Raw genomic sequence first — 288,358 nt, 5'->3', positions numbered from 1 at the left:
CAGAAAGAGCACACACAGACACGCACACGCTCACCTCTGACATGGATAAACAAGCGTGCGTCCAAGGCTGTCACCTCAATCTGTGACAGACTGCAGACAGGCCTCTCCTGGGGTCTTTCAAAGCTAATTGTTTTCTCAGACCTCTGTTTTGACTTTCACCGCAATTGCACACGTTGGCAGACAGCTGAGGCAGGATTGGCCGGGGCTGCGGGTTGGCATCCCTCAGTGGGAGGAAGGGGAGCTGTGCCCAGGAGATCGGGTGCAATGTGGGGGGAGCTCTGGGGGTGGGGGCAGCTGGGAGAAGAGCACTAACACTTTTGAAAATCTCTGTGCCTCAACGAGCATAAGGCCAACCTCAGGAACCAAATTCAGAACAAGCCCCCCTGGAGGCCGGCAGCCTCGTGCTGTGTTCGTCTCGGCCTCGCTGGGCGAGCTGGTCGTGGAACACCCTGCGACGACGGCGGGTGGGGAGGTTCAACAGTGATGAGAGTTCCCAGTTTTCAGATGATACTTGAAAACAGGCCCTTGGGAACCTGAGGTCATGCTAGATGCTTCAAAAACCCAGCAGCTCAGCCAACTTCTAACCCAAATTCTTACACCTGCCCACCTGAGGCCCCTGAGGGTAACCTGAATGAAGCCCTCCTGAGGGGCCGAGGTTTCAGGCTGTTCCACGGCTGGTGAATTCCAGCCCTGCTGCAACGTTCTTTCCAGGTAAATGAAGGAGAGTTTTTGGAAATGTGTCACATTTCCCTCATACTGATTCAAGTGAAAAAATTAGTCCTTTAATTCTGAAGGATGGGTAAAAAAAATAAAAAATGCGAATGGACATTTCTTTTTTTTTTTTTTTAAAGATTTTATTTATTTATTTATTTATTTTTCCCCCCAAAGCCCCAGTAGATAGTTGTATGTCATAGCTGCACATCCTTCTAGTTGCTGTATGTGGGACGCGGCCTCAGCATGGCCGGAGAAGCGGTGCGTCGGTGCGCGCCCGGGATCTGAACCTGTGCCGCCAGCAGCGGAGCACGCGCACTTAACCACTAAGCCACGGGGCCGGACCCGAATGGACATTTCTATTCAGAAAATGGAAATAACTTTTACGAAATTTTTCAGCCAATTTTCCAAATACTTCCCGCGTATGTACCAAGGATGTGTTCTAGTTCTTCAGACAGAGAACACACACGTTAAGCGGCCCTCGTTTACAGTGAACTAGATACACAGACCACCCAGCTGAAGGTCGATGGCGTACGGAGCCAACACGTCTTGAAGGCTCGTGTTCAAGGACACGTCCGTCCGGGTAGAGAAAGCAGTGCGCCGTCCACAGCGCCTGCTGGCAGCTTCTGTTACCATCCATTCTGCCCATCCCCCAGCTGCTCAGCGGCAGGTTGATCTCAGAATGGAAAAACCGTTGCAGAACGTTCAGCAGAAAAGCAATCCACTAATGGGCCTACGACCCCCAGGAGGCCCCGCACTCTTTAAAATGCACACGATGCAGCCTGAACAGCAAGGAGCCCCATCCTCATCCAGAATTCATAACACAATCGATCCATTCAGTGCGTTTCCCAACTGGAAGAGACGTTTAGTGTGTTTAAATGCTGATGGGAATGAGCCAGTATAGAGAAAGGGAGGCTGAAGATACAGGAGGGAAAGAGGATGGTCAAGGGAGAGAGGTTCTGAGGAGGCAGGAAGCTGGGACCCGGAGAACAAGCGCGGGGACTGGTCACCAGCAGGGGAGGTGGCGAGGCGGAAGACAGCGCCAGCTGCAGTCGCGTTTGCTGGTGTGGTGGCGGGAGTGACCACCACACACCATCACACCCCGTTCTGCACATTAGGCAAGAGTCGTCTGAGATCACCTGAGTGTGTCTGCAGGTGCAAACCTGGAGCTGGACAAGGGGAAAGGGAACAATGGTGAGTGGTCAGGTTGGGAGAGGAGCGAGGTGGTGTGACAGGAATTCCTTACATTCGGATGGTGGGTGGTTTCTTACAGTTTTTCTCAACTTTTCTCTTTGGAGTGCTTAGAGTTAATCAGAGAAGCTAGAAAACATCCTGGGGATGTCCCCTCCTGGTGTGCCCAGAGCCCTCAGCCCAGGAAAGTCTCGGGGGCCGTGGAGCAGCAATCAGCCTGGGCCCGGCTGTAATGCCTGGGGCTGGGTTAGGAAAAGCCAGGGGGAGCTGCTGCGTAACACCAAGGGTGTTCTACCTGGAAAAGCCCTCACAGGTGAGCACAGTCATGCGCCACGTAACAACGTTTCGGTCAACGACAGAGGGCACACACAACGACGGTCCTGTGAGGTTAGTACCATATAGCCTCAGTGTGTAGGAGGCTATACCATCTAGGTCTGTATGAGTACACTCTGTGATGTTTGCACAATGATGAAATCGCCTGGTGACACATTTCTCAGAACGTGTGCCCGTTATTAAGCAACATGTGACTGTATTCGGATGTTGCCCTTTCTCTATCAACTTAAAAATGAAGCAGTATACACCCAGTTTGTTTCACATGAGAGCTCCTTGCACTTAGCGTTTGTTTTTGTAATGCTCCTCACACGCCTGGCACAGGGCAACCACACAATAAAAACTCACTGAATGAATAAATGAATGACTGTCTAAAGGATGAGAAAGTACCTGTGGAGTAAAAATGGGAAAATAATCTGCAATGACTGAAGATCCATTGAAACCATTTCTAATTCTTCTCAATCCTTAGGGATGAAAGGGTTAATTTTCCATTTAAATTAAGGATTTTCAACCCTTAACTCCACCTCATCTGCTGTTACCATCCTGTTTAAACAGCCTTTCAGACATTTGTGTGTGTGTGTGTGTGTGTGTGTGTGTGAGGAAGATCAGCCCTGAGCTGACATCCATGCCAATCCTCATCTTTTAGTTGAGGAAGACCAGCTCTGAGCTAACATCTATTGCCAGTCCTCCTCCTTTTTTTTTCCCCTTTTTCTCCCCAAAGCCGCAGTAGCTAGTTGTACGTCATAGTTGCACATCCTTCTAGTTGCTGTATGTGGGACGCCGCCTCAGCATGGCCGGAGAAGCAGTCCGTGGGTGTGTGCCCGGGATCCAAACTCGGGCCGGCTGCCAGCTACGGAACATGCGCACTTAACCGCTAAGCCACAGGGCCGGCCCCCAGACATTTTTGTCTATGCATATATTCTTTTCTTCCTCCCACTTTGCAGAAACAGAATCAAACAGTGTCTTCTCTTGGGAGCTGCTGTCTTCCTCTCAGAAGGACGTTGGAGACGTCTCTTTCCACGGGAGGCAGATATCAGCTTGGTTTCCAGTTCCAGGGGGTGATAGCGGACGCCACATATGGGTAGCCCTAAGATGGCCACCAAGGAGTGGGCTGCTGAGAGAAGGGAAAGCCTGGGGGACGGCTGCATGTGAGGGGCAGGCAGAAGGAGAGGGACTCATGGGACACTAGACAGTGGGCCAAAACTAGGCGGGAAAGTCACAGAGAAGTATCATCACAGGAGTGAGGAAGGAGGGCATTTCAAGGAGGAGAAAGTGGCCGATGCCCAGTGCTGCCGAGAGGTTCAGGCTGTCAAGGCTGGGAGGTAGAATTTGATTCAGCAAGAGGGAAGTTACACGCTTTATACTTTCTCACTGCCCCAATTTCCTCGTGTTATGAAATGAAAAGAGTCTTGTTGTCTGCCAGCTGGAGAGGAGCACCCCTTGGCCTAAAGTGATGGTTTGAAGTTTGCGTTTTGAACAAGTGTTGGTTAGAACTGCATTTAGCTGCGTTTAAGAGAAACCCAAACACAAAGTCTTAACCAAATGCGTTCTATTTTGCTCAGCTGAGAAAATGTTTTGAGGGGGGCGATCAAGGGCCGTTAGAACTGTTCAAGGTAGTCATCAAGGACCCCTACCCCTTTAAACTGCTTATTTACCATTCTTAGTGTGAGGAGTTCATCCTCATAGTTGCAAGGTGGCTGCTCTGCCTCCAGCCATCATGTCCACATTTCAACCAAGAGGAAGACAGAAAAAGGGATGTGCAAAATTCCCATATTGTATGTGCTTGACCATGTTCATCAGAAGCACCACCTTGTAGACTTTGCTTACACGTCATTGGCCAGAACTGGCTGGCATGGCTGCTCCCATGTGTAGGAGAGTCTGGGGATATGAGTATTTTCACCTGAGCACAATGCCAACCATTCCTTCTTCTTGCAAGGAAGAAGAGAACAAATAGTGGGGAAGCGACCAGCAATGTCTTCTGTGGAGTGACTGTGTGAGAAAGGTTAGGCGTGAACACAACAGCAGGCAGCATTCTTAGATTGATTGCTTTTCTTTGTGAGAGAAAAAAATACTAAAGCAATCCATTTGATGCTAATAGGAAGTAAAGGATAAATCACAGACAGCCCTGGGTGCGTTTCCTCACGAAGCGGGGCAGTCAGGGGACGGTGTCAGCTAAACCCCCGTGTTGCAGCCCTGTCGGTTTCACTGACAGGACCCTCGTTTTTTTTTTAAATTAAATTCCACCTTGCAAAAGTAGTTGGAAAAGGCAAGTCCAGCAAGTTGCTGCGAGACCTGAGGGGCTTTCCTGGGCGAGCCCTTTGGGGCCTGAGTGACTGAAATTCCCTCTCCTGGTGACACCCGTCATCTCCAGCGTGGCATGGAGCTGGGCAGAGTTTCAGCTCCGAGCAGAGGGGACCCCAGCGCCAGGCCATGCAGGTTCTGCAGGAGAAGCTTCCGCGGCCTTCTTCACGAAGCAAGAACCCCGCCGGAGCATTTCCCTTTTCTCTAAGAACCTCTGCCTTCTCCCTGTTAATGTTAACGCTTTGCTCCACCCTGGGGCGCTGGTCTGGAAACAGCGTGCCCCTGGGAGGAAGGCCCTGGGCGATGCAGCCTGTGACTTCTGAGGCGGCCTGCGGGTGCCAGGACCATCTGCTTTCCCTCCGAGCCCCGCCTCCTCCGCCCGTCTCCCTGCCCCCACGTGCAGAATACTATCTTTGTTAGCTACCCGTGAGCACATGCCAGATGCAGTTGATCTAAACCAGCAAGTGCTTTCTGGGACCAGGCCTGATGAAAGACAAGCTGAGCCGAGCTCGGGAGCGTGCCAAACCCCGGCTGCTGGAAGGAAGCCGGATCATTTTAAGAGGACCGTGAGTGCCAGCCCGTGGTCAGACACCAGGCAGAGGCCGCCGCCTCGGCAGGATCCTCCCTGCCCGCTCTCCCCGCCCGCCGGCACCCTCCAGCGAAGACGAGACGGCTCTGGGGAAATTCCATGCTGTAATTCATTTAAGCAGGATAAACAGAGCTCCTGCTCTGGAAGTTTCGGCCTGAGCAAAAGACACTTAGGCTCTGCACGGGGGACTCGATGTCCATGGGAAACGGAAGAAACACCAGGAGTCAGGCGACAGCAGGTGCAGCTGGCTCTGACACCTGAAAGCCTCGGACCTGAGTAAGTGACCTCTCAGTCTCTCATCTGTAAAGCGACCGTTGTGCTTTGTAGGGCCCTGAGGCTGCAAAGGGTTTTAGAGTTTCCACAGACATTTGATTTAAATTGCATTAAATTTTTTTTCCAAGAATGTAAAAAGCAAGAGACAGTCAAATAAGACGTGCCAAATTTTAACCCACTGAGGGCTGCCAGCGTGTTCATTCGAATGCCATGGCGACACCCTGCTGAGGGTAAACCTTGAATAAAGCGGTCCTGCCATCTGTCCAATGGAAGGGTGTCCCGGGGTTGTGAGGAAAGTTATCTAAAAAAAAAGAAACTGTGATAACTACTTATCTGAATGAGGATTTATTTTTCTCAATATTGTGCAACCAACCATTCCAGAAATAAACTGGACACAGAGGCAGACCCCACTGCTCTTATCCATCTAACTTCAATTTGGGGTCAAAATAGCCTTATTATTCTCATTGCTTAACCTACAATTTCACTTCATTTTAACTTCAAAATGTGTTCATGCTAATAAAATACTGCTCTGCCTCATTTTCTGTGTAAGTGTTCTAATATGGTTATTTTACTAAATGGTTTGAAAACCATCAGAGCGGAGACTGCTAACGGGCCTCACCAGCGCTTTCTAAGCTGTGGTGACAGAGTGCCCTGCCGCCGCCCCGGCGGTCCCCGGGTCACCAGGACAGGGATTCCACAGGGAACGGGCAGCAGCGAGCAGGGGAGGTTTTATGGAGGGGCCGGTTAATGAAACCTTGCGCCTGTCGAGTGCTTGGTACATCCTTGTCAATGGCAGAGCCAAGCCTGGGAAGGGGGTGTGGGTCGGTTCTCGTTGCTGGAGATGAGGAATTCACGAAAGGGAGAGGGCAGAGACGAGGCGGAGGCGTCGCCAGGCAGCGAGCACGTCAGACTGGTTACTGCACGGTGGTTATGGGCAGGGGGTGCACTGGGAGAAAAGAACGGAAATTTGGGACTTTCGGGAGACACCCTCAGCTGGTCAGGCGCAGTGCTTAATCCTCGGTGCTGATTTCAGAAAGTCGTCTGTTGAGGACCATGGGCAGGGCTGCTGCCTGTCTGGCCAGCAGTGCCTTGTCACCTGCTGCCAGGGAGTTGGAGACCCTCCCCGGGCACTGGAAGGAGCATGAATACTCTCCGGTCACTCTCCTCCATTCCCACAGCTGTCGGCTGAGGCAGGGGGTCTCACACTGTATAGGAGCCCCCTGGAGAGCTTGTTACACAGATTCCGGGGCCCCACTCTCAGAGGTCCTGATCCAGTGAGGTTTAGCGCGAAGCCTGAGAATTTTCGTTTCTCGCAAGCTCTCAAGTGAGACTAACGCTGCTGGTCCCCGAACAACACCGAGGAGCACTGACTTAAATACTGATGGGACACTCAATGCATCCTCAGCACCGTGCAAGCAGCAGCAGAAGGCAGGAAGAGAAACTCCTTGACAGAACAAAGGGGACAGGGTGCCTTCCTTCATGATCAGTGGGTGGGGGGAGTCAAAAAGAAACCTCCCATCAAGACCCACAGGATGGAGGGGGGAAATCTCCGGACACAGAGAAATAGGGCAGGGTCCCCGCCTCCGACCTGTCTTCCAGACAGTTGTTTACCCCAGAGGACAAACTGAAGATGAAAAGTGAAGGAGAACAAAAAGTGCTCACAAATGTTCTCAGAGTTGGGCCAGCAGGCCGTGGTCGTCTGAGCAGCGTGATGAGGCACTTTCTGGAAAGTTCCATTGGGAGGAAGAACGTTTGTGTGATGCCACGAGCAAATCTTAACTTATGGTGGAAACAGAGCCAGGATAATTTGTCTATTCACAGACTGCTTACTCTCTCCATTTTCTTTTCTCTTCTCTTATTATTCCCTCAATGAATGCCTTTCTTTGGCCAAAGAGATGCCATGATGTCCCCCATCCCCATCATTGGTTTAAAAAAGTATGCTACAGCTTCACAGCGTCCCCTAAACAGCTGTGTCCTTTGATGTAGTGACTGAGGAAGAAAGGGGCCAGGACAGACCTTTGCCAACATGGTGGTGAGTTAGCGCTGTTATTTTCAAATTTGCTGTTAAAATCTCATACTAAACCTTTTGAATGAGACAAACAGATGTCCTACAGTGCAGGGTGCTGTGTGTTCTGGCTTCAGTTGGGGAAATCATATGACTCACTTGTATAAACTTATTAAAATATTTCTTTCTCTCATAACTTAACCATAAGCATTATTTAAAGCATCAAAGTATATGTATTTGGACCTATAAAATCTTCATAACCAGCCAAAGCAGAGGGAAAAACTACTGAGCATTTAGAACTTTAAAAACACATTTTCAAAATGACCATATTTGAATTGAACATTTTTCTATTTTTATGTTATTTTTTATTTTTTTTAAATTTTTTTTTTTGTGAGGAAGATCAGCCCTGAGCTAACATCCATGCTAATCCTCCTCTTTTTGCTGAGGAAGACCGGCTCTGAGCTAACATCTATTGCCAATCCTCCTCCTTTTTTTTTTTTCCCCAAAGCCCCAGTAGATAGTTGTATGTCATAGATGGACATCCTTCTAGTTGCTGTATGTGGGACGCGGCCTCAGCATGGCCGGAGAAGCGGTGCGTCAGTGCGAGCCCGGGATCCGAACCCCGGGCTGCCAGTAGCGGAGCGCACGCACTTAACCGCTACGCCACGGGGCCGGCCCCTGAACATTTTTCTTTAGCAAAGTTAGACTCCAAAGAGAAAATAAAAACTAAGACATGAACCAAGTTGCTTTTAAGAATTACCCTGTGGCAAGGTTATTTACCTTACTTGGAAGAAGCAGTTTAGAATGTATTTGTGCTGAGTGATCCATATTTACATATGGCAGAGATTGTCTTCAACTTTAAAAAAATATTACAAAAGCGTATTTTAAAGTCAGTGTTAAAAACTAAGAATACATTTTCTCATAGAAAAAAATCATTATACATGGAGGAAAGAGTGCCAGGATGGGTGTGCTCACCAGGCTGCCCAGCTGTGGTTAGGCAGAACAGTGGAGCAGAGGGTGCTCGCCTGAGAAACGGAGACTGGAGCTTATGAACAGGGGCTGTGGGGACGGAGACTGGGCAGAGGAGAAGACCCTCTTCCCCCGCTTTCCTGGCGTGTATTGGAAATGGCCTGTTTTATTTTTTCAAGTAAATGCATTTTTGTGTGTGTGTGTGTGTGAGCAAGATCAGCCCTGAGCTAACATCTGTTGCCAATCCTCCTCTTTTTGCTGAGGAAGATTGGCCCTGTGCTAACATCTGTGCCCATCTTCCTCTACTTTATATGTGGGATGCCGCCACAGCATGGCTTGATAAGCGGTGTGTTGGTCTGCGCCCGGGACCTGAACCTGCAAACCCCAGGCCGCGGAAGTGGAGCACACGAACCCAACCACTACGCCACCAGGCCAGCCCCAGTAAATGCATTTTTATTGAGCATCCTATGTGCCAGACATCATGCTGGACCAAGAGATAAAATGAACAAGACTGCAAGATCCCTGCCCTCAGGGAGCGAGTATTTTAGTGGGAAGATACATGATTTAATAAAGAACTACAAGTGGGAGCTTCTGAAATCATAGGAGCATCTGACTCAGACTTGGAATATCAAGGATGGCTTCCCAGAAGAAGTGACATCTAACCTGAGACCTAAAGGATGAATAACAGTTAGCTACGTGATGGGTCAGAGGGTCAGGAGGAAGAGGCGTGCTCTCCGAGCAGTGGACTCTGCATGAACAAAGTCCCCAGGACCTGGGACATCAAGCTGGTGGGGTAGGGAAAGAATGTGATGGGTTCCATTCTGGAAATGTTGGTTCACATGTCTATGGGATGTAGGTTGTCCTGTAGACAGTTGGGGATGGGGTGTGCAGCTCAGGAGGTCAGTCTGGGCCGAGAGTACAGACATGGGAGTCATCAGCATGTGGACAGTGAGAGGGGACCAAGTCACCCAGGAAGAGTGGGACTAAAGAAGCCAAGGAAAAGAGTTAAGAAGCAGAGAGAGGTCACCAGGCTCAAGGGCTTCGGGGAGATCGTATAAGCCAGGAACTGGAGTTTCCATTGCTTTCATCACAATGTCACTGGTGATTTGGGCAAGAGCAGTTTCATAGTGGGAGGAGGAGTGAGGAAGGCGAGGTAGTGGAAAGCAAGGAGCGAGAGCAACTCTTCCCACAAGTCTGGCTGAGACAGGTGAAGCTGGCGTGGGCTGTGGGTTCAGGGAGAGCATTGCTTGTCTCTTGGTTTAGACGGCTAAATAGATGAAAGGAACCACTGAAGAGAGGAAGGCTGAAGATGCTGGAGACCAGAGGGAAGGAGCTCGAGTGAGGTGGCTGGGGAGGCAGCAGAGGTGGGTCCAGCAGGCGGGGTACTTCGCCCAGATGGGGGACGGTGGGGAATGGGTGCGGCGCAGGGGGCGTGGAGAGCTCGCGGAGCTGCTGGAGGAAGGCGGAGCGGGAGGGAGGAGGGAGGATTGGAGGTGTGAGCAGACTGGAGGGCTGCTGGTCCTCCTCAGACACCTGTGAGAGCCTCTTTCCTCAGCCCCCGGGGTCCAAGTGCCCCCTCTGCCTTCATCTTCAAGCTGTGTCCTGTCCTTCGGTCCTTACCTGCCACTCATCTCCCTTTACATTCCAGCAGAATTCCCACTTCTCGGCCCAGCTGACAAGGCGTTTGAAGAGAAGCAATCTGATTAGACAGGTTTATGCTCAGGTCTGAATGACCCACGGCTCAGAACCTTTTGAGAGGTATTTGCATTTCTGCGGAAAGGCTTTTATTCACCTAAAAAACCTCTAATTCAAGGGTTTTCAAGGAGAGGAACAAATGGGGGAAATAATTTTAGGCAGTGGGCCAGGATAACAATCTGGAGTCTGTCTCTGAGGGAACCTTTCATCCACTAAGTGATCCAGAGAACAGACACCTAGGAAACAGAAGGGTCCACAGAAGAGACGTCGTGCATCCAGCTTCTGCTGTGGATGAACAAGACACCCAGAGCAAATTTCTACATGCTCTCCCAGCTCTAGCCGTTCCGGGCACTGAGATGGCCCAAAATCTAGAGATCGTGGCTCCTGAAACAGCCAGTACAACTACAGCCGACAACCGGATGAGGCTGCTTCCCCACAGCACACCGGCATCCCCTGTGTTAAGCTCACGTTATGTTGGACACGTAAGGTAGAAAGGAACGCATCGTTGACGATCGGAATCGACCTTGCGGACAGTGTGCACTGATGGTGATGGTAAGCATTTGCGATAGGTCAGCACTGAGGAACACTTTATTTCGTCATCTGTGACTGCAGCCTGGGACATTGGAACTGTTAAAATGTGTTTAGGCTGGAAAAGTCTTTGTACCTATCTGTGAGCTGTACACAAATGTGTGGGAGTGTGTGTGCGTGCTCTCTGTTCCTCGGGGCCTGGGTGTGCCCTAGCACACACACAGAAGCTCCACCTTCCCCAACCCTGAAGTCTATCCACTTATGTGCGCTCAGACTGGGAGTTAAAGATCATTGCTTTTTGAATCAGAAACAGTTTTTAATATTTTATTGATTTTTTATGTTAAATAAATACATGTTCATTGTAGAGAGTTTGGAAAACACAAAGAGGCCCAAAGACAAAAATGAAAGTTACCTGTGATCCGATTCCCAGGGATAGTCACTGTCTCTCCGTGTGTGGGTGTGGGTGTGGGTGTGTGTTTTGAGAGGTTCGGTGGATTCGATCAGAGACATAAAAGAAACTTTCCACTCCAAACAAATGGACTGAAGGCATATTTTATTATATAGAGGAGAGTAAACGTGATAGTCTGCAAACAGATCCCAATAGGTCAAATAATGAGAGGGAAATGACACAAATCGATTGGAAGGGGAAACACCAGATTGACTGAGATAGAAGCAGCTTAGAATAGGTCATATAATAAGAGGGGAAAACATCAGATCAATCGGAAAAGGAAACACCAGATTGACTGAAGGGAAATGACACAAATCAACCGGAAAGAGAAACACTGGGTTGACCGAAAAGAAAACACATCAGATTGGTTACAACATCCATGTCCCTCTGCCGGGGAGAGTCCCTTCAATTGACATAGCTGGGCGGGAGTCCAATCATCAGAGGTCCTGAGCAAGGCGTCCCCTCCACAGGTGAGACTCTCACCAGGCCTCAGTTTCCAGCAGTTTATATAGCATCAGTAATTTCCAGAGTAAGCAGTTACAGAGTTTGCAGAGCAAGCATTTAGTGTTCCCATGCACAAATGGTTATCAGTGGCGCACGTGCACTGAGCCCCCTGGCTATCGTCCCAGCCCAGCAGTTGTGTACGTGCATTGTTCTCCCCGGTTATCATCCCAGCCCGGCACAGATGGACGGTGCATCCGGAGCTACGATGCCCAAAGAGTTTTGTAATGTTACAAATTTTGCAACTATCTCTGTGGGAGAAAGGCCAGTTCCCACCACACAGAAATCAGCTGTATATTTCTTTGTGTGCTGGTGGCTGTGGGTCAATGGAACGGCCAAACCCGGCTGTACTCATGTCAAGACTGTGTGTGTGTGTCTCTCTCCCATTAGGGATTGTACCTCTATATAATTGTGCATCCTGCCTTTTTCACTTAACTAAGTCAGGAAATGTAAAAGCAGTAACAGAACCTTTTTATTTCCACATTTTCTCCTTTATTTCTGTCTGCATCTTTCCCTCCTCCCTTGCCAGTATTTCTTTATTTTGGAGTATTTCCATTTTTATGAAAGTTCAATTCAAAATGTAAAACAGTTTATGCTTTTTGAATTTTATTTCCTCCCTACACTTATTAAAATAGATGAGTAAAAAGAAGAGTTTTCCAGATTATGATAGATCCACCTCCAACTATATAACTGGTTCAATTTAGAGTCTTAGGACAATGATCTGCCACCACATGTGGGTTATAACTTGAGGTTTACATAAAAATGTGTCTTGGATTAGCTGACAATGCAACAGTGCCAGGAACGGGCTTGTTTCTAGGAAGTTAAACCCCGACTCTTGATGCCGTTGGTGCAGCTTCCTATGAAGACAAATAAAACAACCAACCAGGGACGTGACTTCAGGTGTGGTCTCCTCCCGATAGAAGTGTGCTCTGTGTTCAAGATTTTCTACAAGGGAGGCATAATGCCTTGGAAAGCAATTATCTTATTTAAGCCTGCACTTGTCTGGGGAGCTGAGGTCAGCCACAAAGCCTTTGAAAAGAAGGAGCTGTCTGCCATGGAAAGCAGTTTCTTTGGGGGGAGGGGGTCAGTTTGAACAACTCTGCTTTTGAATCCAGTGACCTACAGGACCACGAGCCTGTGCAGATTAAACGGAGCAAAATGAGGCCGCCCCGCCCCCTTCAAATCACTCCCGTTTCAAAAAAAAAACAAAACCAGAAATACATTAAACTTAGCTTTCCAAAGTTAATGCCCTCCCCCAAAGCTGTCTGTCACTGCTTCTGCTTGGATTATTTTCACTTGGGTTGTGTTTTTCTGACCGAAGCCCAGGCCCTTGTCTTTGTGTATTTTTGTAAAGTGCCATGTCGACTTACTAGTCTTTAGAAATTATAGGCAAAAACAGGAATGCAAGAGAAACTGGCAGCTAAGACCTTGCAGCTTTTCTGAACAGATGCTTTGCCCAAGGAGCAGAATGGAATATTTTTATAAGGCAATATTGAAACATTCTAATCCCAAGAAATTAAGTTCTGTCTACATTAGCTGAATATCAGACAGTGCCCCAAACTGGCACAGTCTGCCTCTCGCACCGTTCACCGTGACGCCACGTTAACGAGTTGTTGCTTTGTGGTCAGCAGAAAAGGAAGCAGATCCTTCCCCAGGAGAGAGCCTCACAACGATTTCATGACAATGATGCTGAGTTTAGACTTCATGCCGCCGCCTGTGCTTTTCTGTGCCAGCTTCCTGGAGATCCAGAAGTTCCTTGGGCATGATGCTTTTCATCTTGTGACATGTATCTGGCTGTGCTCAACTTGCAGAGTTTAGGAGCCACAGGAGAGAGAGCCCATCACTGGCGAGACACAGAAATGTGAATGTCCAGATGCAGCTGAGAGGGGCTGTGAGGCCAGGTCAGCACCGCGGAAGCAGAGTGGAGGCAAAGGGGACAAAGCAGAGATCCTTTCTTCCTCCTGTTCCACCTTCCCTCCTTCCCTCCTTCCCTCCCTCCTTCCTTTCCTCCCTCCTTCCTTCCTTCCCTCCTTCCCTCCTTCCCTCCTTCCTTCCTTCCTTCCCTCACTCCTTCCTTCCTTCCCTCCTTCCTTCCTTCTTTCCTTCCCTCCTTCCTTCCTTCTTTCCTTCCCTCCTTCCTTCTTCCCTCCCTCTTTCCCGCCTTCCCTCCTTCCTTCCTTCTTTCCTTCCCTCCTTCCTTCCCTCCCTCCTTCCCTCTTTCCTCCTTCCTTCCCTCTTTCCTCCTTCCTTCCTTCCTTCTTACCTTCCTTCTCTCATCCCCTCCCTCCTTCATTTCCTCCTTCCTCCCCTCCCTCCCTCCCTCCCTCTCCCCTCCTCCCTTTGTTGGGGCTGAGTATTAAAGATGGGGTCTGTAAAATCTTTCTTTCTTAGAAATTTTTTTCCTAGTTTTGTAGCAATGGTTGTATTAGATGTTCTTTATCATTTAATAATATACTTGTAGACTAAAAGATATAAGTGCTGTGTAAAATCAGCCAATTATGTTAAACTAGCGTCTCTGCCTTCATTGTGTTTGTCGTTAGCCTGAATACAAAGGTCTTGAAAATTGACTTTTTAAGAAAGCATTTGAATGCATTTTGTGTGGTATTGCATTTATTCAACAAAGTATTTAATTAGTAAAAAAAAAAAAAAAAAAAAAACTCCTCCTCCTGCTTTCTTTTTCTTTTATTTGGTTTTTTGGTTTTTTTTTGTGAAGAAGATCAGCCCTGAGCTAACATCCATGCCAATCCTACTCTATTTTTTTTTAACTGAGGAAGACCAGCCCTGAGCTAACATCTATTGCCAATCCTCCTCCTTTTTTTCCCCAAAGCCCCAGTAGATAGTTGTATGTCATAGTTGCACATCCTTCTAGTTGCTGTATGTGGGACGCCACCTCATCATGGCCTGCCAAGCGGTGCGTCGGTGCTCGCCCAGGATCTGAACCCCGGGCCGCCAGTCTTGGAGGGCAAGCACTTAACCGCTAAGCCACAAGGCCAGCCCCTCCTCCTGCTTTCTTCTTTCCGTCCCTCTTTCCCTTCCTTCCTCTTGACTGAATTTTGCAGTAAATTGCCCCCTCCTCACCCTGACTGTAGACATGATTTGAACAAGGCAGAAACAACTTGAAAATAACATTTGAGATCTTAATGTCGTGAACACTCCTGCTCAACCAAGTTTCGAAAGGAATTCATATGTGAGGTACAGGCTGGACAACAGAATAAGTCTTGAAGGGCTTTGTACCTAAATGTCCCCTCTTTCGGGACACAGTGATGGCTGTAGAGCCCACGGGGAAGCAGAGCAGCCTAACACAGCTTCCCGAAGGCTGAACTGCCCTGAAAGGAGCCAGCAGCCTCTGGACAGCTTGTGTCTCCAGGGCGCTAGGCCAGCCCAATTAAGGCAACGAGGCCAGGAAACCTTTAGCTGGAAGTGTAAATGTATTGATTTGATGACCCGGGCAGCAGCGGAGGTCAGTGGAACAACTCTACAGCAGATCATCCCAAACGGATCCTGCTGTCTTTCTCTTTGCAGCAGCCCTGGAAATGACGGGCAGAGCCAGTCAGAATGTAAATGTTTAAATTTTATTTTTCATTTTAGGGATCAATAACTGAACTATTTAACAACATGCAAAGCTTATAAAAATCAGGTTTGGAAACTTATGGTTCAGCTTTCATCACTGACTTGGTCCCACATGAACATTGTCAAAGAGAAAGAGTTAAAACACAAGTTTTTAGAACAATTGTTACTATTATAAGAGGATTTTTTATGAGAACATTGTTCAATGTAGTCACATGTCATTTCTACAAAAAGACAAAATGATCCACAGATGTTGATTTATGAGAAAAATAGTGACCTATATAAACCGAAACGTATTTGAAGGAAGGGTAGAGGCCCTCATTAAAAACCATCCCAGAGAAAGCACCTTCTTCTCCCTGACTTCCCAGGAAATTCCGAGTCCTGGCTGGACCCACAGCAGGACTATACACCACCTGTGTATAGGTGTACACAGGGGCCCCTGCGCACTGGATGGGAACTGGTGACAGGAGCAGTGAGCCCCAGGAAGGGCAGATTCTCTGAGGAGGCAATTCTTAACAGTTCATCTACATCAGAATCACCTACAATGCTAGAGAAATGCAGATTCCTGGGACCCACCCCTAGAATCTCAGATTCAGTATATCCAGGGTGGAGCCCAAGAATCTGCATATTAAACCAGCGTTCCAGGTCATTCTACTGCAGGTGGAACACGGACCACACTTTGAGAAACACTCCTCTGGGGGATCCCCTTGAGATCGTTTTCCCACTGTCAGAATCCTGCAGTTGCCAACTGGGGTTCGTCTGGTCCATCCAGTGGTTTTTATTAATACCTGAGGGAGTCTTTAATACCCAGGTTTTGGGGAACCAGAAAAGAAGTAATTAGAAATGACCAAGCCCACGTTATAGATTGTGACTGTAAACTGTTTACAATTAACTTAGGCATAATTGCACAGATCAGACTGCCATTCATAGAGAGTGTGGTTCCTGCTGTGCTGTATTGTATCATTGTCAAAATAGTCACTACCCCTTCTGACTCAGCCCCACCCTAGTGGGTATCCTGGAGATTGAACATCCTGCCCCACTGCAGGCAGACATGGCCATGTGACTTGTCTTGGCCAATGAAATCTGGGTGGGAAGTGGTGGCACCACTGTGAGCAGAAGCTTTAAAAGCCCTGGTGTGGTCCTGCTCTCTCTTCCCTCTGCTACTCGAGCAGCGAGCAGCGAGCAGCGTGTCTCTGAGAGGAGCTGCTCCTCTGCTCTGGCCCTGGGGGGAAGGGCTGGGGGCGGGGTGAGACAGGCAGGCGATAGAGCTGCAGCCTCTCCTGTGGCAGACAGGTTCCAGGCATGAGACGCACACCCAGGCTGTGAGTCCTGACACTGCCGGGCTCTGATACTGCAGCGTGACGTTCAAGATCAGCCACTCACACGGCTCCGCCTTAGTCCTGGTCAAAGAGCAAGCTGGCGTGGCCAAGGGAAATGTCTTGGTCCTGATTCTGTCTGGAATTTTCTCTTGTCATCTGAATTCTTTGTGTTCTACACCAGTGTGTGCTTCCTTTTAATGGCATGTTTAATATTAACAAGAAAATTATGAGTCGTCCTGTAAATGCTTAAAGTTCAGAGTTGAAATACCAAAACTTCATCAGCTGTATAAGTTAATTCTTAATTGCACAGATCCTTGGAAGTTCCCTCCACTTCCAATGAACTTTGCAGAGTGGCCTGCCTCCAATTCCTGATGAGCAGAACCGTAATCTCTACGTGTGCTATTGCAGCTTCCCGTCCGACTTTCTGTGCCAAACGTGCTAAGACCTGTCTTGGAGTCTCCTGGAGCTATGGTGGTGAGAAACGGTGCTTATTTGCCTCTACTTTGTGGTGAGAGAAAAATTTTCCACTTGAGACTTCACTTTTAGAGCTCCCATCTGGGCTCCACAATATTTCCTGTATTACGTTATCAAATATCTCTGTGGAAACTGGGGTTTTACTGTCTAACCATTTCACACCACACTGTGTTAAGCCAGAGTCCTCACGTGACTGTCAGAACACTCTTGTGAGTTCAGACAGGTGGCAGAGGAAGGGGTGGGTGTGGCTGGCTCACCGAGAATTTCCCAGAGGTCACAACCCGTCTTGGCTCCAGGGCCACTGTTAGTGAGTGACCCACTTTTCTGTTAAGCACACCAAGACTTTTGCCATGTCGACTTCCAGATTTTCTACATTGCCTTAGGCTAACACGCTGGAGCTTGTTTAAGCACAGATAAACGTATTTATTGAAAGATCGTGGTTTGCAGCTTGGCCTTGGAAAGGCCTGGTAGCAAGAACTGGAGAACTCGCAGGAGCCAGCCCAAGTTCTTGCTCTCAGGTCTCTCTGCAAGTCTCCTTGGTCTCCACCATCCCCTGCTCCTCAGTCTCCAGGATGAGGCGAGGCTGCCCACAGCTCCAGAGTCCACATGTCATAGTCCAGCCTCAAGCACGGGAAGAATCTCTCCATTAGTCTCCATCCCCAGGACCATCAATTCCACACATACCTATTGAACGCTTACCAGGTTCCAGGCACAGTGGAAGGTGTTGGGACATGGGAGGGAATGAAAAACATCCCTGTGGGATGGGAGATGGGGGCCAGAATTATGTCCCATAGATATGGTTGCCAGGAGCCCAACTCTATAGATCTCATCAGGGGCCTCAGTGAGAAGGGTCATTGTCAGCTGGGCAGATATCCCAGAAGGTGACACTCAAACAACTAAAAAGAAAATGCCAAGTGGTAAAATCGTACCTTTTTAGTTCGTACCTTTTAGCCACATGGGCATGATCTCATATGGCATTTTTCATTCAAATTTCATCAGTGCATTACAAAACGAATGTTATTATTTCTCATCGTTCTCTTTACTTAGTTCTCTTTACTCAGAGCCAGGTTGGTGACTCATGCTATTAACTCCATTTCACAGAAAAACAGAAAACAAAAAAGCAAAAAACAAACAAAACCGAGGGCAACACAGGAAAGGAATTAGATGAAGTCACTGTTGCTCAGGCGCCGTTCCTAAGAATTCTTCTGAAACTGATGATTCTCAAAATATGGTCAAATGACCACAAGAGTTCGCTTCTGAAATGAATGAGTAGTTCTCCCACAGCATTTCGCAAAGCTGTCTTATCCAAAGCTACACTATTTTTGAGACACATTCTATTCAGCTCTGTTTGGGAGGAGAAGTGGAAATAGACAGTGTCACTCAAGTAGGCCCTGAGCCACTGTTCTAAACCTTACTTCTGCTCCTTCTAGCCATGCAACAAGGCTCCAGTGGAAGATTTATAAAGCTATGGTATGAGTGGATATTTTGTGAGTGAAAATATGCATTTGATTTTGACTTTGGTATAGTGAAAACCATCTTGGTGTCTGCTTCTCAAAGGATCCAGACTAACATACCTAGCTTAAGTGTCTCAAAGCCTCATTTTTTAGGAAACTAGAGAAAGAAGAGCAATTTAAGCCTAAATCAAGGAGAAGAAAAGAAATAATAAAAATTAGAGAAAATATCAATGAAATCTGAAACAGAAAAACAATAGAGAAAATCAACAAAACCAAAGGCTGATTCTTTGGGAAAAACAAATCAATAAAATTGTTAAACCTCTAGCCAGGCTAAGCAAGAACAAAAGAGAGGAGACACAAATTACTAATATGAAGAATGAAAGAGGTGTGATCACAGCTAATCTCATGAAAGTTGAAATGATAATCAAGGAATACTATGAACAACTCCATGCCCACAAATTTGATGAATTAGATGAAATGGACCAATTCCTTGAAAGGTAGAAACTGCCAAAACTTACACAAGGAGACACAGATAATCTAAATAAGCCTTTATCTATTAAAGAAATTGAATCAATAATTAATAGTGTCCCAAAAAATAAAGCACCAGGCCCAGATGGTTTCACTGGTGAAGTCTACCAAACATTTAAGGAAGAAATGATACCAATTCTCCACAATCTCTTCCAGAAGATAGAAGCAGAGAGAACATTTCCTGACTCGTTCTATGAAGCTCACATTAGTCTAAAAGCAAAACCAGATGAAGACATTACAAGAAAGAAAAACCAAAGACCAATATCTCTCATGAACATAGATGCAAAAATCCTTAACAAAATATTAGCACATGAAATCCAACAATGTATAAAAAGAATTATAACACCATAACCAAGTGGGATTTATTCCAGATGTGCAAGATTTGTTCAATACATGAAAATCAATCAACGTATTCTATCACATCAACAGGCTAAAGACAAAAAATCACATAGTCATATCAATGGATGTAGAGAAAGCATTGACAGAATCCAACACTCATTCCTGATAAAAACTCTCAGCAAACAAGTAATAAGGGAAGTTTCCTAACTTGATTTTTAAAAGTCTACAAAAAACCTACAGCCAACATCATATATAATCGTAAGAAACTCAAAGCTTTGCCACTAAGATCAGGAACAAGGCAAGGATGTTACCTCTCACCACTCCTTTTCAATATCAGACTCGAAGTCTTAGCTAATGCAATAAGACAAGAAAAAGAAATAAAAGGTATACAAATTGGGAAAGAAGAAGTAAAACTGTCTTTGTTTGCAAATGACATGATTGTCTATGTAGAAAATCCCAAAGAATCAATAAAAAACTCCTGAAACTAATAAGCAAGTATAGCTGGGTGGCAGGACACAAGGTTAATGTACAAAAGCCTTATCTTTGAATCTTCCCTGTGCCCTCTTGGGCAGTCTTAGTAACTCGTCCTCGGGCCCTCCAACATACTTGTACAGACTTTTGTTTCAGCACTTTCCACACAGTGAGATCACGACTTGCTGACTTGTTAGTCACCCCCATTGGTCTGCCAGGTGCTTGCATGCAGGAGCAAGTGTGGCTCAGACCTCTCTCCATCTGGATACTCAGCACCTTTCCTGGTGCATACAAACCCCGAATTGTTCATGTAGTGTGGGTGCTCATAAACAGAGCGTGGGTTCCTCCTCCAGAAAGCCTCCTGGTGAAAAGCTCATTTCACCTGCTGTTTTCCAACAAAGACTCTTTTTGTTAAAGGAAAGGAGAAACGCATATGATGGTCTCGCTTGGGTCACTTCTCTTTTGAGGAACATAATTTTACTTCAATATTCAGAAATGTCAAAATCTGTGCTAGGACCAACTGTGCTAGGACAATACTTTTTCATTTGATGTGTCTAATTATCTTAGGGACAGCAGGCAAATCATTAGAATTCAGCCCTCAACTATATGTATGACAAATAGATGACATAATATCACATCTGGATTCTAACGGTGTCTCAGTCCTATGTCAACAAAGTGGTTTTGATATGATTTCATGCTGTATGGTCAATTGTTGCCAAGTGCCATACCAGCTGAACCGCCAAATGGCCTGAAGAGGAGCAACATGCTGAAGCAAACGGCAGAAATGATGAGCATGTGATGACTGGAAGGAAACTCACAAGGGGAGCTGGAAGGGTTCAGCAGTGAAGCCTGTGGCGCCAAGTGGCACAAGGGGCATTGTGCAACAACTTTGTTTGCGGACCCCCATCCTGGCAGCCCCAACCCCTATCTGATATTCTTACTTAAGAGTTTAACTCTGAAATGCAAGGCCACCCTGAGGGAGAGGAAAGAGAATGCCTGCAGGGATCATTCTCGCAAGAGTGAGATACTTCATAACAACTTCACAATTTCCTCTCCGGGGTAATTCAGGTCAAAGACAGAACAGGTGAGTCTCCTTTCCTCCCTCCTAAATCAACCTCACTTTTGTCATTTTTACCTAGAGTAGCTTTTTTCGATACCCCTATGCAATACTTATTAGCCATAGAGGAAAATGAGTTTATCACCAAATGAATGGGTAATTTTTTAGTGCAACAGTCTGGAACACATTACTGCAAGGCATAATACATTGCCCCGTAGCATCTCTACCTGAGGTGAACTCAGTGTGCTGGGCCGTGTGTCCTGTGGGGAAGATGGGAGTATCTTATTCTCTCTAGTAAGCATGTTCGTTGCCTGGCATATAGCAAGTGTTTCATCAATTTTTGAATGAATAAATTGTATCCACTTTTGCCTTATCTGCAACAAACTTAAAAATCCAGAGTCATTTTCCATCTGCCAACTAGACCACATCTAAGATACTTGCCCACGGCAGCATTTTAATGAGCACCCAGAGAATGGAAATTAATTGTATTAACACTGTTCAAAACACAAAGACAATAAACCTGCCGAGCAAAATGAGTCCTCTCCCCACCCAAGTATAAATTTTTATCTTAATCAATCCCTCCTGTCTAACATGGATGGTTTTTTAATCTCCATTGGTTGAACTGTCTGCAGCGCACTGCTAGCCCTGTTGGCCTGTATCCCTGAGAGTTAACTAGACCCTTTATTTGTAGGTTTAAACACAAGTCTGATTGTAATGAAATACATGAGTTTTTGGACATCTTACTCTCTCTTAAAACCCTAATCCACCACTTTAAAATGTAAAAAGGGCCTCACATCAAGAAATCATGGAAGCTCCTTCAAGCCCCATTTAAACTTTCCGTTCTCATCAATTAGGAGGGGTTGTTAATGGCTCTACACAACACTGATTTATCTAGAGGCTGTCGTGTGTTTGAGAGGGCCATCAAGGAACTGCGCTAAACACAGAGATGCACACTCCTTGCCCACTGGCTCACATAAAAGGGAAAAATATGCAATAAGGGTTTACCTCAGTGGGATGAGGCTTGATATATTCCAGATGGTGACACCACAAGTGAGTTCAATAGAAATATCTTTAGAAAAAGATGCTCAAATATTAAACAAGCAGTGAATATACATCAAACCCTGATCTGCTGTGTCTCTTTACATCTGGGCTGGGACTGTGTCTTGTCCCTAGCTGCAGATGGGGTGGTCTCCTTTGTTAGTGGGAGGCCCCATTAGATTTCCCATTAGGAAGATTATTCTGGCACTGTAAATTCTAGAACTGGAACATTGTCCACAGACGGATTTAGGACTTTTCTTGGGGTGAGGAAGGGGGAAGAAGAAGAAGGCAGCAAAGGAGAGGTTTTTCTTGGTTGCAGGAGTCAAATTGTAAGTATGGCATGTGAAAGATCAGGCATTTCCTTCTGAATACAGGGAAAGGTCAGGAAACACAAGAGTCAGATGGCATAAAATGGAGTTGGTCAACATGCTGGTCATGAAATAACTCAGAAACAAGCTGAGCAAGACTCCAGAGAGCCATCAATAGGAAGGAGACAACTGAAGGGCAACATGGAGTGAGCTCTCTGGGAGGCAGGGACAGGCAAAATGGCGCCTGAATCAGGCACTTTCTACGCCTAGATCAGGGATGAGGGTCTCGCTGCATCATCTGCTTTGCCACTCTGTGTGTGCACGTGTGTGCATGTGTTGGCACATGGAGCTCAGGAGCCCTCAGAAGGGGAGGTGGAGATGGAGAAGGCCTCAGGCACTGCTTCCCTGGTGCCTGCAGGGCCCCCTTCTGCACTTGCTAAGGAGGCACAAGGCCTGTCTTCCAGTTTTTGGCTAAAGTATATAGAATGCTCAAGATACACGAGTACTGCCAAAACATTAGTTTTTGACGTCAGGCAGTATCAGTGTACAGTTTTAGAGACGTGTACTCCAGCCCAGTCCCCCTTAAAAGCAATGCGATGCGGGGCCGGCCCGGTGGCACAAGCGGTTAAGTGCATGCGCTCCGCTGTGGCGGCCCGGGGTTCACCGGTTCGGATCCCGGGCGTGCACCGACACACTGCTTGTCAGGCCATGTTGTGGCAGTGTCCCATGTAAAGTGGAGCAAGATGGGCATGGATGTTAGCCCAGGGCCAGTCTTCCTCAGCAAAAAGAGGAAGATTGGCAGATGTTAGCTCAGGGCTGATCTTCCTCACAAGAAGAAAAAAAAAAGCCATGCCATGAAGTTTTAAGGCTCATCCAGGCGATGACAGAGCCAAAGGTCTTCCTCGGACTCTTCATACCACCATCGATGGATTCGTGTGTGATGACCTGGCAAAAGGTCTTTGAAACTCTGAACTCTTGCAGTATTTCCCAAACCTCCCTTAAGATGAGAATTACCTGGAATGCTTCCTAAACCACAAGTTGCTGGGTTCCAACCCTATCTACTGAAACAGAATTTTCTGGAAAAAAGACATGGTAATCTACATATTTAACAAATGCTCCAGGTGGTACTTACCATCAAGGTTCTCAACCTGAGGGGCTTTTGAAAATGTCTGTGCCCTTGGGCCAGCCCCGTGGCTTAGCGGTTAAGTGTGCGCTCTCCGCTGCTGGCAGCCCGGGTTCGGATCCCGGTCGAGCACCGACTCGCCGCTTCTCCGGCCATGCTGAGGCCGAGTCCCACATACAGCAACTAGAAGGATGTGCAACTATGACATACAACTATCTACTGGGGCTTTGGGGGAAAAAAATAAATAAATAAAATTATAAAAAAAAAAAAAAAGTCTATGCCCAGGTCCAGCGCATCCATGCTCCAGGGGTTCAGGTGCTATGGGGTGGGACCCAGGCGGCAGTGTCTTTTCCTGGGGGATTCTGATAAGCAGTCAGGGGTTACTCTGGGGCACAGCAGAGTGGTGGCTCTACCTGCAGTCAGGCTGCCCTGGTTCAGCTCTGGGCTCTGCTGTGGCCTGCTGCCTGTGCAACTCCAGGCAATTCACTTCACTTCTCTAAGCCTCGGTCTCCTCATCTCTAAATGGGAACCACAATATAACTTGCCTCTGACGATAATTTTGAGGATTAAAGAGCTCATTGTGTAAAATACCTGGCACATTGCAAACACTCAGTAGATTTTAGGTTTCGTATTAATTTCACACATGCCTCCATGTTAAGAACTGAGGACACAAAGTTCAATAAGATGGGACCCTGTGCCCTCTGGGAGTTTGCCGCCCCTTGGGAGAGACAGACATATGCAAGCTGACGGGTCCTCCGTGGGCTGGACCACAGGAGCAATACGAAAAAGGCATGTTGAGCTCAGAAGGGGTGGTGAGTGTCTCTAGCTGGGGAAGGCGGTATAAGGGACATGCAAGGAAGATGACATTTGAGCTGGGGTTTGAAGAATGGGGACTGTCTAGCCTGACTGAAAAGGTGACAGGAGGGCAATCCCAGAAGGGAGAGCAGAGCGTGCATGGTGTCTCCGGAGACAGTGTTTCGGAATGCCTGGGTTAGTTTTCGGGAGATGAGCTTGAAAGGCAGATTGGGATCAAATTCTGAAGACCAGTGAGGAGATATTGAGGCTTTTGGTCTTTTGGCAATGGGGACCAATCACCAGGGGATTTTTAGGTCGATAAGTGATATAACTGGATCTCAATTTTAGAACAATACTCCTGACAGGAGCGTGAAATATAGGGATGCAGAATGGGGATGCAGGGGGCGGGGTGAAGACTGGAGGGGAAATTTCATTAATTCATTCAGCAAATATCTTTTGAGCACTTACTGATGCCAGATACAAGATGCTGATTGACAGCAGTGAAGAGAACAGAGTCGCTGCCCCAGACTTAGAAGGTGGTTACAATAGTCCAGGTGCGTGTGTGAAGGGGCGGCCTGACAGGACCAGCAGCTATGGACAGGAGAGGCAGGAGTGGAATGGGAAAGAAATTGTGGAGGTCCAACCAACAGACTTGGGGACAAATAATCCAGATAAGACTAATACATCAGAAGAAGAGGGAGAATATATAGGACAGTCTGGCACCAAGGGGGTGCATATGGGAGACACCACAAATCAGTGGTTTCCAATCTGAAGCTCCCACTGATAAAGAAAGTCTGTGGATTATTTTCAACTTTTTTTTTTTTTTTTTTGTGAGGAGATCAGCCCTGTGCTAACATCTGCCAATCCTCCTCTTTTTTTGCTGAGGAAGACTGGCCCTGGGCTAACATCTGTGCCCATCTTCCTCTACTTTATCTGGGACGCCGCCACAGCATGGCCCGCCAAGCGGTGCGTTGGTGCACACCCGGGATCTGAACCGGCGAACCCCAGGCCGCCGCAGTGGAGCGCGTGCACTTAACCCCTCGCGCCACCAGGTCGGCCCCTATTTTCAACTTTTTAAAAAGCTGAATATAAATACGCATTTAGTCAGTCATGTTAAGAATGCAGATGCTAACTATGCTGGCTATCTGTTGCTGTGTAAGAAACTCCCATAAAACTTAAACAACAACCGTTGACTTAAAAAACCATTTTATTATATTTCACATTATGTGGGGCAATTCTTCTACTCCACGTGGCATGAACGGGGTCATGAGGCAGTGGTGAACCGGCAGTCAGCCTGGTCTGGAGGCTCCAAGACGGCTTCCTTCACATGCCTGGCCCCTTGATGAGAACAGCTAAACGCTGGGCTCAGCAGGGCCCCTCTCTCCATGAAGTTTCAGAGCCTCTCCATGTAGACTCCCTGGAGGGTAATCGGACTTCTCACATGGCAGCTCATAGTTCCAAGAGACCTCCAAGAGGAGACCGCCAGTCTCTCCGAGGTTCAGCCCAGGCCTTGTATCGCATCACCTGTGCTGTGTTCTGTTGGTCAAAGCAGCCACAGGCCGGCCCAGAGTACAGGGGAGGGGAAATGGGAGGATTATCAAAGAATCACAGCCGTCTCTAATCCAACACAGCAATCGAAACTGGTTGTTTCTTTCCCTTTAAAAGCTAACATTATACTACCCTAAGTTATGTAAGCATAAGACATAATTAGCAGTAACATCTGATTAATTAGAATGGACAAAAACTTATCAAAACCTTAGGCCCTTGGAAAATATAGTAAAATGTAATGAAAGGGTCGTTATCATCACCCTTGTGATAATAAGGTTGACAAGCACTTAACCTAAACCCCACACTCCCCACCTGGGCTGCCCAGCCCTGAGGTCTGGCCCCTGCCTACGTCATCATAGGTGGCTCTCTCTCTGTCATTGTGCTCCAACCATCCTCTCTTCTTTTAGTTCCTTGATCTCTCCAAGCTCTGGCCCATGATAGGGACATGCTTTTTGTGCATGCCTTTTCCTCTATTTTTTAATTTTTTCATGGCTGGCTCTTTCTCATCCTCGGAGAGGCCTGTACTGATCAGCCCAGGGAGGTAGCTTTCTCCTCCAGCCCCACCAGCACAAGCTGTTCTCTGACTGCCCTATTTACGCTCTTCAGAGTGTTCGTCACAAGCGCCCCTCCGACCCCATGATATAATTCCATGCAGGTAAGAGATTTGCTGCTTAGCTCATTGCTGTATCCCTAGCACCTTGCGCAGTGCCCAGCCAATAAATGTTTATCGAATGAATGAACCTCTGTCTTAGGCATCCCTAGAAAGTTCTGCCATCGCCTGTCAGGAGCAGAGGAGGGGACTGCTTTGTTGGAACAATACCACTCATGACTTGGCAGAGGCTATGTCGAGGGTCCCAAGCCCTGATCTTGGCAGAACATACTCGTTGGCCCCCAGAGGTTGCAGGTGAAAAAGACTAATGGGAAATGCTATCAGAAAGTGTCAGACTGGAAGTTGGGCATTTATGAGCTATACCACGGCAAAGCTTCTTATATATCCATTTCCTACCCTGCCTGTCACCTGTATTCATCCCTGTGTTGCCCCCTGGACCTCTGAGGTCGGGCTGAGTTGGTGTGATGCTGAAGGAGTGGGGAATTATTTTGTAGCCTGAATTTGACCTTTGGTGTACGGAGTTATCTTCATCTGGAATCAGTTGGTTGGAAGTGAGAGCAACCTACCTAGAGAGCTTAATAAAATGAATAGTAAGCAATCTCACAGGCATTCAGACCTAGAAAACCAGCTTCCTATGGCCGCAGTGCCTGGACCGGGAGATGGAGAGCTGGGCTCCTCGCTGTCTCTCGCGCCCTGGGGCTGTCTGTTACCTGGCTCTGCTCTCCCACCTCCCTCCAGAGCAGCTTCTACCATTCCTTGTGGCTGACCACCTCCTGACATATGGACTGCAACTGGCACATGGGCTGACTCCAGCACTCTCCACATGGCTGTTGTCCAGCAACAGGCGCCTCAGTCTCTCTGCCTCCAAATGTAGATGCTCCTGGGAAGAGAGAGGATCGGCTCAGCTGGTCTATAAACTGACTCCCCATTGGGTCAGGTGTCTATCCCTGGCCCCGTCATCTCAGGCCAGATCTCTGAGTAAAAGCAGCAGCTGGGGCCAGGGGTGGGGGTGGGGATGGGGCTGAGGGAAGCGGGAGAGGGAAGTGGGCCAGATAATACCAAGTTCTTTTGAATGTAACTCTTGTACCACCTCACCTCCAGTTGTGCTGTAAAAACAGTCTCAGTGATGTGAGAAGAAAGTAAAAATAGCATTACCGTCGTTTGAGAACAGTTCCTCAATATTGCCCAGATTTAACAAGTCCAATGAAGTCTTAGTTTAAAATAGTAACAGAAATGTACTAAAACAATACAATATTCTTTATAACTCAAGCAGGTCCCATTCTAACCTTCTAAAGCTTCTTTAAGATGATTTATTCTAAAATATCTTTAAACTCCCTGAATGACTCAAATGGAAACAAGTCAAGTAACATTTCATTTCCCTTAAATATTACATGAACTCTAAGTGATTCTTGTGTTTGAATTTTTTAAATGAAATATATTGCATTTTCATATGTATTTGTTCAGTAGGCATATAGATCATACAGTTCTGTAGAATTAATCAAAACCCTAATGATTAATTCTAGTGCTGAGTTTTTATGTCTGTTTCTTAAAAATCACCTTCGAAAAGAATGAAGTCACACATCGAATTAAACCAGAAAGACACCATAGACACAGGGTTCAGTGGAGAGACAAAGCCAAAGGGTGTCATAATTTCTGCTTCCTTAATGATATGTTCACAGGAAAAACAAAGACAATTATGAAGAAGGAAGATTTTGGTCTGGAAGACTAGATAGTAAGTGTTGGTGTACTTCTCCTGACTTGAAATGAAAGCTCCAGGACCTACAGAGAGGCGCCCACCCCATCTCTCACGTGCTTCCTTGAGCAGGGACCCTGATGGATGTCCTGAACAGTGACCGCAGCACACTTAGCCTGCATCAACTCCCGGAAATCACCGTCAGTCCCCGTCCCACCAGCTGGGCCCCGACCTGATGGCCGAGCTGGTTCTCCGGGAAGGAGAAAGTGACAGAACAGAGAGAAAGGCAGCTGCTGGGACACGCGAGAGCTTTACACACACAGGAGGCTCAACCTCCGTTTCGTTTCGTGCTTGCTGTTTGTGTTTCTAGATAAGTCACTTAACCCCTAAGGTTTCCTATCTGTAACTGGGGATGGTCATACCTACCTGTAAGGCTGTGACGACTGAATGAAATTACTATTTCTGTATGAAAAGCACCTTGTGCACAGGAGGCGCTCGATCAAGGGTAATTATTACTACTGTGAAAAGGAAAACACAAGACAGGTCCATGAGGCTCCCAGCCTTGTTTATATGAAAACCCTTTGGGTAATGGTTCCTGTCAGTTTCCCAGGAGGCTGTGTGCCTATGCCAAGCTTCTTTAATCCGGAGCACAGCACCCACTCCTGCCTCTGAGTCTTCTTCACCTGACCCAGTGAGCCGTTGATCCGCCTGCCTTTCCACCTGCCCCGCCATCGTCTCCTGAGACTCAGCCCAAGGCACACATCAGTGGCGTGCTGGTAGCCCAGCTCTCAAGAAAGAGCCCAGGTTTGTTGAGTTTGCTGATTTCCATGGTGTGAACACTCCCACCCTGGCTGATTTCAAGCTACCAAAGATTTAACAACTGGCTAACCAAATTCCTGACTATTCTCCTTAAGTGTGGGCTGTGCATAATGACTTCCTGCCAAAGAGCTCAGTGTGGAAAGGGGGAAAAGAGTCACTTTGCAGTGGGGAACTCTGACACGTGCTATCTCAGCCAGGCAACCAAGCTCAGCATCAACACTGGCAGACTGTGTTGATCGTCCGCACCCTTCATAGGGTGGGGTGAAAAGGACTCTGTGCCTCTGTGCTCTTCTTCCCGAAGACGTAAAGCACCAATCTAATCATGAGAAAAACATCACACAAATCTCAAGGGGGGGACATTCTACAAAATACCTGACCAGTACTCCTAAAAACTGCCAAGGTCATCAAAGCCAAGTGAAGTCTAAGAAACTGTCATAGCCAAGAGAAGCCTAAGGAGAAATGACAACTAAACGTAATGTGGTATCCTGGATGGGATCCTAGAATAGAAAAAGGACATTAGGTAAAAACTAAGGAAATTTGAATAAAATATGGACTTTAGTTAATAATAATGTGTCAATATTTGTTCATTAATTGTAACAAATGTACCACACTAATATGAGATGTCAGTAATGGGAGAAACCGGAGGCAGGGTGTATGGGAATTCTCAGTACTATCTTTGATATTTTTCTGTAAATCTAAAACTGTTATAAAGTAAAAAAGCTTACTTTTAAAATATTCCTAGGGGCCGTCCCAGTGGCATAATGGTTAAGTTCGCATGCTCCACTTTGGCAGCCTGGGTTCATGGGTTCAGATCCCGAGCACAGACCTATGCATCCGCTCATCAAGCCATGCTATGGCAGCTTAAGAGGAAGATGGGCACAGATTTCAGCCCAGGGCCAGTCTTCCTCAGCAAAAAGAGGAGGATTGGCAGATGCTAGCTCAGGGCTAATCTTTCTCTCTCTCTCTCACACACACACACACACACACAAAGTATATATATATTCCTAAATACTTACCAGTTGGCTCTCACAGGCCAGTATTCCATCGTATCCCCTGAGTTCAGCTGAGGCCTCCATCTCCCCAGGGTGGGAGACCCTGCAGAGCAGAGCACCAGCTTCTCAGCTGCGTGGCCCTAGAGCTCCATATAGCTCAGGGCACAGAGTATATGCGCTAAAGGTTGAATCCCCACGCTACACTGAAAGACACCTGGGAGTAATTCACCAAGAACATTCAGCTTAACTTCTCTTTTCCCCTCTTCCCATCTGGTTTCTGATCAAGTATCTGGCACTACAGCATAGGAGCTCGTAGCATGACTTCTAACTAGAACGCCTGGTGAAAGCCCAGCTCTGTTACTTCTCAGCTGTGTTGTCTTGAGCAAATTATGTAATCTTTCTGGGCCTCCGTCTCTTTGTCTGTAAAATGGGAGTGATAATGGTATCTTCAACATAGGTTTTCAGGGAGACTAAATGAGCGAATCCACGTCAAGTGCTTTGAATAGTTGTCGGCACACGGTCCGGCCTCTAGGAGAGTCCACCTTCCTGTGACACTGTGCCACCCACGCCTTTACCCGAGCTGAAAAGGTTTTGCCCAAGGGAATCACCTGCTTTGAGCTCTTGGCTCAGCTGCAGCTCTGCGTAGCTCCAGCTAACTGCTTCCTTACAAACCCTGGATCCTGAATCCCCTGTTAAAGCCACACACAGGCTCTGGGCATCCTCTCCTGGACGTCTTTGCACCTGCAAACTGCCCACTTCCCTTCTATTTTAGTTTGAAATCACTACAAGCCACAAACTGGTGAGAACTGTCACACAAACATGTCTCCGTGTACTCGTGAACTCAAATATTTAGATTTTGAAGGAAGTGTAACTTTTTCTTTGCTCTCTCTCTTTTCAACCACTTTGGAGCAGTGGGAGGATGAAGAACCTCACAGAAGAATGGAATCTCAGAGACACAGCTTTAGGAGCTGAAACGAGCCAGAAATTCAATATGTTTAGGGCTCCCTTGTGAAAACACAAAAACAAAAATAAAGTGCCTCCAGCAGCTTCAACGTCTCTATTCCACTGTGGCCTCCCACCATTCTCTTTAAAAACAAATGGAAAAAGCCAAGTGTTGATGACAGTCGCTGGGGGTAGAGTAAGGCCCGGTTTGGAGGAGGCAGTGCCCCTTCACAAAAGACCGCTCTGTCTTGACCGACAAGCCCTTAAAAACAAAAACCACATGTAAATGCTGGTGTGTGTGTATGTGTTGGTGTGTGTGGTGTGTGTGTTGGTGTGTGTGTGTGGTGTGTGCGTACCCATGTGTGCGCCCACTCACTGGTAGGTGGGAGGGGGGCTCCATAAGAGTCTGGATTTGATTTGCAGGATTCTGAATTGTCTTGAACGTTTTGAGAAAAGTTTGAGGATTTGGTGGATATTTGAGAATGAGAAGTTTTATTTGAGGGATATTTCAGGATCAAGAGTCAGTTATTTGGGGGACATTTAGGGCAGACTCTGTCCTGGTCTACTTTCACGAGTCTTTGTTTCCAGGAAGTTCGAAGTTCTTGAAAAGAAAAATTTGCTCCTGAGATTCAGGAGTGATGGAGAGTGTGGTCTCAACTGTAAAGAAAAGAAAAAGGCAAGTGAAAAATCGTAAATACCGCTTGAAGTTCCTGCACTAGATGGCCATAGCTTCCGCCTTGAAAATGCAAGATTCTATATGTTGTATAAGTATTTTAAAACATCATACCAACTTTTGGACTATGTGGGACAATGTTTTTTCTTTAAAAAATGTTTTTACTAATGGAATAAATGTGGCTGGTACCTCATTTTAGTCTTCACTTCTTTGATAACTAAGGAGGCGGTACATCTTTCCATGCGTGTATTTCCTTTCCCGTGCATTGTTTGTTCATGTTGTTTTCACAGATATATTTTGGAGTTTTAAGGTTTTCTTCTTAGAAATTCATAAGTCCTCTTTTTTTTGTTATGGAACATTTCAGACTTACAGCAAAGTAACAGACAACTTTAGAGCTCCCTTATAAATTTCCTGGATCCCACCTCCCACCCCCTCTTCCAGAAGATGCTGTGTATCTTTCTCTTCCACATCTTAATATTTTTAGTCTTTGGTCGTCACGTACATAAACACACATAGACACACACATACAGAATATTGCCTGTAAGTTTTTAAATTTTATATTAGTGATAATATACTAAACTTAGCATCCTGCAACTTGCTCTTTTTAAACTCAACATTATATTGTCGAGATTTATCTATTTTGACAAACTGTAAGATCCAGTTCATTCGTTTAAATGGCTATATTGAATTTCATTGTATGAACATACCATGAATTATTTTTCCACTCTGAGCAAACTCTTTGTGTGATTATATATATTTACTCTACTTCTGGTTGCTCTGTGTAAGTGTGTGTGTGTCTGTGTGTGTGTGCGCGCTACAAATGTATTTCTCCATGTCTTCTTATTTTAATTATTTTTGTTTTTACGGAAGTGTAAACTTCTTATAGTTAAATCTGTTGATTGTTTTCTCTGTAATTTCTTCTGTTGCTTCAAAGCATACAGTGTGTTCGCCCCTCCAAAGAGTGAAGAAGTATTCTTTCATATTTTCTTGTACTTTTTCCTGCGAGTTTTCTTTCTTTTTAGTTTAATTCTTTAGTTACGCTTAAAACTGGGGCGAAGGCTGTGGTGGAAACACACATAAACCCCCCAGTAGAGTAATCAGTTGTCCCATAGGGCTTATTAAATTTTTACTTTTCTTTGGTGATAACTTCTTTATCACATAGTACATTCTTATGTATGAAAAGATTTCTCTCTCGGCTTTATGTTCTGTTTAACTGATCCTATGTTTAGTGTTACTTCAGTATTGGGTTCTATTTTATTATCGTTGTGTTAAAATATATTTGCAGAGCTGACAGCCCCCGTTGCTCTTCTTTACCAAAATATTCTTTGATATTCCCACCTATTTATATTTCTTAGCAATTTTACTAAAATTTCATACAGTTTCAAGGAAAATTGTGTTGGATCATTTTTACTGGGATTGGGTTAAAACTACACATTAATTTTGGGAGAATTGACATCTCCTCTGATTTACTCTTCACTCCAAGGCAGTTTCCGGTTAATTCCTTTGTCTTTTTGTTTTATACAGTCATCTACCAAAAACACTATTTTGACTGATTATTTGAAATATTTTTTCATCTCGTTTTTATTTGTCTTGTATTATCCAAAATAATATTAATGTTCTTGAGGCCAAGTTTGTTCTGGATTTTCAAGTGAACATGTCAAATGTATCTTTGCCTAATTTCGGGGCCTGACTTAAGACAGTATCCTTCTGGGCCCACCCAGTGGCCAAGTGGTTAAAGTTCCATGTGCTCCGCTTCGGCGGCCCTGGTTCGTGGGTTCAGATCCCAGCAGCAGACCTACTCCACTCACCAGCCATGCTGTGGTGGTATCCCACATACAAAAGAAAAAAATAGAGGAAGATCGGCATAGATGTTAGCTCAGGGCTAATCTTCCTCAGCAAAAAAAGAAAAAAAGAAAAAAAAGAAAGTATCCTTCTCTTCTGTTGTCCTTCACTGTTTTTATGTGAACCTCTGTTAAAATGATCATATTCTCTCTTAGTGACTCTTATTAATACACATTTATATTACTATATTAATATATTTCTCTAAATTGAAATATCCTTGAATTTTTGGATAAATATGATATTTTATGTATTCTTCTTTGTATTAAACATATAATGTTCAACTCTGTTTCCTAAATTTTTTAATTTTCAAAATGTCTACAGTTTTTGTCTCTTTATATGTTTTGGGTTTGGTATCAGAATTGTGTTTGCTTCATCAAATAATCTCGTTAGCTTTGAATGCATGTGGAGGGACAGCAGTCAGCGTGACCGTGTGGCTTCCTGCTACAGGAGTGACTTATCTTATTGGTGAGTTTAGGGTAGAGCAGGCCCCTGTCTCCTGCCCTCCTCTTGGGAGCCAGCCTGCCCGCAGAGAACACGCTTTCTGAGCTACAACTCTTGGCCCCCAATTTTATAGGGCAAGTTCCACGAGGGGGGCATGTGGGAATGCAGAGCTGCCTGTGGCAGAGGCTGTGGATCTTTCTAATACTAGGGTTTAGTTCTGAAAGATCTATGGTTGTCATACATCTAAGCCACACCCTCCAATAGAGCACTGTTTAGCAATCAAGCTGTTATTTTGATTTCCATCTGTCTAATTTCCTTGCCTATTTCTCAATTAATTCTGACTTTTAGTGGGGGAAAAGGGTATTAGAGATTTGGCCCCTTCAAACCCCAACATTCCAATATACATTTAAAAGGAATTCCAGAAAGAGAGAATAAAATGAATGGAAGAAGAAACAATATTCAAAAAACAATGGGGCCCGCCCCGTGGCTTAGCAGTTAAGTGGGCGCGCTCCGCTGCTGGCAGCTCTGGTTCGGATCCCGGGAGCACACCAACGCACCGCTTCTCTGGCCATGCTGAGGCCGCGTCCCACATACAGCAACTAGAAGGATGTGCAGCTATGACATACAACTATCTACTGGGGCTTTGGGGGAAAAAATAAATAAATAATTTAAAAAAGGTAATGGATGGTAATGGTTGCACAACTGTGAATATACAAAAGCCACAAAAGTGTACACTTTAAACAGGTGAATTTTATGGTATGCGAATATATCTCAATAAAGATGCTTTTAAAAAAGATAATGGCTGAAAATTTTTCAGAAGTAATGGAAGTCACTAATTATTTCAGAAATTACAGTGTAAGTCAAAATGAAGGCATCCCCAGGCATATCATAATGACAGAGAGAAACCCTTAACACATAGAAAAGATCTTAAAAGCTACCAGAAAGAAAGATACATAATCTATGAAAGAATGGCAGTTAGGTTAGCAGACTTCTCAACAGAAGCCAGAAGACAATGGAATAATATCTGCCAAGCGCTGACTGCTAGAATCCACACTCAGCTAAACCATCAGGCCGGAAGTAGGGTGAAATAAGACCTTCTTCGTCTGAGATAATTTACCATTAACACACCTTCACTGAATAAACCCAAAGTAGAAAAAAGGAAATAATGAGACAAGAGCAGAAGTAGACCAAATACAAGTCAAACTTACAATAAAGAGAATCATCAAAGCCAATAATAGCTACTTTGAAAAAAATAATAAAATAGACAAACTTCTTTCAAGATTGATCAAAAAAGAGAAAAAAATGCACAAATACAGAAATTGAGACTAGAAAGGGGGCCACCTAAAGATAAAGATTTTTTAAATTATTGGATAATTTTTAACAAGTCAATAAATTTGAAAACTTCAACAAAATGATCATTAATCCTAGGAAAATATAAACTATCCAAACTATCGGTGAAATAAACCTGAATAGTTTATTAGTTATTAAAAAGTGGAATCATTAGTTTAAAAACTTCCAATCATTTAAGGAACTATAATTCAAGTATTATACAAACTGTCCCAAAAAAAGGAGGGAACGTCCCAAGTTATTTTATCTATGACTCCTGGGTCCTCACTCTCATTCCTCAACTATTTTAGCTTCTGCCTTCCTCTCAGTCTTTGCAATACTACTCCTGTCTTCATTCTCGGTGATTCCGGTATACGCCTAGATGATCCTTCCAGGAGTCTGAATTCGAGCTTCCTTGAGCTCCTCTCCTCCAATGACCTCGTCCTCCACCTGCTCAGCCCATCACTGGAAACCTCCGCAATCTCAATTTCACGCATCCCCTCTCTAACCACCACCTCCCCATATCTTTCCAGCGCATTCTTTCTAGAACTCTCAATTTAATAAACCCTTGACCTACCAGGACCTCCCTTCCACTGATACTGCCACCTTTGTCACTGCCTCTTAGGTCCTCAGAGTATCCTCTCTTCCCACCTCACTCAGCTGAAATTCCTGAATGCCCGTGCCCCCTTCTCCTTAGTCCTGCTCGCTCAGCAAAACTATCCTAGTTCAATTCAACTTGCCGCCTACTTCTGAGCCTGCAGAAGAAAAATGCACAACCAACCTGCCTGGCCCATTTTAAATTCAGGATCACAAACCTCAAGGGAGCCCTGAATGCTTCCTGGCAGACATACTATATTTCCTAATCCATCTATCTCCTACTCTCATACTCTACTATTTCATACCTTTTCCTTTGCTCTCAAATTTCCAACACCTCTTCCCACATCCTCACTCGCTGAAAACCTTGCTTTCCACCTCGCTGAAAAAATTGGAGCAATCAAGAGAGCTTCCAGATTCCCACTGTTACCTCTGCCCTCCTCCCAGCCGCGGGGCCCACAGATTGTGTCTTTTTTCCTGTTACTATAGATGAACTAGCCTGCTCCCTCTGAAGTCAATCTCTGCACTTTGGAACCAGGTATTATTTTCTCTTACTTACCTGAGGGCTAGTAAAGGACATCTCTCTCTCTACTGGTTCCTTTCCATGAGCATATAAACACGTGGCTATTTCTTCCATCTTGAAAGAAACTTTCTCTTGACCCCACTTTCCCCATCAGCTCCACCCAGTTTCCCCCGCTCAGCTTTATGGCAAAATTCCTTGAAAGTGTTGCCTGCACTCACTCATTCCTTTCCTCCCATTCTCTTTGAAATGGAGATTTCCATCAGGTTGTCCCCTGCACTGCTCCACTGAGAACGCCCTTTTCAGATCCTCCAAGTTGCTGTTTCCATGGACAGTACTTGACCTCTCTGCAGCATTTACAGTCCATCACTCCCTCCTCCTGGACATCCTTCTTCACTGGGCTTCCAGGATGCTTCACTCTCTCCTTCCCTCCCACCTCACTGTTCCCTCCTCAGTCTCCTTAGCTGCTTCTTCCTCTTCTCCCAGACTTCTCTTCATCCTCTCCTCTATCCATTCTCACCCCTTCATTGTCCTCACTTAGTCACATGGCTTTACGTGCCATCAATATGCAACAATTGCCAAATTTCTGTCTCCAGACCACACCTGTCCCCTGTGCCCCAGACTCATATATCCAACTGCCTAATAGACATCTCCACTTGAATAGCCAATAGAAACCTCAAACTAAACCTGTCCAAAACTGAACTTCGGATCTTCTCCCGCCAACATATTCCACCCCAGTCTTCCCCATCTCAATTGTTAGCAATGTCATCTTTCTAGTAGCTCAACCCTAAAACCTTGTAGTCTAAACTCTTTTTCTCCTATATTCCACATCCAATCCATCAGGAAATTCTGTTGGCTGTACCTCAAAATATATCTGAAATCTGACCACTTATCACGGTTTCCACTGCTACCGCCCTGCTCTGAGCTTCTGTCTCTCACCTTGACTCCTGTAATAGCCTCCTGGCTGGTCTCCCTGCATCATGCCTTCCCTCTGCAGTCCAGAAAGTCTTGAAAAAGTAAGTCAGGTCATGTGTGTCCTCTACTCAAACCTCCACAGTCCCACAAGGCAGAAGGCTTACCCCTCCCTCCCCCCACACACTTCACCTTATTCCTCTCTGACTCATCTTCAAGCCCCTCTCCCCACTCGCCTCCAGCCCCACCGGCCAACCCACTGCCCCTCCAACAGCCAGGCTCTGCCTTACAGCTTTTGCTGCCTCTGGCTCCTCTGGCTGTGATGCTCTTCTCCAGATATCTGCACGGAGAATGCCTTCACTTCAAGTTTTTCCCCAAATGTCATCTTCTCAAACAGGTCTTCTCCACTAAAAACCCCACCACCACTGCCACACTCCTAATCACCATAGCCTGCTTGATTTCTTTATGTGCTTTATGGAGATATGTATAATTCACATACCATGTAATTCACTCAAAGTATACAATTCAATAGTGTTCCGTATATTCACAGAGTTGTGCAACCATCACCACAATCAATTTTACAACATTTTCATCTCCCCCGAAGAAACTCTGTACCCATTACAGCCATTCCCCATTTCCCCCAAATTCCCCTTCCCCAGCCCCTGGCAACCACTAATCTACTTTTTGTCTTTATGGATTTGCCTGTTCTGGACATTTTATACAAATGGAGTCACAAAACATGTGGTCCTTTGTGACTGGCTTCTTTCCCTCAACATAAAGTCTTCAAGGCTCCTCCACGTTGTAGTGTATATTACTACTCCATTCCTTTTTACGGCTGAATACCATCCCACTATATGGATAGACCGCATTTTGTTTATCCTTTTATCAGTTGATGGACATTTGGGTTCTTTCCACTTTTTGACTATTATCAACAATGCTGCCATGAACTTTTGTGAACACATTTCTGTGTGGACTTATGTTTTCATTTTGCTTGGATGTGTACCTGGGTGTAGAATTGCTGGGTCATGTGGTAACTCCACGTGTAACCTTTTGAGAAACTGCCAGACCGTTTTTTACGTTTCCACCCTCAATGTACAAAGGTTCCAATTCCTTCATATCTCCTCCGACACAATTTATTGTCTATCTTTTTGATACTTACTTTATTTTTACAATAGCACTTATCACTTTCCAACATTCTATATTATTTATTTATTTCTTAAGTTTTCTCATTGTCCATCTCCACTACAATGTCACTTCTACTCCTCCTCAGGCCTCAGCTTCAAGGGCGCAGCGAGTGTGGCTGGGATCACCCTGGGGCTACGGTGTCTCTAAATGTGGTGCAGGCCGCCCCATGCCAAAGGCAGGGATTTTTGTCTTTTTTCATCTGTTTTGTTCACTGTTGGGAATGGACTGTTCTTTGGAGAGCTGCACCCCACACTGGCCTGGAACCCTAGAACACAGGAAGCAATCAATAAATATTTCTGGATTGGAAGGAACATAAACTGCATAACAGATACAAACGCAGACAACAGCGCGAGAAAGGGAAGTATGTGACTCTCAGTTACCAATGAAGAATCGAAAATTTAAATAAAATATTACCAATGACACAGATTAAGGTTACAAAACCATGTGTACCTTAGACAGACAATATAAGCTAAAAAAGACAAAGCTAGCTACACATTAGCCCTCTCCTGGGAGACGCAGGGTGGGAGCTTCCATGGAAGGCTTTACACTTCATGGGAGTGTAAAGCAGGAAGTCATGACTGAAGTTTCCTCCTCCAGGGCCCAGAGCCCATTCACCGTGCAAGAGGCAGAAAACAAATCAAGGAGCCAGTTCATCCTTCAGGAAGCCAGCAGACCAAACCTGTGCCAGCTTGGCACCAAGTTTTGTTATAACTTGGGCAGGCTCCTGGGTGGGCTTCTGCACAAGTACATGGGGCCTTAGCAAAGCCGGAGTGGGAAGGAGAAGTCAACAGGAAAGGGAGAGCGGGGGTGGGGAATGAATAGCCCAGAGGCTTGATGCAATGCAGAATTCCAACGAATATGACAGCAGCTGGTGTGCTGTGGGGTCCAGGCCAGTGTGAGGTGCAGCTCTCCAAATAACAGTCCATTCCCAGCGGGGCCCCTGCCACCAGCAGAGGTACAAAGAACAGGATTCTGTTCCAGCTACCCCAGGGGCTCCTGGCAGGAACTAGGCAGGTATCAGACCAGCCAAATGGGTGGAGGGCAGAGTTCCAGTCCAGGAGATGGGGGGTGGCTGGTAGGTGAGGGGGGATGAAGATCTGGAAGGCCAAGAAGTCTAGCTGTGGGAATTGACCAATATAGTGTGGTATATGTGATATATGGGGGTCGCGGGGGACGGGAGAAGATGACAGCGGACACAGTTTCGTATATTTGGCACTTGCTTTTTAATACCTTGTTCTTTTCAAGGGGAGATGTCTAGCCCCTGTGGGACTTTTTCTGCCCCCATCTAAATTCTGCATTCCCCGCTGTACCCTAGCAGGGCGCCACAGAGGACCAGTGAGCCTCTGTAATTGATAAATTCCCGAAGGGAGAGAATTTGCACAGCGCGAGTCCACGGGCACCCAGTCCTCCCGACGCTTTCTCCCTTCGGGCGGCCCCAGATAGCCCCCGGGCGGGACCGTGAGATTCAGGAGACATCTGAACTCTGCCCACAGCACTGTTTAACCCCACGGCCGCCCCTCTGACTGCGCTGACCTTTGGGGGCGGGGGAGGCAAGAAACCCACCCTTCCTGCACTCCTCGTTATCCCACCCTGTCACCTCCGTTTTCCGCAAAACACATGTACGTTGAAAAAAACGTCTTTTCATCTGGGATGTGTTTTCTTTACCAGAGCAAGAGGGAGAGGGGGCGAGGGAGGAGGGGGCCGGGGCCAGGGGCAGAGGGGAGGTGGGGGGGGTCCCACCGCCCCAGCCGCAGAAGCACCTACAGAAACACTCCACTCGGCGAGGCCCCGAGGGAAAGCTCCCCGGGCAGTGACTTCCAGCCGGGATCCGGCCGCTCCGGGCGGGCGGGGGACCGAGGGCGCGGGGACGGAGGGGGAGGGGCGGCCCGGCCATTCAATGGCGCTTTGCTTTAACAACTCCAAGCCCTTTGAAAACATTTTGCCAAGAAAAGCTTGCCATCAACACGTATAATCTCTTATCAGAGGCCCCTGAAAGCCGGGGCCCCGGGGTTAATTCCCCCATCGCAATGAGTTTGAATCAGCTCTAAACCCGCCGTGACATGAAAGCGCCCGGCCCCGGGCGGCGCGGAGCCCCCCGCGACCCGCCCCGGGAGGATTAGGGGCCTGGCCGCGGCGAGCTCGCCGGCGGGACGGGCGGGCTCAAAAGAAAAAGAATAATTAGGGATAATTGCTTGTGTCCAAACACCGGCATTAAGGCCCCGGTTCCCCTTTGGGACTTTGTGAGCCAGAATGAAAGAGACACCCCCTGTTTTGACAGCTGGGCCGGCGGCCTGGATGCGCGGCCGCGAGGATGCGCTCCGGGAAGGCGCCGAGCCGGGCCCAGCCGGGCCGGGGCCGCGGGCGCGCTCGGGAGAAGCAGGGGTCCCCGCCCCGCGCCTGCGGCCTCGGAAGCCGCTGCCGCCCGGGCCTGCGGGGTGTGGGCAGCGAGGCAGAGGCGCCCGGGCTGTGGGCAGGCGGGCAGAGGCGCGGCCGGCTCCGGCCCTTCCACCGTCGAGTGTGCGCACCGAGCCCGGGTGGTCTCCTCACACCCCCTGACGCTCACAAACGGGAGAATCTGCGCCCACCGCGCTCGGGAGGGGCGCCCGCACCGCATTCGGGGACACCCGAGTCCCGGGTGGTCCCACCGCATCCGGCGGCGCCCCGGAGCGGAGGCCCCGCAGGAGGCCGCCCTCCGCGGCCTGGAAGTGACAGGGGACTTACACGAAACTCGGGAGACGAGCTTCATGGCACCCGCGCCATCGGGCTCGCCAGCGTGGCCCACCGTCCTGAGACGAGCTTGCTGTGGGGTTTGGGGCCGGGGCTCTCCGGAGGAGGGACTGCACAGGCCTCGGCCAACAACCTCCAGGGGCAGAACTTTCTGGGAGTTTGCCGTGCGTGGTCCAGGAAGCCACAGTGCCGGAGAAGGCCAAGCCAGGCCTGGAGGGGTCCTTGAAGGAGTGGATGGGGGCAAAGGGCGGCTTGTGCCAGCGGGATGCCAGCTCCTAAGGCGAGGGGAGGGGAGGGGTGGGGAGGGAGGGAGGTGGGGAAGAGAGAAAACCTGACGGAAATATGGTCTTCGAGACCACCCGGAACACCTGGACCACCCAGGCCGAGGCCTGGAACTGCCAACACTTGAGGCCTGCGTGGCCAACCGGCTAGAAAGTCCAGGAGCGGGGAGTGGATCTTCCAGAAGGCCCATCTTACAGAGCATCACCAACCAGGCGCTCGCTCTTGAGGGCGGCCACACGACGCCACCCCCAGATGCTCGGCTGGGCTCCCGATTCCAAATACGGATCATGTGCGGGGCTGGAGGGAGAGTGGGGAAGCGGCGCGGCGGACACGCGGGCAAGAGTGATTAGTTAAAGGGAAACCACATCCGACAAGAAAAGAGTTTTTGAAAGGAGCTGAGTCCGAGAGGAGCTCCCCGTCCCCGCAGCTATGTAGCCCAGACAGATCCGGCAGCTGCTGTGCCCTCCCCACGAAGCAGAGGACTCGCGCTGGGGCCGCTGGCCTAGCAGAGGGGACCCGGCTGGCGAAAACCGTGTGCTTTAAATAAAGCTCAAGGTTAAAAGTTTCCCAGTTAGGCCTGGGACTGGGGTGATGTCTGGGCCTCCCACAGGCTGGCTGCAGCCACCGGGTTCCTCCACAGTGGCATTAGTTAGAGCACCTGCCCCACAGGGGTCCCCCTAAACTCACCCTGGGTTCTGAGTCTATACAGCAGAAACCCGGGTTAGTAAGCCAAGAAAAGCCAGTTTGGGTTCACCAGACATGACTGTGTTGGAGACAAAGATTTAAGATCAAAAGGTTCAGATGCAAGCAAAATGGACACTTGCTCACATTTTTCTCTCCTTCATCCCACTCCTACCGTTTCGGGGAAATGGGATGAGAGCAACATTGCCAACAGAGAAAGAATACTATTTGCTGAATATTTATTTTCATTTTACTTCTAATTGCTAGTGTTTATTAAAATACCCTCAATCAGTTGAGGATTAAATGCAAAATAAATGTAACTGTAGGTAGACTTATAAATTTTTGTAATTATAGGCTTCTGATAATTTTCTTGGCCAGAGAGTGGTTGGGAGGATTCTAAATGAGGAAAGGTACTGTTTCTCTGCCACCTCAGCAGGACCTAGCCCACCTCGCTCCTGCCAGTATAAAGTCAGGACATTTAAAATCCTGGAACTGCAAAGTGCTCAGCTGTCTCCTTGCGTGGAAATGGGTGGTGCTATCTGAATTTGCGGTCTGCATCACACATACCAAGTTAGGCCTCAGGTTTAGAGGCAATCAATGCTTTATTTATTTGTTCTAGAAGGGCAGGGTCGGGGGGCAGTGCATTCTGATGACAGCAAGGGAGACATTCCTGCTCCTTCCTCTGATTCCAAAGTCCTCTCTCCTCTCTCTCCAGCTGCTTAATCAGGCTGCTCCTGAAGAGAAGGCTTTGGTTTGGAGTTTTGTTTTGTTTTGGAGATTTAATACTGCATATATTTCATCGTGCCACACTGGTTTCAACAACATATCAAAGCCATGAAATTTAATATTCAATTTCAGAACCTTGGCCAAGAGATGAAATTATTATACCCAGAAAAAAAAGATACTTAGGAAAATGAGAACTTCCATCGAAACCATACTTCCTCCAAATTGTTACACTTTTGCTTAAGTAGTTGTGTAGACCTGTTCCCTTGGAGGGCTCAAAATAGGCTAGACGATCCAAAAAAGGTGGTGTGAAATGACGTCATAAGTCTGAATCGGGGCCCTGCGAAAATCAGGCTGGCGTCGGGGGGCACTCTATAACCTTGCCTGCGGGCGGCACCCAACATGGTGACGGCAAGCGCGCCGCAGGAGGGGAGCTGCGGGCCCGCGCCCAGGGGAGGGGGCGGGGGCTTTTAAATAAAGAACACAATTCGGAATCCGGAATCGCCTGCGCGCCTCCCAGGGATTTGGAAGGGGTAGTGCAAAGGAGGGATCCGGACGCTTAAGCTTCGTGAATTTAGCTATAAATTCGCTTTGAGGTTTAAAAATGTAGCTATTTGCCCCACAAATCCCCGCTCGGGCGGCCACCAAAGCGCCCCGGCCTGCGCGGAAGCCGCTAGTTCGACGCGGCGTGGGGTCCGTGTGGACGCGGCACTTGGGCACTTGGGCAACTCCGCGTAATTTACGAATGTCTCGGAGGCATTTAGGACTTTTTAAGGAACTCCAGCTCGAAGTTGTGAGTGGGGAGACCGGGCGTGAGCGCCTGCAGCAGGGGCCTCGGGACCCCGCGGTCCCGGGCTCCTCGACGGGGCGGGACCCGCTGCAGTCGCTCCTGTGCCCCGCGAGTCCCGGGGAGAAGGGCGCGATGTCGCGGTCGCGCTTGTCCCCGCCGGCGAGGAGGGCCTGCTCCCCGTCCCGCCGGGGGGCGCGGGCGCAGCGGGCTCACGTCCCCGCCGAGGGCGCGCGGCTCCGCCTTCGCGGCCCTGTTGGCCCGGGATTCGGGGAAAGGGCGGCAAACAAGATCCTTTCCCGGGATGGGAAGCCCCCCTTCGCGCCGAACCAGGCCGGGTAAACAGGCCGCGCGAACCCTCCCGGGACCCGGACGCCCGGGGAGACTCTTTCTCCAAAGAGCTGCACAGCCCTTATTCTTCACAGTTGCCTGCACGACTACAGCAAGGAAGCTTTTGTTTTGTGGGATATGTTAGAATGAGTAACAATAAATGCTATAATTTAAAAAGAAATACAAAATTTTACCAGTGTCCCTATGCACATTGCGTGTGTATCTATGTATGTATGCATAGATATATATTTGCTAGAGTAGGTGCTGTGGCCTTAAGTTTGCGTTCTGAAACTCTGCAAAAATACTGTCATGTATCCCACCACAGAGGCCAAGCTGGAGCATGCTGTTCTTCGGGGAGGCCAATTAAAATGCTGCTTTTATTTTTAGTTTTCGTTTTTATTTAGAACCTCCAAAACAGGGACAAACTGCACTTTTAGAATAAAGCCGCTTTACATGTGAAAAGATAACATGCATAAATTGTACTTACAATGGAATGTTTAATTCATTTCTTTTTCTAATGTAACCTGACTTCAGGGCATGGGGTTTCTCTTCTTGCGGGGGCCTTTAGTCAGAGTCTGTTCTTGGCTCCCAGAGCTGTGCCTGATGCTGTAAAACACTAAATCTGGACAGATTTACACAGAACAGAAGCTTTAATTTCACCCTTCAAATTCCAGCCAAACAGCTTTGGGGATTTTTCTATGTTTCAGACTCCCTGAATATTTTTCCAGGTTGTATGGTTGAGCCCTAGCCTATGGCAGCTCAACCAAAATCAAGACATTATTAGACACAGAAAAGGGAGCTGTGTCATCACGTATTTTTTGGTGTGTCCACATTGTGGAACAAAGACACTGGGAACGGCTGTAACATCGATGAAGCTGTGCATGCATATATGATAACAATTTGGAGACAGGTTTTACATGTAAAAAAGACACATTGCTTTATTTGTAGTCCTTTGCTTGAAACTGTTTTCACACAGTTGTGTTTTTTTTAAGCAATATTTTTATGAAGACAAAAAATAAATAAAGAAGGTGTTCAGGACCATTTTTCCAGACACTGTCTGAATGAAACTGGTTTCCTCCCATTGAGACAGGTATGGATTTTCCTCTAACTTTAAAATAAATGACTACTATTTACATTCGTAGAAAGACCACTCAGAAAGTTGCTTTCCTCTGCTGCTAATGGAAAGTATATTGCATTTCCCCCAAATGAAACCCAGAATTCTTTAACTAGACTGCCAGGTCTATCACCGTTAATGGAGATGGAAGCTCCTTTTTGGCAGGCCCTGGCTACAGAGTTATACTCTCAAGAGGATTATAAGGGATTATATACCACGAAACCAATTCGGGACATAAATTGTGAGAAAAGATGCTAGTCAAATACATATGTACATTCTGAGAAAGCAAAGAAGTTTGCATGATCAGAGTTAGGACAGAGAATAGACTAAAATAATTCTCCCTCATGCTAAATCCACGCATAGCTGGTAAAATAATTCAAGACATTTTTTTCCCACATAAATGTAGTTGCATATTTGAAGCTTGGTGCAACCATGACACGTTCCAGCATTTCTGCAGAGCCCCCTCCGAAGCACTCAAGAAGCCTGAACTAGTTAGGGTCCCCTACATCTCCCTTCCCCTACGGGCCCTGCTTGTGGAGAACAGTGGAGAGTACAATGCACTGAGTTAAACAAATATTTAACTTGCTCCATGTCCAAGGCAAATCAGATTTCAGGCCAACATATGGGCTCCAGCTCAGGGCTGGAGACAGGACCTCAGGTTGGGCCTGGGGGTGAATGATGTGTGTGGTCATTGTCAGAGGCTCTGGCTGGGCCAAACAGGGTCACCCACCTTCCCAAGGGCTGTGCAGAGACAGCTCTGCTTTGTTCCAGAACCCATCCCAGCTTAGAGCTCTCTGAGGTGGGCCCAGCATGGTTGATGTAGATTCAGAATTTAGCTTCTTTTTTTTTTTTTTTTATTGATGTTTTAATGGTTTCTAACATTGTGAAATTTTGGGTTGTACATTTTTGTTTGTCCATCACCACATATATGACTCCCTTCACCCCTTGTGCCCACCCCCCACCCCCACTGCCCTGGTAACCACAGTCCAGTTTTCTCTGTCCATGTGTTGGTTTATATTCCACATATGAGTGAGATCATACAGTGTTTGTCTTTCTCTTTCTGGCTTATTTCACTTAACATAATACGCTCCAGGCCCATCCATGTGGTTGCAAATGGGACGATTTTGTCTTTTTTTATGGCTGAGTAGTCAGAATTTAGCTTCTTATTTGTCTGGCTGAGTTCCTGTAGGGTAGGCACTATGATTTATTGATTTGGGGTTCCCCACATTTAGCACCGTGCCTGGTACATGGCAAGCACTTGATACAGGTCTGAGAAATCACTTACATCCTTTGAGTTCCTGGTGAAGGAGATCCCCTTGGTTGGGTCTTGGGTCCTCAGGGGGCTGTACAGCGTCTAGATGTGTGCTGTGCTGTAGGACCCACTGGCCACGTGCGGTGGTGCTAGTGTTTGGAATGTGGCTCGTCCAGACTGACGTGTGCTGTAAGTATAAAATACATACTGGATTTTGAAGACTTAATATGAAAAGAAGAATGTAAAATATCTCAATAATTTTTATATTGATTATATGTTAAATAATACTTTAGATATAATTGGGATAATTAAAATATATTGGTGGTAGGCCGCCTCTAAGATGACCCCCAATGACTTCTACCTCCTGTTTTTGTGCCCATATGTAACTCCCGCCCCTAGAAGGTAGGCTGGACTTTGTGGCTCAATTCCCATGAATAGAGTAAGGCAGGAGTGATGGGATGTAACTTGCAGGATTAGATTACAAAAAGACTGTGGCTTCTCTCTTGAGCGCTCCTTCTGTCCCACATTAGCTTGCTCCCTCTTTAGCTCTCTCTCTATCCCAGAGCCCGGCCACCAGTCAAGAACAGACTCTCCCACTGAAAACCTTAGAGGGAGAAGGGAGGCCTGCGGAGGAGAGGTCATGTGGAGGAGAGCTGAGGCCCGCAGCCACAGCCGGCACCACCTGCCAGCCAGGTGAGTGATGCTTTTTGGAAGCAGACCTTCCTGCCCTGGTCAGTGCTTCAGACGATGCAGCCTGGCCCGTAGCTTGATTGCAGACTCAGAGAAACCCTGAGCCAGAACAGTCCAGCAGTGTGCCTCCTGCATGCCAACCCACAGCAGCTGTGAAATAATAAATGTGTGTTTTATGCTAAGTTTTGGGTAATTTGTTACACAGCAATAAATGACTAATACACTATTATTAAAATTAATTTCACTTGTTTCTTTTTACTTTTTAAATGTGGCTACTAGAAAATGTTAAATTACATGTGTGGTTCACATTATATTTCTGTTGGACAGCACTGGTCTCTGGCGCTCAGATGGGGCAAAAGTGCTCCAGGTTTAATTCGGGACTCTAGGGAGGAGCTGGACTCAAATTTATGATATAGAAAACCATGAAATAGTTAGGTCTAAATCTAACAAAATATGTTATACTCTGTAATCCTTTGGCTAAACCGATTTCTGATATTTACATATTAAACAGCTGTAGATTGAGAGCCATGAGTTCCTCTAGTCCCAGTTTAGCTCCTAGCTAACTGGAAACTACCCAGAGGGATCACTTCCAGCTCTTTTATGGTTTTTTGATTTTCCAGCTCTTTTTTTTTGTTTTTTTTTGTGAGGAAGATCAGCCCTGAGCTAACATCCATGCTAATCCTCCTCTTTTTGCTGAGGAAGACCGGCTCTGAGCTAACATCTATTGCCAATCCTCCTCCTTTTTTGTGTTTCCTCAAAGCCCCAGTAGATAGTTGTATGTCATAGTTGCACATCCTTCTAGTTGCTGTCTGTGGGACGCGGCCTCAGCATGGCCGGAGAAGCGGTGCGTCGGTGCGCGCTGGGATCTGAACCCAGGCCGCCACTAGCGGAGTGCACGCACTTAACCACTAAGCCACAGGGCTGGCCCTTTCCAGCTCTTTTCTGATTTTATGAATTTTATGATTCAACAGCTGCTCATCTCAGCATTTTCTTGCTGCCAAGGAGGAGTGGCAGCATTGGTGACAGCTAGTTCAGTGTCTCTTGTGCTAATGAACCCAGCATTAGCAGCTGCACTCGTCCAAAATGGTATTTCAGCAAAGAGGGGTGAGGAGTGGACAGCCTGAGACAAAGGTGCCTTCTCCAGCACAGCCCTGGTTGCTCCCGCAGTCCTCTGCGACCCTCCACAGCCTTTCCTAGAATGCTTGCATCTCTGTTCTTCACCACTCCTGACACCAGAACACCAGAAAACTGTTTTCATTTCAGAGTTTTGTAGCTCAGCTTGAAGTTGGGAAGAAATGAAAGACTTAGCTTTCTATTTATTTGTATTTGCAGAACCACAGAGAGCCAAGGTGATAATTAGAAATATACTTTAGAAAACCATATTTTGTATTGAATTTTATTTTTCCAGTACAGTGACAAGTTCTCATAAGTTTTCAATGGCTAAACATGTCAGAGTTTCCATGTTTTGAGCAAAAGGCCACTGATGTGAGTCTCCTTTGTTCTAGCTCTTTACAGGTAATCATGGGATAGGACAATGTCGCGAGAATGAACAGCGTCTTCTATGCTTTTTTCTACATTTAATTAGTAAATTATCTTCCTTATGTCTTAAGTGCATTTTATTTTGAGAGCATGATTGCAGACATAATACATGGCACTTCAAAGAGGGATGACTCTATAGTAATACTTCGACCAAAAGTAGATAGTCTACTAAAAGGCTATCATTGGTAGTTTCAATCAGGTAAAAGTGACCCTTGATAAATGTTGCTGAAAATATTCCAGCTTTGGACTTACCAGGTCATTAACTGAAGGGCAGGGGCTGCGACACAGGCCATCATTCCACAAATGTTAGTGGATAGTGGCTGCTCTGAAATTTTGTATAAAAAAGCTAAACAGGTTGCTGATATAAATTAGCATTTACTTTGGCAGATGGCATTTATTGTTTCACTATATTTATTTCTATTAGGTCTTTAATTTTCACATTTTTAGAACAATATTAGATTTTCCTTAGAGATGAGTTTTAGACAGCTCTTCTTAAACCATAGAGGTAATCCTTGGAGGGAATGGTAAATCGATGTCGTATATTGAGACAATTACAAATCAGAGCTTTGTATTAAGTGAAAATTTTAATTCTAGATTTTGATTTTCAGTTTTCTAAATCTACATAATTTTCTTGCTAAATAAAATCGTGTTTGTCTAAGTACACAAAATAAGAAAATCAACCGCTTCAGATGATACCAAAGCTCTTCCCAGCTTTAAAAGTGATGGAATTAAAGTCATGTGTGCCATTCTGGTTTCCACAGGCACTAACTCCAGACGTTGTTTCTCAGAACTCAGCAAGCTGGCTTTCAAATGCACTCAACATAGGCTTCTGATGACTTTCTGAAACCAGTAAAGAATGGCTCAGTATCTTAGAGCATGCTTATGTAAATTAATGTCCAAAAGTGATGGGTCTTAGCTTCTCATTTTTATTCTCATTTTAAAACCAATTTTCTTTGCTTTAGCATTTAATATTAAGCAATGTTCACCCAAATCTTGGAGAGATTTTTGTTTTGCCACATTTGCAAGCTACACGTGATTTTTTTTTTTTTTTTTAAATAAAGAAAGCCATTATTTTACCACTGAAATTCTATTACTTTCTCCAGGAAATGATGATTTATATTATAACAGTTTAGAATATGGAGTTTTGTATCTTCAGCTCTTGGAATTCAATTAAACCATTTTCTGGCCTTTGCTTCCTCTTTAATCCTCCTCCTCCTTCCTCCTCCTCGTCCACCTCCCTGACTGTCTCACATCCTTCCCCAGTCACACACAATCTCATCATTCTTCATTCTCTACAACTTTCTCTCTCCCCAAGGTGGACCCTCCACTTTTGGTGATCCTGCCACATCAGCAGACCCGGTCCTGAGCCTTAGACCTCCCCTGCCCCACCCTGCCCCACTCAGCAGCAGAGGATGCTCTCTCTTCCTCTCTCCCTTGCTGATGCCAAAGACGACTCCCCAAGGGGCTTGCCAGATAAACCCAGCTTCAGCAAAGAAAAGTGCTCACAGGGCAACGGGAGGAAGAGGGAGGTCTAATCAAGACTCACATTAACATTAAAAACAAAGAAAAGAGTTGACACGCAGCTTTGAGTGTGTGCAGGACGCCTCCGGTTGTCTTTCTAAAGTCCTGCCTGCTACTCCCCCAACACCCAAGGCACCCCCACATAATTTGCTGTTACCAGCCAGGGAAAGATTTTTCTAATCACAATTCAAACTCTGCCTCAAACAGGTGACTTTTAGTGCAATACACGTGTAACAATTATTCTGTTGCTTTGAAAAGGTGACGAAGGGCATACGGGACTATTGGGCCAGGCCATCCCTGGGTAATCTGCCATGTGCTTCTGTGTGGATGTGACCCTCCCTTTGTTTAAGGTCCACACATGATGCCTGCAGGTGACTGACAAGGGCAGACTTGTAACAACATTATTTCAGCAGGATAATAACCAGCCATCATAAATTCCTTTTTCAATAGTTTATTGCAGGTTGTAGGCTATTGACAATGACTTTATTTTACAGCATGAAGGAACATAGTTCCTCGCTGCTGCTGGTCTCTAAAACCACTTTAAGACTTTCTAGTACCCTCAGAGGAAACCTAGCCTTTCATGACACGAATCAGAAATAGTTGAGTTAAGAAAACCACTGTTAAATAGGAAGACAGAGGAAGAGAAGAGAAAAAGAAATATCTGTCTGAAATACAAAAGAGATGCTCTGGGAGCCGCTTCCATGCAAATAAAATTTTAACCTAACTTTCATAGCTGTTTTTCTATGTCTTATTTTCCTGGGTGATAAATGAAATTGAACAAAAATATGTAAAAGCCTTAACCATAACTGTGTAGAGAAATGAAAATGAGTTAGGAAGTAGCTCATTCTGAGATCTGAATGAAGAACTCTAGGTTTCAGACCATTTCTTGTTCTGTTGGAGGCACATCACTTTTAATTCCTTGCAGTGAAAAAGAGATGTTACAACTTTCATCAACAATCTCATATTTTGTTAGGATTTCTACATCTTGACTTCAAATTATACTGCAAGAGATCTTTACCACTGTCAGTTCTCATAGTTTCAGACCACACACCAGAACCTATGCCATTAATGGCCATCACGAAATAGAAAATAATTTTATGGATATTTACTTAGAAGAAAGAGTTTATAAGAACAAGTGCCTATCTATTTTTCTGATCCTTTAACAATGTATTACCTTTTATTGGAAAAAAATATATAAGCCCTAAAACATCTTTTTAAAAAACCCAATTCTTATAAAACACACACAGAGTTAAAACCATGCAAGTCAGGTACATATGTGACTGATCATATTTTTGATATATCTCTCTGCCTAATCATTAACTTTAAATGCCATATAAGAATTTGTAATCCACAGTAAATTATTTCATAGAAATAATTTAAGAGGGCTGCTGACTAATGTGAAACATTCTAGTTTCCACCAGCAGTTGGCTGCCAAACATTGTAAAAAAAAAAAAGTCCCAGATATAAGTTGACATAAATTATAGTGAATATAAATCTCTAATGATCAAGTGGCGGTTGGAGATTATTCCTTTAGAAGATAGGGAAAAAACATATTAAACACCATGAAGTCTTTCCAGGTTCCATATTAGGGAACTGGAGCTTTAAAATCCCCACAAAACCTTTAACTTCTTTGTTTAATGCCTTGGACTCAATGTCTTGCATTTCCAAATATATTGTAATAGTTAAGAGTTTATTGAGCACAGAATATAGAAGGGAAATCACAATTTAATTACCAGAGAGACTGCCGAGCCTCTATTTTTAAATGTAAGTTAGAAAATTTAGCTTGTAAACTAAAACTTTTAACTTTTCTCAAATGTTCTTCTCAGAGTATCCTTTTTGCAGCAAAAATCAGAATAACCCAAAGTGATAATTATCCAAATAATAGTTATGAGAGGTTCCCTCCTCCCTTTCAAATTCTTAGGTTTTCTGCAAAGCTGGAAACATTTGAGTGGAAATAATGTTCAGATTATAAAAAGCAGCGGCACATGAGCGAAATCAGGCAGAATTGGCCTCACAGGGAGTCAGAAACCAGCAACAGTGACATGCAGCCGCGCAAATGGCAGCATTATTCAGGTAGAAATCCATAATTAACTGAATTTTTTTGAATTTAAAGGATTACTATAAAGTGCAGGGAGAAAATAGTAAGTCTGGTTGAGAAAATTAATTCCCTTTCCAGATCTTCATCCTTTCCTTCAAGACGTGACTCTAAAGAAAGACAATTATGTCAAAGAAGGTTAGGGGCCTAATTCTGAACACCGCCTTTTAAGCACATTCTGGAAGCCTATTAGACATCATGTAAACTGTAGACAGCAGCGTTTCTACCACCCCACTACTAAACATCTGCACACCAGCTTCTCGGGAGCAGAAATGCAGACATATGCATTTTAACATATTCCAAGAATATAGTCACAGGGGAAAATCCACCTTTCACCATATATGGCCATTGTGAGACCCTATTCAAGAACTCGAGGCAGATATTTATGTGATCCCCGCCCGCCCCCCAGCTGGCAGAGGTTTACAGGACTACTTTGGGGAGGCCCCTGCAAAGCTAGTCTTCTGAGACATGAATGGTGCTGATGCAAAAGCTGGAATGCTTCTTTGAGCATGCGCTGGACGATCACCATGTGGGGTATGTCAGAGAACTTTCTGTCAGTCTTTCCAAAAATATCTATCCATATAAAAACTGGTAGTTATTATCTATGCTAAACATTTTATTTGTGCCAGAGGCTTTTGGGTAAGTCATGATCTGGACCCATTTCCTGGGGGGAGTATCTCAGTATGCACTCGGATGCTCGTGATGGAAAAGATCTGCAATACTGGGCAATATTTTATAAGTGAATTTAAGGGACTTTGGGAAATTGTCCAAAGGGGCTAGATTAACACCTTGCTGATTATTAAGGAGGAGAAATACCACTAATGGGCAGAAGTGCAATAATGGTATTCCAAAGGAGACATAGTGTTAAAAATGACACAAAATTTTTTCATGAATATAATTTGTATAATTAAACCAGTGTAAAATTAGCACGCTTGAGTGGAGTGGCCATTTAAAGAACATATAGCTGGCATGATAATGTAGTCCAATAAGAAACTGTGATGTTTAATTACAGAACTTGAATGATATATGGCGGGGGCATCAGGAGGCCTAATTCCACTCTGCTCTTCCTGGCTTTCTGACTGTGGCTAAGCGTCCTCATCAGAAAGAAATGGAGATGATAATATTTGTCCCTCTTACCTCACATTTATCATGACAATCAAATAAAAGAACAAATATAAACTTGCTCTGAAAACTGTCAAATACTCCAGAAGCACCAGATACTATTATCATCATATTTTCAACCACCCTGCAGTAATCGATGCCACTTTCCTGTCAGCGTTAATGTAGGGCTCCCACTGGGAAGAGAACAACCAAAAGAAAGCCACGGCCTCCACTCCGTCTCTCTGGACGGAGCCCCCTGAGCATTGAGGAAGGGCCCTAACATCCCCACTGCTGCTGATGGTCCCCTGCAGCCAGAGTGCATGCCAGGAGGAGGCTGGCCCGCTCCTGCTCACAGAGAGGGTAGGGCTCGTGAATCGGCCCTCCACCTGCCGGTCTCCCATGCATGTGGATAAGAACAGCTCTTCTCAACCCTCCAGGATCAGAATACACCTTTGGAGAACAGAGAAGCTTCAAATCGCCAATGCTGCCTGGGCCGTTCCCTCTTAAGGCGACGGTAGTGCATTGACTGCTCTTCTACTCAGCTCACCCTTCCTACAAAATATATTATATGTAAAATATGTTCAATAAATTGCCACCTAGGAGTGATTTTAGCCCCAAGGCGGGAAAGAGGTCTTAAAATGTTAATTATCTGGAGCATAGAGCTTAACATTCTGGACTCCAAGGTGGTATTTAAGCCTATTTAGATTTTCTCCAAATTCTTTAAGGCTAATGCAACTTCTGAATGTATCTAGTAATATCTGATTATTTGTGGAAATGGTCTATGTGGGAAGACAGATTAAAGCCACAGATAATCCCAAAATCTCATGTCAGCCAGCGGCGCACTCCTTTCCCACCAAGCCCAGCACTGGAAGGACGACTGAGAGGAGCAGGCCTGGCTGGAGCTGCAGGCTCCCTGGCCTCCTGTCCACACTTCGGTGGAGACGTCAACGGATCCGCCAAACTGCCAGAAAAAAAGCAGCAGAAAGGAAAGTGGAAAATCAGGGGACTGGGCCCCGCCACACCAGAAAGGCAGACGCTGAGGAGCTGGAAGGCAGCAGAGTCCCAGCACTAAGGAGCAACCCACCTGCCCACACCTGGAGAGTCCTGGGCTGCAGCGTCCAGAAGGAGCAGCCGGCCTGTCTGCCATGCAGCCTCACTCGGAGCACCGCACTCTGCTCACTGTGAGCAGCCCTGTTCATCAGGGTGAACAGGACCAGCAGCCTCCTCTCCTGGGCTCACAGCAGGAGGCTCACAGCAGGCTGATCCAGGCGCTCTCCTCCACTGAACACAGTTTATTCACCGGCCGAGGATGGGAAGACAGAGACTCTGTCTTCAGGACTCCTTTGTAAATCCCACTGGCCTTTACCTCAAGGTTTTTCCTCTTCCTGCTTTTCATGTTTTCTAACTTGACAGTTTGTTAATGTCACCACAGCAATGCATCACAATCCTTTTAAACCCAGGTCTAGTTTTACTGAACATAAAATTTTTACACCGTCTGTAAGGTTATTTGAAATTTCCAAATAAATATCATCAGTGAAACAAACCAACGCAAATCATTTTAGAATAAAGTTTTTCAAAAGACGAGAATAGGGCCGGCCCGTGGCTTAGCAGTTGAGTGCATGTGCTCCGATGGTGGCGGCCGGGGTTCAGATCCCAGGTGCACACCAACACACTGCTTCTCCGGCCATGCTGAGGCCGCGGCCCTCATACAGCAACTAGAAGAATGTGCAGCTGTGGCATACAACTATCTACTGGAGCTTTGGGGGAAAAAAAATAAATAAATAAAATTAAAAAAAAAAAGACGAGAATATTTTATTAAACACTTGAATGTCTATTCTTGCTAAAAAACCCACGGAGATGCAATTTGATTCTTGAGGGGCTTCTTTCTCCCGTCCTCCTTCTCCTGGGCCGTATCCGTTTGCGCTGGAGCTCTCTGCCCTAGAAGGGAGGGCTAGTGTTGGTTCAAGTGTGTCAGGAATTAAATTTGGAAGTGGGAAGAAAAAAGAGAAATGGAGACGATCTGAGGAAGGGAAGAGAAGCGGGTAACGTGACTTCTCGGTGGAATGATGGAGACGCGTGCAAGTCTGCGTGAGGAGATACGAGAGCTGGCGTGGAGGCCAAGGCCCGGGAACACAGGAAAATGATCGCGTCCCTCCAATCCCATGGGAAGCTGGCTCCTGGGATCCAGCTTTCTGAACCGTAGAGCTCAGGGGCAGCGTAACAGACTGATGGTCTAAGCTCTGTCCTCAGGCTCAACACCCCCAGGCCCCGGGATGCGCAAAACGGGGGTAAAACCCGGCGCCAGACGTGGCAGGGTGGGTTCGGACTCCGGACAGAAGGGACGCAGGGAGCCGCGGGCCACCGTTCTTCGTCTCGGCGGCCCCGCGATTGTCCCCGCCCCGGGCCCTCGGCGGCACACTCCCCGCTCCGAGCGCCCCGGGACGTGCGGCCACTGCAGGGCTCCCTCCCGACTCGCCGCGGGGTCGGAGCCGGTGCCAGGGGCCGCCCGAGGGCTGTCCCCGCCCCCGGGGCGCCTGTTCCCCGGGACCCCCCGTCCCGGGCACCCCTGTTCCCCGGGACCCCCGCCCCGGGGGCCCCTCCGCGCGGCCGGCGTCCTTGGGCCCGCTCTCCTGCCCCCCTGCGGCCGTCGCGGGAACACCCTGGGCCGCCGTCGCCGCCCCCGCGTGGGCCCCTGGGTCGCGCCTGGGCAGTGCAGGAAAGGCTGCTCTCCGAGGGGGTCGGCGGTGATCCCTGTGGACAGAGACCCCTGGGATCTTCGAGAAGGTTGGGGCAACTGCGCCCCCATCCGCCCATCCAAGGCCGTTTACCCAGAGCAGTGAGGACAAGCGGGGAAACCCTCTCCCGGCCGCTTGGTGGACAGTCTCCTGATACCCATTGAGGGGCAATGGGTCTGAGCGTGGAGGTAGGAGATGGGGGTCGCAGCCTGGGGTGTAGGCAACATGAGTAATTACCGTCGCCCCCAGCCTTGCAGATCCGGGCTTAGGTGTTTCTTTCACCCCAAGTGCCCATTTCGCTGCTCTACTGGCCCAGAGGGAGGGAGAAATGACTTCCACATCCAGTAGTACGTGGGTGCGTGGCCTTTCCCTCAGCCAGCCCAGCCCGCGAGGTTTGGCTGCCAGAAAACGTGTTTCCCATCCAACATCTTTCGCACAGGACAAAATATAATGTGTCTAAACATGGTGGACTTCCTGTCTGCGCTTCCCTCACCCACCCTGTTCCCCGCGAGGAATAAGACCCCAGTAACAAGGATGAGTTGGAAACCTGTCTTCCTTTGTATATCCCAGATTTCTGCTGGTTCAGTGTCCTGTGTCAGGTGAAATTATTCATGAGGCTCTGAACGGAGTTGATAAGTCTTCCTCCTTCCCCCTCGGAAATTCCGAGTGGATTTAAATCACTCCCCGGTTGCTGCAGAGGGCCTGTGTTTTATGGGAGTTCTCTAGTGTGCTTTGAAGTATTTGCTTACCAAATCTGTTTCTCGGCTTCTAGCTCCTGAATAAATTACACCCCCTGCCCCTGCTGCCACTCCCACGCCCCCTCGGGTGTCAACAGTGGAGACTTCTCTGGACAATAGCTGCAAAGCAGCGCTCTGGACCCATCAGTCAGTTGCCAGTCCTGGGACACCCATTTGCTGCAAGCTAGACTGAGAGATTTCAAATGTCTAATGGAATAGGCAGGGAATTGGGGCCCTTAGACCTTATTCTGTGTAGAGATTTATCCCTTGCTCACAGGATGACTTAACTAGCGTCGCCATTTACTATCTTGAGTCTGGTTGCCTTGTCAGGAAAACGGCCATTAGAATACTCACGTAGAGAACACATTAAAATCCTCGCGTTGAAAACATCTTGGAGCTTCTTCGAGGATTGCCACTTGCCAGAGGTTAGTGTTAATTGATGTCAGGCAGGTCTGTTTCGAAGACTGCAGACTTCTATTTATTTTGTTGTTTGTGTAAGGGCTAGAGCGGGTAAGGGAAATGGGCAACAAAGGCGCTACGGTGAGCCAGGAGGCATTTTGCCTTATCTGCCAAGCTGCTTAAAAAAGCAGTGTCGTCCAGCCTCCTGGGTGATTGGGATGGTGCGTGGCTAAGTTTCCATGCCTGCTCTTCCTGTCCCCATGCCTAACGTGCCACTAAAGTCACCATTTCCTTCTTTCGTGCAGTGTTGAAGAGGTAATTGAAGACCCCTGGGAGATTCCAGAGCAGCCAGTTCAGGGGTTCAGATTGGTCACATTTCTGTGATTCACCTCTCCAGGGGCCTCAGCTGCACAAGGATTCCCGGATTCTCCGGCTGGGCCTCCCTAGGCAAAGACAAGGACTCTTTTCTTATTTAGAGTTTTACTAAAACAACATCATCAACAACAACAGAAAGTAAAACAAACAAGAAATCAAAATATACAAAAGCATTGACATCTGGCATGTTTACAAAGCACAGATTTCTTACCCTAAAATAATTAAAGCCTGTCAGATTTGGCTGATCCTGCGTCTGGCTGGGCTCTTGGCTTCAGATTCCTTGTCGCCCACATCACTACTGCTTCATCAGAGGAAGGAGTTCCTGCCACTCTGCTCCCTGCTCTTCCCCTTCAGGGGGCCTCAGGCTCGGCCAGACTCCCACTTTTGTTTTCCTGTGAGGAAGATCAGCCCTGAGCTAACATCCATGCCATTCCTCCTCTTTTTGCTGAGGAAGACTGGCCCTGGGCTAACATCTGTGCCCATCTTCCTCCACTTTATATGGGACGCCGCCACAGCATGGCCTGACAAGTGGTGCATCGGTGCACGCCGGGGATCTGAACCTGGGCCGCCAGCAGTGGAGCACGCGCACTTAACCACTGCGCCACCGGGCCAGCCCCCTGACTCCGACTTTTGTGCACCTCCAGCCCATGGCCTCTGAGCCTGAGAAAAGTATTTCCCAGGCCGGTGTCGAGGTTCCTCCCTGAGGCCCTTCGCCGTCCCAGGATTTCCCTGAGTGGCCTGCAGGGAGATTCAGAGCCCTCACCTGTCGCACTCTACTCAGACAGTCTGCCCAGGCTTCGGGCGCCGGCCCCACCCTTCCAGAAGCCTGCCTACTTTGTCTTCACCCCTCCCCTCCCCACCTCTCCCCTATCCAGCCAGCACCTGTTTTGTGTTTTGAAAGCCTGAAGCACCCCCATCCTCCACCCTCGCAGACCTCCCACTGAGTTCCAGTTTCCTGTCCAAACTCCAGACTTGAGTTCTGGACTCATTTGAAGCACATGAGAGCTCACTGCATATTCAAGCCTTTCCTTCCCGGCTCAGGTTGCCAGTGGTCCCCCACTCAGGGGAGGAGTGGTCTTGTGGCAGCCCCCAAGGGTGGTCCTCAGACTTGTCAGAGGTCAGAGTGCCTGCCAAGTCATGGTCATCTCTGCAGGGCACCATGTCACTGCTTAGTCCCCTCAGTTACTCCACTAGGAACAATTTTACAAGCAAAAACTATGACCCTGCTGTGGCACGTACTATGAAATCACAACCACCAGTAAACAGGTACACACACACACACACACACACACGCAAAGAAACTCCTAAGGTCCCTGATTGGCAGTTTCTGTATGTTCTGGCAATGCTAATTTGTTCAATAATTTTTTTAGCCTTCTGCTAGTATTTGCTACCAGGTAAGTGGGAGCAGGTGCCAAAGGTTGGAGAACAACTTTTGGAAGATAAAACATTTAAAATTGACCACGCTTTCCCCATGTAGTAGGCAGAATAATGGTCTTCCGAAAAGGTCCTCTTCCTAATCCTTGGAACCTGTGACTGTGTTACCTTATGTAGCAAAATGGACTTTGCACATGTGGTTAAGTAAAGGTCCTGAGATGGGGAGATTGTCCTGGATCATCCAGGTGGGCTCAAACTCATCACAAGGGTCCTCATAAGTGAAAGAGGGAGGCAGGATAGTCAGAGGCAGAGAAAGATTTGAAGATGCTAAACTGCTGACTTTGAAGATGGAGGAAGAGACCAAGAGCCACAGAGTGCTGGCAGCCTCCAGAAGATGGAAAAGGCAAGGGGATGGATCCTTCCCCAGAGCCTCCAGAGGAATCACAGCCCCGCCAACATCTTGATTTCAGTCCAGTGAACCCCATTTAAGACTTCTGACTTCCAGAACTGGAAGGTAATAAATTTGAATCATTTTAAGCCACTAAATTTGTGGTAATTTGTTACAATGGCAACAGGACATCAATAGTCTCCATTAACTTAATTGTTTATGTGACTTGAGCAAAGAATACCTTCTTTGGATTTGATGGGAACCGTCTGGTACAACACCAAGGATAAAGAAGCGTCCCCATTCATTTTTTCCAATAGCTGTCGTTTGTCATTTCCTCTCCACCAACACTAAGCCAGGGCTCACATCAGTCACAGATGTACTAGCACGAGCCTTTGCGGCAGGTATTGTTATGCACTTTTACAGAGGGGAAACTGAGGCTCAGCATAGTTAAGTGACTTCCCCAGGGCCACACGTCTGCAGCTGACAGGTGGAGAGAGAGGGTGCAAATCCTCCTCAGCCAATTCCAACCCTTCTTTATGCCCCTTCTTGGAGAGGAGCTTGTGAGCCACTGTTCTGCCACCTGCCCTCCTCTGTCTACAGGAGTCTCACTCACACAGGCGGCGAACTGCCTTTTTCTGCCGTTGTGGGTGGCAAGCCACAGTCAAAACTGCTGCTTGGAAAGCTCCTTTCGGTTGCAAATAAGGTTTGTGTTGACTCTGGCTAGTGGTGTAATTGGGACTTCTTTATGTGAAACTGGACTTGGGGTCAGTTAATGTGCAGGTCCATGTGGCGGTGGATAGGAGAACATGTCCATTTCGAGTCCAGCAGGGAAATGCAGCGCTCCCCTCTCCTGACACGACCTCAGCCCGGCGCCACCGCCATGGGGCCCACGCACCCTCGTGAGGGTTGAGGAAGGCCCCGGGGATGACCTGGCTTATGTCCCCTTTGCCCGGACTCAGTGGTTCTCCATCCTGGCTGCACATTCAAACCACCTCAGAAGCTACAGAAACGCCCCTCCAGTTAACCCACACTGTGGGTGGGGCCTGGGCCTCAGGTCACAGGCCAGAGTCTCCCAGTGAGGCTAACGTGTGGTCAAGACCAGCAGGTCCCGAACCAGCTGGGTTATATCCTTCACCTGCGGTGTGTAGAGGCTGCTGCCACTGTGAGGACTGGTCCAGATGTGTCAGCTCCGCCCAGTCAGTGACCACAGGGACCCTCTTGTAGAACCTCCTTTAAGGACGCTGCGTGGCTGAGGAAGAACATCGGGCCTCTCCCTGAGCAGGTACATTTTAGGGTGACCAGCCATCCCAGTTCACCCAGGACTTGGGGGAGAGGGGTGTTCTCAGGCATGAGATTTTAAGGGCTAAAATCAGGAAAGTCTCAGACATTTTTCACAGGGAGCTAGAAGTCTGAAGCCCACAGGAGGAAACTCTCATGGTTGGGTGGTAGCACTCTGCATCAGAGGAGGGGTGTGTCTGTGTGGGAGTGTGAGAGAGTATGTGCATACGTGTGTGTGTGTGTGAGAGTGTGTTGCATGAATATGTGTGAGAGAGTTGTGCATTAGTGTATGGGAGTGTGTGAAAGTGTGTGAGAGAATGTGTGTGCATGTGGATGAGAGTGTGTGTGGGGGTAGGTGTGTTTGTGTGAGAGTGTGGGCATTCTGGGGACAGTAGGCCTCACCAGCCCAGAATGGCCCCACTGCAGTGGCTTCTAAAACATCTGCAGGCTTGTGCCAACCGAGCTGGCCCTGCGTCCTGCCAGAGAGCAGCCCGAGGAAAGCATGCCCTGTGTGGTTCAGTGAGCTCAGGGGTAGAAATTGTACATTTATTTTTCTCTGTGACAGTATAATTAGCTTTTCCTCTTGTGAGGAATGAAAGGGCAGTGTGCTTTCCGACAGCTGTGGGAGCTGCCTTCCTGCATGGATAAATCTCATCTCCCCCGATATTGTTACACCTGTTTAAACAAGGAACAAAATAGGTATTTATTTGAAGTTCAAAAGGCCATATGAGCCATGGCCTAAATATAGGCCTGGATATAATTATAAAGATACTTAATTCTTTGTTCTGAAGGATTTTTGCAGCCCGCTGTTCCCTCAGAGGCTCGGCAGTTCCTTAAACATGTGTACATCCCAGAATGAGTAAAGGCAGCAGTGAGCAGGCCTCACAGAGCAGAGTGTGCAAGGCTGGGGACCAGGGAAGAGAAACGACTCCCACACTTTGCTCATCATCAGAAGCCCCAGGGAGGAGGCTGGATAAAGATGCCCATCTCCAGGTCCTCGCTGGCCTTGGAACAGAGGACAGGCGCCTGTCCTTTTAAAGCTCCCCAGGTGATCCTGACGATGCCTCAAGCTCAAGGACCCCTGACCTAAGGCGTGGGGTGGGGGACTCCTTCCTGCGAGGCATTTCTGGGACTAGGTCACTTCAGGGATACTGGAATGGCCGTTTCCTGAGCACTCCTCACATGCAGGCACCTGCCATTATTCCCATTTTGCAGAAGATGCAGCTGAGTTCTTTCATTCGTTTCTGTGCTGTGTACCAGAGCACATCAGGGCAATTCATCATGATCAAGGCTATGAACCCTCTCACCAGAAAACTGCACCTGCACAGAAGATTTTGCACAATTTTGGAGAGTTCATGGAGCCCTCTGAAACCCATCCAAGGACCTCTAGTTAAGAATGCCCATCCTAATAGTGACGTCAGCATCATGGTGGAGTGAACTGTTTCCTTAGTCTCTACCCCCTAAGATACAACCAAAAGGACATTCATTAACCAACAGAGGACACCCACACAGCACGAGAGGAAATCTGAGAGATCCACGCAGCCATATGTCTGAAGGTGGGGTACTGGATCCCCGGGAAGCAGTGGAAGGAGGTATGCGGATCTCCTCCTCCTCCCCAGGGGCAGCGATCTAGGGCACGAGACCTCACACAGTGGCTGATGTGCAACTCTAAGAGGAGACGGGGAAGCAGGCAGGCATCCGTGCACGTGTTTTTGCTTTCGGAGTTGCATGCCAGCCCGCAGGAATGCTTCACATTGGCCCCCACCAAGCCCAGCAGCCCAGGTGAACCACCAGTGAGTGCAGAGTGGGCTCCTGGGTGTGAAAGAAAGCAGCCCTCCCCTACTCTCCACCTGATGCGCCAGCTTGGCTGGTCGGCCAGGGCAGTAGGGGTGCCTGTGCCTGCATGTGGGACCCCCCAAGCACTGGTGGACAGCAGGCAAATGCAGATGAGCCCTATCAGCACAACTTCCAGCAGACATGGTGGGTTCAGAAAACACAGCTCCTGCCCCCCCTCAGTGGTGGCAGGTGGAATTTGTGACCAGATACTGCCACTAGGCACTGGCAAAGGTCCACTCTATCAAACACCATGAAGAACTGCATTAACACTCCAGGTCAGAAGGAAAATGACAAGACAGAAACCAATCCTGAAGTCATAGAAATTTACAATCTAATTACCGAGAATTCAAAATAGCTGTCATAAAGAAACTCAAGGAGCTACGAGAAAACCCAGAAAGACAGTTCAATGAACTCAGGAATAAAATTAATGAGCAGAAGGAATTCTTCACAAAAGAGATTGAAACTCTAAAAAAAACAAACAAACAGAAATGCTGGAGATGAAGAACACAATGAATGAGATAAAAAGCAATGTAGAAACATTAAAAAACAGAGCTGACATTATGGAGGATAGAATAGTAATTTAGAGGACAGAAATATAGAAATGCTTCAGGTGGAGGAGGAGAGAGAACTAAGACTAAACAAAATGAAGAAATTCTCTGAGAAATATCCGACTCAATTAGGAAATGCAACATAAGGATTATAGGTATTCCAGAGGGAGAAGGGAGGGAGAAAGGAGCAGAGAGCTTGTTCAGAGAAATAATAGCTGAGAATTTCCCAAACCTGGGGAAGGAACTGGAATTAGAAGTAAATGAAGCCAATAGAACTCCTAATTCCATCAATGCAAAAAGACCTGCTCCAAGGCATATACTAGTAAAACTGGCAAAAGTCAATGACAAAGAAAAAATATTAAGGGCAGTAAGGCAGAAGAGAATAATCTACAAAGGAGCCCCTATCAGGCTTTTAGCAGACTTCTCAGCAGATACCTTACAGGCTAGGAGAGAGTGGAATGATATATTCGAAATACTGAAAGATAAAAACTTTCAGCCAAAAATACTCTATCCAGCAAAACTATCCTTCAGATATGATGGAGAAATAAAAATTTTCCCAGATAAACAAAAGCTGAGGGCGTTCTTGCCACAAGACCTCCCCACAAGAAATGATCAAGAAAGCCCTCATATCTGAAACAAAAAGGAAAAGGTTTATAAAGCCTTGAACAAGGAGGTAAATAGACAGACAAAATCAGAAAATTGCATCTGTCTATCAGAACAGGTTAGCAAACACTTAATTACAACATTAAAGATAAAAGGAAGGAAAGCATAAAAAATAACTATAAACATTTCATTTGAATCACAAACTCACAACACAAAACAGAATAATTTATGACAACAATAACTTAGGTGGGGAAGAGGAAAGAGATGGAATCTGCTTAGGCTAATGGAGATAAGAGGCTATCAGAAAATGGACTATCACATCTATGAGATCTTTATACAAACCACATGGTAACCACTAAAAAAAAAATCAGAACAGAGACACAAATGATAAATAAAGAGAAAACTGAGAAGACCATCATAGGAAACCAGCAAACTGAAATGGCAGCCAGAAATACATGGGAAGAGAAACAAGGGAAATATAGAACAACCAGAAAACAAGAGATAAAATGGCAGTATTAAGCCCTCATATATCAATAATCACTCTAAATGTAAATGGATTGAATTCTCCAATGAAAATTGGAGAATTTTCATTGTGGTGGGATCAATTAAAAAGCAAGACCCAACAATATGCTGCCTCCAGGAGACACATCTCAGCTCTAAAGACAAACACAGGCTCAGAGTGAAGGGATGGAAGGCAATACTCCAAGCAAACAGCGAACAAAAGAAAGCAGGTATTGCCATACTTATATCAGACAAAGCAAACTTCAAGATAAAAAAGACAATGAGAGACAAAGAGGGGCAGTATAAAATGATAAAAGGAACATTCCACCAAGAGGACATAACACTTATGAATATATATGCATCTAACACAGGAGCACCAAAGTACATAAAGCAACTGTTAACAGAACTAAAGGGAGAAATTAACAGCAACATAATAATAGTAGGGGACCTCAACACCCCACTTACATCAATGGATAGATCATCCATACAGCAAGTCAACAATGAAATAATGGAATTAAACAGAAAACTAGACCAGATGGACTTAATAGATACACATAGAACATTCCATCCAAAAACAGCAGAATACACATTCTTCTCAAGTGCACATGGAACATTCTCAAAGATAGACCATATGTTGGGAAACATGGTAAGCCTCAATAAGTTTAAAAAGATTGAAATCATATCAAGCATCTTTTCCGACCATAATGCTATGAAACTAGAAATCAACTACAAGAAAAAAGCTTGGAAAGTCACAAATATGTGGAGACTAAACAACATGCTATTGAACAACCATTGGATCAATGAAGAAATCAAAGGAGAAATCAAAAAATATCTGGAGACAAATGAAAATGAAAATATATCTTACAAACTCTTATGGGATGCAGCAAAAGTGGTTCTAAGAGGGAAATTCATAGCGATACATGCCCATCTCAACAAACAAGAAAAATCTCAAATAAGTAATCTTAAATTACACCTAACAGAACTAGAAAAAGAAGAACAAACAAAGCCCAAAGTCAGAAGAAGAAGGGAAATAAAAATTAGAGCAGAAATAAATGAAATAGAAACCAAAATAACAGGAGAAAGGATCGATGAAACTAAGAGCTGTTTCTTTGAGAAGATAAACAAAATTGACAAATCCTTAGCTAGATTCACTAAGAGAAAAAGAGAGAAGACTGAAATAAATAAAATTAGAAATGAAAGAGGAGAAATTATAACAGATACCACAGAAATACAAAGGATTATCAGAGAATACAATGAAAAACTATATGTCCACAAACTGGATAACCCAGAAGAAATGGATAAATTCTTAGACTCATACAACCTCCCAAAACTGAATCAAGAAGAAATAGAGAATCTGGATAGACAAATCACAAGTAAAGAGATTGAAACAGTAATAAAAAACCTCCCAAAAAACAAAAGTCCAGGACCAGATGGCTTCTCTGGAGAATTCTACCGAACATTCAAAGAAGATTTAATACCTATCCTTCTCAAACTATTCCAAAAAATTGAAGAAGATGGAACACTTCCTAATTCATTCTATGAGGCCAACATCACCCTGATACCAAAACTAGACAAGGGCAACACAAAGAAGGAAAATTAGAGGCCAATATCACTGATGAACATAGATGCAAAAATCCTCAAGAAAATATTGGCAAACTGAATACAGCATACATTAAAAGCATCATACACCATGATCAAGTGGGATTTATACCAGGGACACAGGGATGGGTCAACATCCGCCAATCAAACAATGTGATACACCACATTAACAAAATGAGGAATAAAAACCACATGATCATCTCAATAGATGCAGAGAAGGAATTTGACAAGATCCAACATCCATTTATGATAATAACTCTTAATAAAATGGGTATAGAAGGAAAGTACCTCAACATAATAAAGACCATATATGACAAATCTGCAGCCAACATCATACTCGTCGGTGAAAAACTGAAAGCCATCCCTCTGAGAACAGGAACACAACAAGGGTGCCCACTCTTGCCACTCCTATTCAACACAGTACAGAGCCTTGGGCCAGAGCAATTAGGCAAGAAAAAGAAACAAAAGATGTCCAAACCGGAAAGGAAGAAGTGAAACTCTCACTGTTTGCAGATGACATGATTCTATATGTAGAAAACCCCAAAGAATCCATTGAAAACTATTAGAAATAATCAACAAATACAGCCAAGTGGCAGCGTACAAAATCAACTTACAAAAATCAGTTGCATGTCTATACTCTAATAACAAACTAACAGAAAGAGAACTCAAGAATACAGTCCCATTTATAATTGCAACAAAAAGAATAAAATATCTAGGAATAAATTTAACCAAGGAAGTGAAAAACCTATACACTGAAAACTATAAGACATTATTGAAAGAAATTGAAGATGACATAAAGAAATGGACAGATATTCCATGCTCATGGATTGGAAGAATAAACATAGTTAAAATGTTCATATTACCTAAAGCAATCTACAGATTCAATGCAATCCCAATCAGAACCCCAAAGCCATTCTTCATGGAAGTAGAACAAAGAATCCTAAAACTTATATGGAATGACAAAAGACCCTAAATAGGAAAGGCAATCCTGAGAAAAAAAGAACAAAGCCAGAGGCATCATAATCCCTGATTTCAAAATACACTGCAAAGCTATAGTAACCCAAACAGCATGGTACTGGTACAAAAACAGACACACAGGTCAATGGAAGAGAATTGAAAGCCCAGAAATAAAACCACACTTCTATGGACAGCTAACCTTCGACAAAGGAGCTAAGAACATACAATGGAGACAGGAAAGTCTCTTCAATAAATGATGTGGGGAAAACTGGACAGCCATATGTGAAAGAATGAAAGTAGACCATTATCTTTCACCACACACAAAAATTAACTCAAAATGGATTAAAGACTTAAAGGTAAGACCTGAAACCATAAAACTCCTAGAAGAAAATATAGGCAGTACACTCTGACATTGGTCTTAGCAGCATCTTTTCCAATACCATGTCTACTCAGGCATGGGAAACAAAAGAAAAAATAAACAAATGGGACTATATCAGACTAAAAATCTTCTGCAAGGCAAAGGAAACCATGAACAAAATGAAAAGACAACCCACCAACTGGGAGAAAATATTTGCAAATCATATATCCAACAAGGCGTTAATCTCCAAAATATACAAAGAACTCATACAACTCAAAAACAAAAAGACAAATGAAACTTGATCAAAAAATGGGCAGAGGATATGAACAGACGTTTTTCCAAAGAAGATATACAGATGGCCAGCAGGCACATGAATAGATATTCAGCATCACAAATCATTAGGGAAATGCAAATCAAAACTACAATGAGATATCACCTTACACCCATTAGAATGGCTATAATCACTAAGACAAAAAAAGACAAATGTTGGAGAGGATGTGGAGAAAGGGGAACCCTCATACACTGCTGGTGGGAATGCAAACTGGTGGAGCCACTACCGAAAACAGTATGGAGATTCCTCAAAAAATTAAAAATAGAAATACTTTATGATCCAGCTATGCCACTACTGGGTATTTATCCAAAGAACTTGAAATCAACAATTCAGAGACTTGTGCACCCCTATGTTCATTGCAGCGTTACTCACAATAGCTGAGACATGGAAGCAACCCAAGTGCTCACCAACAGATGAGTGGATAAAGAAGATGTGGTGTATATATACAATGGAATACTACTCAGCCATAAAAAATGACAATATCGTCCCATTTGCAACAACATGGAGGGACCTGGAGGGTATTATGTTAAGTGAAATAAGCCAGACAGAGAAAAACAAACAGTGCATGATTTCACTCATACGTGGAAGACAAACACACGGACAAAGAGAACAGATTAGTGGTTACTAGAGGGGAAGAGGGTTGGGGGGTGGGCAAAAGAGGTGAAGGGGCACATATATATGTTGACAGATAAAAATTAGACTGTTGGTGGTGAGCATGATGCAGTCTATACAGAATACTGACAAATAATAATGTACACCTGAAATTACACAATATTATAAACCGTTATGACCTCAACAAAATAAAAAATAAATAAAAGTGTTAGAAAATAAAAAAGAACGCCTATCCTAAAGGACATTCCCTGTGGGAGGCCACAAACGGCCAGGGGCCGGATGCTCAGCAGCCTGAGGAACAGCTATGGGCACTTGCTGTGGGGTTTCTGAGAGTTCAGGGCGCGTTGAGGAAGCTGTGGACATGGGAAGTGAGGGCAGGACACAGTCCCTGCTTCCAGTGTAGTTGGAAAGACACAACTGCACAGGAAGAAAGATAATATGAGGTTCAATATCGGCCCAAGCCCACGTAAGGGCTGACACCTCGTGCTGAGGCTCAGTGAGGCGTGTGGGCTGGGGGAGGGCAAGGGGTGGGCAGGTGAGGGCCCAGCCGTGGAGGAGCCTGGGCTGAGCTCGGCAGGAAGGAGAGAATTCGGGTAGGGCCGGGGCTTGTCTGATGCTTTGGGGGAAGAGGGGAGAAAGCCACACTCAGGGCAGTGACAGGGAGAGTCAGGCCATTAAAAAAGCAAAAGGATCCTGCATGCTAAGAAATGAATCCCAGTGGCTTAGCGGTTGAGTGCCCGCGCTCCGCTACTGGCGGCCCGGGTTCAGATCCCGGGCGCGCACCGACGCACCGCTTCTCCGGGCATGCTGAGGCCGCGTCCCACATACAGCAACTAGAAGGATGTACAACCATGACATACAACTATCTACTGGGGCTTTGGGGAAGAAAAAAAAAAGGAGGAGGATTGGCAATAGATGTTAGCCCAGGGCCAGTCTTCCTCAGCAAAAAGAGGAGGATTGGCACAGATGTTAGCTCAGGGCTGATCTCCCTCATCTCCCTCACAAAAAAAAAAAAGAAAGAAATGAATCCCCTCTGCTTGAAAAAAAAGGAAGGAAGAAAGAAGAGAATAAGAGAAAGAAATGCTCAAGAGAGTGATAACTTTTGCGGTCACTTTAAAATATGTTTACATTGAATGATTAAATTATTTTAACACAAAACATGATGCTAGATAATTGTGCCTTACAATTTCAGAAAAAATTACAATTACAATAATACAGAATTTTGAAAAAATATATTCATTTATAATTCCCCGGAGACAATGTGGTTCAGTAGCAGGACCTAAGATAAAGTTGCATGGGGGTATTTGTCAGTTTATCTCTGAGACTCTATGCATAACCTCATTTGCAGATTATGTATCTACATTTGAGGGGCCCGCGTGGTGCTGTAGTGGTTAAGTTCCTGTGCTCCACTTTGGCCGCCCAGAGTTCACAGGTTCGGATCCTGGGAGTGGACCTACACCACTGGTCAACCACGCTGTGGCAGGCGTCCCACATATAAAGTAGAGGACGATGGGCACGGATGTTAGTCCAGGGCCAGTCTTCCTCCGCAAAAAGAGGAGGATTGGCATGGATGTTAGCTCAGGGCTGATCTTCCTCACAAAAAAGAAAGAAAGACAGAAGAGAGGAAGAGAGAGAGAGGGAGGGAGGGAGGGAGGGAGAGAGGGAGAGAGGGAGGGAGAGAGAGAGGGGGAGGAGGAGAGAGAGAGAGGGAGAGAGAGGGAGAAAGAAAGAAAGAAAGAAAGAAAGAAAGAAAGAAAGGAAGGAAGGAAGGAAGGAAGGAAGGAAGGAAGGAAGGAAGGAAGGAAGGAAGGAAGGAAGGAAGGAAGGAAGGAAGGAAGAAAGGGAAAGGAAGGGAAGGGAGGGAAGGGAGGAAGGAAAGAAAGATGACAAGAAAGAAAGAGAGAGAAAGAGAGGAAGGAAGGAAGGGAGGAAGGGAGGAAAGGAGGAAGGGAGAGAGAGAGAGAGAAAGAGAGAAAGAGAAAGAAAGAAAGAAAGAAAGAAAGAAAGAAAGAAAGAAAGAAAGAAAGAAAGGAAGGAAGGAAGGAAGGAAGGAAGGAAGGAAGGAAGGAAGGAAGGAAGGAAGGAAGGAAGGAAGGAAGGAAGAAAGAAAGAAAAAGAAAGAAGGAAGGAAGGAAAGAAAGAAAGAAAGAAAAAGAAAGAAAGAAGGAAGGAAAGAAAGAAGGAAGGAAAGAAAAGAAGGAAAGAAAGAAAGAAATCTACATTTGAGGTGCGGAAATGCGTAGGTGTGTGGATTTGGATCCGATTGGAGGCGGCTCTGGGTGCCCTGAGCTTCCTCCTGTGACCTTTAGGGGGAGCCGCTGCAGTGTGGAGGGAAGTACTGAGTCCCAGCGGGGGAGGGCAGGGGACTGGGTGTGGGGGAACCTGGAGGCTGGGAGACTGGCCAAGAAACAATTGCAGAATGGCAGATGCTGGGAGGAGAGCCTGGACAAGCGCCAGCCAAGGGCAGACGCCAGGAAGGGACGGTTATCCAGCCCTAGGCCTGGAGAGGGGGACGAGGCAGAGAGGGACTCGGCGGGGCAATGGTTGCTCCACAGAGAGAACCAGAATTCCTGGGATCTGAAGGGTGAGGATGACCAGCTCAGTGTTGGCCAGTTGGTCTTCTGGCAGGAGGCAAGGAGGCTCACCTCACCTCTGCTTCCTCCCAGTAAAGGTGTCCCAATAGGTCCTTAAAAGACGCCCGGGGCCAGCCCGGTGGCGCAGGCGGTTAAGTGCCCACGTTCCGCTGCGGCGGCCCGGGGTTCGCGGGTTCGGATCCTGGGTGCGCACCGACGCACCGCTTGTTAGGCCATGCTGTGGCGGCGTCCCATATAAAGTAGAGGAAGATGGGCATGGATGTTAGCCCAGGGCCAGTCTTCCTCAGCAAAAAAGAGGAGGATTGGCATTGGATGTTAGCTCAGGGCTGGTCCTCCTCACAAAAAAAAAAAAAAAAAAAAGACAGACGCCCTCTGCTCGCCTGGCACCGTGTTCCCTGGAGGGTGTTCAGATTCTGAGGGGCGCTGCTTTCTCCAGCTGGAGAGGTCCCCTTGTTTGCTCTGTCCAGAACGTGGCACAGTAATGTAAGACCTGGGTTCTTTAAATAGACAAGGATTTCAGCAACTCCGGGTCAAGATACCTTGCAGATATACACAGAATGTTTTAATAGCAATTAAACATATGAAAATTAATCCAAAAAAACAAAGCCAAGAGTGAATCTGTACGGTGAGGCGAGGCAGAGACAGGGAAATGTGCGGGCCAGGGTGCACTTTACTCCTTGGGAACAGCAGGAAGTTCACCGGAATGAGCTCAATGGAGGGAGAGGGATGTGTGGAGTCAGACACCTATTTCCCACAGCTGCCAGTTCCCTGGGAGTTTCAGAAACGCACACTGCCACTGTCTGGCTCAGTGAGATGATTTCTTAGGCAAATAAAGTCATTTCCTGCTTCTGAATGTAACTTCTTTGCACAACAATGAACTTACTAAACAGACCCAGAAATTATTACGAGATCCTTTAACCCATCTTTAAAAATGATTGAAAACATGCTGTGAATCTGATTTTCCCATGTTTAGACAAAGCTGCACATGAACACTTTTAAAGAATAAGAGCACCATAAAGAAACATTTAGCTCTATTCTCATTGAAAAGGACTCCTTGCAGGAACATGTGACTAGTTCTGGCCAATCAAGTGTGAAATGTCTGCTCTCATCAGATACCACATCTGCCAGCACCATGATCTGGGACTTCCCGGCCTCCAGACTGGGAGAAATAAATGTCTGTTGTTTAAGCCGCCCAGTTTAAGGTGTTTCTGTGATAGCAGCCCGAAGGGACCAGGACACTGGACATTTGCATTGTCTCCAGTTTCTCACTCTCTTTACAATCGCATATCTCTTTGTGCTCATGCATGCGAGTTGTTCCAAGGACTTTAACAGGAAGTAGAATTGTTGAGTCCCAGGGAATATGGACTTTCAGTTCTGCTTGACATTTGCCCGATGGCTCCGGGAGGGGCTGGACCAGGTCGTACTGAGGGTGGCTATTTTTAGAGCTTACATTTTACACTCACATCATGGCCCTCTGTCCTAAAACAAGCAATATTATGCATTTCACCTTTAGAAAATCTAAACTAACCACGCTTACTCTAGATGGTAGTGTTATACAACATTTTTAAGCTTTACATTTTTTTAAAAAAGATCTGTTCACTGTAAAAAAAATTGCAGCATTTCATAAAAGTACAAAGAGTAAGGTAACAATCACCTGAAACCCCGCCATCCAGAGAACACCGCCGTCAACGCCTTGGTGAATGTCCTTCCAAACATTCCTGCTGGAAATGGGTGTGTGTGCAATGGTACATAATGGAACAGGCGACGCTAGTTTATCGCCTGCTTTTTCACTCAACAGTCTGTTATGAACACCTTGAGATAGTTTTCCAAATCTACAAAATGCCTCTGATTTCCTTTGGCTTAGAGTCGCTTCGAGGTTAGAAGATGACAGGGAGGGGAGGGAGAAGAGAGAGCTAACAGTGTTGAAGGACCCGGTATATTCTCCATCTGACTTCCTCATCAACTATTCTGGGAGGTGGGTGCTGCTGCCCATTGCACAGATGGGGAAGTCAAGGTCACAGCAACAGAGGGCAATGGAGTCAGAATTCAGTAAGGTCTCTCGTTTACTCCGCTTTGTTTACTCCACCTCCTCACCCACTGCCCATCTTCAGCGGGGCTACCCCCAGTCCCCTGTGGGTGCAAAGGGTGAAGGGGATTTGAAGACCCAAAAGGTGTGAGGCCCAGGTCTCACCACAACCTTGGTGAAGCCAACGGGGTGAGAATCTCGAAAATCTACCCCGCTGAGGTAGGCCTCTGCTTTCACTTCTTCCACCTCTGGAAAGAGAAAGCAGCAGTGTCTTCCTGAGGGGGGTTAATCTGGAAACTTCTTCGAGGGAGGTGAAGGGACACGCCTTGAGTGGGTAGAAGCAGCCCGATCCTGAGAGGGTTCTGACTTCTCTCCATCTTGGAGAGGGGAAGGGAGGGTCAGGAACCTGGGGAGGCAGAGATTTGCTGGGTAGTGGCTGCCCAGTCTGTGGTCAGTGGGGAGGAGGGCTGTGAGGGCCTCTCTGAGCCCCCGGGGGTGCCCAAAAGACAAACGGTGGGGAAGGGGGTTAGCTGTGGCTTCGTGTAGCCAAAGGAACAAGGGTAAAGAGGGAGACCACCAGGGCCCAAGGAAGGTGAGCACCACAGAGGTCCGGGTTTCTTGTAGGGTCTAAGGATTGGGGGAGGGAGCACCCTAACTTTTTGGAGGCTAAATGGTATTTTGGAGAAATGAAGGAAAGTGACGTTCCTTGAACTTGATATTGTGGCCCCAAATGCAAGGCTGACTCTATGGGCATGAGACCGTGCATCACCCAGAGCCTGACACTTAGAAGAGCCCACACTGGTTTAATGCTCTGCTGTCGCCATCCTGAAACTCTCAATAATTTTTGAACAAGGAGCCGCGCATTTTCATTTTTCACTTATGTGCAAATTATGTAGCCAGTCCTGCAAAAATGCACGCCTGCTGCATCCCCCGGTGGCAGAAGTTTCAAGAGTCTTATGTCTTGAGGAGAGTCCTCCCTGAGAGAGCTGGAGCAGTTCACGAGGGCGCTAGCTCACTGCCAGTCACTACCCCTGCCTACATCGTGACCACCTCACGTCTGTTCACGCTGCTGTGTCTCTGTAATGCTCGTTCCCCAAAGGGGTCAGTTACACACGCCTTTTCCATGAAAATAGAGCTGAATATAAATTTAATATGTATTATTATGAAACTAAAAATGAAAACCATGGTGGTGCATAGAAGGAGTTATCAGGGATAAAAGCGAAGGTGCTCGGGGGCCGTTTTTGGGTGGATTTCAGTGGAGAGGGCTCCCAGGTGCCAGGGCGCCCTGAGCAGGAACACGTGTTCTCCGGGTCCGGCCCGCTCCCAGTGGGGGCCCGGAGTGCTAGCAGTGGCAGCTTTTCTCCCAGCAGAGGCCCCTCTCTTCCCTGGCCTCTGGTTCACACAGATTGTCAGAAGTTATACAGCAATCTGGAGGCTTGTATATATTTGGAACTGAATAATCCGCTTTTGAAGCCGTCAGATGCTGACATTTATGATGTCTCTACAGTTGGCTCCCACGTTCTTGGGGCTTAAAATGACTCCTGTGTGGAGTGAGGACACTTTTTTTCAAGGTTCTGAAGTTCACACTGCTCCAGTCTGAGGCTTCCAGAAGCATCCTGTGGGTGTCTGAGTATATGTGGGCGCTGGGCGGAAATGCACCAGGGATGCGGGGTTTGGTGTGATGGGTGTGACCAGGAGCTAGGAGACCGGGGCACAGCCTCCCTCTGACATGGACTCGTCTATGCTCAGCCGCGTTGCCCTCCCTCGCTGCGGTCTTCTCTCTATAATGAACCCAGAAACCACTGCCTGTTTTCCTACAGGGCAGCCTCTGCAGGAGGAAAGTACCGTCACCTGAAAGAAAGACCAGGCCCAGTGAAAGACCTGCTCCACCGAAGCTTGAGGGAAACCGCGAGGAGAGCCTGCTCTGCTTTATGCCCTCATGATGGAGCGTAAGGCGGTGGGAAGAGTCTGTCCTCCAGGGAATCGGAACAGCCATCAGAGCTAAACAGGGGAGGGGTCACATCCAATGCAGGAGAGCAAGTATTAGGGGGAACCTCATGAAACTGCCGGCGATGTAGCTCGAAAAACAGGAGGATATTGGCAATCTCATTTGTTCATTCCGATGCAACCCGCCAGCAGCAGAGCGTCGGCGTGGCCGGAGAGGGTAGGTTCACACAGTGGTCAGGTAAGTGCGGGGAGCAGGAGACGCCACGCTGGGTCAGGGCAGAGGAGAGCTGGGGCACACGTGCATGAGGCCCCCAGAGAGCCCTTGACTCCGGAGGAAGTGACTTGCTGTGGCCGCAGCATTTCCCTGGGCAGGAGCTGGAGGCCGAGGCCAGTGTCCTGTGACTATTGTTCGGACCCTGTTCTGAGCTGGCGTGGCCCTGGAATGAGAGTTACACTGACACACAGGCAGAGGTGGCCAGGCTGGCAGTGTCAGCTGAGTGTCACAGGCCCCCTCGGGCTGGGTGATCAGGGCAGGCTTCTTGGAGGGGGTGGACTCTGAGCTAAGCCTTCAAGGATGGGTGGAAGTTAAAACAGGTGCAGAGAAGAGGAAAAGGTGAGGGCTGGAGAAATCTAAAATTCTATAGGTATTTTAAGGCAGAAAAAGTCACAAAATAGTATGGATACCATGTTTCCTTTTTTGTTAAAGACATGCATGAATATATACATATGCATACAGATATTCATACATATTCATAGAATGATTATGGAAGAATATTTATTAAAATGTTAACTACGTTGTCATGATAGAGTGGTTTGTACTTCTTTTTGCTTATCTGTATGTTCTAATTGTTTTACAATAAGCGTGTGTTACTCGTGTAACAGTTTTTTAAACGTTGAGGAATAAAGGCAGCCCTGTGTCTTATCAATGTGTAAATGCTCCATGGACGAAGCTACTACCTGACCATAAATTAGAATTCTTCCTAAGTTTTACTGAAATGGCGAACTCCACTAGACTTCCACAGTTCCTGGCGTAAATAACGGAATGGTTTATGAGTGTGCACTCTGTAGGTTTGCTTCCATCTCCACAACTTGCTAGCTAGTAAAATGGAATAATGATAGCGCCCACCTCCTAGCCTCTTTATGAGCACTCAAAAAATGTTAGCTGTTATCATTGGCTCCTGTCTCTCTCTCTCACACACACACACCTCTGAGAATCTTATCTGAATACCGCTCTCAACCACCCACATGACGGTGGTGTGGACCTACAGGGGCCTCTCACACTTTAATATGCATACGAACGCCCGGGGATCTTGTTGAAATGCAGGTTCTGACTCAGGAGGTCTGGGCTGGAGCCTGAGAGTCTGCATCTCTAACAAGCGCCGGGTCATGTCCCACTGCTGGTTCGTGGACCCCACTCCAAGACATGAGGCTGAGGATGTCCTCTTAGGACTTCCAGGAACAAAATGCCCTTAAACGTATTCAGATAGTACCTGTCATGTAGATTTCCTTCCCTCTTGGGCAGTGTTATGTCAGCCTGTTCACCAGTATACATAAACACCTATTTCTATGCATGAGACCCCATGCTGGGTTCTGGGAACTCGAGGTATCTGTCATCAGATGGGGCCCCGGCCCTTAAGGTGCTCCTATTCAACACCTAAACATAAAAATGTAGGCAGCCACAGAAAGAACCTTTCCTGGATGCAGGGAGGGCTACAGACGGTAGAGGAGAGCAGGACTCCAGGGTCTATTATGATTCGGTAGAGAACTCAAGTCCAAGTCCTTACTTTGAAGTGCCAAGGATGAACACGTGCTCCAGATGCCGAGATTGCACCAATAAGTCTCAACTTTTAATGTGTGAGTCACGTCTCTGTGTGGATACATGCTCCCATAGGACGTGTGAGGCTGTGTGTATTGTTTTCCTAGTTGCAAGTCCTCCTCACTCCTCATTAGTGGAGGAACCATGCTTTGGGATATGGAAGTCATCTGGAACATAAACAGGCCTGTGGCCACACCGCACCACTGTGTCCATTGTGTAAGGAACATGTTTGTCTCATTTGGCTGCATTTTGTGGGGCTTTCAGCTCCTGCTTTGTTCCATTTGAAGATTATTATTTGCTATGGAAACAGTGATGTCAAATTGATGTGGGTGGGGCTCAGGGCCATGCATAAACACAGAGTGGTTTACTGCACAGGGTGTAAGTCATTGTTAGATTCAGGAGTTGCCAGTCGGTGCAGGTCACCCCTCCCAAGCCCTGTGTCTTGGAGGGAGCAGTCTGGCACTTTGGGGAGAAAGCATCCATTTTAAATAGCACGAGTATCTTAGAACAGATGTGTCAGCCCTGCTGAAACAGGACGTGCCTGCCCACAGGAGCAAGGGGGAGAAGGGAGGGCTGACTTGATGGGCACACTGAGATAAGGGACCAAGTGTGGGACTGTTTCCTTGAGGGATTGTTGCTCTAGGAAGCAAGAACTCTTTTGGAGATAAGGAATTTCTATCAGGCGGGGACACTTTGGAATGAAAACTCCTGGAAAATGGGGCTGTCTGAGGGTCTTGGGAGTTGAGCAGACCTGAAGTTGGCAGAAGCTGCCAGGGGGAGCCCGGGGGCCAAGAGAGCCTTTAGGCCTGGCTCCTGGAGGGGGGATACAAACAGGACTGCCCAATAATATCAGCTCCTTTTTATCAGGTGCTAGTTACATTCCAGGCTTTATATCCTTTGATTCTCCCAATAAAGCTTACGGTATGAATAATAATGTCACTTCCATCTCACAAATGTCAAAATGGAGACTTAGGGAGGACACCAACCTGCCAAAGATCAAAACAGAATGATGGACCAAGATGAGCCCATTCTGACTCCAGAAGCTACTTTCTTAAACACCATTTTATGTCTTTAAGGAAAAAAATTGAACGAGAACCTTAGAGTTCAAATGTATTCTGCTAAAAGTGCTTGTTATCACCAGATCGCTGAAACACACATCATGGCCTGGTTACAGAGGGCCCATCAGATCGGGCCAGGGGAACCGGAGCGGGATCAGGCTCCCTCTGCCGGTTTTCACTGGTGGAGGCCGTGAGATTATGCACCAGAGCCTGTGCAAGAACACCACTGCCACCGTCTACAGAACAGAGCCCTCCCAGGGCTCCAGGCCTGTGCGAAGAACCGAGCCTCACGGCAACGTGCAGAGGCCCAGACTCTGCCACCTGACACATACAGGAGACAGGGGCGTGACAGTTTTCAGGGCCCTACTTAAGTCACTCAGCAGGTAAGGGGCCGAGTCCTTTGGCTACAGAAGTCAGCTCTTGCCTGCTGTGCTGTGCTGCGTGCGGGCCAGAGATGGTGCCTGCAAGTGAGCGTGAGGCCCCTGAGGACCAGGACAGCGAGCTGGGCCTGCACGCTGGCTCACCAGGACTGTGGGGGAGGCCTGTTTGACTGTCACCTTTGACAAGGCTGAGAGCAGACTGAGGCCAGGAGGACCCTCAACCAAATTTACAACTATTTAAGCATAGCATGTTCCATCCTTCTCCAGGGCCACAGTCTCCCTCTCAGCACCCAGAACCTTCTCCTACCCTGTGGCCTCCCAGCGGGGTGTGCCCTGGCATCACACCCCTGTGCTCATGGTCCACTACATATCACTGTTTCCCTGGTGCCACACACTGGGTCTCTGTGGGGGAGAGGGGTGCGGGGAGGGGGGTCGCAGGGTCATTTGACGTGGGGCCCCAGCTGGAGGGTGAAGTTTGGCCAGGATGAAGCTATACCCTAAACACTGATTTTACCCTTAAACTCCATCCTCCAAGTCTTTCCAGCGGAATTGGAAACTCAAAGAAGAGAACAAAAAGGAAAAAATTCCCAGCAAACACCGTGAATGGGAAACCTGTATGTAGAAGCTCCTAGAAAACCAATTTTCTAGAAAACCAAATCCTCGTTTCTAATGGCATCAGGGTCTGAGAGGGAAAGAGGTTAGGACCCCACAGCCTGAGGTGGAGTCATTCTGAGTTGTGCAACCTGGTGAGTACAATGGGTGTGGAAAGTGGGGGCTGCTGTTTTAATTACATAAAATACATGTCTTAGAAAACATCCAGGAAGCGGAGCTCAGGAACTGGGGCCGATTAAAAGTGAAAGTTGGGATCATGTAAGCCTTTCAGGAACCCCAAATTATGCAGTGCCTTAATTCTTCACGCTGGTCACAGGCTGCTGGTTTGAAGCCCGATTTCTAGATTTCCTTTTGAGTTATTTTCTTTCTGGAAGGCACATTGTCCTCTGCCACCTCGTTGCTTCTCCGCTCCCCCAGGGCTGCGACACATGTCTGTGCACATAGTCCCCAGCACAGCTGCGGGGGCACTATTCACAGCAGAGTCTGCGTGAGTCAGACTGTTGGTTCCTAGACTTGGCTGCACGTAGGAATTAGTCGGGGGACTTGAAACATTATTGATGTCTTGGTGCCTCCTCCAGAGAGTCTGATTCAGTTGGTTTGAGGTGCAGCCTGGGCACTGGGCTTTTTCAAGCTGCCCAGGTGATTCTAATATGCAGCCATGTTTGAGAACCACTGAGTTAGGCTCTGCTGCGAGTGGTGTCCACTGGGCATATGTGGGCATATACGACCTGCTAGCCCTTCAGATTGGCCCTGCTCCCCTAACACGTGCTCTTCACAGAGCTGACTCGCTGGTAGGAGAGGACACAGACTAAATACGTACTTCTCTGCCTTCTGCGTCCTGTTTTCCCTGGGGCTGGGGCTGAGGTTGAGGAGAGTCTGGGTACCGAGCCCTGAGCCTTTGAAGGCTCTCTTACACTTCCTGCATCCTTCTGAGGGGTGAGGGGGAGGAGGAGTCTAATCCTGCTGAAAATTGGGAATTTTTCAAGCCTGGTTTTTGGTGCTCTGCCCAAGGTGAGCATGCTGTTTTGATCGCCTAGCTGAGAGAGTGATTTAGGCCCTCAGAAGAATCTGGCTCATTTCCCCTGGTGCCTAGGTCATTCCCTGCTTATAAATCAGCTGCCGTTAGCAGCTGCATTTTACTCTCTCAAGCCGCTAGGGAACTGTGCAGTTTTTACTGAATTAGCAACTTAATTGCACTAAATATAGCTCTAATGCCCCCAAGAAGTTATGGCAGCTCCCAAAGGTGTCTGGCTTCCCACACTCTCCCCCCACCCCCGCCCCAAACTCAGGGAGCAAGTTAAACTCTAAGCAATTGGAGCTGATTAAATCACAGCTTCTGGCATGAACTTACTTTGTTTTGCATATGTCAATATCATTACGTCCTGCCATGTGAATTTAATGTCACCATTTCCATAACAACTAGTGTCCTTCAACTGGGAAGATGGGGGAGATCAAAAATCCCACAAAAACCCAGAGCAATGAGACAAATACGTGACACAGGCAAGTCCTTCATGTCGCTGTTCCGTCAGGAGCCGGCCTGCTTTACGGCTGGGATGCTCCGTAACTCATCGATGCTTCCCTGCTGATGAGTGCATCTGTCACGCTAAAATTACGAGACAAGCTTCTCTGGCTGAAACCTTGCATCTGGCATGTGTATTTATACTTGGCATTTCACAGTTAATATTTTTGGTTCCGCAGAGGGATTCAAAACAAACATTTTCCAAAAAGTTCCAAATTCTTGAGCAGATATTTGAATCTAGACTGGAGTAAGAGAGAGAACCAAGTATAGAAGAGGCTGCTGGTTGCTTACTCAATATCTCTTCTACGCTTTTCCCTTCGGAATAGAGCAACAGTAACAAAACACAACTACATTTCCCAGACTCCTTTGCAGCTTGGTATGGCCACAGAACCAAATTCTGGTGGATAAGCTGGCAGTGGAAGTATAACATGGACCTTCCAGGAAGGCTTTCTTTAAAAGAGTTGAATCAGGGGTGAAGTGTGCCCTTTTTTATTTTCTTTTTCTCCTTCCTTCTACTTTTTAGGATGTAGTCACAGTGCTGGAGCTTCAGCAGCCGTCTTGGACCATGAGATGACTTTGAAGCCAGGTGCTGAGTGAAGATGGCAGAGATATAGAAGTCTGGGTCACTGAAGGCAGAGGGATCAGCCCTGTGCTACCTGCCTCTGGACTTTTAAATGTGAGAGAGAAATAAACTTATCTTGTTTAAGTTGGAGTTATTTGGGGTTTTTAGTTGTATGAAAACAAATCTAATCCTAAATGACAGATTATGGTAGGGTAAAATTAATAGAAAAGTCATTTCTCAAACTATGTCAGCATATTTTTGGCCGTGTTAGTCCATGTGCTAGAAGGAACAGCTTTATTTGAAGAAATGTGCATAACTATTTCTTGTGCTCAGCAAGGTTAAGCAACTTGCCTAAAGTCACCCAGCTAATAAGTGGCAGAGCCAGTGTTGTAATTCAGCCTATGCTTTTGCTTGGCTCTGCTTTCCCTGTCAGGAGAGCACAAGTTAATAACTACAGCTCTGCAGAGTTTGCAGTTCTTACGACAATCTTATCACATTTAATCCTCGGCAGGCTGTGCAGTGGTCAGGTCTGGCCTGAATCCATCCCAAATCCAAGGAGCCTGGGAGAGATATACTTACCCCGAAGACGCTGCCCCTTCTGGAGTCTGCCAGCCTTTGTGCATCTCTCCTTAATCCAGCCCCCACCTATGGTGACCCCAGTGAATGGTAATAGACTCTGTGTAATAGGAGGGAAGAGACTGCTGGCGTTCCCACAGAAAGTGACCGTGGCTGAGAGGATTTTAGTTACAGGTAGTTCCACGGTCAGGGTTTGTGGGCCTCCTTCAACTGTACTTTCGAATCCAGCCAGTTACTACATCGACAATGTAGCCGCAGAGAGCACACAACAGCAGATATGCCTAAACGAGGAAATGAGGTATGTTAACGCATCAAAGCTACAAAGAGGGGAGAGGGAAGCCTCTTCGTTTATTTGGGCCATTCTGGTTCAATGAGCGTGGGTGACAATGAAATTTACTCAAGGGAATTTTAAGTCCTGCCCCAGAAATACCAATTAAGTGACGAGCCGTCTGCTTCTGTCCCTGTACTGAAAATAGTCTGTTATGCTAGGGTGGGGCCCACAGCAGAGCTGGGAAGGCAAGACTGGCCCTGGAGGGAGGCGAGTCCCTCCATGGACCACAAGGGCTCTGAAGGCACGTACACCCAGTGCCTGGCTCGCTGCCTGCCAATAGGATGGGCGTGCCTGTAATGCCAGCCCTGAAGAAAAATGTTTTTCAATGTCACACATTAAGACAGTGGTTGACATGAGAATAAAACCCAATCTTAGAAATACGTATGAAATAATCATATAATCCACATGAAGCTGCATCTTTTGTGGCTGGTCTTGGCACGTTGCCACACTTAAAGGAAACAGAATTAGGTTCCACGACATAGTACAGAAAAATATCAATAAAATTGTGGCTTAAACAAGATTTAAAAGTTTATTTCTCTTTCATTTGGAAAAAATCTGGAGTAGACAGGCAGCATCCCAGTCACTGGGGACCCAGCCTTTTTCTTTCTTTCTGCTCCAACTTCGTGACAAGTAGCCTGCATCTTCACGGTCTCCTCATGGTCCAAGGCAGCTTCTGTGGCTTCTGCAATCACATACAAGTTGTACTCCTCAAGAATGAGGAACAGCAGAAAGTCAAGCAAGGAAATCCCCCAGCTACCTGTTCTTCAGATAGTCTTTCAGAAAGCCCCTTCCAAAAACCTCTGCTTACATCCAATTAGCCAGAGCCTAATCACATGGCCAAACTTAGCTGTAAAGGAGTTGGGAAATGTAGAATTTTAACTGGGCACATTGCCTCCCACCCCCAATAATATAGGCCAGCACTTCTAACCTTTTGGGTCTTGGAAACCCTTTATACCCTTAAAATTTATTGAGGAAAAAAAGGGCTTTTGTTTATGTGAGTAATATCTATTAGTATTTGCCATATTAGAATTAAAACCAAAAAAAGATAACATATTAATTTTTTAAAATTACAGTATGTATATCAGATCATCATGTTGTACACTTTAAATATCTTACAATTTTTTTTGTCAATTACACCTCAATAAAGCTGGAAAAAATAAAACAGCTCCAAGACCTTCAAAAAATTTTTCTTTTTTTCTCTTTATTGTGAAATTTTTGTTATACATTATTGTTTGTCAGCCACCATATAAATGCATCTCTTCACCCCTTGTACCCACCCCTCAACTCCCTTGCCCCTGATAACCACCAAACGGTTCTATCTGTCCATGTGTTAGTTTATCTTCCACTTATGAGTGAAATCATGCACTGTCTGTCTTTCTCTTTCTGGCTTATTTCACTTAACATAATACCCTCCAGGTCCATCCATGTTGTTGCAAATGGGACGATTTTGTCTCTTTTTATGGCTGAGTAGTATTCCATTGTATATATACACCACATCTTCTTTATCCAATCATCAGTTGAGGAACACTTGGGTTGCTTCCATGTCTTGGCTATTGTGAATAATGCTGCAATGAATATAGGGGTGCATAGGCCTCTTTGGATTGTTGATTTCAGGTTCGTTGGGTAGGTACCCAGTAGTGGGATAGGTGGATCATAAGGTATTTCTAATTTTTTGAGGAATCGCCACACTGTTTTCCATGGTGGCTGCACCAGTTTTCATTCCCACCAGCAGTGAATGAGGGTTCTCATTTCTCCACAGCCTCTCCAGCATTTGTTGTTTTTCGACTTGGTGATGATAGCCATTCTAACGGGTGTAAGGTGATATCTTAGTGTGGTTTTGATTTGCATTTCTCTGATGATTAGTGATGTTGAACATCTTTTCATGTGCCTATTGGCCATCTGTATATCTTCTTTGAGAAGTGTCTGTTCATTTCCTCTGCCCATTTTTTGATCAGATTGTATTTTTTTTGTGGTTCAGTTGTGTGAGTTCTTTATACATTACGGAGATTAACCCCTTGTCAGATGTATGGTTCACAAATATTTTTTCCCAGCTGGTGGATTGCCTATTCATTTTGATCCTAGTTTCATTTGCCTTGTAGAAGCTCTTTAATCTGATCAAGTCCCACTTGTTTATTTTTTCTTTTGTTTCCCTTGTCTGAGTAGACGCAGAATTCGAAAAGATCCCTTTATGACCAATGACAAATAGTGTACCGCCTATATTTTCTTCCAGGAGTTTTATAATTTCAGGTCTCACTTTCAGGTCTTTGATCCATTTTGAGTTAATTTTTGTGTATGGCAAAAGATAATGGTCTACTTTCATTCTTTTGCTGGTGGCTGTCCAGTTTTCCCAGCACCATTTATTGAAGAGACTTTCCTTTCTCCATTGTATGTTATTAGTTCCTTTGTCAAAGATTAGCTGCCCGTAGATATGAGGTTTTATTTCTGGGCTTTCAATTCTGTTCCATTGATCTGTGTGTCTATTTTTGTACCGGTACCATGCCGTTTTGATTACTATCACTTTGTAGTATGTTTTGAAGTCAGGGATTGTGATGCCTCCAGCTTTGTTCTTTTTTCTCAGGATTGCTTTAGCTATTTAGGGTCTTTTGTTGCCCCATATGATTTTTAGTATTCTTTGTTCTATTTCTGTGAAGAATGCCCTTGGGATTCTGATTGGGATTGCATTGAATCTGTAGATTCTGTAGGTTGCTTTAGGTGGTATGGACATTGTAACTAAGTTTATTCTTCCAATCCAAGTGCATGGAATATTTTTCCATTTCTTTATGTTATCATTGATTTCACTCAATAACGTCTTATAGTTTTCATTGTATAGGTCTTTCACTTCCTTGGTTAAATTTATTCCTAGATATTTTATTCTTTTTGTTGCAGTTGTAAATGGGATTGTCTTCTTGAGTTCTCTTTCTGTTAGTTTGTTTTTGGCATATAGAAATGCAACAGATTTCTGTAAGTTGATTTTGTACCCTGCAACTTTGCTGTAGTTGTTGATTATTTCTAATAGTTTTCCAATGGATTCTTTAGGGGTTCTATATATAAGATCATGTCATCTGCAAACAGCAAGAGTTTCACTTCTTCATTGTCTATTTGGATTCCTTTTATTCCTTTTTCTTGCCTAATTGCTCTGGCCAGAACCTCCAGTACTACGTTGAATAAGAGTGGTAAGAGTGGGCACCCTTGTCTTGTTCCTGTTCTCAGAGGCATGGCTTTCAGTTTTTCCCTGTTGGGTACGATGTTAGCTGTGGGCTTGTCATATATGGCCTGTATTATGTATTATGTTTCCTTCTATACCCATTTTATTGAGAGTTTTTGTCATAAATGGATGTTGGATCTGTCAAATGCTTTCTCTGCATCTATTGAGATAATCGTATGGTTTTTATTTCTTGTTTTGTTAATGTGGTGTATCACATTGATTGATTTGCAGATGTTGAAGCATCCCTGTGTCCCTGGTATAAATCCCACTTGATCATGGTGTATGATCTTTTTAATGTATTGCTGGATTCGGTTTGCCAATATTTTGTTGAGGATTTTTGCATCCATGTTCCTCAGGGATATTGGTCTGTAGTTTTCCTTCTTAGTATTTTCCTTGTCTGGCTTTGGTATCAGGGTGATGTTGGCCTTATAGAGTGTGTTGGGAAGTGTTCCATCTTCCTCTATTTTCGGGGATAGTTTGAGAAGGATAGGTATTAAATCTTCTTTGAATGTTTGGTAAAATTCTCCAAAGAAGCCATCTGGTCCTGAACTTTTATCTTTGGGGAGGTTTTTTGATTACTGTTTCAATCTCTTTACTTGTGATTGGTCTATTCAGGTTCTCTATTTCTTCTTGATTCAGTTTTGGGAGGTTGTATGAGTCTAAGAATTTATTTGTTTCTTCTAGATTGTCCAATTTGTTGGCATATAGTTTTTTATAGTATTCTCTTATAATCCTTTGCATTTCTGTGGTATCCATTGTAATTTCTCCTTTTTCAATTCTAATTTTACTTGTTTCAGTCTTCTCTCTTTTTTTCTTGGTGAGTCTGGCTAAGAGTTTGTCAGTTTTGTTTAACTGCTCAAAGAACCGGCTCTTTGTTTCATCGATCCTTTGTACAGTTTTTTGTTTGTTTGTTTCCATTTCATGTATTTCTGATCTGATTTTTATTGTTTCCCTCCTTCTGCTGACTTTGGATTTTGTGTGGTCTTCTTTTTCTAATTCTGTTAGGTGTAGTTTGAGGTTGCTTATTTGAGCTTTTTCTTGTTTGTTAAGGTGGGCCTGTATTTCTATGAATTTCCCTTTCAGGATCACTTTTGCTGCATCCCATATGAGTTGGTATGGTGTATTATCATTTTTATTTATCTCCAGATATTTTTTGATTTCTCCTTTAATTTCATCAATGACCCATTGATTGTTCAGTAGCGTGTTGTTTAGTCTCCACATATTTGTGACTTTCCCAGCTTTTTTCTTGTAGTTGCTTTCTAGCTTCATGGCATTATGGTCAGAAAAGATGCTTGTTATGATTTCAATCTTCTTAAATTTATAGAGGCATGCCTTGTTTCCCAACATATGGTCTATTCTTGAGAATGTTCCATGCACGTTTGAGAAGAATGTGTAATCTGCTGTGTTTGGATGGAGTGCTCCATATATATGTATTAAGTCCATCTTGTCAAGTTTTTCGTTTAAGTCCATTATTTCCTTATTGGCTTTCTGCCTGGATGATCTATCCATTGATGTAATTGAGGTGTTAAGATCCCCTACTATTATTGTGTTGTTGTTAATATCTCCTTTTAGCTTTGTTAATAGTTGCTTTATGTACTTTGGTGCTCCTGTGTTGGGTGCATATATATTTATAAGTGTTACGTCTTCTTGGTGGAGTGTCCCTTTTATCATTATATGTTGCCCCTGTTTGTGTCTCATTACCTGTTTTATCTTGAACTTTGCTTTGTCTGATGTAAGTATGGAAACACCTGCTTTCTTTCGATTGCCATTATCTTGGAGTATTGTCTTCCATCCTTTCACTCTGAGCCTCTGTTTGTCTTTAGAGCCGAGATGTGTTTCCAGGAAGCAGCATATTGTTGGGTCTTGTTTTGTAATCCATCCCACCACTCTGTGTCTTTTGATTGGAGAGTTCAGTCCATTTACATTTAGGGTAATTATTGATCTATGAGGGCTTAATGTTGCTATTTTATTGCTCATTTTCTGGTTCTTTTGTATTTCTTTTGTTTCTCGCCCTATGTGTTTTGGACTACCAATTCAGTTTGGTAGTTCTGTATGGTGGTTCTCTTAGTTTTCTCTTTATTTATCATGTGTGACTCTGTTCTGATTATTTGGTTAGTGGTTACCATAAGGTTTGTATAAGAAATCTCATGGATGTGATAGTCCATTTTTAAAGGCCTCTTATTCCCTTAGACTAAGTCGATTCAATCCCTTTCCTCTTCCCCTTCTAAGTTATTGTTGTCACAACTTATTCCATCCTGTGTTGTGAGTTTGTGTTTAAAGTTATGAGGTTATATTTATTTCTAGTGTTTTCCTTCCCTTGATCTTTGGTTTTATAATTAAGTGTTTGCTAATCTATTCTTATAGAGAGCTGCGATTTTTCTGGTTTTGTCAACCTATTTTCCTCCTTGTTCAAAACTTTGTATCCCCTTTCTCTTTTTATCCTCAGGCATGAGGGCCTTCTTGAGCACTTCTTGTAGTGGAGGTCTTGTGGCAATGAACTCCTTTAGCTTTTGCTTATCAGGGATAGTTATTATTTCTCCAACATATCTGAAGGATATTTTTGCTGGATAGAGTATTCTTGGCTGAAAGTTTTTGTCTTTCAGAATTTTGAATACGTCATTCCACTCTCTCCTAGCCTGTAAAGTTTCTGTTGAGAAATTGGCTGACAGCCTGATAGGAATTCCTTTGTATGCTATTTTTTTTTTTTTTTTGTCCAGCTGCCCTTAATATTTTTTCTTTGTTGTTGACTTTTGCCAGCTTTACTACTATATGCCTTGGAGAGGATTTTTTTCATGTTGATATATTTAGGAGATCTATTGATTTCATTCACTGGTATTTCCAGCTCCTTCCCCAGGTTTAGGAAGTTCTCAGCTATTATTTCTTTGAACAAGTTATCTCCTCCTTTTTCCCTCTCTTCTCCCTCTGGAATACCTATAATCCTTATGTTGGATTTCCTAATTGAGTTGCATATTTCTCGGAGAGTTTCTTCATTTCTTTTTAGTCTTAGTTCTCTTTCCTCCTCCATCTGGAGCATTTCTGCATGGCTGTCCTCAATATTGCTAATTCTTTCCTCCGTATTATCAACTCTGATGCTTAAGGCTTCCAGATTTTTCTCTATCTCCTCTATTGTGTTTTTTATCGCTAAGATTTCTGATTGGTTTTTCTTTATAGTTTCAATCTCTTTTGTGAAGAAATTCCTGATTTCATTGAACTGTCCATCTGTGTTTTCTTGTATTTCGTTGAGCTTTTTATGATAGCTATTTTGAATTCTCTGTCATTAAGGTTATACATTCCTGTGCTTTCAGGGTTGACTTCTGGGTGCTTGTCATTTTCCTTTTGGTCTGGAGATTTAATATATTTGTGCATAGTGCCCGTTGGTGTTGGCTTATTTTTCCTCTTAGTGAAAATATCTGATCACAGTTTCCTCTTGCCACCCCTGGGTGGGGATCAAGAGCTGTGTATTCTGTGCCCACCTTGATCTGCAGGTGCTCTGGTCCACCCACAGCTGAGCTGAAGCACAGCTGAGTGGAGGCTGCTGGGGCTGGAGTGTGGGAACAGCTGAGACTGGAATATGGCTATGCCAAAGCAGCTGGGGCTCGGGTGCAGGTGGGCCGAAGAAGCTGGAGCTGGAATGCAGCCGAGCTTCAGTGTGGCTGAGCAGAAGCAGCTGGAGCTGGAGCATGGCTGGGTCAACGCAGCTGGAGCTGGAGTGCGGCTGGGTTGAAGTAGCTGGTGCCAAGTCAGCTGGAGCATGAGTGTGGCCAAGCCGGGGCGTGATGGAACTGAAGGAGCTGTGGGCAGGGCGTGGTCAAGCCGATGCAGCTAGCACCACGGTGTGGTCAAGCCAGAGCAGCTGGGGTCAGGGCGTAACTGGGCCTGAGCCGTTAGGGCCAGAGCACAGGCATGCTGCCACCACTAGTGCCGGGGCTCTGGGGAGCTGCCGCTGCTGGGGCTGGGGCCAGAGTGGAGCTGAAGGGCTGATGAACTGAGGCTGCAGGGCTGCTGTGCTACAGCCCCAGGTGGGCAGGTGGGGGGTGGGGGGGGCGCTTGTTTTTGCCTCCCTGAGCCCAGAGGTTTCTCACTTCACTGTCACTCTCTGCTCTCCTGAAGGGCTAGCTTGTCAAAAGTACCCTTGAAACAGTTCTGCCCCCTATGTAGGGGGACGCCCCCACAGTGGGCTGTGAGGGATCTAGGAGAGTGCCAGTTTTCCCACGGAGAGCCGCCCCTCCCCGCCCCCCCCCAAGAGCCGCGAGGTCTCAGTCTCTGAGTCGCAGTCCTTGGGGAAGGAAGGGAGTACCTCTTACCTCCTTCCACTTACTCTGGGTATTCCAGCACCTCAGTCCTCGGGTGTACAGCTGTGTGGTTGCCTCAGATGTCCTCTGTGTTGTGTGAATACTTTCTGTTGGAATATGAATGTCCTTTTTGTTGTGTCTTAGAGGGGAGAGTTCAATGCGAGAAGCTCCCTCTGCCATGATGCTGATGTCACTCCAAAAAATTGTAAAATAAAAATAAAAATTACAATTATAAACCCTTTACATGTTAAATAACATGTATTTTTCCAAAGCAAACAAAAAAAATGAGAAGAGTTGTATTGTTTTCCATTTGCAATTTCTTTAATATCCTGCATAATAGAAGACAGCCAGATTCTCATATCTGCTTCTGCATTTAATCTGTTGCTTTGGTTGAATTATATGAACAGAATCTGGCCTCACACAGATATGTAGTTGGAAAATATAACGGTATTTTAAAAGCTTTTCAGATATTATTATATTATTCAGATATTACTCTTTGATACTACACCAACACTCATGCAGTAGTTTCTTAAAGGCTGGTTGCAATGTGGAATCTGAAATTGTATCAGTGAATATTTTGTACCAATGACATTAAAGTCCATTGGTCTATCTTTCACATTGAATGCATGATTTTGTAATATCATATAGTGGTCATGTGGGAAAGATTTGTTCCCTGAGTTATGCAGACCTTTCAAATGTTGACACATTTCATTATATAATATTTTAAAAACCACATTTTAAAAATTTAGATACAATTGACATATAACATTACATTAGTTTCAGGTATATAAAAATCACATTTTTAGTATCACTTCTGATCTCAAAAGTCCACTTTTGGAGAAATTGTCAAGCTCACAATGACAAATACGAATTTTCACTTGAAAGGTTTTCAAAAATTCGAATTTTCACTTGAAAGGTTGAATATTATCATTGGTAACAGAGACTGTCAGTTATTTTCCTTGAAGTGACAAGCTCGCTTTATCCAGTTTTGAGAAAATGTCTGCCAAGTACCCAAGTCTGAATAACCCTGGTACCTCCCGCTACCGGCCTTCAGGACCACAGAGGGAGCTGGGAAGTCAGTCTGCTGTCACTTGAGCACAGGGATCAGAAAGGTGGCCCAAAGGGCAGCCCTGTGGCCTCCGAGAGGCTCTGACGGGGCGCAGACACACTCAGTCTACACCTGATGGAGCTTTTCATTTCCCCTTCGCCATCTATTTGCCTTCTGGAAAATTCCAAGCATGTTTTTGCTTCTTCTGTACAGACTGCTGAGGGATCAGAGTGTCCTCCCTGGCAGAAGTGGGATCCCACAGCCCCGAGGCCCAGGAGGAGGAGCCGCAGCCGACAGCGGGTGGACCAGGAGGGAAAGGGGCAGGGGCTGATTCCGTCCCACACCCACCTGGAGTGAGAACCACACAGAGTCAATCCTGGAGCTCCTTCTGAGGAGGAGTCAGGTTACTTGGGTTACTCTCAGCTTCACCTCTGAAGGTACAAAGTGGTGGCTCTTCAGTAAGTGAAGCTTTTCCAGGTGTGGAGGTGGAGGCTGAGTTGAGAAAATTATCCAAAAAAGAACAATGTGGGATCTGACTCGTAACTGTGCAGCTGTGACCTGGACATTGGTCAATGTTTACCTAGCGTCGCACATTAGCCAGCAGAGGACTTGAGCAACAACATATATGGTATGTGAAAAATCTTTCACACACACGATGAAAGCTCCGTCCCCTGGAGACCTTGCATGTGTGTGTCTGTGTAAAAGTGTCACTCATATTACAGTGTATTTGCATCCACAGAGATGTCCGTATACGTACATTTGTATCTACGTATCGTGTGTGTTTATCTGTTACATATACAAGCAGCAGCAACAATGAAAATCATTTACTCTAGGACTCAAGAAGATGATGTTAACAGTAAAAGTACAGAGAAAGAGACCATTTCCTTCTCTTCTTCCTCTATTCTAAAGATAACTTTATGAACACGTAATATATGAACATGGTAAAAAAAAATTCATTAATTAGCATGGAGTAAAGTAAAGAAAAAGACTCTCATCCTCTGCCCTAGAAATGATTATTACCAATTCTTACGTATTCTTCAAGAGGTATTCTTTTTATGTATTTTTTAAAAAGAGCACACACACAGATGTATCCCCTTTTTTAAAAATTTATTCTTTTAAACTAATAGATGGGAAAGTTTAAACAGGAAAAGCTCTATCTTCTTACATACACTTCGTTTTCAGCCCCTAGTGTGTAAGCACAGCTTCCAGCACACGGATTTACGTCTATGATTTACACACGTGTAGGTTTGGTGCCAGAGGACAACTTCTTTGTTATAAGAAAACTTCTGGAACCTAGAAAGCTGATTTCCTTCTCAGTTTATCTGGTTATTAATCTTCTTAAAAGCTCAAGACAAATACAGTTCCCCTATCTGAGACCTTCGTGGTGCCCCAGAGGCGGGGAGAAGCACTCCCGTGGAGTTGTCCTCTCTCTCTGATTTGTCATCAATTCTTAAGAGCAGTCCAGCAAAGGTTTATTTAGTACAGCCCTCTGTTGATTTTATAACCGACTGCTGACTGCTGGGGATATAAAACTTTCAATGATTTACAAGTAGTAAGTGGGCAAGAAATCCGTAAATCACGTTCCATAATAAGAGAGTGTAGGTGAACACACGTGCGTGCACACACACACACACACGTACACATCCACTTTTAAAAAGGAAGAATTGTAGGCATGTCCAGAAAATATATTTGTTTTTAATTTGAGGAGAATTGAGAACTCTCTGGTAAGAGGCCCACATCCATAACCTCTGAGGAATAAAGTGCACCAGGTCATATTTTGATGTAGAGCAAGACTTTGCCCCTTGTTTCTCAAAGAGGAGGCCCTGGTTCCCACTTCTGAAAAGTTCAAAGGAGTTTTTATGTTCTCTGAAGGAAAGAGCATTTTTTTCTAAAAAGTTTTGCTGACCAAGCCAAAAATGGTAAATGTTGTCAGTTTTCTGATACTCTTGAATCTATTCTGCAACAGAGATTTCTCAACTAAACACTCACTTAAAGATCTCTTTTTCCTTTCATGTATATTTTTTTCCTAGGCCTGTGTCTAGAAAATCTCTAATAATATGCTAAAAGTAGAAAAAATAAGTTTCTAATTCCAGGGGAGTACTAGAGTTTCAGGGAACTGACAGAGAAGGGGATATGAAGTGAAAAATCTTGAAAAACATTTTTGCTTGGAAAGTGAAATTTAATAAATACGAATCTGCTACCATGAAGAGTTTGCCAACTGTCTGCCAACCGAATATAATTTAGCTAGAAGTTTAGGATGCATTTAGCAAAAAGCTAATCTCATTTGGACCTTGATTCAAACAAAACAAAGAGGTAAAATAAATAGAGAATATTGGGGAAACTTGAACACTGATGAAATATTTGATGACATTAAGGAAGTATTGTAAAATTTTTAGGTGTAATAATGGTGTTGTATTTTTTTAATCTTTATCTTTTAAAGATACACAATGAAATATTTTAGAATAAAATGATTTGATGGTTTGCATTTGCTTTTAAAAAATTCAGTTGAGTTATACAAATATCGAATCATTATGTTGTACACCTGAAACTAATATAATGTTGTATGTCAGTTATACTTGAGTACAAAAAAAACCTTTAAAAAATAAAAAGGTGAAAAACTCTGAAAAAAATAACAAAAATCCAGCAGAGGGATTGTCGGTGGGAGTGTAAATGAAACAAGATAGGCCGTAAGATGCAGCTGGGTGATGGCTACGTGGGGTTTCATATACTGTTCTCTCTACTCTTGTATTTGTTTGAAATTTTCATAACATAGAAAACAACAAAACAGCTCAGTTGAGCTAGAGTGGTCATTTGCTATCTGTTTGAGGAGTATTCATTTCACACTTGTTATTCAACGGGAACCGAGTGTGGGTCGTGCCGTGCAGAGGGCTCTGGATGGGGCCTGTGGGGATGCGGAGTGGTGGGGGCTGCCGTCTCCGCAAACAGGCCCCGGCTGTGACAGGGGGACACTGCTGAGGACCAGGCCGCGCCGCTCCGTGAGGTGTGCAGGAAGTCTCTCCGCTTGGCTGGTAAGAAGGCGTCTACCCCGTGATTACCGTGGGGAGCCTGTGTTTGGGGGAGAAACACCAGCCGTCCAGGGGTGTGGGCTCATCACGACCCTTCCCCAGAGATCCAACAGTGAACGAGGCGGATGATGAGCCCCAGAGGTCGAAGCTGGAAACAGACACCCACAGGGAGCTCTTCACAAACAAGAGGCTTTATTTTTATACTGTACCCCGCCCCCCAAAAGAGTGGGGAGGGCATCTAAAGGGCTGGTTTTGGAGCAGAGAGCCACTTGGTGCATTTGAAACTTAGACCGGAGTCTGGCTCTGTGGAGCCAAAGGGAAAACGGTGCCATCTCTGGGCAGCGCTCCACCTCTCGGGAGCCTCCTGGGGGGAGTTCTGTGGAAGGGGGTAACGCAGAGCCACGGTGCAGAGAGCTCTGCCGCTCCGTCCACCCGAGGGGAGAAAGAAGTCATAAGAGCTTTGTGAAAGCTTCTTCCCCTTGGTGGCTGGGCCTCATTTCCCAAGCCTGGATGATTCCATTCCTGCCCCATCAGATCATCTTTGTCATCAGTCTCTCCAGTCAAGAGGCCCAGGCCTTATCAGCTCCGGGGAGATGTTTCCAGGTAACGTTAAGTTCTTAAGAAACCTATCTCCTTTGATTGACAAGACCTTTTAGCCTTATTTTGAATTCTATCTAGCTGGCCAGAGCACACCCACCCACAGTGCCCCACCAAAGGCTGAGGGCGGAAGAGAGGGCTGTCTCCCAGTGTCCTGGTCACTTAGACCTGAGCTTTGCCAGCAAGGTCAATATTACACCTTGTGTAACTCTGGGTCTGGTCCTACAGATAAGCATTCAGAATCAGATCGCAGCTGTCTCCTCATTAAAACTGTTCAGTGGCTTCCCAATTGCTCCGCAGATACAGACCAAAGTGTTTGATGAGGCTGACAAGGCCCCTCGGGTTCCAGCCCAGACAGTGGATCTTTGAGCATGTGCCCAAAGCTAGGACTGCTTCTCACAGCGGTAATCTCAGGGTGGAGCGTGTGGCTGGGCCAGACTTCAGTGCACTATCCCCAGGTCACAGTCCTCCTTTCACCCTGATAAGATACTGGAGAGAGACTGATGAAAGGCAAATAGCCACATGGCGACCAGCAACTTTGCTGGGAATGTGTCCTTGCTGGCCAAAGGGACCAAGCAAAGACCTGGTGTCAGAGTCCAAGAACCACTCAGGGGCTTCCCGCCATGCTGGGCCCTGCACCCCCCAAATAAAGAGAAATAGAGAGCATTGTGAGGTTGTCCCAAAGCGGGAGAGCAGGGGGTGTAATTTCTCGGGTGTGGAAGGCAGCTCTGTTTGAGGGCTGGAGCAGCAGTGATATAAGGTCTACACAGCCTGCGAGGTGCCTCCTGACACCACCTCCCACTCGGGGGGTTTGCCAGGCGTCCCCTTCCTCCTCTTTATCTAAGTATCGGCTACTGTTCCTTCAGCTCCCAGGACAGTCCTCAGAGGTCCAGAGACGCCGGGCACCTGGCCATCCATGTGAACAGTGCTCCCTGGGGTTACGCAGGCAAATGGCCCGGGGGACCCTCCTGACTCGTCCAAATCCCAGGTCCCTCATTGGTGTCAGAGAATAACTGATCAGGATCTGTATCCCCCACTAGACTGAAGCTCCGAGAGGGCAGAGCCACACCCACTCTTCTGCTGGTTCGGTTTCTCACTGTTATATCCCCACCTACTGGCCAGGGTCCTCACACAGTAGGTGTTCAATATATAAAAGTTAATGAATGACCAAATTCCCATCTTGGGACCCCCCCAACTTGCAGGCCAGCCTCCCACCTTGAGCCGCTAGCTCTGATGCGTTGTCTTCAGAAGCATCAATTACCTCCATGTTAGCACTTTTTCTCTGTCTTGGAACAGGGGCAGTGGGCGCTGAAGGACTCTGCTGCCTGGAGCTGAGAACTGCCCACGGCCCCTCCCTGCCGATGGACTCCTGGCATCACCGGGACAAATCGGCTGTCCTACCCGCCCAGCTTCCACACACCCTGTCCTAACATCTCTTTCCAATTCGAGCGACACCTGATGCTCATGTAACCCCAGTCCAGGAATGTAGGGCTGTGGGGTGGGTGAGGATGAGGAGGGGAGGGGTGAGGGAGGCAGGCATGCAGGCTCAGTGTCATTGCCTGTAGGCACGCTCAGCTGTGTCCCGTCACAAAACTTCCTCCCCAGAACCCATGGTCCTCAGCTAGGAATCCAGTGTTTCCTGAATAAAGTTGAGTATAAAGCTAGTTTCTGAAAACTGAATCATATTTTTCCATCACCTTCTATCATCAAACATGAAAAAGAATTCTCATTTTAAAAGATTTTGTCCCTAAGATATAACACAAATCACAACAATAATATACCAAGTTTATTTAAATCATGTTCTTGGAAAACTAGATACTTCTGATAAAAATTAGCAAAAATCACTCCATATATAGACATGGTACCAAAACGTGAAAGATTGGCTCCATCCTCTCTTCCTTTGGAATGAGCCTCTCTTACCTTGAGCCACCTTACCTTTGTAGCCTAAGGAAAATATTTTCTTTTAAAACCCGATGGTTTTACCTGTCTCTCCTAAAGTCTGTGAGTCTGTTCTGGTTGTTTCTGACACAGTCCAGAAGCAGGCAGATTAAGGGCACCGAGATTTTTTTATAAAGAAGGTAAGCTTGTCTTGGCCACAAAGATTGTTTCCATGAGTCCTGATCTTCCAGGTGTCGACACGGCAGCTCTGTTTTGTCTAATTCAGCAGAACTCCTCCCCAGGTGGTAGGGAAAGCCTGTGTTGTGTCGGCCGCTGGGCCGGGTAGTTCACACCCAGCCCAGATCCCGGCCTGGGCCAGACACATCGAGCGTCAGCCTTGCCAAAGAGAACCTCAGCAGCCCAGAGCCGCTGTGATCCAGGGATAACTTAGGATTTATTGACGTCCTTGTCCTGTTATTGTTTATTTTATGTAGTTTAGCCAGGTATCTAATACTTTTCTAACAGGAGACATTCTTTATTTCATTTCTTTTTTTTTTTTTTTTTTTTTTTTTTTTTTGCAGCCTGTAGGATACCCAGAGTCCTCAGGGGACACAGGACGGCATCCAGGCTATTTGGGACATGCCAATCCCCTCTGGGGGCTGAGAACATCTCCAGTCGAGGCTGTTTTCTCTTCCCTCCTTCCTTCCCACCCCCCACTCCCACTAGATGGAAACTCCCAAAGTCACAGCAGTGGTGATTCCTCCCTTGGCTGCGAGAGTTAAAACTGAGACACGAGTGCCTTCCGGTGGGGAAGGGGTGGATGGTGGGTAAACAGGTGAAATGCCTCCTCCCAGACCTTATGCAGGGGATTTCTAGCTGTACTGGAAGGGAATTTCTTCACCCCAGCCTAACTTTTACTAATCTGAGACATTTTACCTCCCCTTCCTCCTTTCCCCACCCCTTGAATGGTATCTGTCAGGCTGTCTGGGCTGCTCGGCTGTCTAACTTCTGAAGGTCAGAGCATAGCACACTTCAGTCTTCAGCAACAATGCCTTCAGTGCCTTTCCCTGGGCATCATAGTCTCTGGTGAGAGAGGGAGTATATTTCCTCATAGGAGGGAGGAGAGAAGGTGGCAGAGTCCCCATCTCCCAGCTGTGTCTCTTCCAGCTGCTCAGCATCGGGGCTGGACCTGAAATGTGAGCAGAAGGCACAGATGCATTACAGCCCACAGCCCACTCTCAGAACCGATGCCACCATCCTGGCAACAGGTGCACAGAGATTTACATTATTCCCCCACCTTCCTTACAGAACAAACACAGCCATAGACCATCACTGTGACAGCTGGAAGGGGAGTGTCCCCACTACACACACCATACCTGTCATGTCCACCATCCACGAAGGAAGCGTAGTCCTGGTCGTCCACAAAGGCAGCGTTCTCTGGAGGGTAGATGGTGTAGTACTGAGGAGGGCTTGGCGTGGCGGCCACCACTCCTCCGGATGGTATGAGGCCACAAGGGTTCACCACCGGCTGCAGGTAGGTGGTGTTCATCCCAACAGGATCTTGAGAGCTATAGGGAGGAGGGATATATTGCACCACAGTGGCCCCGTGGAAGGTGATGGGTTGGTTGATACCAGTGAAAACAAACGACTGTCCTCCAGCCATCTGCTCTGAGTCCAGGACCCTTTCCTCACTTTCTTTGCACAACTGGCAGGAGATCATTTTGAACTTGCACACGGCAATCAGGATGAATGTCACCCCGACTGACAGCAGGATGGGCCCAAGGAGCTGGGTCCATTCAAAGTGGGAGACACCTTGGTATTTGATCCAGCCCATGACGGTGAACGTGATTCCCACCAGTCCCAGGAAGATGCCCGAGAAGAGTAGGGTGGCCCCTGCCTTGTCATCATCAGACACTTGGATGTCAGCGGTGCTGGGTGTGTAAGGAGTGACCGAAAACACGTTGAGAGGGAAGTCCTCCAAGCGTCTGCTGCCCCGCTCCATCATTCCTCACGCAATCGCCCGCTTCTTAGAGGGGAAAGGGAGTGAGAGCGCTCCTTGGAGCAGAGCAAAGGAATCAGCTTCAGATTAGTTATGGAAGAACTTTGGGCTGCTGTGGTTAACAGAGTATAACAGGCAAAGGGCTGAACTTTGTTTAGAAGAATAAAGGTCTAAGAAATGAGGCCTGAAGTTTTCTCATATATTGTCAATAATTGAAGGTCTCTGTTTTGAAATTCAGTGACAAGCTGTCTTTCTCACTCACGTTCATTCATTTACTCATTCAAAAAGGATTTACTGAACCCATCTTATGTGGTAGGAGGCAATTTTCTAGATACTCAAGGCCCTGTCTGCTTCCTACCAAAACCAAGATTGTAGAAATGGCAGAGTGACCTCCAGGGCCTCGAGCAGTGCAGGGGGCCTTGGTGTATCCACCACATGCTCAGGAACCTAACCCAGTGTTCCTACTGGATCAGCTCATTAGCAATAGGCAGACACCTATTTCATACTGTCTGTGTATTCCTTCCCACTTCAGGAATCTCTAGTTGCGATGACACTTAAACTTTCATAACTCTCACAAAGCTCCGAGGTCCTGCTCTTTTCTGGCCAGCCCCAGGTTCCTCTTGCTGTCAGTATTTGGGGAATAATTCCAGCTGCAGGAGAGGAAAGACAGCAGAGGAAACCTTTCCATGCACCGCATCGTTGGCAGAGGTTGAATGAGCCTCAGTTATGACCTGACATCCCTGGAACAGGCACTTCAGACTCTCCCTCCGTGGTGGCAGCACAGTCCCTGGTTTCCAAGGTGAAGTTAACAGCTGCATTTTCAAGCCTGCTGTGTTTTGCAGCCAAGCCCAAGCTGATTTACAGAAGAACGCTTGATCCTCAATGACATTATCTATCACTCATAACTACAGAACTTCAACACAGCCCCACGGATGTCCTCCTCCACAGAATAGTAACTGTAGCCTCTTCCTTTCCTAGACAGATCTTATCCAAACAGATTTGTCTCCCTTCAGTGGTTAAATATTATATCAGCGTCCTTTTGCAGCATTGAGCAGAAGGTCCAGGAAAGTAGTTGCCCTCCTTCCCTGGGCAGGGCTTCCCAAACTTCCCTGATGATAAAAATCACCTGGTCACTTTTTTAAAAGGCAAAATCTGAGTTCCCAACTCAACCAACAGAACCAAAATTTCCAAGGGAGATTAAATGCCCAGGTGGCTCTTATGCCAAGTTAATCCCAAGTGCTCCCGGGAGACCAGGGGACTTCTTTCCCCACCAAAATGCCTCTCCCTGCTACAGGAGAAGGCTTTTACTCTCCAACTTCACTGCCAAACAGATGCGGAAGCAAGCAGGTATCTTCCCGGGTGTGTTCTCGAGCAGCAAGGATGCAGTGCAGGTGCAATAGGAGTGGTCTGTCCTTTTCCCACTGAGCTAGACCAGTGGATCCAGTGGAGCCAGCCTTTCTCTTTAACCACAAAAATTCTGGTCAGCTGGCCTGACATTCTTTTCAGGCTCTTATCCCCTGAGTTAACAGTCAAAACCGGCCCTACCACTTAGAAAAAGCTAGGCTCTCAAAATTGTTCTAAATCACTCAGTTTACATTTCCCATTTGTCTCTAGCTACATCCACTTGCAATTAAGAGAATAACGGGGCACACTGAAAGACCAGGGGAGAGAGAGCAGTTTCCTGTAAACAGCCCATGAATGCAAAACTGGGATGGCTTTCAGAGTGGACAGGCCAGGAAATTCTCCAGTTATACTTTTAAGGTCACCTTGACTCAATCTCTCCCTCAGAAAGCTTGACTCTACCTATATGGTAAACAGCAATTAAAAATAAAAGCTGACAAGCCAAATTCAACTGCATATTAAAAGAATTGTACATCGTGACCAAGTGGGATTCATTCCTAGAATGCAAGGATGGTTCAACATACAAAAATCAATCAACGTAATAAGCCACATTAACAGAATGAAGGAAAAAAACTCCACATGGCTCATCTCAATTATGTCAGAAAAAAGAGTTAAGATTTATTGAACACTTTCTATGGACCAAGTACAATTCTAGATATTTAATATACATGGTATCATTTCATCCTTTTAACAACCAGTCAGAAAAACTTGAAAAATCCTGCTTATTAAGCTATTGTGACTCAGCTCCAAATCCACCCTTGACATTCCGCTTTGGCTGAGACTCTGCCAAGTACATTTGTCCTTTGCCAGGCGGCTCCATGTTAGGCTCTGCCAATAGGGGGCACTAGAGGGAGCCTGCAAGGTGAGAGGAAGGAGAAAGCAATTACTATTTCCTGTTCTGCTTGCTGTTACTGTCAGTGTCACTCCAGCAGCAGTCCATCCTGGCAGAAACAGTTCCAATTTCCAGGTTTCCCACACACATACACCCAGAACCAGCCTGACTATGCCCATGGGGTCCCTTCTCCAAGCTTCTACATTCTAATATAACTCCTTCCCTTTGTCCCCCAACCTGCATTTACTATCTCTGAGTTACCTGTTTGTTCCCTTTTTGCCTTTTCAGTCCTCCAGTACCTGTTTAACTAATTTCCCATATTAAATCCTCTCTATTAAAACAACTGGGATGGTTTGTTTCCCTAATTGCGTCCTGACTGATATGTAGTATTAACAGTGGGGTTAGAAAACAGACCTTCAAAGATGGGATTCTGTGGTTGGTTTGGCCATATTCTTGGCCTCAAGAACAGTGCTGAGCTCCTTGTCAATAAAAAAAATGGGGTATTTTAACCCATGACGCCCAGTAACATCAAAATTAATCAAAATGCCACCTGTGGTAGGCTGTGGGGAAGTGCCCAGTGAAGCAAGTGCCCTGGGGACCAAGTGGCTGCTACATTTAACCATTATGATAGTAATGATAGACTATGAGGATCGTGGGGTGGGGATGAATACTTACAAAAAGAAAAATAACCAGCTCAAGTCTTTAAACTCTCAGCTCAAATGATGGTCAGAAAACCAAAGAGCTTCTATGGTGGCCCTAAAAGAATCTCTTCTAGTATCGGCAGGGCTCACCTCACTAAAAACCAAACACAAAATTTAAATATGCAGTTTAGATAATTACAGCAAAAGCTTAATTCACAGCCTCATGAAGTATCTAATGTGAAAGTCAGGGGGTTGATTGTGAAGGATTGGGATCCTGAGACTTGGAATGGGGACACCCACGTAGACTCAGATGTAGTTGAGAATCTTGAGTCCCCAAGTCATTCGGAGCCATTCTTGTTAGCAGAAGCAACTCTCCCCACTTATTTTGCTTGAAGATACTATAATAACCTCACTTAAAGCAGCAAGAGATGCCTATTCTCAAAATTCATGCCAACCCCCGCTTGTTGCCTTTAGACATAATGAGTCAGATTTCAGCATACTCTAGGGAAATAATGCAAGGTTCTGACTCAGGAGAAAATAGCTTATTTTCCAAAAGAAATATAAGATTCTAAAAATTTGTATCAACAGAAACCTGGGGAATATGTGTAGAAATTAATCCTAAGGATGTTAGACCAAGGAGAATGGAATATAATATTGGATCAGCAAATTTTGATATAGGTGCACTTAACCAGATATTCTGGATTTAATGTGTTGATTTGTATAGCTGGAAGTGACCTTAATAGTGTACTTGATTGGCTGGTTGAAACTTGGGTTCTACAGTGGCCTCTATTCGATGAGGGTGAGATGCCAGATTTTCTCTGGTATAATGCAGAGGAATTCAAAGGCTTTGGGAGATAGAGATGTTGGAGTGGATTTTTCATGACTAACTTGCACCCCTATTTCCCACCCCTTGATCCCTTCACTAAGGCATTGAGAAACACACTAGTGCACAGAGCATCAGTATCCTTGAAAAGCTTTCTGATGGCTATCTTCTACAGGCCAGGTATGATATCAAGAGATTTTGTCAGTGAGGTGGGCTCCCTGATTTTAGTGGGGATGATGCAGGAATTTCAGACTCACAAGGCCAAGTGAAAGCACTTACTAGCCAGAGACAGGATGAGTGCATTTATCATAACGGGCAACAGGGATGAAGGATGGTAATCAGAATGTTTTGACCCACAAGAATCTTTGGTTGTGGCTAATTGATCATAGTGTCACTAGGAATGAAATAGATGAGCAGCCTAGAAAAAATTTTACTTGATTTAAATAACAGGAAAAACTCCAGATCTAGTGACCAAAAACCTGACTGTGTTATCACAATGGAGAGTCAAGGCTTCTTATCAAGTTTTCAGACTTAAGCTGTTCACAGACCTGGAGCTCCTTGATTGAAGAGGAGGTTGGTTCTCCTTGAGAAAGAATCCTGCAACACTTCTACAAGAATATACTTTAAATCTTCCTCCAAGTAGTCCTCGAAGGACATACGGCCATTTGCCCAAACCTTTTGGGGATTGATATACATTGACTCTGAATTGACACTCATTTCTGGGGACCCAAAATGCCTCCGTGGTCCATAAGTCAAAGTGGGGGACTTATGGTGGTCAGGTGATAAACGGAATTTTGTCTTGTTTGAATGACAGCGGGGCCAGTAGGTCTATGAACCCACCCTGTATTTATTTCCCGAGGTCCGGAATGTTAAATCAGAATAGACATACTTGGCAACTGGCAGATGCCCACATTGGCTCTCTAACCTGTGGAGTGAGAGCTTCTATGGTAGGAAGAGCCAAGTAGAAGTCCTTCCTTATCAAGATAGGAAAACAAAAGCAATGCCACTTTCCTGGGGGAATTGCAGAGATTAGAGTCATCATCAAAGACTTGAAAGATACAGGGTGGTGATACCTGTCTCATCCCTAGTTAACTCACCTATTTGGCCTGTAAAGAAGGCAGATAAATCTCAGAGAAGACTGTTTATTATCATAAATTTATCAGCTGGTGATTTCAGTTGTAGCTGATGTTCCAGATGTAGATCTTAACTGGAGCAAATCATCATGGCCCCGGCACCTGGCGTGTAGTGACTGATCTGACGAAGGATTTTTTTCTACATCAATTTATAAGAACCAATTCTTTCTCTATTCTCTTTTTGAAATTTTTATCAGTATAAATAAACTGTTCAAATGCCTTATACTCTCTGTAATCAAGTCTCTTCCTTCAATTTTCAAATTTCATTTGTATTATGGTGACATCATGTACAATAAAAACATCCAGTTTTCCCTGCATTTGTTGGTCAAGAAATTTCAGCATTGAAACTTGAACAGTATTTGTTAGCTAGGCCAACCTTGTGAGCACTTTGTCATCAAGGTGAGCAATTCATTCATTCATGTTATCCAGACTTTGACCCTTTGTACTGGGGGGATATTTCTTCTTCAATGAATAAAAAAATAATTCAACTTTGAGTTCAGAAAGTCTGACTGTTAAGTTTTCACAGTTATTGGCCATTCACTTTAAATTTGTTGAAACCATGTATATTCAATACATTATGTCCTTTTTTGACAAAACTTACTTCTATTTAATTTCTGTAGATAAGAAAATGCAGAGACAAAAATTCTTTGAGGAGGTATTCTCAATGAATGCAGTGGCTGCTGGAGATTTCTCAGGACCCTACCCTATTGAAAATTTCTGTACCGGTTTTTATCCAATGAACTAGGCGTGTCCTCACAGACAACGTTATAATGAGGAGCTGTCTCCATTAAGGCTCTGTTCACTCAACCCATCCGTCTCCAGTTGTAGCAGATACTACAGCAACTAACAATCAGAGACAAATGACTTTCCTTAAGACGCAGTTACAACAACAAATGAAAACTCGCTAACTAAAACTAAATACTTAAAGGAAACAACTAGGTTTGGTGAATTGGTCATTTAGGAAATTAGTTATTCAGCAAATCAACCTAGATCTATATAGATCCTAGATACTACATAGAACAAAGACCTGTTAAATCATTGATGGCCATGCTTTTATCAAAATGTTAAAAGGTAATCTCAGTCTCTCACTAGTTGTTCAAATATGGTTTTTTAGCACATTAAAATATATCTTTTGACAAGAACACCATTTCTGTTTGGCTGCCTCTTTCGACCTAAATTTGTTTCAGCCGTGTCTAGAGAGCAGCGCTACCTCCTTCTTAAGCAATCGTGACGCTGACCCTGCAGGAAATTTCACTCAGTGTTTTATTTGCTGGTTTGATTGTGGTTTATAATCAAGATGGACTTCACTGCTTATTATTTTTGTATACATACTTCCAGACTTCTTTTTTTTTCTTAAAACATGCTTACACATTTCATAGAAACAGAATCACGTTAAACTTTATTATTTTTCAACTCTCTTTTTACCTAATAGATCGTGTCATCCTTCTCAAATGCATACAACTTATTTTTAATACTCTGACAAAAATGATTGTGTGATGTAATTATAGCTGGGAGTTTCTCAACCAAGATATACCAAGATATCAAATAGATATCAAGGGTTAAGCTCATTTTTTGCCACAGTAATAAAATCCATAATCTGAATAAGAACCCAGGGTAAACAATTTTTTTAACTTTGGTAACACATTTTTGTAGCAAGAGTGTAGGAAAACAGACACCTTTAAATCTGATTGGTGAGAGTATAACTTGGCACGACTTGTTTTTCTGTTGGGGAGCAATGTGGCGATATCTATTAAAATTTAAAATGCACATACAACTGAATTGAAGAAAATACAAATATCTTCTTTTTTTTTTTTTTTTGGTGAGGAAGATCAGCCCTGAGCTAACATACATGCCAATCCTCCTCTTTTTGCTGAGGAAGACCAGCCCTTAGCTAACATCTGTTGCCAATCCTCCTCCTTTTTTTCTCTTTTTCTCCCCAAAGCCCCAGTAGGTAGTTGTATGTCATAGCTGCACATCCTTCTAGTTGCTGTATGTGGGACGCGGCCTCAGCATGGCCGGAGAAGCGGTGCCTCGGTGCGTGCCTGGGATCCGAACCCGGGCCGCCAGTAGCAGAGCACGTGCACTTAACCGCTAAGCCACTGAGCCGGACCCCACAAATGTCTTCTTCTAGGAATGTAACCTACATTTTTACTTTAGACACATGCACAAAAGAGTATTTTAGCAGAATAGACAATAAATCACTGTCTATAGTAACAAAAAACCCTAAACGTCCATCAGTAGTGGACTGGATAATAAGCTATGGTGATAAACAATGGAGTACTCTACCCCTGTTAAAGAGCAAGGCAGGTCTATACAGACAGGTGTGGGATAATCTCTAAGATGTGTGGTTGACTGAAAAAAAAAACAGCATGAATAGCATGTTTACTCTGCTACCATTTGCAAGGGGAGAGAGCTATACTTGTCGTTGAATGTATGTGCATAAATATTAGAGAAAGGATACACAATAAATTGGGAAAGAGGTCTGGGAAGTGTTTCAGTTATCTTTTGCTGTATAACAAACCACCCCAAAACTTTGTGGCTTAAAACACAATTCTGTAGGTTGACTGAGTTTTGCCGGGCCGCCAGCTAGGGTTGCAGTCACCTGTAAGCCCAACTCCGCTGGACGTCTGAGATGCGTCGCTCACACGGCTGAGAGCAGTGCTGGCTGTTGCTGGGAGCCCGGCAGGGGGCGTCCACCAGAGCTCCTACCTGTGGTCTTCCCATGTGATGTCTCCCAGTGTGGCAATGAAACCGAGCAAGAAAAGGTTAAAAAACCTTCCCCGGGCTAGAAGAGAGAAAAAATTTGGATATAAGCTTTGCTAGCTGCAGCTGTGCATATTCAGCATAATCAACTGTTGTTTAAAACTAACCAGGTCTTTCTGTCCCTCCTTAGTACATGACTGAGCAGTCTTTCCCGGGAAGTCAAGGTCCAGACATCAAGATTCAGCCTCAGAAGGCCAAACGCAGGCTGAAGATGAAAACTAACCAAAAAAGTCCAGACAGTCAAGGGAAAGACATTCAGTCTTCAAGGCCAAATGCAGGCTGGTGGAAAGGTGCCAACCAGCACAGCCACATGCTCCCCTCCCCTACCTAAAACTCCAGCACGTGCTCTCCTTCACAACTTTTTTTTTATTATTGATGTTTTAATAGTTTATAACATTGTGAAATTTTTAGGTTGTACATTTTTGTTTGTCCATCACCATATACATGTCTCCCTTCACCCCTTGTGCCCACCCCCTACCCCCATTGCCCCTGGTAACCACACTACAGTTTTCTCTGTCCATGCGTTGGTTTATATTCCACATATGAGATCATATGGTGTTTGTCTTTCTCTTTCTGGCTTACTTCACTTAACATAATACCCTCCAGGTCCATCCATGTTGTTGCAAATGGGACGATTTTGTCTTTTTTTTATGGCTGAGTAGTATTCCATTGTATATATACACCACATCTTCTTGATCCAGTCATCAGTCAAGGGACACTTAGGTTGCTTCCACGTCTTGGTTATAGTGAATAATGCTGCGATGAACATAGGGGTGCATAAGCCTCTTTGGATTGTTGATTTCATGTTCGTTGGATAGATTCCCAGTAGTGGGATGGCTGGATCATAGGGCATCTCTATTTTTAATTTTTTGAGGAATCTCCATACCGTTTTCCATAGAGGCTGCACCAGTTTGCATTCCCACCAGCTGTGTATGAGGGTTCCCGTTTCTCTACATCCTCTCCAACATTTGTTGTTTTTTGTCTTGGTGAGTCTAGCCATTCTAATGGGCACGAGGTGATATCTTAGTGTTGTTTTGATTTGCATTTCCCTGATGATTAGTGATGTTGAACATCTTTTCATGTGCCTATTGGCCATCTGTATATTTTCTTTGGAGAAGTGTCTGTTCATTTCCTCTGCCCATTTTTTGACGGGGTTGTTTGTTTTTTTTGTTGTTCAGTTGTATGAGTTCTTAATATATTATGGAGATTAACCCCTTGTCAGATATATGTTTTGCAAATATTTCCCTCACAACTTTTAAAAGCCCTCGCCTCGCATCTTTCGGGGAGATGGGACAAATTCGAGAGCTCTCGTCTCCCGGCTGACGTCACCCGAAATAAAAACTCTTTCCTTGCCATAAGCCTGGCGTTCCAGTTATATTTGGCCCCTCTTGTGTGGCAGGTAAAGAACCTGGATGTGTGTCTGGTAACAGCAACTGGGCTTTGAGAGGGAGTGTCCTAAGAGCGAGTGACCCAAGAGTCCCGGGTGGCAGCTGCGCGTCACCCCATGACCAAGCTCTGGAAGTCTCAGCGTGTCGTTTCCATTTCGTTCTCTTGCTCAAGCAAGTCACTAAGCCAACCCAGACGCAAAAGGGAGGGAATTAGACTCTTCTTCTCCATGGGAAGAATGCCACGGTCACAGTGCTGAAGAACATGTGGAATAGGAGACATTACTGCCACTCTCTGGAAAACACAATCTTCCACGGAGGGATGCTCACTTTTCCCGTTTAGCCTGTGACGCTGCTTGAATTTTTGTCGATGTGGACATCCAAGTGTGTCCCAAGATTGTAGATCAACCATGTTTGCATACTCATTCACTTATAGCTGGTTAGTAACCTCATCCTTATTTACTGGCAAGTCCTTGATGGGACCCACAGGGGACAACACTCTGTCACAGTCATCAATAATGTCTTCATGAATTTTCCTGAGTTTTTTGCATATTTTTACTGTTTTTCAGACTAACACATCAAACTTCCTGTTTTTAACCACCAACCCACATTCTTAGTTAAAAATTGTAATTTTGAAATGATTATAGTTCAAAGAGATAAATGAAAAGTGACACTAAAACCACAAAAATAGAGTTTTCAGAACTTATCAGGGAACTCTTGTGGGAAGTGCAACTAAGCACCATCACGTATTTGTTAGCAAAACATCTGATTGACCACATTGTGAGGGGAAGTCAATCTCTTTGTGGAAGCCATGTGTGCGTGTGTGTGTGTGTGTGGGTGGGATGTATGCAATCAAATGCCTTTTTAAAAAAGTTTGCTAAAGTGACAAATTCATCTTTCAAAAATCCAGTTGCTCAGGCCGTGATTCTGCCGCATAATCTGTTTTCACAGCAACGTGGACCATATTCACTTTGATTTGACCACAGACAAAATACCACCAGGTTCTCTGATAGCAAAAAAGTACCAAATATTTCAGCCACTCACAGCACATAAAAAGCAAAATAAAACAAAACAAAGCCATGAGCTTGGACAACACGAAAAAACAGGAATCTGCTAGTTTTGCTTTCAAATACATGTCTCAAAACCCTTCAAGTTTTCCAAAATTCAAAAAGAATTTCTTCCTAAACATTCGGGTAGAAATGACACTGTGTGGCCTTGCCTACCCCTAGAACTTTGTGGGAGGTGAAGGGTCAGGAGAGGGGGCTGGGGGAGAGAAAAGAGAGCAGCAGGAAGAGGTCTGGACCCTCTGCTCTGCGCAGTAGGACTCTGTCTGTGGCCACCATCACCCCACAATCAGGAGAAGGTCAACAAAATCAGAAAAGGTCTGGAGGGCATGATTGGGTTCTCAAGAAAACTATCCATGGGCTCAACTCTGCATCCAGTCTCTGTGAGAGGAAGACAGGGTCAGAACGCACAGCTCCTGACCCTGCTCAGAAATCCGAGAGCTAGACTGGTCCTGCCGTCCCACACAAGGCAGGCACTTCCTCCATGTCGTGCCTGGTCGTTAGCGCTGGAGCAGCGAGAGCAGCCAGCTCTCATGGAGAGGGGCGGCTAGGGTTCCAAAGCCAGGCCCTGTCGGCTCGGTGCCCTCGGAGGGCCAAGGTTGCAGACCTCCAGGGAACCCAGGGAACATGAGCAAGGCCACGTATGCTACTGGGCCGCACTCCACAAAGACTTGTGGCAAGAGGATCAGTGTATAGGAAGGGCCCGGGACGGAACAGGCGTGGAACCTCAAGCCTGAGAGATGAATCTGCACCTAGAGGAATGTCGGGGGTCTGTAAGGCAGTTGGGGGTGGAGATTTGAGGGAAATCTCCACCGAAGGAATTATCTACTGCAAACGTGCTTTACTGACTTGAATTGTGTCTGACTGTGGCGGCAGATAGTTGTATGCTCCTTTTACAACAAATAGAAGACAGGGTGGTTGAATCATAGCTACACTATCACAGCTGTTGATAATCAAAACGGGGCCCCACATGTTTTACTTTGTTACAAGAATCACAAGAATATTTCGGGCGGGGATCCTTGCTGTACGGATTCCGTGCAGTTTTCCATCCTCTTGCTTGCGCTTCCTAACGTCCTGGTGAGGGACGGTGCCTGGGTTTTAGAGATGGTTAATCTCAGAAACAGGTAAGCATGCTATCAGACCAAGTAGCAGCAAAACATTCTGTTTTCCTGAACTGTTTTTAAACCACTCTTCCATGAAGGGCACACGCTCGCTGACCAGTGACCTGCCCGTGTTCTCCAGCCCGCTGTGTGCCAGGGGTTGCCAGGGCGGTGGTTCTCAGGGTGTTCTCTCGGACAACCTTTAGAGTTCTTTTTTTCCAACAGAACTGAATGTTACTGTAATGGGGCTAGAGTTTATGTCACAGCCACCAGCATTTTCCGCAAACAATAAGGTGAGCCTCCCCGGGGCCCAGCTCGGGGTCTGAGGATCTGCTGGAGGGGTAGGTCTGCCGTGGGCAGCAGCTCCTGCACTCAGGAATTCCTGGACTTGTGTGTTCTCTTGCAGCACAGCCACAAACTTGGAGGCTGACAACCACACTCACGCGGTAGCTCACGGTTCTGCAAGTCAGACGTGCCTCTCATTCGGAGGCTCTGGGGAAGAATCTGTCCCCAGGCTCGCTCAGGTTGTGGGCAGAACTCAGCCTGCACGGGTGCAGGACTGAGTCTGTCTCCTTGCAGCCGTTACCTGCTGCCTCTAGCAGCACCTGTGTTCCTTCTTACACCTTTCTCTTCTGCTGCGACAGCCATAAAAAGTTCTCTGCTTTTAAGGACCCGTGTGATTAAATTATACTCACCCAGACAGTCCCTCTGTTAGTTCAACTGTGCCGTGTAACATAACACCGTCACAGGAATGATATCTTATCACAGATTCCAGGGGTGGATAAGGGAGGTGGGGGTAGCGCATTTTTTAGGGGGTAGGGCATTTTTAGAATTCTGCCTACCACATTCTGGTTCTCTTGCTGGGAGCCAAAGAGAGTTATTTAAGAACAAGTAACTCAGATAAGAACGACCCTACTGGGGATGTGTCTGTCCGGGCTTCAGCGACATTGCTGAGAAAGCTTAAGTACCACACTGCAGTGGGTCTTATGGGTCTTCACCATCCGGTTTCCTCCCGTGCGGTGGTTCTCAGTGTGGTCGCAGGGCCCGCAGCAGCAGCAGCACGTGGGACCTCGTCAGAACTGCGGATTTGGGGCCCAGCCCAGACCTGCTGCAGTGGACGCTCTGGGGTGGGGTCCAGGGACCTGTGTTTTAACCAGGGGGTTCTGATGCTGCTCAGTTGGGAAATGTTTCTCTAAGCCAAGTCCGCAGTTTCCATTTTTGTGGAAATCAAAAGCAGGGGAGGGTCAGATAGGTTACCTCTAAGGTGACGTCCACTGCCAACAACCTCTGATTCTGTGACTATTTTAAAAATGATGACACTGTATAAGCCGAAGGGTACACGTGTCCACCATCTGCCTGTGTGTGCACGTATGTGAGCTCATGCACACCTAGTGGCTGAGAGCTTCTCTGAGATCAAATCCTGGCTCCACCAACTACCAGCGGTGTGACTGGGTCAGCTGCTCAGACTCTCTGAGGCTCAGTTTCCTCATTTATAAAGAGGCTAATAATAGTACCCACTTCTAGGGGGAGGAGGATCAAGTGAGACGGCACAGAGGGGCATAGCAAGCTCAGTGGCCATCAGCCACGATGGCCTTATCCGGCTGCGCTTCTTTACATTTCCCCAGAGGGACTTGAGGAGCTGGGTCCCTGGTGGGGCTGGAGCGCCAGGCCCTCCTCAGGAGGCCCTGCAGGCGTTGCCGGGTTCTGGGTTAGTGTTACTAGTCCTGAAGGCCAAGTAAACCTTCTCTAATTGTTAGGGTCAGCTTCAGTCCCATCACTGCAAAGGAAGCCATTTAGGGGAAGCTGTGCCTAATCCTCTGACCGCATCTGCCTCCTCCTCCAGGAAGCTCAAAAAACACAAGGTGGGAACCACATATCTTAATGCAGAATCAGCCAAGATGGAGAACGTGGGGCTGGAAAGAGTAGCCCATTGCTCCGTGTGTGTGTGTGTGTGTGTGTGTGTGTTCATTTGTTTATTTTTGTTTTTTGCCTTTCATTGTTGTTTTTGTTTATTTTGCATCTTCAAAGGGACAGAAATCATTAGGGCCTGGAAGACAGTCAAGATTTGCCTCTGTGTAAAGCTTAGGTGAGAAAGTATGTCACTCAGGGGAACATAAAGCCCCCCTCCACTGCATGCCCACCCTGACTTTGCAGGCCTCACCAGTCAGGCTGCGAGAGGGCCTACCAGAGCTCCCCGAGAGACTGAATGGAGATTAAGGTCTTGCTGAGCCAGAAACCTGGGAGAGAAGAGAGGTGCTTCAGCAGGGCCCACCTCCTCTAAGGGGAGCTATACTCTTCCCAACCTCTGGGCAGTTCTCGGTGCACGCTGATGTGGGAGGGAAGGCGGAGGCCACCCAGCGAGAATCGCTGCTGCCTGAAATGGAATCCACGCTCCCAGGCGTGGGCAGGCAGTGACATGAGGGCTGATCCCCACAGCTGCTCCCCATCCGCAGCCTGTTCCCAGGCACCACATGGCTCCTTTGGCCTCAAAGCCATCAAGACAGCATCTCAGCCTGCGAGACACTGCTCTGCTAATAATCGCTAATAACCACAGGATCTCCGGGCGGGATGCTGGTGGGTCCTCTTCTACCGGGGAGGGAGTTAGAGCTTGCAGATATATGCACCATTTGAGGCCGCTCTCTGGCTCAAGTCTGAAGCAGCTGCCATACTTTCCCCGTGCCTGGTGAAATATGAGCCACAGTCCAGGAACCCTCCTTCCCGCCTCCCCTGGAAAATGGCCCCCAGCTTCATGCGGGAGGTGAGCTCCTCCAGGGAGCGCTCATGGACTGCAGTCCTGGTGGGTATTTGGAAAGCCTCACCATTCAGAGTTAGAGGCCCAATGATGCGCTCGCAGCCGCTCTTACCACCCAACACTTCATTTATTCCCCATTACTGTGCTTGACTTATTAATTCATTTGGTTGTAGAACTTTGGGCTGATTAAAGATAATTTCTTCTCCCCTCTGTCACTCTAGAAAGCCTACCAATAATTCGATTCCAGTTAACTAGAACTCTGGATGACAGAGCATTCAATACTAAACAATGTTCTAAAAATGCCACTATGGATGGAGCCGTAGAGACCAACACCAGCACCATGGGGATATTTTTTAAATGGTACTGAGAAAAAAAAGTTAGGAATAAAATGAAGTCTATAGCACAATATAACATATGTAAATTAAAAATACACACACCAGGGGCCAGCCCGGTGGTGCAAGTGGTTAAGTGCGCGCGCTCCGCTGTGGCAGCCCAGGGTTCGCCGGTTCAGATCCTGGGGGCACACTGACGCACCGCTTGGCAAGCCATGCTGTGGTGGCATCCCATATAAAGTGGAGGAAGATGGGCACGGATGTTAGCCCAGGGCCAATCTTCCTCAGCAAAAAAAAAAAAAGAAAGAAAAAAGAGGAGGATTAGCGGATAGCACAGGGCTGATCTTCCTCACACACACACACAAAATACACACACCAAACAATACTCTCATCTTATAAAGCTGCATGCTTACTCAAGGATAAATGTCTTTCACATTGATGTGGTAGCCTATTGGAGGAAAAGGGGTTAATTAGTGCTGGGAAAGGAGGAAGCAGGAAGGGAGGAAGGGAGAGGAGGGGAGGAGAGAAACTTGCTCTAATGATGATGATAGCAGACCGCGTCTTGAGGAGTGCGAGTAACTCTACCCTCTAGAATGAAGTTCCAGAACAAAAGTAATAAAAAGAAGCAAGCCCTAGTCTAATCCTTTCATTTTAAAGACGGAGAAACTGAGGCTCAGAAAGATGACTTCTCTGGATCTGGGGTTTTGGTGCCACTCAATGGCAGAAGCCAGGGACGCCGGCTCTGACCTCACTGCTACTTCTGCAACTAGCTGCTGCGAGGTACTTACAGCGCCCAAGTCCTTCCCTCTCATGAGTAGTTTGTCCGGTTACAGCTTTGACTGGAAAGGCTGATCATTGCTGGCCCGACTCATACGCCTCCTCAGAGAAGCCACCCCACCATGCCGGAAGACAGCGGCCCTGCTGGACCCAGGTGGCCCGGCCCTCCTCCTCTTGAGGGGGGCATCTGATCCAAGGGCAGCCCTTCCACAGATAGGGCGAAGGGCTGACAACCATCATGGTTCGCTTGGTCCTGAGGGGGTTCTCGGGACATAGGACTCTCAGTGCTAAAACTGGAAAATTCCTGAGCCAATTAGGACAAGTTGGTCACCCTAGCTGGAAGTCACTTATGACCTGTGCGGCCAGGTTCTAAACTATAGCACGGGCAATCAGATTCTCAGGTGGGAACTAAAAAGACTAAGGCCATTGGCTGAAACAGAAGTGCCATGATATAGATAGAGGGCAAGGAGAGTTGAGGAACCGTGATATTGGTCACATGAAACAAAACCTAAGAGCAGAAACTGGATACGTAGAGGACACCAATTATATTTTAGGAAAACTGACTTTCAGTAGCTTCTTCCCTAAAAACCACCATAGCCAATATCAGATCTTTGCAGAGAGTCTTTCCAGATGCTTTTGTTGGCTGCCTCTGCTTTCATTGCCAAGGAGAGGGCTACAGCAGATGGCTTTTCCCTTCTGTGTTAAAGCTATTTCTCTCCAGACAATGCTGCTTGTCTCCCAAATTAAAAAGAAATAGGCAAAATCCAACACACTTAGAAATTTCAAGTTGGGAAACACAAGAGTAGCTTCCTGATTCCCGCCTCATATCTTCTGGAGCTCATGAAGCTCTTAATCAGCCAAAGCTGGTGGAGTAGATTGTTTTTCCCGAAGAAAGCTGCCATAACATTTCCCAATTCTCATTTTCTTCTTGCATTGTAACTGTAACACTACTCTCCTTAAGAGGTGGGGTCTGTGTCCCCTGTCCTTGAAACGTGTGGGCTTTAGTGACTGTCTCATAGGGTATGGTGGACACAGCACTCACTATGTGACCTCCAAGGCGGAGTTGTCAAACACAGCCCCCACATTGTTCACTGGAGTACTTGCTGTTCCGTGTGAGCTGTCTGACGGCCCAGGGCAGCCATGCTGCGAGGAAGCCCAGGCTGTTCCACACAGAGAAACCACATGGAGATGTCCTGAGACCACAGGAAGAGAGAGACCAATGCCTGGCCAGCCCCTAGCTGCTTCAGCCCTCCTCTTGGAACCCAGCACAAAGAAGTTAAAAAAATCTTGCCTAGAGCAAAAAAACCTTTGAGATAAGATTTGCTAACTGCGGCTGTTAACTGCGGCTGTGCGTATTCAGCATAATCAACTGTTGTTCAAAACTAACCAGGTCTTTCTGTCCCTCCTCAGTACATGAGTGAGCTGTCTTTCCCGGGAAGTTGAGGTCCAGACATCAAGATTCTGCCTCACAAGGCCAAACGCAGGCTGAAGATGAAAACTAGCCAGAAAAGTCTAGACAGTCAAGGGAAAGACATTCAGTCTTCAAGGACAAATGCAGGTTAGTGGGAGGGTGCCAACCAGCACGGCCACACGGTCCCCCTCCCCTACCTAAGACCCCAGCACACGCTCTCCCTCTCCTACCTAAGACCCCAGCACATGCTCTCCCTCCCCTGCCTAAAACCCCATCACGTGCTCCCCCTCCCCCACCTAAAACCCCAGCACATGTTCCCTCCCCTACCTAAGACCCCTAAGATAAAAACCCCTACCTTTTTCCCTTTGAGGAGGTGGATCTGAGTTCTAACTCCCATCTCCTTGTCTGGCTGCCTTTCAATAACACTAACCTCTTTCCTTGCCACAAGCCTGGTGTTTCCACTTTTTCTCTATTAGCCCTACTATGTGGCAGGTAAATGACCCTGTGTTTGGGCTCGATAGGCTCTCTCCCAGCTCCACTCAGCATTGATTAAAACTGCACAAGCTACCCTGAGCTGGCCGTGACCAGCCAAGCCCTTCCTTAGTTCCTGACCCGTAGAAAGCAGCCCCACACCAAGCCAGGAACACAACTCCATATTTACATGAAAGACAGATTAAGGAGTGGCCAATCACTTAAAAATAATTATTTGTTTTTACCAAATGAATCACAAAACTATTCTTTTATATGTGCAAGTATTTCAAATAAGTTAAAGAAAGTTATTTTTACTTACAAGAATTGATCTAGACCCAACCTCGAAGGAACACATCAGCGGGTGCTAAGGTCTCACCCACGGCCCACCACCAGCAATTTAAAGCAACTGCATTCTGCGTCTTCTCGGCACCAGAACCCCCGGCAGCCAGCGCTGATCCTGCAGATACATAAAAACCGTACAACCGTAGGCCAAACACAAGACTGTACGAACAGGCAACGGAGAAGAGCCTCTGAGAGGATGGAAGGCAGAGTGGGGCTAGTAGGGCTGCACGTTTTTCCTTTAACGAAGGAAGTTTTCGATTTCAGCTGGGCATGTAATCGTCTGGGTAGAGAATACATTTAATCCCAATCTCCCTTCCAGCTAGGTGTGGCCATGAGACTAATTTCTGCCTATCAGGAGGTGAGTGGAAGTGATACACGCCACTTCTGGATCATGCCCATAAAAGAGATGAGCAAAGCTCTGTGCTTGGATGGAGGTGATGGTGGCACTACAGTGTGAATGGACTTAATGCCACGGAACCGTACACTTAAAAATGGTTAAGTTTTATGTTATGTGGATTTTACTACAATATGAATGAATGAATGAATGAACGAACGAACAAATAAATAAATTATACAAATGGCCCCTCTGGCCCTTTCCCCCTCCCCTGGCTGCAGTGCAGACATGCTGGCGAGAGCTGGGCAACCGTTGCAGACTGTGTAATAAAGTTGCAGATCGACGTCGGCAACGCAACAATACAGCCTGGCTCTCTCGTTCCTGGTCCCTGGTGCCTGGACAACCTCATGGAGCAGAGCCACCTCTCCAGCCCTCAGCTGCCTGCCTCCAGGCCGTTTTGTGAGAGAAAAGTACACATCTGTCTTGCTCAATGACCACAGTGGAGTCCGTTTGTTATAACAATACACAACAAGTGTGCGCTATGGATGGAAATCCATGTGTGACTTTTTGCGATTGGTACTGGTGAGAGTGCGTTCTCTCTAGTAACGAGGTCTACTGGTACCAGCTTCTGGACATTTCAGTGCACAGGGAAGGGCTTGTCCCGCATTCACTCGTTCACTCAGCCTTTCATCTCACATTTATTGACCACACGTGGTACGCAGAGAGTGTAGACTAAGACCTGGTTCCTGCGGTCAAGGAGTTTATACTGGAGTAGGGAGGACTCACGTGTCACCGCAAACTCGACTCCAAGACAGAATCGAATATGAACGACAACAAAGTTAAACACACTTTTAGAGCATAGAGAAAGGAGGGGTTGATTTTGACCGAGAGGATCAGGAAGGAAAGAGACACAGGGAGGTAGCATTTGGCAGCTAGAGGATGCAGGGAAGGGCATTCCAGAAGAGGGAACAACGTGTGAAAGGCACACACTCCTGGGGATGCGAGTTATGTTCTCTGGCACAGCTAGGAACCATCCTGTCTCCTCCGGTAAATTTGCTTATGTCTGCTCCATCCAATATGTGTTGGGTTCATTTTTTTTAGGCTTAACTCCCAGAAGGCAATATTATTACCCTCATTTGTGTATTTCTGGAAGGAGGTCCTGTCACAGCCCCAAATATTGAGAACAAAACCAGTAAGTGTGGCCTGCGGCAGCCATCACAGGGACCTGCTAATGGGGAATGGCTGCAGGCATGACCAGAGCCCTCGCCCACCTCTTTAGCCTTAGGTTGGCACCATCTTCAGGCAGGAGAAGCCCAGCCCAGTGTCTACTCTGAAGTACCTCCCTCCAGGTAATCCAATCTGAGCCCCAAGCCACGCAGCTTGGACAACCGCCTTTGAGCCGCCAGCCACCCACTCCCCAGAGCAGGCTCCCTGCTGTGCACACCGTGCAACCTGCGCCTCCACAGTTCTACCTCAGGACACAGCCTCCTTTATTCATTTTTAGGTGTATGGGCACTAAGACGATGCTTTGCATGCAGGAGGTGATAAAACAAAGTCTGATCTACCTGCTTTGCCAGTCTCTTCCCAACGAGAAGGGATATAAGTCAGGGTAAGGCAGACTTACAGGACTGAGGTATGTGGGTTGGCTGTACGGCTACAGGCCATGTGGCTTTTCCCTACAGATGCAAGAAGGCAGCAGCAATAAACTAAAAAGACCCTAAAGTGGGGGTTGGCCTATGAAAGTCAATGATTCACCCAGGGGGACCCTCCGAGTCTGCTTTCCCACGGAGGGGTCAGCGTGCGTGACCTGACTGTCCATCTCCTGGTGGGTTTTTATGTGATTTCATCTTTGTATCTTGCTCTGCTTTGCGGCCTTTTCCATGCCTTTCAACCGCTCCATGGCTTGACTTTCCTCATCGTCTCAGACTCCCCGCACATCTGTCCGTTTCTTTATCCCCTCTCCCTTCTCACTTTCTTCCTGAATTAACTATGATTAGAAGTAGGCCTAGATCTACATCTACACATAAAAGTAGGTTTATGTTTTCTGTTCTTATTTTTTTCTTTTTTTATTGAAGTATAATTGACATAGAACATCATATTAGTTTCGGGCATACAACGTAATGATTCGACATTTGTATATATTACAAAATGATCACCACAATAAGTCAACATCCATCACCACACATAGTTACAATTTTTTTTTCTCGTGATGAGAACTTTTAAGATCTACTTTCTTAGCACCTTTCAAATGTGCAGCACAGTATTACCAACCGCAGTCGCTCATTTCTAGAGATGTGAAAGTGGAATGTGTAGTGGGTGGACGAGCTGCTGGCGCTGGCATCTTACCCAGGACTTCAAAACACCGCCGTTATCTCTACTCCCTCCGTCCTTCCCTCCATCTCAGAGAAGTCTCTTCTTGCTAACCCACCCCCCTCGAGGGTTATGATCTTCCCGCCTCCTCTTTGCTCTCTGAACTATCCAGTCTCCTCCGTCCTAGCCTCTGGGCTCAGTCTCCAGCACACTCAGGTCTCCAGACACTAGAACCCTCCCCTCCTTTCCCTACGTCACGCCCTCTTTCACAGCCACTACAGTATTGAACCAAACTTCTTAAAAACTCATTTGCACCCTGTGCCTCCATTTCCTCCTGTCCTGTAACCCCTAAGCCCTCCCATCTCCCCAGGAAACTGCTCTGGCCCTGATCCCCCAGTCCACCGAGCAGCCTGAACCCGTGAACCTTTCTCAGCCCCTAACCTCGGGACGCTTCTGTACTTGCCCACACTTCACTGCGTCTCTCTCCTCCTCCCTCAGACTTCACATCTCCTTCCTTCATGGGCTCTGCCCCTACTCGCTAAAGGTGCACCTTCCTCAGGAAGCTCTTCCAGATTTCTGACCCTTCCCTCGTCATCTCCAAGACCTCATTGCTCAAGTTCTGGGCAGTGTCTTGAGATATCAGTGAGTTTGAGCTCTGAGAGGAAACCTTTTTATGCAAAAATGAAGCCTTTTGTAAGGTGTGTGTAACCTTCTGTGGGGTGCCCCATGGAAGCCTAGTTTTCCCGTTTAGCAAACAGGGCAGCCTGGGCCTTGTTTTTCCTGGCCCTTTGCTGTACGACTTTCAGCTTGGCTAGCAGAATTCAGCCAGGGAGCACCCTGTGCAGGCTCAGAGAGCGGTCAACAGGCAGGGGTGGGTAACTAGTTAACCATTCACCGCCCTCCCACCGGGGGCAGCAAAGAAGTGGCCCTGGTGTTCCTGACACAACATGCTTTGAGACCCTCCCTGCCCCAGCGAGCAGCCAAGGAAGCCTGACAGCTGGCGAGCTGCAGCCAGGAATGGGCCGTGTTCTCCGTCCTGGGATTCTGTAAAAAACCAAGCATGGAGGAGAATTTGGAGAAAATTATGACTTTAGCCGTGTCTTTATAAGTGTCCTCTTCTGAGGAAGAATTTGTAGCCTTTGGGGTAGGCCATAACACGTCAACATTAACTTTTCTTCCCTCAGTTAGTATCATTATTAATATGGAAATTTGGTGGGAAATGTTGAAAAGACAGAAAAGTTGAAAGTACGATGAAAGTCGATATACCTTCCATCTTCTTCAACAATTGTTACTATCTGCCAGATGTGTTTCAGCTCTCTCTCTGTGTATTTGTGTACCTATTTTTGTTCTTATTGAACCACTGAAAGTAAGTTGCAGACATTTCAATCCTAAATGTTCCAGCCTGCGTCTCCTAGGAATAGGGACCTGCTTCTACCCAACCACAGGTACATTATCACACAGAAGAGGCTTAGCAGTCATTCTACAATATTATGACAATTTCCCAGTCATCCTAGGAATATCTTTTGTAGCTTTGTTTTCACCAAATCAGGATCTAATTGGGACTCACACATTGCATTTTGTTATTATTTCTCTTTAGAGTATTAAAAAAATTTTTTTTTTACTGAAGCAAAACTAACATTCAATTTTTGGTTAGTTTTAAAAAACATATATACCCTTACAACATACACTCCAGTCAAAATACAGAATATGTTCCTTATGCCGTCTTTGCAAGCAATCGTGTCTCCACCCTCTGCCCCAGGCAAACACTGGTCTGGTTTTTACCACTGCAGATAGCTTTGCCTGGTCAAGAACTTCATAAATCCAGTAATATAGTTCATACTCTTTTGTATCTGGCTTCTTTTGCTCAACATAATATTTTTGAGATTCATCCATGTTCTTGCATATATGAGTAGCTTGTTCCTTTTTATTGCTGAGTAATATTCCATTGTATGAATGTGCCAGTTTGTTTATCCATTCACCCCTTGAAGAACATCTGGATTGTTTCTAGTTTTAAGCTATTATGATTAAACCTACTACGAACATTCATGTACAACTCATTCCGTGGACATGTGTTTTCACTTCTCTTGGGTAAAAATCTGGAAGTAGAATTGCTGGGTCATACAGTAAGTGTATGTTTCACTTTATAAGAAACTGCCGAACTGTTTTCTAAAGTGTTTATAACATTTTACACACTTACCAGTGTGTAAAATATGAGAGTTCTATTTTCTCCATCCTCACCAATGCTTAATATTATCAATCTTTTTACTTTTTACCATTTTATGGGGTGTGTAGTGGTATCTCGTGTGGTTTTAATTTGCATGTCCCTGATAACTAGACATAACATGAAAGATAAATTTTCATGTGCTTATTGCTCTTATATACGTGCATATATTCTTTTTATGATGTGTCTGTTCAAATGTTTGCCCTTTTAAAAATTGGGTTGTCTTTTAGGGGCCGGCCGGGTGGAGTAAGCGGCTAAGTGCGCACGCTCTGCTGTGGCGGCCCAGGGTTCGCCGGTTTGGATCCCAGGCACGCACCGACACACAACTTGTGAAGCCATGCTGTGGCGGCGTCCCATATAAAGTGGAGGAAGATGGGCATGGATGTTAGCCAAGGGCCAGTCTTCCTCAGCAAAAAAAAAAGAGGAGGATTGGCACCAAAAAAAAAAGTTATAAAAAAAAATTGGGTTGTCTTTTTATTATTGACTTGTACATATGAGTCCTTTGCCAGGTTTATGTATCACAAATATTTTCTTCCAGTCAGTGACTTGACTTTTCATTTTCTTAATGAAGAGCAGAAGTTTTACATTTGATGAAGTCCAATTTATCAATATTTTCTTTTAAGATGGATGCTCTTTTGTATCCTAAGAAATCTTTTCCTACCCCAAGGTTAGAAAGATTTTCTTCTATGTTTTATTCTAGAAGTTTCATAGTTTTAGCTTTTACATGTAGGCCTATAATCCATTTAGAGTTAATTTTTATGTATAGCATGAGATAGGAGTTAAGATTTTTTTTCATACATATATCCAGTTGTACCAGGACTGTTTGTTGAAAAGACTATTTTTGACATTGAATTACCTTGGCACCTTTGTAAAAAAAAAAGCCAGTTGACCATCTGTGTGGCTCTTCTTCTGGCCCCTGTGCTAGTCCATCGTCTATCCTGTGTCAATGGCACACTGTCACTACAGTTTTATAGTGGGTCTTGCCACCAGTGTGCAGGTGCTCCGGATCTGTTCTTCCTTTCCAAAGCTATTTGGAGTCTTCTGATCCTTTACATTTTCATATACATTTTATCATAAGCTTCCTATTTTCTATTTGTAAAAATGCCTGTTGAAATTTCGATTGGGATCTATAAATCTGTTGGGGAGAACTGACATTTTAACAACATTGATTCTTCCAATTCAGGAACGTGGTAAACCTGCCGGCTCATCTGGAGCTTCTTTAGTTTCTTTCAACAACATTTTGTAGATTTGAACACACAGTTCATATATACATATTGACATATATATATAAATTTACCTGAAAACATCAATTTTTTGATATAGGAAATAGTGTTTAATTTTCCATTTGTTTGTGCTGAATATAGACGTACGATTGATTTCTGTATACTGATCTTCTGTTCTGCATCCTTGATAGATTCATGTTTTGGTTTTAGTAGCTGTTTTGTAGAACCCTTAGGATTTTCTATGGTCACAAACATGTTTTCTTCCTTTCCAACACGTACGGGTTTTTTTTCCTCGCCCCTGTTCACTGGCTAGGACCACAGCAAAATGTTGAATAGAAATGGTGAAAGAAAACTTCCTTCCTTGTCTCTGATCTTAAGGGGAAATATTCAGTCTTTTAGTAAAAAGTGTGGTGCTAGTTAACATCAATAGATGTAGAAAAGCATTTTACAAAATTCAAATTCCATTCAAGAAAAAAACTGGCAGTAGACTTGGCATCCAAAGTCAAAGGCGTCCACGTTGTCTTCCTCTAAAGATGATTGATTTTTGCTGTCACAGGCAGTTCATTTATCATGGAGCAACTCGATTCTTTCAAGACTCACTTTCAAGCTTTGTTGAGGCAGATCCAGCGTCCTGGGTTGGTCCTGACGCTGAGGCGAGGACCTCCAGAGGCCATTTAAAGCCCTGGGTGTTCAGTGAGGCCCATCCACTCTGGCTGGTCTAACTCAAGCATCTCCCAGCGCTGAGAGAGCCCCGGAGTCATTTGGTTCAGCTCTCTGGCCACCTTTCTTTCCCAGAGAGTTGTTTTTTGACCAAACTTGTGGTATCTCCCCTACACACACGCAACTGAGTATTTAGGCAACGACTCAAAGGAAATCTCATGGCCTGGAACTTTCTCTCCTGTAGTTTCTTCCTCTAAAATGTTCAGCCCTGCAAATGCCAGCTGGGTTGGGATCTGGCAGACGCCTCTGGCAGAAAGCCCAGGTGATCGGAAGGCTCACCTTGTTGGTGTCCCTTCTCTCAGAGTCCAGCCCTGTGCTGCCAATTAGTTCCTGTCTGAGAACAATTATTTAACACATTTTGTCTGGTGTTCTAATTGTGTATGGCAGAATGGCTAGCCGGTGGTACTTACTCCACCATCGATGGAGGCAGAAGAGTCATTGGTCTCTCTTAACTTAGAGCAGGGGTCAGCAAACATTTTCTGAAAGGGCAAGATAATAAATATTTTAGGTTTGCAGGCCACACTGTTTCTGTTGTAATCACTCAACTATATCATTGTAGCACAAAAACTGCCCTGGACAATATGTAAGCTAATAAGCATGACTGTATTCCAGTAAAAACTTGTTACAAAAATAGACAACTGACCTGCAGGTCATAGTTTGACAAACCTGATCTAGAACACACTTCTGCCCTTTTCTCCCCCACAACAGAGACTCTTTCAGGAGTCCAAGCCAATCGTCTTATTGAACTCCCCAAATTCTGGATTTATCTAGTTACTTTCTCAAGGTATTGTGTAATGTATTCCTCCATCCCCTGTGTATTCTATAAGCTATCAATTAGATCAAGAGGCTTCATGGGAGTCAGGTTAAATATTTTTTGGCAAGAATAATGTATTGTAATGTTGAGAATATTAACTTATGAAAAAGCATCATCAAAGTCAGTGCAACTGTGTTTCAATCGCTGCTGAATTTGTCCACACGCCCATCCATCATCTATTTCCCAGGGATCTGGGATCCGCTCATCCTCTGCCACTTGTGGTGCTGAGTGCTCTGAAGGATGCAGCGATGTGGTCCAGCCTGCCCCGGCATGGGGTGGGGCAGGACTGTTGGGGGACAGAAAAGCTCAGTGCCAAAAAAGCCAGGGCCTCACTCTATCTTTCTGGGCCAGGGCCAAAGGGCTCACTGTATCTGAAAGACCTATGAAAATACAGACTCACCAGCCTCTCAGGCCCAATGAAATAGAATCTGTTGGTGAGGTCCAGAAATCTGCATTTTAGCCAGTTCCACAGTTAAAATAGGTCGAAGGAAAGCAGGTGCAATAAAAGTCAATTCCTAAGGGGGAGGCCATTCACCTGGGAGGAGCCTGCAATCCTCCTCTGATTTACCATTCCGTCTACCGGAAAGTAAAGGTGCCTCCCAGCCCGGGGCTCAGACAGCCCTTCAGTTATAAGAGAAAAAGCATCCTGGCTTCAGGGGCTGTGGTGATTTTAAAATATGTCCACAAACTCTTTGAGACACCTCCCTTCAAAAAGTGGAAGTAATTCCTCATCCCCCTGAGTGTGGGCCCGGCTTCGTGACTGGCTTCTAACATATAGAATGTGGCGGAAGTGATGATGTGTGACTTCCAGACCAGATCCTGAGAAGCAGCATGGCTTCCACTCTCGTTCTTTTCGGTTTCTTGCTCTGAAGGAAGCCAGGTGTCATGTTGTGAAGACACTCAGCAGTCCTGTGGCTGTCCCCGTGGAAAGGAACTGAGGCCTCCTGCCCACAGCCAGCATCAGCCAGCCAGCCCTGTGAGTGACCGTCTCAGGAGTGGGCTCTCCAGCGCCGTCAAGTGAAGCCGGAGGACGGCGGCCCTATCTGACCTCTTGACCACAACCTCACGAGAGACGGTAAGCCAGAACAACCCAGCTGAGCTGCTCCTGAGTTCCTGATCCACAGACACGGGAAATAATCTGTTTATTTTTGGTCTAAGCTCTTCATTTTTGGGTGGTTTGTTATGCAGCAGTAGGTAACGAATACGGGGTCTTCACACGTGGTTTTAGGACCACCACTGGGATGGCGCAGTGGGCCCCATCTGCCACTCCATCTGAGGTGCCAGCTTAAGAACGATGCTGTGCGGGGCTCTGTGTACTTTCTTGTTTGACACACAGCTGCTGACCTCACGGTGAAATGCCAGGCCGAAACCTACACTAGGATTCCAAAGAATCAGGAGTTGGGGCATCTACCCCCTAGGGGACTATGTTGGGAGATGACGCCATTACCCCTTCCTTACCCACAGAGTGTTCTTCTGAGACTTCTGTCTGAATGTAGGGTGGCTGGGCAGCCCCACTTCTGGCTGGGGAACAGCTTTCTCAATGTAGAGCCAAGGGCGCATATGGTTATCGGAACTGCCACATTTGTTTCACTAACACACGTTTTCACAAAACCAGCTACTGGCCGTGATTTTGAAAAATAGTGAAAAAAAAATGCTTTGGTGCCAAAATACTCCAGTCAACTCCATAGAGCCTGTGAAGAAACGTTAAAATTTAAGGGATCACCAGTACTTTTGGTTTAGGGTGAGTTTGGGTGTGAGGGAGCAGGTGCAGTATCGTGGTGTTTCCTCGTCGGTTTGATCTTGTATTTTATATCTCTCCAGCAGGTACAAGTGAAAAGGACTTTGCTTGCAAGAGAAAGATTTGAGTTAATTTTTTAAAAAAATCAGACTACAACCCAGTAAATAATGGGCAATATAAATAGACAGATCACAAAAAAGGAGATTCAACAGGCTCTTAACATTTGAAACGATTCTCCATCTCACCCAGAGTTAGAGAAACGTAGATTAAAACTGGCCTGAAATACGATCTCTCACCTGTCAGATGGGCAAAAATGCACAAGCTAGATTTGAGTAACACACTCTCTTGATGAAGCTGTAAGGAGATATGCACTCTTATGTGTTGCTAATGGGAGTGCAAAATGGCACACGCCTTATGGAGGAAAAAGTGGCAATATCTAACCAAGTTACACACACATTTACCTTTTAAAGAAGCGACGTCACTCAGAGACGTGCACTGAAGCTACACCTACTAGAATCAAAACCAACATAAGCACAAGGTTCTTCATTGCGACATTGTTTCTAATACTAAAAGATTAGAAACAACCTCAATGTCCATAATTAGAGGAACGGTTGAACAAACTGTGGTATATTCACACAATGGGGGACTATGTAGCTATACAAAAAGTGAGAAAGATCTCTACATATGGGGTGATTGCCAGGAGAGATTATTAGATGAAAAAAACAAGGAGCAGAGCAGCTTATATTAGTGTGTGTATACTTATACAATACTTATCTTAGTATTGGTATGTATTAATATATTTATATACACATATTGCAAAAAAGAAACTCTGGAAGGATACATCTGAAACTAATCATGGTGGCCCAGAAGGGCGGGTGGAACAGGGGGGATGAGAAAGGGATGGAACCAAGGGCCCTCTACGGACATCTTTTCATATAGTGTATGTTTTACATGCTCAAAAATTAAGTTAAAAAACAAAATTAACCTTAATATTGAATATAAATGGAAATAAATGACCTTAATTGTGTAACAGTAATAAAAAAGCAAAGAAAAATAATTATTTGAATGACTTTCAACATACTACTCTAAGTTTACATATGTGTTTACATATGTGCTTAGTGAGATATCTTCTAAGGATTTAAAAAAACTTCAAAAAATCTTTTACTCTACTCAGGAGTTTCATTAGTAGTAATAATGAATCGTAATTCAGAGAGAAAGAATTTCAAAGCCAGCAACCTGCTATGAAAAGAGGAGACCCTCAGAGGAGCTGGACCACAATTCGAGTTCCTTCCCAGAGCCGGAGGGCACCCAGAAATGGCCGGGATGGGAGCCGGGCAGTGACCTGCCCGCGGCCACATCTAACTGGGCACTCAGGTCCCTCCCCAGGCACAGCCGCGAAGGATACGGGCCTGGAGTCGGGCTCGGCCAGCTTCCCCCTGTGGGACCTGTGTTAACAGAGCGGCAGGCAGGAGGCCGCCAGCCTCGGGGAGCCGCCCAGCCGCGCCTGGCACCTGTCGGAGCTGTGCTTCCGCCCCCACCCTGCAGGTCCCGGGAGAACTCCAGCCCCACCAGAAGGGCTGAGAGAGCAGCAGGGCGGGCTCCCGGCAACTCTGCTCCCAGCGCCACGACGGAGGAGCCTAAGGAAGGAAATCTGGGAGGCAACGTAGCGCCTAAGGGTCTGAAAGAGAGCCGGGCCTCACAGAAAGTGTCTGGGGGGCCCAGGAGGCTTGGCTACTTCCTCCGTGGGGTCTGAGGAGGACCCTGAGCTTGAGGAAGAACCACAGCCTCTGCAGGGGCTGGCCCGGCACCTCCCCAAGCCTTTCCATCAGGCTGGGTCCTGGCCCCTGGACCCCGTGGAAAAGAGATAGTCCTTCTCCTTTGTGAAAACCCCAATAAATAAGCCATTTGGTCCCCTAGTACCGGTAGGCGGGATTCCCTCATCAGTACAAAGGCCTTTAAGGAAATGTCCTACGAGTGGTTTGACACAGATAGCAGCGGTGGTTCATCCACCCCGATCCTCGCCAACCCACCCTGCCCAACTTCCTGCCCCTTCAGGCCTGAGCAGCCTCGGGAGGACACGCGGAGTCGTTAAGTCACTGCCCACCTCCCTTCCTCACGGGGTTGCTGTCTATCACCCTCGCAGAGGGAGGGGATGAGGTCAGACTGCACTCCCACCACTGGCCCCGTCCAGCCAGAGGCCCAGGGCGCCGCCTGAGGGGAGGGGCAGACAGCGTTGTCAAGCCGTCATGTGCTTCACTCAGCTGGAATTCCCCCACGCCCAGAGCATTCGTTATTAGGAAAAGCCGCATCCACGTCCTCCCCTGTGTTCCTGCTGGGGTCCTGGGGTTGCTGGCAGCATGCATGATACTCCAGGAATCTCAGGCATGCAGGATCCCAAGAGGACTCCTGGCATGAGGCAGACCCACCACACCTGGTTCCCCACCAACACTCATCAGACATTTCACCCTTCCGGCCCACCCACCACCCTGCAGAGTGCTCCCCAACTTCTCTCTCCTTTGCAGAAGCTCCTATACCAGAGGCTTAAGGATTGGGGTTTCCTGTGTCCAGGGTGGCAGCAGAGCCCAGCCCACCACACTGACCACGGGAACTCGAACTGGGTCATCAGGAGTTGGGAGACACTGAGAGGAAGGAGCCTGGCTGGGGCAATTTCCTACTACTCCCTACCTGCACAATCTCAAGCACTTTCCCATTTCAACCCAACTAAGGTTCTCTGCTCTGCCTCGTCTCGGCAAACGTCATTGATGCTCCCAGTCGTAGACACACAGCAGTCTTGATGCCTTCCAACACAAAGAGGAGAAGATAAAACCATGCCTTCCTTAGTAAAGAGTTCCAAGGTCCCCCAGTCTGGAAAGACAGGAGGATTCCCCATGTGAAAGAGGAAGGGGCAGGTGACACAACCCTGACTTTGTTTCCCCACTCCCTTGAGGCTCTCTCACAGATCACCAACAGAGGCACCTAGAAGGCTGGGGAGACTGTGTGAAGTCCCTATCAACACTGGGGGCCGACTGTGAACACACATCCTTCCCCTCAAGGACCCTCAGCACAGGCTGGGATGTGTAGACAAGTCTCTCCAGGAGGCCCAGAAGTCACAAGGAGCTCATAATTCCAGAGAATCTAGCCTGCAAGGTGTTGCCCTCTATTGTTTCCACAGGCAGTGAGGACATCACTCCCCTGGAGATTCGAGTCATTGGGCCCGTCTGGAATGAAACTCGGGAATTTAACTTTCAACGATTATCATGGTTCTTATCATGGTGCCTAGGGCCATTTTCCAAGGTTTACTTCCTATCTCTGGATCCATTCCTTTCCTACAACCCCCTGGAATGATGACCCCCTTCAGGGGAGACCCACCACCCACATGGCCTCAGTCCTCTGCACGGCAACCGCATCAGAAGGCCAGCAGGCACATCACATGAGGATGTCACAGAGGCCACCCTAGCTCCTCCTGCCCCTCTCCTCACCCAACTCCAGCCTCTCAGGTGGACATTGGGTGAACACATACTTGCCTTCCCCCTCACCCTCTGAAAACCTGCTTCCCTTCCCCTGCCCCATTCCTCCTTAGCTGTTACATGGAAGAAATACCAAAGGGACCTTATCTATCAAAAATTGCTTGGGTTTCAGAACTGGTTGATTGGGTTAGTCCCCTTAACTGATCCCAGGGGAGGACAAAGTCCTCACAAGAAGGGGTTTTTACAGTGTAGAGGCCGCATGGCAGCACAACCCACCTTGCACAGGTAGTCGCACCGGAATTTGCCGGCCTCATCACTATTTTCTGAAAGGTGGGGCATCACACATCCCAACACTACAGGAGGAACATCTGGAGTAAGATTTCTGCTGCTACTGATGATAATGTTTGGTGTTCAAAAGCAAGTAACGCACATGAAAAGAGGCTCAACATTATTAGTCATTAAGGAAATTCAAATCAAAACCATAATGAGATACCATTTCATACTAACTAGGATGGCTATAGCAATAATAATAAAACCCAGGAAACAACAAGTGTAGGTGAGGATGTGGAAGAATTGGAACTCTCATACATTGCTGGTAGGAGTGTAAAAAGGCGCAGCCTCTGTGGAAAAGTTTTCAGTTCTCAAAAACTTAAACACAAAGTTAGCATATGACCCAGCAATTCTCTTCCTAGATCTATTTCCAAAAGAACTGAAAACAGGTAATCCAACAAACATTTGCACACAAATGTTCATGGCTGCACTATTCACAGCAGCTGAAGTGCAGACACAACCCAAGTGTCTATCACGGATGAATGAATAAACAAACTGTGGCATATACATTCAATGGAATATTACTCAGCTCTGAAGAGGAATGAAGTATGGATACATAGTACAACGTAGCTGAATCTCGAAAACATCACGCTAAATGAAAGAAGGCAGACACAAAAGGTCACATCTTGTATGATCCCACTTATGTGAAATACCCAGAAAAGGTAAACCTGTAGAGACAGAAGCAGATTGGTGGTTGTGGGGCAGGGCAGATGGGGCGTGACTGCTTAATGGGATGGGGTTTTATTTGGGGGTGATGAAAATATTTTGGAATTAGAGGTAGTGGTTATACAACATTGCAAATGTACTAAATGCCATTGAATTGTTCACCTTAAAATGGTTAATTTATGTTATAAATTTAAAAAAAATGTTAGCACATATAAAGTAAAAGGCAAATAAAATCAAGTAAGTGCACCAGGTGGATTTTCCAAAGCTGTCATCCTTTGCCAGACCTTAATAAGCAAAGGATGCATCTCCCTCCAACTAAAGGATTGGCCCAGCTCTCCCGCCTGGGGTTTCAGTCCTGCATAAACACCTGCACACTTAGGGGCCCCGTCAATGCCGTGGCTTCTTCTGTCCACACTTTGCTGAACACGGCAGAGATTGATGGGGGAATCGACCTCCCTAACCAAAAGGTCAGACTGACACCTCAGCATTTCTCACTGCTTGTTTATTAGCTATAAAACTAAAATATCCAGTTACAAACCCCAACTTGAAGCCATTAAAAAGGCTCTTGATTATACACGACTATAAATGTTTAAAACTAATTCTACCTGGAAGGTTCAGCTTAATCGTTTTAAACAAATAACACAGAAGGAAGTGATGATAATCGACTCTTTGTTCTCATTTTAAAATGTGAATAATTAACCTTCCAGGAAAAAAAATAGAATTTTAAGGGCAGTTCAGTCCAATAAAATTCCACTGTAGAAGCAGATCAGTACGGCTGGTACAGACCGCCACCCTGATTTATCTCTGGGGCCTTCCCAGGAAATCAGTCATTACTTCAGTTAAACTATTGGAACATTAATGCCCTTAAGTTCTGCTTTCAGGCACTTAAATGCTGGATAATACTGATTTTTAAGGGGATTATGGCTTGTGTAAAACACATAAAAAGTTCACATTTTTGCTACATCAGTTGTGTTACCAAAAATGCTAGGTTACTACAGATTTCATATTCTAAAGATCACTTTCTCCCAGGTAGAACTGCTAATACCTGGTGATTATTTCTTAAGGTTTATATCCAGAATTAAATAAATATCGATTATTGTGCCTAACTGTACAAAAGCTCTCATCCGGCAGCAGCCTCACAAGAGTACACCTCGGTGGTCCAGACAGTTTGGCTCCAGTACGTTATCAGACAGAGAGGCACGTCCTTCCTGGACCTCTGCAGAGGACTCCAGTTACAAAGTACCCAAAGACATGTCTTCTCCAGAAGTGTCACTTCCCAGTAAGGAGACTTCAGGACACCAGGATGCTGGTAGCTGCCCCAGTGTAAATTACCTGATTACCCTAAGCAGCTCCTTCAAACTGAAAGGAAGAGGAGAAAGGGGGAGGAGAAAGAGAGGGAAGAGAAGAAATTAGGAGAGTAATCTGGTCTGTGCCCCAGAAGCAATTAACACTGGAAACGGCACGGTCCAAGCTCCACATTAACAGCTGTTTCTAGCTGGCCTTCAGCAGCCCGGGGAGAGACGCGCCCAGCGTTCAAGAACCATCTAGATGGGTTCAAAGCCCAACCTCACGTTTAGAAGCGGTGTGTCCTTGAACAAGTTGATTAGCCTCCCGAGCCTTTGTTTCTTCATCCACAGACCTCCTGGAGCAGCAGGTCTCAATGAGACAACCAGCTCAAGTGCCTGCCGGCTGCAGGCTCTTCGCCTCTCCCGCGGTCTGAAGCACAAACAGCTTAACCGGGAGGGCTGGTTACTGATGCTGACACTGTACCAGGGAAGTCAGAACACAGCCAGTGCCATTGGATTTTTTATTAAAAAACAAGTCATATAAAAAAGTGAACAATTCTATATAAAATTGAGCTGGAGCCCACAGTTCATGGTGGGGAAGGCTCAGAGGATGGAGACAAAGATGCGGCTGCCGCGGTTTCTTTCTCTTCATATCTGGGCGGCGATTCAGAGGAGAGACATGGAGTGTGTGGGATCCCAGAGGAGGAGGTGGTCCCAGAAATCGTATAGACAGGTGCACAGTCTCCCTCCGAGGCCGCGCCTTGGCCCTCTGGAGCTGGGGTCCTGCTGAGAAGAAGGAGAATGTGACAGGGAGAGAGGGAGACAGTCACACACCCCAGTACAGGGTTCTTTTCAAACATTTAATCCTACGCATTTAGGAGCATTTGCAAGGCTCTAAGGATGATGTCCTCCATTTTCTGTTTCGTACAGACATCTATTCCTGACTCCTTACTCTCCTCCTTACTAGCGATTGTAACGTGAAGATGGTCTCCCTCCTGTTGTCATTCCCCTCATAACTGAAAAGGCACAGACTGCAAACGAACAGACGCCATCCACAAAGCACACACAGGGACTGTTCTCTGCTAGGGTGTCCCTGAGACCGCTAACGTAAGGTAGACAAGCTTATGCAAATAGAAAATTAAACCATTAAGCCACAAACTGGAAGGGAAGCAGGAAGGTTGATGGAGCGGCTCTGGCACCAGGCAGACCTGCATCTGCATTTTCGCTCTGCTGCTTTCTAGCTGTGCGATCTTGGGCAAGTGGTTAACCTCTCTGAGCCTCTGTCTCCTTGTCTATAAAGGGGGATGATATGGTGCCTACTTCCTGAGTGTGTATGAGAATTGCACGAGGTGACGCAAGGAAAGCCAGGCTCTGGCACACAGAAGTCATAGTAGCAGCAGGAGTAGTTCTTTAAGTTAACAGACATTTGTTTTAGGGCTTGGGGAAGTTCATCATTGGAGAAAAGAATACAAAATTCACTAACAGAATTCTACAAACGTCCAAAACCTAACCTCCCCTTCGTCCATGCAGGGCAATCCCTACATTCATCTTTGGTCAGATCTCCAGCTCACCAGCCCGTCTGAAGCACGAGAAGAAGAGGTGCATTAAACCATGAATGGCCAGGTAAGGCAGTGCCCCCCCCAGAGTGCTCCCTGAGTATCTCAAGTCCTGCTGTCCTGCTTTCAAAAATGCACGTGGCTCCAGCCAGCCCTGGTGGCCTAGTGGTTAAGTTGGCATGCTCCACTTCAGCAGCCGGGGTTTGGTTCCCAGGCACACGCCTACACCACTCGTCTGTCAGTGACCATGCTGTGGTGGCAGCTCACGTACAAAAAGAGGAAGATTGGCAGCAGATGCTAGCTCAGGGCGAATCTTCCTCAGCAAAAAAAAAAACATGTCTCAATGTCTCGAAAGTTGACTCTCGCTGAGCCCTGCTCTCCCCCTACTCTGCACTGTGAAATTTTTCAGCAATCCTTCTTTTACTTTCTGCACCCTGGTTTCCCACTTGGGAAGGGACCAGAGCCTCTTCCAGCCTTGCTCCTCCCCAGCACTTCCTGAAATCCTCCCATCACACCCTCCCCTCCCGTGGATTTTCCACAGGTCTCTGACTCGCTGCCCTCCTGGTTACAGCAACCTCTCCGAAGTTCCATCTCCAGCACCTCATCTCTCTCCCAAGTCCCAGCCCACCCAGTCACCTCAAAGGCCCACATCTCGCCATCACTCCACGGCAAGCCAGCTCACCATCTTCTCCCTGCTTACACCCAGCCCGGGTCCCACCTCCTGCTCAGTCAGGGACATTCCACTGTCCCTGTCACTCAGCCTTGACCCATGACCTCTGCTCTTCCTCGCTGTCATCCTCCATGCCAGATTCCCTCCCACACTCCTCCCCTTGCTAACCACCACAGTTCCAGGCTCCTGTCACCTCAGGCCTGTCCACCAGAGTCGGCCTCCTAACCAGTCTGGCCACCTTCAGCCTCTCCAGCACGAACTGTGCTAACCACTGCGTGACCCCACGGCTCTGCCTCCCAACCTTCAACGGCACCCCTACGCCAAAAGCGAAGGCACTGCGATTTCTGTTGTTTAATCCGACCCCGGGGATGCCTAAAAGAAGGATGTGCCCCCATGTGCGGCACATCGGGAATGGGGGTGTGACACTTGTATTTCTCTTCAACCAATCTGAGAAGGCTCTGAGGCCCAGGGAACAACTTAATTTTGAGGGGAGAAGCCCAGCTCGGGCAGGTCACGGTGCAAGCTGATTTCAGCCAGTCACCTAAGTGTCTCCATGAGATCCTGAGTCCCTCTGCCCCTGTTGGAGGTCCCCGGGACCCCCTCCTCCCCACTACCTAAAGCAGCGAAGCCTCACACAGTGGGCCAGCCCCGCTCCAGCACTCTGGTGCCCGACGGGCTGTGGAACATCCCAAGGATCGCCCCTGCTCAGCTCCGTGCTAACTGCACAGCCACGTCCAGGATTTTTAGCTATGTGCTGCCCAAAGTTTCCTGAAAGGGACTGTGGATATTAAGGCAATAATTCTCACACAACATCAGCAAAAAAGACACTCTCGCGCTGATGCTTACTCTTGCACCACAGCCTTAAAGCCAACTTGTCCTGAATTCAGGCACAGGCCTGAAAAGGTTGAACACACCTACGCGCGAAGTTCAGACAGGAAGTCTTACCCATAGTTAAAAATACTGTCGTAGGAAGGTGGGTTTTCACTGGGAAGCAAACCGTTAGGCCCGGGACTTTGAGTTACTGCAGAGGCCGAAGACTCAGGAAAGTAAGGTGGTGGAGGGGCTGGGAAGATTATCACAGCATCACCTGAGGAAACACAGATTTCAGTGAAGACAGATGAGGAACGAATGTAAGCAAATTAGCAAGAGCAAAATAAATTAGTTATATATTTGGCCCATCTGTATAAAAGGTCAAAACACCTGCGCTAACTCCAGAATTACAAAGTGGGCCTATCAAACTCGCAGAGACAGAGAGCAGAGGTTTGCAGGCGCTGGCACCGAAGCGAGCTGGAGCTGGTGTGTCGTGGGGGCACAGTTCTGTCTGGGACAGACATTTCCCCCAAGCTTTACAAAAGAAAGTCCAATTCCAAGAAAAGTTTGTTTTTTGCACTTCTGTTGCTACTGTTCACTCCAGCACTCATCTCTGTGTTTGGGGGAGAACGTGGGGACCAGACGCAAGCTCTAGTTTGGACTCCAATTCCAACACAAAAGGCACCAGGTGAGTTGCCCAGAACATTCCAGACCAGCAGCAGCACCTCTACGTAGAGGTCACAGCACCGAATGCCAGCTCAGGACAAATGCGGGAGGAGGGAGCCCTGGACCATGCTGCAGGGACGAGGCTGGCTTGCACCGGCGGCAGCTCTGACGCCGGCCAGGGCGGGTGCAGGAGTCTCTCAAGCTACCAGGGTTCCACTTGCCAATTAGCAACCCAGCGTGGCCCTGAACAAGTTACTCAACTCCTAGGCCTCAGCGGCCACATCTGTAAACGGCAGGCCGTCAGTGTGCCTGCCTGGAGGACAGGCAGGAGGACTGTCCCAGCCGGGACACGCCTACAGAGGGGCGCTCGTCGCGTGCACCAGCCGGTGGCACTTCCGCACATGTCTGAAGAAACACTCTCAGCTGGCAGTCCGGCCAGGGGCTCAGCTCGCCACCCTCGGTGCCTCGTTCACTTCCCAGAGGTAACTCAGCCCCTCAGAAAATGCCTTAACCCCACCTCTCCTTCTGCAAGATGGTAATTAGAGCTGAAAACAGACACCAATAACGGAAACCTGATGGAGCCTAATGGCTGCCTTGGGACTCCATTTAATTTTTTCGAAGCTCTTGGTGGGTCAGAGGAAGGAGGCTGAGTGCTCACTCTAATTACACATTGTAGGACAGAGGATCTGGGCACCAGCCTCGAAAGCAGGCAGAGCACCTACCAGACAGAAGCAAGGAAGTGCTCCAAGTCGCCAGTGATCTCCGAGGCTTATCCCCGCCTCGGTCCAGCCAGCTCCACCCCCCCAAACCTTGCCACCTGCTCTCCCAGGAAGGAGGTCCCATTCCCCTGGGCTTCCCTTTCCCTGTGTCCTGCAGGACTGCATGTCTCTGTGATTGACAGCACGCACCCCTCACAGGAGGGCTGTCTCACGCACCTGCTTGTGTAGCCAGGGTCCCACACCAAGCCCACCACGGGACATCAAGTGCCTTGGGTTGTCTATTCTAGGGTGGGGGGTCTTCCATTCTGGAAACAGCTAAACTCTGGCCTTAGCCGAGAACTGCCTCTTATCGCCCCAATTCCCTCATGGGGCAGAACTGGCCAAAAGGCATGATTTCTAAATATTTAAACCCTATCCCATAATGTCAAAGGAGAGGAAAACAAGGAGTCAGGGTGCCAGGATTTCACAGCTTTGACGGGACCTAAAGGGTTCAGCAGAAACCATCAGGAAAACTGCGGTGCCAACATCAGGACAGAACCAGCAGGAGTCACAGTGCCCCAGCACCCCTGCTCCCTGCTGCCCCCCGATTCCAGCCACCAGGAGGGAGCCGGGCCCCGAAGATCCCCTGATGGTAAACCCAAAGGGCATGCTCGAAATGCTCCCCACTAACGGCAGACTACGAGCATCGCATGAGTGTATTTACTGGACCCCACTGTGTTCCCCGAAAAGACAGAGAACATCTATAATGTTGGGAGCCCTTCTGTCACATCACCACCCAGCACGCCTGGTGAAGGATGAAACCAGACATGGAATGACAGCCCCGTGCCCCGGGCGAGTGCTGTGCCAGGGCCATGGTGTGTGGTGCCCACCGCCTGGGTCTGGATCCTGGCTCTGCCACTCGCTAGTCTGTGACCTTGGGCAGGTGAGTTGACATCCCTGTGCCTCTGTTTCTCCATCTTTAACACGGAGATATTAAGAGTGTCTGCCTCAGTGGGCTGTTGTAGGTGTGCAAGAATTCACACACAGGCCCTCAGAAAGCACACGCTTCAGCACTTAGACGGGTGTTTGGTCCAAGGATAAGCCCTGTATATGTTAGCTATCACTAATGCATAACTAATACCAGTGTTGGCACCGTAAATATATAAGTGCACTAATAAGTAAGCTGGGGGCTTCAACCCTGGCTCAACGTGAGGACTGTCTAGAAATCCACCTGCCCTCCCTCTCTGTGACCGGTGCCACGCAAGCCCACAGCCCCCAGTGAGTACTGCTGCCCTGGCAGATAGCCCCAAACAGGAGAAGTGTCTCACTCGCCACACTCCTCTGTTCCCTCCACGGCTTCTGCTCTGTAATCCTCTTTGCCTAGTCTTTTAGATGTCAAGGCTGTGGCTTCTGAGTTTTATCCTTTCAAAAGTAAGAGACTGAAATAAAAACAGGGATTTGCAAAAATGAGCAGCAATGGGGTTTTTCCTTGGTTGTGTGAGGCTGAGGCCAAAGCTACCGATGTTCTGTGGGGGCTGACTCTTGGAAATGGTAATCCGGCTCTTCTGCAGAACCTGGGGACCCAAAAGGAACCTGTAGGCATTCCATGTGGGAAAGAAGTGACAGGTGCTGTCACATATCATCTTCGTCGCCTATGCCACTGCTCCTAAACTTTGCCCAACCCTGAAGCCAAGCATGGAGTTAGAGAAACTGAACAATGTGCAAAACAGTGCAGAAGGCCCTCTCAAAACAGAGAAGGCTGAGGGACCTGGGACAGACTCAGAATCCTAGGGGCAGTGCTGGAAGGAATCTCAGAAATGCAATGCTCGTTTTACAGATAGAGGAACTAAGGCCAGGAGAGGGTAAGGACCTTCCAAGGACAGCCGGCCCGTGACAGCCAGGGACAAGAAGCCACGTGTCCAGTACCAGGAGTTCTCAGTGTGAGGATAACTGGGGAAACAAAGTCACCGGGCAGGGCCCTTGGCTGACAGAACGCTCCCAAGCTAACCTCACGGCTCCTCTCCCTTTCCTCTTAATTTGCTCTGTGACCCCAGTCAAAGTCACAACTTCATGTCCCATGCTTTTGCTAAATAATACGGAATTGCTGGGGGGAAATGATGTATGCAAAGATTCCCATGGGGCTTCCCACAGCAGTGGCAGTGTGTGTGTGTATGCACGCGTGTGTGTGAGAGAGAGACAGAGACAGAGACACAGAGAGAAGAGACACAGAGAATCTAGACCAGATCTGAGGGCAGCACATTGAAGCCTTGATGCCACAGCCACTGTGATCTCAGCCAACACAGGAAGGACAGCCACCCACCTACAGTGACCTGGACGGGCTCCGTGTTCGGGGTCTGTCTCTCTTCACATTCGGAGGCATCCTGGCCCGCAGTCAAGTTGTTTCTCTTCTTAACATGGGCAATCACGAAGAAACACAATCCCACAAGTACAATCAGCGGTCCCATGATCTGCAGGGACAGGAACCCGCACATGGGGGGCTCCATAGCGGTGGTGTCCGTCTTGTTCAGTGGTTCTGGCGCCCAGTCTGAGCCACATCCAGGGACCCAAATGCCCAGGATGCTGACAAGCATACCGCTCGTCAAGAACAGAAACCCAAAGATGAGGTACTGGGCAAACTGGCGGCTCTGTCCACAGAGGAAGGCTCGGTTGGGGTCTGCCCTGTCACCTCGCCGCCGCCCCTCACGGAGCTGAAGTTGTGCCCGGGAGCGGGCCAGGATCACAGCCCCCAGGCCAACCGCGGCACACGCAGGCCCAGCGACCTTCAGCACCATGCTGCAGTCTCGGAGGGTGTTGTGCTGGCATGCCTGGAACCCAAAGATGGAGAGCAGGACTCCCACACACAAGAGGATGGCACCCAAGACAGAAAGGAAGAAGATGAGCTTGCTGCTGTGCCTGTCTCGCTGGACCCCATCTAGCTCAGCAGCAGCTGCAGGAGACATGGCCAGGAGAGGCCCCTTCCCGAGGTGCAGTGGGATGTGTTTCCTTCCCTCCAATGGTTGCAACAGCTCTGCAAACACAACCAAACACCACATTAAAGCGCGCACAGGTGCTGCTGACCCACCCTGTTCTCCTGCTGGCCATCTCAGAAATCCCGCCAGGATGAAATCACAGGGATAGAATGCATGCGACTAACACACTGGAGAGCAATGAGCTGGTTTGTGAGTCAGAAGAACTGGCATTCAGAAACTCCTCAATATGTAATTTTACCAAGATATTCAAGAAGAGGAAATACAATTACCATGCACCTAAGAGTATCTTTTAAAAAACAAAACCCCTACAACAAAAGTAATTGGATGTGTCTTTTCCTGTTATGAGTCTTACAAACTCACTTCCCCTGGCAAAAAATCAATGGCGAGTGAGGGAAGAACCACAGGGATTATTTCTGATTTACCCACGTCCCCATTTCATCGCAGCTGCTCTGAGCATTTCCAAGTCGGTAAATCTCCTTTCAGTAACGAACGTTCCATTTCCTGTTTCAGACTGTGGCAACTTTCCATTCTGTGCTTTAATCTAAGGCTACCTCTGCAGGAGACCCAAGTTCAGCAGTTTCAACTGAATGGGAAGGTGATTCAGGAACGCAGTGGATTTGGTGGATTTTAAGTTAATTCTGCCAAAATGTGATTCTCGAGTTCTCACACAGGCACACTCTGGGGCTGCCTTGGCCTGAAATCCGGTGGCCTGGCTGCTGGGGCCTGGGATGACCCCAGTGAGTCTGGCACAGCAGGTCAGGTAGAGTCCTGTCCCCGCGGTGGGCAGGCGGCCTCTCGCCCACCCTCCTCCATGGGGCCACCACTTCCACAAAGAGGTTGAGGCTCAGTTAAAAACAAGCAGCAGATAAAATCGCCAGTGAGAAGCCCTAAACAGCAACAGAACTTGACGCTGAAAGAAAAGCCTGAGTGCAATCCGGTGGGAAAGCCCTTCCACACGCTCACCAGCCCGGTGCTCCAAGGGGACCGTGTATGATACCAGCCCCAAGCCCTCGGTAAACAACTGTCCAGTTGGCACAGGCCGACTTTATGATCCACCTACCTCCTCTCACACTCACGGATGGGACATTTCCCCAGGACCCTTCCAGTCAGGACACTCAAAAAGACAACCCAAGTGTGAAGACCACTTTCACTTGCTCCGGGAAAGAAAATTTCTGAAATATTGTGTGCCACTCGCATCCATGGTCACACGAAGGAGCTCAAGACTGAGGCTTTAAAGCCAAGGCCATCTTGACAAACCCAAATCATGACCATGTAGGGTCAGTCTAGGAAAGAAAGCCAATGGCTGGTCTTATACTAGGAAGTACTCTCCAGGAAAAAGCAGATAGAGGCAGGAGGAGGTTGGAGAAACAAGGAAATGTAGGAGGGAAATATGTTTTTATTTTAAATTTGCACAAACTGTATGTATGAAGATGCAACGAGCTGAGACAAAGACGTAAAGGAAGCACTGCACTAATCTGAAAGAATTGTTTGAATTGTGCAATGTCTTTTGCTGGTTCCGGAGATAAGGGTGGTTCTCTGCTACCAAGTCCCATCAGGAATTCATTGTACTCCTGGTACTTTCAACTTTGAAGTGAGTCACAAGGCTTCAGACGTCTTAAGGCAAATTCCCAGATACTAGTGCAGCAAACAGAAGCCTAAAGGTGGGTTTGCAGCTTCTTTTCCATGGACTAGTGGACGCGGCCTGTGTGTATGTGCCCATCCAAAGTGTGTGGGTAGTCGGTTAGTCTGTCTGTCTCTCACAGCTGCACTCCCAAACGGACACACAAACATCTGCACTAATAGAAGATTAATTCTTCTCCAAACACCAACCCACACTTAATCTCCCCGAAGCCGAATGCCCCTCCCCAACACCCTGTCGGTTTTCCAAAGGGCGTTTCGGCAGCATCTCACCACGTTCAACGCTCTGGTGGTTTCGGGGCTCTGGTGGTTTCGGAGACCGAGGCAGAGGCAAACGTCTTTCACGGGAGGTAGCTTTGGGGGCTGTAGGGGGCCCGCGGGGCCCGCGAGCGCGGGGAGGGCGGCCGGCCGCTTACCTGAGCTCCGTCCTGCGCGCGCGCTGCTGCGCCCGGCGCGTCCGGGACCTGCCGCGGCCTGGGGGTCGGCTCGGCGGCAGCGCTGGCCGGGGCACCGGGCTGGGCACCGCCTCCGCCTCCGCCTCCCCGCGCGGCCCCCGCGGCGCCGGCCCTCACCGCACACTCCCACCTGCGCGGCGGGGCCGGGGCGCGGCTCCGCCTGTATTTACAGAAGGGGCGGTGCCGCCAGGGTGGCGGCCGGGCCTGGCGGACCGGCGGGAGCTGGCCGCCGCCGGGGCTGCCCTTCGGGGGGATGGAGGGCGGGGGCGGCCTCGGGACCGAGGGCTGGCGGACCGGCCGCGTCCGCGCCGGGACCGTGCGCGCGAGGAATCGCGGCGGGTGGGGGTCCTCCTCCGGCCGTGGGGACTGCATGCTGGCTGGCCGAGGCCCGGGCGGCGGGCGGGGAGCCTGTTCCCTTGGGCCTGGGGCCCAGAATTGGGGGCGGGGGCGGCGTGAGAAGGGGAAGCGCCCCCGCCGCCGCCGCCGCCGCCGCACCTCGGCCGCCGCGCGGTCTGGGACGGGTCCACCCCTGGCCGGGCAGCCCTCCTGCCGCTCCGGAGCCCTCGCCCGGGGTCACTGGGGCAAGTCCCCCCAACGCACAGGTGAGGGAGCCGCCGGGCCACAGATCCGCGCGGCCCATCAGGACGTGGGACGGGGGCAGGAGGTCCTCGCCCCATGGCCGGGCGGGTCAGCTCAGTCCCTTGCGCACCCACACGGATGCTCACAGCCCCCTCCTGTGCCGTAGAACCCCCGCCCGGTTCCCAGTTGCTAATGATCTGCCAAAATTAAACTAGTAGCTTTCCCTGCCCTTGAACCCAGAGTTTCGGGATGAGTTTGCTAATCCCGTGCTATTTGTTACCTGCCCCGTGACCCGTGACTCGGATCCAGCTGTGCCAGTTTCCACGCCAGAGGTCATGGCGCTGTGGAAGGTGCGTCAAGGGCTCAGCCCAGGCACAGAGCGCTGTGAGCCCTGGGGACCTCCTGGTCCGTGCCACTTCTCCCTGTCCACTTTGCCTGAAACCCAGTCACGAGTTAACGCCAACTGCAGAAACATTTCTTAAAGCGCGCACACTTTGCATGGGTAACACAGCAGTTGTTCCCAGGGCTTCTCACTGAGGCTGAACAGTGAGTTCGGCTCAGCTAAGGACCGGAGGTGGGAAGAAGACTCTTGAAGGGGTCAGAGGCAGGCAAAGAGGGAGGGGCCGGGGCCCTGGGCTCTGAAGGCTGGGGTGGATAAGAGGGAACTTCACCAGGGAGGCAGCCTGGACCAGTTCCAGCCGCTGGAATTTGCTGGGGGCACTGGCCCCAGTGGCCACATTGGCCTTTTTCACAGCCAGGGTGCCCTGGCCTCTGCGAATCTCTGCGGAACCTGAAGAAGGACCTCTGATTATTACTATAATGAATAAAACTCACAGCCTGAGCCCTTGCTCTGTGCCAAGTTCGGTTACCTGCTTTACCTCCAGCCTGTGGTTCTTCACTGTGTCTGCAGCAGCTCAGAGACGATTGGAGCCAGAAGGGAAGAGGGGAGCTAAAAATCAGTTGTTTTTCAGTTGAGGAAAGTGAGGCCCAAAGATGTCAAGTGACCTCCACAGCTGATTAATCTGGAGCAAAGGCCAGGACCAGATGTACTGTTTATTGTTCCTCCTGGGTACACTTGTCACCCAGAGAACACACAGCACCGTGAACTCAGAAAATGGTTTTTTATTACATGGCTTTTTAATTGTGATAACAAAACAGGCACTGTTATCCCGGGGGCATTGCCGCAATCTGCATCCGGGTGGAGATATCCTGGTCAGAGTGTCAGGATATGTCACCTTCCCGACAGGCCTCCAAGTACACCTGGCGAACAAGCAGATAGCCAACAGTGGGGACTGCCCCACAGGAGCGGCACGGGGCTTTCTAAGAACGCAGGCCCTAACTGCAGGGTTTGCCCTCTCTACACAGGCCTGCTAGCAACTCCTTCTTGCACAAGAGGGTTTCCATCTCTTTTCTCTGCTCATTCTTTCCTTCTCCTTGCTTGAAACTCAGTCTCTGGCCACGTCATGTGCAGACCTGCAAGGGGCCTGTTGATACAGCTGCCCCTCTGGTGCCACACGACTGCAGGCTGGCCACACATGACAGGCTTGAATGTCCTGGCACCAAGGACAATCAGATTAGCCTCCACTTGGGATATCCGCTGCTTGGATTGTTTGTGTCTTTTGGAGTCCTTTGACTAAATTAGACGCCTTGGAAACTGATCATCGGTCAAGCATGAAAATCGTACCCACCAGCCTTCCAGGTGCTCGTCTTTGTAGCAGACCTGTTCTTAAGAAGGAGACTGGATGACCTCTTCGCTGTCTAAAACCAAGTGGCCTTTTCCAGCCTGTGTGGTAGTGAAAAAAGATCAGCCCAGACTAAATCCTTAGAAAAATAGCATCAGAACAAGCTTAAAAAAGGCAGGCACCTTGAATTCAGGAAGTGAACTCAGAGGGCAAAGCCGAGGAATGCACTCGTTTGTTCATTCGGCAAACATTTATTGGGAGCTGAACATGCGCCAACAAACAGAACACAACATCCTGTGCCCTCGGGGAACTTATATTTTAATGAGAAGGAGAAAGACGAAAGACAGGTCCACCAGACAGGGTATTAGAAAGCAGTAAGTGCCGTGGAGAAGAAGAAATCACGGAAGGGGCCTGGGGAGTGCTGGGGAGATTCCAGCCTCAGTTGGGTGGTTCAGGAAGGCATCTCGGAGACGGTGACATTGCAGCAAAACTGGGAGGGAGTGAGGAAGCAAGTGTGGGGATTATCTGTTACTGCATAACAAATTACCTCAGAGGCGTTTTTAGCTGAGTTTGATGTGATCTGACTTATTTTTAAAAAGAAAACGGTGGCTTCTGGGTAAAACGAGCCTGAGGAGGAGGAAGGGTGAAGAAGGAGGCCGTTTAGGCAGCTGTTACAACCCAGGAGAGAGGTGACTGGCTCATCTTGGGAGGTGATAAAAGCAACTGGATTCTGCGTGCATCTCCAAGACAGAGTCAACAGGGTTTTCCACAGATGGGATGTGGGTTTCGACTCCGAGGTTTTTGGCCGGAGGAACTGGAAGGAGGGTTCTGGCATTGACCGAGATGGGAAGGCTGAGGCAGGATAAGCTTGAGGGGAAGCTTTAGAGCTGAATTTGGGGCATGTACCTTTGAGAGGTCCAGTGGAATGTACAGGCCTAGAATTCAGGAATTCTGGAAGGAATACTTTCCTGCAGTCTGTCAGCGAGGTTTATTACAAAATCAAGAAGGTTGGCCCTCCTCTGGGAGAGTTCACACGTGTATATTTGGCTACACCTGCTCATGACAATCGGTGCCACCGAGGGCTCTGAGCAGGCACAAAGCAAGGGGAAGACAGGTGCCAACCGGGGTGGGGATTTCAGATGTTTCCAGGGGCAGAGGGCAGCCAGCGCGGCCAGAGGGATGGCTTCTGCTGCTCTGTTCTCAGAGCAGTGCCCTAGGTAGCTTGTATCCTTCGCTCTCACGAGACAGGCCACACTGGCCACAGTGTTTCCAGGGCACTGCCAACCTGAAGCAGCAGCTCAGGGCAAGTGGCGTGGATTGGCTTGCGGAATTCAGTGTTGCCATTTTCCAGGATTCACAAGGTCATGGAAAGACAGTCAATCCGGTCTGCCAGCTTCTAGTTTCTCTTTGCTCTTTCAGTCTCTCTCTGGTTCTGCCCCAAATTAACTTCAGCACCCAGAAGCATGCATTCCTCTCTTCTACCTCCTGACATCTCCCGAGACCCCGTGGGGGCTGCTGTGCAGGAATTTGCTCTCAAGTGCGTGGTCTTGGGTCCGTGTTAAAGCTAATATTCCCAGGACTCCAGCGACGCCTCTGAACCTCGCTGGGCCCCGTGCAGCAGCCTAACCCTGCAGAGGGCACTGCGGTCAGGGGAGGCCAAGGCTCCCGGGGCATCTTCCTCCTCCCCTGTCCCTACGTTGGACTTAGACCCAGCAGCTGAGAGATATGCCTGGCGATAGGTTGATTTGGCAAACTTGAGATGAGGGCTTAGATTTGGCCCCTTAGCTGACCTCCAGTGCAAAGACTAATCTTTTACAGAGTCGTTTTATTGCCTGAGATGGTGCTGTTGATGTTGCTGGTTGATAACAGCTCAGCTGGGGCTGGGGCCGGGGGATGGAATGCAAGGAGGTGTTTCAGAGAGAGCGAAAGTGAGTCTATCGGCAGAGGCCTTCACGGTGCCAAGGGAGAGAGACCACTTCAACGGTGGCCTCTGAGCAGCCAGTCAGAGGAGACCAGCGTGTTGACAGTAAGAGTTTTATGGAAACGTTGTGGTCTCCTGGCATCTTGTGGTGGCTCTGCTAAACACCTACCGCCGACCAGGTCCCAAAGAATGAATTCTTTCTCCCCAGCGTGTAAAAAGGGGGGTAGATCAATCTGAGCGTAGATGTTGGCTTTGCCGCTTACTAGCTGTGTGACCTTGGACAAGTAAACAACTTCTCTGTGCCTCCGTGTCCTCGTCTGTGATACGGGAATAAGCAGACCCATCTCAAGGCAGGTCTTGAAGAGTAAATGTCTGGCACATGGCGAGCCACCGGTAAATGTACTTCCAGCTAGCCACCTCGTCTTCCACCTGTGGCCCCTCCCCCACAGCTTCAGGAAGGCTGGTCCAACAAATCCACAGAGAAGATAAAGAAGGAGGAAGAGACCAGGATGCTCAGGGAGGCCAAGTGAGTCACGGTGACTTAGATGCCCAGTTTGCAGTGGTTTGAGCCGCCGCAGCTCAGCCCCTACCTGCAGCATATCCCCACTTGTTTCTAGGAGTCCTCGCAGGTGTGCAGTGCATGATCTCAGAAACTAGCCGCCCAAGTGGTCCCCCTGTGTCGTCTGCCCTGTTGTTCTGCCTCAGCTCCACCACCGTCTGCAGCCGCCAAAGCTTCTGGAAGGCGCCTTGCTGCTGCTGGTCTCCCTGGAGGGACACGTGGGGACCCTGCCAGAGTGCTCCCCCGCCAGTCAGCAGCCAGGGCTCTGGTTCCAGCTGCCTGACCTCTCCTGGACCCACCTGTGTGTCTCAGCCCCATCACCATGCCCCGGTTCTGGCCGTCCCCTTCCTGGTTGCCAGTGACGATTCCAGAAAGGATTGAAATCATCTTACACTGCTCCGAAAATATAGCCAGGTGAAATAAATATGAAAATAAATGAGAAAAAGAGGGAAAAGTTTGACTGTATTTCCTGCCTCTATCAAACGGCTTGTTGATTGGGGCCGGCCCCATGGCTTAGCGGTTAAGTGCACACGCTCCGCTGCTGGCGGCCCGGGTTCGGATCCCGGGCGCGCACCAACGCACCGCTTCTCTGGCCATGCTGAGGCCACGTCCCACATACAGCAGCTAGAAGGATGTGCAACTATGACATACAACTATCTACTGGGGCTTTGGGGGGGGGCGGTGGAAAGGAGGAGGATTGGCAATGGATGTTAGCTCAGAGCCGGTCTTCCTCAGCAGACAAAAAGAAAAAGAGGAGGATTAGCACGGATGTTAGCTCAGGGCTGATCTTCCTCACACACACACACAAAAAAAAAACGGCTTGTTAGTAATGTCCAGGGGGATGCGAGTGGGGGTAGGGGTGGAATTCTTCAGCCATTGTCCTTTCAGGAAACTTACCTGTTTTAGGATCAGATGTAGAAACTTGTCTGAGGCACTTGGAGATGGTTCTCCAAATGGTCCAACCCAGACACCCGGGAGCGGGCCATCGGACTGCTGTGGTGCCAGACGTGGGGACCCCAGCACCCAGCTGGGCTTCCCATGGGCAGGGTGCGGCCTCCCCAAGTGGCGTTGGTCATCACCTAACAGTCACATTCTTAAACCCTTGCCTTCTCCCGCAGCAACTGCTGGCCTAGAAAGTGAAGCAATAAGAACCTGAACACCTGAGAGCTGGGCATCTGATAAATTAAAGGCAGGTTGGCAGGAAGCCACCTCCTGAATGCCCCGGATTTTAACAAAGGCCCCTTGTCACAGCCACAGAGTGCAGGTAAAGCCAAAGCTTGAGGCGGTGTTGATTGAGAAAGAAGGAAAAGAAAACTGCTCTTCTGGGTTTTTTTTTTTTTTGCTAACCGACCTCACAGCTCTATTGAAAGGATTAAATGAATACAGAGAGAAAGACCTACTGTAATTTATGCTTGGACGCAATTCCAGGAGAAGTATTTTCTCCTAAATAATGATAACAGCTAACCCCTACCTAAAACCTCCTCTGTGTTTTTAGTGATGTGCACGTCACTCATTTGCATTTCACGGCAGGCCTCCGAGGTGATTCCTACTGAGCCCGTGTGACAGACACACAGGCAGGGAAGGTGGCTCCTGCCTCACCTTGTGGGAAGGGCACAGTGCTTGTCCCCTCTCCTGGGCGAGCCAGAAGCGCTGCCACAGCATCCTTTTTCCTTGCGCACGGGAGGTAGCTGTGGCTATTTTTCAGTGTCGGTTTTGAGTCATTCAAGGGCAAGCTAACAAATCCCCATTCATTCTTTAATTCTCCAATTAAATGTCATTTCCCCGGAGAGCCCCCTAATCTAGATCAGCCCGTCTCCCGCACCCCAGTTGTTTTCAGAGCACCTGGTGTCTCTCATTGGGGGCACTTATCACGAGTGTGGTGATTTACTGTCCCTTGAGACCACTTCTCCCAGACCCTTTGCTGTGCAAACCACTGTGTCACCCTCTGCCCTTCCTGTCACTGTCACCCCACCTCCCAGATCTCCATCGTCCAGCTTGGGTTTTGGCAACCCCCAGGTCTTTGCCATTTCAAATCCTGCCTTCATCCTGGATGCTCTAACCTCACGTAGATGACCCCACCGACATCCGCCTTCTCCTCTCCAAGGCCTCCCCCCCTCAGCTGACCCCTCCCACCAGCTCCCGCTGGACCAGGGACCACCGGAAACAGCTCATCCTGCACAAGCGGGAATTGGAGCATCTCTTTCCATCTCGCTTGTCCAGCCAGTCCTGCTGCAGCTCTGCTTCACTCCCAGCAGACCCTCGATTGCTCCCGTCCACTCTCCTCTCCTTTCTCCACGTCTTTTTTGTGTCGTTTAGCTGCTGCCATCTCAGTTCAGTAGCACTCTTTCTGATGCTCGCAATTTCCAAGCCTGTGTCTTTTCATCACGCCCATCTGGCAATACTGCCTTTGCTCACTTTTCTGAGCCTGCACCTCCGTAGCTGAGTGCTGCTGGTGAAAGACACAGCTCGAGGACCCACTGCTCTCTGTGTGAATCCATGCCCCGACCTGAGGACCCTCAGCGGTGCCTGCCCACCCAACCCCGTTTTGCTCCTAGACTCACCTTCCACATGACTATTTCAGCAGCTGGTCCAAAGCACAGGGAGCCCTTTCCTCTTCTCTGGTGACACCCCTGATGGTCCAGATCCCTGCCTGGCCGGTGCGGTTCTTCAAGAGAAGACAACCAGGGGAGACCCTCGGCCAAGTGCACCCCACCTCTCATGCCCCTGGCTTGGGCTCCCAGGGTTACAGCACTTTAATTTGCTCTCGAGGGCTTGGTTCCTTAAGCTTCATGGCTTCTGGTCAGAGGCTTCAAGTCTTGGCCTCCTCTGTGGCAAAGCCAGTTCTCCCATCACGGTGACTTTGCCCTGACATTGGGCCCAAGTCCCTGTTCTACGCTCCCCTCCCTTGTGAGGAGTTCTTCCTTGAGTGCTCTAGAGATTTCTTGCTGGAGGCCTAACTCAGAACCACCTCCGTTCATCAGCAATATGTAGGGGAGGGAAGATCATCTCCGTCCACCTTCTGAGTTCTTGGCTGAGGCCTTGGATTAAAAGACAGGTTAGCAAGAGAAAAACAAACAGAAGTCTACAAACGTGGATACCTCATGGATTCGTGGGAGATCCCCAGGGAAAATGAGAAACTCCCAGGGTGGCCTGGAATTAAGGCTTAAATACCATCTTAATAGGGAAGGGGAGGGCGGGTGGCAGCCTCTTAGGGGAGAGGAAATGATTTTTAGAAAAGATGAAGCGCCTTTAGAAGAACAGACGGAAGGTGTGATAGTTTGTAACAAAGTGTGTCTGGGGGTGGTGTCCACTCCTCTCCTGGGCTAAGAGTCAGTCTTCTCTGGGTGATGACACTCTGGGGAGGGGTGGATGACAGCTGAGTTCCTTTCCGTCGATCTGTCTCCAGGCAGATGGGAGTTCAGAGAGTGCTCTGTCTGCACTGGCTTTTTTAAAGTGCCTGCAGCTCAAAATAATCATTGTGCCGAAGTGGCACGTTTGGGGAGACATCTTCTGCCACTCTTCAAACGCTTAAAATACAGTTGGTAAACTTTCTGCGGAGGGCCAGGTGGCGAATACTCTGCTCTGCAGGCCATTCGGTCTGTGTTGCAGCTGTTGTGGCGGGAGAGCAGCCTCAGCCGCAGACGAGGTATAAACAGGTGGGCGTGGTTGTGCTTCAATGAAACTGCGCTCCGGTATAATTTTCACGTGTCACAAAATATTCTTCTTTTAAAAATGTTTTCAACCAGTTAAAGTGTAAAAATCATTCTTAGTTCACTGGCCACATAAAAACAGGAGGCAGCCAGGTTTGTCCCGAGGGCTGTGGTTTGCTCCCTCCAGCACTAACATGCTGGCCCTGCCCGGCTTCCCCGGTGTGTCCCTGGACAGGGGTAAGGCTGACAGGGGTCCAGGCAGGAGGCTCCTTGAAGGCTTTGAGTTCAGATCATCCTCCTCCAGGCACCAGGAAAGGGAGTCACCCCTCCCCAGGTCCTGGTCCCTCAGGGGCCACAGCAGGGCCCTTCCGTATGTAGCACGAATTCTTTCCCTCTGGACCACCCCCCTACTTATTTGCAGCACAAACCCAACCCCCAAACTGTCAGACTCAACGTGGAGCTAAGAAAACCGCCAGTCTTCAGACTGGGATGTATGGATCCTGAGGACCTCCCCAGGGGCACGGGGCCTGAGTCCTTTCAAGGGAACCAATTTCCACACCCTCACCTCCCTGGGCTCTTTCCTAGGCGGATCTGCCCTGGAGCACCTCCTGGGGGCTGACTCCTCTCCCACTGACTGCTGGTTCCCTTCGCTGGACTAAAGGCTCAGAGCCTCAAACGAAGAGCAATTCTGAATCGTGGGGTCGAGTCAGTGCTGAAGGGCTGGGCCACACATCCTGCCAGTCAGTCAACTTCTGATTCTCGGCTTTCAGCAGATGGAAGGAGGATAAGTGGTCAGCTGACAGAGCACTAGGAATAAATTATGAGAAAATCATTTTGCGATTTTTGGCAAAAAACTTGGAAGAAATTCAAGTTCCTCTATTTCCATCTACTTAGTCATGTGAACAAGGAGTATGAATATTTACATCCACAACAGTGAAAAATAGGAACAGAACTCTCATTCTAGTGATAAGTAATCTACTGATAGCCCTCATCCATTTCATTAACAGATGAATTTCTAATAACAGTTTGCTTTGCCTTTAGTGATTACCAATGTTTATTAATATATTCATGTTTGATCAATTAGTGCTAATAATAACTGTACTGATAATTCCATCCAAAACTATTTTAATAGTTATAGGGAACTAAAAAAGGTCGTGTATGTGCATATTTTTTTGCAAAGCAAAATATATTTATCTCAAAGAAATGTGATAAAGTGGTTACTAAGAAAGGCTCTTGCATAAAAGTATTACATTAGGATAAAACTCTGTGGGAAGGAAGGATATGGAAATAAAAATTTACAGTAACAAAAAACACGTAAAATATATTACTATTAAAGAAAAGCTGGCTAATTCTTAAAACTAGATTACGGTTATGTCATGAACTAAGCTAGACCCGCTTAATCACAGACACCTCTCAGATTACTTCCAGAAGCTACCAAGACATCTGGAGTAACCGGAGGCCAGCGACTGCCCCACGATCTCCTCACGGGTGAAAGAAAATGTCTCAAACATCGCAGATCAAATTCTCCTGGACGTGCAGACACGTTAAACACTTACCAGCAAACAGGCACGAAGCAGGTTCCATACGGCCGCACTGTTCCAGGAGCTCGTGACATTGTCTTGACTCGAGAAGGCACCTAACATTCCAGAGCTGGGGTTCTCTAACACCCAGTAGCTTCAGGCCATCGGACGTCTTGTCAATCAACGGCTGCGGACTCTTCTGTGAGCCACAAGTGCCCTCCCTGGGGGTAAGTTGACCTTGCCCCGGGTTCATACTAGGGTGAAGGATACCTCTAAAATCTTTTAGCCACACCTCTTGAATACCTCTAATTCCCAAAGAAAAAGCCCACTGTTGACATTCACTGCGCCAGTTTACAGGCCACTGCTCTCACCAAAAACCTACACTTCAGACCTTTAGGCTAATAACAGAGCCCAGGTCTGGACTGAGATGAAGACAGCAGAAGGACCTGGGGAGGCCCCTGGCCGTGGCCTGTCTGATCTTAGCTGACCTCCCAGACTCTGTCGTTCTGATGTCTTAGCAGACCTGGCTGTAGTTTAACCCAAGCAGCACACACACAGTATCACACTCAGGCTGCAGAATTTCAGAGTAAATCACAGACATGTTAGAGTGAGCATCAAATCACTGGCATCTTTGTATCCCATTAGGCATCTTTAAAATTGAGATATGTTTTATTTTAAAATGTCTGTATTTACAACATGACATAAATACAAATCCTTTCCATTTAAATTTATGCTGGAAATTTTACATGCCAACTTTATTTATTTATTTATTTATTTTGTGAGGAGGACCAGCCCTGAGCTAACATCCAACGCCAATCCTCCTCTTTTTTGCTGAGGAAGACTGGCCCTGGGCTAACATCTGTGCCCATCTTCCTCTACTTTATATGGGACGCTGCCACAGCATGGTTTAATAAGCGATGCGTTGGTGCGCACCTGGGATCTGAACCGGCAAACCCTAGGCTGCTGCAGCAGAGCACGAGCACTTAACCGCTTGTGCCACTGGGCCAGCCCCTACATGCCAACTTTAAATGAGTGAGGAGGTCCATGGATTTAAGAATCCTTTCAGAGGCCCCTCTTGGCAGGGTTGTCTGGTGATGGGCCAAGTTTGCTCACCTTTTCCCAGAGCCCTCGGAGCTCTGCACCCACGGGATCAGGGGAGCAGCCTTCATCACACAGCCCCGTTCCTGTGACACCTTCTCCCAGGCAGAGGAGGCCTTCTAGCCTTACAGTTTACAGCTAAGAGAGGCTGCTCTGGAGATTCTTCCAGAAAAAAGGAGATCTGCTCCCAGGTGATGTGCTTACCTCACTTAAACAGAGAAGTGCTGGTAACTTAAATAGCAGCTTCTCTCTTTAAAAAAATTAAGTTTTACTTTACCAGCCTCACAATGCAATTCTATATTTTGTTTGTTTTGTTTTGTTTTAAGGATATTCGTGCCTTATCAGACTATATGTACCATGTGACCTGTGACTTACATAATAACTTTGTTTTACCGGTCCCTAGCTGCTCCTGCAGGGCCTCAACATTCCCCACGATGAGCCCCCACTTCTTTATGGCTCCACCAGCCCACCTGTCATTTCTGCTTCCTCACTGCCCTTACTTGACTCTTGCTTGCCTTCATTATGCTCTTGTTTTATGGAGGTAACTGCTTCATTAAATTTTTAATTCATAATTTTATATTTGGTCTCAATTTTCCTCTGTTCCATGAAAACATCTTTCTGGTGAGCATACTTCATCTACCATTTGTTTTCCCTGTCATGTCTCTCAGTCTTTAGTTCTCTCTCCTTTTTTTTTTTTTTAACTCTTACTATACAGATGTTTTAAATCATTACTCTTCTTTGTATAAGGTGAGTGCTGCATGGTTAAGGTATTTTTAAGAGTTATGTGTGTGGGGAGGACAGGCCTGCATTCCAGGCCTTTGCAGGAATTCTCCTGTGACGTGAGGTCAGGTGCATGAATTAGTGTTTTAGACTCTTCTTCCCCCAAGCCCACCAAGATTGCACCCACAGAGTTCCTCCAATGGACCATGCAAACGTGGCTTGCACATGTGATTCCACATTCCATCCTTCTGCCTCTGCCTTATCTTGGAGACTAATCAGGTCCAGAGAAAGTCCTGCTGCCAAGGCACTTGCTTGTTCTCATTGCTAAACGGTTTTTTAGTTGTGTCCTCAGAATGGTCACCTACTTTGGAGAAGCGCGTATTATGGGTTTTGCTGGGACTTGCGCCTACGTTCCCAGAGGCACCCTTCCCCCCGGGGTGCTTGCTTTCACCTGTTGGGAGGGGTGGGGGCAGCCAGCCTTCCCTCCCTCCAGCTGCAGGAGAACTCGCCAGATACTGTCATTGCAGACGGCCCCTCATTATGTTTTGTGATTTTGAGTTACAGATGTCCTCAAGCTTTGTCACGGGGGGGGTTTGCTTTCTGTTTCTCATTATTGTCACCATTTGGGGACAAATTTGGAGGGGAGATGAGGGAGCATTATCTCTATTTCAAAGTAGGAATCTCCTTGGGTGGGTAGGATTGTGAATGTCTGTGGTGGAGGAGAGGGAGGGAGGCTGACATTCCAGGGGCAGTGGGAGGCCACGATGGGCAAAGGGCAGAAGCTGAAGAGTGCTTTGGCATTAACTATGGTTAGGCTGAAGTATTGGGTGATGTCAGAGGAAATGTAAGATAAATTTACTTGGAAAAGTCAGAGGGATGACACTTTGGAAATCCTTCAATGCCGGATTGTGAGGTTTTTACTCAATTCTGTAGGCAAAGGAGAATCGTTGAAAGTCTTTGAGCAGGAATTAGCAAGATCACAGCTTCTAGAATAGGTTGAAAGTGGAGGGGGCATCTGGCAGCAGAGAGAGCAGTGACGGGATGTTGCTGACCCTCAGAAGAGAGGTGCTGAGGGATGAAAATTAACCAACAGTTTTCTGCAGTCCAGGAAAATTCGGGAAAGCGCTAGCACCCGCCCCTGCAGCCTCCCAGGCAGTCAGCACCACCACCGTCTCCGTGCACAAGGTCTCTGGATGCTGGGCTGTGTCCAGGCTGAGACTGTCCACAGGCTCCCCGTGGCCTCCAGGGCACCTGGTCTCCCAGTCACCTTCTGCTGGCTCAGCTAGAAGACTTGACCTGGTGGAAACTATAAGGCTTCAGCTACAAACACACTCTGCTGACAGGCTGGCTGTGTGTGTGTCACACTGGTCTGACACTTACTTACACTGGTCTGGAGATAGTCAACCTAGTCAGCTGGTGTTTCCCATGTTCCCACCTGGGCAACTGTGTGGTTCATGACTCCACCAGGAAGGCTGAAAGAGGGAAAAAGGCATTTTGAAGATAATTGTACAACTTCACAGATCATTAGCAAACTTGACACCAGACTCGTAACCTGAGTTTTACTTTCATCCAATCTTTGACTGTTATTCAAATGAAAATTCTGGAGCCAGCCCTGATCGCCTACTGGTTAAATTTCAGTGCACTCTGCTTCAGCGGCCCGGGTTCATTTCCCAGTCTCAGAACCACAGCACCTGTCTGTCAGTAGCCATGCTGTGGCAGCGGCTCACATAGAAGAACTAGAACGACTTACAACTAGGATATACAACCATGCACTGGGGCTTTGGGGAGAAAAACAAAAAGAGGAAGATTGGCAACAGATATTAGCTTAGGGTAAATCTTCCCCTGCAAAAAAACAAACAAACAAACAAAAAAAACACTTGATGCCCTGTAGTTTAAAAAAAAAAGAAAAAGAAAAATCTACCCTCAGTTCTTGATACTCTTTATAATCAGACTTACTTCTCTCAACACCCAAGAGATGAAAGATACCATAGAAAAGTACCCATTTAAAACACAGATCATAAATTAATTAAATCCAGATATAGCTGCAGTAAAAGAGGATGTATGTGTATATGAGGTGGGTTCCTCATCAGGGAAATTCTTAGAGACACAGCAGCTGCCTTTAGGTCATAGGTTCAACTCTCCCATGTTCTGAGGGAGGCCAACGAATACAAACCAGAGTCCCCTGAGTGCAGCATAGCTGTCATCTCAGCTTTGTAAACAGAGTGAAGTCTCACAGTTGGAGACAGGAAAACCTGTTCCTGAGAAGGCTGACCTACAGGGTGCATTCATAAAGAATACAGTTTTCTTGTCTTCAGACAAGCAGTGTTTATTCATTCATTCATTCATTCATTCACTTATTGACAAATATTTTTGATCACTATATGCCAAAGCTGTTCTAGGTGCCGAGGATACACAGGTGACAGAGATGGACAGAGGCCCTGCCCTCAGGGAGCTGACAGCACAAATAAGCACATATATCAATACACAGTTTCCAGCAAAGATGAATACTGTGAAGAAAAAAATTGAGCAGTTGAGGGTATAGCGAATAGCGTGGGGGACACTGTTTCAGACAGGGTGGTCTGGAAGGATTCCCTGAGGAGGCGGTATTTGGGCAGACAGCTCAACTAAGTGAGAGGGAGAGCTATGCAGAGCCATGGAGGAGAGATCGAGCAGAGGGAAGACGCGTGCGGAGGCTGCGGAGTGGAGTGATTGTGGCAAGTTCAGGGCACACCAAGGAGGCTAGTGCAGCTGGAGTAGGGTAAGCAAGGGGGAGACTGAGGAGAAAGGGGAAGGCACGAAACCAGCACCCCATGAGAGCAAAAGGGGGCTTCAGCAGGAGCTCCAGGAGGAGGTGCCCAGACTGACGGTCTCATTGAGGCTGCGGCGTGGACTTAAGTGGAGCTGGTCAGCGCTGTGTCTCTTTCTGTGGCAATGGGAGCAGAACCAAGTGGTAGTAGAATAGGGTCCAACCAAGGTGGGTATTTTTCCGCCCCAGTAAGGGGGACAAGGGAGTTGAGGGTGTTTGCAAGGCGTGGTCGTGACCACAGCGTTGGATCTGGTAGCAAGGGAATGGGGACTGTAGGGAACAGGGATCAGCAAATGGTGATGAGGTTGACAGGGTGAAGAATTGTTGGAAGTGATGTACTCAATGGAATGATCTGGAAAGACAGAAAGCAGTGGTTAGAGAATGGGATGCTTAAAACTGAGATTAAGGAGGGGCTGGAGTTGTCCTGACAAGATCTGGGGTGTGACATGGCAGTGGGTGGCTGATTGACGTGAGGTCAAGGAATTGAGAGGCTGGTGTGCTGGCGAGATTGTTGACACGGATGTTGAAATCAGCAAGACTGATGAGCGAGTATTTGAGGGAGAAAGGCAGCAATACAGGGGCTAAACCCGCCAAAGATGAGCAGAGTGATCAGGAAGTCAGTGATAAGCGGCAACAAGGAGAGGCTGAGGTGTGTACGCAGGGAGGTGGGGCTTGTGAGGGAAAGAGGAGAAAAGGTCTGAACGCGGCACTGGGGAGCACAGCACTCTGGTGGGATGTGGGGAAAAGCAGCCACCTCGTTCTTCGCATCCACCGCGTGAGCCCATTCCATGAGGACGAGATCTGCGGATTGCCCACTTCCCATCTGCGGATTGACTCCCGCTGTTGCTCCCCATCTTCCCTCAGGCAGGGCAAGTGCACTCCTCCTGTCCCTCTGTCCTGGGACGGTCCCATGACAACCCTTGGAGATGTGTTGAGAAGTAGGACCAGGGACCTGAGAACAGGTCTGATGGGTGGGAAAGGATGTCAGCCTGATGCTCTGGGGCTGCCCCACCTACAGACCTTGAGGAGCACGTGGCTAGGGCCACAGCCGAGAGATTTGCCTTGATCACTGGGAACATTCCACACAGGGCAAGACAAAGGAGGAGCACAGAAGGAATCACTGAGGAAGGCCTTTAAGTCCTTCCTGGGAGGGAGGTAAAAATAGGGCAATGGAGTCCTCACAACATCTCCAGGTCAGATCCCATAAGGACATCTCCTACACTCACGGAGGCTGCTCAGAGGTGTTTCCAAATTTAGAGGGAGGTGGGGCTTAGCAACCCTGAAAATTCTGCTCAGCACGGAGTAGCATATGTATGCTGAAGATGATGGGATGGGAAAAGACCTCTCTTCCTGGCCCCCGCAGACAGATGAGCCATTTGTCTCTTTTCTACAAGCAGATGGGTTTCATTCCAGACATTGTCTCTGCACCCCAGCTGGTAGACGCCTCTCTCAGGGTGGCCTGCTCTCCTCAGCTGTGTCTTAACCTGCTTAGATCTTTCTGGCATTTTCGATTTAGGAGACATTTTCTTTTCCCACGTGAAAGGCCTTATGTGGGATGCGAGCTGAGGAGCATCAACTATGCTTGTTAGAGTTGGTTCTCTTTGGGGCCAATAAAGGAACATGGAGTGAACCAGAGACTGGAGTCTCATCCTGGCCCTGAGCAGGAACCAGGCGACTTACTTCATCTTTCTGTGCCTCAGTTTCCTCATCTGCAAAATGGGGCAATAATGATCACTTTCCCTGTCTGCCTCTTCCCACACACTGGCCAGGAGGCTTTGGACGGTGGGCCAGGCAGGTCCTACTTGGGCCTCGGTCCTGTCAGCTGACAGTCTGAACTCATGTTGGGGAAGGAGCAGAGGGTCGTGCAGACCATGAGCAGAAAGAAGCAGAGGCTCTGAGGAATCCTACCCCAGCTCTGCCGCTGACCCCAGGGAGCAGGGGCAGGAAGGGCCCTGGAGCTCAAGAGTGGCAAATGTTTTTCAGCCTAAAACCCTTTGCTCCACTGAGTCTTACCAGGAAAGCCCAGTGTGTCAAACAAATCTTGGGCCGGCCTCCCTCGGAGCCCCGCTTGACCGCATGGCTCCTGCGCAACCTGCCCCTTCTTCCTGCACACAGAGACCGAGGCCCCGAGACCTCAGTGCTCACGCAGGGTCACACAGCCAGTCTGCAACAAAGCCACAGCGAAATGTGGACGGTGCAGAGATCCTCTCCAACGTTGAAGAAGTTGGATGTCAGGACGAGCCAGAAGTGGGAAGGTGGGCCAGAGGTAAGCAAGAAGCATGAGGAACCCCCACCCAGGGAGGACAGACTCCTGAGAGAGAGAGGTGACTCCATCTGTCCCAAGGACAGGGAGAAGGAGACTGGGATGGGTCAAGCCCTCTGAACGGGGGTTGGCGGCAGGAAGCAGCTCACCTTTCCCCATGAAGCAGCGCTGTCAGCGGGGAGGAGTGCCGAGCCCCTTCCCAGTGAGGGTCTTGTGGGTCTAGGGCTCCTGTACCTGGTCAGGGCCTGGGACTTACTATCTGAGGGGCACGAGTTTGACGGGTCATTAAGTATTAATAGGTAAGTAAAGCTTGTCTGGTCGTGTGGATACTTCAGCTTGAATTAAAGCGATTGCGAATTCAAGAATAGTAAATTAGATCAAAATAATAAATGTGATAAAAGCCGTCGCAGGGCTAATGCTTCTCGAGGCTCAAGTGGCTCTTCCGGGTAAGTGAACTGGTAGGTGGTCAGCGGTAGTGTTGGCTGTTAGTCGTGCGGCCACAGCGATTGGCTGAGTCAACAGACTCATGGTCTCAATAATTACGTTATAGGAATGAGTAAGATGGTGGCCCTTGGGGCCGGAAATGGGCTAACGATGCTTTTGTTTTCTGGCAGAAACCAGTAATTACTGTTCCTGCTAGTCCTAGATTTATTGAGCACCGAGCAGCAGGTGTAGATGAATGCGGCAGGAGGCCTCGCGGGTTGTTGAGCCAATAAATAAACTAAGTGACGTGAGTCCTGGGGAGCAGGCCTGTCCTCTATCTTTGTGAGGGACTAGTAGTTCATTTTGATGGAAGTTGAATTAGTCATTGTTGGATGGAAATTAAGTAGTTATTAATTGGTCGGTTAGGTACAGGGAATAAATGCTTGGAAATATAATAATTAGAACGACAACAGGTAACCCTATTATCGTTGGGGTAGTGAAAGAGGTGAATACGTCTTCCTTCATTTTGTTTCTTAAGGGGCATAATGTTTTGATGTTTTAATTGTTTTTAGTTTTGAGTAGAAGGATAAGAATGTTTTAAAATTTTTAATTGAAATATAATGAATACTACTCTAATTATTGGTATAATAGTAATAAGTCGCGTTAATGTATCCAGTTGCCGCATATCATTATGGGATGGTTGAAACTCTCAGTCTTTTTTTTTTTCTTTTTGGGAGGAAGATCAGCCCTGGGCTAACATCTGTCGCCAATCCTCCTCTTTTTGCGGAGGAAGACTGGCCCTGGGCTAACATCCATGCCCATCTTCCTCCACTTTATATGGGACGCCGCCACAGCATGGCTTGACAAGAGGTGCGTTGGTGCGCGCCCGGATCTGAACATGGCGAACCCCGGGCCACCGAAGTGGAGTGCGCACACTTACCCGCTGCGCCACTGGGCCGGCCCGGAAACTCTCAGTCTTTAACTTAAAAGGTTAATGCTATTTAGCTTCTTAATGATTTTATAATATAGATGCAGATCATTTTTCGAAAAATTTTAGTGGAAGTCACTTGAGGATGAGAGGTGTGAAGCTGTGATTTGACCCGCAGATTTCTGAACCACTGTCCGTAGCGTGAGCCTGGTCGTGTCAACGTTAGGGTTGACGAGAGCCCTGGAGTGGCATCTGTCCATAGGCCTAAGGAGGGGACAGCTCGTGACTGTAAGGCGTCTTCAGACGAAATCAGTGTTCAGATGGTTCCTTCCGTAGGTAGGACTGCCTATCAGCTTCTATTAGTCGAGGTTCTCCCTGCTATAGATCCATTGTAGAAATTATATAGGAATGGAAATCTAGACCTTTGCAGTCCGTGTGTTCACAGCTTCAATATCATTGGTGACCTATAGTTTTTACAGTTAGGGAAGGATTCTTAATTTCCTCTATTATATAAAGAATTTGTAGTGAGGTAAAGAAATTAAAATCAGAATAATAGTGGGTAGAATATTTCAAACTGTTTCTGCTTCTTGTGTGTCTTGTACTTGTGCAAGTTAGTTTAGCTAATATTAATGAAATGATGTAAAGGACTAAAGAACTAATTAGGGAAACAATTATTAGTGTGTGATCATGAAAATGTAAAAGTTCTTCTGTAAGAGGTGCTGTGGCGTCGCGGAAGCCTAGTTGGAATGGATATGCCATAGAGAGGTTTGAACCTACAATTTAACTTCGACAAAGTTATGTAATTTTTACTAATATCTCACTTACTGAGAAAGACATAGTGGTTATGAGGTTGGTAGTTGCTATTCTACTGGTACTTCTTGTTTAGAAGCAAATGCTTCTCAAATTATGAAAATTCTCAGTGTCACTGCTGTCACTGAAATGAGTGAACCTGTGGATGAGACGGTGTTGCACGTGTGCAAGCATCTGGACAGTCAGAGTAATGTCACAGTACTCCTGAAGGCCAAGGAAATGTGGTAGAAACAGAGTTATGTTAACCTCTACAAATACAATTGTAAAATGAGTTTCTGCTCAGGTTCAGTTGAGCAGGTAGCCTGAAAACAATGGAAATCAGTGGACAAATCCCCCTATAATGGCGAACACTGCTCCTATTAGTAAGACGTAGTGAAATGTGCTACTATGTAGAACATCTCGAAGGACAATGTCTATGAATGAATTAGCTAAGACAGTTTCTGTTAAACCTCCTACTGTAAATAAGAAAATAAAACCCAAGGCTCGTAGTACGGCTGATGATCATTTAATGTTGCTTCCATGGAGGGTTGCTAGTCAACTGAATACTTTTCCTCCTGTGGGGATGACAATAATTACAGTAGGTAACGTGAAATATGCTTGTGTATCAGTTCCCTCTGTGAGTAGGTGGTGAGCTCATACGATAAAGCCTAGGAAGCCAATAGATAGTATGGCTCAGACTATTCCTATATACCAAAAGGTTCTTTTTTGCCTGAATAATGTGTGACGATATGTGAATTAACCCGAAGCAGGTAAAATACGGATATGAACTTCTGGGTGGCCAAAGAATGAGAATAAAGGTTGATATAAAATTGGATTACCTCCTCCTGCAGGATGAAAGTGGTATTTAGATTGTGGTCTGTTAATAAGATAGTGATTCCGGCTGCTAGAACTGGGAGTGACAACAGTAACAGTGCAGCTGTAATTAGGGTCGATCCAACTAGTAGTGGTGTTTGATATAAGATACAGTTGGGGGGGTTCTATTAATAACTGTGGTAATAAAATTAATAGCACCTAGAATTGAGCATATACCTGCTAAATGTCGGGGAAAAAATGGTCAGGTCAGTGGGGGCTCCCCGTGGGCTAGATTACCAGCTGGAGGCGGGTACGCTGTTCACCTGTTCTAGCACTTCCTTCAACTCTTGACAACACAAGTAGGAGTAGAAATGATGGTGAAAGAAGTCCACAACTGATAGTGTTTATTCGGGGGAATGCTATATCGGGCATCCAATTGTCAGTGGAACGAGTCAGTTTCCAAATCCTCCAATTATAACGGGTATAACTATAAAAAAAATTATGACGAGTGCATGGGCCGTTACAACTATGTTGTAACCGTGATCATATCCTAGTAATGCCCCAGGTTGACCTGGTTGAGCACGGATTAAAAGGTTTAAGGCAGTACCTATAAAAAACAGAGGTCAAGTGCCGGTATCGTTACGGTTTGTTGAGAATGACCAGCGGTTGACGAACATGGTTAAAATGGCAGAGCAGGTGTCAGCCTGTAAATCTAAAGACGGGGGGCGCCCCTGTCTGCCGAGCCCTGTGGTGGGTAACATATTAAATTGGAAATTCAACGAGGTAGCTTCCATCCTGCCTTTGTCCCCACAGTGGAGGGAGAGTTACTTCGAAGCCAGTTGACTGGGTATTTAACTATTAACTCAAATTTCACGGGATGAAATCCCGCCAGTCTAGCAAGGAGGAAGCTTAATAAAAGTGTTTGATTTGCATTGAATTGATAGGATAAAGTCTTGCAATCTTTATCTTCAGGAATTAAGTGAATAATATTTGCTTAGGGCTTTGAAGGCTCTTGGTCTGTGCTAACCTAAACTGCTAGTCCAGGTCTGACAATATTGGGGTTAGGGAAGAAGTAATGTTGATATTACAATTAGCGGTGGTAAAAGTATTGTTCATTTCATGTTTTCGAGTTATCATTTTATTTTCATGTTATTTATTGATGGGAACATGGTTGGTGATGTGGAGTAGGTTAATTGTAGATAGAAATATGGATTGACTAGTGCTATAATAGTTATTAATGTTGGTAAAATAATGTTATTTTTTGTTATTTTTTGAATAATTATTCATTTAGGTAAAAATCCTGAAAGTGGTGGGAGGCCTCCTAATGATGATATAATAGTGAGAATAAATATAGCAATTAACAGTGTTTTATTTCCTATACAGGAGAGGGAGGTGTTGTGGTAGATGAATTATATATAAATAAGTGTAGCAAGTGGTGTCATGATATAAATAATAAGTGTAGGATTATTATAGTTGGATTATAAATTATAGCTGTTATTCAACCTATGTGATCAGTTGATGAATAGGATGATTTTTTGTGGTTGGGTGTGGTTGAGTCCTCCTCATCCTCCTCCTATGATTGATAAAATAGCTATAATTGTAGCATGTTTAGATTAAGGGAGGATGAAATTTGATATAAAATTGATAAGGGTGCGAGTTTGTGTCATGTTAATAGAATTAGGACAGTGTTAGTGGGATACCTTGTGTTAATGGAATACCTTTGGGAACTCAAAAGTGGAGTGAGGAAAGTCCCAGTTTTATGCTGAGGGCTATTGTTATAATGGATGCTGTTGGAGTAAACATTTTTGCAATCATTCATTGGCCAGAATACATTAGATTAACAACAACAGCTATTGTGAGGCGTGTAGACGCAGTGGCTCATGTGGATGCTTTTAGTGGATGCTTCCATGCCGCATGGGTGAATTCTTTTATTAAAACTGGCGTAAGAGCTAATATGTTTATTTTAATTATTAATCAGTGTGAGCTTATTATAACGATTATAATTCCTGAAATGATAGTAAGATGATAGTAAAAATACGTGGATTTATGAGCACAGGAAGGACATAAACCGACATTTTCAGGGCATGGGCCCAATAGCTTATTCAGCTGACCTTACTATAGAATATGGTGTAATGTGGTAGCATGGAGATTTTTGAATTCTTAGAAGTAGGTTCAATCCCTATAATTCTAGAAAAAGAGGATTTAAACCTCTATAATTTACTCAATCAAAGTAACTTTTTTTGTCAGATGTATTTCTTATGTTTGTGGTGGGATGCTTGATATAACGATGGGTAACGATACATGTCATATGCAAAGGGCTAGTGTTAGTGGTAGGAAATTTTTTCAGAGAAGATGTATAAGTTAGTCATATTGGAATCATGGATAGGATGCTCAAATTCATAGATAAGGGGCCGGCCCCGTGGCCCCGTGGCGTAGCAGTTGTGTGTGTGCGCTCCGCTGCCGGCAGCCCGGGTTCGGATCCCGGACACGCACTGATGCACAGCTTGTCAGGCCATGCTGTGGCGGCATCCCACATAAAGTAGAGGAAGATGGGCATGGATGTTAGCCCAGGGCCAGTCTTCCTCAGCAAAAAGAGGAAGATTGGCATGGATGTTAGCTCAGAGCTGATCTTCCCCACAAAAAAACAAAACAAAACAAAAAATTCATAGGTAATAAATGGTTAGGAAAAGCGTTTTGATAATAAAATTGATTGAGTATAGTTCTGGTATATAGGGGTTGTAAAATGCTCCTAGGAATAGAATTGTTGTAAAAAATATTTATTGTAATAGCGTTGGCACGTTCTTCTAGGAAGAACAGGGCAGATGAGCCTGCTGCATACTCAATGGTGAAGCCAGAAAACGAGTTCTGATCCTCTTTCTGTTAGGTTGAGTGGAGCTCAGCTGGTTTCTGCTAGAGTTGAGATAAATCGTATTATGGCTTGTGGTCAAGATGGAAAAATTAGTCATGGATATTCTTGAGTGGTTATTAATGTTGAGAGTACACGTGATCCATTTATTAATAGGACTGATAATAGAAAGATTATTGTGTTACTTCCTATGAAATTCTTTGTGCTACTGCTCATAGAGCCCTGATCAATGCATATTTTGAATTTGAGGTTCAAATCTGACCAGAGAATAGAGTATATGGTAAGCCTTGATCTGGCTAATGTAAACAGCATGCCTAGATTTATGTTGACTAGTGGATATGGTATGGGTAATGGAATTCATATTGTTAGGGCCAAAGTGAGGGCTAGGACTGGTGCAGTAATATAGATACTGATGGTGTTAATGGTTTTAATGGTTCTTTAATGAATAGCTTGACGGCATCATCAATGGGTTGGAACAGGCCATGAGGTCCAACGACGTCCGTTCCTGTACGGAGTTGTATTTAGCCTAGTACTTTTTGTTGGGTTAGTGTCAGGATTGCTACGGTGAGTAATCAGAGTCATCAATCCTGTGGTCGATATGGACTCCACAATAGGACTGCGCTGTTATCCCAGGGTAACTTGTTCCGTTGAGCAAGTTTTTGGATCAATAAGTGATAAAATTTTTTGACTAGCTGGTCTAGATTGTAATCACTTCTTTTATTCTCCAAGGTTACCCCGACCAAAATTGTAAGTCCATTTAAATTTTTGTTATCCCTTGATTTGGTCAATTTAGGGTTTCTTTTGGACTAATTAATTGAAGCTTCAGAGTCTTCTTGTCTTATTCTGTCGTTCCTGCCTCTTCACGGGAAGGTCAATTTCTCTGACTAAAAGCAAGACAGTAAAACCCTGTGTGGCCATTCACACGAGTCCTTATTCAGAGGACCAAATGATCATGCTGCCTTCTCACGGTCAGGACACCACGGCTGGTAGATAGTGGTTGCTGGGCAGGCAGCACCTCCAGTGCTACAAATGCTGCAGGTGGTGCTTTCGGTCAATAGGCGGGGGTTGTGTTTGCAGAGTTCCTTTGACTTTGTAACATCTTTCCTTAAGTGCATACCTGTGTTGGGTTAACAATTAATTTAATAGATAATTATTAGATTATTGTATTGTCAATGATCAGAGATTATCTGTTCTGATATAAGCTTGTGTGAGGAGAAATCAATCTTGTTACTCATATTAATAGTATTGCTTCTATGAATTAATAGATTGGTCCACTATGAAGTTAGGAGTTAGTTTTTATTGTTGGGATTAACATCAGTCTATTGTTGAGCTCAAATGCTTCCTTAATTGGTGGCTGCTTTTAGGCCAATTGATATTATTAATACTTACTCTCTGAGGACGGTTGTATCCTGTATCTAAAGGGCTGTCCCTCTTTAGATTAAGATTTAATTTATGTTATAATTATTATTTTTAGGTAAACTTCAAGTTGAGCTAAAATTCTGCTCTGGATACCAGCCACCACCAGCCTGGGCGCCTCTTCCCCTCTCCCTACAAACCCCGTCATCGTGCTGCATAGATGAGTTTGTTCCTTAGAAACTGTTCACAGGGAGCGCGTCTGGTTTCAGAGTATTTAACTTAAGTTCTCTTGGTTAAATTGTTCTAGGTAAGTCATTATGCAAAAGGCAAAGGGGTAAACATTTCTGTTTAGTACTTTTAATACTTCTTACTGTACTTTATTGCACCAATTAAAATTTCTATCTCCTATACTTTTATTTGTAAGTGAATGTTTTATTTCATTTACATACTATGATTGAGCTTGATTAGTCTGCGCCAGCTTTGGTTCAGAGTGGTCACTGAAGATGAAATCTCCTGGGTGTAAACTAGGTGCTCTGTTGAAGCTGCACCTGGATGTGTCCAGTATGCTTACCTCGTTACGACTGGTCTCCTCTCATAGGTTAACTGGTTACGAGTGAGCTGTGTATCTAGGTTTTGATATTTGAAGAGGGTGACGGGTGGTGTGTTCGTGCTTCGTGGTCTAATTCAATTAGGCTCTCTATTCTTAATTTACTACTAATTCTCCTTTAGTTTTTAATTTCACAAATACTTTAGTGTAAAATTTAATGTTCTTAAAGTAGAAAATGTAGCCCATTTCTCTCCACCTCACAGGCTACCCCTTGACCTGTTTTCATGTTGGTGTTTGTGCTGACGATGCGTCCTTCTTGGGCTTTGCTGGAGGGGGTGGTGTACAGGCTGTATTAGCTAGGGTTGGTGAGGTTTCCCGGGGTTTATCAATTACAGCACAGGCTTTTTTTTTTTTTTTTTAAAGATTTTATTATTTTTTCCCCCAAAGCCCCAGTAGATAGCTGTATGTCATAGCTGCACATCCTTCTAGTTGTTGTATGTGGGACGCGGTCTCAGCATGGCCGGAGAAGCAGTGCGTCGGTGCACGCCAGGGATCCGAACCCGGGCCGCGAGCAGCAGAGCGCGTGTACTTAACCGCTAAGCCACCGGGCCGGCCCAGCACAAGCTCTTCTAGAAGGATATAAAGCACTGCAAGCCTAAAACCTTTGGGTTTTAGGCTATTGCCAGCAGTGCTCTGGCAAATAATGCTGTTGTAATAATGTTTGGGGTTTAGGGCTAAGCACAATGAGTGGGGTATCGAGTCCTAGTTTGACTCTTAGCTATTGTATAATCAGGAATATTAAAGTCATTTCCGTAGTTTATTTTTATTTCAGCTGTAGCTTTTTACAGCCTAATTAAAATTTAACTTTAGTATAAGAATATCTTTAATAACATGCTTTGCACCAGAAATTTTATTAATTGGGGTTACTTGTATGACCTCGGTGGCTGGCACAACACTTACCAACCCTAGTGAGTTGATGTAACGTTAAACTTTCGTTTATGGCTTCATTTTTGTCACTGCTGTTCCCCACGGGGCGTGGTGCAGCAAGGCGCCCTGAGCTCCTTGTAAGTGTCAGTGACCCAGAGAGCATGCTCGCTGGGGTGTGGATCCTGGCGAACGCAGCCTTATTAATAGGAAGGCTGGGACCAAACCTACGTGTTTATGGAGTGGGTAAACTCATCTGGACATTTTCAGGCCTTGCTTTAATTATTAAGCTATATTAACAAGTCAGATCTAGGCAGCTCCCTGTCCACGGAAATTTTGTGAATTTAAGGGGCATGCTAGTATTAGTGGAAGCATTTTTAACTACTGGGGTGTAAGTTTTTCTAGTCCATAGACTTAAAAAGTTAAATTTTTGGTGTTTGAAGTTTTCATTTATTTAAGGATCTTGGCTAAAATATGTCTTAATTTGCGATTTAGATATTACAGAATGGGGGAAAGCAGGCTTCTATGTACTGTTATATTTTAATCTTGTTTTGGGGGTTTGGCAAGATTGTTAGTAAATACATACAGTTTAAGGTCTACAGGAGATGGTGGGGGTTGCTAAGCTAGTTTTTATTTGATAAACACATGTACATGTAAAATTCTCATATGTCCCATAAGCATTGACTAAATAACACCTTACGGTTGTTTTTTTATTTAATTTATTTTTTTTGTGAGGAAGACTAGCCCTGAGCTAACATCCGTTGCCAATCCTCCTTTTTTTGCTGAGGAAAATTGGCCCTGGGCTATTTATATGGGACACCGCCATATGATGGCTTGACAAGCACTGAGCCAGTCCGTGCCCGGGGTCTGAACCTGCAAACCCTGGGCCGCGAAAGTGGAGCACACAAACTCAACCACTGCGCCACCGGGCTGGGCCCAACACCTTATGGTTGTTGATGTTGGTAAATAATATTCAATATAAGCTCACCTACAAGTTACTTGACTGTGTTAAGGCCTCAGATGGCTACAGCTGAGTCACAGCAGCCCCCCACATTAAAAAAAAATACCAAATGTCTGACACCGCAGGTGTGTGTGAGCACGGGCTGACAGTCATTAGTCCATCAAGACGTCTTATTTAAGAGGGAAGAACGTGCAAACTTTAGGTGAGATGGTCCTAAAGTAAGAATCAGATACCAGATATCGGTCAGTTCTAACAAGCCCCACGTTATGGGCCCAGAGCAAGAGGGGCATGTTTGTGGACAGGTTGCTGGTTTTCTGAAGCTTAGTGATCAAGGAAAGTTGTCAGTTGTGATAAGCATGGTGACTAGAGTCGCTGTGACTTAATGGGATATGTACAATCAATAATATTCTATATGATATCAATCATATCTGTTTATGAATATCCATTTGGAAGAGAACTTTATGTATGATAAACCAGTCTATGTATTATGTAATAACCATAGTTTGATGTACTTGCTTATATTCACTTGGTAAATAATTAACGTACGATGTATACATAGTATGTATCATGTACAATAAGGATGTAGATAATAATACATTGTAAAGGGGTAGGTCATTTAATGCACGAAGTACATAGCAATGGAATAGTCTAGAATTTGTTTCTAATACTGACACAGCACATGACAATCATGTTTCACTGTTCGTGTGCAGCTTTCAGGGAATACTTTAAGTAGAATTTCAGCTTTGGGTGCTGATGGCGGAGCTGAGGGCTTCTTCCTTGATGTCCTAGGGAGAAGGTTTTTCTCCTTTTCTGGTTTACAAGACCAGAGTAATAAATATACTACAAAGACTTCATTTTAGAAGATTATTTTATAAAAATAAATAAACTAATATAAAATAATTTTATTATAAAAATAATCCCTTGTTAAACAATTTCTACATTTTTGAATTATACTCCAAATGAAGTTTTCCTATATGATCAATTAAAACTAAATAACGGATCAATCTGTACACCTGTCCAGATGGTGATGCAAAATTCAAAATCACTCACGCACTCCCCCACCAGCTTACCTTGTCCTAACATCTGTGACACAGAGGAGTACAAAGACACATAAGCCAACTGATAAATTATATATTACATGTTTATTAAGGGCACAACTTTTATGTAAAATTTACATTTTATGAAAAAATCAAAAATATTTACAAAATTTTGTAAGATAGATTTGCATTGTTCTAATTACAACTCAAAGTAGTAAATAACAATTCTTAAAAACTCACATTTGTTAGAGTTCTGTGTTTACAAATTCTTGGTTAAAGAGGCAGCTACAAAGTTGATCACTGTACATAAGCAAGAACCAGCTTGCTAAATACATTTCCCACTGAAAATCTACTGGTCTTTTTTACACCATTAGTGGATTTTAAATGAAAAAAAAAAACAAAAACATCAATATAAACTCATATGGCTTCAAAATTGTAACCTGCACCCAATACAAATTTATGTATCAACACCTGGTATAAAGACTGGGGTCATTAAGAAAGTGCAGAAGTTTAACCATTTCACTAATTTGTCCATTTTTAGGTAATACTTGATTAAAACAAATGGTGAGTATAACAGTGTCTGAATTCCAACAATAAAGTATCAACTGCCCAATAAAAGCAGTTTGACTGCAAAGCAGTTACAGTTAAGATTCCAGTAAGGGACTGTAATTCCATTTAAAAGAACACAATGTAAAAGTTAGAAATTCTAATTTTGCTCACTATCTAGTAAACATGAACATTTTAGCAAATTGTCTTATGTGCTGCATTTGTCAAATTTAAATTTAGAATTGGGCTAACAGTGAATATATTAAAAAAAGCACATATCGTGTTATATATATTGCTAACGAGTAGATTTTCTGCTGTATTTAGTATAGCAGGATGTTACATAAATGTCTAGTAGTAGGAGTTTTATTTTCTGTAAAGCTTAACAGAACAATTAGTGGTTTTATATAAATTATCATATATAACACAATTTATCACTTCTATGCAAAATGCAGGACACTGGTACTTATCCTTATAAATAAAATTACCATTTGTAAATTATGAAACTTTGTCCAAAATATTTAATACCTTCAATTAATCAGGATTTGCTATAAAGTTAGATTTTTTACTATTTAATATTAGTAGTTTAAGAAATGCTTAACCCAATCACATCACTTCAAATAATTTCCCTATTTTTAGCAGGTGGCAATTAAATCAGAATAAAAACATACAGATTGCTAATTTTTCCAATCGCTGAAATGAAAACAAATGGCAGTACTTCTCTCTCTAACGCCAAAACTAATCTTTTCTAAATTGTGTTCCTCACAGAATACCACAAAATTCATGCTCACAACACAATCAGTAAATAGATGTGTAAATTTCCAATGATAAACAGAGTGAAGGGAAATGTTACATTGAGAGTTAAAATACCAGTTATTAACTTACCCTTATAGTTTTTCAGAATTTAAGATTTCCATACTTTTGATGAGGTCAAGGTGGAATATCTGAAGGTAACTTTTTCCTTGTAAACATATGCCATTAGGTATATTTCTCTTTCTAGTGGCTACAGTGTATCACTAAAGAAGTGAGCCAGGGTTCTTAAATATAAATTATCCTGAATTATTCTGAACTTCCTTCCCAAGTGCAGCCAAAGGTATTTACAAAAATTGCCATATATTTTGTAAAAATGCTTGACCACCATAAGATTCTGAATAGAAGATCCAGACTGTGAGAAAACAAGTGAGGCACATTAATGCACACAAACTGGATAGGCACATTTCTGGTTTTTGTTATTGTTTTAAAAGGCACACATTATGCAATCCATATAAAAATAAATTAAATCTACAGCATTAATTCATCAAAACAATCACAACTTCTATAAAGTTAACTAACTGCAGAAGTAAATTTCTCTGCTGTCTTTTGCAAGCTTATTTTAAAACACATTGCACTTGAGGATTAAAAAATCATATAAAACACCATTTATACTTTATTAATATGTTTCTACGAGAATCAATTTATAGATCTTCTGCATATATCTCGACTCTGGTCTGATTACTGTATGGCACATCACTCAATTTGATTGAGTGTTCTAAATTAACATTATCCAAAACTTGGAATTCACGTTCTGTTTGTATCCACTCAATACCAAACTTATGAAATTTCAAAGCTATCTCTGACTCTAAAATTTATGGAAAGCTAAATCATTTTGTGCTTGCTCTCCTGACATTTTAGGCCTGACATTACACTATAACCCCTTTTTTCAACATAGACAACACAGACACTGAAGATAATTTAAAATTTCAGCCTATGAAAACTTCATTTTACTGAGAATCTGAACAAATGTGCTTCCTGAATATTGCAGTTGATCACTGACAGGGTTGAAAATCGTTTCAGTGCTATTTCTTTCAATGACTCACTTCAAAAGTGCAATTTAATGTGTGTGGTCAGTTCTCAAATATGTCTAAGTTTCAAAGACATAATACAAGTTAGAATAGTGTTTAGAAAGAACAGATAATGCAGAATGGCAGGTTTGTCCTACTCCCTCGAGCCAACAGCTTTGCCAGGTCCGTCAACAATCCGCCAGGTAGCGCCCTGAAAAACACCAAGCAGACCTCTGCAATTACGATTCAATGAACTCCCAGGAGGACGTCCTCACTGTGGTCACAGATCAGACCCCAGTGCCCACCTGCTGTTCACCACACACTAGCATCAGGTCCCAGGTGGTCAGCTATCTGACCATGGGTCCTCTCACCCCCAGGCACCTTGTCCCAAAGGTCAAAGAAAAAATCTCCATGCCTTTAGATTATAAATGGCTTGACAGTCAGTCGTTCAGTAACCAACTGTTAGAATACAAATGTTTCCCGTGTACATTAAAATGCCTGCAATCTCCCAACTTACCAGTGGCAAACCGCTTCTTTACTAAGGAAAGCCTATAGCCAGTGCCTACAAGTTCAATGTCTACTCCCGAGAGGGTACTTCCCTCGCTGAGGAACTGCACCGCAAGTGTTGTGGGTTTACTGGGCCCTTCTGAAAGATCAAATTTTGCTCTGAGGGACCCAGAACCTACAAGGAAAAGAATAAAGCACTTATACAGGGTAACATACATTTCACACCAAAAAATCAAATCAGCAAGTAAGCTGAACTATATCAGTCCTATGCCAAATTCATGAAATGTGTACAGTAAATGAACACTGTCCTTTTCCCAAATCAGACTTTATTCAGGAATCTGAATATTCATTAAGTAAATAATCTTTATCCATGCTTCTCTTTGACAATACAAATCTTCAGAGGTGTTTATACTGAGATTCCTATGTTATTTGCATGTTGAAGTGCGTCAAAAGAGAAGGAGGTCACTGAGGGCACTCGGAGGGAAGCGGGAAGGAGACGAGTAGGACTAAGGCAGAAGGAAATGCTGCCAGCGCCACATCACGGGGAGGAGAGGTAAGCAGGAGAGACCGCTGAGGCTGGGAAGACCTGTATCAACAGTACTATTTTCTATTCCCTTGTTAAAATCTGACTGGTCTAACATCATACCCAACAGACATTTCTGAGGTGCTTTCTTTTCATATAACAACTTATTCAGCAAACCTCAGTCTAACAGCATGGCAGAAACAGTGAACCAAATAATTACGACGAATATGACAACTGCTGTAAAAGAGCCCTCAGGAGCTATGGGCACGAAAGCACATCAAATGGTGGTGGGGCTGAGGGTGTGTGTTTCAGGCAGAGGGAACTGAGGTACAGGACAGGAGAGCTGAGAGCATGATGCATTAAGGGAACAGCATCTACACCAGAAGAACCAGAGAGTGGGACACGAGCGGAGGAGAGTGGTGGCAAGGAGGAAGCTCTACATATCTTTACCTGCCATGGTAAGACATAGACCCAAGGAGCCACCAAAAATAAGGAAGACAGAAACATTTCAGATTAGTGTCTCAGAAGGGGAAGGAGACACAGGATGCAAGGTCGGGAAACCAGCTGAACTTCAATAACACAGTCCAGGACTCCAGTGACAGGACAAGGGGATCCGGATGAGGCTAAGGGAAAGGAAAGATGGAGATGCACCTGAAAGATATTTAGGCGTTGGAATCAAGAGGAGAGAGAGAAGGAGGAGTCTAAGACAGTCCCACGTTTCCAGCTGGGGAAAGTAGACAGAAATGCTGGGTAGCCGGAGTGGCAATCTATGATTCCCTGCACAGAAGTTAACACTACAGAGAGACATCTGGAAGAAGGTACTGTAACACTGATGCATCTTAGACTACTGTGCCTGCGGGCGCAGATCAGCTGGGAAGACGAACTGCTGCTTAATTCTTAACCGCTGTCCAAGCCCTCCTTAAACTTTTACAATTCTTGATATGCAATGCAACTGTGTCAAAGTTCCACCACAGGCCAAGAACAGCCACCCTGGCAATCCTTAACTTTAGAATTATTTCCTGTCCCTCTGCTGGGCATAAAGCCAGAACAGAAACATTTCTATTCTACAGTATTCTAATTTGGATATGTCTCCTTAAAGGCTAACTAACCAGTCAGAACCACATTTATACCATTCTTCCGTTTCCTCACACAGACACTCTGACAGAACGGCAGAGGGAAACCATTAAAATATCTGACCAGAAAATCTGAGTCTCATTCTTGAGAGAACAAATTCTCCTCTTGGTAAGTATTTATAATAGTACAGTTTCATTAAATAGGGGGAAAAATACATCCTTTCTTCCTTGCTAACTGGTTGTAAGCCCTCAACTCAAGTAGGATTTCTGGTTTACTTCCAGTTTCAACTAAGAATTTCAGTTTTGTCTCCCCAAAAGCCGTACAGCTGGTGTAAAAGTCAGTCCAGCTGGCCACCTGAAAAGAGGCAACTGCTAAGTGCCAAAGAGCAACCAAGGGACTACTGGTTAGCCTGCCTGTTTGCCCCAACGTGTGGTTCTCGAGTAAAAGTGTGACTCGGCAGGGCAGGTCTAAGTGAACAGATAATACAGATGTGTCTCTGGTCCTTATGCAGAAATTCCCATGAGAAAAACTGCTGACGTATTTTATGTTTTGATCACATTATGTTTAAAATGTTCAAACAGAAAAAGCTGACCAAAACTGAAAAAGCCAAAAAACCTACTTAATAGGAAAAGTTACTAAAGGTTAATTAGGCATTCAAAAGAGGGCAGAAGAATTCTCCTTTAAGAGAAACTGCAAATAACTGAGGTTAAAGACTTGCTTGTCCCGGGAGTTATAGTCTAAGTTAGGAGCAATAGGAGTGGTGGTCTGCTAGCACGGCACTGTGAACACAAACAGACGCAGACCCGGTGGGAGGAGGCAATGAACTTGCTTCTTCTTAAAATTGTCATCACAGAATCGAAGGCTGGAGATGGTTCGTTTTAATAAAGGGAAATGGCCAGGAAAGGTTTTCTTAGGAAGATGGAGTAGACAACAAGGCTTTTTAAAGCTTGGAAGCTTCTACATGATTTCTGGGCAGCCAGGAGTACCCCCTTAACAGAATGAGCTCGAGTATGTTACATCAGTTTCAATTAGTTATCAGGTTATCTACCTGGGACAGATGGTTCTGCTTCTTTAAATTATTTTATTAGATCTTTTCTATTAATGTTAGCATGTGAACATGAGAAGCATTTACATAGTATTTGTAAAGTTACAGCAAAACAAATTCTTTTTCTTAAGAGAAAGCATGTTCAATTCAGAGGGAAAAAAATGTGTTCTCAATCTCAACTGGTCCACTCTGATTTAAGGTATTAACTTCCACCTAGTGGTCAATTCTAGAACTGAAGGCATGAATTCTAGGAGAAAATTTTCCAAAAACATGCCTAAGAAATCCACTTTCAGTGACATCACATCATAAACAAAAAAGCATGAACACGCTTACCTCCATTGTCTGATTTTTCTGAAATACCAGACAGTTTCCAAAAGGCTTTCATCTGTTCTGCATTCCTATAAAAAAAAAGTATCTTCAGATTAAGTGTCCAGTGTAGTACCTTATATATGGATGGGCACTCCATAAATAAATGCATTTTACATATTTCACTACAACAACTACCGTGCTAAATTTACTTTCAATAGCATCATCTGGTGAAAATGTGTTTGTGATAAAATATAAATAAATATAATGCTCTATCTTTCTCAATTAATGGAAGTTTACCAAATTATGTAATTCTCATTTCTACTGGTCAGAGAAAGGAAAACAATGTCTAGGTGGCTCAGTACCTTCATTACTCAAGGAAAACACATTTTTATTATTAAATGGTGAAGCAAATGTAGACAGTGGTTAGAGTCTACACTAATATCAACAGAGGGAACAAGAGAGGTAGTTAAGAGATGGGAGTAATTAATACTACTAAATACTAATCAGATAGGTGTTCCTATAGATATACTAGATGCTATATTTAACCTGTAAAATAATTATCTTTATTTTTAAATTGAAAAAAATAAAGTTTAGAGAGCTTATGCAATTTGCCTAAGGGTAAAGTTGTACTGAATCATTCAAGTCTGGGTGGTGACAGCAAAACTAGTCTTCTTTATTTTGGATTTAGGCTACTGTGGCTTGACTAGTAAAATGAACAGCTTCTTTTATAGCATGGTTTCTACAGGAAAAATGCACTAAAACTTTTCAAATTTATAAGATAACTCTCAGAACTTAGGTTCTAAAAGTTGCGAGTTGCAACAGAAATTTAGCAGGAATTAACAAATCTACTTAATTTACCATATTGCAGGAGGAAGGGACTGCATGTGTGTGACTCCTCCATCCACTGGTACCACCACCTGTATGTTGGAAAGCACACTTGGTGCCACCATAGCTTCTGGGTTGTACTTATAATCCACTCTAAGATCTGTGGTGCCAGCACTACATTTCCAGTATGTTGCAAGATTTAGAGGAGTGGACTGAATACCATTTGATGATACCTTTAAAGAGAAAAAAAACAATTGTCTTTGGCCTGAAAAGTAAACAAGTCGTGTTAATTACCTGTATACTTGAACACAAGAGCTCAACAGAATCAAAACTAAATCAGGGAGCTGTCTGTTGCTAGGCAGAATAAAGCAGGTTCATCTCAAAGGAGTTAAGAGTCACTCTCAAAGTGTGGACCTGGGACCATCTACATCAAAACTCCTGTGGTGTTTAAAATGTGCATTCCCCTGGCTCCAAATGCAGAAAATCTGTTTCAACATCTCAGGTACAGGGCCCAGAAATCAGCCTATCAGGGGATTCTTATTTATGCATGTAACATTTGAATGCCTCTCAGCATTCAACACAGAATTCTAAGATTCTTTATGGATTATAAGAATTTAGATTTAAATCAGAAAAAGATGGGTCACCATGCAGTTCTGCAAGCCTGGAATTAGAATACTTCCAACTTCAAATACTTAATTTTAATCACATGACCCATAGTAAATGATGCAATTCCTTCCAATTCTTCAGTTCCTTGATCAAATGATTCCTTTTCAATGAGAACTACCCTGATCACCCTGTTTAAATTTACTTTGAAAATCACATTTTCAATCTTCCTTACCTTACTCTACACACTTTTTCCTTTCTCCATACCACAACAAACAATATTATTTATTTATTATGTTATGTTTACTGTTTATCTCCCCATGCTACTCCCAGCAATTAGCAAGCACTGAATAATAAATGTTTGTTGAATGAATGGTAAATAAATACTTGGAATAAACTTTAAGCCAACTTAAGTGGCAGTAGCTTTTTACTCTTCAAAGTATTTATTTCCTACAGACATAAGCCATTTTAATACAATTACCCTACTAAAAATTTAAACGGTACAGAACTATATGAAATAGGAAATTTATCCTTTGGCATTCTTACTCCCCACCGTTAACATCATGGTAGATATCCTTCCAGACGTTTTAGCCATGCAGACATGACGCCTCCTCCTCCTTTTTAATGGCTATAATGATTCATTTAATGAATCTCTCCTCTGTGGAAGTGTACTCAGGTGGTTTCCAAATAAGGCTGCAGTGAATATCGTTTGTACCTGACCTTTTCTTTGCCCATTTGTGTGATTTCTGAAGAACAGATTTCTGGAAGTGGAATTGCTGAATTAAAGGTTACCTCTATTCAACAATCTAATAGAATAGCCTTCTAAGAGGTTCCATTAATTTGTACTATTAACAAGTGGTCACACCTCTCTTAACAGAGCAATCTTTTTCATGTTTGCCAATCTGATAGGTTAAAACTGATACCTCAATGTTGTCTTAATAGTCATTGCTCTGATTACTACTGACTTAGAGCATCTTTCCATAAGTCATCTTTCTCTTGAGTTATTCACCTTGTACTTACTAACTTATAAGGGCTCTTTGTAGTAACCCTTTCGGACCATCTTATGTACAGTTGTCCTTCGGTATCCGCAGGGTATTGGTTCCAGGAACCCCCACGGATACCAAAATCTGCAGATGCTCAAGTCTCTTATATAAAATGGCGTGGTATTTGCATATAACCTATGCACATCCTCCTGTATACTTTAAATCATCTCTAGATTACTTATAATACCTAATACAATGTAGATGCTATGTAAATAGTCAGATTGTACTGTTTAAGGAATACTGACCAACAAAAGTCTGTACATGTTTGGTACAGTTGCAACCATCACAGGCCTTACAGTCCATGGTTGGTTGAATCTAAGGATGAGGAACCTGTGGATACTGAGAGCTGACTGCATTACAAATACTTTTCCCTCCAATACTGATTCTGTTTAAAGGTTGCTTTAGCCAAATATTTTATACACACACACACATTTATTTATATTTTTGCATCAAATATGTCACTCGTTTTTTTGTGTGTGAGGAAGATCAGTCCTGAGCTAACATCTGCCAGTCCTCCTCTTTTTGCTGAAGACGACTGGCCCTGAGCTAACATCCGTGCTGATCTTCCTCCACTTTATGTGGGATGCCACCATAGCATGGCCTGACAAGCGGTGCGTTGGTGCGCGCCCGGGATCCGAACCCGGGCTGCCAGCAGTGGAGCGTGCGCACTTAACCACTACGCCACGGGGCCAGCCTCTCAAATATGTCACTCTTATTGCATGGCATGTGGGTTTTGTATAATACTTAGGTCTTTCACGTTTCAAGATTAAATTATGTAGTAAATAAATATTCTACACATATATACACACACATATACATATATACCCATAGATATACATATATTCACCCATGATTTATTTTAGTATCTTTATAGTTTCATTTATTATTATTAAACCTTTGATACATGCAGATTTCATTTTGGTTACAGATATGAGTTAGAGATTCAGCTTAATTTTTTCCCAAATCTCTAGCCTGCTGCCCCAATACTTATTGAAAAATTCATCATTCCCACAGTGCCTTGAATGCTACTTTTTTATCACAAAATTTTGTTTAATTTTTTCCAATGCTTTTTCTGCATCTATTGAGATGATCATATAATTTTTATCCTTCATTTTGTTAATGCGACGTACCACATTGATTGATTTGCAGATATTGAACCATCCTGGTATCCCTGGAGTAAATTTCACTTGATCATGGTGTGTGATTCTTTTAATGTATTGTTGAATCTCATTTGCTAATACTTTGTTGAGGATTTTTGCATCTATGTTCATCAGGGATATCGGCCTGTAATTTTCCTGTGGTCTCTTTGCCTGGTTTTGGCATCAGGGTAATGCAGGCCTAGTAAAATGAATTTGGAGTGTTCCCTCCTCTTCTATTTTTTGGAAGAATTTGAGAAGGATTATATTAATTCTTCTTTGAATGTATCTTTGAATGTATGGTAGAATTCACAAGTGAAGCCATCTAGTCCCAGACTTTTATTTGTTGGGAGATTTTTGATTACTGATTCAATCTCCTTATAAGTAATCAGTCTATTAAGATTTTCTGTTTCTTCATGATTCAGTCTTGGAAGGCCATATATGTCTAGGAATTTATCCATTTCTTTTAGGTTGTCCAATTTGTTGGCATATAATTATTCATAGTAGTCTCTTATGATCCACTATATTTTTGTGGTATCAGTTGTAATGTCCTCTTTCATTTCTGATTTCATTGATTTGAGCCCTCTTTTTTTCTTGGTGAGTCTAGCTAAAGGTTTATCAATTTGGTTTATCTTTTCAAAGAACCATCTCTTAGTTCCATTGATCTTTTCTAGTCTTTTTCCATTTCTTTATTTCTACTCTGATCTTTGTTATTTCCTATCTTCTATTAACTTGGGCTTCGTCTGTTCTTCGCTTGTTCCCTGAAGGTATAGAGTTAGGCTGTTTATTTGAGATTTCTGTTTCTTGAGGTAGGCATTTATCACTATGAACGTCCCTCTGAGAACTACTTCTGCTGCATTCCATAAATTTTGGTATGTTGTATTTCCATTTTTATTTGTCTCAAGGTATTTTTTATTCCTCTTTTGATTTGTTGACCCATTTGTTGTTCAGTAGCATGTTGTTCAATCTCCACATATTTGTGAATTCTCCAGAATTACTGTAGTTGATTTCTAGTTTCATACTCATTGTGGTCAGAAAAGATGCTCGATATGATTTCAATCTTATATTTATTAAGACTTGTTTTGAGGACTGAAGTCAAGATGGTGGTGTAGGCGGACTCTGAACTCAACTCCTCCCGCGGACACAGCCAATTTACAACTACTCTTGGAAAAATTACCCCTGAGAGAGAACTGAAAACTAGATATGAGGACCTCCTGCAACAAACGACAATCCTAATTGAGGTGGAAGAGACAGAAATTCCCTTCTGGAGAGAAAAAATTCCACCTTCACAAGCTGCCAGCTTCACGGCCGCTCGGTACCCAGCCCTCCCTGGAGGAGTGGGGCCCTGAGCTGGGGAGCATGTCTGCTATAGGCATTTTTTGGACCCAGCACAATCGAGACGAGTGGCATAATATCTGACTTTGCTTGCTACTAAAACATTGGGGAGTACCCCCCAGAAGAGCTGGTTCACAAAGAAATTAAAACCGGCTCTTAAAGGGCCCACGCACAAACTCACCTGTTTCAGAAAGCAACCTAAAATCAACAGAAAGAAAGATACACAGCCCTTTAGGGAAAAGAGACTCACCTGATAGGCTCTGAGTGCATCTCGGTGAGAAGTGAGACCTCTCCAGGGACTGGGACATTGGTGGTGGCCATTGTTGTGACCTGGTGTGGGCATGCTGACACAGACACCAGCAGACGCCATTGGAGTTCTCCCTGGGGCCTGCTAGCCCAGGGTCTGTCCCACCCACTAGAGCACTGATTTAACCCAGCTCAGTCAGGGCAAGCAGCCGGCCCTAGGGACTGGCCCCACCTAACAACAAGCCCTCTGGCAACTTGTGGGGCTGCTAAGGGAGCTGCCACAGCCTGGTATTCTCCACAGCCTGGTGACTACGTCCGCCTCTGCAGGGCAGGGAATGTGCAACGAGGGGGTGGAGAGTGTGGGGCAGTGGTGGAGAGCGTAGGGCTCCCGCCTTGGAGATACTGGGTCCACTTCAGGAGGTCGGGGCACATGCACGGGGCAGGACTGTGTTGACTGTGTGTGTAGACCTGTAGGCGGTGGGGCTTGTCAGCTGCAGAAGACTTGTGCTTCTCAAAGAGCAACATAGGGGGTTGGCCTCACCTTCCAAAGCCTGAAACAATCGGGTGCTCCCATGCCTGAGGCCAGCTCCAGCCAGCTGCAATCCTCAAGAGCTGATAAGAGACCTAAAGGCTGAAGGCTTATAGCAATTGTAAACCCCTGAGCCTAACAACCTGCCACACTGGGGGCCTACTCACTTAATAGAAATAGGGCAACAGGATTGTGCTATCCAACCTTGCAGCCAACTGTGTTGGGACACCCCACACTCGATAAAGAGACTGAAGGGCCCACAACAACTACACGCAGCTGAGCATTACAACAGCTGGGCAGGGGCATATCTTGGGCACCTACGGGAAGAACAACCCCACCACAACAGAAGGACACATGTAGCCCACACAGGGGTCACTCCTGGAACATTTGCAACTGGAGAGGAGAGGGAAGCACACTGCCAGGGCTCCTAAGGCATCACTTATATAAGGTCACCTCTCCAAGAGCAGGAGACGTAGCCGACCTACCTAATACACAGACACAAGCACAGGGAAAGAGGCAGAATGAGGAGGCAAAGGAATACGTTCCAAGTAAGGGAACAGGACAAAACCCCAGAAAAGGAACTAAGTGAAACAGAAAAGAGCAACCTACCCGACAGAGAGTTCAAACAAAGAGTGTTAAGGATGCTCACTGATCTGGGGAGAAGAACAGATGAACTCAGTGAGAACATCAACAAAGAAATGGCAGATATAAAATAGAACCAGTCAGAAATGAAGAATACAGTACTGGAAATGAAAAATTCAGCAGAGGGACTCAGAAGCAGAGTAGAGGATACAGAAGAACAGATCTGTGAGCTGGACAAAGACTAGAAGAAATTACCCAAGCTGAACAGGTAAAAGAAAAAAGAATTAAAAAGAGTGACGACAGTGTAAGGGACCTCTAGGACAACATCAAGCACACTAACATCCATGTTATAGGTGTCCCGGAAGGAGAAGAGCGAGACAAAGGGGGAGAGAATCTATTTCAAGAAATAATAGATGAAAACTTCCCTAAGCTAAGACAGGAAACAGACATCCAGGTACAGGAAGCACAGAGAGCACCAAACAAGATAAACCCAAAGAGGCCCACACCAAGACACATCATAATTAAAATGTCCAGAATTAAAGATAAAGAGAGAATCCTAAAAACCACAAGAGAAAGACAAGTTACATACAAAGGAAACCCCATAAGGCTATCAGCTGACTTCTCAGCAGAAACCTTACAGGCTAGAAGAGAGTGGCATGATATATTTAAAGTGCTAAAAGGAAAAAACCTACAGCCAAGAATACTCTAGCCAGCAAGGTTATCATTCAAAATGGAAGGAGAGATAAAAAGTTTCCCAGACAAGCAAAAATTAGAGTTTGTCACCAAGAAACCAGTACTACAAGAAATGCTAAGGGAACTTATTTAAGGGGAAAGGAGAAGACCACAAATAGGATAAATTATCTATTTCCATGGTAAGAGGGTAATGGATACAAATGCACAAAAAAGAGGTTAGATATGATATCAAAAACATAAAATGTGGGAGGAGGGGAGTTAAAGAGTAGAGCTTTCAGACAGAGGTCAAATTAAGGAGACTATCAACTTAATATAGACCGCTATAGACGTAGGTTACTGTATGTGGACCCCATGGTAATCACAAACCAGAAACCTATAATAAATACACAAAAAAGTAAGAGAAAGGAACCCAAACATAATACTAAAGAAAGCCATCAAACCACAAGGGAAGAGAGCAAGAGAAGAAGAAAGGAACAGAGAAGAACTACTAAAACACCAAGAAAAAAAAATTTTTTAAATGGCAGTGAGCACATACTTGTCAACAGCTACTTTACACGTCAATGGACTAAATGCTCCAATCAAAAGGCACGGGGGGGGGCCGGCCCGGTGGCGCAAGCAGTTAAGTGCGCGCGCTCCGCTGCGGCGGCCCGGGGTTCGCTGGTTCGGATCTCGGGCGCGCACCGAAGTACTGCTTGGTAAGCCATGCTGTGGCGGCGTCCCATATAAAGTGGAGGAAGATAGGCACCGATGTTAGCCCAGGGCCGTCTTCCTCAGCAAAAAAAAAAAAGAGGAGGATTGGCGGATGTTAGCTCAGGGCTGATCTCCTCACAAAAAAAAAAAAAAAAAAAAAAAAAAGGCACAGGGGGGCTGACTGGATAAAAAAACAAGACCCACATATATGCTGCATACAAGAGACACACTTCAGCCCTAAAGACACTCACAAACTGAAAGTGAAGGGATGGAAAAAGATACTCCATGCAAATGGCAATGAAAAGAAAGCTGGCGTAGCAATACTCATATCAGACAAAATAGACTTTAAAACAAAAACCGTAACAAGAGACAAAGAAGGGAACAATCCAACAAGAGGATATAACACTTGTAAATATCTATGCACCCAACGCAGGAGCACCTAAACATATAAAGCAATTATTAACAGACATAAAAAGAGAAATAGACAGTAACACAATAATAGTAGGGGACTTTAACACTCCACTTACAGCAACGGATAGATCATCCAAACAGATCAATAAGGAAACACCGGCCTTAAATGACACATTAGAAGAGATGGACCTAGTAGATATATACAGAACATTCCATCCAAAAACTGAAGAATATACATTTTCAAATGCACAAGGAACATTCTCCAGGATTGATCACACATTAGGCCACAAAACAAGTCTCCATGAATTTAAGAAGACTGAAATAATACCAAGCATCTTTTCTGACACAATGGTATGAAACTAGAAATCAACTACAGGAAGAAAATCAGAAAAGCCACAAATGTGTGGAGATTAAACAAAATGCTGAGCAACGACTGGGTCAATGAAGAAATCAAAGGAGAAATCAAAAAATATTTGGAGACAAATGAAAATGAAAATATGACATGCCAGAATTTATGGGATACAGCAAAAGTGGTTCTAAGAGGGAAGTTTATAGCAATACAGGCCTATCTCAACAAACAAGAAAAATCTCAAATAAATAATCTAACAATGCACCTAAAGGAACTGGAAAAAGAAGAACAAACAAAGCCCAAAATCAGTAGAAGAAGGGAAATAATAAAAATCAGAGCAGAAATAAATGAAATAGAGACCAAAAAACAATAGAAAAAATTAACAAAACCAAGAGCTGGTTCTTTGAAAAGATAAACAAAATTGACAAACATTTAGCTAGACTCACCAAGAAAAAAAGAGGGAAGGCTCAAATAAGTAAAATCAGAAATGAAAGAGGAGAAATTACAACACACACCTCAGAAATACAAAAGATTATAAGAGAATACTATGAAAAGCTATATGCCAACCAATTTGACAATCTGGAAGAAATGGATAAATTCTTAGAATCATACAACCTTCCAAAACTGGATCAAGAAGAAATAGAGAATTTGAATAGACCAATCACCAGTAAGGAGATCAAAATGGTAATCAAAAACCTCCCCAAAAATAAAAGTCCAGGACCAGACAGCTTCCCTACCAAACATTCAAAGAAGACTTAATACCTATCCTTCTCAAACTCACCCAAAAAATTGAGGAGTGGGGGAAGCTCCCTAACTCATTCTACGAAGCCGACATTACCCTGATACCAAAACCAGACAAGGACAACACAAAAAAAAGAAAACTACAGGCCAATATCACTGATGAACATCAGTGCAAAAATCCTCAACGAAATACTAGCAAATCACATACAACAATATATTAAAAAGATTATACACCATGATCAGGTGGGATTTATTCCAGGGATGCAGGGATGGTTCAACATTCGCAAATCAATCAACATGATACACCACATTAATAAAATGAAGAATAAAAATCACATGATCATCTCAATAGATAAGAGAAAGCATTTGACAAGATACAGCATCCATTTATGATAAAATAAACTCTGAATAAAATGGGTATAGAAGGAAAGTACCTCAACATAATAAAGGCCATATATGACAAACCCACAGCTAATATCATCCTCAATGGTGAAAAACTGAAAGCTATCCCTCTAAGAACAGGAACCAGACAAGGATGCCCACTGTCACCACTCCTATTTAACATAGTACTGGAAGTCCTAGCCAGAGCAATCAGGCAAGAGAAAGAAATAAAAGGGATCCAAATTGGAAAGGAAGAAGTGAAACTGTCACTATTTGCAGATGACATGATTTTATATATAGAAAACCCTAAAGAATCCACCAGAAAACTTTTAGAAGTAATAAACAAATACGGTAAAGCTGCAGGATACAAAATCAACATACAAAAATCAGTTGCATTTCTATAGACTAACAATGAAGTAGCAGAAAGAGAAATTAAGAATACAATCTCATTTACAATTGCAACAAAAAGAATAAAATATCTGGGAATAAACTTAACCAAAGAGGTGAGAGATCTGTACACTGAAAACGATAAAACATTGCTGAAAGAAATGAAGACGACACAAAGAAATGGAAAGATATTCCATACTCTTGGATTGGAAGAATTAACATAATTAAGATGTCTATACTTCCTAAAGCAATCTACTGATTCAATGCAATCCCTATCAAAGTTCCAACAACATTTTTCACAGAAATAGAACAAAGAATCCTAAAATTTATATGGAACAACAAAAGACCCCAAATAGCTAAAGGAATCCTGAGAAAAAAGAACAAAGCTGGAGGTATCACACTCCCTGATTTCAAAATATACTACAAAGCTATAGTAACCAAAACAGCATGGTACTGGCACAAAAACAGACACACAGATCAATGGAATAGAATCGAAAGCCCAGAAATAAACCCACACATCTATGGACAGCTAATCTTCGACAAAGGAGCCAAGAACATACAATGGAGAAAGGAAAGTCTCTTCAACAAATGGTGTTGGGAAAACTGGACAGCCACATGCAAAAAAATGAAAATAGACCATTACCTTACACCATACACAAAAATTAACTCAAAATGGATTAAAGACTTGAATGTAAGAGCTGAAACTATGAAACTTCTGGAAGAAAACATAGGCAGTACACTCTTCGACATCGGTCTTAGCAACATATTTTTAAGCACCATGTCTGACTGGGAAAGAGAAATGATAGAAAAAATAAACAAATGGGACTACATCAAACTAAAAAGCTTCTGCACAGCAAAGGAAATCATCAACAAAACGAAAAGACAACCTAACAATTGGGGGAAGATATTTGCAAACCATACATCTGATAAGGGGTTAATCTCCAAAATATGTAAAGAACTCATGCATCTCAACAAGAAAAAACAACCCAATTAAAAAATGGGCAAAAGACCTGAACAGAAATTTCTCCAAAGAAGATATACAGAGGTCAACAGACACATGAAAAGATGTTCAGCATCATTAATTATCAGGGAAATGCAAATCAAAACTACAATGAGATATCACCTCACACCTGTCAGAATGGCTATAATTAACAAGACAGGAAACAAGTGTTGGAGAGGATGTGGAGAGAAGGGAACTCTCATACACTGCTGGTGGGAGTGCAAACTGGTGCAGCCACTACGGAAAACAGTATGGAGATTCCTCAAAAAATTAAGGATAAAATAGAAATACCTTATGATCCAGCTATCCCACTACTGGATATCTACCCAACGAACCTGAAATCAACAATCCAAAGAGGCTTATGCACCCCTATGTTCATCACAGCATTATTCACTATAGCCAAGACATAGAAGCGACCCAAGTGTCCCTTGACTGATGAATGGATAAAGAAAATGTGGTATATATATATACCATGGAATACTACTCAGCCATAAAGAAACACAAAATCGTCCCATTTGCAACAACATGGATGGACCTGGAGGGTATTATGTTAAGTGAAATAAGCCAGAAAGAGAAAGACAAACAGGGCATGATTTCACTCATACGTGGAAGATAAACCAACACATGCACAGATAGAACTGTTTGGTGGTTACCAGGGGCTAGGGGGGTGGGGGATGGGCACAAGGGGTGGAGGGATGCACTTATATGGTGACTGAGAAACAATAATGTACAATAAAAATTTCACAATTAAAAAAAATAGAAAAAAAAAATTAAGGATAGAACTACCATACGATCCAGCTATTCCACTGCTGGGTATTTATCCAAAGAAAGTGAAAACACCAATGCATAAAGATACATGCACCCCTCTGTTCACTGCAGCGTTATTCACAATAGCCAAGACATGGAAGCAACCTAGGTGCCCATCAAAAGAAGAATGGATAAAGAAGAGGTGGTATTTATACACAACGGACTACTACTCAGCCATAAGAAATGATGAAATTCAGCCATTTGTGACAACATGGATGGACATTGAGAGTATTATGCAAAGTGAAATAAGTCAGAGGGAGAAGGTGAAATACCGTATGATCTCACTCATTAAGTAGTAGATAATAACAACAAACAAACATAGAGACAGAGATTGGACTGGTGGTTACCAGAAGGGACGAGGGGGAGGGAGGAGGGCGAAAGGGATAATTAGGCACATGTGTGTCGTGATGGATTGTAATTAGTATTTGGGTGGTGAACATGAGAACATGATGTAATCCATGCAGAAATAGAAATATAATGATGTACACTTGAAATTTATACAATGTTATAAACCAATGTTACCATAATAAACCAAAAAAAAAATAGTTATAGAAATAAATAAATAAAAGCAGCATGTGGTAAAAAAAAAAAAAAAAAAAAAATGTCCTCCACCAGCCTAGCAATGGTACAATCCCACCATTTAGAATTTCTACACTTTCATCCACATTGTAGTAAAATAATTATATAATCATCACTCGGTCACACTGCATATTAGGAAGGCAAAGAGAACACCTGAAGCCATGGTGTTCTTCATAGAACACTGTGGAATATTGATGTATTTATCTCTATTAAATGATCTAAGAATGATTTTATGGGTGGAAAGTATGACTCTGTAATATATGTAGCAATCTAAAATTACCACTAACTGTCCGTGAAAAAAAAATCAGCCTGTCGCACCAAGAAAAAAAAAAAGACTTGTTTTGTGGCCTAACATATGATCTCTCCTGGATGATGTTTCATGTGCACTTGAAAAGAATGTGTATTCTGCTGCTTTTGGATGGAATATTCTGATATATCTGTTAAGTCCATCTGGCCTAATGTGTTGTTTAAGGCCAATATTTCCTTATTGATTTCTGTCTAGGTGATCTATCCATTGATAAAAGTGGGTTATTAAAGCCCCTTACTATTGTATTGTTGCCTATTTCCCCCTGTAGGTCTTTTAATATTTGCTTTATATATTTAGGTGCTCTTATGTTGGGTACGTAAATATTTACAAATGTTATATCCTCTTGTTGGATTGACCCCTTTATCATTATGTAATGCCCTTCTTTGTCTCTTATTACACCTCTTTGTTTTAAAGTCTATTTTGCCTGATGTAAGTAAAGCTATCCCAGCTTTCTTTTGGTTTCCATTTGCAGGGAACATCTTTTTCCATCCCTTCACTTTCAGTCTGTGTCCTTACATCTGAAGTGAATCTCTTGTAGGCACCACATATATGGGTCTTGGTTTTTTAATTCATTTAGCCACTCTAAGTCTTGTGATTGGAGAATTTAGTCCATTTACATTTAAAGTAATTATTGATAGGTATGTACTTACTGCCATTTTGTTAATTGTTTTCTGGCAGTTTTGTAGTTCCTCTGTTTCTTTCTTCTTCTCTTGCTCTCTTCCTTTGTGGTTGGATGACTTTCTTTAACAGTATGCTTAGATTCCTTTCTCATTATCTTTTGTGTATCTACTACAGGTTTTTTCTTTGTGGTTACCATGAGGCTTAAATATAACACCCTATATTTATAACAGTCTATATTAAGTTGATGATAACTTAAGTTTGCATGCATTTTAAAGCTCTACATTTTTTCTCCTCCCATCACATTTTATGTTTTTGATGTCACATTTCATATCTTTTTATCTATGTAGTCCTTAATTATTGTAGCTTTAGTTCTTTTTACTATTTTTGTCATTTGACCTTCATAATACCTTTATAAGTGATTAATCCACTACCTTTATTATATATTTACCTTTTATACCAGTGAGATTTATACTTTCATTTGCTTTCTTATTCCTAATTAGTGCCCATTTTTTCAGCTTAAAGAAGTCCCTTTAACATTTCTTGTAAGGCTGGTTTAGTGGTCATGAACTCCTTTAGCTTTTGCTTTTCTGGAAAATTCTCTCTCTCCTTCAATTCTGAATGATAACTTTGCTGGGTAGAGTATCCTTGGCTGGAAGTTTTTTTCTTTCAGCACTTTGAATATATCATGCCACTCCCTTCTGGCCTGTGAAATTTCTGCTGAAAAATCTGCTGATAGTCTTATGGGGGTTCCCACGTATGTAACAATTTGTTTTTCTCTCACTGCTTTTAGGATTCTGTCTTTTTAACTTTTGACATTTTAATTATAACGTGTCTTAATGTGGGTCTCTTTGAGTTCATCTTATTTGGAACTCGCTAGGGTTCTTGGATCTGGATGTCTGTTTCCTTTCCTGGGTTAGAGAACTTCTCAGCCTTTATTTCTTCAAATAAGTTTTCTCCCCCTTTCTCTCTCTCTCTTCTCCCTCTGGGACCCCTCTCATGTGAATGTTAGTCTATGTGATGTTGTCCCATAAATCCCTTAAGCTATCTTCACTTTTTAAAATTTCTTTTTCTTTTTGCTGCTGATTGGATGAGTTCCTCTGCCCTCTCTCTGAGTTCACTGATTCTTTCCTCTGCTTCATCCAGCCTGCTGATGAAACCCTCAGCATAGTGTATTTTTCAGTTCAGTTATTGTATTCTTCAGATCTGTGACTTCTATTTCGTACTTTCTTATATTTTTTATTTCTTTGTTGAAGTTCTGTGTTCATTCATTCTTCTCCCAAGTCCAGTGAACATCTTTATGACTATTATTTTGAACTCTTTATCAGATAAATCATTTGTCTCTGTTGTCACTAAGGTTTTTTCCTAAGGTTTTCTCTTTGTTCTTTTGTTTAGAACATATTCTTGTTTCATTTTGCTTGATTCTGTGTGTTGATTTCTATGCTTTGTATGAAATAGCCACCCCTCCCAGCCTTGAAGGAGTGGCCTTGTGTAGGCGATGAACCTTATCATTCAACTCTGCCCTAGCTCTTGGTTGTCTCTCAAACTCTCTTGATTGTCCAAGCAGCCTATTTTATTTTTAGTGGCTCCCAGTTGTTGAGGGTGTTCCAAGACCTGTCAGTGTCCCAAAGGGGAGGATCTCAGTCAGCACCTAGATTCAGGCTGATTGGAAGCCAGACCCTCAGGCCACAGCTTTTAAAGTATGCTAACATATACAGTCTTGTGGGAGCCCAAGTACAAGCCCTGCTGGCTGCCAGAGCCAGGCAATCTAGGGGTCCCCTGGCAGCAGTTAGAAAAATCAGGGCTCCAGACAAGTATATAAGCTCCTTTCTGGGAGATACCAGTGAGCTAGCCTGAGGCAGAGGGACAGCACAAAGATGGTGTCCCCCAACCTCAGTTCTCTGCAAGCACCTCCATAGCCCCTAGATGTGGGCTGAGCCTGAAGCCTGCCCCTCAGGCTGATGCCCCAGGACAAGTAAACAGAGGGTGTTTCAGTCTCTGTCCCATGCCCTGGGGGTGGTCACCTGCCAAGATCTCTCTCCCATTGTTACAGCCCCGTGGGACCCAGGAACGCAAGGCCCTCTGGCCTCCAGAGCCAGGTGATCAAGGGGTGTCCCGTGGGCTGCAGGGGCAAAAACCAGGGCCCCAACCGTGTGTGAAAGCTGGGAGATCCTGGTGCTGGGAGTGAGGCAGCGGGAGAAGACGACGGCACCACTGAGGTAAAGAAACGTGGCACCACGGCTTCAGCAAGGTGGGGGGAGAGCGCAAATGGCACTGCCAGCCCTCTGTCCCTGGAGAGAATCCCAACAGGTCCCTGCCCCTCACGCTGATGCTTTAAGGTTAGCAAATGATTCTGTTTCACATAAAGTCTGGCGCTTTTCAAGCAGATACTTCTGTGCTGGGCCCTGGGGTGAGTGTGCGCGCAAGCCCTTTAAGAACCCTAACTCAGACCACTCAGCCCTTTGAATCTCATAGACGTGAGCCCTGTTGGTTTTCAAAGCCAGACATTTTGGGGGCTCATCTCTCAGGTGCAGGTCTTAAAAGTTGGGGTGCCTGACGTGGGGTATGAACACTCTGCACCTCAGGGAGAAACTCTGGGTTTGTGAGTTTCCTCCCAAATGTGGGTCACCACACCAGGGGTGGGGTTTATGGTGAGACCATGTCTCAGCCGCTCCTACCCGCCTTCATGTGGCCCTTTTCTCATTTACCAATGTGAAGGAGCTGTTCAGCAAGTTCTCAGGTCTTTTCAGAAGGAATCGTCCCATACGTTGCTGCAGACGTGGCACATCCGTGGGAGGAGGTGAGTTCAGGACCTTCTTACTCAGCATCCTGGACTACCTCTCCAGTTCTCATTAGTTATTTTATTGTAAATATTTTTTTCCATTAGTTTTCCTAACTAGTTGTTTTGAAAGCTATTAATTTTTGCATTAGTTTTTAAACTGACCACTTTACTAAATTCTCCTATATCAAATAGTTCTTCAATTGAGTCCCTTGAGTTTTCCAGGAATATAAATATCACCTGTAAATAATGATAATTTTGGTCCCTCCTTGCCAATATTTATTACTTCTTATTCTCTTGTCTAACTGTACTAACACATACAGAAAAATCTTATACACTAACAGAAATAATGGGCATCTTTGCCATTCCTGACTTGAACTGATTGCTTTAGGAATTTCATTATTAAGACAGATGCTGCCGGTCTTCTCAGGTTAAGGACACATTCATTTATTCAGTATTTTAATCAGGAATAGATGATGAATTTGATCAAAATTGGTCAAAATCTCCATAGACTTATTAACAGATTTTCTGATTTTGAAATATCCCTGCATTCCTGGAATGAACCTCATTTGGCCATGACATATTACTCATTTAATGATCTGTAAGATTCTATTTGTTACTATTTTAATTTAAGATTTTTACAATGATATGACACTCACCTGATACTTTAATACATCTACATTATAATAAGAAGCAGCTGGATTTTGCTCTGATAGCTTCTTGAGGTAGACAGTAACAGCTTGCATGTTCATCCAAAAATCTTTTGTGTTAGAATCACACTGTGATGGATCACTGTATGTATAAGAAATATTTTTGTTATTTTATTTAACTTATCTTTATCGTTTGCCTCTGGGTAGTAATTTGGTGACCTGAGAAAGACTAGTAGAAATGAACCAAAAGGTGGGATGCGGGAAAACCAAAGTTAGGGGATAAAGAATGGAACCGGAGCAGAACCTGCCTGCAAGATGAGAGGATGACAGCAGAGAAGGATATAACAAAAACTACCACCACTACCACCAAAAACAAAACAAGACAGCAGAAGGCTGTTTAATCATAATAATTTGGGTATTATCTTCAAATTGAATTATTATTGCTTCCAAGAAGGAAAAATTTCTTAAAAAGAAGTTTCACCTTCCAAGCAAAAGTACACAAACCTGAACACAAGTTGTCCATTTGGAAGAATCTGCTCTAGTCTGTTGATATTTTTCACCCTGAAGCACAGCACAGCTGGAGACGGATTGCTAGTGAAGACTTTAATAATTCCACTTGGAAATGATATTGTCATGTCACCAGTGATCTTCACAATACACCTGAAATTGGGGATTTGGAAAAATTTAAATGGTTTAAATAAGGTGCTTTAATCTCCATTAAAGCCTATTTGGTTTAAAAAGGACTTTATACACACACACACAAAAAGCCTTTTATCATAATTATGGATGCATTATTTTTCCAATTCAATTATAAAACATGATTCTATGTGAAATGGCATCCTCATCTAGCATCATCTTTTCCTAGAATTAAACTCCCAACACAAATGCAAGCACACCAACAAAGTTCCTCCACTTGTGTGCTGCAACCATCCCCTGCTTGTGCTGTAAGGTCACTGCTTCCCTGGTAACACTATCCCCAGGTGTAGATATTTTTCCCTCCAAACTGCCCACAGCACTGGGCCTGACAGTGGCCGTGTAGATGTCTTCTTTGCTCCTCATTGTCTCTTCCAATTCTACATTCCTTCTTCCTTCCTAAAAAACCACCCTCTTCTTTTGAAACTTGTACCATCAGACTGTACTACTCGCTACCCCATCCCTGTCAAGTCATCTTCAACACTGCCTTTCATTTTCCGAAAATCTCAGTCACTGTCAGTCTGTCTCTGCACCACTACTCCTGTCACAATTTTCAGTGATTTCAATATCCACACCTTTCAACAATAATCCTTTCAGTACTCTGATCACCTAGTTCTTCAGGCCCTTCAGCCCCAATGGTCCTGTCTTCTAGCCCACCTCAGCCATGCTGTAGCCTCCACAATCTCAATTGCAGACTCCCCACTCCTCTAACCTCATCTAATCGCCACTTCCTATTTTTCCAACTTCTTCTGTCTAGTGCTGCACCTCCAGCAACTCCCAACCTCAGGAAAACCTCCACGATTCATTCTTCCCACCACTTTCTTCCCTAAGCGTCACTCCTTTCTCCGCATCCTCACTTCCCCCTCTGGGGCTTTCCCGGCCCCTCACGACACACAGCCCTCTGCATAAACCCTCCCTCGCTCCTCTTTCACTTGCCTGCGCTTGGCTGGCAGAACACAGTCTTGGCTGAACCCAGCTCCTCACCTGCATCTCCACAGCTGAACGTGACCAGAGAGGAACATACAACCATCCCGCCAAAGCTCTCCACTGGGCCCCTTCGTGTTACCTGGCAATTCTGTTCCATTCCCAAACTCTTTTCATACCTTCTCCTTTCTCCTCTAACCTGCAATATTCCCTCCCCCAACTCACAGCCCATGACTTGACTTTAAATTTTACCGAGGATATAAAACCAGAAAAGAACTTCCTCATACTCTCACTACTAAACTCCTAATCTGCCTGACTCTGTGCCCATTGCTTCTGCCTTCCCTCCTTTTGGAACAGATGATCAGTCTATGAACCTAAGGCCAATCCTGTCGCTTCTGCACTGATGCTCATCTCCTCTTACATACTGAAGGACTTCACTCATGCAACTGTCCCCTCTTTCCTGCAGGTTCAATATTTTCCACAAACATTGGATCTTTTTCCCATTAGCATACAGACATGCTGAAATGTGTATTATCCTTAAAAAACACAAAAACTAAAATAAAACTCTCCTCTCATTCTACCACCTCTCTCCTGCTGCCACTCCATTTCTCTGCTTCCACTTAGAGCAAAACATCCTCAAAGAGTTGTCTACATCTGCCCTCTCCAGACACGCCTGTCTATACTTGCATCATCTCCTGCTCCTGAACTCCCTCCAGTCAGGCTTTCCTCTCCACCACTCCACTAAAACTACTCTTGTGAAGGTCACCAATGACCTCCATATTTGTCAATGGTCAATTTTTCTTCACCTGTCAACAGTTTCACACCTTCCTTCATGAAAGGGTTTATTCACTTAGTTTCTGGGACACTGCTCTACTGGTTCTCTCCTCACCTCCTGTTGCTTGCTGTCTCAAACTCCTCTGCTGGATCATTCTCGTCTTCCTGTTTTCTAGACACTGGCGTGGGAGGGGCACGGGACTTAGTTCTCAGCAGGTCTCTTCTCTACTCCCTACAGCCTCTGGCTTTAAGTATTATATACAAATTAATAACTTCTAAATATTTTCTCTCTTGCCTGTACCTATGCCCCACACTCCAGAATCATGTATTCAACTATCAACTCAACATTTCCACTAAGTTGTCTTACAAGTACTTCAAACTTAGCAATCTACTCTCTCAGCAAATCTTGACAATGCTGCATCTACTTTGGCTCCTTCCAGTTTATTCTCCATACAGTAGCCAGAGTGCTTCTTCAAAAATATAAGTAACCTCATCACTCCTCTGCTCACAAGCCTCCACTGGCTTCTCATCTCACTCAAAATAAATTCCAAATTCCTTATCCTGGTCTCCAGTGTCCGACTGACCTAGCCCCTCCATGGATTTATCTCTGACAGCTCCCTCCTTGCTCACTCCTACTCGGTGACACGTTTCTCTCTTTTTCTTGAATATGCCAAGCATGCTTCTACCTCAGGCCCTTACTCTCACTGGAATGCTCTTCCCTCAGCGATCTGCATGGCTTACCCCTCAATGTCTTTCAAGCATCTGTTTCAATTAACTTCAAAAAGGTTTTCTCTGATGATTCAATCTAAAATAGTAGCCCTCTACTGTAATTCTCTATCCACTTACCCTGGTTTATTTTCCTTCACAGCATTATCAATACCCCTACTCTTCATGCATAATATTATTCATTCACTATACATTCATTCATCAAATATTTGAGCATATACTATGTGTAAGACTCTGTTATAAGCGCTGAGGATACTTTAGTAAACAAAACAAAGTTCTCTCCAGAGCTTGCATTAACATGAGAGAAAACTAATAAACTGTTTCTCTCACAATAACACAAGCTTCTAACAGTCTTACACATAGTAAGCGCTCAAATATTTGATGAATGAATGTATGTTGAATGAATAATGTTATGTATGAAAAGTAGGAGTGGTCATTCACCCAAATATCATTTTCTTAAAAGAAGGAGGTTAAACTAATCCTCCAAGAGTCTTGTATTTTAACATGCATTCTAAGTCTCCATTGCAAACGTCACACTTTCACCAAAATATACATCAGGCCAAGATTCAGAGTTCTATCTAGGTCAGCTGCCATCATCCTGCTCTACACATATGTCAACCAACAGATGTGTCATACTGGTCATAAAGGCTAAACAAGAAAGTAAATAAAATGGGGAAAAGCCATCACTACTGCTGATTATAGTGATTTTTTTAATTTGAAGGACAATTCCTAAATGACTATATTTGATAGCAAAAAGCAGGTAAACAAATAATAGAAAACCCTAATCTATACAGAATCAAACTCTTAAAATTTACCACCAAGCTCCCTCTCCCCACAACACACACACACACATGCATGTACATACACACATACGTGTATCTTTTTAAAACTAACTTGGTGGGGTCTGCTCCTTTAAAGTAGGCATTAACAGATTCTGTAAGGGCGACTGCCACAGGTAAGGTGTCCTGATTTCCAAGGCTGACAGGGCTGGGACCTCGTGACACACCTAGAATACATACAATTCATTTGTTAAATCCTACAGAAAGACATTTATTTAATACCAAGACAGGTAGATTCACAATGTTAGCTTGTCACAAATGACTCTATTACTGGTTTCAATGATGCCCCAAGTATAAATCTGGAGGTTAAGAAATATAGTATAAGTCAAATTGAAACATAATACACAGGACCAAAAAAAAAAAAAAAATCAGGAAAACATGTCACATTGACTTTTCTTTAAAATGGAATGCTACAAAGGGTTGAGTTAACGAATGTCAGAAGGAAAAAGCCTTTCAGCTGAAGAGCTAAAATTACCAAAACATGGCTTCAAACCCATTCAGATACAAAATTCTTTCAGGTTCTACCCATCACATACTTCAGGGCATTAAACTGGGTTTTTGTACTTAAGCTATTTCTATCCATTAGCCATTTCTAACTGAGTAGTGTCATGTTTCATACACTACCATTATAATTCTCTTTTACCTCTTCTTTGTCCGATGTGTACATTACATTCCCATATTCCCTTGCTTCAATAAATATGACTAATAACATTTTTTATAACACATTCCTGACATAAAGTTCACTTAGATAAGACAACTTTAGAGTCAAATCATATAAATTTCAGTGTTTTTTTTTTAAGTTTGGCATTCCTTTTTTTTTTTAACTATTTTTTTTTGAGGAAAATTGCCCCTGCACTAATATCCATTGCCAATCTTCCTCTTTTTCCTTTTTTTCTCCCCACAGCCCCAGTACATAGTTGTGTATCATAGTTGTAGAGTTGTAGCTCTTCTACATGGGACGCTGCCTCAGCATGACTTGATGAGCAGTGAGTAGGTCCATGCCCAGGATCCAAACCAATGAACCCTGGGCCGCCAAAGTGGAATGTGAGAACTTAACTGCTATGCCACAGCCATCGGGCCAGCCCCAAGTTCAGTGCTTTTAAATTAAAAAAATGAATAACCTAGGTTAACATGTATATATCTCTGAAATTTGAATGTATGCTTGTGTTATATAAATGCTACACAATGTTCATAGCCATCAATATTTTTATTTCAGATGTGATTACCTACAGTGAAAGACTGAGTTCCTTTTGAGGTACCTGGAGTATTAATTCTGACAAGAATCAGTACTGGCTTTCTCTGCCTCACAACTAAACTGAGATCCTACGAATAGTGAGAAAGATCTTTTGTTAGCCTTTAGAGGCCAGGAAGATTTTGTGGTATTCGAGATTTGGAAGGAATTTTGCTTTAGAAAGTTCTTCATACTTAGAAAAATAGCTCAGTGATTAAAAATACATGGAAATAAGAAATGCTACTTCAAAGCCAGTGAGAAAAGTAACCCCCAAAATAAGACAATTTAAAATTTCACATGAAAATAAAAAACTCAATAATATAAAAATTTATTCACAAAATCATAATAGCTACCATTTACTAACCACTAATATGTGCCAGACACTTTGCTAAGGAGCCATAAAAAACGGTGCCTTTTTTGAACCACAAATAGTTCTGCAAAGCGAGAGCATACTTTGTGGTGACGTATGGGCTGGAATGATGAAAGGACATGAAGATGTGTCTGGAGAAGTGTTTATGACCCAGATCAGGCATGGAGGACCTTTAATTTTATCCTTTTGGCACTAAAAACTGCTGAAAATGTTTAAGAGAAACATGATTACATTTTTCATTTAGTTATATCATTCTGAACACAGAGTGGATCCTGGATGGAAGAGAAACACGACTGTTGGCAGGGATTCAAGTTTGGATTAGGTAAGAGAAGTGAAAGATAAGGGCGTGATCAAGAGGCAGTAGTTTCGGGGATGTGAATAAGGAAATGTTAAGTGAAAAAAGCAGACTGAGTATAAGTTCACTGATTACAACTGTGCAAATATATGTTTGTGCACTGGGAAAATTTCACTGTAACTCTAAATTAGTTCAATCAGCTCTTTAAAAAATATATTGTTCTAAACTAGAGGGTCACTAGAAATTCAGGAAAGTTTTCAGAGAAAGATGAAGGCTATAATAATCTTTTTATTAAAGGAAATTATATTCTCTTAAATATGACATTAATCTTTTCTCTTATGTAACCTACACAAATGGGTTAAATACACAGTGTCTGCTACTGATTTGATGTTAAAAAATCAAAAGAAACCTACAAAGCTATTCTTTTCAATTATTCAATTTGAGTAAATAAAATGACAATTCTTGAAAGTTTCCCTGTAAATTGTTATGCCCATTATTGAAGTATTGGCAAATAAAGTATTGGAAAGTAGGGAAAAAACTCAAAAGCCACTCAGCATTTTGGCATTTCCCCTTTTGTATTTTCTATTTTTGTTTTCAAGATCATATTGCATATGCATTCTTCAAAAAGTGTTTGACATAAGAAATACGTACTTAAGTCTCTAACTAAATTTATACTGTACAGAATAAATCACTTTTTAAAAATAAAAAAATTCTTGTATTCTTTATAAGGATAGTATGCGTTCCAATTTTGGTTTAATTGTTCCACATTTAAACAACTGTATGTTTTGAAAATGCAGAAAGCTTATAAAGTTAAAGTAAGTAAGGGGTACCTTCCTGTAACAATCAATGGATATTTCTGTGGAATTCCTTTCAGCTCAGGAGCAAAAACAGAGGCTCACTCCCAACTGTTTCCTACCTCTGTGCCTCTAATTTCAGCTCACTAGATGTGTGGTTTTCATATGACAGCCTTTGCTCTGGTAGTTTAGATATTACAATTTTTTTGAACTGACATTCTTTCTGCTTCTTCTCTAATCACTTTTTCTCTGGTTCTGATAGCTTTAGAGGTACTGATATTTCTTAAAGTTGAGAAGAGAAGAGTAGGGAGATAGAAGATAATGCAAATATTGTATGTTTTTATAATTGGGGATTTGATATCAATGGATCCTATATACTGGACATAATTAGTACAAAATTGAGACAGTTAAACCTTAGAGTTATTCTTGATTTCTGAGACACCGTACATTGCTGGAAAAGGAAAAATTAGATCAAGTATTTTAGATATGCTTTAGGATCATTAGTCAACACATACATTTGCTTTTGATACAATACCTTGTGAAGTCTCACAGTGCTTTTCAATTTCAGAGAGTGTCCCAATCAAATTATCATCTTCTATTATATTTAAATAAAACAAAATATTGCAGGAAAAGAAAATATTTTCAAGAAACAAGAAGAACCAAAAACTTAAATCTAAACAGCTGAATAAACATCATAATAAATAAACATCTTTTTAGGTGAATTTAAAGAACCTTCGCTGAACAAAATCCACATAACACCCTGCCTGTATCGTCACTGTCACCTACTTGTGGTTCTCCTATTGCCAGCATTGGCTCAAACCAAAAACAAATATGTAGCAACTCAATCCAAATTAGAGTTTCCATCACAAGATAATGGAAAAGAACTGAAGCTAACTTTGGTTACCCAGACCACCTGCCTGATTTCTAATAGGACCCATCTATGTTTTTTATGACTAACATACAGATTCTGTGGAAACAAAAATTAACAAAACCACATATACAGTACAAACAAAAATATAAGAATAAAGTGCTCATTACAGCAAACAAAAAGACAAACTTATTAGATATATTCTGTTTACATAAAGTTAAAAGGTGGGAAAAATGCTTTGTTCACGAAGGTATATAAACTAAGAGGGTAACATCATGTTCGCACATTTAGAAATCAAATCATTTTTTATCTCATTTTAGCTTATATCACTTACGCCATTTTTACAACGGCCACACACACACAGGATGTATTTCTCCTGTGTGAGTTTTAACAAATCAAATTGGACATAATCAAATCAGCTTAATTAAGGCTGTGATTCTCAAACCTAGCCTGCATCCGAATCACCTGGAAGGCCTGTTCAACGACTGTCAGCCCCACTCCCAGAGTTTCTGATTTAAAAGCTTTGATTTCTATTAAGTTCTTAAATGACACAGACAGATGCTGCAGGTCCGAGGACCCCACCTGAGCACTACTGAAGTAGGCTCAGTTAGTGTAACGCAGTGACTGGCACTGCCAAGAATAAACTCCGTGCCACTCAGAAGCAGCAGCAATGAGGACAGCTATAATTCTGATGAGAAGCTGTTGCTCCCAAAACACAGCTGCTTTGCTTAAGTAAGTGGCTTTTGCTTTGTTTATGACACTAACAGTGGGTTAGAAAAGTAATAAGAATTCGTAGGAAGAACTGGATAAAGGTGATGACAGAAAAAACTCCAGCAGAATCTAGATGTAATAAAATACTGGACTTTTTTGGTGAGGTTTAGGTTTATACAGCTATGCCCTAATATCCACCTTTAAATCTTTATGATTTAAATATTTGCATAAAAATATAATATATTGCAAGCACAAAAACCCTTTCTTTCTGTGAATTAATTGTTTTCAAAACAAACTTTCTTTGGAATGAAAGTATCAGTTCACAGTAGAAAGAACTGCATTATATTTTGGTCAACTATTTACACTGTAAATATAAATATTTTATTTAATTTTTATATGATATAATTTATATATTATATAATATTTTATAATATATAATATTATAATAATATTTTATTTAATAAATAAATAGCATTGTTCTTAACAATGCTAACCATGGTTAAAATTCTCCTATTCAGATAATATAAACTGTGAAAAAGAAAAGGAAAATGTGGCTAGTTTGATAATGCCAGATGTGTTTCCAAAAAACCAAAATTTCTACAGTTTAAATTCTTCACCAGTCCATTAAAAACTAAACAAAACAAGAACATTCGGCCTGACCATACTTTCACATGTAATCGATGACAATCACTCACCTACTGTTGGAGTGTTGGCAGCGCTTAATGAAGCAGAAGATGAGATGGAGGAAGAACTTTCTGCCCGGGCTAGAGGAGCAGCAGGAGGTGGGCTGGTACTGGAAGTTATAGGTGGGCTGAACGGCCTAGGCTTAAAAACAAAAAGTTATTATCAAAATGCTAAAACAACTCCTCCTCCTCAGAAAAGATTTTTAGGTATCAGCTAAGATTAATTGTAACATACTAAACCAAATTTGTGTTTCTTATAACTCACAATTAGATGCCATAGGTCAAATCATTTTCAAGAATATATTAAGAGCTGAAAATGCTCTTTTAAAATAATGCTGTCAAGAGAATCTTTGTAAAACACTTTCTGTATTTCAGAAAGTATGCTTAAGACAGACTCGCAGAAGTTAAATTATTAAATAGCATGAAGGCTTTTCATACATACTGCCAAACTGCTTCTCAAAAGGGTTATTCACCTCACCCTGTCCCTGTAAGTGTAAGAGAATATTTCTCTGCACCCTTGCCAGCAACGAATGGATGAGCCTTAGAAGAAGGAAGAATAGTAAGTTTTAAAACCTTTTAGCTAATTTGATAGATAAAAATAAAAGTGGCATTTTCCCTTTTATGAGTTGTCTGAATTAGCTTTGCCTGATTTAGTTCTGGGAGGTCTGCACTACACGAGCTTTCACTAAGCCTTTGCTTTATTTGCTGCAAATATTTTCTCTCTAAATATTGCAGGCCCTTTACTTTTGGTGTTTACAAATCTGTCCACATTTTCCTTTACAATCCCTTATAACGCTTCCTCATTCAGAAAGTTCACCCCATACAGAGGTTTGAGAAAATCTTAATTTTACTGTCTTCACCCTTTTCTAGTTAAACATAAAAATAAATATGAAAAACAGAACTCCAATTCAGTCATCTTTGACCCTGGTGAATGGATTTTTTTCCTTCCACATTCCTAACTGTCCTAATACTACGTCAGCAACCCTTCCTGAGGTGTTTCACTTTCTAAAATAGGGCATATTGAGCTTAACTAAAAATAACCTTTTCCTGCTTATTAAAGTATTAAGTGAATACGAGGCTGATTTGGGGCCTACTATGTGTCGGGCCATGGGTTAGGGACTAGATACACAGCAGCAAACAAGAAAGATACTGCTCCTGTCCTCAGTTATCTGAGAGACGTGAAAAGCAAAAGGCAAAAACAAAATCCTATAAGCATTTGTCCACTAAAATTAGTCAACTCTCCACTGCAGGAATATAAATTTACAGAGATATACTTTTATAAAAATTATACTGCCCAGGGTGTTTTACAATTAGTAAACCCCTGCCTCCCACCCCAATTAACTATTTTTAAACTATTAGGTCCAGAGAACGGCTTTTTGATGACTCATTATTCCGGACAGTAAGTTGAAAAAATATAGCAAGATATAAAAATGCAGCTGTGAATGTATACAGACGGAGGTGGTGCAGAACACGAGGCCAAACAAGTATTAAATTCAATAGCTGATCTGCAACTTACCAGCTTGAAAAAAGTCTTGATCAACTACTGGAGGGGACACTTCTCCTGTGGCAACATGGCCTTATGATCAATATCATTTTTACAATTTAGAATGTAAATTTTACAATTTTTGAGGAAAAGGCAAAAACAGCTCTTTTCTCAAGTGATTTTCTTTTATTTTAGAATGGCACTGTCCAGTACAGTAGCCACTAGCAATTCAAATGTGGCTAGTTCAAATTTGAGAAGAGCTGTGTCAAATACACAGTGGATTTTGAAGACTTAGCATACACACAAAAAGAACACAAACTCTCAAAAATGTTTATATTGATGACATGTTAAAATGACAGTATTTTTATATACTGAGTAAAATAAAATATATTAATTTTGCTGTTTTTACTTTTTTAATGTGGCTGCCAGAAAATTTAAAATTATATATGTTGCTTGCACTATATTTCTATTAGCACTACATAAAAACATTGGTTCTCAAACACTAGCACATGTCAGAATCCCTTGGAGAGCCTGTCAAAACACAATTGCTGGGCCACTCTCCAGAATTTCTGGTTTGTCTGGGTTGGAGCCAGAGAAATGGCATTTCTACCAAGTTCCCAGGTGACGCTAACGCTGCTGGTCTGGGGACCACACTTCAAGAACCACTGCTCTCGAACAATAAGGGGTTCTCTGTAGGAGTTGGGGAGGATGTGGTTATAGACCCTCAGAAGTGAAGGTATGAGCCCTCTCTCCAGAAAAATGCACATACAAGCATGCAAGGAAAAGGGCACTCCAATGTACAGCTGGAGAAAATTCAAATCAGCACAACCTTTCTGATGGGCAATACAGCAATAATCATCAAGAGTCTTAAAAATGTACACACCATTTAGTTCATGGATTTCACTTTTAAAATGTTTACTAAGGAAATAATGTCTGCAAAGAAGTAAACATAAGGATATTCATTAAGACATGGTTTATGATGAAAACTTGGAAATAAACTAAATGTCAATCAAATTTCTAAAAACTTTTGGAAATTTAATGTTGACAATGGCATAGAAGATAGAGTATTTATGCTCTACAGCCACTTCAAATGGTACTCCCTAAAGCCCTCAGAGAATGGTTTCTAGAAACATCTCAAGGCTACGGCAGACAGTGAAAGGTGATGCCATGGACTCAACTACAGAAGTCCCCACTTTTACTTAGCAGACTTACAACTTAAGATTATTTGACAAAGGATTCTTTAAAGAAGTTTTAAAACTATGGAATAATTCATGATATAAAAAGACATTTCCCCAAATATTTCCAAGTGAAGAATAAAAAATATGGAAGGTATGACCTTTTATTTAAAAACACACAGATACCATTCATAGTAACTAACTTTTTTGAGCAATTACTTGCACTTGACACTATTCTAAGTGTTTTACATATATTAACTCACTTAAGTCTCACAACAACCTATTATCATTAAACCCATTTTACCCATAAGGAAACTGAGACTCTAAATAAATAACTTGCCTATGCTGCTCAGGTAATTAGTGGCTAATAAGCTTGTGCTTTTAACAACCATATTTTACTGCCTCTGGATAAATATTTACATGTTCAAAAAATAATGAAAGGCTACGTATAAAAATATTAACAGTGGTTATCTCTGGGTGGTGAAATATAGAAGGAATTTTATTTTCTGTTTTCTCTATTTTCCAAATTTTACAACATGATCATGCCTTGCTTTTGTAATCAGGAAAAAATTCATGTTATTAAGATACAGAAATTTTTATATTACTTAAATAATAACAACGTCCTTGGCAGCTTGTTAGTCTTTCATTTCACTTCTACCAAGTCTGTTCATTCGGATAGGGGGTAAAAGAAAGACATTACTATTTCAACACTTGGTGCTCAAGCCTTTTCATTTATTCATGACACATTTTCTAACTGTGTACCGTGTGGCAGGCATTATGCAAAGTATTAAGGATATGAAATTGGCTAAAGCATAGTCTGGTAAGGGAAACACACACAAAGAAAATATGTACAATATGATTTGTGCACTAAGAGAAATATGAGCAGAGTATATGGGTGTACGGAAGAGAATGATTAAATCCACTAGCAGAGCAATGATCAAAGAGGGCTTTACCACAGCAGTGATATTTAGCTGGGTGGTAAACAAAGAGGGCAGTTTCCTACACAGAAAACTGAGGGAGCACAAGAAGAAGACACGGGTGAAAGAGCACGACGTGTGTGGGGAAGAGTGGACAGTTTCGAGTGGCCAGAAACTAGGTTGCAAAGAGGAGAAAGGTGGACAGTCAGTCTGGTAACGCAGGTTGCTAAGGCAACTTCATGAAGAGCCTTGTCCGTTCGGCTAAGAAGTTGAACCACACAGATTATGGAGAACCACTGGAGATGTATATCAGGGGAAAAAGAGGATTAAACTTGACTTCTAGAAATTTAATTTTGGCAATTAGTATAAAAGATGAGGCAAAGAAGAACAGATTGGAGGCAAGAAGACTGGTTTGGGAAAGCCTCATTCTGAATAGAACCCATGGATTTTCTTTCATTATCTGACAACTTTTGAAGACCAATGTTTTTTTCCAAAAGCAATATGTACTTTTACATGTCAACTAAGTGATGTAAATGCCAGTTTCCTTATGTATAACATAAGAAAGCTGGGCTAGATGCCCTCCAGGACTCCCCTGGCAGTATACTTCTAAGGCTGAAGAACAGGCCACCACGTCTTCCTTAATATTGGTTTTAGGCAGAATTAGATGAAAATTGCTTCTTAATATCAAACAATGGGTATTGAAGGGTATTTTTATAATGTGCCAACTTTCTCAGGAAGCCTCTTTCCTCCTGAATGATGTCTTGCTCCACAGGTGTGACCAGTGAGGTAATAAGGGGGAGTGAAGGATGTATTGTCGGGAAACTTTTCTATACTCTGAAGACTAGAGTAGAAAACAGCAATAATTAACTGTAAAGGGGCATACAGAAAAATACCATTTGCATCTTAAATCAAAACAGTTATAATTTAAAAAAAAAACACAACACCTGAGTACATACTATTTCATTAATCCCACTGAGTTTGCCTGAAGTAAGCTTTGGTCTGGAAGCTGGCCTTGGAGGTGGGACAATGGTGCCTACAGAAAGAGGAGTTGTGGGCCTGGCTGGTGAGGGAAAAGAGAATTTGAAGAAAATCATTAGTATGTAGCAATCCTTACATAAAGACATTCTATTATAGAGGAACTGTTAGGATTCAAAGGATTCAAAACTCATTTTTCAGGAGGTTTTTTTTTTTAATGTAATTATAGATATTTGTTGAAATACTGCGAATCTATCAAGTAGGCTTTTTTCAAAGCTACCAATAATGTTCCTGAAAAAAAAAAGCACTAACTTTTCAATAAAACTGACACACAAAATATAAATTGTATTCCTGTTTTAATTATTCATACATATAATTATATCTATATATTTATATAATATAAATATATTTATATAATAATTATATTATACATATAAATATTTACACATATAAAAAATTAAATCTGACAAACTATCCAGTGTGAATAAGCAATTTAAGGCCATGGTTTTTAGTTTATTGCCAATATGTCTACTTTACAGACAGAAATGCAAGACCAAGCCTTTGAAGCAACACCTTCAGAATAATAACATGAACTCTAAATAAAACACTTACCTTAAACTTGTAATTTAACTTTTAAGTTGAACCACACTGTAACACTTTTTGTGATGATAATTAAAAGTATTAAAAATATCTTATTAGTTTACTAAAAAAATTTCCCCAAATCACTATAATTAATTTTTGGTGCATATAGAAAATAGTATGTTAACTTTTCCTAAATCCTATAAAAATTTAGCATTCACTGTTTTTCAACACCATTTGCAAATTTTACAATTTTTAAAATCAGAACATACTAACCTCAGTATTCCTAATAAAAATAATTCTCTTCATGGTAGAAATTAATGAATGAAATTCAAGTGTACATCATCAAAAGTTACAAATGTATTAGCATAATCAAAGCAAGCATGAAGAATGGAAGCAAATATGTTTAAATCATCTTTAAATTAACTAATTAAAATGACTTCCAAATCCCTCTGGTCCATTCTAAAGATAGGGCGACAATTCAGACTGATATAACATGGATGGGAAGAAATATATTTCAGTAAGTTCCATACATTACAGATACGCAAAGTTAAAAATATATGAATGGGCCTAAGTATATACATGGGGAAACAAACAGTAAAGCTGAGGACCGTTGGTCAGCGATGGAGGAATGGAGGCATGACAGGAAGGAGCGTGGAGGTGGCAGGAAGAGACCTACAGGAAAAGGTAGTCACACAGGCGTGAAAACAAACGTGTGGGGGTTTAGAACCATTTAGAACTCGTGTCCTATGAAGGGATAAAAGATGCAAGCACAGTTCAGGTTGCTTCAAGAAAACTGTAAAGAGCTGTTAAGAAATCAAGTTTCGATTGTAAGCCTGCTGCCGTCTTCTGGTCAGCGCCAGCTCTGCCATGCTGCGCTCCTACTTTAAGCTGTACATGGGAAGAAACGTGCACCAACTGGAGGACCATAACACTTCCCTGTGCTATGACATATTTACGTTAAAGATACGTCCATTACCAAAGAAACCAGCACTGACCAATACTCAAGTTATTTCAAGCTTGTAAGAGAGTTTAACACAGCAGAGACATTTACACCTGAAGCTTCATTACTGATCAAGTGGCTTGTCCAAATGGCATTCAGACTGACTCAAACCAAGCCTGCTAAAAGGGGTGAGTTCAGCTCCTTCAAATAATCAGAAGTCGCTTTTTGAGGAACTCTAATAATGATACTTATTAATACCCCTGCTTATAAAAGAATGTACTAATTATAAATTAACCATAAACTTATAAATTATCAATGAATCTATCTGCATAGATCTAGAAGCCTCTGAAGGAGACTACTGCAACAGTTGACATGTTTAAGTGTCTTGATTGTGTTTTGTTTTGTGGTGATGGTAGAGGTGGAGCTCACTTCTAAGAAATGTCTATTAGCTGCAGTATTTCAAGAAATATGAAGTGACCTGTGAAGTACAAAAGCGAAGAAGTTAAGAGCTAATCTAGATCTGCCCTCTGACATTAACTAAGGGGAACAGACAACGCGTGTTTCCCATACCATTCTTTATCTGAACAAAGGCAGAGACTATTCTAGCATCCAGAAGCAATGACGAAGATGCAGAAGAAAATCAGCAGCACTGTTAGCTTCTTCTGTCAGTAATTTTTCAGGACAGGTAATATGGCAAAGGTCACTTTGATCCTCCGAGATACAGCTGTTGGGAGATCTCTCATCCAAAGCATCAGGGAACCCGAAGGTATTTTCAGCTTTACAATGCTATCTCTGGAATGCCTTCCGAGCTCCACTGGAATGAGTAATTCTAACAAGTTCCTCAGTAAAGGAAATCCACTGACTTTGCAACCATGAAGCAAAAGGAGACTTTATCTGTACTCTCTGGTGGTGTGGTTACAGCAGGACAGCATAGAGGGTAGTGGAAGAGTCTGGTGACAGGCTTTCTAGACCCAGACTCTGACCTGGTTTCAAGGCAAGATTCAATTATACATCCAGACAAATCAGTGGGAGAGAAAGTAGAGTCCCTGTTCTGCTCTTCAAGGTCAGCTGAAGGACAGGAAAGCAACTGAAAACTAGAAGCAACAGGACAAGTCTAGAACTAAAATATAAATCTATGTAGCCAAATAGTTATCTTGTTTTAGTTTAATGTTAATTTAATTACTCAAAACTAGAAAACTTTAATAATACATGGAACAAGAGCGTGAGCTCAAACTTTATATTAAATGAGGAAAATAAGTATGAGCATACGAAACTTAAAATACATGAGTAAAATTGAAGGTCCAAAAATATATAAAGTCAGAATTATTCCTGTTTGCCCAGAAGAGCAAAAAGCAACTCTAACAGTTGTTAAAAGTCTAAAAAGATTTGACAAAGTGTCAAAGTGGCAGAGCTGTGTGCATGTGTTACTCAACAAAGTGCCTGACTGGCTAGTGATAAAACTTATAACTGTCATAGGAAGTAGAAGAGACCAAATCAGTGCTGGAGTTAACATAAAAAACCAGCCTAATATTTTTCAAAAGTTAACTTCATGGGATTTTTGCAGAGCACAAGTGCTCAATTAATCCATGGGCAGAGAAAAAATGGTCTATACTAGCACTTATCAAAGGGGACGTAGGTATGAGATATTTATATTAAAATTTAAATATATATATATAAATGTTTATTTACAGTCTACATGGTACAAGAGGCAACTGAACCTATTTCTGTACCAAGTTCTAAGCATGCTTTTTAAACATATAACCACACTGGAAGGTTTAACATATCAGTTATTAACTGAATGGTTGGAATTATTTTCTTAGACTGCTTTAGCTGAAAGGTCACTAATGGATTAGGATTTTCAAAGGGACAAATGAGAGCAGGGAATAACCTGACAACCTGGACCTTGATAAAATGTGAAAATGGGTACTTGAGTAAGATGTTAAGATGAGGGAGAAGTGCATTGCACAAAGAGATGGAAGAAAATTTAAGACAAAATGCCTATTTCACAATTTCACAAAACAAGAGAATCACAATAATGTATTCATCAGTTTGATCAATAATTATATTCTGTTCAAGTGAAGACAATAATTACTGTATAACAGAATAATTACCTCTTTTCAACATCACTAACATGTTTTGAAGGGCAAAATAATTTATGACATTATTTTTCAAACTAGATAGAAAGGTTTAAAAATGCATACCAAAAGAATTTAAAAAATAGCAAAATGTTAATAAATGTCTTATCATTTCCTAGCTATTAAACATCAAATGACCACTGAATGAAAATACATCATTTTTTACCTAAAGTTGAAAGTGATACAGGCAAAACATTCCTTAGACAGGTAGCAAGAGGAAAAGCAAACGTTTTTTGAAAAGAAAGAGATTGTGCTAAAGAAAATAGCAAGAAACAAAGGGCAGAGTTATGGAGAAACTTCTATACAACTAAAGCCTCTGTGATGTAATGTGAAAATTTTTATTAAAGATTTAAAAAAATAATTCATAAAAGACTATTAACAACATAACAAACACTGCTCAGGACCCTCTTCATTCTAAAAGCAAAACACCATTCTGACTTTTTTACTAAACAAAAAAGAGACCTTAACAACGACTTCAGTTTTTCTGGTACAATTACTCTCCTTATTTTCTATTAGTAAGGTTAGTTTTATTAAACTAAATAGTAGGAAATGCCCATTGAGAAAGGCTATAATGCCTTCAGAATAGCTCAACTATCTACTGACTGTTTCTCACTGTTTTACAAGTATTAGGGACAGATTACCTTCCTTTCAAAATTCCAAATTGTTTTGGGTTAAGGTTGCTGAAAATCCACTTATAGTTTTTTAAAATACTAGTTTCTAAACAGTCTAATTTTAAATACTAGTGTTTATTTTATTATTAATAGTAAAATGTTCCAACATGGCTTGTTTTGTTAATCTGCCAGAGTATGATGAATGGAACAAAGATTTTAGAATTAGTAAAATACAGGTTTGAACCCATGCTTCATTTCCCAGTTATGAGATCTTAGAGAAATTTTTGATCATCTCTGAGCTCTTCTTTTTTCATCAATAAAATAGGGACAATAAAAAGGACTTCATGCAGCAGTTAATCAGGTGAAGTTAAATGAATGTGCGTAGCTCCTAGCAGAGTGCGATGGCAGCAACTTGATCAGTTCAAGTTTCGCCCCACCATTCCAGTACTCCCTTAACCCCAAACACTGGACGGCATTTCTGAAACCCCAGAGGAGGGAGGGTGAAGATCAACGTAAAGTGATTTTATTTTCTTGCTTTAAAAAGCAGTTGTTTTATTAAATATGCATTTTTGATGCCTGCTTTGATTGTTGGCTAATGGGATTTTATATTTTGAAGAAAAGAGAAACTTAACATATTCTTGCCAAAACAACTAAAAAGCATTCATCAAGTTCTCTCACATATTGCTTGGGAAGTGCTGAAGCCTTTCTGGAAAGCAGTTTGGCAATAAGTATCAATGGGCATATCTTGTGACTCATAAATCTTGCACTGATAACTTATTATAAGGATATTATGAGACATGTGCACAAACTTTGTTATATCCATGGATGTTCATAATACTAGAAAGTTAGACGTAACTAGAAGGTTCATCAAGAAAGGACTGGTTACATTAATGCACATCTATGCAGTTGAATTATCTATAAACAATAAGAATTATTTGGGCATTGATATGAAAATGATGCCAAGAAATAAATATATGAATTTAAAAAAATTAGTGTTTGATAAATTTTTACCATAGGGTCTTTAAGCTAAGTTAACGAAACCAGTATAAAATCACTTTTTTTTTGGTGAGGAAGATCAGCCCTGAGCTAACATCCCATGCCAATCCTCCTCTTTTTTGCTGAGGAAGATTGGCCCTGGGCTAACATCCGTGCCCATCTTCCTCTACTTTATAGGGGATGTTGCCACAGCATGGCTTGACAAGTGGTGCGTTGGGGCGAGTCTGGGATCCGAAGCTGTGAACCCCGGGCAGCTGAAGTGGAGCATGCACACTTAACACTGTGCCAACAGGCCGGCCCCTAAAATCACTTTTATCTAGCAATATAATCAAGAGGACAAGTTGAAAATTTTTTTGATCATTAAGTACTACACACAAGTGACGAATAAATCAATTAGAAAAAAAGTACTGCATTTCTCAGTTTAAAAATAAGAAAAAATATATATATTTTTTTACCTGATGATGATGAAGTTAGTGAAGCTGAAGAAGATGAATCAAGAGATGGTCCAAACAGGGGGTCCCAAGCCAGTAAATCACTGGTCCCTTTCCTACCATAACATTTAAAAAAAAGGATTTTAACAAAGAAATATTTTATTAGTATAAAATCCAGTCACTTATTTTTATTTCATAGAATTATAACAGCTCAATATATGATTAAAAAGTTGGATATTCTACCAACGGACTATGTTAAGAGACTTAACAGATTTAATAAACCAATATTTGTTAACTGCTATAAGAAGAACCCACAGTAACATTACATGAAGCTGGCAAGGGAGAGCAGGGAAACTTAAGCCCCACTGACGGCACCGTGTTATACTTGAGCAGTCTCGGGGCTGTGAGAGCGGAAACGACGATTCCAGCTCTACAGACGAAGCCCAGCAGAGAGTCTAAGGAGCTGCCTGAGGACCACAGCTACTTAACTCCACACAGCGCCAGGCCTGCTGACCCACACTTCACACCCAGTTTCGCAGAGAAAATTTCTTAAGTAATACGAAACCAGGTAGGAATTTTATAAGGCCACACACTTTCAAAGACGAAGAAAAACGGTAAAGGATTTTTTTTTTCAAGTACTTCTCAAGTACAGAATGGTGGTTCTAGCTCAAGGACTTGACAGAAACTTTCAAGGCCTGATCACTACAGTCTAGCACCCATGGGCGAGATTTCTCCCTGGGCAATCCACTGCCTGGGTCTCTGAGGGGGTCTGGAGAAACGTTTGGATCATACATGCCTTTTGATGAGAGAGAACCAAGACTACGGACAAAATCATCAAGAGCATCAACATTCTAGTTTCAAAAAACTCAACATGCTACATAACCAAAGATTTCCCTCCACTCACCTCTTGGAATCCACCGGACTAGTTACTTTCAGGATTCAACTCTTGGCTCTTTAATACAAACTTTTATGGGACTTTCTTTTTCATTTTAGTCATACCCCTTTTAAGATGCCTAATCTCTAGGATCCTGAAGCACCTCTGACCTTTGCCACCACCTATTTTTTTTTAATTATTTTTTTCAGCTTTATTAAGGTATGACTGACAAATAAAAACTGAATACATTTAAGGTGTGGAAAAAAAAAGAAAATACCCATTAAAATGATATTTTAATGTATAAAGCTGCCATTATTTTTTTAAAATCTTAGGAAACAGGCCCACTATTATGAAAATGTTACAATAAACACACATCTAGTATCTCAACAAGCACCTACGTGGAAGCACACTACACCTTTATGATAAAGCCCAGAATCACATCTGGATAAATTCCTAAAAGCAAAGTTTTAAAACACTAAACAATGTATCTTTAAAAATACTAAATCAAATGAATACCACCACTGTGCTCAATTAGTGCCTAGCTTCAAAAGTATCAAATAATTTTAAACAATCCATTTAATTAAGCCTACTTTTACTTATGCAAAAAAAAAAACATTAAAAGAAAGTATTCTTATTGATAGATAAACAAGTGAAGAAGAACCCATGCAACACTGGCTTAAAACATTTTTTTCTATTTAAGAAGAACTGGCAACATGTCCTCTAGCCCTCTCCTTTTTCAACTGTGAAAATAAAGGGAAACCTCATTAAAAATGGAGTCAAGAGGCCAGAAGGGGGAGCTCCCACACAGCACCACTCAAGGTCAATTACAGGAAAGATAATCAATTACAGACTCCAACAGAAAGAAGTCATCAACAGGAAGACAGCCGTTACAGACCTCAACAGAAGCCATTAATAGGAAAGAATCATTAATTACAGGAAGAAAGTACACTGTATCCCAAACAGAGACCAACAACCCCAGTAACTCAGCCAATGAGAAACCATCAGAACCTTGAACTCTTGCTTTTCTCCAATGGACTTCCGTTCAAAACAACCCCTCCCAATTTCCTTGCCATATTCACACCCTGTTTTCCCTGCATAAGCAATCAGAAGCCTCTCGCCTCTCATTGGCCAGTTCCACTAAATTCCTCAAACTGCCTCAAACAAGAACTTCCAGGAGGCATGTGTGATTCTGGGTTTGCCTCCGCAGGGAGAGCTTTCTTTCCATGGATCAGAGTAAGTGCAATGAACAAATGATTAGGAATCTCTCCCTAACACAAAAAAAGATGGCCAATTCCACGGCCAAAGCAGTTGTGACCCAACAACAGTCACTTAACTCGTTGGCCACGGTAGTTTTAGGCAGCTACAGTAACAAACACCTCATGTTGCACATGGATAGACACCTCTGGGGAAGCAGAGATCCAATTACATAGAATTAGAGCGCAAGCACACTGGTTAACACAAATTTCACCTAATAATCCACTGTCTTTTGATTTCTTCAGCTGGTTACCCCAAGGTCTGGGTTCCTCATTTAGAACTATCATACAAATTGGGCTTGTTGTATTGTTCTTCATCTTGCTTTGTGTACTTGTTTTTAAACTCTGTACCAACTGCCTGTCAAACCTTTATAAATATAACATACCTAATAAGGTGATGTAAACACAACCATTTGAAATGATTTCTGATGCTTACGACCTCCAACAACTATAGACTTTGAATATGAGGTGCCTGCAATTTCTCCTTCCTTGCCTTCCTTGTCACTCAAATATGGCCTAAATGGTTTCCAACCACTATAGATTTTCCCTCCAACATGATACATGACAACAAGGAAAGGTCCTTCCTGGCACCAAGGGACAAAACCACTATGCACAGAGAACCTAACTCTTGATCAGCGATGCTTTAGGAGAAAGATCTTGATCAAGAGGGAAAAATGTGAAAAATTAATAAAGGGAAACCTCATTTAAAATGGAGTTAGGAAGCCAGAAGGGGGTGCTCCCACGCAGCACTACTGGAGGTCAGCTAAAGGAAAGACAGTCAATTACAGACCCTGACAGAAGTGGTCAATAGGAAAAAATCGTCAATTACAGGAAGAAATGTACATTGTATCCCAAACAGAAAGTGACAATGCCAACAACTCAGCCAATGAGAAACCACCACCACCCTGAACTCTTGCTTTTCTCCAATGGACTTTCATTCAAAACAAACCCTCCTAGTTTCCTCTTTCTTCTTTATAAAACAGTCCTCTCTCTGTTGGATTTGCCTGTGGTCCGCCATAGCATGCACTTCCTCAATTGCAATTCCTTGGCTATTCCCAAATAAACTCGTTTTGCTGGTAAAATAACTGGCTGTTTTATTTTTAAGGTTGACACAACTTAATTGAGAGACTTCCTCATTTTGAAGCTCATGAAGTATACAGTTTATCTCACAAGGTCCTAGCAAAAATTGAAGGAAAAAGTGAGAAAATTTCCATGAAAATAACTAGTTGAAATACAGACATGTATGTATTTGGATACTATCATTTATTTAGAAGTAGTGAGGCCACCGAGGCCAAATACAGTTAAATGGATTTTTTTAAAAAATTATTATAAAAAGATATTTTGTCAAATGAGAAATAATTTAAAACAACCAAAAACTCCACATGGTGTTTCACAGCTTAGAAAACAGGACGATTAACAACACTCTACTGAAATTGAAACCGCAGAGATAATAAAACTCTCTAGAAAAAAGGACAAAAGAAGGATACTTAAAATTTAAATGCAGTGGGGAGGAAAGGATGAATAGACAGAGGACATAGGATTTTTTAGGGGCAGTGAAACTATGATATTGGTGAACACATGTCATTATCCATCTGTCAAAACTTATAGTATGTACAACACCAAGAGTGAACCCTAATGTAAGCCATGGACTTTGGGTGATACTGATGTGTCAGTGTAGGTTCATCAATTGTAACAAGCGGGGGACTCTGATGGTATGGGACTCTGACAGTAGAGGAGGCTGGGCATACGTAGAGGCAGAGAGTATAGGTGAAAACTCTGTACTTTCCACTCAATTTTTGCTATGAACCTAAAATGCCTCTAAAAAATAAAGTCTATTTAAAAACAAAATTTTAACATGAAACTTACTCATTGGATGCAGCAGATGGCTTTGATTTTGTTAACTCTTCACCTAATTAAAAAATTGAAATATTATGAAAAAATTCATAATCTGAGTAATTTTTTAATGTAAAGAGAAACATGACCCACATCTCATCACTATGAATAATTTAAAAATCCTGCACTAACATAAATGTAATTTAAACAATTATGAAGAAAAAGAAAATAAGCCTTTAACAAGTTTTCTATCATGCTTAAGAATTTAAAATAGTTGAATTTCTGCTAAATCTTTATATTTTTTTCCTAACACTTTTGGTAAAAAATGACTTAAGTCAACTAAACTATCATATTCAGTAAAATAAAATTGTTGTTCAGAAGAGAAAAATATGGACTGCAACTTTAAAACTTAGAAAAACGTGTTTAAATACTTACGAAAATATTACTCAAGAATTTAAATTGATGAATCATGAAAGTATTTTTCAAGTTCTAAAAATATTAATAGTGATGATTATATTGACCAAAAGTAGTTATTAACTCTTGAAGGATGTCCTATTTTGAAAAGTTAAAACTTTTACAACAACCTGGAGCAACAGCCTCTTTATAAGATAGTCTGTTTTGCTGCCTTTTGCATTGTAATGTGAATCATTTCGTAAGCAACTAACAGGCAAATAGCATCAGTCACACAAAAGTCATGCTGCTTCATCAGCAATTTTCCCTGCACTTTAATGTTTTGCATCACCAAGCAATAGCTGACAAATGCAAAAGACATCAACACGGGTGACTGCTGCAAACTATGAGGAATACCACACCGTACAGGATGCCCCTTCACACCACATTCTCCCATTTGGCTCAGTTTGGCCATTTGTTTTGCCTCAAAGTGCTTATTGTGCTGTTCTCCATCCTTCTGCATTTTGCCCTCATCTCCATAATTTTTGAGCTCTCTTTATCCTTGTTTTCTTCACATCCCCTATCACCAAGCTACTCACCATTTCTTTTTTAAAAGTCAAGTCCTACTTTTAGTTTGGTATTTATTATGAATTTAATAGGTCTTTTTAATCGTGTTAGAATCGTATTAGGATTCATGTTACAGTTTTTATTAAGCGTTGTGTTTATAAAACTGCACAGCTTTTGAGTGGACTGCCTCACTCTTTTACCCACAACCCTTGTTATTTCTAATGCATGATTCTACAAAAGATGTTAGCACTCCAAAAACATTTTTAGTATAATTAAGTTACTACACTAAAAACCACATAACAGAAACTGCAACTGTGATGTGACTTACAAATAGGTAAAGCTCAAGCTTACTCATCTTATAAACGCCTTCCAGCTCTGCCTTCCAGCTCAGGAGGCAGAGCTATGCCAGTTCAATAGCTGAACATTCTTAATCAGAAGCTACTCTTTGGCTTTGTTGATTTCTGAAAAATGTTGTAGCCATGTATTAAAGTTTAAGGCATATCTCAACACTTTTAAAAGAAATAACATAGATAAGTTGTCTTCTGTTTAAAATAAGCATCCTTCTAGTCTATTGTTAAGACTCATGATGGGAAAAGACCAGTTATTTCTATAACTACATACATAAGGCTACAAGCTTAGCAAATTGCCTGATAAATTTTAATAGACATAAAATAACCAATTTAAATGTCAAACTTACTAGACGAATTCCGATTCATCTGCACCTAAAACAGAAACGCAAAAACTAAGTGCAATTAAACCAATAAATTTGTTAATGAAATATTTGGTAAAATGCTAATACTGGGAACCTAATTTTAAGTTGTTTTTAGTATATCTGCTCAATTCTAAACTGTATTTACATAAAAAATATACATAAAAAGCTTTCAGTAATTTTTGTTTTATAGTAAAAAATAACAATACATGTACCTTTAACATTCAATAATAATATCTACAGCAAGATACTATGACTGGCTAATTTAAAAAATTTAACATAAATATTTTGAAAATCAATGTTCAAACATTACAATGATTTTATAAAGTCAATAGGTAAAAATATAAAATCTTGCACTTACTGGGCTGTGTCTCTAGTAGTACATGGAAGGAAAAAGAAAGACATAGTGTTCATTTTAGAATTCAAAATATCGTATTTTCCTGCTCTAATAATTTGTCTATTCCCTTCTGAATCATACCTAAAATCTATACACCTTAAAACACATACATCATTGAGGGAAAAGACACTTAAGCTAGATAAGCAAACTGGGCAATGAAATATACTCACAATGTCCTCTTTCCAAACCCAATATTAACTACTAAAAATTTTCACATTATTATTTGAGTATGAAAGTAATACATGTTCACTGTTTTTTAAAAATAGAAAAGAGAGAAGAACACAAAGAAGAAAATTGAAAAGCATCAATGATCTCACTACCCAGAGATAGATATTTAACATTTCAGTATATATTCCTCTAGGCTTTTATTTTATTTATTTACATCTATATTTTAACTTAGCTTTGTTCTTACAAAATAAACATTTTTAATGGTTTCACAACTTCCTACTTCATATATATACCATAATTTAATCTTGGCATTAATCTTAATGTTAAATAGTAATGGAAGAATAAAATCTCACTTCGAAAATCTTTTTGGTGGAAAAAACAGTTCTAAAATTAAATTGTAAAAGCATATGACTGGGATAAAAACACTTTTTTCCAAACAATTAAATACAGAGTACTTAAAATATATAATTAAATAACAATACAAAATGATCAGAACTTTTTTTCTCCATTATTAAGGAGAACAGGTTTAATATCAATTATGATGAGCATATACAGATATACTACACTTATTCTAAGATGTCCTTTTTCCCACAGTTGAACACTTCTGGATTTAGAATATGACATCAATGGAAAGACCTAATATGGTGATGTTTTTCCCCCTCAAAAGTTATTTAGTATGGTATCTTAGAACTGAGGAATTAACCACTATCACTAAGAACTCTTATCTTTGCCTTTCCTTGTATGAAAAGTATGGAAAAACAAACATGTAGTGACAGACAAAAAAATGTAAAGATATAATTTAATCTTTAAATTCATCATTTTATGGAATTTCCTTTTACATAAGGGTCACAAAACACGGACGAAAAACTTTAAAATTAGATGAGGAAAAGATTAACAATGTCAGTTCACAAAATTCTGCCTGAGACATAAAATACAACAAATGGCAGAAATAGTGGATATTCTACATTTTTGGTTCCTTGTAAAACACTTTCAAAAGGAAGCAAAACTAAGCAAAACTCACAAGTTCATTTGCCTGTATAAACATTATAAACTATATACTTCAATAAAGCTGAAAAAAAAAGAATTATTATAAACTAAATATTTCCTCATCCAACGTGCTTAACTACTGCTAAATGATGTTTCACTTTTCATTATTCCTAAAATTAACCAGACGGAGGCAAATGAGGTAAGGAAAAAAAAAAGGCTTCTAAGGAGTATGAACTTGCTCATTTTCTTACTTACAGATATTGCAGGAGAGAGCGTTATATTTCCTATAGATACTTTCAATTCATCCAAGGAAGCCATTGCATGATGTGAGTTATTTGGATGCATAGGTTTGATTTCTATCCGATACTTCTTTGGTTCTTCATCATCAGAATCAGAATCACTAGATGAGTAGAAATGGTTCTCTTTGGTATGTGAGTATCAGTTAAAGAATTGTTTCTAAATTACCTTAACGCATAACCAGTTTTTCACATTTATAAAAAGGAACAAAAACGTTTAAGAGAGAAGATGGACTTCAGAGAAATATAACTACTAACTTTTACTAATAAAAACATGTCAAATGATGAACATAAAGTCATTTTATTATAAATAATTAACAATTTGATGAGTCTTTATTAAATAATAGATTATGTTGTTATAACTATCTACTTATATGCCAACACAATCTATAAGAATATCCAGATGATGAAGGATATCATTCTGATTTGCTTCTGGTTTTATACTATAGCCTTCTTCATCTACATCAGGAATGTTCTATGGGAAAAAAGAAAAAAAACTTTAATGATGGCTCCAACTACGAAAATATTAAAGATTAGCAAAATAGCCTTAACTATTACTGAGGGGCCATATCATTTACCAAGTATCAACAAGTTAACAAAATTATTAACATTGTGGGAAAATTATATCTTTTTAGCTAATTAGCTTCAAATCACACTCCATGCTTCAGACGTCTGAAAGAGAAAAGCACTGCAAAATCAAACAGGAGAAACACTGAAAGGAAGAGAACAGGTATTTGGGTAGGAATGCCAGCAATTCTGTGGATAACCAAATCTTCACCCAAATCTTAAAAGTGAAGAAATAAAAGCATAAGACTATGTGTGTCTGGGGAAGAGAGGTGGTGAAATCAGAGGACTGACAGTTTAAGTAAATGGAAATATATATCAGAAATACAGAAAATAGAAATAAAAGACTACCAAGAAAATTAAAACTCCACTGAAATACCATCTGTTACCCATGAGACTGGCAAAAATTCAAAAGCTTGAAAATACACTGGTGGCAAAGCAGTGAGGAAAACTCTGACGCTTTGCTGGTATAAATACAAAATAATACAATCCCTACAGACAGAAGTTCAGCAATATCTAACCAAGAGACATGTGTTTACTCTTCCACCCAGAAATTGTACTTCTAGGAATTTACCCCAAAGATACACCCCCAATAATTTAAAAATACATATGCAACAAGGTTATTCATCAAAGATTATTTATAACTCAAAATTACTGGAAAGTACCTAACTGTTAAAGCAGAGTTGAATAAATTATGGCACATACACAAAATGGAGTTCTATGCAGCTATTAATAAAAAAGATGAGAAAGGGTTCTATGAACTGATAATGGAGTAACTTCCAGGAACTACTGCTAACTGAAAAAAAAACAAGTATAAAAGAACACATACATATATTTTGTGTGTGTGTGTGTGTGTGTGTGTGTGTGTGGAGGAGATCAGCCCTGTGCTAACATCTGCCAATCTTCCCCTTTTTTTGCTGAGGAAGACTGGCCCCGGGCTAACATCCATGCCCATCTTCCTCCACTTTATATGGGATCCTGCCACAGCACGCCTCGCCAAGCAGTGCGTCAGTGCGCGCCCAGGATCGGAAGCGGCGAACCCCGGGCTGCTGCAGTGGAGCGTGCGCACTAACTACTTGCACCACCAGGCCGGCCCCTATATATATATATCTTTTAAGTGAAAAAGAAGGGAAAACTTAAAAACATATAGATATCTGCTTATCTTTATGAAAACAAAAACACTGAAAGGATAAATCGGAACACAATAAAGTTGGGGACCTACAAGGGAGGACAACGGAACAGAAGGGATACAGGAGGAAGGGACACTTCTCTGAGTATGCTTTTGTGTTAGGTAAGAGAATATTCCTACTTTTAGGAAATACATACTTAACTATTTAGAGATAAAGGGCCATAATGTATATAATTTATGCTCGAATCGATCAGAAAAAAATATTATACACACATACATAAACACATGCACATGCGTAGGGAGAACACAACTGTTAAAGCAAATGTAGTAAGAAGTTAAGGGTACACAAGCGTTCTTCGTACAATTTTATTCTTGCATTTGTTTGTAAGTTAGAAGTTGTTTCCAAACAAAAAGTTTTAAAAATGAAAAAAAAAAAAAGACTACCAAGAAATGCTAGGGTATCAGTTGTAAGTGGGCAGACAATATCCTTCTGCTGGTAAAGTCTGTTGTTCTTCCTCCAATCACTTGCTAAAGCTCAGCAAGAGAAATATGAAGGATTGCTAATCTGACAGGCACAGCACAAGGTCAAGGAGAACTAAGGGCAGAATTTACATGGCTAAAGCTTCCAAGGCGAATAAACAGTCTAATGTAGCCAGGAGTGAACTAACAAATGGATTAAAATCTACAGGTGAAAAATCTAATATAGGGTAAAAAGCAGATAGATGCCACAGATAAAAAGACAACAAGTGATGTAGTCACGACTCTAGAAGTAGAGCACTTTCTTCGAGTTCTACATATTGCTTGCTAACATGCAAAGAAACTTTGCCAAATGTGGATTCATTAGAAATTAGAATGAAAAGTTTTCTCAGAATACTTTATTCCTATTCCCAGTACTGTAGAAACAAACATACCAGATATTTAATCTCCTAGAAGTTGTAGCTGGGATTTGCTAACTGACACTACTGTTAAATTTGTTTACAATATGCTATACAGGATGGTGTAATAATTTAAAATACTGAGCTGTTCTCTATAGCACTGAGTAAGCTGTTTTCCGATCAACCTCCTGCAGATTACAACTATAAACTCTGGTCAAAATACAGAAACAACTATCTGAAAGTACTGGAGAATGAACTAGAGCAACCATTTAAAAAGCTATACAAAGTGATATGCTCAAAAACTCTAAAAATAAATCAAAATGGAATTCTAAAAAAGGTTCAAATAATCCACAGGAAGGCAGGAAAATGAAAACAAAAAACAGAGGAACAAACAAAACAAAAAACACAATGGCTGACTTAAGCCCTGACATGTCAATAATTACATTAAATATAAATGATACAAACATAAGAAAAGAAAGAGATTGGCAGAATGGATTAAAAAAAACATGACCAAACTATATGCTATCTACAAGAAATTTACTTCAAATATAACATAGGTAGACTAAAACTAAAAGAATGGAAAAAATATACCATGCAAACATTAATTAAAAAAAAAAGTTGGAGTGGACTGTCTTTACTATTAGACTTCAGAAAAACAGAGTTCAGAAAGAAAATTACCAGGGTCAGAGAAGGGCATTACGTCCACACAAAAACCTGTACATGATTGTTCAAAGTAACTTACTTCTAAAGCCAAAAACTGGAAACAACTAAATGTCCTACAACAGGTGGATGGTTAAATAAACTCTGATATATCTATAGCATGCAATACTATTCAGCTATAGAAAAGAATGAACTATTCATATATGCAACAACTCTCCAGAGAACTGTGCTGAGTGAAAAAAGCCAATCTCAAAACGTTACATACAGAGGTATGAGTCCACTTAAAATACATTCTTGAAATGTCAAAATTACAGAAATGGAGAAAAGATTAGTGGTTGCTAGAGGTTAAGGAGGGGGTGAGGATGGAACAGAAGTGGCTATAAAAGGCAATCAACATGAAGGACCCTTGTGGTAATGGAAATGTTCTATTTGGACTGCATTAGTGTCAATATCCTAGTTGTCAATATGTAACAGTGTCCAGATCCTATACTACAGCTTTGCAAGATAGTACCGTCAGGAGAAACGGGGTGAAAGATACGCGGGACTGCTCTGTACCATCTTGGCAACTTTGCGTACATTGATAATTATTGCAAAATAAGTTTTATTTTAAAAAAAGCAATGATTTTCAGTGTACTAGGTTTTCAATGCTAGAACTATTCATAGAAACCTGATATTAATAAAAACTTATACACTACCTGTTTACACCTTTGTCCATTCAATCCATGGTTTCTATATTAGGGCCCCACACAGCTGGAGCAAAGAGTTAAGTTAAAAGTAGTATGAAGAAGAAAAGAGCAAGTTACTTCACCCACCAATCTTAAATGTGGTTTTGGTGGATAGTGGTGGCAGTGATTTAAAAAAATATATTAAGATAGAGCTCACGAGTCAGTGGAATAAGTTTCTCAATCTCTCTGTTTGGAATGGGGAAATTGGCCAAAACTGAAAGAAAAGACCAATTCATACTTCCTTGGTTAATCCTCAAAAGATGTAGTCCCTCAAAATAATTTTTTAAATTACATAGACCTTTTTAAAAAGGAACACAAAATGAATAATAATTTCCCTACCAAGGTAGATTACTGATTTTTTTAAGTAATTAGTAAGACTAGCCATAAATAAAAGGTCATAAATAGGCCATAAATCAATAATAATAGGCCATAAATAAAGAAATGGAAAGATATCCCATGCACATGGATTGGAAGAATAAACATAGTTAAAATGTCCATATTACCTAAAGCAATATACAGATTCAATGCAATTTCAAAGAGAATTCCAATGATGTTCTTCACAGAAATAGAACAAAGAATCCTTAAATTCATATGGGGCAACAAAAGACCCCGAATAGCTAAAGCAATCCTGAGAAAAAAGAACAAAGCTGGAGGCATCACAATCCCTGACTTCAAAACATACTACAAAGCTATGATAATCAAAACAGCATGGTACTGGTACAAAAACAGACACACAGATCAATGGAACAGAATTGAAAGCCCGGAAATAAAATCACACATGTACAGACAGCTAATCTTCAACAAAAAAGCTAAGAACATACAATGGAAAAAGGAAAGTCTCTTCAATAAACAGTGCTGGGAAAACTGGACAGCCACACGCAAAAGAATGAAAGTAGACCATTATCTTTTGCCATAGACAAAAATTAACTCAAAATGGATCAAAAACTTGAAGGTAAGACCTGAAACTATAAAACTCCTGGAAGAAAACATAGGCAGTACACTCTTTAGAGTGTTTTAGAGGGATCGTTTCGAATTCCATGTCTACTGAGACACGGGAAACAGAAAAAATAAACAAGTGGGACTTCATCAGACTAAAGAGCTTCTGCAAGGCAAATGAACCCAAGATCAAAACGAAAAGACAACCCACCAGCTGGGAGAAAATATCTGCAAATCATATATCCAACAAGGGGTTATATATAACGAACTCACACAACTGAACAACAAAAAAACAAATAACCTGATCAAAAAATGGGCAGAGGATATGAACAGACATTTTTCCAAGGAAGATATACAGATGGCCAATAGGCACATGCAAAGATGTTCAACATCACTAATCATCAGGGAAATGCAAATCAAAACTACACTAAGATATCACCTTATAACCACCAGAATGGCTATAATGACCAAGACAAAAAAACCACAAATGTTGGAGAGGATGTAGACAAAAGGGAACCCTCATACATTGCTGGTGGGAATGCAAACTGGTGCAGCCTCTATGGAAAACAATATGGAGATTCCTCAAAAAATTAAAAATAGAAATACTTTATGACCCAGCCATCCCACTTCTGGGTATTTATCCAAAGAACTTGAAATCAACAATCCAAAGAGGCTTATGCCCCCCTATGTTCATCGCAGATTTATTCACTATAGCCAAGCAGTGGAAACAACCTAAATGTCCCTCAAGTGATAATTGGATAAAGAAGATGTGGCATTTATATACAATGGAATACTACTCAGCCATAAAAAAGACAAAATAGTCCCATTTGCAATAACATGGATGGACCTGGAGGGTATTATGTTAAGCAAAATAAGCCAGACAGAGAAAGACAAACACCGTACGACTTCACTCATATGTGGAAGATAAACTAACACAGAGACAGAGAGAACAGTTTGGTAGTACCTGAGGGAAAGGGGTAGGGGGTGGGCACAAGGGGTGAAGGGGCACATGTCTATGGTGACTGACAATAATGTACAACTGAAATTTCACAACGTTATAAACTATTATGACATCAACAAGAAGAAAACAAAACAAAATGAAAGCCTCCTATCCCTGCTAACCACCACTGTAACCCTCTGTAATCCCCAAAGGTGACCACAATTAAGTGTCTTGTAAATCATTCTTTTTAAAAAAGGGAATACACATACCCACATGTTTTCAAAACACCATTACTTAAAAGATCATACTTGCTTTTATTTAGTAAGCTCTTTCCATACCAGCAGACACAGAGCAACTTAATTCTACAATATCTGATTATTACTTCACTAAGTGAATGTTTACTAATGTATTTAACCAATCCCCATTTTGATGTATACTTTAGTGTCTTCAGTTTTTTGCTAATATAAACAATGTGGAAATAAACATCTATCTCTACCTCTCCTTCCCTTCCCCTCTATATACGCATATATCTTGATCAAGCACATATATATATACGTAAAGTTTGTGACTACAGCCATAACAGGAAACTCCTAGCAATAGGATTGCAGGGTCAAAAAGAATACGCATTTCTTATTTGGGGAGATAGTGCCAAACTATCCACAAGACAGATAGTACCAATTTATATTCCTACCAAGAGTATGAGTGTATCAAAACTTTTGCCAACATGATAAGTGTAATAGTAATTCCATCAGAATTAGACTACTATTTTGAACAATATTTCTTTTTTTTTTTTTTTTTGTGAGGAGGACTAGCCCTGAGCTAACATCCAATGCTGATCCTCCCCCCTCTTTTTTTTTCTTGAGGAAGATTGGCCCTGGGCTAACATCTGTGCCCATCTTCCTCTACTTTATATGGGACGCCGCCACAGCATGGTTTAACAAGCGGTACGTTTGTGCGCACCGGGGATCCAAACCTGCGAACTCCGGGCCACCACAGCAGAGCGCGTGCACTTAACCACTGAGCCACTGGGCTGTCCCCTGAACAATATTTCTTATCTTTATTCACAACTTTTATTTCTTTTTATGAAAATTGCCTGTTTTTATCCTAACGCCCTTTTCCTACTGAGGCACTTGTTTAGCTTTTATACTGATTTGTATAAAAACTTTACAAAGGAAAGTAATTAGCCCCTTGTTAAATGTCTTGCTAATAAACTCTGCCAATTTATTTTTAGTGATTCAAAATCCTTCTACGGTGTATTTCTTCTAATTTTATAAGTTTTTCATTTCTACACAAATTTATCAATCATTTCTTATATGGCATTAGAATTTTGCGTCCTCTTTAAAAACCCTTTTCTAATTCCAGATAAGTACTGACTAAAAATTGGCTAATACTGATCATTAAAGAACAGTATCAATGAGCTGAGAAAATTAAAAATGTTTTATTTAAGAGAGTATATATAAAATAATAAAACATGAAGTATTAAGGATTTTATTCAATGTTGCAATCATCAAACAAATGCTATAAATAATTAATTTAGAAGTAAAATGCATTTTGAGTACTAAAGTAAACACCAAACATATGCTGACTTTTTCATTCAGTCCTAAACCAATGGTATCCAGACAGGCAAGTGGTAAGGTACATGTTATAGCTCCAAAAACACTCTGACAATTTCAACTCTAGAGCTCATCAGAAGTCTATTTTATTTTCACCATAAATTTAATGACAAATCATAATTTTCTATTTTAAAGCTGAAATATAAAACAAAAATACTAGTTTTATTTTAGTTTAACATAAAACACAATGTTTCACAAAATATCTAGTCCTTTATTTTGGTACATTATTATGCTGTAAAAGAGTAAAATGTTTTGAGGCCAGAAGAAACAATAACTATGCAAGCAAGAACAATAAGCAAAGGAGACAGACAGCTTGACTCCACTACACTGCTCAACATGACAAGTGTCTAATAAACAATCTGAAAGAGGTGTCTTCTACACATTACTTACACCACGTGGTCAATCTACTATTGCACTGTAGCCACAGGGAGCTCTATCTGATGTCTTCCTTAATTATATATAAAGAAATAAATTCCAACGAAAAATATAAAAAACTTTCTTGAAAGCAAAACAAAAAAAGCACAGAAAAGTACTGACCATGGTTGTTGCTATTTCTTCTAAAATGATAATCTCTTAAACAAAACTCAAATACATGACAAATAAAGTAGAATTTTAATAGATCTAAGAATAAATTAGTAAAAGCCCCACATTTTAAAAGAAAGTATGCAGATTTGAGATCTGGCATATTTCCCAGGAAAAACAATATGCTATGGCACCATTCCAATTTTAAAAGTAAAATGTCCACTTTTCAAAGGTAGGTAGAACTACTTTCTATTTAATACGATTGCATCTGGCAATATAAAGACAAAAATGCATCTGTAAAATAAGTTTAATAGTGAATTTACAATAACCTGGTTAGTATTTCTCTTGGAAAGATTTGTAAACAACTCAACCCAAAGACACGGGGTATTTCTAATGAAAATAGCTAATTTAAATTGTTTATATCAAAGTAAAATGTACTTACAAGTGAATCTGCATCAGGGCATTCCCTATTAAAACAAACAAAATATTAGAAATATTCAACTATTAGAACTATTCTCATAAATATACTATATTGAAAGTATTTACCTTGGTTTAAACATAACTTTTATTTAAATTCTATAAAAATATTTAGAGAAATCAAATTATGAAGATTAAAATATATCAAATGATTTTAAAATTCAAAAGAAGGCATTCCTATACCCATAATCCATGACAAAATAAAACACAAATAGCTCACAAGTATTTTAAAAACTACTTTCAAAAGTACTTTTTTCCCATGAATATACACATATCATGCAATATACACACATCATATAAAGGAAACTGTCAGTCCTACAAGGATTTCTAGTGGTTTTTAATTCTTCGGGTAGAGAAAATTAAAAAAAAAAAAAAAATCCCTCAAAGAAGAAAGCTTGGCTTAAAAAAAAGGCTATATTTATATTTATTGGTAAATAATGGTAAATAACATTTTTAAATAAAATTTTTTTAAAACTTCAGTTTCATTTGAAGTACTTCCCATAAGCTAGTATATACAGAAGTCAAAAACACTTTTCTCCAAATATGTTCAATGAGTAGTCAGGCTTCCAGTTGGAATAGCTTTCTAGTATAATGTAATATGTAGCTGAGAACTGGTATTTTATCTTTTAACTGATAAATAAATATGAATTTGGATATAAACTAGAAAAAAACTACTATTTTAAATGTAAAACTAAAACACAAAGAAGACCAACCTTCTCAATTAACCAAATATAGACCTAAATATGTAAAATTAAAGACACTGAGGTCATGAGGAATAAGGTTAGAAGAATTTCTACGTACACATTCCACAATAAATTCACAAACAAAAATTAGAGTGCACATTTAAAAGGCATTTGGATGAGCTACATACTCTTTGGCTTGAGACAGTTAATGTATATGCTATCAGAATCTGCCACTCTGACTGGAAACACAGGCAGCAGGCACACCTGAAGAGCCAAACGAACTAATAATAGAAAGTACTAAATAATATATAGGACAAACAGGTAATCCCTATCTACTCGAAGACTAGCACAAACCAGAAAAAGCTACAGACTGAAGAATTTTGTTAAAGGAAGACTAGATGCAACAGACTTAAAAAATGAAACGAGAGGGAGAGGACTACACTGCTCTGCATCCAAACTGAAGCACCAAAGAGACAGGGTCAATGCAAACCTCGTGTGTCTTTATATCCACTCAGAAGTCACTTAAAATCGCAAATTCTGAGAAACAGCTTCCTTATTATTGGTAAATGAGGAATATTACATCAAAAAACCTATGCATACTCTGAGGAAATGTTCCAGAAAAGGCACTACAATAACAAATTCAATCCCTCTACAGAATCAAATCAAATAAGATGTCAGAACACCTCTTCGTTCTGTTTTAAAAAGATATAGTTCAAATATAAAAGTAAGTGTAAAAGTTCCAAACAGCGTATTCTCTGGCTTTAAGCCGGATCTGCAGTCTTTGTGGTAAAGCGCTCATCTGTGCGCCTTCACAGTGGGCTGTAGAGACTGCGGAAGAAGCCCCAGGAAGAGCAAGCTCCAGCAGGACCCCTCTTCCACGACTGCTGGCATTTCCAAAGCCTTCGGGCTATGAGAAGAAGCATGCCAGGAGCCTCGGGCAGTTCAAGCAAAGTGAATTCTAACATTCTTCCTTTTCCTGCCAGGAAGCGCTGAAGGGAGGCGATCATGGTGCAGAGGGTGACGCACTGGTTTTCTGCCTTCTCTTTGGTAAAAAATATTCCAACATCCAAGTGGCCTAATGATCATATTTGAAAATTACTGATCATGGATAACTATTTTAAAAACATGGAACATACAAAATATATTATAAACTCCCTGAATAAACAGCTGTGAAAACCATACATTATAAAAATATTTTAATTTTAGGTCATTACTCTTTACAATATAAGTCACTAACAGATGAACTGGCTATATTTAAAAATTTTACTTACAAATCAATCATTTAGACTTTAATACATATTTCCAATGTTATAAAAAGAGATTAGGTTCCATCCCCTTTATAAATGCTCAAAAAAGAAATTTGCAGAAGAGATGGTTAACTATAGATATAAATCACTTTGCAATTGGTCTTAATTTGTTAACCAAATAAAACTTGGAAGGCGGGAGGAAACAGACATTTGGAATGGTAGAAACTCTGAGAAACTCAGAAGATAAGAATGTTAACGAGGTAGGAGGCAAGAGCACCCACAAAGCACATTATTCTCTTCCCGTATTGAAAATGTGAGTGCCCACCAAAACACTACATCTCCTGAGAGTTCTGCTGATCGTGCTAGAGAAGCAGAGATTTTAAATGAATTTTCAGCCACTGTTACTGGGTCGATAAATCACTCAAGACTTTTGATTAGTGTCTCTTCAGTCTAAATGGGCTGAGTAATTACGGAAAGAAAAATTCCTTTAATTCCAGTTTGTCTCTGGTTAATCACAGCTCAATGATTCTCAACCCTGGGTGGATACCAAGAGTTACATACGCTGCTCAAAACAAACAGAAACTATGCTGGGGCCTCATGCCCCAAGAATCTGGTTTAATTGGTCTGAGGCGGGGCCTGGCATAGATACATTTATTTTAATTTCCTAGGTAGTTCTAATGTGTAGCCAAGGTAGAAAACTTTACTTTAGCTAACATTATTTGAATTTCTTATATGCTAATTATATATTCTTTGTATACTAACTTCTTATTTTTAAAAAAAGGTAAATTGGATTTATAGTCCACCCTCCATCTAAAAATAATGACCTGGTATAAATGTTTAAAACACGTTAGAGCTTTTTTTCTCCCCATTTAACATTTTCCATTTATGTATCCATATACGCTATATGCCTATATGCTGAGCCGTCTAGGATGTTCATCAAATTGCTGATCACGGGTTTTTTTCTTAGGCATTAAAACATAGAAGAGGGCCGGCCCCGTGGCTTAGCGGTTAAGTGCGCGCACTCCACTACTGGCGGCCCGGGTTTGGATCCCGGGCACGCACCGACGAACCGCTTCTCCCGCCATGCAGATGCCGCGTCCCACATGCAGCAACTAGAAGGATGTGCAACTATGACATACAACTATACTGGGGCTTTGGGGAAAAAAAAGGAGGCGGCTTGGCAATAGATGTTAGCTCAGAGCTGGTTTTCCTCAGCTAAAAGAGGAGGATTAGCATGGATGTTAGCTCAGGGCTGATCTTCCTCACAAAAAAAAAAAAAAGAAGAAGAATTTTTAGTTTTCTCTGCACTTTTGTTTAATTTTTCAAAAATATGCATGTATCATTTTATAAAATAACAGTATCTTTAAAGTTTCAATTTCAAGACACTAAAGCTTTCAAATCTTAAAATTTTAAAATAATATGAAAAGTTAATATTTTTTAACTAAAACCAGAAGAGCTGGCAAATGTATTTAGAAAAGTTTGTTTTTCACACCTTAGACATATACACTGAGTTATTTCCAAAAGAATTTTTTCTTTTCAAATTCAAAACAACGGTCTTATTCTTAATTACTTATAACAACAGAAAAGATTTTAACAAAATTTAATATACTTACACGGACTCTGCATCCTTTTCCTTTTTAATTATTCCTGGCAAACCAAAAGTCTTTCTTTTCCTTGGTTTTATACCTTAAAATAAATGCATATTATAGAAATGTAACTGTTCCTGATGAATGTATTCAGCTTATGAATGTATCTTGTATCTTGACACATAATTTGCTAATAACTGTTGATACTAAACTTGGATGAAAGAAATAAAAGTATGAATGCTAAACCCTAATATTTAAATCACATAGTCTGTTTAGACTTTTCTCATATTAATATAATATAGCCTATTTATTCACCAAAAGGTTATAGAACATTCACTTGATGGATTAAATTCTCCTTTCTTCTCCTAAGTCTTCCCTAAATCACCTCAAGCAAAAAGCATTTGCAGATATCTTAAAACTTCAAAGAAAGTACATTATGAGATTTTGTTATAAATGTCGGTCAAATCATGTTTCCTGTCTAGAGGGTCACAAAATATAAATGTGCTGTTTTAAATAAAAAGATGACACCACAGATCCATTAGCAATATAATATGCCTAAACTGGCAGTTCTTCCTCCTCTTCTTACATGACAAATTGTTTTTTAAAGGGCATTCATGCTGTTAATTGTTGATGGAATTCAGGACTTAAAGCTTAGCTGCTTACTCTTCGAGAACTCACGCACATCGAAGCTAACTTCTCATCTTACAGATGAGGAAACTCAAGGGTATTTTTTGTTTTTTTAATTCAGTGTTATACAACTAGTAAATACTACCCCCAGGATTAGAATCCAGGTTATCTTAGAATAACATACTTGCTTTCATGCAAAACTAGCTCCCTGAACCATACATCTGTATAGCATGTTACAATATTTAAAAAATCAAATACATTTTCATTCTCACAAAGCAGGTATTATTATTCACATTTTACTTAAATAATTATTGTTCTCAGTCAAACAGCTAGTATCCATAAAAAGTCTAGGCCCCAGAGCTCCTAACTGCTCCAATAATAACCTTATACACAACAGCAAACCATTTCTCCAAATTCTTACACGTCTTGGGAAAAATAGAAGATTGCTTCCAAATTATTTCTGGTAGCTTGCAAAGTGAGATATATGAAACATGACAAAAATAGCAGGCATCTCTTGGGAAGGGTTGTGGACCCTTTCTCCAAGTCAAATTTTGAATGATGGTAATATTAATATTCCTGAAATGTTATCAACTGTAGAATAAGAATTATAGATTAATGTGTAGTGATAAGTTTTGTTAAATTTAACAAAAAACATTAAACATTAAAACAGTAAAATGTTTAAAAGTGGATGTCAATGGAGAAAACAATCTCAATATATATTTGAAAACAAATATATGTTATATTTAATCTTTTAAAATATATATTCTGACACACTAATATTCCTTTGGGCAAACCTACTGTTTATTTCTCAGGTAAAGACTAGTATCTCCAGGGCTGCAAACCACATTCAGATTTTTTACATCACTCCATAGACATGCCAGCACCAATGGAGAGCAGCCCCTCTTTATTTCTTCAATAAACGCAAGACATTAGCTAGTCACCACACATTACAACTAGTCAACTTACCTTCAACTGCACTAGCAGGGTCACATTCTTCAAATTCAATAAGGCCTAAAAAATACATATGTATCAATAACTGCTATTAAAAAACAAAAAAGCTGGTAGAAAACAGTCAGATCAGATCGCATTACAATACATCTTTTTAATTGTTTTGAACTGTGTTCTACTGTTACCTGATAGTGTTAATTAAAATAGCAGCACTAATAATTTAAAAAGTCAAATAATCCCAACAGTGAAAAAAACTGAGACTAGCCTATTATTATGATCACAATTTAGTGAAAACCCTTTATATATGATGCCACAAACCCGGGGACACAGAGACCTAACATGTAGTTTCTGCTTCCAAGGAGCCTGCGGTGCAGTTGAGAGAAAACAAGCACAGGAAGAGGCAGCTGCTGAATCCTTGGTTGTGCTCACGGAAAGGACGGGGACCCACACAGTAAACACTACTAGAATGTAAGCGTGGGACCTGGTCTGTCTCATCCATCACTGTGAACTGGCAAATAATAGGTCTTCAGTACATATGTGCTGAACAAATAAATGAACTAATTACACATTAGCTAAGTGATGATGCTAGGATTACAATCTGGATCTCTCCAACTGTGCAGCAGATCTGCAGGCAATGGGAACAGTTTTCATGTGAGGTGACACATACACACCCCTGCAAAGGGTCTTACAGGAAAATTAATTTAGCACTGGTATCAGGGATAGACTGTACAGAGGGAGATGATAAAAGGGACATCAGTTGGAAAACAATTAAAATAGCCCTGAAATAACAGGTCTGCTGAGACTAGCCTTAAATGTCATAAAATATAGCATATTCCATTTATGTGAAATACCAAATTATTTAGGTAGTGAAGAGAGTAGCAAAAGCACGAATTACTCTTCTATTGAAATATACCCAAAGCTAAATATCAGACCAAAAAATGATCTTTCATTTTAGCCCTGTTTTATAATATATAAATTTATGCAAGTCCAGCATTTCTGTGAAACAATTTTTAATGTATTTAATGTAATTGGTACAACTGCTATATCAGGAAACACATAAAAACGGAGCTTGAAGTAAAGAGTAGATAACAGGATTTCATTACTGGTTCTTCTGAGACATTGAGCTTAACTATAACTATATGCAAATTCATCATCATTCCATTATGAAAGAAAACCACTGATTAACAAGGCAGATTTCTTTACAAGTAGGAGCATCGAAAAATTTTGGCTAAAATGTCCTTCTTGACCTCAAATCTAAGATTTACTTCTTCAGTTCCAGTTTCTATTCAAATAGAGTAGATTGACATTTAGTGATAAGCAGAATACAATAGTCAAAAAACTGAGTTGATACAAGGTGCTAATCAATTATTTAGCAACATCTTCCTTACTTACTAGGGCATTCTTAGAATATATAACATATGACTAAAAATTATACATATATTCATCACTTTCACCCCAAAAAGCATTAAGGAGTCAGAAAACGGCCCAATTAAAAGTTGAAGAACTTCAAGTCCACTGTGCAAATCCAGAAGCTAAGAATTCATTAAACAAAAGGGTAATGAACTTGTTCTTAGAATCCTTTAGATGCCAACGTTAACACGTGACAAAGAGATGAGAAATAAAAGAGCAATAAAGGTAAAGAATTTTAGTATGTATATCTGATAATTAGCAACTTTTTACATGGTGCAAAAAATTATGAAGAATGAAACTCTCTACCTAAATTACCAATGGTTTATTATGCATTATCAGCTTTATCACTTACTAATAAAGCTTGAGAGACGACAGCCACCTGTCAAATAAATCTGAGCGTTTACCAAAAAAAAAAGACAACCAGAAATGTGGTTAATCAAAAATTCTCCCCTAGCTACACAGCACATAATTTGCTCCCAGTAACTATTTACAGAATCTCCAATCCTCAGACTATGGGCTTATTCTAGAGAGGGAAAAAAAAACACCAATGCCAAAAAAAAGCATTATTTACAAATATTTAAAAATATGGTATCTAGAAAGATTCTTACAACATCACCTTAGCAAATATGGTATATACGGTTTTAAGATCTTTGGATGCCTTCATACATGTGAAAATAGTAAAGGCATCCCTCAACTCTATGAAAATCATTCTGTCAAACAGAAGTCTACATTTCTTTCTCACAAAACCTTTTTCCTATCCTATACCAGACATATCTTGATTGCTTTTCTCTTTATCTTTTCTAAACATCCTCTTAAAATTCATTTGAAATGGGAAAATGTCCAATAAAAATATTTAAAATGACATTTTTGAAATATAAGATGCCAAGTCCTTTCAAATTGTTAACTATATATTAAATATTTTAAACTGAGTACCATCTGCACATAAGCTTTTCTATTAAAGATAGAAATACTAACAGTTTCTGGTATAATAAAACTAAACATACCCTTTTTTAAAAAAAAACATTAAATCATGCACGAAAAAGATTCTCTTTCTCAAGCTGCATACGCTCCACATGCTGCTTCACATGGTAAGGCTTTGCGTGCCTGGCTCAGTGCCAGTTGACAGCTCAGCTGGATACTGATGCACATTCCGAACCCTCTTTGTAGCATGTCACTTCTGAACTGTTTCACAAGTAGAAAGTTTATTCAGCATCTCCCTCCAATGCAGTCCAGTGCCCATCGTTCTGCTATTTAATCATAAGACAAGTTACTTTTTTTGACAGTACCAAAGCCAGAGTGAGAGTCAGAAAGAATAGTTTGCTACAACTGGAATTTCAACTGTTTTAGGCTCTATTAATTCTGTTGTCAAAATAAATAACTGCTCTTAGCGCTCAGATTTTATGCTGGGCAACAAGGGCAACTTAGTTTGTATAAAAGCAGATAAGACCATTCTGGCTCTGTCTCTCGATGCTCTTTCACACAGTGTCTAAAAACGCCATCAGGAGTTCAACTAAAGGCAGAAGAAATTAAAGGCAGACCCCCATGAGGCCAATGACCCAAAGCAAAACAGTTCTTACATATGATGCTTTAACCATCAGTAGGAATAAATTATTGCACACACAAAAAAAGAAAGTCAACAACCTAAAGAATTCATCCAAATCTAATTTGGATCAAAACTTTTAAGAAATGTTACAGGAGGAAAGACGATTTATTTAACTGTAATCTTCAATCACTATAAGTATTTTGTGGAATGAGGTAGAATATTAAATACTCTAATATTTAATATTTAATAGTCCCCATTGTTTTGGAATCAATTCTAAATCTCAGGCCACCAACAGGGCAAATCTACAACTTTGTCTAATTAAAAACTGGCCTCAATGGCCCCATTGCATAGTGGTTAAGTTCAGCACACTCCGCTTCAACGGCCCGGGTTCGCGGGTTCGAATCCTGGGCGGCGGACCTAAACCATTTATCAGCCACACTGTGGCTGCAACCCACGTACAAAACAGAGGAAGACTGCCACAGATGTAAGCTCAGAGCAAAGCTTCCTCAGCAAATAAAAAAAAAGGAGGAAGATTGGCAATGGATGTTAGCTCAGGGCGAGTCTTTCTCATCAAAAAAAAAAAAAAAAAAACTGCCCTCAAAACTCAAATAAGAAGTCTGGGCTACCCGAATTGAGCATATTTCTGCATATGCCCAACTGAAACCACTTGGTTCTAATTAGAAGCCAAAGTAAAACATACAAACATGCCCAGACCCCAAAGTCTAATAAAAAGAATGATGATGATGGGGGCTGGGGGTAGAGACAGGGAGGGAGGAAGATAGAGAGGTGCGTGTGTGACTCATAACATTGGGAGTCAATGACTACATTTTCGAGCTTGCTCCTGGGCCTCTGGAACGCAACACAGCCACATTCCTAGGTGCCTGGGACAATGAACTAGGCAAGCTAGCATGAAAAAGAGCACCAAACTCCAGCTCATGGTGGCGTGCAAAGGGCATGGAGGCTCCAGCTCTGCTGTTGCCACTTGCTGGCTGATTATCTTGGACTAGTTACTTACTTTTTTTGAACCTAGGTCATATCATTTTTATGAATGATGTGGAAGATAACAATAATACCTTCTGCCATACTTGCTTTCTCTTTCTCTCTGTACACATACGCATACATACACAGGGTCTTTTTCTTTTTTTGCTTGCTAAATCATTTGAAAGTAAGCTGCAACATCAATGCCACTTCACTTCAGGAGTATTTCTTTTGATAAAGGGCTTGCAGAATTGCCTCAATCCAGTGGTTCCAAATCCCAACTCCTAGTTGAATGTCCTAGTGCAAAGCCTCATGCATCAGAATTGCCTGGAGCGCTTGTTAAACCACAAATTGCTGGGCCCCACTCCCAGAGTATCCTACTGGGGAGGTGTGGGTTGGTGCTCAGGAATTTGCATTTTCTTGGGTAGCAAGGACCCACCCTAGACCAATGAAATCAGAATTTCTGGGATAGTACACTGTCTGTACACTGAAAAAAAAAAAAAAGAAAAGAAGAGAAATGAAATGAAAAGGAAAGGGAAAACAACTTCCAGGAATGATTCCCACATGTACCCAAGGCTTAGAACCAGTGATGAGGCAAACTTAGGAACCATGGTCTTAAATGAAAGGAACAAGATTTTAACCATGAAACTTCAGCACTATAAAACCTTCCAAATTTTCATCTAGTTCTCCAAACACAGAAGCTTAGCACTGAAATATAATCTCCTCCTATATCCAAAATCTGACACTGCCTCCATCCCCCTAGACTGAGTCATGTCTTCACCCTCTGTGATCCTGACAAAACTTGGGCAACTATACCCAGCTCACAATAACCTCTCCTCTCTGGAACTCCCCCCTCTCCACAAGTGGTGCAGAAGACATGTTTATACCACATGACCGGGTCTCCCTGACCCAATTACCAGGACCAGATTCTTTCTCCTAGAAATTTGGAAAGGGACAAAAACCTGGGTTACTTCTGAGCTGTAGCTGCAATTAAAAAACAAGCAAAAATACATACAAATTACTTGGAGGTCACCTATGTCACGTGCCTGGAAAAGCAAAGAAAGCCATTCTACATGGAAAAAAATAAAGCTGTAGAAATGCAGAGCTCAAAGGAAGGAAAAGTGATTCCTAGTGTTCCTCAGGTTTGGGTTTCCTTCTGCAGCCCAGCCAGAGTCCTGATTTTGGATCCTTGGGATACCTCAGTTTCTTTCTAATAAATTTCCTTTTAAGTTCAAATTGCCTTCAGTTAGCTTCTTTCATATACTGCAAAAATAACTAAAACCCTGTCCTTGTAATTACGCACACATAGAAACTGTAATCAGCTTACTTTACTTTTTCACTTCTATTTTATTGCCAGTGTTTATACATTTAACATTTTTAATGGCTAATTCAAATTAATGAACTAAGCTTTCCTTAAACAGTCTGCTCAAAACAGTTTAATCTGTACTTCCCAATTCAGAACTATAATTATGGGGATCAGTTACTGTGCTGTGATATGACTGCACACGTAGCTGGTGCAGGACGCGGATTAAATGATTTCTGAACCCAAGAAGAGCAGCAGAATCAGCATTTGAAAAAGCTTATGTGGTGTTACAAGTTAACAATTCTAATGGATTGGGACATACACGCTACTATATTACACAAGAAATGTATTCTCTAACACGAGGTAGGCAAGCGTTTTCTATAGAGTCAGACAGGAAATATTTTCGACTCTGGGGGCCATAGGTCTGTCACAACTACTGACCTCTGCTGTCGCAGTGCAAAGCAGCCACAGATGATACATAAACAAGGAAGTGCGCTCTGTTCAAAATAACTTTTATGGACACTGAAATCTGAAGTTTATAATTTTATGTATCACAAAATACTACACTTCTTTTGATTTTTTTCTCTGATCATTTAAAAATGTAAATCCATTCTTTGCTTGTAGGCCTCACAAAAATAGGCAGAGCTAAATTTGGCTCAATGGCCATAGTTTGCTGACTCCTGCTCTAAAAGATATAAAAGAGAATCATTACCAGGTGGCGTCTACATGCCACAGGGCAGAGTTCAGGGCCTCCGACCTAGGTGGGTGGGACAAAACAGGTGAGGTGTCCTCCCTCACAGAGCAGAGCTTTTCTCTTTAATTTTCTTTAAGGGCTCTCCTCTTCTCCTCCCCTATTTGTGCTAATCCACCTTATCCTCTTGCCTACTCACTGTCCATTCTTCTTTCCTCTTTCTCTGGTCATTCTCCCTTGCTATCCAATAGAAAAACCAGGTAATCTCGGTGCATCTGGTGTGATCTGTGGATCTTTGGCTCTTCTTAGCTATTTTTAGTTTTGTTGTCTACATGAGGGTTTGTTTCTCTGACTTAAAAAAAACCTTCAGTGGGGAGTGGCAGAAGGCTCTGTTTATAGGTTTGACATTATTCCAAATCCTTGAGGGGTCTGGAAAGATTATCACTAGCTTTTATTTTTTTCAATTGTTTGCTTTACCCTATACTTGAAAATAATACACTTAATGTAGAAGCTAAAATACTCTAAATATCTAAACTAATCAATTAATTTAATTTAGGCAGTGTGACCATAAGAATCTCATTTTTGTCCTTTTCTTTGTGGCTGATTGTTTATGTTCACGTTTCTCAGGCTTTTTCTATTTGTATCTTTAAATACAGTCCCTGGAAGTCCTCAAATGGAAGCTATAAACCTATATTATTATATAATGAAATACAGATAAGCTTTCCAACAAAATCTTTTATTTAAACATATTACACACTAGCCTACCAACTTAAGTTATTTATCCTTTTGTTTCTTATAAATGGAAACTTGCTTTACTTTCATGAATTATAAATAGCATACAGTAAAATTAGCAGCATGACTGTAAAACAGAAAACTTCAAAAATATGGATTTTAATCTCCTTCGGCAACTAAAATATATGAGAATGGGTAGGAATACTAGGATAATGTCATTAGAACATAAAAAGATACTCAAAATTAGAAAACACCTGTTTATTCATGATCCTTTCAGACCACAGGTGCTTTGATATTCAAAGCATCCACTTACAGTGACTCAAATTCCAGAAGAGCCAGGCAGTACTACACTTAAAAAGCACTGACAAAAACAATATGGAAGTTTCTCAAAAAAATAAAAATAGAACTACCATATGATCCAGCAATCCCACTTCTGGGTACTTATCTGAAGGAAATGTAATCACTCTCTCGAAAAGATATCTGCATCCCCATGTTCTTTGCAGCATTATTTACAAAAGTCAAGACATGAAAACAACCTAAGTGTCTACTGACAGATGAATGGATAAAGAAAATGTGGTGGGGGCCGGCCCGGTGGCATAGTGGTTAAGTTCGGGCGCTCTGCTTTGGCGGCCCAGTGTTTGAGGGTTTGAATCCTGGGCACAGACCTATGCACCGCTCATCAAGCCATGCTGTGGTGGCATCCCACATACAAAATAAAGGAAGATGGGCACAGATGTTAGTTCAGGGCTAATCTTCTTCAGCAAAAAAAAAAAAAAAGGAAGACTGGCAACAGATGTTAGCTCAGGGTCAATCTTCCTCACACACACACAAAATGTGGTGTGTATATACATATGTGCATATATATACACACACAACAAAATATTATTCAGCCATAAAAAAGAAGGAAATCCTGCCATTTGAGACAACACAGATGGACTCTGAGGCTATTATGCTAAGTGAAATAACTTAGAGAAAGACAAATACTGTATGATCTCACTCATATGTAGAATCTAAAAAAAACCAAACTCACAGATACAGAGAGCAGATTGGTGGTTGCCAGAGGCAAGGGGGTGGGAGTGGGGTGAGTGAAATAGGTGAAGGTGGTCAAAACCCACAATCTTCCCGTTATAGGATAAACAAGTCCTGGAGATGCAATGTACAGCCTGCTGACTATAGTTAACAACACTGTATGATATATTTGAGAGCTGCTAAGAGAATAGTTCTTAAAAGTTCTCATCACAAGAAAAAAAACTGTAACTATGTGTGGGGATGGAGGTTAACTAAACTTACTTTGGTAATCATTGCAATATAAACATATATGAAATCATTACATTGCACACCCGAAACTGGTACACTGTTGTATGTTAATCATATCTCAGTAAAAAAAGTAATGACGAAAAAAGTCACTACATATAATAAGTAGTATAAAATAGTCTCAATCAATAGGGAAAAAACGTTAATGCTCTCAAAGTGTTTGATTTACACAGAAGAATTGGAGACATAAAGTTAGAGGTTCTATCTTCCAACAGATAACTGACTAAAGAAAACAGTCATTTTTCAGCACAAGAGACATAAACTTTTAGGTATACAAAGTTTTTAAAGAATTGGGCCTCCTGTTTTCTTTTTGAAATGTATATCCCACAGAACTGAAACTAGTTGGGGAAAGAACTCATCCACCAGAGGGGGCCCTTACAAAACAGGAATAAAAAATGTTACCAGCAATCAATAGTATACGCAATTGAGGGTTAGAATACATGTTACAAAACAAAATCCTTTGAGTCCAGGAATTCCATACAATCACACACAAAATTTTCATCATTGCAATGAGCCCCCAAACTCATTTGTTCAGGTACCCATAAGCTGGACAAATATATATAAAAGAACTGTAGCTAGCCAGCCACAGCAAGTCAACTAGAGAAGCACTATTGATCTCTTCCATTCCACCCACACTTCACTCCTTTTTTGTTGTGAGGAAGACTGGCTCTGAGCTAACATCCATTGCCAATCCTGTTCTTTTTGCTGAGGAAGATTATCCCTGAGCTAACATCTGTGCCCGTCTTCCTCTATTTTGTATGTGGGATGCCGCCACAGCATGGCTTGATGAGTGGTGCACAGCTCCACACCCAGGATCCGAACCTGTGAATCCCGGGCTACCAAAGCGGAGCGCACAAACTCAACCACTATGCCACCAGGCCAGCCTCCTTTTTTTTTTAAGTTAGTTCTAGGACCACTTTCTTTTGAAAGTCAGTCACCTATATACACAATGTCAACAGTCATCCTGAAACAATCACCTAATTCTGAGTTTAGTGACGCTAGGAAAGCCCACGTCATCACCATTCTTGGCCCCCTCTTACCACGTAGCTACAGAAATTTCTACATGTCTTAGTACATCTTGAGGCCAGTAAATTTAAATTTATAAAGAAACAATATCCAGTAATAGCTACCTATTAATCAGGAATGTATTGATTTTTGAAAATAACATTTACCAAGTACTCAGTAAATGCTACATTATCTCACGCAAACTTCACAACAACCCCATGAGGTAGGTACTATTATTATCCCCACTTTACAGAGGACAGCATTGAGGCTTAAAGGTCTCACTGCTGGTGAAGAGTACACCACAAACTACAGGGCTAACTACTGTGCTGTACCACAGGTAAGAAAATAATGGAAATTTTTGTTGAGAAAATTGTAGATTCACATACAGTTGTAAAAAAAAAAAAAATACAGGGAGATTCATTGTACACTTTGCCCAGTTTCCTACAATGATAACATTTTACAAAACTACAACATAATGTCACAAACAGGATACTGTTAATGATATAATCTCCCAATCTTATTCAGAGTTCTGTCTAAGGCATTTTTAACCAGCCAATACATCTTTGCTTTTATTCTATCAAGACTTCTAAATGGTCTACATAAAATTCTATTTGTTCCCCAATTGTTTTTACCTCTTAACTGGTCTTCATTTACAATTTAATCTCTGCACAAGGAGTTTTAGGGTTTCACACTATTCTGTAGTTATGTATCTCATATACAGTTATCTTCTATACAGTTCATATCTCATATATAGTCATACATATATGTATCTCATATATATTATATATGTCATTCTCCCTCTATATATAAACTTACTTAGTTCTATTCTAATTTCTCCAAAGCACAGGCCTTGAGGTCAAGAATCCTGGAATTTAATCCCAGCTCTGCCATGTACTACGCTTAGGCAAATCATTTAACCTCTCAACACTTCCGTCCTCTGTAAAATGGGAATAATAGTACCTATTTCAAAGAGTTGCTGAAGGTCAAAGTTTGCTTGCAAAGTGGTTGGCACAGTACATGACACAGAGTAAGGGCTCACTAAACTTTAACGATAATTATTTACTATTTCCCCACCAAGACTCTTCTAACAGCAAATCCATCCATTCCAACCTCCTTAAACATTCTAACCTTACCATTGTATGCCCATTTGCTCATTCATTCAACAAAAACGTGCTGTTTACACATAAAGAAGATAGATGAATCACATCCAGAACTGTTCTTCACAAGTGTACAATTATTAAAATTTAAGGTAGACAGCAAGAGTGCCAAACAAAAGTACAGTTAGAGTTCTCCAGCACTTTTGATGGAGGAAGTAACACATGACCTGGTCTTTCAGAGTTTAGTCATTCAACAAATAAATAGGAAGCTGTGGGGTTGGAAAGGAGTGGGATATAGCATTTTCTAGAGTAAGGACACAAGGGCGACTAAGGTACCAAGGGAAAAAGGGGCACATATGGGAAAGAGCAAGCAGTTCAGGTTGGCTGCAGTGAAGGGTACTAGAAAAGGAATAATGGGGAGTAAGGCTGAAGACTGGTCAGGGCCAGATGCTGCAAGGCCAGCATCTAAATGTCATTCTGTCTATAATGAAAAGTCAAGAATTTATGAGTAGAGCAGTTGTAAGTTCATAATTGTATAGTCAAAACACGAACATGCTTTAACACGTAAAATGGATGAGAGAAGAAATGCCTATTGCACCAGGATTTAGAAACCTCTGCTGCAATTAGTTAGGTAGGCAGAGAAAGCATGGAAAAAAGGTGTGAAGGGAAAAACACTAACATAATTGAATCAGTACAATTTGAAATTTAATGAAATGTGGGAAGAAGGACGAGAAGGTGACTGAGGTTTCAAGCCTTAGTTCTGTGAACTGCACTGAAGAAAAACGGTTCCCAGACTTTTCTACAAGTCACTTATCCATTTGCTCAATTCCAAACCATATTTTAACTTCTTTACTGGACTGAATTAATTTACGGAGTGAAACAAATATCTTGCAAGAACAAGGTATAGTAACTAATAAATAGAGTCAAGAAATCTGGAAGACTCTAAGAATGCTGAGCAGGAGAAGGGAACAGGCTACTTTAACATTTGACATATCATGACATACTTATCAAAAATGAGATTCAGGGGCAGGCCCCGTGGCTTAGCGGTTAAGTGTGCGCACTCCGCTGCTGGCGGCCCGGGTTGGGATCCCGGACGCGCACCGACGCACCGCTTCTCCGGCCATGCTGAGGCCGCGTCCCACATACAGCAACTAGAAGGATGTGCAACTATGACATACAACTATCTACTGGGGCTTTGGGGGAAAAAAAAAAAGGAGGAGGATTGGCAATAGATGTTAGCTCAGAGCCGGTCTTCCTCAGCAAAAAGAGGAGGATTAGCATGGATGTTAGCTCAGGGCTATCTTCCTCACAAAAAAATAAATAAATAAAACTTTAAAAAAAAAAAAAAAAAGAGAGACATTCAGGACACCTGTCAGCATTTGTTCATAAAACAGGAACCAGGACTCCTGTATTCATCTGCTCACTGGTATATCCCGTGTCTAAAACAGTGCCTGGAATACTGTTAGCACTCAATAAATGTATCTGTTGAATACATATGTGAATGAGAAAAGGAAAAGGTTACTGAATTTTAAGAAAGGTTCTCCATTGGCCTCAATGCTCCGAACGCTCAACATTCTCTCCCACTCTTTCTCTTATTAAAATGGCCTTCTGTTGCTAATTCTACTTTCAAAAATATAAAGAAACTGTGATATATGAATTTAGTAAAAGTTATAATAATCATTTTAAGAACTACTAAATTATTAACCACTACAGGTCAAAACAAAAATCTTAATTTAATACATCATCAGACACTAAGTAAATGATACCTGAGATTTTACACAGGTTTTTAAGTATCTCCCAAGTTCCATTCTGCAGTTCTGGGATTTAAAGGCAAACACATTTGCCACGGGAGTGAAACGTGAACAAGTTCCTGTGCAGAGTTTATCATCTTACCAGGTCTTTCCTTCCCAGTGCCTTTTGACTCAGCAAATTTTTGTATCAAGCTTTCAACTGTAGTGTTAGTCATGTTATTTATAAATTCTTCATGGACCTATTAAAATGAGATAAAGATAAATTTTTTTCTTTTCCCATAAATATTCTTACTGTATTTCCGACAATACCTCCACAAAGCAATTAAAATTCATTACACAAAAATATGTATTTTTTGACCCAGAGCCTTTGAGAACTTTCATTTACCTAAGATGCTCTGTTACCTAACTTACAGTGTTAGCAGACGTGTGGGTACCAACCACTGCTTACACGAACCCCTTAAGATATGGCCTCACAGCCTTAGAAATCAAGGCAGTTTCCTGTTACCATCTTTGAGTGTTTTAGAGACATAATTCTTATGATAAATAAAACTCATATGGACAATGACAATAGTTTTAGATCTTTAATAATAAAGAATAACTGACTTCATCTTACTCTACTGTATTTCTTTTTTTTTGCTGCTGAGGAAGATTCGCCCTGAGCTAACATCTGCTGCCAATCTTCCTCTTATTGTATGTGAGCCGCCACCACAGCATGGCCACAGATTAGTGGTGTAGGTCCGCGCCCGGGGAACTGAACCCAGGCTGCCAAAGCCGAGGGCGCTGAACTTAACCACTAGGTCACCAGGGCTGGCCCTCTACTGTATTTCAATATACTCTAAATTGTCACCATTAAACATTTTTCATATTTTTGCAAAATTTCTAAGCACAAGTTCCATAACTTACTGAAGCTGCTGTTCTAAATTTTAAGATAGTAAAACTTCAAAAAAAATATTCAAAAATTGGTAACTTCAGAATTTTACTGTAAAGAGGACTGAGCATAGTTAATTTTAAAAACTAATTTGAATTATCATCCTTGGTGGCCAAACAAACAAAAATCCAGTCTATTTTATATTTAACACATGTAAATACATATTCTTTATCCAAAATAATTCAGTATCATGAGTTTTGGATTTTTAAAGAGTCACAAATTAACATAAAATTTTCATGAATTAGTTCAACAAAAGTAAACACTCACCTGACCTATTTGCAAATGAATTTCCTTTATAGCATTTGACAGGGATCCTATAATTTCCTTTATGTGAATGAGATGAGTTTGTTCAATATCTTGAAATTTCTGGGTAGCAAATATAGAAGGTTATATATATATAAAAATATATGTATCTACACACAACATATATTCTGAAATCAAAAGACCTTTTATAAGTCATCTCAAAACAGCTCACCAAATTTAGCAAGTTATCATTATTATGTAATGTTTAACACTGCTTCTAGACAAATGAGTCTAGTAAATATACTGAAACATATAGCATTGAGAAAAGCTAACTTTTTGTTATGCCATTTCTCAGGCAAATACGAACTTTTTCAGACTCTGAAGATACCACAAATTAAAATCTGTAATCACGGTCAGAAAACTACAAGGAGACCCAGAAGAGAATAGTGCCACAAAAGCCAAAGGAGAAGTGTTTCCAAAACTGAAGAACAATTAATTGGCAGAGCAAAAATTACAGTTTACTTCTGAGGACTTATCGAGCCCATAGACTCTCAAAATGTCTTTCCAATTCTTGAACTGTTAATACACAGTCTCCAAAAGAGGTAGTCTGTGGTCAAAGAAGTTTAGGAAAGCCTGCACACTCTCTCTAGCAGTTCTCAACTGCAGGCAGGGTGCACCAGATCCCTGGGGGTTTTTTCAAACCACAGAATACAGAGACCCTCCACTACTACCTGGGGGAAGGGGTAGGAGGAGGTGAGAATGTTGTTTGGAAAAAAATTCCCAGGTTATTTTGATATTTATCCCCAGGAAGAAAACCACTGCTAGACTTGGCTTCACAATAAACATATTAACAACTCTCAGAAATATGGAAATAACAAAACTTGTCTCACTCCGCATAACTCAATGTTTTCCAAATTTCTTTTAACACACAACCCTTTTGGTTTTTCTTCTTCTCTGAGTATCTATGAATATCTCACAGAACAAAAATATTCCTCAAAACAGGATTTGGGAAATGCTGAACTAGCCATTTTCAAACAAAATACATTTGTCATTTCCACTGCACAAACCTGATTACCCATTTTGTTGCCAAACTAAATCAGTTCTAAGGAATAGGCCTAAACCCCTTGTTATTTTTCTCTGGTTAATTTATCAAACTAAATTCCTTCACCCCATATTTAATGTACAACTTTCTTCAGCACTGAGTTACATGATCAGAAATCACCAAGCCAAATGATCATATCCACATTTGTGTAACATGTCTGAACTTTTTTTAAAAAAAAACCAATAATGGCAAAATTACAGTTTTGGCAGTAATGCAACAATAATCCAAAAACTTAAATCAATTTTACTCATGAGGAATGGCCTATTTTACTCAATTTTACTAATGAGTTAAAACAGACTGCTTGTCTTGACTAATTTTGACCAAGTCAATGAGAATACTAATACTGCAAGATCCTGAATTACTCTTAAGAACTGAGGAATATTCAGCAGGAGCATAATTCCATTTTATCTTCATATTATAAGAAGTCGCCCTCATCTTAAATTTCTGCAATTTAATGAACAAGATATTTTCTCACAGACAGGTACACCCAAATCCAGGGAAGTTTGGTCAGACAGCCACTAATTTCATATGGATGACCCCTAATTCCAAGAAAACTACGCCGCCTTCTCATTCTCCTTGGAAACAGCTACACTGAACAAGGCAGATCCTTCATAATTAAGAAATATCTTGAAGCATGAAGCCACATTGAAACTCAAAGCACGATTCAAATGCAATTTTGAAAGTGTACTGTTTTCTTTTTTGGTGAAGGAACACTGCTAAATATCACAATTCCTGAAAATTAGTGACTACTAAACTCAGAGCAATTCAGCAATGTAAATATAGTCTCAAGTGTCTGAATATAAATGAACTATCTTGAACACGTAAGATAGATTTTTCCTCCTTGCAATTTCACATTCACTGTGTTCCTATGTATTGTTACATTAGTAAAAAAAAAAAAAAAATACAATTTTGTCAGCCACTAGAGATATATAAAAGCACTCTAACCCTAAAAATCCTTAATCTGAGGGCACCCCTTAAGCAAATCTCAAAGTTTCCTCAAACTAGCCATCTAACTGTTCAAAGTAAACAAGAGTCCACTTGTTTCAAGGTTTTCAAGTGTCGTTAACTGACAGTGGTGAAAAGCATGAGCACAGAGGAAAGTCACAATGTTAATCACGCTTACTCTCAACCCAAATGAAAAAACTTACAAACACTCCAAGTAAATTCTAAACTTTTTCACCCCAGGGACTCATTTTCTTTTCCCACTAGTAAATATAGGTCCTGCCACCCGAATTTGATTCTCACTAGACTGACAGACCCCTTTTCCCACTGGGGTTAGGTCAACCTGCTTGGCCTGGAACAAAAGGAAAGTGGAGATGTAAAAGAATTATTTTCCTTTCTAAATAACCCAAATTAAAGTCTACTGTCTATTAAGAAACAAGTTAACCTGTTCTGCATTCATGTGTGTGTGACAGAGAGACACAGACAGAGAAGGAACACAAATGAGAACATGCACATACTAGCATGGTATACCATCACTTTTATCTAAAAGCAGCATGGTTGTACATCTGCTCAAATAAATTAACGTTCCCATCTTGGAAATGGCAGGATAAACAAAACACCAATTTGAAAAAAAAAAAATGTAATGAGGAAGCAGAAAGAGATAAGGAGAGGGAAAGATAAGTGCTGAAAATTCTTAAAGAATATTTTTAAAAAGTAATATAAACAAACAAAAAACCCTGACACTAGCAAATTCTAATTCCTGTTTTTTCAATTAAGTAATTGAAAGGCAAACATTTTCATTGATAGAAACTAATCATTTAGATGAAAAATTAACAAATCAACAATAAGTGCCTTACAAACAAGGGTTTCTAATGATTTAAAAGACAAAAGGGCACTTGCTGAAGTCTACAATGACTTCAGTTACTATAAAAGCTGCAACTTTTGATCTCACTAGAGTTGGAGCCTCATTTCACACAACTAAGGAAACACTTCTTGAAACAGCATCATTTCCCAGTTGCCATGACACCATACTTCCCAGGTTTCTTCCTTCTCTGGTGTCTCCTCCTTGGGTTCCAGTGTCTCTTCTTTAACCAAACTGTCAATGCTGAGTCTCTCGGAGCTTGGCCCTTTCTTCCCCACACTCCACCCAAAGACGATGCCATTCTGGCTCTGTGTGCTGACAAACGCCCATTTTATACAGGCTCGTAATCCTTTATTCAAAACATTTAGGACCAGGTGTTTTGGAATTCAAACACTTTGGATTTTTTAAATAAAGATAATATGGTGTTGTTACCATATACTTCATAATACTATCAGCAGGACTGCAGTGGCATCTGTTTATCGAACACATTAATACTTCTAAAGGAAAACAGTATATTCAGTACTAGCAGGATGAAGAAAGACTATAAACAGCCACATATCAATTCAAGTTTTGTGGCCAAATGAGTTATAGAAAAGATCTTGGTTTTCAGAGCTTTTGGAATTCAGAACTGTGGATAAGGGATGGTGAACATTATGTCCAGCCCAGATTACTTGGATCCTCCAAAACTACCCATCTGATGTCTCCACTTAGGTAAGGCAGCTCAAAATTAACAGGTTCAAAACTGAACATCGGATCTCCTTCCAACCGCTCAAACTAACAGTTCTTCATCTAGTCTTTCCCATTCATCTCTATCCACACAGACTTACAAGCCAAAGCCCGGAGGAGATCTTCATCTCCCTTAGAATTCCCCTACCCACCCCACCTCTGCCATCTCCAGATGCATTCACTTCTCTCCTTTCCAAGACCATCACACCGGCCCTCATCCTTCTCACCTACTACAGTGCCTTCCAAACTGGACTCTTGATTCTCCTTTGGCCTCACGATTATCCATTCTTCACAAAACTGCCAGACTTATGCTTTAAAATGCAAATCAGATCATGTCACATCCCTGCACACAACCCTTCAGCATCTTCCAACTGCTCTTAGAAGAAAACCTAAACCCTTACTAAAGCCTGGTTCATGCCTACCTGTTTAACTTCGTTTCTCACCATCACCTCTCCTTACTCAGTTTTAGTGAGCGTTTGTTACTTTCTAGAAGGTGACAACTCTTTTACACCTCTGGATCTTCATACCCATGATCCCCAGTACCTAGAACAGTCTTGTCCCAGAATAAGTCTCTTACTCATTCTTCAAGTCTCAGTTTTAAACATCACTTCTCCAAAAAGGCCTTTCCTAACTCCCTAATCCAAGTTAGGTCACCCCTATTGTCTTATCTCATGGAACCCTGTTTCTCCCTTGTAACACTTATAATAATTTATAACTTTGTATCGAAGCATGCACTTACTGTCTGCCACCCTCCTCTGTACTGCACACTCCACCTAGAGCAGGGAGCTTCTGTCTTATTTACATATATCCCGTATACACTCAGCATCTAGCACAGTGCTGACAACATGGTAAGAAAAGACGGATGCATGTGTACCTGCACACAAGCATGCAAGCCTTTTGGTTTCTGAGAGGTGAATCATTCACCACTCCAAGTGAGAAGACTTGCTCGAGTCCAAAGAGTCAGACTCCTAAAGTTCTTCTTCCCAGTTACTGAGTGCCTACCAGGAGCTGTGAGCTGTTTTAAGTGCTGAGAAACAGCAGTAAACAAATCAATTCCTGCTCTCATAGAACTTACATTTTAGTAGGAGAAGACAGACAACAAAAAATATGGGTAGAAGAGCCGGTGTGCTTCACCACGTTTCTAGCCCCTCAGAAGTGATGACTAAGAATAATGTTCTAAGAGGAGTTTCTTCCGCCAGCCTCAGTACCAGAGTGACGACAATGCAGAAGAGCTGTAGCCGACTCATGATGAACAAGTACTATGATAACTAATAAACCCTTGCTACTGTAAGCCACTGAGGTTTGGGGGTTCTTTGTCAACTCAGCATACCTAGCCTATCCTGACTGATACAGTAAATAAAATTCATGGTATGTCAGATGATCACAGGTGCTAAGGAGAAAAACAAAACAAGAAAAGAGGAGAAGAGGGTGGAGGTGGAAGTTCTAGGTATGATTCATAAAGGTACCCATCTTAAACCTAGGTCTTTAATTAAGGCTCTAAGAACAAGAAATTGGATATAACTTAACCCCAAGCTTCCGGGAGACAGACATCTTTTTATTGTCTGACTTCCCTCACCAAAATGGAAGTTCTGCAAGAGCAGGGACTTTTTTTTTTTGTGTGTGAGGAAGATTAGCCCTGAGCTAACGTCCATTGCCAATCCCCCTCTTTTTGCTGAAGAAGATTGACCCTGGGCTAACATCTGTGCCTATCTTCCTCTACTTTATACATGGGAGGCCTGCCACGGCATGGCTTGATAAGTAGCATGCAGGTCCACGCCCAGGATCCAAATCTGCGAACCCCAGACCGCCAAAGCAGAGCACGTGAACCCAACCACCACGCCACCGGGCTGGCCCCCAGGGATTTTTCACTGTTTTGTTAACTGCTGTATCCCCAGCACTGAGTCATTTCCAGGTTTCTCCTTAAGCAGAAGTTAATTTTAAAATCCATACATAAGGCTAACAATCAGCACTGTCTTCATCATCTACCAATGTCCTCATCCTCCCAATTCTCTTTAAGTAGCCTCTTCTGATCTATCTGAATAATCCCTTACAATATTATAATTATTGCATATTGGTCCTCAATCTCCAAAACAAGATGTGTATTTTTAAAACAGCATTATTAAAACACTAAGATTGTGCATTTTAACATTTCTAACACTGAAAAATTATATTTATATCAGCAAACACAAATACCCTATTTTAGATTTAAAGCCTTAAAAATACCAACCTGAGCTGTTTCTGTCATTTTCTGTTCAAAATCAGCTTTTGCTAATGCATATTTTTCCACATAGAGTTTATAAGTATCTGTAGCTTTCTTAGATTTAACAGCTGCCTGTAACAAAACAAAAACATTTTGAACTACATGATCTTTTTTCTTTCCTGATATAAGTTAATATGAAATAATAATTTAAATGCATTTTAAGGGATGAGGCCTATGCTGAGTTCCATACGACATAAACTAATTTTAATACCTTTTTTCAAGTCCTCCTTAGTAATATTTTTTGTTACAGTCACACAATAACACAGAAATTACACGCTGGGTCTCCTTTCTGTCTGATGGAATATGCTTTGAAAAGTTAAAATAGTCTCATTTTATAACCCAGAGTAAGATCATATAACCACATTATAATGGTACAATGTTAGTAAGAATTCAATGAACAAAAATGTGACAATACCATCAGAATATGCTTGACACTCCTCTCTACACCTGTGTCTTCCTTCCTCCCACCACAAGGTATACGTATTCCATGTCTGATCAATGTCTGATTAATGACTATAAAGCTAGTTCAATAGTTGAGAAGATTAGTTTTCCTTGATATTCCTCAGTTTTGATTATACTCCAGCAAATCTATAAATCTGATTTTAATCACTGCATATTTTTTCAAGATTTCTATTTTTACAAAATTGTTACTGCATTATTATAGTTCTAGTTTTATCAAAATTACTTATTCAATAAAAAATTAATAATATATTAAATATTAGGCAGTGATGAATATGAAGATAAATTATATTATATAGGGATCTCTTCTTCAAAGTCTTCATAGAAGAACTGGAATCTATATATAAACAGCTAGAAATTGGTAGAAAGTTAACAAAGCCACAAAAGTAAAGATAAATTCTATAGAAGATAGACATTCAGGAAAATGAAAGATGATGTGTAACTTGTAGGTTGGGGCAGACACATGGCTATCAAGAAACAACTATTCTCAAACAACTGATCAATTTGGACACAGGAATTTGGCGGGAGGGGTGTTGAAGTAAATAAGAGTTCAAAGAAGATCAAAAAGAGAGAAGTATAGGATTTCAAGATACATCAAGAGCTCCATTTTCTTGATAGACGGTCTGCCAAGAGTGAAGAAGAGCAGGGTGGGACTGAGAGCTTCAGGAGAAGGAAAAAACTTTCAAACCATGGTTGTGGAGGATGCAACAAATAAGAACTAGATGAGTACAAGTATTGCTAAGAGCTACTGAGGACTAAGGAAAGCTGGAAAACATGGAATTTATGTAGAGCCAATCAGAACCAATATGTAATTACCTCCAGCTATGTTCAGGAGTCTAAGAACAAGAATTAGAAGCAGAAAGTTGGTTTTACCTGGAGGTTTGGGATTGGCAAGAGATGCATACAGTCCTAGTCTCTAAAAAGGCAACTCTGTACTCTCTCTAATATATAACTGCATATATTATATTAAACATATTCACTCAATGCTTTCCTGCTTTCTTAAATAAAAAATATAGAATGCCACTTTATCCTGTAGTGTAAAGAAAACTGGTTTTGGAGCCAGAAGAAACTGGATTCAAATTCTGGCTCTTCCATTTACCACCCATTTGAGCTGGTCTTTTAGCTTTACAGAGCTCTCTCATTCCTAAAATGGGAATAATGCCACCTATTTTTTAGAGCTTTGCCGGTGATGAAATGTAATTTATGTAAAATGCTTGCGACAGGTTCTGGCATATACTTAAATCTACAAAATAAATGGAATCTGCCATTATTATGGTTTCTAAAAGGAACACCATCAGGAACATACATCATTATACTTTGCTGTTATTATATCTAAGAATTGTACTGAGCTCTCCATCCCTAGAGTAAGTGGGATTTTTCCAGTTTGCTCCTATGAATCTTTTTTTTATTCTTTTCCCATTGTCTGGCCCTTTGACATTATTTTATACTAGTTACTAATACTTCCTCTAACATCATAGCCCTATTCAAACACATAACAATGAGATGAGATGGATATTTAGAGTTTACTAAGTACCTTCATAGGAAGTTTTCTAAAATTTATTTTAGAAACGATTTCAATGGCATGGTTATCTGGGTTTCCTTTTGGATTTTTTTATGCCAAGAGACTTTAGTTTCTTCTTCCAACTACCTAAATCTTCAGTCTGTACAAGAGTAATCAGCAACCTAGAGTCCATGGAGTGATTTTCAATGACAGAGCCTACCAAAATGATGGTGTCCCCACCGGTAACCCCTTCTTTGCTTGTTCCTCATCCTAACTCTTTTTCTCTGCTGCCTAATAATTTATGTGTTAGCTACTGATAAAGACAATAGGTTGTGATCACTCCTAGAGATGTTTGCAATTTGAAAGCAAATTCATAAAAATGTAAAATTCCCCAAAATTACAACTATACTGATTGTGCCCATACTTCTAAAAGTTATTTATTTCATGGGATCTTTCCTGTTTTCTTTTTACAGGTTCTGTACAAAATAAGATACCTCTCCTTCTAAACTCACCATTAAAACCTCTCTCTAACCCTCTTGTTCTGCACTATTCAATACTTCTTGGCTCCTCAAAAAAGAAGGAAACTTCTTAGAGACAAAAGAGGATAGTATGTATTTAGCCTTTAATAACCTTCATCACATCTGGCATGGTGACAGGCACATGGTAGAAACTAAAACATTAATTTACTATTGCCCACAAATTATCACTTCATAATCCAAGTCAATCAGAAAAATATTTGAGTAAACCATTTAAAAAGGCAAGAATTTAGTCTATAGCCTATATATAAAATAAACTCTTAATTTTTATTATATTAATGAACAAGAAAAATTCAAATAATATTTCGTTATGATGATTATTTTTCTAAGTAAACACATATGCTGTGCTGTGGACAATACAATGATGGTTTCTCACTCAAAAGCAATTTATAACCTAACAGAAATACAAGATGACTGCCTGGAGGACCATTACTTCTTATAGAAAACCTGTGATATATTTCTAGAATGTAAACAAGTTATTTCACATTATTCATTACACTTAAAATTATAGGACCTTATATGCAGATTCCTCAAAGAATTAAAAATAGAGATGCCCTATGATCCAGCCATCCCACTACTGGGAATCTATCCAACGCACCTGAAATCAACAATCCAAAGAGGCTTATGCACCCCTATGTTCATTGCAGCATTATTCACCATAGCCAAGAAGTGGAAGCAACCTAAGTGTCCCTCGACTGACGATTGGATTAAGAAAATGTGGTATATATATACAATGGAATACTACTCAGCCATAAAAAAAGACAAAATCGTCCCATTTGCAACAACATGGATGGGCCTGGAGCGTATTATGTTAAGTGAAATAAGCCAGAAAGAGAAAGACAAACACTGTATGATCTCACTCATATGTGGAATATAAACCAACACATGGACAGAGAAAACTGGACTGTGGTTACCAGGGCAGTGGGGGTGGGTGGTGGGCACAAGGGGTGAAGGGAGTCATATATGTGGTGATGGACAAACAAAAATGTACAACCCAAAATTTCACAATGTTAGAAACCATTAAAACATCAATTAAAAAAAAAAAAATTATAGGACCTTAAAAGACGGAAAGAAGTTCCCGAAGCATCATTTCCTCTTCCTATACTCAGTCTCTAGAATTCTAACTAGTTTTGGTACTCAAATCTTACTGAGTCAAGTGGGGTAGAAATACTCATTTTAAAATGTTAAACCAGCATATTTTCATAACTTTCTTTTTTTCTCACAAAATATTCTCACCATAAATCTTGGTCTAGCCATTCAACCCGGTATATAAACTTATTTGTTCATTATTTCTAACCATAAAATTATTGTCTTCATCTCAAAGTTGAAGAGCTGGATCTAACTCGGAATTGTGAACAGATAAGTCTTTTGGAGTATACTTTCTGATCCAGGAAACTGTAAAATTTCATTTCTTATTTGGAAGCATGACAGAAGAAGAAAGAAGATACCCTTTATAAGTTCTAACTTATATTTTTTACATCAGCTTTCACTCTTCAAAGGTAAAAATAACATGCCAGAATCTTAAGGAAATTACATAGCAACTTAAAGAAGCATCTTGGAAAACTGACAAAAGAAGTGCTTAGTAATAAAGGAATAAAATTTTAAAAAAAGAATTTGTTGACTCACAAGGTGTTCTAAGTAATGACAAAAACAAATTTGAAGAAAACTAAGGGTATCATATAAAAGGAAGTAGAGGCAATTTTAGAATGTAATTGTATCAGGAATATCTGTATTTTCTGAAAGCAAGAAACCTCTCTCATAGGAAACAACTATACAGCAATACTCAGTTAAGTCAAAACAGCTTTCTAATAGTATATATTCTTAGTAATACTGTAAATTCTTGGAGTAGAACTATAGAAACTAGATATCCCAGTAGTAACAAACTTGACCACTTTTGTAAAGTCATTATTAAAAGGGAAGTTGGAGCATTTGTTCTTAAATGAGGAAATTAAGCTCTAAAAGCAAAAACTACATTTCCTCTCATAAATAAAAGATTGGTTTTCTGTTTTATCTACTGATAATGAAATAAATCCTACATGTTATTCATTTCCTTAGCATTATAATTTTAAACAATGATATACTACCAGAAGTATTTCTGTTTAAGTCCCTACAATTTTTATAGTAAAATCCTATGAAGTAAATATATATATATAAAATAAGTACTTAGTCCACAAACATGAGTGACTTCTAAATGGTGTTTTATAAAAATAAGGGTTTGTGAGTGAAGATGAGAAGCATACTATGTCATAATATCCATAAGTATTTAGGATTTAAAGTTTACCAAAAAAAAAAACGGTTCAAAGATCTATGTTTTAAAAAAAAATTTACATTCATGTTAATAAAAAGCATCTTATTATAGGCCAAGATTGGCTTGATTCCCAGTCAGAACTGCATCCCTAAGCCCCCAACTTCCAATAAAACTTTAGCCTTAGCCAGCAGCCCAAGAGCTTTCTTTTTTCCCTACCTAGAGCTTCACGCAGTGAGAGGGGCTCCTTGTGCCTCATCTCAGTGGGGAACATTTAGTCCCCTTTCTCACACAAGAGCCAAGGTCCCCTGCCTGAGGGCTCTGAGTCCAACAAGCCCGCATGGTCCACTCTACAGGCCACTTTCGGATTCTGTTCCATTTCTGGTTCACAGGATAATATTCTTCTTTTCAGACTCTGTTATTTTGTTTGTTTTCCCTTTTTATATTTTATTCATAATTGCTGTGTCTGGAACAGAGGGTGTTTTAAAATCATGAACTTACTGTGCCTCATGTTTCCCCCACTCCCAATTTTTATTTATTGCACAAACATTTTAGGAAATATATTACTCCAAATTCAATCAAATGTTTTGATTCTTCCATATGCATTCTTCCAAAAACTAGAAGAGTCTAGTTTTTGCCCATGTATGTACACTTCTATAATTATTATAATTGTAATATGGTTACAATTTGGTTTTCTTTTTTTACTGGATGTTTCAAATACTTTACAAAGGTTTCAAAATTATCACTCCCTATGGCTCATTCCTAAATGAGATATACCACATCAAACAAGTGAATGGTTAAACTGTTTTGAAAGGGGAAAAAAACCTACTTTCAATTAAAATGCAAGTGGGGGAAAGGGTTGTGGTTTACCACAATACTACACAAATGTGTTCAAAGTCAGCAATAAATCACCCACAACATATATTTAAAGCTTATCTTCAAGTATCTATACCTTTCTAAATATACCAAAGTCTTGCTTCAAAAAACTTTTACCTCATTGTTAAATCTTATACCAAGCAGTGTCTTGTCAATTAATTCTTATTATAAAAATATCTTGCAAATGTGTCACTGACATAAAGAAATCATTCCTTTTTATAATTTGCTAATCTAGTTACCATACACAACATATTTTACAAGGCTGCTTCTGTTTCTCTTAGGTAAATCACTAACACTCAGAGACACAGTGTCTTCACTCTTTTTTTTTCCTTTTTGCTAGAGGAAGATTGTCCCTGAGCTAACATCTGTGCCAGTCTTCCTCTATTTTTTGTATTCAGGATGCCTCCACAGCAGGGCTAACAAGTGGTGTGGGTCTTCGCCCAGGATCCGACCCTGTGAAGCCCGGGCTGCCCAAGTGGAGAGCGCACACTTAACCACTATGCCACTGGGCCGACCCCTAGTGTCTTCATTTTTAACATGAGATCATTCTTGAGCGTTTGAAGATTAAGTGCAATCTTGTGTGTGAAAGTGCTTTGAAACCACAGAGGTGTTATTTTTATTACAATTACCTTTTCTATTTCCCTTTGTGTAGCTCCTTCCTTCTTCAAACGTTCCTGTTCTACACACTTGGCGTTGTAATTTTCCTTGGATTTCTGGAGGGCCTGAGTTATACTCTGAATGGTTTGAACAGCTTCCAAAGTTCCCGCAACTTCTTCTTTAGTCTGTTTGGTATGAAATGATTCATCAAAAGGACCAAACTGGAAAGCACTCAATATCTGATCAATCAATCCTTTAGCAAGAAAAAACTGATACCTTTTTATGAGATTTCACTTGTTCTTCTCCATACTTCTGAACTTCCTTTATTAATTCTTGTAATTTTCTAACAAGATCCAAGTGACAATTTGCTAATTTCTCTGTAGATGTTTTGAACACATCCCACACTGGTGCAAATGTTCTAAGGGAAAGAAAACATGAGAAGAGTTTACTAAAAGAAAAAAAAAAGTTGAAGACTCTAAGACAGAACCAATGGAAACAATAATGTTATATTCAGCAATTTTAATTAGGCAAAAGATGAAATTAAAATAAATCATAAATGAAATGATTGACAGAGTGACCTTGATTTTTTAATCCTTGGTTAATTATTTAAAATATTTTTGGACTTCAGGTACAGAGAAATGAGTTAACTACTTATCACAGGTCTGGCCATGGCTCTTAATTATACTGTATTATTTTCTGAGTTGATTTGGTTATTTAGACTTGTCTCACAAGCCTTTCTAATCATTGACTATTGTTAAAAATTAACTTATTATCAAATTTCAATCTTAGACTACTTAGTGCTCCATTTAAAATGCTTTACCAAAAATAAAAGTTCCCCTGAACTTAAATATACAAAAGTCAACTTTGCACATTATTTTTTAAGTACCTTCATCATAAATAATTATATAAGAATTATTTTAGAGAGAGCTGTCATCTGAAACCTCTGTTTCAGCATTATAATTTTATCTATCAGTGTATTTCCACAAACACTAAGAGAGTCCCTTTCTACTACACGGTAAAGGAGGTAGGACATACTTTCTACCACATTTCTCAATATGGAGGATTTAATATCTTCAGCAGGCTCAAGTACTTCCAGGAATTACTACACTATTACATCTCGGATAGTTCTTAGGATGCCAATGGTCAGCTTAAACTAATGTGGTCAGCAGAGAATGACCTAAGGATAATTGTATTCTATACTCTCCTCAGTTACTTGCTCAGATATTTTCACCAGCACTGTTTTGCTCTATGATAAAACTACTAGAAAACAAAACAAATAGCAGCAATGATCCCTAAAACATGAGGGTAAAGAACGAAATTACTTATCCTAATACGTACTCTGTGCCAATTATTACATTTCCTGCGCAGAGGAAAGCTGTCAACAATCATTTTACGCGATAATGAAGAAGTTCAAAGATCACTAAAACACTTAGAATAGGACTGCTCTGATTAGATCTCACCTAACACTTGAAATCTAATCATCACTAAATCTGGCAAGTAGTTAGATGGAAATTTTCAAGATAAAAAAAAGACACCTGAAAAGTGTCTATTCACTACAGCAGCAAAATACATGTACATTACTTCATGTACACCTGATCCGTGGACGTCTACACTTCACAAGGCAGATAAGATAAAAGTCTCCTTTTACTTTATTTACCAAAGGATTGTTGACACTGCAAAGGCATTCAACATAGATTTCTTAAATGTAAGTTTCTTTAAGGAACTTCAAATATCATTCCATTTTTTAAAGTTTGATACACACAACTTTTTTTTAGTCAAGTAATACCCATTAATGTATATTAAGCACTAAGAAAGAAAACTGAAAAATCCCAAATATATTTAAACGCAACTAAATACAGAAAGATAAAATTCAATTTCTTGCTAAAATACGTGCCAGTAAACAAAACATTAATACTTAAAATCTTTATGATCTTAATAGATGACACTAACACAAAAAATAACATATCACCTATTATTTATGAGACAGATTTTATTTCTGTCCAAAGACAGACATGCTGTCAAAAACTTTATTATCAGGAAACACAGTTGAAGTCAAGCCATGCTTTTCTATCCCCCACCTGGTAACTAAGAATAGGGGAGAATTTCCTACTATAACACCATAGCCAATTGGTTAAAGCTAGCTTCTGTTATTCCAGTTACGTTCTGGCCCTTCTACCATGTGAATGAATGTGAATACGGTGAATAAAGAAGAAATTATGTTTTAGAAGAGCCATGTCTACATGGAAGCTTTAGAAATAGGAGGCTGCCAGAAAAGTGAGGAGAGAGATGGAAAAAAGAAAGAATGAAGCTGTAACAAGGAGGGGAGGGGAGGGATTGGAGGACAACTGGGAGAAAAAACACAGAAACAGCTATCAACTGCCAGTCCCCACTCTCCTCTGGGTGAAAAGGTGGCAGCTCCCCAGCCAGGGTACAGGGCTGCAGAAGGTCCTCGTAGCTGTGGCTGTCAGCACATACACAATGGACAGTGTCACTGCCCTGAGGATGAACTGAGAATCCAACTCCTCTTTATCCAGGCCACAAAGTAGCAAGACTTTTGTTTAAACTCACTCAACCACACCAGAGAATACTTTTTCATAAAATAGTCATTCGTAACCAGTTTTTTGGATCACAGAACCATATGTAAATCTGGTAATTGGTATAGACCCTCTTCACCAGAAATATGAATTAATACCTACACAGAATTTTACATGATATTTCAGGGGATTCACAGATTCTTCAAAATCCCTGATACAGAGGAATCTTTTACTAAATATCACTGTAAAAATCTTTATAAATGTTAGACTAATTATTTTAACATCTTAGCTAAAATATAACCTTTTCCCAAATTTTAGATAATTAAATCAGATTAAGTATTCTTTCCAGGGTTGTTATGGTTCAAATTATACAATTATTCTTCCCAGAGCTGTTATGGCTATGAGCACATCTCATTTTAAATATATTCTTATTATTAATTTTCATTTTTTGAAGAACATATTTGTTCAACACAAATTTTTAAGAGAAAGATTTAATGATAGTCTATAAAACCCTAGGAAACATCTTTAAGTGAGTTTTTAAAAATCACCATTCAACAGAAGTTAAATAAACTTACAGAAAACTAGAATAATGTGCGTAACACATAACATTTATAATCTCAAAATTATACTACTGAATGACTATATAGTTTAATACAGGGGAAAAAGTAAGTTTCAATTGCTTTGACTGCATTAACTAATTAAGCAAGTTCAATTACATTTTCTATCAAGAACATAATTCCTATACAGACAAATTTTAAATAAGTACATTATATATTATGATATTTATGAACTATTATATCCTCAATGGGATATAATGGGACTTGCCTAAATATTAAAAAAGAGTTCTTTGAAGAAATTAACTCACCCAAGTTGTGAATAATTGCTTGCAGATTTTGCTAGTTTTGTCATCGATCTGGAGTACGCCTCTTCTATTGTAGCTCTGTCAAATCAAATTTCAGTATTATAATATCTCTTGTTTAATGACCAAACACATAGCAAAGTTATCAAAATACAGTTAAAAATGTAGAAACAAAAAGATAACTCAATTTATGTTAAAAATAAGTAGGTATACGGTCATGAATTTCTGGCCTATCTTTAAATGCCCTTTGTGCACATCTACTCAAAGAACTAGTCTGGTATAGAACTAAAATACTTTTATCTTTAGTATTAATGGTTATCTGAACAGGAAGTACAGAAGTGCTGCTTCTGCATGCTCTCTCTCGCTCTTTAAACTGATTCAGTGTGAAAGTCATCTGTATTTAACACTTTCTTGGTGTACTTAATATAGTTTTATTATTCTTCAACATTGTAATTTCATTATTATGCACATTTAATATAAGAAGAGATTGATGACAGTCAAAACTAAAAACTAAATATGAATTATTAGCAAGTCTGAGATCCTGAACTTCAGGGTGTAATTTATTTTGTGATTAGATTTAAAATACTAACAAATAAGTCATTCACTCTAAAAAACTGTGTTTTATATAACTACCATTTAGCATATAGGATTTTAGGCTTAAAAAAAAAATTCAACCAAGGCCATTAAATATAGAAGAAAAAAAATTTACCCCATAGAAACATAACCTACAAATACAAAATATGAGGCTATCTAGACCTTCTTAACACTACAAAATCTAAGCTTTATCTTACTGCTCCTATAATTACCCTGTCCCTTCTCAATCTATGCTAGCCTTAACAGTGGAACAGTCGACAACCACCACTGCCCCTCCATTTACTACGACAACTTCAACTAGCTTTCTGCTTTTAATGTCCAAATCCAGGTCCCCACACTGCCCTTACATCAAACCATCTGTTTAATATCTAACTGCCTTAAGCAAAACTATACTTAGATACCTTAATCACCTCAAACTCAGTATACCCAAACTAAGTGTATCTCCAAACTCTTCCACAACCCATCCCCACAAAAATTAGCTCTCTAACAAAAAGGAACTATTAACAGTAACTGCCTCTCACTGACGGCATGGTGATTTTTTTCAGCTCCTTTAAACTTTTCTGTATCTTTTTAATACACTATATTATAAGGGTATTATTTTGATAACCTAAAAAAAGTTAATACAGAAAGAAATATTAGCATCTCAATGGATAAGTCTAACAGCAAGAAAAAAGTGAGTCAATTTCCAGTAATAGTAAATTGATACACCTCTCAACGAGGAAAACTAGAAATAATAAATTGATACACCTCTCAATGAGGAAAACTAGAAAAATGTGGTGGTGGGGGGTGTGACTAAAAGGCATCAGAGAACTAAAGAGGCAGTTAAGAATCAGTAGGCTGGGCCGGCCCCGTGGCTTAGCGGTTAAGTGCGCATGCTCCGCTGCTGGCAGCCCGGGGTTCGGATCCCGGGCGCGCACCGACGCACCACTTCTCCGGCCATGCTGAGGCCGCGTCCCACATACAGCAACTAGAAGGATGTGCAACTGCGACATACAACTATCTACTGGGGCTTTGGGAAGAGAAAAAAAAAAAAGGACGAGGATTGGCAATAGATGTTAGCACAGAGCCGGTCTTCCTCAGCAAAAAGGAGGAGGATTAGCACGGATGTTAGCTCAGGGCTGATCTTCCTCAAAAAAAAAAAAGAATCAGCAGGCCAAGATCCAAGAGAAGGACATCCAGAGAGGTGAGTCAGATATGTAGGGCAGCTTGTCCCTTGGGGCATCTAGAAGAGACACCTGAAACTAAGAGGCAGAGCAGAGCTATTCACAGCCTCACAGGGTAAAACAAAACTAGAGTCTAGACCTGCCGATGGTGGGAAGCATGGGAAATCCCATGCCCTCTTAGTTGAGACTCAAAGAGCAAGGACACAGGAGTAAGGATGAACCATAAATAGGAAAGCCCTCAAAGAGAACTCAAGTCTACCTTTTCAAAACCTGATACTGGATCCTGAATGGACGTCTTATACACACTCATAAAACCATCAGGCGCATCAGGAAACAAGACAAGATGAACAAAAACCAGTGGGAACAAAGTTTAGACTTTATATGAGTTTATGTATTATGTTCAAGGAGATATTAGATTAAATCAACAATTTCAGTAGAGAGCTGGAAATCATTTTTAAAAAATGGAGGAAAACACAGCAAATCTGGAAAAAAATGCAAATCCTGTATCTAAAAAATACAATAACCAAAATTAATATCTCAATGGATGGGGTTTAACAACAGATTCGATCCACTGTAGTGAGAATTAGTAAACTAGGAGACAGGTGAGAAGAATCCATCCTGGAATAAAACTCAGAGAGACAAAAGAATGGAAAACAGAGAAGATATATGAAGGACAAAGGACAAAGCAAAAAAGTCTAACAAGTATAAGGAGAGAAAGAATGGGTCAGAAGAAATACGTGCAGAGATGATGGAGAATTTTTAAAACTGATAAAACCACAGATCCAAGTAGCCCAGCAAACACTAAGAGGATAAATAAAAAGATACATACACCTAGTCACAGCACAGTAAAACTGTTGAAAATCAAAGACAAAAAGAAAATGTTAAAAGCAACTAAACCCTTCCCACCATCGAATGTGACCTTCAACAGCAGGTAATGGAGTGATCTTTAAAGAATTTTTTTAAATCTAGTAAAACACACAACTATAAAACTCCTAGAAGATAACACAGGAGGAAATCTAGATGACCTTGAGTATGGTGATGCCTTTTCGATCCATGAAAGAAATAACTATAAGCTGCACTTCACTAAAATTAAAAACATGTCTGCTCTGTGAAAGACAATGTCAAGAGAATGAGAAGACAAGCCACAAACTGGGGGAAACTATTTGCAAAAGACACATATGAAAAAGGATTGTTATTCAAAATATACAAAGAACTCTTAAAACTCAACACTAAAGAAAACAAACAACCTGGTTAAAAAATGGGCCAAAGACCTTAATAGACACCTCACCAAAGAAGATATACAGACAGCAAATAAGCATATGAAAACATGTTCCACATCATATGTCATCAGGGAAATGTAAATTAAAACAACAAGAGGGGCCATCCCGGTGGCGCAAGCGGTGAAGTGCATGCGCTCTGCTTCAGCAGCCTGGGGTTCCCAGGTTTGGATCCCGGGCGCACACCAACGCACCCCTCGTCAAGTCATGCTGTCGTGGCATCCCACATAAAATAGACGAAGATGGGCACGGATGTTAGCTCAGGGCTAATCTTCCTCTCACACACACACAAACAACAAGATACCCCTACATACCTATCAGAATGGCTAGAGTCTGGAAAACTGACAACACCAAATGCTGGTAAGGATGTGGAGCAACAGGAATTCTCATTCATTGCTGGTGGGAACACAAAATGATACAGCCACTTTGGAACACAGCTGGCAGTTTCTTATAAAACTAAACATATTCTTACCATACGATCCAGCAATCACATTCCTTGGTATCTACTCAAAGGAATTGAAAACTTAACAAAAACCTGCACACAGCTGTTTATAATTGCCAAAACTTGGCAGCAACCAAGATGTCCTTCAGTAGATAAATGGATAAATAAACTGGTACACCCAGACAATATTATTCAGCACTAAAAAGAAATGAGCTATCAAGCTATGAAAAGACATGGAGGAAACTTAAATACATATTACTAAGGGAAAGAAGTCAATCTGAAAAGGCTATTACATACTATATGATTCCAACTCTATGACATTCTGGAAAAGGCAAAGCCAAGGGGAGGGTGGACAGGTAGATAAACAGGCAGAGCACAGAGGATTCCCAGGGCAGTGAAAATACTCTACATGATATTACAATGTTGGATACGTGTCATTATACATTTATCCAACCCACAGAACATACAACACCAAGAGTGAATCCCAAGGTAAACCATGGACTTTGGGTGATTATGATGTGTCAATGTAGGTTCATCTTTAATTTAAAGAAATACCATTCTGGTGAGTGATGTTGATAATGGGGGAGGCTACGCATGTGTGGGAGCAGGGGGCATACGGGAAATCTTTGTACCTTCCTCTCAATTTTGTTGTAAATCTAAAACTGCTCTAAAAGAATAGTCTTAAAAAAAAAATCTACCAACTAGAATTCCATACCCAGCAAACATATAGATGAAAGTAAACCTCCAATGAAATAATGGATCTAGGTGATAATCATCAATTGCTACTAAGACCACAAAACAGATATAACCAGATATTATACGCCTCCAATGGAAGTACACAACACCAACTATGAAGTATTCTTGTCAAAATATTGAACTGAATTTGATCAAGCTACTAGATTTAGATGTCAATTTATAGGAAATATAAAGGTGAAGGAAAATGTTAAATAAAACTATGGATGTGCAATTAGCATATTCCAGGATGTGGGACACTCTACAGGACAAATAATCTGGTTTCTTCTACAAAAACAAAAGGAGAGGGTAGGGAGATCCACAGATTAAGAGACTCAAAAATTATATCAACCAAATGTCATGTATAAATCTTGCTGGGATCCTAATGGGAGGAAATCAATTGTGTGCATGTGTGTGTGCACACGCGCATACACGCAAGTGTGGCAATCGAGGAAAACTGAGCACTGACTGGATATTTGGTGATATCAAGGAATCAGAACTCTATTTTTAGATAACATATTGTGGTTATGTTTTCTTAAAAGCCCTCATCTTCTGCAGTGACATCTGCAATGCTAACGGAGGAAACGCCATGTTTCTGAAGCTGAGACGTGCTTCGTAACAACTCAGCCATCGTAGCATGGAGTAGATAGAACAAGACGGCCACGATTTGATAACTGCTGGAGCTCAACGACTGCAACACGGAAGTTCTTTACATTGAGCTCATAACTTCTGTATAACTTTTATATATGTTTGAAATTGTCCATAATAAAAAGCTTTTTAAATAAAGATAAATTAAAAATATGATTGGACTAACAAAAATTGAGAATTTATCAGCAGCAAATCCACATCAAAAGAAATATTAAAAAGATGTTTTTAAAACAGAATAAAAATGATCCAGGGAAGAATACCAGAAAAAAAGTAAATAATTTTAATAAATCTAAATAATGACTACACAAAAAATACCAATAATATGGATGAATAAAATATGTAACAATCTGACTTGAACAAATCAACTGGATTAGATATTAGAAAACATTTTTTAAATTATTATTAATTTTGTTAGATGATTAATAATATTGCTATTCTTTAAGTCCTTAGCTGTCAGAGATACATACATAAGTATCTATGGTAATTCGATACCAGGGAACTGCTTTAAACAAGACTGGCAAAATACTAAAAACTGTTCAAACTGTATTACAGTTCCTTACTTGGTGGTTTATAATATTTTCCCTATTTTTTGACTAAGTTTGAAATTTCCCATAATAAAAAGTTAAAGAAATACACAACAAACATGGCATAAGTGTATATTTCCATAATAAAGTTTTTTAAAAATGGAAAACTTTTAATTTCCATAGTAATAAATTAAACACACACACAAATGGTACCTAAGGCATATAACTCAGGAAGAGGGTGAAAGTACCAACTATTATTAGAAGTTAATAGGTTAAGGAAGTTATGTTATAATCTCTAGGATAAGCACTAAAAGAATAGTAAAAGATGTTACTACTTCCAAGCTAATAGAACAAAATGGATTTAAAAAGAAAGTAGTCCAAAAGGCAAGAAAGAGGAGAAAAAAATATAAACAATTACTAAAATGGTCTAGGGGTTGGCAAACTATAGCACTATCAGCAAAATTTGGCCTGTTGCTTGTTTTTGTTAATAAAGTTTTATTAGAACACAGACATGCCCATTTATTTATGTGTTGGCTATGGCTGCTTTTGTGCTAAAACAGCGGAGATGAATAGCTACAACACCAAGCAAATGGCACACAAAGCCTAAAATATTCACTTTCTAGACTTTTATAGAAAAAGTTTGACAACCTCTGAGACTATAGATTTGAACCCAAATAAATCTGCAATTACACTGAATGCTAAACTAAATGCTTCAATTAAAAGACAGACTGTCTAAATGGCCTCAAAAGTAAGAGAGAAGCAAATCTAAACCACAAGGAGACAGCAAAGAAAAGAAAAAATGCATTTGTGCAAACACTAACCAAAAGCAAACTGATGACACTATAATAACCACAAAGTAGACTTTAAGACAAAAACACTGCTGGAGATAAAAAGACACACACTTCATAATGATAAAAAGCTCAACTCACCTGAAGATGTAAATTTGTATCCACCTACTAACATGGCTTCAAATGTATAAAGCAAAAATTGACAAACTACATGGCTAAATAGACAAAAATCACAATCAAAATGAGAGATTTTCAATAAAACTCTCTCAGAAACTGATAAAAAGAGCAAGATAAAAAAAAAAAAAACAAAGCAGGGGCTGGCTGGCCCAGTGGCGCAGCAGTTAAGCGCGCCCGCTCCGCTTCGGCGGCCCAGGGTTCACAGGTTCGGATCCTGGGCACGCGCCAACGCACTGCTTGTCAAGCCATGCTGTGGCAGCGTCCCATGTAAAGTAGAGGAAGATGGGCACAGATGCCAGCCCAGGGCCACTTTCCTCAGCAAAAAGAGGAGGATTGGCATCAGATGTTAGCTCAGGGCTAATCTTCCTCACAAAAAGTAAATAAATAAATAAAAGGGGCTGGCTCAGTGGCGTAGTGGTTAAGTTCACCCGCTCTGCTTCAGTGGCCAGGGGTTTGAGGGTTCGGATCCCAGGCATGGACCTAGACACCGCTCATCAAGCCATGCTGTGGTGGCGTCCCACATACAAAACAGAGGAGGACTGGCACAGATGTTAGCTCAGAGACAATCTTTCTCAAGCAAAAAGAGGAAGACTGGCAACAGATGCTAGCTCAGGGCCAATCTTACTCACCAAAAAAAAAAAAAAAAAAAAGAAAACCCAGTGAGGGGCTGGCCCAGTGGCATAGCAGTTGAGTTTGCATGCTCTGCTTCGGCAGCCCCGGGTTTGCCAGTTCGGATCCTGGGCATGGACCTACACAGCACTCATCAAGCCATGCTGAGGCTGCATCCCACATAGAGCAACTAGAAGGATGTACAACCATGACATACAACTATCTACTGAGGCTTTGGGGAGAAAAAAGGAAAAAAGGAGGAAGATTGGCAAGAGATGTTATTAGCTCAGGGCCAATCTTCCTCAAAAGAAAAAACAGTGAGGATACATCAGAGTTGAACAACAGAATTCACAAACTTACCACCAATACATACAGAACACTATATCTAACAAATGCAAAATACAGTATTTTCAGGCACATGCAGATATTTACCAAAATTGACTCTATCCTGGTCCACAAACCAAGTGTCAACAAATTTCAAAACACTGAAATCATACAAAGTATGTTCTCTAACCACAATGCAATTAAGCTTGAAATCAATAGCAAAAATATACCTTAAAAATCAACATGTATTTGGAAATTAAGAAATACACTTCTAAATAACCCAGGGAGGCAAGGAAGAAAGCACAATGAAACTTAAAATATATTTAAAGTAAATATAATGAAAATCCTATTTCTCAAAATTAGTGGGTTGCAAAAAAAAGCAATTCTTGAGGGAGATTTATAGACTTGAATGTATCTGAAGAGAAAAAAGGTTGAAAATCATTAGGTGAAGCATCCGTCTCAAAAAGTTAGAAAAAGAACAGCAAAGTGAAGACAAGTCAAAGGCAATAAGGATCAGAAGCTAGGGAAACAGAAAATCAATATATGAAAAGAGAGGATCGATAAAGCCAATAATAGTTGGTTCTTTGCAAAAACTATTAAAACCAACAAGTGCCAAATGAGACTGATCATGAAAAAAAGAGAGAAGGCACAAATAACCAATGTCAGGAATGAAAAGTGGGACATGAGCACAGATCCTGCAGACATTAAATAAGTTCATAAAAGGATACTGAGAGTAACTTTTTGCCAATAAATCTGAAAATTTAGATAAAATGGAAAAATTCCTTAAAAATGTAACAAACTCACAGAAGAAATGAAATATATGAATAATTTGTAGCTATTAAAGAATTAAGTAATTTAAAACCTTCCTACAAAGACAATTCCAAGCCCAGGTAGCTTTACCAGCAAATTCTAGGAAACACATAAGGAAGAAACTATAATCATCCACAAATTTTTCCAGAGAATACAAAAAGAGTATAGTCCCCAACTAATTTTATGAGGCCAACAAACCTTGATACCAAAACCTAACAAGGACATTTGGAGAAAGGAAAATTTCAGACCAATCTCACTCACAAATATAGATGCAAAAATCCTAACTACAACAGCAGCAAATTGATCCACCAATATATAAAAAGGATAATACATCTCCACCAAGTTGAGTTTATACCAGGAATGGGCAGTTAGTTTAACATTCAAAATTCACTGTAATTCAGATTAACAAGGGGAAAAAAAAGAAAGAAAACCACATCTCACTAGAGGCAGGAAAAGTATTTGACCAAATTCAACATTCATTCATGATTGGGAAAAAAAAAAAACTTACCATAATAGTATATAAAAGGGAATTTTCATAATTTGATGAATAGTAGGGAAAAAAAACTAGAATAAATGTATCACATGTAAGAGTGAAATGTGAGACTGGGAACAAGACAAGGACGCCTGCCATCAACACTTCTACTCAGCACTACGGTGGAGGTATTAGCCAGTACAACAAGTCAAGAAAAAGAAATAAAAGGTATAAGGATTGGAAAGGGAGATAAAACTGTCATTCACAGAAGATTATTGTACAGATAGAAAATCCGAAAGAAGCTACAGATAAATTATCAGACTAAGCAAGAATTGCCAGGCTGCTGGACACAAAGTCAACATATAAAAATCAAGTGCATTTACTTAAATTTGCAAAACATAACTGACAAAGTGATTTTACCCAGAATACATAAAGAATTTCTTCTATTATTTTCAAAGGGGGGGGAACCAGAAAAACAGATAAAAGATGAAAATGCAAATGACCAATAAACATATGAAAGGATGCCCAACCTCATTATTCATCAGGGAAATGCAAATTAAAACCACAATGCACTACTATCAGAATGGCTCAAATTAAAAGCCTGACAACACCAAGTGTCGATGAGGACATGGAGCAACTGGAGCTCTCAAACAAGGCTGCTCGTGGTGTATACTGGTACAACCACCTTGGAAAATTCTTTAGCATCATATACTAGAGTCGAACATATACATCCTCAATGACCTGGCAATTCTACTCCACGGTAATCACCTTATATAAATAAGTTTAGGTGTGTACCGAGACACACGTGCAGGAATATCCAAAGCAAAATTATTTGTAACAGCAAAAAACTGGAAGCAATCCAAATGTCCATCAACAGTAGTAGATAAATACATTTTGGTATATTTAGACACTTTAACATGAAATAGTGTTGTAAATGACCTATACTAAACTCAATACAAATGAATCTCACAAGCAGTGCTGAGTAACAGGAGTCAGACAAAAGAATATCTACTATATGATTAAACTGATATACTTAATACAAAGTTCAAAAAATAGGTACAACTTCCTTTGACAGATGAATGGACAAATTGTGATATATCCATAAATGGAATACTACTCAATAGTAAAAAGGAATGAATTATTGATACACGCAACAACATGGGTCAATCTCAAAATAATTATAATGAGTGAAAGCACCAGACAACAGAGTACATCCTGTATGATTCCATTTATATAAAACTCTAGGAAATGCAAACTAACTTAAGAGTCAGAGCACACGACTGGTTGTTTAGGGTTGGGGGCATAGGGGAGGGACAGGAGGGAGAAATTACAAAGAGGATAATGAATATGTTCACTATGTTGATTGTGGTCATGTCCTGAGTGTATGCACACGTCAAACGATTCAAATTGTACACTTTAAATATGTGCAGTATACTGTATGTATTATTACTCAATAAGGCTGTTGGAAGGAAGGGAGGAGGGAGGAAGGAAGCAGAGAAGCTGGGAGGAGGGGAGAAGAGAAAGAAAGTCTGAAGGACTGACTTAGGAAGTTATTTAACCTTTCTGGGCCCCAATTTTCTCATCTATAAAATGGGACTTAGAGTTTTGATAATTAAATGAGATAATGTATGCAAAGTCCTTAGTGCACAGTACATGTTCATGTGTTGATCTTTTCTTCCTTTCTTTCTCAATCATTCCTTCAAGAAATAGGAGTATCTAATTGTGCCAGGCTCTGTGCTAGGCACTGGGATACAACAGAATACTGTATACTGTTCCCTTTATAGGGGAACATAGAAACAAATAAAAAAATGAATAATTACAAAATTTTATAAATACAACAAAGACAGGGGCCGGCCCAGTAGCACAGCGGTCAAGATCACAAGTTCCGCTTCGGTGGCCTGGGGCTTGCTGGTTCAGATCCTGGGCACGGACCTACTCACTACTCATCAAGCCATGCTGAGGCAGTGTCCCACATAGAAGAACTGGAAGGACCTATAACTAGGATATACAACTACGTACTGGGGCCTTGGGGGCGGAAAAAACAAGGAAAAGAAAAAAAAATAAAACAAAGAGATGTATGATGTGGAGAGAGATTATAATAGGTGTTTTTGACCTAGTCAGAGAGATGAAAAATGTATCCCTGGAGAAGTGACCACGTTGCTAAGCTCTAAAGGATAAGTAGCCATTAACTAGGTGATGACAGGAATAAGCATTGACCAAGCCTAGACTAGAAGAAGCCTGTCAAAAAAACGGCCAATGTCTCTGGAGAGGAAAGAGTAAGGAGTATGGTGTGAGCTAAAGCTTGAAAGGTGGTTTGGGGTCAGAGCACACTGGCCCACCTTAAGGGCAACGGGAAGCCTTTTGAAATGGTTTAAACACAGGAGGTAACAAACTGATGTGAAGTTTAAAAAAAGCACTCCAATTACAGCGCAGAAAATAAGCTGCAGGGGAACAAGAATGAATGTAGATAAACCAGTTAGGAGCTACAGGTGTAGTTCAGGCAACAATAATACTAGCTCAGATCAGGGTAGTGAAGTTAGAGCTCATTCTATCAAACAATCTTTACTAAGGGCCTACTAAGAGCCAAGCACCATCCCAAGTGCAGGAGATAGAGCCATAAGCAAAAAAGACAAAAAATCCCTGCTCTGTGGGGCTTATATTCTAGTGGGAAGAGACAGACAGACAAATAAATAAGTAAAATATCACTCCTATCAGATGGTTGTCAGTGCCATGAAGAAAAATAAAGTAGGGAAGGGGGAGTAGAATGAAGGTTGTCTCACTGCCCACAGAACCATAAAGGGCTTAGATTCCTGGCAAAGAAGGGGTGACCCAGGAGTCCTGGACTTTTTATGGTGACTGACCCAAACAGGCAAACAAGCACCATGACAACTTCCCTGATGGCCTCTAGGTAGACAGTGACAGCAGTCACAAAGGCACTGGGGGAGAAGGAAGGCTAGGAGCCATGCCAGGAGATGCAGAGTTTCTGGGGCCTCTCCTTTACTCCGGCCAATGACCACGTAGAAGCCAGTGAGTGACCGCTTCATCCACAGCACTTAGAGCTCTAAACTCCATTAGAGAGGTAAAAGCCAGAAGAGGATGGTCTCACAGGAAACAGTTTGTTCCCCAATTCCTACCAGCCTGTAAACCCAAGGAAGGCAGAGGCTATATCTTTATCACTACATTCCTAGAACCCAGACAAGTGCCTGGCACACAGCAGACATGGGATATATAATGTGGAAAGAATAAATGAACAGAGTATTGTTTCCAGAGGCAAAGTCTGCCTATACTATCAAGGTAAAGATTTTAAATGTGTTCATATAAAAATTACCAAGTGGGGTTAGGCACAAAACAGCATTAATCAAATCAAATTACATTGATTTTTAATAGTTTTTCAATTGACTATTATATTCTAAGAGTCTTAAAGACAATCACATTCTATAAATTTGTAGAATTTAAAAATATATACTTAAGACTTTTTTTAAAATAAAAGTTATAATAATACATTTATTAAACTACAAGTTCAGAAAACTTAGTCTTTTCAAATTATTTTAGTATGTTTATTTAATGACATGTGTGTTTCCAGACATGGTAGTATTTTATCCCACATAATTCCTCAATTTTTCTATTGTATCACCTTGCTAGCACATTCAATGAAAACTACGTAGATAATACTTTCAAGTAGTGATTTGTAAACCAGGAGTTTACCACACCACTTGGAGCCACTATTTAGCCCTCAGTGTGTAGATGACAGATAAATAACCACTACTTTCTAGTATACTTGTAAAAAGTGTACTTGATTACTTCGAACCAAATCTAACTAGTAAAACCATCATTTTATTGTTAAAACAATTCATAAAAAAAGAAAAATACATACCTTTCTCTTACAAAATCTGCCAGTTCTTTTGTTGATATCTGTCCATGTTTCATATTATGGTAAAGGACATCAAAGCCACTGTTTTTTTCCCCCTAAAATTTAAAAATATTTTTAGTTTAACAAAAAAAGAGATCAAAATGATTTAAGAATATCCCTACATTAACTAATATGCAATTCTAATGCTCAGGTGAGCTGTCTTTCCTTAATTTAACCATTGTTGCTCATTGCATGCCTTTAAACTGTATCAAACGAATATTATATGCTTTGATAAAGTTTACTATTTATATACACATACATTCACACACATATGCACACACTCTGTAATCACTCATAAGGGTATATTAATGAAATTAAGTCTGAAATTTTAAGGAATAATATGCAGTATAAGTTAGAAAAGATAAACATCACCTTTTAAAACACATTACCCAATTCCATTTCAATTCCTTTAACATATATTAAGGGATTCCTGATTATTTAACTCAGAGTCTGTGCTTTAAAATAACTAAATCTTGATTTCTGAGTCAAGACAGCTTATTACTAATTATATAAGCATTGAATACCACAAAATACTTTATAACCAGTAATACAAGTCTTTCAATAAACTTAAACAACTTGAGAAGTAAGAAAGGAGATAAAATTTTAACACAAGAGCAGCGTCAGTCTATTAACTAGTCCTCAAGTAATGGGAAAGGAACAGAACCAGGCCACTACACAATTCCTAGAAAATCTTTCCTATCGTCTAATCCAATAAATGCTAAATGAGCAAGTCATAGCAAAGAAACATTAAAAGTATCAATTTATAGGTGAAATAAGACGACCAATAAACTAAGCTTAACAAATCTCTTTATAGTTAGCAGTTTTCCTTTTTCTCAGTGAAAATAAAATAATGAAGAACTGAACATATTTGCTGGAAATAGAAAGCAATACCGTAAGCAAGAGTTATGTAATCTGGAAAAAAAAACTTATTTTTCCACAGTTCACCAAAAACAGGAAACATATTATAGGAACTTCCAGTTATGTTGAAGTGATCCCTAATAAACTCATCAGCTAGTACGGCAAGTACGTAATTAGTCTGCTATACATACAACTAAATTAAAACGTCATATTTGTAATGAGATAATATAAACAATATCCTTAGTATTCTGAACATCCATTTCCATTTATCAAGAAGAATATAACATAAAACCATAGTTTCTTATGAATCCAAACATTTCCATTTGGCTTCTATACTTTCTCACATTTGAGATAAAGAAAAATTTATTATCCAACTTTCGTTTTTTACTTTCCATGGGTTTTTCACCCAAATTCATTCCAGCCAAAATAATGGTTACTTATCACTCACCTATAGCAAGCAAAAATAACATCATCATGCATATTAGTAAATAAAATTACACACAAAATCATCAAGGGCCGAAATCCTCTGAGAGATTCACTCAACTTGAATATAACACAGAAACTACACAGGATTAGACTATCCACCAACTGCCACAATATAGTCATGAACCCTGAAACAAGCAAGCAAACAAAAACCAAACCTGAAATGTAAAACCATAAAACCCAAAGCCCCACAGTTCTCACCTGACACCTACTAGCTCTCACCTGCACATAATTCTAACAGGTCAGGTTATTGAGCTCCCACGTGCATTATGCGCACTTAAAGTACAAATTAGAAAATAGTCGGGAGTAAAGGGCTATTCAAACGGGCACACAGACCAATAGAAGAAACAATATTTATCAAGCTTACAAGGGCAAGAACAAAAATCGCTCTTTTTTTAAAAGGAGCTAGAACTTTTTAAAAGGAGACTAGAACTTGGAGATCATCTAGCAACTGGGGCAACAAAGTCCTGACCATTTTCTTTCACTGTTATTGTTCTATAAACATTAAGCAATCAAGAAAAGGCTAAACTGGGCCTGCCCCGTGGCTTAACGGTTAAGTGCTCGCGCTCCGCTACTGGCGGCCCGGGTTCGGATCACGGGCGCGCACCGACGCACCGCTTCTCCAGCCATGCTGAGGCTGCGTCCCACATACAGCAACTAGAAGGATGTGCAACTATGACATACAACTATCTACTGGGGCTTTGGGGAAAAAAAGGAGGAGGATTGGCAACAGATGTTAGCTCAGAGCCAGTCTTCCTCAGCAACAAGAGGAGGATTAGCATGGATGTTAGCTTAGGGCTGATCTTCCTCACAAAAAAAGAAAAGAAAAGGCTAAATTACATTCAGAAATCTGGGTTCTTATTAAGAAGTCCTTGAAGGAGTAAGTTATTTACTTGGAAAATGCAGATATCCAAACCCAGCATATAACTTAAAATTCCCAATAGAGAGAATGAGGTTTATTTGTTTACTACACAATATAGTAACAGTAATATAATATGCCTTAGGAAACAGTACTAGCTACTCCATCCCTCAGGTCTTCACTTCGAAAGATAAAGAAAACTCATCCTATTAAGGACGTGATGCAGAAGAAGCCTGCCTCAAATGGCACCTACAGCTAGACATGAACACTCTGCACAACTACAGATCCATTTGTCATTTCGTCCTATTCTAGGGATTCATTTATTTACTGAGGTTAAAAAACATGTCTAACTCTAGGCACCATATTCTCTTTAGCAATTTCACAAACCTATTAGCACAAATACTTATTGACCATGAACTTGGACACGAACTAAGCAAAACTTTTAATACGTCAAACGGCTCGCTCACTCCACACACACACACACACACACACACACACACACATATACTTACATACGCATACACCATTTAAAAAAAAATTTGAAAAGTCAAGATGTCTAACAAAGAACCTAGGTTTTACTGTCACCTTGTCAAAAACTTACTTTATAGCCTTGATAAGAGCTGGCAGTATATTAAAAACACACATATTTCACGTATATGTGAAAAAATACAGCAGGAGGTGGAGCACTGGAGCTCAGGTCTAGACTCACTTGGCCTCAGTGTCTTCACCTGCACAAAACATTGAAAATTCTGGGGAAATAGGGAGACACCACTCTTGAAACTGACAATCATAACTCATTACAATTCTGTCACCATTGAGATTACCCAGTACTTTTTTTCTCACTAAAAGTACTCCATGCAGGTTCTATAACTTTTGTAGTAGCCACCAACATTTTTAGTAGACACTTCTAATTCAAAGAAAGGTAAAATAACAAGAAATACTTCTGAATCATATATTCGTTTTATCACCCTAGACCTTGAAGTGGATATGTTCCTGTTATTTTCAACCAAAAAAATTTTTTTTCTATTATTTTCAACCAAAAAAAAATTTTTTGCTTAACATATTCTGGTATCTCAACCAAGGAGAACTTGCTTTTCCTTGGCTAACTAAAAATACATGAACATACAAGTAACTTGACAAAAGAGCTTCATTATCAAATATAGTTATGACTGAAAATGTCTTGTGGCCTTCAGTATTTTACTAAAACTGTAAACGTTCATGCCCTTCAATCCAGCAATACCACTTTTAGAAATCTGTACCACAAAACACACATACAAAGATAAATGTGGAAGAATATTCACTGCACTACTGCTGATAAAAGTGAAAAATCAGATTCAACTCAAAAACATCCATTAACATTACTGGTTACATAAATGACAGTATATCCTACAATGAAATACTTTCACTGTTTTTTAAAAGACTGCAGAAAAAAAATGCAGTAGGTTTTTAAGTACTAATTTTAAAAATCTGCCCAAATATATCATCAGTGGAAAAAAGCAAGATGCAATTATTCACGATAGCCAAAAATAACCTAATGCTGGGGACAACCTAAATGTCCACCAACTGGTGAATGGACAGACAAAATGAGGTCTATCCATACAATGGATAATTCAGCAATAAAAAGGAACAAACACTGACTCGTGCTACTTCACGGATGAACCTCAAACATTTTGCTAAGTGAAGGAAGCCACACACAAGAGACCACATATAGTATGATTCCATTTATTTGCAATGTCCAAAATAGGCAAATCCGTAGAGCAAGAAAGTGGATTAGTGGCTGCCTAGAGCTGAGGGTGGAAAAGAGCATTAACTATCAATGAACATGAGGGATCTAATTATTGGGAGAACAAAAATGTTCTGAAACTGATTTATGTTGATGGTTGCATTACTCGCTAAAGTTACTAAAAACATCAATGAACTGTACACTTAAAATGGGTAGATTTCATGATACATAAAATATGCTTCCATAAGGTTGTTTTTTGAAAAACCAAGGTGCAAAATAGTATACATAGTAAGATTTCATTTTCACTGAAAAGAATAACATGTTGCATATTTATACAAAAGGAATCTGAAGGCATCTACAGCAAACTATCAACAGCAAATTATCTCCAGGAAGTGGAATAATGAGCATAGAGTAACTTTCTAATAAAAAAATTAATAATAATAAGCCAAGTCTTTAATATAGAAGTAATAGAGTTAAGAGCTATCATAACGAGCAGTTTTAAAATGCAATTCTCTCTCAAGTATACTATAATCGCTTATATAAAATTTTGATTATCAATGGATAGGTTGTTTTTCCTCCTCAAATTTTCAGACTATTCCTTTTTTATAAAAGTTTTATTGATATATAATTCACACACCACACAATTTGCTCATTTAAAGTGTACAATGCAATAATTTTTAGGATATTTACAAAGTAGTGCAACCATCACCACAATCACCTTTAGAACATTACTGTCACTCCAAAAAACAAACCCATACAGAAATAGCTACATTTTTTGAGAAGGTATGTACTCATCAGTGACAAGCCTACTTTCAGCTAGCTTATTCAATAGTTTAATCAACACTTATGAATTAAGTAAATACAAAGAAATTTGTACACAAATGTTCATAGCAGCATTATTCATAATAGCCAAAAAGGGAAAACAACCCAAATGTCCATCAACTGACAAACAGATAAACAAAATGTGATACAGCCATGCACTGGAATATCATTCCATTACAAAAGGAATGAAGCACTGACACAGGCTACCACACAGACGAACCTTGAAAACATTATGCTAAGAGAAAGAAGCCAGTCACAAAAGACCACATACCATGTGACTCCATTCGTAGTAAAGTCCAGAACAGGTAGAAAGTAGATTAGTGGGTGGCTTGGGGGAATGAGGGGGTGAGGGAGGAAGTGATAAAAGGTATGGGGTTTCTTTCTGACGTAATGAAAATGTTATAAAATCGACTGTGATGATGTTGCACATATCTGTGAATATTACCAAAACCCACTGAACTGTACACTTTAAATGAGTGAATTGTATGGTATGTAAAATATATCTCAATAAAGTCAAAGTTAACTAAATAATATTTTTGTCTTTTTTAATCAATAAATTCTTGCAGAGAAATTTTCACTATTAACTGACAAAAACAGCTATTAACACCACTGCTGGTCCAAGGAGGACAATTACAATGAAGGTTTGCACTAGATGGATCTTGACCTGCTGATCTCAATGCACGCTACAGAGACATAGAATGCACTTTCACAGAACGCGCACTGACTGTGACCGGGGCCAAATAAAATCTCATTATAATCCAACATAAACAAGTGTTAAAAATCTTTGTAATAATTCCTGATGTGAAATAGAAGAAAAGAAGTTTGGAAGATCATACAGATCCTCTAAGGGAACACAAACTTCCTGGTTCCTCTTCACACTTTACCTTTAAGAGGACTTGGGCAAACAGTTTGGTGTGTATCAGTCCAGATTACTTTTCCCATACATATAGTAGCACGTTACTTTTTAATATGAAAATGAGATCATATTATGCATATTGTTTTGTACCTAAATTATCAATTAAATTGAAATTTAGCTGAAAAGATAATTGAGTTATAAGTAAGGTCACCAAGTCACTGAAAACGTTCAGATGTCTTTCTAGTCTAATGTAGTATCTACAAGAGAGACATCCCTGAAATTTCAAATTAAAAAGTTCAGGGGGGTTGGCCTCATGGCGTAGTGGTTAAGTTCGGCGCACTCCACTTCAGCGGCCCAGGTTCGCCAGGTTCAGATCGCGGGCGTGGACCTACACCACTTGTCAGCCATGCTGTGCCGGCGAGCCCCATACAAAATAGAGAAAGACTGGCACAGATGTTAGCTCAGGGCTAACCTTCCTCAAGCAAAAAAGGAGGAAGATTAGCTCAGGGCTAGGGCTAATCTTCCTCAGAAAAGGGGGGAAAAAAAGTTTAACTAAGTCATCACACCTATTTTGGAAACCCAAAGGTATCTTTTTCTGGTTGATTTTATAACATAACTTTATACTTAAAAAAATTTTTAAATGTAGATATAAAATACAATCTAACGTATTTCCACTTGAAGAAAAAATGTATGTCTCTATTAACAATGCATTGAAATACCTAATTAACAAAAATGGAACTGTTAACATACCTGGGTTTTTAACAGCCACGAAAAGTAATAGTGGAAAAGTACAAAGCTATAAACTCCTGAGATTTTAGTTAATGGTTTGAAACTTCTCCTTCAAAGAACCTTTAGAGCACAACAGTAAATTAAACACCAAAAATAAAAAACCTGGATAGTCTTCACTTTTGATGAATCCAAGAGTTGGAAAATAGGCAGAAGATAGAGTGTATACTGGATAATCAGAATATGAATTAAAAAGCTGACTTAGTTTCCTTCTTAATTTTTAAAAAAATGTTGGCGGGACAGAGAAGGGTCAGGAGGTGCTGTGGCACAAAGAGCAGGGACATGCCTGACCTTCCTCTCGACCCCAAGCCGCCTCAACAACAAATCTCCCGACAGTGTCACCCCACCTCCCCACCGTCCTTTCACCCTCGGTCTTGCCAACACTCATGAGAGTGCTTTGCACAAGTCACTGCAAACACATTACTGTGTCTGATAGTCTCACTTTACCCTGCCCTCTCTGAAAAACACTATTTAAAACATTACACTAATTCTGAAGATATCTTTTTTCTTTGAAGAATGGCCCCTCTAGTGAAGAATCTTCTAGACACTTTTGATGGCAATTGAACAAATATGCACAGACAGCCCTCCACTGTCATTCTGGCCTTGAAAATTGCCAGAAAGAACAGGATAAAATAAATGCAAGCAGTTTTCCTATAAGTAAACACGATACTCAACCACAAGTTACAATCTCTTCTAGTCAATGTTCTATTTATACATTGAAACTTCCACACATGATCACTAAAACTATTCTGCAGAGCTATTGGCAAGATATCGCTACAACAGAAAACAGTGATTAAAAGATGCAGAACAGCACTGCTCAGCATTCAGAACCACTTGGTGCAGGAACAAAAGTCACTAAAACACGTTTGTTGGTTGATTGAAGGAAATAACTCTAATTAAATTTAAAAAATTTTTTCTCACCTCTCAGATACTCTTCTCTTTTAAATTACAACTTTCATTTTTTAAATTATAACTCACCTTTTCCAGTTAGTTAAATCCTTAAAGCCATCTAAATAGATATTATACGAATTCAACAAAAACAGCAGACGCAAACAGTTGTGAGATCATTTTGTTTTCGTATCTTTCAAATTTTCTGTAATATTCTATAAATAAATGTAATTTTCATTACTTTCCAAATAAAAAAAAAAAACAATTTCAGCTTTCTCAAAAACTCTTCACTCTATGCTTGCAAAGACATAGAAGACTACCTTCTTGGTGGGGCCGGCCCCGTGGCTTAGCGGTTAAGTGCGCGTGCTCTGCTGCTGGCGACCCGGGGTTCGGATCCCGGGCGCGCACCGACACACCGCTTCTCTGGCCATGCTGAGGCCGCGTCCCACATACAGCAACTAGAAGGATGTGCAGCTATGACATACAACTATCTACTGGGGCTTTGGGGGAAGAAAAATAAATAAATAAAATTATTAAAAAAAAAAAGAAGACTACCTTCTTAAACTGGCATCTTGTTCACATTAATATTTAAATCTCCAGTCCTCATAATTCATAAATGGAAAAAACAAAAACTGGAAGTAACCTAAATGTCCAAGAGGGGAGTGGTCAAAAACATTACAGCCTATCCATTCCATGGAAACCTATAGTCACTGAAAATATTTTCTTCTTCTTTTTTTTTTTTTTTTTTTTTTTGGTGAGGAACATTGGTCCTGAGCTAACATCTATGCCTATCCTTCTCCAATTTGCATATGGGACGCCACCACAGCATGGCTTGATGAGCAGTGAGTAGGTCTGCACCCGGGATCCAAACCCACAAACCCCAGGCCGCCGAAGCAGAGCATGCAAACTTAATTATAGCACTGGGCCAGCCCCTGAAAATATTTTCAAAGATTACTTAATTGCATGAGAAAAATGCTTGCTAGTAATATCATTTGAAAACACCAAGATACAGAACAATATAGTAGAACCCATTTTGAATTTTGTGTTTCTAAAGAAAATCTTAGGGGATAGAGGAAAAGGCTATAGGTAATTTTTATTTCTTCTGTATTCTTCTGTGTTTTACCTCTCACAAAATAATGGTTCTAATTAAAAAGGAAAACTATCTTCACTGGCTGTTGTTACAACCAACTAAAAACTAACACTTATTAGTTTTAAGGCCCCAGCACCACCAACTTACTTTACTTATATTGTACCTTCCTGTCTCTTCCCTAAAGTCAAGGAAACACACTTGTCACATCTTCCATAAACCTGACTCCCGAAGTTCCATCAAGGAGTATGTGCCTGATAGAAGGGATGGAACTGTGTGCATCAAATTCGTCACCCAGTTCACTAATCACTTCTCGATTTAATCCTCTCTGACTCTGGTCATTCCAGCAACATTCTCTAGCATCTTTACCAATAGATGTAAGTCTCAGCTGCTGTTGTGCTGTTTTGTTTCTCCCCACATCTGACCAATTTATGCTTATCTCTGTGGACCAGATTGCTACTAAAAATGTCCAACTCTAATATTCTTTAATTTTTCCACACTAGGTAAATTGAAAGCCAAGCCCTCATTCCCTTTCCTTTTATAAGTCTCCATAGCACCATATTTCTATATGGATTTATTAGGGTGCTTCTGTTAACTGTTCTAGAATTATGAAATCAGACAGGATAATCTCAGGAGATACCCCAGGACTTAAAAAACTACCTCCAAGGGGCTTATGCTAACCAAATGTGCAGGAGGATACAAGCACACCTGTTCTCCCACGCCTCTGCCAAAACAATTTAAATAGTTCTGGAAGGCTTAGACCATTTAGGATTCAGTGCGTAGGGCTAGAGAAGAACCCAGACAGCGAATTTTTATCCTTTCCATATCAATGTTACTAAAATCCTTCCCCTGAACTGAACTTACGCAGACTAAAACAGCATCAATTTCTCACTTTCAAATTTCTCCTACAATTAACGCAAAAACACAAAACAAACCACCCCTCCACCCCCTACAAAAATAAAAGGGCCTCACATTGAAATTTAGTGTCATCTAAAATACTATAATTTTATAATATCTACTTGTCAAGTCTACCTGAACCAAGTTAGATAAACCTGTAGTTTGCATTTTCACAGCCTGCTGCATGAAAACAATCTGGGCATGGTTAACTGGCTAACAGTTATCCATTTTAATTTAGTGTGTGTTATTCATGTGTATATGCTTAGGTTATCTCTGGAAAGCTACATAAAAAATTGGTAACAGTGACTGACTCTGGGGAGATCTTGATGGCTGGAGAAAAGGAGGGAGATTTCTACTGTATTCCCTTTCGTAACTTTTGAATGATGAACCATGTAAATTTTGCAAAATATACATACATATATACTTTTTAAATCCAAAGGTATCGTATCTTAAGCATTCGAATATGGAAATTCGAATATAAAGAAAGTCTATATTCTGGGTTTCTATGGTCACCTCAACTAGTTTTCTCAAGATACATATTTTTAAATTTTCATATGGATAAATAACCCCAAAGAATATATGTGTGTGGGGGTGTAGGTGTGGGTATGGTTGTTAGTCTCTCATCTAGGATATTAAATTTAGATTAAATAATCACACTAAAATATAATCATGTTTTGCATTCCAAAGTCCCATTAATAGCCATTCCAGATTTAAAAAAAAAAAACATTTTAATCCTCCCAGTTTATGCATGTAATGATAGATCAAATTTTGAATATATAACCAAGTGCTCCAATTTTATTTAAAAGTAAAGTATGACAATACCAGTGAAATCAATAGACAAATGAAATGAGACTCCTGTACTGGTTAAACAGTAAAAGAAATAAGGAAAAACTTGATAAAAATACCTAAGATAATTGTTGTTCATTCATTCTTGATGTGCTGACTGGAGATAATCTTTGGAAAAAGTCACCTAACTAAAAATGCCAGTTCATTAGCATGTGATGGACACTAAAGTATACTCGGTGTGCTTGGGAGAATGCTTCATATCTTATATAGATTGGGACTATTATGTAAAATGATATTTATAAGGTATTTAAATCAAGTATGTTGTACTTTCTTATTTTTCCCCCTTAAATAATTATCACCTATGAATTTTTTTTAACTCCTCAATTAAATAATCTGGGCTTATATAAAAATATAAAGCTAATTTAAATCCTATAGTGCAATGTTGACATAGATAATCTCGAGTATTATAAACTAGTACTCAACTCTTTGAGAAAGCAGCAGCATATAGACACTTCCTCACTGTAATATTTGTCAATATCGTTTTAAAGTTACATAATCTTTTAAAGGGCTAACAGCTGTTTTTATACACTAAACTAATGGTGTGGATTTCTGCTATCAAAATGATTTTTGCTGTCCAATTTTAATAAGAAAGAAAAGCATTTTCTACTTTATTATCAATGGCATTATACTTTGTGGCAAAAACTGACTTATCAGCAACAAAACACCTGTTGCGTAGAAAGTTTTGAATAGTTTTTCTCTTCAAAGTATAATTATTAAGTAAAGGAATTTGTAACGTAGCATATAGTTTTAGTTAAGAAAAACCATACTTTAAAGAAAAAGGCAGGATGTGCTGCTTTCAAAAGAGCTTGAAGACAGTTTGAATGATTCAAATTTTCCTCTAACAAAATGCCACAACAAAAACGTTTGTCTTTTTATACGTAGGGGACAAAAACAATAAATAGGTTGTTTGGTTAGAAACCTAGAACTTTAAAGGTTCCCATTACCTGACTTTGACAAGTTTTACTTTGTTTTGACAGTGCCACTTTAAATATCAGGGAAGAAAAGTGAAACTAATATTGTAAGTTCTCTATTTTAAAAAATTATTTTACAGGGGCCAGCCCGGTGGCGTAGTGAAGTTCACGCGCTCTGCTTCAGCGGCCAGGGGTTCGCAGGTTCGGATCCCAGGCGCAGACCTATGCATGGCTCATCAAGCCATGCTGTGGTGGCATGCCACATATAAAATAGAGGACGATGGTCACAGATGTTAGCTCAGGGCCAATCTTTCTCACAAAAAAATATATATATATTTTATAAATGATCCTGAAATATGTAAATTTCAAGTTGTTTTAAACAGACAGCTATCAAATTCTCAGAAATTATTTAGTTTTTAGACTTTCCTAGTTCATTTAGCCCTCCTTTGGAGATTTTTAAGCTCCAATTTAGAGCTTTCAGCCTAAATTCCAGCCTGGGAAGTAAAATAAAATGTATCCTTGTACTCAGTAATGGAAGTTAAGGCAAAGACTGAAACCTAAATGAGACTTTAAGATTCTCTCTAGATTTCAGATATCCAAATGTATTCTCCCTCCTCTCTTAAGAGGGACACACAAGGGGTACACAAAAACTTGTACAAAAATGTTCATATAACGAACACATGGATAAGGAGAACAGATTAGCGGTTACCAGAGGGGAAGGGGTGGTGGGGGGAGGGCAAAAGGGGTAAAGGGGCACATATGTATGGTGATGGATAAAAACTAGACTATAGGGAGTGAGCATGATGCAGTCTGTACAGAAAATGATATATAATAAAGCATACCTGAAATCACACAATGTAATAAACCAATATGACCTCAATAAAATAACTAAATTTAAAAAAATGTTCATATAAGCATTACTCATAATAGCCAAAAACATCAAACGAGGCTATGTTCAAAACTCAATTAGCAGAAAACAAATAACTCTGAAGCGTTAATGTGCAATTTGGAATTAAGTTAGCAAACTACAAAAACACATTCATGCATCAAAAAATACGCAAAACATTTTAAGAATGTCAATTTTTAAACCATCCTTATAAAAGTTTCACAAATTGCCATTGTAAAGCCTCAAGTCTAAAACTGATAGGCTAAACCTAAAATTCACATGGAAATGCAAGGGACCCAGAATAGCCAAAACTATATTGAAAAAGGACAACAAAGTGGGAAGGCTCACACTTCTCCATTCCAAACTCACTACAAAGCTACTGTAATCAAAACAGTGTGGTTCTAGCACAATGAAAGATAATGGAATACAAACGAAAATCCAGAAATAAGCCCATGTATCTACGGTCAAATGACTTTCGACAAGGGTGCTAAGACAACTCAATGGAGAAAGCAAAGCCTTTTCAACAAACAGTGCTGGGGCAACTAGATACACACATGCAAAAGGATGAAGGTGTACCTCTTCACTGCACCACACACAAAAATTAACTTCAAATGGCTCACAGAAGGCCTAGATGTAAGAGCTAAAACTATAAAACTTGTAGAAGAAAACACAGGAGTAAATCTTTGTGATTTTGGCTTAGGAGAGATTTCTTAGATACGACAACAGAAGCATAAGTGATAGAAAAATTAGAGACACGGGACGTAATCAAGACTTCAAAATTAAAAACGTCTGTGAATCAAGACTTCAAAATTAAAAACCTCTGTGCTTCAAAGGACACCATCAAGAAAGTGAAAAAGACAACCTACAGAGCGGGAGAAAATATTTACAGAATCGCATATCTGATAAAAGACACGCAGCCAGAATATAAAAAGAACTCTTATAATTCAATAATAAAAAGATAACCCAATTTACAAATGGGCATGTATCTAAGCAGATGTTTTTCCAAGGAAAATATATCAATGGTCATAAGAACATGAAAAGAGGCTCCACATCATTAAGATCAGAGAAATGCAAATCAGAACCACAATGAGATACCACTTCACACCCATCCACGGCAATAAAGAGGACAAGTGCTGCACAGGCAGAGAAGCTGGAACTCGCAGACATCGCTGGCGAGACTGTAAACGGCACAGCCACTGTGGAAAACAGGTGGGCAGTTCCTCAAAATGCTACACGGAGTTATCATTTGACCCAGCAATTACATTCCCAAAAGAAATGAAAACATACGTCCACACAACAATTTGCACAAAAATGTTCATAGCAGCACTATTCATAATTGCCAAAAAGCAAACAACCAAATGTCCACGACTGAGGAATGGATAAATAAAACGTGGTATATCCATAAAACGGAATACTATTTGGCCATAAAATGGAATTAAGTACTGACACATGGTCCACCACGGATGAACCCTGGAAACAAGCTAAGTGAAAGCCAGTCACGAAGGACGACAGATACGACCCCACTTACACGCCATGCCCAGAACAGACAAATCCTTAGAGGCAACAATCTACAGATCAGTTGCCCAGGGCTCAGGTAGGGGAAGCGGGGAGTGCCTGTTAATGGATACAGGATTCCCGGAGCAGAAGACACCGCTCCAAAACTGACCGTGGTGACGTCTGCACAACGCGAAGAACGCATGAAAAAGCCTTAGTCGTACACTTCCAGGGGCGTATCGTATGGTACGTGACTTGTACCTCGATAAAGCTGTTTTTCAAGCCTAAGGTTCAGTACACGTGCAGCTTGTGGAAAACAAGGAGCATTCAAGACAAACTGTGAAGTGCTGCGATTACTAAGCAAGTCCATCCGTGAGGCGCTCGGAAACCGGAGTCCGAGACGCACCCCCTACTCACTGCCACACCACTCCCTTCAACACCCTCAACGGGACTAACGTGGAACCGCGGGGTCCGCCGCCGCCAGGACGCACAGGGCACGCCCGGCGACACCGGCGGGCCAGCTCCCCCCGCTCGGGTGACCGCACTGCCCAGGAGCCGACGGCGCCGCGGACAGACGCGCCGGCCGGGGCCGCGCCGAGTGCCGCCCGGCCGGGGGAGGACGCGGGGCCCGGGGCCGCCCGCGCTGTGCACAGGCCCCGCGGCCATCCGGGGCAGCGGGCTCGAGGCCGCGGGGGCTCCGGGGCGCGGGGGCCGGGCCGGGGGGCCGGGCGGGGGCCGCTCGCCGGCGCGGGGGGGGCGCGGGCCCGGGGCGTCCTCGCCCGAGCGCCGGCAGCCCGGCCCTGGGCCGCGTCCCGCCCGGCGCTTTGTCCCGGCGGCGCCGCGCTGACAGGGCCGCGCGGCCGGCGCCACCCCGCCGCCGGCTCCCGCGGCCCCGCTCCGCTCCGCTCCCAGCGGGCGGGTCCCGGAGCCCGAGCCCGCGCAGCCGCCGAGGGCAGCGCAGGACCCGCGCCGGCGCCCCCGCCCTCCGCTTACCCAGAAACTCTCGACGAAATGCGCCATGACCATCGCGCCGCCGACGCCCGCCGGGTTCCGCGCCGCCCGCCGCCGCCGTGTAAACACGGGCCCGGCCCCCGCCCCGCGCCCCGCCGCGCCGCCGCGCCGCCGCCGCCGCCTCCCGGAGACCGGCCCGCACCCTCCAGCGCGCATGCGCCACCTAGCGGCCGCGGGGCTCCGGGAGCGGCGCCCGACCGCGCATGCGCCGCGGGCCCCTCCCCGGCGCCGACGCTTCCTCCGTCCCCGGCGCGGGCGCGGGCGCGGGCGCGGGCGCGGGGCGTTCTGTCGGGAGTGCGGCCGCGCGTCCCTGAGGAGGCGCGGGGACTGCCCGCAGCGCGCAGCCCGCGCCCGCGCCCCGCTGCCCGGGGCGGGCGGGGAGAGGGCCGGACCGTGGGGGGGCCGGGAGCCTGTTCGCTGCCGCCTCTCGGGGATCCGAGGGACCCAGGGCGGGCCAGCTGGCCTCGAGCCACCGGAGGGGACGCCGAGGCCGTGGTCCACAGTGTGCGCTTCCTCGACGGGGACTGGACCAAGGCGGCTTCCCGCGGCGGGAAGGGCGGGCACGCCCAGGCCCCCGCGGCCGGCACAGGGCAGCCTGACAGCCGCAGGGACCGACCGAAACCCCCCCGACCCCTGAGCTTCCCCGGCCCGGCCGTGTGACCACAAAGTCTCTTCCAGGACTTGTTCACATACGTCCGTGGTTCTCTTAGCAACTCGTACATTTTGGAAAAAGAAACAAGTTTAAACACGCCTCGTCATAACAGAAACTAAATCCCTTCCCACGCCTAGCTTTCCAAAGGTTAAGGGAAAAAATTACACCCTTAAAGAGAGGTCTCACGTTCACGGTCACTGGGTCAGCAAGGCCCAAAACCTGCAGTTCTTGAAGCCAAGCCCCCAAATAGATTTAGTGTCACGTTTTTTTTGGGTTTTTTTTGGTGAGGAAGACCAGCCCTGAGCTAAGATCTGCCAATCCCCCTCTTTTTGCTGAGGAAGACTGGCCCTGGGCTAATATCTGTGCCCATCTTCCTCCACTTCATATGGGACACCGCCACAGCACGACCAGGATATGAACCCGCAAACCTCAGGCCGCCACAGCGGAGTACACGCACTTAACCACTTGTGCCACCAGGCCGGCCCCTAGTGTTGCTTTAACTACACGTACACATCACACTCCTCCCATGTTGTGACTTCCAACATAAAGCACAACACTGCTTCTTCATGGGAAATTATTCTCATCCTAAAAGGAAGAACCACACAGTGCATTTCACATGGGTGAAACTGTAAAATGTTGATTTGGGAATGATCGGATAACAGGATTGTGAATATATCTTCTGAAGGGTATCTTTTAGAAATATGTAGGATGTAATGATAAGACATCTAGGATTTGCTTTAAAATAATTTATTGAGGGAGGGGGATGAGTAGAGGTACAGATGAAACGGTACTGACGGTAGGTTGATCATTGTTGGCGCTAGGTAATGGAAACGTGGTGGTTCTCTATACTATCCTCTTTTTGTATATGTTTGCTCTTTCCTTTCTTTAAAAAGTCTTCCTAACAGTCATGTACACCTAGTTTTGGAGAAAGTCAGGCTTAGAAATTTGCTACAATTCTCTAAGCCATTAGTCTAGCGCTATCTTTCCTGATGCTGAAGAAATTCTAAAAAAATACAGTCATCTCGATCACCCTGCAAATGAGCTTGGCATTAAATTCCCAGTATCACTAGGCACTACCTGCTCAGCCTTGGGCAGGAGAGGCCCGTATCCTGGACGCCACGCTTTGAAGGACCTTACATATCACAAACACATTAATTTGTTAACAAACACATGGGTGCCTCTGCCACTCCTGATCTGATGCTGAACACTGGACCATAGCCATAAATACTATCTCCCTTGACCAACACTATTCAGGCCCCTGGGAAACACTTCATATCTCTTGCTCTTTATCTTCAAAACAAATGGTGGAACTCCAAATGTAGTGAAGATCTGTGGGTGGTACAGCTGCCCTTGTCAGAGATAGACTGCCTTGGAGTTCCAGCAGAATTTGAGCAGCAAAGTGCTTAGGTAAGAGAAAAATACAGGTAAGTTAACTTGTCATCCTTCCTCTCAACTTGAATGCAGTAGCTTCTTGCATAACGAAGTGTGGGTTTGTATAACAGAGTGGTGTCAGGCCCAGATTTTCCTTGTCTTCCTGTTTCAGTCCGTGGTTCTGACACTGACCACTGAGCATAGTATTCAAATAATTGCACGTGGTACACTGGCCTCTTTTTATACTCTTATTGCCTGTGGTCTCATAAATAGTAGAGGCAAGCCTGCTGTGAAGATAAATATTCTGTGTGTTCCAGGTATTTACAAGGTTCATTAGGGTCAAAACACCATATGCTGTAATTGCCTGGTATTTAAATTGTGGGACTTTATAGTAAATAGTGATTAAGGTGACTAAATTTCAGACAAGATGGTGTAGTAGGAAAAGAATGTGGGTGGTATCAGTCTCCTTCTGTCCTCTCACGTACGGTTTCCAGGGATGCATGTGCACTCTGGCAGAGCGGAGATAAGGCCCCGAGCAGGTCGCTCCCTCATATGCCTTAAAGTACTTGTGCCCCACACACTTAGCCCTTGCTGATCCGAACACATTCTGAAATTATGAAAAACTGACATAGATAACAACAGTGTTCCACCACTGCCTGTAATACCTGGCACTTAATAGTCACTTGGTAAATGTTCAGTGAAAGAATGGAGGAATGATTGAGCCCATCACAAAAATGCCAGGGTGATTGAGACTCTCACTATGCAATAACTCCACTTTCTTTTACTCATGCTCTTCATTGGTGCTAGATCTTAGAGCTTATAAACTGTCATCATTTAAGTTCTACTTGATTTAATTTTCTCACATTACTTTTTAAACATTTTCAAAAGAATTCTTTTGGGCTTGAGTATACTTCTTAAAGGATAAGCTACCTTTTGTAATAAAAATAAAATTAAATTAAAATAATAAGATTTAAGATTGGCTCTCACAGGAGATCTATTGGGGAGGGGCCCATAAATAATTTGGCCTTCATTTTTGGATGCCTCCACCACCAGATTCATCTTCCTCTTTAGGATCTCTCTCTATTTATACCCACCATCAACATGTTGGTTTCCAGGGGATGCTGTTGGGTCCCCATTAACTCTGGCCCAAGCAGGCACGTTATAGCCCAAAGCATACCTGGACTGCTAAAACATAATTTGATAAGTGGTAGCAAATAAGAGAGGAAATTCACACAGAATAGCCTAAGTCTAAATTCTCTGGTTTACAAAATATGGCTTGTTTCCAAGATTTGCAGGCAAGGCACCCAGAGAACTTCCCCCTTTTCATTCCATAGTTTGATCTCCGGTTTCCAAGCCTGGGTTCACAGCTCACAGAGCATTAGTCAACGTTTAGTGACAAAGGCCATTTCCTCATTACTTCATTTAACACTAGTTCTATTCCAAAAGAGTTGGCTATAAAGTGAAGCACATTTTCTCGTTTATTTTCAATATAATTTTGTAAATGTACTTCCACTTGTTTCCAGGATGACAGTGGCAGAGGAGAAGCTCCTGTAAACCTCTCCTGTTTCCTGCTAATTTCTTCAAGGGGCGGCGTCCTGTGTCGGAGGCAGTGCTCCTTCTCTGTACGTATCTTACACTGGACCATAAGAAGGGGCAAAAGAGCTAAGCTCTATTCAAAGGCAGAAGAGAAACAAGCAGATCCCTGGAGTCGACTGTTCTATTATTTTTCCCTACTCAACAGCAGCATATTAAAAGCAAAAGCTTCAAGCATAACAGAAAGAAAAGCAAAAGCTTAGCAGATGGTATCCAGGCAGAGGGCCAGGAGGTAGAAACATGTTAATCAAACTGCAGAATGGAGCTCCATATCGCCCCCACACACTCCCGGTTCAGATGGCTGGTGGGGCACCCCTTCATTCTCTCCTGAGGGCACCTGGGACTGACTGCCTGCTCCTTGACATGGCATCCTCACTTCCTCCAGAATG

The 288,358-nt window shown here is 42.5% G+C and overlaps 3 protein-coding genes across 7 annotated transcripts; all 3 read right to left on the bottom strand.

Moving 5' to 3' along the window:
- Window positions 1–96,125: 96,125 nt before the first annotated feature.
- TMEM174 (transmembrane protein 174) lies at window positions 96,126–97,062 on the bottom strand. Its single transcript, XM_058550309.1, has 2 exons — window positions 96,428–97,062; window positions 96,126–96,240 (listed from the first exon to the last, which is right to left on the bottom strand). Exons 1-2 carry the CDS (start codon window positions 97,054–97,056, stop codon window positions 96,126–96,128), a joined length of 744 nt encoding a protein of 247 aa, XP_058406292.1. The 5' UTR covers window positions 97,057–97,062.
- Window positions 97,063–129,893: 32,831 nt separating this feature from the next.
- Window positions 129,894–139,848, bottom strand: TMEM171 (transmembrane protein 171). 4 transcript variants are annotated; one of them, XM_058560211.1, is made up of 4 exons: window positions 139,729–139,848; window positions 136,107–136,814; window positions 132,558–132,699; window positions 129,894–130,172 (listed from the first exon to the last, which is right to left on the bottom strand). In XM_058560211.1, the coding sequence occupies exons 2-4, from the start codon at window positions 136,744–136,746 to the stop codon at window positions 129,974–129,976; spliced, it is 981 nt and encodes a 326-aa protein (XP_058416194.1). In that variant the 5' UTR covers window positions 136,747–136,814; window positions 139,729–139,848; the 3' UTR covers window positions 129,894–129,973. The 4 variants fall into 4 exon arrangements, with proteins under 4 accessions (XP_058416194.1, XP_058416024.1, XP_058416283.1 ...); XM_058560041.1 differs by lacking the exon at window positions 139,729–139,848 and adding an exon at window positions 138,831–138,961; XM_058560300.1 differs by lacking the exon at window positions 139,729–139,848 and adding an exon at window positions 138,831–138,961 and having other exon boundaries at window positions 129,894–130,169.
- Window positions 139,849–166,397: 26,549 nt separating this feature from the next.
- Window positions 166,398–284,509, bottom strand: FCHO2 (FCH and mu domain containing endocytic adaptor 2). Of its 2 annotated transcripts, XM_058559826.1 has the most exons (26): window positions 284,336–284,509; window positions 269,911–270,002; window positions 257,483–257,557; window positions 254,360–254,501; window positions 254,116–254,268; window positions 247,837–247,941; window positions 242,002–242,100; window positions 240,949–241,045; window positions 229,001–229,045; window positions 227,435–227,507; window positions 223,857–223,881; window positions 215,868–215,925; window positions 215,410–215,585; window positions 213,964–213,975; window positions 213,591–213,615; window positions 211,970–212,012; window positions 208,001–208,092; window positions 202,263–202,366; window positions 197,744–197,873; window positions 192,835–192,946; window positions 189,328–189,483; window positions 188,833–188,965; window positions 172,991–173,190; window positions 172,157–172,221; window positions 169,192–169,356; window positions 166,398–168,885 (listed from the first exon to the last, which is right to left on the bottom strand). In XM_058559826.1, the coding sequence occupies exons 1-26, from the start codon at window positions 284,507–284,509 to the stop codon at window positions 168,863–168,865; spliced, it is 2,574 nt and encodes an 857-aa protein (XP_058415809.1). In that variant the 3' UTR covers window positions 166,398–168,862. The 2 variants fall into 2 exon arrangements, with proteins under 2 accessions (XP_058415809.1, XP_058415897.1); XM_058559914.1 differs by lacking the exons at window positions 166,398–168,885; window positions 169,192–169,356; window positions 172,157–172,221; window positions 172,991–173,190 and adding an exon at window positions 173,207–174,321 and having other exon boundaries at window positions 284,336–284,406.
- Between the last annotated feature and the right edge of the window lie 3,849 nt (window positions 284,510–288,358).

This window comes from Diceros bicornis, chromosome 1 (assembly GCF_020826845.1).
Source record: "Diceros bicornis minor isolate mBicDic1 chromosome 1, mDicBic1.mat.cur, whole genome shotgun sequence".
Taxonomy (NCBI): Eukaryota; Metazoa; Chordata; class Mammalia; order Perissodactyla; family Rhinocerotidae; genus Diceros; species Diceros bicornis.
This window is presented reverse-complemented; position numbering and strand designations above follow the sequence as displayed.

Coding starts and splice junctions, on each gene's coding strand:
- TMEM174 (XM_058550309.1), bottom strand. CDS start 97,056: ATGATGGAGCGGGGCAGCAGACGCTTGGAGGACTTCCCTCTCAACGTG. Junction 96,241..96,427: donor GTGGATGGTGGACATGACAG/GTATGGTGTGTG, acceptor CTCACATTTCAG/GTCCAGCCCCGATGCTGAGC.
- TMEM171 (XM_058560211.1), bottom strand. CDS start 136,746: ATGTCTCCTGCAGCTGCTGCTGAGCTAGATGGGGTCCAGCGAGACAGG. Junction 132,700..136,106: donor GCCCGTCCAGGTCACTGTAG/GTGGGTGGCTGT, acceptor GTGTTTCCTCAG/GTGATGCTGTGATAATCTTC. Junction 130,173..132,557: donor GACAGTATTTTTAACTATGG/GTAAGACTTCCT, acceptor CCTTCTTCTCAG/CAGGACCCCAGCTCCAGAGG.
- FCHO2 (XM_058559826.1), bottom strand. CDS start 284,509: ATGCGCGCTGGAGGGTGCGGGCCGGTCTCCGGGAGGCGGCGGCGGCGG. Junction 227,508..229,000: donor CCCTGCTAGTGCAGTTGAAG/GTAAGTTGACTA, acceptor ATTTATTTTAAG/GTATAAAACCAAGGAAAAGA. Junction 189,484..192,834: donor AAAGGAGCAGACCCCACCAA/GTTAGTTTTAAA, acceptor CCCCAATTTCAG/GTGTATTGTGAAGATCACTG.